Source organism: Patiria miniata, unplaced genomic scaffold (assembly GCF_015706575.1).
Source record: "Patiria miniata isolate m_02_andy unplaced genomic scaffold, ASM1570657v1 HiC_scaffold_24, whole genome shotgun sequence".
NCBI classification, from domain to species: Eukaryota; Metazoa; Echinodermata; class Asteroidea; order Valvatida; family Asterinidae; genus Patiria; species Patiria miniata.
The window spans coordinates 8,476,893-8,706,099 of NW_024037063.1; the positions used below are offsets into that span (position 1 = coordinate 8,476,893).

Here is a 229,207-nt window from a genome sequence, read left to right on the forward strand (position 1 = left end):
GCCATAATGTATCAGGCCAGATGGCGTTTAGTTATAGTTGCGTGCTAACCGCTGGAAATCCAAGAAGGAAGACAACTGTTTTGCAGATCAGAGTTTGTATTTCATTCCATCATGAACAGACAGTTTGAGTTGAGTTTGAAACAATGGGAAGACATATTGAGTAACCATGTACATGTACAACTATGTGACCCTAAGCTTCTGTGTTGTTAGCTGCCGTTATATTTTGAAAATGCCATAAGCCACGTACATGTATACGTATATAGCTGGAATATGTCGTGCATGTTATATTATTACATTGCGCAGCTCGTCTCTCCCTTTATCGTTATATCATTCCATTATGAGTGTACCAGCACGTACGCCTGATGGCCCGAAGGGAAATATCCAGTTGTGATGTTTGTTACCACATTGCGGTGTGCGTTTTATGGAATAGAACATTTTTTTTCACAATATCGCAATTTGTTATCGATATTAAATCGTTATCAATGTTTTGTCAGTCGTTTCATTTTTAGAAATGTTAAAGGCTAAACATTTGTAATAAATCACAATGAAAAACTGACTAGATTCATTATTATCATTTTCAAAGTTGAACGCAGATTGAATGGAACGGGGTTTGAACCTGCGACCGCGGATTACCGTTCCAGTGCTCTACCGACTGAGCTATCCAGCCCTTTGTTGGCGGTTCCCCATTTTGTCAACGTTCTTACCTAAGGGGCGCTAGTCAGAAGCCATAAACCCGTATACCATACAGCCAGAGATCACACCCAAAGTCACGATGCTATATAGCAACATTAGCAATGCTGCGCTGCATACCCGGGAAATAGCAAAACGGGAATCACTCAAAGAGGGACCGGCTTTTTTGTTACAAATCTTCAAATAAACCACGAAGGGAAACTGACTAGGTTCATTATTGTCATTTTCAAAGTTGAACGAAGACATTGACTGGAGCGGGGTTTGAACCTCCGACCTCCTGATTGCTGCTCCGGTGCTCTACAAACTGAGCTATCCAGCCCTATGTTGGCAGTTCCCCAATTTGTCAATGTCCTTGTCCAATGTGTAAATGTAAATGCATTTCCCCTTTGGCGTCCATACGTTTGCATTATCTTTTGTTACATTTTGGGAAGAAGATAAAGACAATCTCTTGCGCCGTTGAAGGTTTTGAATGCGGCCTCTGTCCATGTAGACGCATTGTCAGCACTACGCAAGTTTTTTTTTAAATCATTGATCTAATAAGTGCAGTCATTCAATTGAAATGGCACTGAGCAAAGAAACAAAGTAGACTCATAGACATGTCGAAACGTCTCAAGGTTTATCTGTGTTTGGATTGATCTTCACTTCGGTTCGAGGGTCCGCTTTATATGTAACTATAATGTCAATGGTGTGCTCTTTTAATCACTAATGTCCAAAGATGAAATGTCTTTGGTGTTAATAAACGTTTACTCCACTTGAAAAGACAGGAAGTTAGCATTCAGAATTAACTCAATGAATTGCTTTTGGCAATGGAACAATAAGGCCTATCTAATTTCCATCAATTGGTTTCCTTGAAATCATCAACGGTCTCCGGGTTGTCAATTGAACTTCATATTAACCTTTAAACGTACAATTGGCTAATTATGTTAAACAGCTTGATAAGAATGTGCTTGTTAATAACAGCGGCCCCTCAGCAACAATCATCCTCAAGTTTAAGCCGATAAACGCCACTCTTTTTCAAAAGCTGTGTATACGAATCCTTGAAGATGGCCACATAGCCCTAATTTGATAGGGTACTCAACAGCTAGAGCTAAATGCTTTGGCCTTGCTATGAGCGAAATGAATTTCTGGCTAAAAAAGGTCGGTGCTTAAAAACGTCGAGCATTGATCTAAACGACACTGGAAGTTTAACACATTCAAACAAGCTATAGACCTTGATTCACGAGGAACCATTTTTGATCGCGTTCCTAAATGCATTTTACAAATTGTAAATTGTTGAATGAGATGGTGCCAGACTTTTTATGCGTTCCAAGCCTCAGTTGCAATTATATTTTAAATGTGGCTTTAAACATTAGGGTATGTTTAATCACAAATTTTAAATTATTCGTCAGATCAGACTGGTATTAATTTGTAATTAACTTTATTTCATAGTTTTCACTTCTATTCGCAAGTTCCAAAAATGAAGATTTCACTTCGTTTTCAATTTCATATGGCCGACTCGTGAACAAGGCCTATTATTTCTCTCTCCGTTGCGAATTTCGACAGTTAAAAGTACAAGCGCATACCTTTCCCCTTCCTTCTGTATGGAGTAATAGAAGAAAAGGTAGGTTAGTCCCCTCCCCCGAATACCCTCCCTCTCCTCAATATTGTTTTCGATTTAGGCTATATTCCAGCAGCCAACTAAGCCCTGATGTGCTGCACACGCTGGACCAATCACAAATTGGTTCAGTACAAGGGAAACTATATAACAATGTACGAGTCCGCGGGTTAGGCCAAAAAAAAAAAGTCTCCGGTTTCTGGTATGCGCGCGCGTCGCCGTAGCCATGCGCGTCGGCAAAATGAAAAAGTTTTTTTTTCAATGAAAAATGATGTCTCAAAACCGCCAAACTCACTGGTTTGACTGGAATTCTGCTGCTGCACAATTTTAACGTGTTTTTAGATGGGGTTATGATCGAGAATAAGCTTTATGTGGCCTCTCTGGTCTCCCATAATATTTGCACTAAGTTTAGTCGGGCACCATTTGCAGTCATCAGCCGACATTTGAAGCAAAAAATAACAGGTAAAAAAAAAAAAAAGCCGCGTCGCCGCACCACTTTTGGGCAAGCTCCATACCAGAAACCAGAGACTTATTTTGGGGGGCCTTAAGTATGGAACCGTGAAGTGTTGAATGTCTGGCATTATTCACTTTGTCACAGTACATCCCAACAGTGTGACAAAATCCGCAAATATGGCTGTCATGCACATTTATGTTAAAAAAAATATTTAATAAAAAAGTAGACACCCTCCCTTTCTTTAAAACTATGGATGTGTCGAGTGTGAGCGTTTAACTCACCCAGCGTATTTAAAACTACAAATACTCTTGACATCTGATGAATTTATATAAATATTGTCACTGCATGTGATGATTAAAGTGATGGTTGTACAGATTTAAGGTTTTATTCCACTGATTGCAAAAGAACTTCAGCATTTAGCGCTTTCCAGATCTAGGATATGAAAGCCCAATAAAGCTTTCGTTTAGGGAAAGAATTATTCAAATCGCTGGTGTACTTTTCCAGTTATGGAATTTTGAACACAAACACCATGTTTTTTAACCTTGTCCGAATCACTATAAAAGGTGTAGGTGATATTTCAGCAAAACGAAAACTATTCAAACATCAAAAAACGCATCAGAACACTCTCATAACCATGATACCTGGCAAGGGCGGATCCAGAACACCATTTTTTGGGGGGCCAAAAAAAATTTGGTCCCCCCAAAAAGTGGGTAAAAAAATTACGGCGTGGGGTTCGGGGCCCGCTTAAGGGCCCCGAAAATTTTTTGGATTCTAGATGCTCTGTGGTGCGATCTGAGGCAATTTCTGACCACTTTAACCAATGTTTTTTTGAGGAAACGATGGTGGTGTACTCATTGCCTGCCTTTATTGCGATGTCAATAAAAAAAATTAAAAAAAATGTTTTTTTTTTGGGGGGGGGGCATGGCCCCCTTTGGCCCCCCCTGGATCCGCCCTTGATACCTGGCACTGAGCATAACATTTCTTTTAAAATCTGCTGATTCCAATGTTAAATTAACATGCTTTACAATATCATAATCTTCCCCTCACTTGGCTACCCCGGAGACATGGAATTATTCTGATATCATTTTCAGGATACGACATGGTTTCATTTTTATTGAAATATCACGCACCTTAAAATGTGATCTGTGGACAAAATTTCAAAAAATGGTGTTTGTGATTAAATTCCATAACTGGAAAAGTAATGAGCGATTTTAATCATTCTTTCATTAGAAGAAATTATTATTTGGGCTTTCATACGCTAGATATGGAAAACGCTTCCCGCAGAACTTCTTCAAAAAAATAGGGGGCACCAGGTTTTTCTTGCATTCAAGTGACGTAAACGTCATGTAAGTTATATATTGTCTTGTATTTGTAATCAGATTAGTAGAGTATCAAATGCACTTTAATTTTGTTTTTGGTAACAGCCTTTTAATCTCTGGTTATTGTTATAAATGTAATCGGGAAACACTACGTGGAAATTCGTTGTGGCCATTTTACTTGTGTATTCAGCAATCACTGCAAAATACAGGCAGTTGAATCGCGAACTGAATGCACAACGACCTGCACCATAGACGTCGGTGTGCAATGGAGGTGAAGGATTTGGTTGGTATGTTTGTTCATTGTGCTTGGACGTTTTCCTGGCCTCCCCCATTATTCACTGCACCAGGCCCGGAGACATGGGACTGGGCAAACTGACAAGTGCTCCATTGATGTTTGACGACTTCTTGTAAAGTTGTAACTTGTTTGCCCAAAATAACAGATTGCAACAATGCATCCTCTCCGTGAATGGCGAAGGACGATAGGGGGGTCAGGCAGAAATTAGGTCAGTTATATAGGCCATCCAAACAGATTCAGCCGGAGTTAGATACGTGGATGACATGTCTACTCCGCTAAATATGCGGGACTCTGCCTCCGTGCTTTGAACAACATATCGCAGCTGAAGCACCCAACTATGCATGATGCAGTGTTTTTAATTGCGCTGCGAATTGCCACTGACTTAATTGGACATTGTTTCATAATCTACGCAGCCAGGCGATTCAGCCATCGCAAATTAATTGATGATCGGTGGTCAAGATGTAGACACTTGGGTATATATGTGCCAACACGATGGCCATGCGTGAATTTGACATAGCAAGTGAAGCGCTACTGTTTGGGGTTGAGGTTTAATTACCGCATTCGCTAGATCAAGGACAGCCAGCTATGAAGTGCAAATTATTAATTATTACAAGATTTAAATGAGAAGATACCGTACCATTGTTTTTGCAATTTACTTTTAGCGTATGCATGGGATTTCCATAGATCTCTTCTTAAACATCGTCCGATTACCAGTGTGGAAATAAATATCATTTGAAAGTCACGTTTTCTTAAAAACTTAAAAACAGTTTGCAATTTGAATGGTCAGATCGGGCCACTGGCGAAAAGCATTCTAAGAAATTATCGGCAGGCCTGTCCTTGTGGGAAAAGGCATGGTTCACCGTTCCATTATGTGAAACGATGTCTCAGTTCATTCTGCAAAAGTGTTTATCTCAAAGGAAGATGAGGTCTATGAATGACAGTCGTATAGTGCAATTCAGGTTCTGTACATGTAAGTCTTCCACTCTTTCTTCTTCCACTCTGTTTTAGGTTGCATTTCGTGTGATGCCCTGTGCCAATACACGCACACTTCTGCAAAAAAACGGGGCTAATAAACAGCTAGCCTTGATCCAGGATATGCATAAAAAACTGATGTACATTGGGCTTGGCAGTTAATTGAAATGAATTCCAAATGCTGTCATTCAGAAACATGTGTTCATTTTTTGTCACCCCGACAAATCCTTATCATTGTCATCCACATTTCAAGTAGACTTTAACATGTACGATTTCTCATCTGGGATTTGTTTTGACGTGTTCTCCGAAAATGAATGGTCCCTGTACAGCGAGCGCGACCCCAGCCTTCACCTTGCACGAATTGCCCGAAATCGGTTGAAAAACACCGATGTTGAAGGTTTCATTCTGTACTGCCAAGCACTCGGTCAGGATTAATTGGATTGCCATAGCAGGAATTGTTGTGGTGTGAAGATTTGTATGAACTTGTCACTTCACCGACCTGAGATCGCTAAGTTTGACAATGCAAGGTTGTACCATGTCTATACTCGCTGCTTACCGAATGAAAATGAGCTGACTAAAGTCCAAGGCTATACGATCACAACACGCAAAATTATAGGATTTACTTTCCAATATACGATACTTGAGATTGGTAAAAAGGAACTATAACAATCCGAGTGTTGGGTAAAATTGTTTGGCAGTATTCAGACAGCACATCCCACTTAAGCCAAACCAAAACCTGTTGAGGATCGAGTTGAAGACGACTAATTTTAATGCACTGTTTCAAAAGTTTCATTCTTCAGATCGCTCAATACCTAGGCCCCCTATGGGTTGATCATTGGTTGTGTCCTTTCTTAATGGGTTGATCAACTGGCATAGCTAATGATAGTCTGAGTATAGAGCTTGTGTTTACAGCTCCATTGTCCAACGAAGCCCTCTCTGTCTCCAGGCCAACGTCTGATATATCTAAGCATGCAAATTTATGCGACGTCGCGCGCCAGCCATCAGAGTCGCCATGACGTCATTCATTCTGAAAAAGTGGACTAAGCTGTTGATTGGTCAATTTGGATGTCACGTTGTTGTGATACAACAACGGGCATGTAGATCTAATAAAACCCGACATGGCTTTCAAAATGGGTTACCGAAGACCCGATATTGAAGGCGCCCGCTGAATGGTCAGAATCTCGAGGTCATGACGCAGTCTAGTTGCCTAATTAATCGCGGATCTACTCGCATATCATAGACCCTTGCTGTGCAAGGGGATATTCAATAGACCGAGCTAATTACGCCGGGCACCCAGCAGATTTACGCCACAATTTCTAACACAGAAACATCACAACAATGAGCGTTAAAAGGCAAAGCAGCTTTATCTTATACGCGTCATGTGTACATTTTCTCCCACATCATACTCACAAGAATAGTTTATAACAGGACAAAATTTTGATGGCGCATAGCACATCACAGTGCTCAAACCAACTCCATGCTCATACCATGCACGTGTATACTTTCTCCTCTATTCATATAAAAAATGTCAATCAAAGATTAGAGACTTCAATACATGCATATACCAATCAAGGACGGCTTAGTATATAGAGCTAATTTTAAAGACTTTGATACTGTTTTTTCGACATGTTCAAACCAAAACTGACCCCGAATACAAACAAATCGGCTTTGTCATCCATTGACCAAGGTTTTCTCACAATGTGAACTGAACTTTTCGATGGATGTTACATTCAGCTAATCTTTTCTTCGGTGAGAAACTTCGGGGATTATCATAATTGCAATCCTGGATGAAAGATGGATGAAACACTCAGGGATTCTACACTGATTACAGGGCGGCATAAACACAGACTCACAATTCCCATAAAACTCTCAAAACTTGAAAATGAATTTGTATTCTTCATATCTTTGAATGGCTTTTGTTGTCTGGTTTACTTGACCACAAGAGGGTTTGAATTGAGACCACTTTACAACAATAGCGCGTCTCAATGATCAGTAATGCGAAGGTCGTTCATGCAAAAGATTGATTGTATCCTTCCAGGAGGCAGAAAAACAACTTCATGCTTTTATTGCGAATATAATATTACGTAAGATGTATTATACCAAAGTACATTCCGTGAATCTCGTGCGGGTCTAATATATTTTATCCCAAACCTTCCATGGATGAATTACTAAAAAGGATCTTTTAACCCTCACAGTGACTCGTTTGCTGTTCTGAATTTGCAATGTTACGATGCATTACCTTAATAATAATAATAATAATCGACATTTAAGAACGCTCTTATTAGTAGACTAAATCACACCGTTTACAGTATTATTATTACCCCTGATCATTGGGCCAATTAAACATTCCAAATACCACTCAGCTCCCTGGGGAGTATACAGCTCGATGCTGCCTGTTAGGCGCAAGCAAGCTTAATCAATCACAATAACCATCTCTGCCCATTTACTCCTGGGTGGAGAGAAGCAAGAGTGACAAAGTGCCTTGCTCAAGGGCACACGCACCATGACCCCGGCTGGACTCGAACCCACAACCCGCAGGTTTACCCACAGACCAATGTTCCACAAGGAGTTTCGAAATACGAAAAAATATTACATATGCTCCCAACTAAAACCAGGATTTGTCCTTCGAAATGTTCGACCACATACGAGAAACACCTATTTATAGATACACAATGCAAAAACCTAAAAAACAACTCCCACAAATACCAACAAGGACCAAATGTTTGGATAATTCGAAGTTAATGGATTGTGTTGACAGTATAGATTTCTACTTAATAAGTGTTATATATTTTTCAAAGATGCATAGTCTGCTTCTGCAACTTCGTCAGGGGCGTAAATCCGGGGGTGGGGGTGGGGAGGGGGGGGGGGGTGGTATACATGTATATCCTCCACTTTTTGACCGGGGGTGTGCTATTCGATCACCCCCACTTTTTCGTGGTGAAAAACAAACAATTTTGAGGTATTTTTCGAACTTCACAACAACCAAAATGTAGGCTATTCAAAAGTACTGTAAACGGGAGAAAAAGTACAAAAGCTTTAAATACGCCGTTTTGATGTAAGGTTAAGTGGCGTAAGTACACATAAGATATACATCTGTATCACGAACAGCGTCCCTAGTGTCAAGTGGTGTCAAACACATGCCCCCCCCCCCCTTTTCGCGCTTTTCGAATTTACACGGCCGGGCAATTTGCTTTTATTTTAGTTATCCCCATCACCCCAGTCCCCGGCACAGATTACGCCACTGAACTTTATCGGGGGGGGGGGGGGATTAATGCTATGGCAATATCGTAGATAAAGGTGAACCTGTAGAGAACATTATTGCTGCAAGGACGTTTTCGTGATCTTCCTGAAAGTACTTGATTGCTCTCGCAAAATAGCAAATATTAAAGGATTTGTTCAGAAATCTACGGCGAGGAGGCTTTTTTCTATGAAGTGCAGCAATTGTTTTATATTCCCTCATGACGTCATATTTATTCACGCCAAGTCTTAAAGAGGAGGCGTCACAAACACGGCCACATCCGTTCACTAATCGAGGCACAAGATGTCACATTGCAAAAGTGCCTTCCCTCTAGATAGAACCGTCTGGTCTGTGGTAAATGTATTCGGGAGAAAGGCCCGGGAGGCAGAAGTCACGACCCCAGTTTTGATTCAATTTGGGGAGGATTGCGACTTGGGCAAATTGAACTCAAGGTCCAAAATCATGCACAAAACACACAGATTGAACTTGAACCCCCACGAAAAACTAAGTACTAAATGTTCAAAGACGCCGAAGGGTTGTAGCCTCTACATGTACACGCGTTACACCATTATGACCGATGGTAACACCAGACACCACCGATGAACGTGACCGTACTAATCAATGGATTCAACAGGTACACCGATGCATTTGTCATGCATGGGAACATAGACGCCTACCAACTAACCAAGATTGTTAGCTCTTCACAAATTGGCTGTTTTCGTTTGCAATAATTGCTTACTAAACATTTTATCAAATAGAATCGAAATGGCTGATGTGTACGTGAGTGTTTTTTGTTTAGTTTGTCGGTAGCCTGTATATGAGCCACGCATTTCCTTTACTTTTAGAGCAATATCGTATGTATCGAACAGAATGTTCGTAGCTGGTGCATAGTTTTTTGTATTCTTAATTTATTAGAAATAAGTTTTGATTGTTATGCGTATATTTCATTTTTATAAGATTAAAGTGTAATTAATAATTTTGAGTGAAACTTCAGCCAAATTTCTCACTTTGTAGCGTTTCTTTCGTCGACTTTTCAAATAAATAATCGCAAGTTGTTTTAATGTAAGCTTACCGTGAAGGTTTTGAGAAAATCGAACGAAAAGAAAGAGAGGTCGCCAAAATATGTTAAGGCTGAAAAAAAACCCATTAAATTTTATGGCATACTTGGCCTTAATATCAGTCTCATCCATTTTTTTTTCACGGAAAAGCTGGGGCAAATATCATGACTATCTATATCATCATTGGAAAAGAGGAAGTTGTCTCGATTTTGTATACGTTCCGCTCGCCGAGTTTCCAATGGGCAACGGACACACGAACCGTAGAATCATAAAATATTTCCTGTTGTGTCAGATCCCAAAGAGCTTGTGACTACGGATCAAAATAGGTCATGTTACGCTAATCTCGATACACCTCACTGACCACAAAAGATACACAATATTTTCATTAAAACTAAAATGTAAAACATATCCTTGACTGGCAACACATCCGGGTCGTGGGGAACAAATGCACTTTTGTGCAAAAGTTGTAAGAAATTCAAGCTATGTAGTCTCGTGGGCATACATTGAAGCAACTGTTACATGTTTTGTCCAACTTTTAATGGAAATCGATTGGCTGGATTACACCAACGTCCAAAGAAAATAATAAATTCGATACCAGTACAGGACCGTGATAACATTTGATTTTCTGAGAAGCGAGGAAGTGGCTTCCTCTATCAAATATTTTCCAGCGAATCCCTGTACCATTAGACATACTAGGACAAGTGTCAGTTTGCTATTATGACAGGATACAGGCTCCTTTTCGGATAAAAGCATTAGAATCGCGAGAAACTGCACGCAGGCGAGAAAGGTCGTGGGGATGGAGGTAGGGGCGGGGCACTCACGTATCCAGTGGGAGGACGAACCGAAACGGGACAGTCTTCCAGTTCTTTCGAGATCTTAAACAGGAAGAATGACGTTGAAATGATCAAGGCTTCATTGTCTAATGAATGTTGGCAATTTTTTTAATCTTAATTTCCATAGGCTCAATCAACCAATAATATGACGGTTCTTACCCCCTCCTTCCCTTTTTTTTCTTTTTTTTTTTTAAATTGAATCATCCGTATTCTATATAGAAGCATGTAGCCATAGGGATCGAGGGGCCGGGGAGTCGAAATAACCAACCCATATTCGAAATAAGTCCTCTTTTCAGATGTCCATGATATTTTATTTTGACAATAACTGTCGAGAATAACATTTTCTACTCCGTGGCTTTTAGATTTGTAGAGTTGCGGCATTAATATCACATGTTAGCAAAAGACGGGTCCTTTTGTTGTCATATAAAGACCCACCCTCGCGTCAGGCAGGCTATACGGGCCTGGTATATAACCTTGGATCGGGAGGTCGAGGAGCAACGTCTTACAAAAAGAATTGCAGAATCGTCTTTCTTAAAATCATCCGTGGCGGACTGAAATGGATTGCTTGTGAATTCTGTCACGGCGATGTTTATAACTTCCCTTGACTATATAGATGAATCACTGTAAATCCAGCTGTATCAACGTGACATGACAACTTGAAACCGGTTACCTTGACACGCATTGTTATTAAACAGACATTTTGAAGTTGCAACCTTCTTAGGTGCATATGAAATTTGTCGTCACAGCTTTACAACGTTCACTTTCTGTAAATATAATTACAAATATCCAATCTCCAAATTTCTAATTCGATGACCATTGCAAAACAGACCAAAAAACCTGCAAAAAGTCAGAAATGAGAATAGTAACAAAAGGCCTGTTGCATTTATCTCACGATAACTGACTGACGGACGGACGGACGGACGGACGGACGGACCGACCAACCGACCAACTGACTCACGGTCATCTTGTGAGCCAGGCAGTGTTATTGTCAAGAGTAACGCGAGTGATTGGAATAAATGTGGCCCATTGTGTGGATCAGATGCATGAAAAGACTTCAAGTAAATGGCCAATCTTAATCAATTGAATGTAATTTTGTGCATTCTAAGACTATATATGTAGATTTTGAATCGTTACTAAGCTTGCTTGCCTGGTCTTGTTTATATCAATTGATGTACAAATAATGAATGATTATGAGTGCAATGGTGAGAATTTTTTCATGAGTTTTCAACGAATGAAAATATTCTCTCTATTGCACGAATGCAATAATTCAAATGCAATATGTGACTAAACGCGGCAATTTTTTTTTTAGTTTTAAAATTATTGAATTAAAGGTTGTCTTGCGGAGAGTGACCTCATTAAATGGATGCGGTGTCTGATAAATTTTACTTGATTGAAATTGTGTGATAATGAACTACCAGTATAAATATTTACAAGTCACGATTATAACAATCAACAGTTTCTAAGGAACACAGAACCATGAGTAACTGGAAGTTGACTTTGGTTTAAAACTACTAAGTCATTTTGCCTGTCTGTCCAGGTCTGGCCATGCCTTTCCGGTGATCACAACCTGTAGAATATTCCAGAGAGACAGTCCCGGTGAGTCGTAGTCTGGTTCCGTGCCAGGTAATATCCCATCAAATGAAATATATTTATTATACACACTACAGAAGACACTTTTATTTGTTCGTTTGAAAACTTGTGAAATAACGGTTGGCTTCGGAGGGTGTCTAATAACACGACGATAGAAAGTTTTTTTTTCTGCAAAACACATGTCACGTGTGACCTTGGCCCTCCTAAGATCATTTGCTATCATAAGGGACGATTTTGGACTTATTAGGCCCCCAAAAAGTTCTGTTTCCGATTACATGGCATTTGAAAATAGGGTAGGTTGGTAGAGATTTTTTTGCACACTTTTTTTTCCGCACGATCATATGGAGGCGTCTACGTGTTGTCAAGGGTAAAACGTAGAAATTGATGGTTTTCATTTTTTCCCCTCATATTTTCCATTAAAAAAATTAGGGTAGGGCTGTCAGAATAGGGTAGGTAGGGAAACCGGAAGCAGAAGTATTTTTTGGCCATATTGGTCTTAAAACATCGATGGTGATACATAACTGTTTCTCGGTTTGCAGCTATTCGACATAACTGGGGACAATGTGTCATATAGCACTGTAGCACTGCTGGAGTTTCGAAATCATACCATGTGGGTGATTCTGTGGTGATTCTTTTTCTTTAATATAACAATTTTCAATCTGCAAATCAACGTTCAAATTTACAAGCAAAATGCATCATAATTTCAAGGACCAAGGTAATTTGTACACTCACGTTTTCAATGATTTTTAATTTTATTTAATTTTTTTATTTTTTATTTTTTATTTTAATTTTTTTTGGGGGGGGGGGGGGGAGGGAATTACCAGGAAATTGTGGCGGAGCAAAGTATTCTAGGTTAGCCCTGTCTCGGTTTTGTAAGTTCCCCACCACATGGTTAATTTTCATAATAGAATTTAGCATAAATTTTCCCATTCGAAGTCTTCACGTCCTCATGTATGCAATTCTCTTCTCATCAGTACTTTTCATTTTCAGTGACAACGCAAAATTCAAATTGCTCAATATTTAGTGTTTTTCCAACCATCACCACAATCATGTGACTTAGTCGAAGCAAACTATTATGATTTTTTCCACACAAATTAGGATACAGCGTGTCTTGTTTTCTATGCAATGGCAACTTGACTTGACCTACTGCCACCCAAACAACCTTCGTTTTGTGTTTATTTTTTCTAGATGGTGTTTCATGGCAAGGGGTTATTTTCGTAGATGGGATCACTCGACCACTATAGAGCAATCCTCATGTCACCCCAGGGTCTATCGAATGGGTGGCAAGAATGTCTCTAAACTGAAGTCTAACAGGTGAAGGGCATAGATGCTGTCAAAATTCATGGAGTATGGGGAGGGGCATGGGCGTCGCCAGGATTTTTTCCAGGGGGGGGGGGGGCAAAGCAAATTTTTCCCCAAAATAACTTAACTTTTTCATAATATTTTCAATTTATCATTTTTCCGAGCGTAAGCAGGGAGCATTTGCCCTACCCCCCCCCCATCAAATTAACAGAAATGTGGCTTCGCACCTCTTTTTCCTTTTTTCCTCTTTTTTGGGGGGTTGGTTTTCGGGGGGGGGGGGGGGGGACAAGCGCCCCCTTGACCCCCCCCCCCCCTCGCGACGCCCATGGGGAGGGGATCCATAGACCGAGACGATCAAACATGGGTACGGGAGATGTGCTCGGATACGTGAAAATGTCAAACCTGACAAACCATACCAAATGCAAACAGCTTATATGTAAAAAGGTTAAGGAAAACCTCATGTTAAGAAGAACGACATACAAAGGTTACAAACACAAAGACCATATGGATAGAGATAGAGTTGTGCAAAACTGACGCACTGACTCGCTGACTATAACTGTAACTTTTGAATTATACTGTTTTACCTTTTTCTTCGACAGTGGTATCGGGCCCACTGTCATTTGTGGCTTGCACTAGTCTGGTACCGCTTGTTTCATGTACCTTCATGGTACATGTGAAGGTAATAGTCAATGCATGCAAACGGCTAAAGAGTGTTTTTCATTTTCATCACGTTTAACCACTTGAGCGTATTATACCAACTTTTTGACATTCAATTGAATAAAATTGTGCATGCGTGCTCTGTCTTGTTAAATATAGAGCGTGAGGGATTGAGCAAGACATGTACTGAGCTTGTGTGTTAGTGCACAGAGTGTTTGAACTGTCTTGTTAGCACAAAGCTAACTTCAACTGCAAGTGAAGCCTGATGATATATAAATTGCTTTCTATGGAGGAATCATGTGATTCGGCGATTGAAAGAGTAAATGGGATTTCGAAATGTTTTCTGCCTATATAATTCAGAACACTTACAAGGAAACACAGAGGCTCCAAAATAATCCATGAATGACGAGCCCCCCCCCCCTTGTATGAAATAAAATTGGGAAGTCCCCCGGTTATTTCACAAACCGATAAGAAAAATGAGATTGAATATAGGCCTTATGAGTGATTTTTTCTTTCGTTTTGAGAGGTCACGCATTTTGTGTACAGCATAATTATTGAGATGTAGTTTTCGGGAAATTCCTGTAGGCCTAAGTAGATGCTAGTTGATAATAGGCTTAATGTGTGTAAGAAAGATTTGCCATGTGCTTTGTCTTTTTTGTCCATATAAATTAGACTATATAGGCCTACATTGTACATAAAGCAGACATTCTATATTTATCTATGGGAAATCCATGGATGTTACTTCTTGTGTAGGCACAACCAAATTTCATGATGATGGTTGAGTCCATTGTCACAATTCGTAAAACAACAAATTGTAACCCTGCCTTTGCTTGCTTGCTATCATACAATGATGTTATATAATATCACAGTGAGTCCATAGTAAAGATTTTCCCGTTCAACTTAAGCAAATTTCACCCAAATTAGCTCCAGAGTCATTCACATTTAGTGTGAATTTGAATTCAGTTTAAGATCATCGTTCATTGAACGAAAACGAACCTTTCATTTTTGTTTTCGAGCACGCGATCGGGAAAATGCGGCAATCACATGAAATTTAAGAGTACGGAGAGCATTCAAGGCATGGACCAAGAACCAGATCCAAAAGGCCATGGCAAAACGAAACCAATATGTGACATTGCAATAAGGCAGGCAATGAGTACATTTTCGACATTTTGGGTCAGAAATTGCCTCAGATCGCACCACAGAGCATCTAGAATCCAAAATTTTACTATTTTTTGACCCACTTTTTGACAAAATTGGCAAAAATGTGTTCTGGATCCGCCCTTGCCAAGAACAGATGGTCAACTAAATTCATAAAAGGGCAAACATTTTCGACATTTTGGCATTGGAATTCACTACTTACATCATATGTGGAGAACAATCACAGAAAATTGCAAGAAATATATTTATAATTCCAAGAAGATAAAAGGCCTACATACTTGAAATATGATTAAGATTTGTTTGAGTAAGAATTGTAAGAAGTTCATATTAAGGTCAGAAGGAATATAGAGAAATGATGAAAGAATAGATGCCGAAGAAAATAAATGACACCTTGAAATGGAAAAAAAAAGAAACTAAACATGGAACGTGCAGCTGTCCTAATGAAAGCCTTTGTTTTTATTTTATCCGTTACTTTTAGTTTCTTTTTGTTCATTTATGTGCATGCAGCTATTAATGCACAATATTGCTTTCCCATAAATGGAAAGGAAAGTGAGAATTGAATGCAGAAACCTCAGTAGATCGAGGTGTGCCATGCTGAATGACGATTGGTTGCTATTTAATTATGTGACACAACTTCTAAATTGGATGTGTCGGAAAACAAATTTGAATATCTATAAACGAAACTGAACGCCATGATGAAAATCAATGCGCCAAAGAATTACAGCATGGTCAAAATCGCTTGAATTTGAATGTATTTCTGACGAATTTGAGCAAGAAAAACAAAGTCCTTAGAGATTCTCATTTGGAATACAAAACACACTGTTCAGATTCACAGCATGTATAAATGTATACATGTATTATTGTAAAAGTATATTGCTCAGTGCAAGACAATATTAAAACACAGGATGTGTATCAGGACCGTCCTCTTGTTAAGTTTGATTTTTTTTCTCCTTAACTGAATGGTCATACCTTAAGCATAAAAGTTGCAAAAATACATTGGGCTATGATTGTGTTAATCTTTAATCCAGTGAAAAGGTTGTATATATGTGTTCTATATTTAGCACTACGATATTTTAAGTCAAGGTTGGCCCAAGTCAGTCTTGTCTGGCGCAATACCGGATTATGGTTCCCGACTTCCGCGTTCGGACAGGGTTGATTTTTGGCGGTAAACAACAATACAATCATCGAATTAGCAATACCAGTAAGACTATGAGCATTGGAACATAACCTATACTCCCGGAATTTGTTTTTCGGTTGGTGATGTCATTCATGTGGAAGTGGATGAGTCCAGGGTCCGTGACCAGACCAGTGACTGACGCTGACGATGACAAATAAGGCAGCAGGGAATCCCACTACCACCAAAGCACGTGGTCTACGATATTGTAGGTACAATGAGTGTACATATCAATACAAGTACCGACCGCTCATGCGTGGTCATATACCACTGCCGTGCCTATATAAACCTACCAACTACCTGTGTCACCTCATTCATAACTGGATCAACGTGAATGATCGCTGTTCGCTTGAAATGACTGGATAAAAAAAAAACAGTTATTGCATTGCACGAGTTCAAATCGTGTACAAAAGTTGGCATTAAGTTATATGTGGTGATTCGGTTAGAGCACACTGTTTAAGAGGATAAGACCTTTTACGGTATTCCGTTCACTTGAAGGACCATTACACACAAGTCTTAACAAAGCACCTCAGGCAAAGTTAGCTTTTTAGCCTGAGCTTTGGACAAACATTGTATCGGAACGGTGACTTTATTGACTGATAAAGGGCACCGTTGAATTATTTAGAGGAGACGTGAGGATTTCCGTGCGGTTGATCCATCGAGCAATTACAGGCCGGCGGGGAGATGACTGCGGCAATGGGTTTGGCGCGGACTTGGTGGTTGGCTGTTGTGCTGGTGTTCTTGGCTTGTACATGCGTCACGAATGTGGCCTTTAGCATTGACGGCTGGCCTTCATTGGCAGGTGAGTACTTGAAGGTTGATTTTTCTTTGTACCAAAACTTTTAGGTTCCAAAAAGTCCCTTGCGTTTGAAGATTGGTGAGGAGTTTTTCCTCGGTATTGCTCCCCATTCACTCGTTCTTTGCACACTGCACTGGAGCTTTACTTCGCAAACATTTTTTTGTCAGTTTTCGAGATTGTCACATAGCACGGTTTGGACTTCTGAAAGCTGTCCAAATATTGATTTGGTTAACCAAGTAGATCTCCCATCGTTTCGCAGTTATTACAATCCCCTTGTGACCATCGCAACGGATTAGCCAGTTTTACGTTAATGCATCAACGATGGAATAAGCTAAGCCGGGGTGACAGTTGAGTATAGCTTTCTTGTCTGGTACTATTACAGGTCACAGAACCCCAGAACTTACGAAGTAAACCACTAATAATTGTTCTTTTTTGCTGGACTAAAGTGAGAGCGCTAGTCATGCTTATCATGTTTATTACATTTTATATGAGCTAGTATATCGGGTACAATAATAATCAGGATAGCGTGAAATTATGAGCATGTCAGGAATGTATGGGGGTAATCTTCGCGGCTCACGCGATACCCAGCGTTTCTCAGTTGAGCATAGTGTAATGCGTAGGTTTTCCTCATCTCAAACGATACATTTGGTCGCATCAGTAGTAAGAATGGCAATATCAACATTATCTCACTTTATCATCCATGTGTTTGATGTTTGATAGTAGTAAAGATGATGGACATGATGTTCAAGATAACTTCCAGACAATACAGTCAACGTTGTATTTGTATCGTTCGATCATAGTTAGGGACAACCGTACATGATTCTTCTCGACTTTGACCTCCATAAAACTCGATAGTCAACTGTAATAAAAAGTTGTGAGTATTAGTTGTGTGGGTAATCTTTATCATATAGTAATTGTTTTGACGCGTGCACCTTGGAAATTATGTGATTTGGAGTTTAATCTCCAACCTATCTACGGGATTGATGGTTTATGAAATTGTGACATTCAGCTGGGGAAGCTCCTTGCTCCTTGATTGGACTGTTGGGTTGGGGGATCCCCAATCACGCAGGCCTACGTGCGTGTACAAACACATGGGTCGCCGCGTGACTTAACCAAATTAAATATTTACAAGATTTGCGGCTCTGTTTAAACCTAGCCTATATAAGCTGGTTTTATGAATCAATATTTTCACCGATTGAATAGAGTGGCATGCTATAAGCCAAGGAACAAAATGCCTCATTAGGAGAACATTCTCAGTCAATAATACCGAATGTGCAGCGCGGCTAGCCATGAAGGGCAGGCGCTTGATTCTACGCGGCAGACACCAACAAAGAGCGGCCTTGAGTCTGTTGAGTCAATAATATACCATTGTCGTGTTTATTTGTCATATATTATAGTCCCATATTCTGTCAACCAAAAAAGAGCCATGTACCTCTAACAAGCATAGCCAGAATTCGTACTTCCCACCACCTGCCAAATACACAGTGAAAAACCTAAACGATGCATGGTGGTTCTGCTCACAGCGTTGGGTGCACGTACAGCATCAGATGTCGAAATATAATCGCGCAGTGGTACTGGTATATTATAGGCCTATTTGACGATCATAAAGCTTTTGTTGGTCCGCAGTATATATGTTAAAAGTACGTTGTATGCAAATACAGAGCATGGATAATTTGCACAGAAGTTTGTGGAGGTAACGAATGTCTAATCAACTGTTAGTTTAAGCTTAGTCATGATGCGAAGTTGCTCATCTTTTTGGACCGACATATTTTAACTTATCTGATATCTTGATTGTAGAGGTTGTGTCGTAAATAGCCGTATCTAAATGCGAGAGTTCATTACAAGTCCATCACAAGTCCCCCAGTCTCAAATTAAGTCACAAGATGATGATGAACTGCTGCAAAAGTATTCCTTAATTGTTGATCCCCTGAACATTGTGAAAGAACGTGTGTTTTAGTTGTGGCCAGGCTTCTGATGGACTTGCGATGGACTGACTATCACTGCATTTTGCAACACGATTTTGCACAGACGTGCCTGCACGTAGTTCTAAATTATCAGGGTCAAATTTATCGCCTAAAAAAATACAAGACGATGTTTGAAATTACCCACACACTTGTTTTATTTGTACGAACTTGAATACTACAGCCTATTATCTGTCACACATGCCATTTTTAATGTCTCAAGAGCACCTGACGGAAATGACGAAGTCCCCCTTCCTGTCATGTCATTTCGAAGACATCATCCTTCTTAGTTCTCCCCATAAGACGCTTGTCATTCAGTGATGGCTTGGGCAAAAGATGTCATGTTATAGTCTTCCCTCTAGAACCACATGAATCATGGACAGCATTACCCATGACCTCGGCGACAGACCCACTCAAAAATCACATATAATAAAATATATAAAATATCAACGTCAGTATCAAATACGCTCATGTGCTTTGAGCTGAATCGACAATCGACACAATATTTTATTTTTGGTAATGAAACCAAGGACTCCTCTTGAGTGCACTATAGGAACTGTAGCTCGCAAACCTGGAAAACTGATTTGAAAAGATAAGACAATAAACAAAAATGTTCAGTTTTAGAGGTGGGAGGAAACACCAGAAGATAATAAATTGAGAGGGAAAACCCACGGCATCAGGTATAAGCACCGGAAACAAAATCAACATGTTGACCTGGGCGGCAGTCAAATCTTTGCTGGGAGAGGTCCTCTGCACCAACCTGACTCCCCAATAAATCAAAAAGTTTAGCTTCGTTGAAAAGGGATAAAGTATAACCAGGTCTAAGTTCTTTTTTTTGTTGGAACCACCAGTCGCGGATGAACGGTGGTGGAGCTGGCTCGGGCGTTAGGGGTCTATACCCACCCATGGGCCGCAGAAATAGGAACCCTTCCGCCCCTGATCGGACTGGCATCTGATGAGAGCCGATCGTATATAAGGATGGAATCAGTCCTTGAAGACGAAAGAGTCTGAATAGTTTGAGTCTTTTTAGAAAACACGCTTGTGAATCGCTACAGACCATTGTGCAGACTATACACCTTTTTTTTTTTTTTAGTAAAAGCGAATTGAAAATTGAAACATGACATTACTTGTTGGTAAAAAAACAGGAGAAACTCCACCATAATTTTGTCCAGTTAGGGAACCTAGCACTCGCCATACGGGCCGGGTTTCCTACTCATATTCCGTCAGCTACTGAAAAATCTGTGTGGCCAGAATTGAATTGAAAGGGCCAATTCATGGTGTCTAAATCTCCGTTAACTCTTAATCTGATTTAAGTGAAAAATCAATCCATCAGTTGAAAACATCCGGAATAAACTGAGACAGTTCCTTTATTCCATCGAGTGGGGATGGGGTGGGATCGGGAATTGGAGATTTGTTTTTTCATTTTCCGAAAGCGTGATCTTCATGGGTTTGAGAGAATGCGGTAGGAAGGTGTTTCGTACATGCCAAGTTAACAGTTTTATGGAATTTCACATGAAGCTTTATTAGTCACTTGTTGGGGAAAAAGTATAGGCCTAGGTCATTAACCTTTTAGTCGCAGTAAACCTTTACGACTCGTAGGGCTTTGCCAAAAAAAGACAATGGTTTCTGTATCTGTGTGTTATTTCTGCTTGGAGTCACAGAGGAGATTTGTCGATTATTGCTTACATGTCAGACATTTAATCCACACCGCTTTGAGAGATCCTTTACATGTCGTCTGTCGACGATACTCCCATCCGATTACAGAGACCAGTGTCAGTGACAAGCCAGGCGCGATGAGGAGCGATTTTTTCTGACTTTTTGTCCAGCTCTTCAGCTGTATGAGGCATATCACTTGGTAGAGCTTTGCTGTCCGGTCTTAAGTTACGTAGTTGCTGATGAAATTTCGAGTAAAAAAATTGTCTTGAGCCACTCAACAGTGAGAATTAATTGTGGAACGCTAGACTTCAATGTGGCTTTTTTTTTTAACTAATCAAAGTTGCACGGTAAATTTGTTGGGAGTGGTCATTTGTTCCATAATATATACCGGTATAGAATGTAACTGTTAACCACTATCGAGTTACTCAGGGACGTGTGGACCACCTTCGTATAGCATCTCATATTTCTGTGTGTGTGACCTTGTTTGTAGAATTGCAACAACAATAACTGAACCCTCGTTACGAAAAATTATGAGCCAGGCAAGGGAAAAAATGCTGCTTTGTTGTATGCTCGACATGGTCATGAATGATGTTTGATGGTGCGTGCAAACAAGTGCGATGTGCGGCACTGTACAGTGTGTAAAACATGACGATGGAAACTTGGAAAATGGTATCGGTACCGTTCTACACTAGGCCTGGCGGTGATTGCCCAAACTCCAGTTTCGCAAGGCCTTATTTGCATATATGCAAGCGATTGAAAGTGTTTAGATTTTTAAAACAACAATGGTCAGTAGTTTTCTCAAAACGTCCAGTGTTTTTAGCTTGCCTTGTTTTGCCCTCATGCCATATAGTCATGGTGCAAACCTGGGCTCTGGATTCGATCAAACGGTGACAAAATAAGCTGCTTTTCCTCGCAATATCTGGAATGGACAGAGGGCCATTAACTAATTGCACTAACTATCTTAGTTCCAATAATGGTCATCTGTATTCAGGATTACTGTGTCACGTCACCTATAATATAAGACAAGAACCCATGACTCTTACAGCTCGTAGCACGATTACTGTGGGATTGTTGCACATAATTTCAGTTTCGAAATGTCGTCATTCAAGAGTTATTGTGAAACCACCATTTTAGGCAAAGTTGGATTAGGATAATGGGAGTTCAGAGTTCTAAAGTTGTGTTTATCGCAGGCAGTGACGGCCTGGGCAGCACGTCGGTTCTCAAGGTCATTTTCAGTCATTTTTCACTTTTAAAGAGGGCAGTTTTCAATCTCATCGCGAAAGTGAAAGTTTTTATTTTATATTAGATATTAGAATTTGTTGGATGTGAATTGATTTATTGATTGATTGATTGATTAGAAATCTAACAGTTAGGTTACAGTTGATGAGAGACGACTTGGGCTACCGTAGGCCTTGTATATATCCCGTACCAGTTGTTGTCTGGTATGCACATTTGCTATGAAATTATTAAGAATTAAAAAAAACGCCAACGCATGGGAAATGTTCACAGCAGTTGAGGTAGTTCACATCATGCATATACAGCAAGCTGCCCTTCTGTTTACCACTCAGTGTTACTGGGTTTCACACTGTGTTCAATCATCCCCAATAAAAGCAAGTCTGTTGTAAACTTTGGTAGCATTACAAAAAAACTGTGATACAGCTTTGGGATCAGTGATCCTCACCTCGCAATGAACTTGCCCACGTTTACACTGCGCCGTCATGCGGGGAGATTGTTGCTAAATCTCCCGGGGAACATTGTCATACAGACCATGCACGCTCAACTGTTTTTCCCCCTGTTGCAGCTTGTCTCGACGGGAATATTGTGGAAATTGACATCGGCTTAACCCTTGCACATTACAATCAAAATTCTGGATAGCTCACGCAGCGTCGCGTAGATTCCATCCTTTGAAAGATTTACTCCCGTCTTGTTAGTGTCAAACTATAGACGCAGCTGACACTTTTGAGTAGAATTTCTTTTGGGCGACAGTGAAAGGAAATGATTCGGAAGACAGCAATTTATTTCACATGTAGGCCTACAGATATTTGAGCAATAGCCAAAAGGCACCGTTCTCATATCTGGTTGCATCTGGTAGGAAATACATGTATATTTGAAATACATGTAAATACATGTTAACGACTTTATTTTTTTTTTACCACCTTCTAGAAAGTATCGTAGAATATATTAAGCTGCCTTTCATTTACGGTAATCCTACTGCAGCTGTGTCCTCAGTTAGTTGGAGTTAGCGTTATAAAGTCAACATATTTGTGGTTTAGGGTAACCAACAACCTCAAAGTATCCCCCCTCCCCTCCGAGAGGATATATTTGCTTTGTGGTTTAACGCAATTCTAAAAGCTGCCGCGCTGTCACGCTCAGTTACTCATCAAACTATCAAAGGACCATACAAAATGGTCTGGGCATGTAATACCTGTACAACGTTCACAGTACCCTTTTCTTTACTTTCAGGGGGGGGGGGGGGGTAACACACTGAGTATACAGTGTTTATGTCGGTGAAGGGCAAAACCTATTATTGAATTTACATCATCCGATTCAAATTTCATCTTTTGAATAGTTTCACAATACCTGTCTAGATTTTGAACAAGTAACTTTGATGGAAATGCATAACGATTAATCATCTTTTTTTTTTACAAAATACCCAAAGACTTGTGTAAAATTCCCACAAATACTGGTTCAAATATATTCCCGAGGCGGAAAAACGTTGATTGATATTGGGGACTAGAGGTTATTTTTTATACAATATTTGCAGTGGATTCTGTTGTCAATTGACGGCGGCTTCTGATTTTTTTTTTTTTTTTACAAAGGTAAGGCCCACTCCTTTTCAGTAGCACTGACAGCAGTTGCTACTAGTACTAATACATTTGGAGCTGTGCCCGGGTAGGCCTAAACGTATAGGATGCGGAGAATAAGAACTAAAGATCAGCATAGAAAATAGAGATTGAATAAGGAGATACACCATATATGCCAGTTGCATGGTGACTGACTGAATCAGTCACAAAGGCAACAAAAATATCCATTCTCAGTAAGTAATCCGATTGCTTTTGGTTGCTTAGTTGGGAAGTATATGGACTTTTTAAAAGCAGAAAAGACAGTTTTTTTAGATCGCTGTATTAAACCGCGGAGAATACAAGCTAAAATGTCTTTGAATCCTCATCACTATACAGCTAACCAAGTTGTTAATATTTTCTCAAGCGAAGTACAATCAATCATTGCACGTTTTTCAGACTTCCGTGAGTTTCGCAGCTGCAAAATGATTTGTTTGGGAACATTAAAAACCAGTCTTTCAGAGGTGTAACGGAATAAAAAATTAATGTGCTTCAATTGGCCACGCCTACACAACTAAGTGCCGCATATGTTGCTGCTCTGTGTTTTTCTGGGCGCATTTATAGTCTTAGCTACAAAAGCCTCCAAGCTCTGCGATTGTTGTTGTTGTGTTTTTTTTAGAAATGTCTGCGCAATGCGATGGATGAAGCTAATGTTTTCAGTCGCTCCATAAATTATATCAAAGCGTTTGTGGCGACATACAATTTCTTCAAGTATGCAAGTTCAGAACACCGGCCGACAATAATGGCACGTAGCCGCCATAATCCTCGTATAATCGAAGGCCGTTCATTGGAACTTGCACCGGAAAATCAATAAATAATAGTGAACCAGATTTTCCGGAGAGTTTTAAATACGAAATAACTGATATTGGGGATGGGGTAGTCACGTACCTGAGACGGATAATGTTTTTGGCGGGAACACATCCTCCACAGATTTGCCTAGAATTTTAATTGAGTGTAGGATAACTTCTCATGATGTCATACCAACAAAATAGCATTTGTTTTTCTCAAATCCGGTCCAGCATTTTCACCTACAGCCTACGGCTTTTATATCATAATACGTTTGAAATGAAAGTAATACAAGCAGTGGTTTATAGCTTATGAATACATTTTACATGGAATCCCCAAAGCTTAATGATTCAATTGTTTTCACACATGCAAAAGAGTGGAACATTAAAAAAGGGTTTTTTTTGGACAAGGACTCAGCCAAGTGAAGCATGACTTTGTACACCATCATTCCTAGTATTTGTAAACTACGACCCATGGCCAATATTAGGAGTTGTCCCTGTGAGATTTGAACCGAGGTCATGAGACAAGTTTCATACTTGAAATTCCTGTAAGTGATCCATTATTTCCGTTGTTTCACGTGAGCTTGCTTGTGTCTTGAGATGGAAGCCATATACTAAGAAATGTCCGAATGCAGTCAAGATAAATGATGGTTTCTGTAAGGACATCTGAAACGTCTTATAGCTTTAGGGCGAAAGGTGCACAAATAAACAAAATATAATTCAGGCTGAAAATATGTTTGGTTTCGGGCACTTTGGGTAAAAATACCTCAACCACCAGGGGGGAATCAAGCTGCGTTTTCACACAAACACTACCGTAGAGCTAAATTTGATATGTGCATCTGAATTCTTGATGTATTTGTGCGGGGTGCTAACGAAGGCCAGGTCAGGCGCGCGGGATGTAATTCATAAAGGGAAACAATTCTGTTCAACCGATCACTTTCATGAAGCATTTTCAGGTTTGTGGCTGTGACGCTATAGGGATGCACCCCTGTATTCGAATTCCCATAGACACCATTGCTAAACGCCCATACTTCAAAATTAAAAAACAAAACAACTCAGAATTCTCACAGGTATTAGCTGCAAAGAAAAATGATGATCGACATGTCATCTTTCATTTTCTTCTCATTTTTTCGTGGGTTGAACATTGACGTTTCGAGAAATTTTCACCCAAAGAAGACGACCCCTATTTTCCCATAAGCGGAAAAGTAGCCATCTTGAAAACGATCACTCCACAACATGGCAAAATAACGCTACTTTCGAGTCCAATTGCATTCAAAATACTCAGAATTGGAAGCCCCAAGCCCGGGCTAGAGGTTCATTGCCATATATCTTCATTTCCCCAATTTTATGGCTCTCAGAACTCTCTAATATAGAATATATTTGAGGATATAACTTTGATTCATGAGCTCGGCAGATGGGTTTTGGCCTATACAGGTGTGTGAACCCATAGCAGACTTAGATTATGGCGGTTGTTTCTCATTGTCTTTGTTTCTAATCATTGGCATATACGTGATGCGTGACATTGACAGGCAGGGGTCCAGACCGAACATCAATACCCCTGACACTGTTTGGATAAATTCTGGGTGGTATCTAGAACCACACGTCCCATGTTCAAGGGTCGTGTTGGGACCTTATCCCGATTAAAGTTAAGCCTGATGGTTGTAAAAATGTTGATATTTCAAGTAAACGTTCAGCAGCCGGCAGTATGCGTGATGTGATGCTATGTTGTGACACCCATTACATGTTGGTCCCAAGGACTGGGAAAAACTGCGTCTGTCAATTTAATGCTTATCGATTAGTGCTTATCATTCCATGATTGCCCATTGTGAAAAATTCATTGAATCACCTATTTCACGAGATCAATCAATCTTTCTTATTTTAACTTAGAAGTCTTGTTAAAGCTTCTAAACGTTGCACTACTTCAAATAATGCGGTGTGTCATCACCAACAGAGGGCGGTGTTCATTAATAGCAATTTCGGGCAGACAACAATTCCCTGATGCATTTCAAGGTCCGGTTAAAAAAGAGCGTCGGAAAGCGCCTGCTAGGCCTAAGTGTTTCAAAGCTTGGCAAACAGAATTAAAAACTGTCACATTAAAAGTTCTGTATTCAAATGGTCAGAATATTTGGGAGTTTACATTTGTTTAAGTCCGTCATATTATAGTAGACTCTATTTTAAAAGAAATTGAGATGATTGAGATCCATAGATAGCGTTATCGCAAATCAAATTTTTAACCATATTTTGAAACTGTTATTCCTAAAAGGTACCTCAATTTTCCGTTCTTTTTTGTAAGTAAAATTCAAACGTATGAAATATGGTAACACTCCATAGGGCGACTAAGGCTCGTCGATGGCACCACTGATATGGAGGGCGTGGTCGAAACCTTCATCTATGATGAATGGAGGATGGTGTGTGGTCAAAACTGGACAAAGGAGGCTGCGCACATGGTATGCCGACAGCTTGGACATATCGGCGGGGCGGTGGAAGCGCGAACCCAACCCACACCCGAGGCTTTGCTTTCAGAGCCGGTCCTTGTGGATCTGGTGGCTTGCGTTGGGAGAGAAGGGGAGAATACGGAGTGCGATGACTACGTGTCGTCCGGAGATGACTGGTGTAACCCGTTCGAGGTTGCCTGGGTCAGATGCGCCTCTGAAACCACTGAGCTCTTCCCATTGAAGCAAGGTGATCATGCATCCGAGAAGCTGTATGCTGGCATGATGCATGATTTAGCATCCATGTTAAATTCTTTTATTTTGCTTATTAACAAAAGCTTTGCCGTGGTCTACTTCCACGCACGTGTGTATAATATGACATAGCTGCAGCTGTATCAAAAATAAACACCTTGCTCGTCTCCAAGGGGGACCGCTAACCTTTCGACTTTGAAACACGCTTTGAAACACAGTAGCGGAATAGTGCAGATGTGCATGTAAAACTAGAACTTTATGGCAGGCCGTCAAAACATGGACATTATTCAACATGATATATGGCCAAAGCGGCCCGCCAAAGTGTAATAACTTAGCTCTGGAGCTACATTATCAACTCAGTTATTAATTGACTCCATGGTTAGATCATGGATGAATGCTGCTTACATAGTGCTTTAGCCAAATATGTTTCCTTTTGATGCGCTCACTAATGCTAACCGAAGTGTCCAGTGCCGGTCACACCATACTTGTCCAAAGAGGCCCTGGACGCTCAGAAAGTTTGAAACGATTGTATTAAGAAGTTGTCATAATCAACAATCTTTTCGTTTGGACAGACCAGACACAGTTCATGGCCTTTTTGAGCGATTCTCTGAAGCTCAAGTTGTTCAGAAGGGCTCTTTAATTCTGCATTGCTGATTGGATGGATGCTGAGTAAGATACACAGGAATACGCAACATTCAAGGGCACATAATGCAGCAGGCGGAGGGAAAGTAGCAGCTCAGACATACACAGTCTATCTGCTCTGATCTGAGATAGACACTAGAAGGGAAGTTATTTTGGAAGTTCCCCGCTGTCCTGTGCATCTTAATATATCCCGGCTGCTCAACTGTAACTCACTACACACATTAAACTGATGAAGCTGCATAGTGAAGGATTAATCGGGAAGTTGGGATAATTCCAAGTTCATGGACCGTGTAGCCGTCACTTCTATTACGGGAAATTGCCATTATGTATCATCACCACATTAAATACTTGATGTAGATAAGAGTAAATAACGATATGTAGCCTACACCTTGCTTGCTTTTTACTGCATGTTTAAGACACTCTCCTTAAACGGCATGCCCATATATTGTTGCATGAATAAAATTCTATTATTCTTCAGCTTGCCAATCCTGCTTGAAGTTTTTGTAAAATAATTATTGGACAATGGTAAACACAACTTAAACGCTTTAAATACGAAAATGACTTCAAAACGGCACAACTGTGTCTCATTTTGTCACTGACACTAATTATTCATAATTGCTAATGAGACTTTGCCGTTGCTGCTCCAGGTCGTGGTATGTACAGAATGTCAGTACGAAATCTCTTTTGTTTATAATATAGCAGTAAACACCCAGATACTCTTTGAGGCAGTTGTTATACCAGTTTAATAGATGTTCCATAATCACACAGCGCTATTTTATAGATCACGCCATTTATCCATTGGTATTACTTTCTAACCAGCATTTATTTTATGTAATAATACCATAAAGGCTTGTCAAGGGCATAATGATGGATGAATGATGACGTGTGCTTCCCATACCGGCAGACAACTTGACCGGGTAGGGGCAGTATGAGGGACGGACCGCAAAGGAACTTAGCCTGGGCAGACTCATCGGGTGGGACACCCTTGCTAATAATATGAACTTTTGTCAGGGGTAACTCTGGAACTGACTTGACTAGTGTGACTAATCATCTCCGCTTTATACGTGCCACGTAAGCTTACGCTCGCTGTGCTTTGGCTGTCCGAGTTGATCGATAGTCAGGCAAGCCTCACTCACGTTCATGTGCCAGTCTCTAGTGACGTTTACTTAAGAGTTGCAAACTTCCAACGGCCCAACTTCTTCATGAATTAAGTAACGTCACTCTAAGCTTATTTGCATAACCGAGCTGCTGTGTGTTTTGTCAATTGTTTCATTGACGCAGTGAAAGGCACCAACTTCAAAATGTTGATTCCAGGGTTTTCCCGAGTGCCCGATGCGAGTGGCCCGGCGCAGCCATCTTGCTTGGAACGATCCGAGCTGATGCCTGGCCATAGCATGGACAAGCTCATCCCGTTCTTAGTTTACATCTACTGTGTTCGTTTTACAGCTCTCAACATGGGCTCGGAGCAGGCGAGTGGAGTCAAGCCGATTGCTACCGATGTCAGCGATGGGAGCGTGACCCTCGATTGGTCGGACTGGTACCGGGAGATTGACGGCGAGAGTCTCTTTCTCGTTCGCTTCATTATCAAGTATCGTATCGCCGATAACGATGCTACCATGCAGTACGAGATAGCGGCTGAACCCCGTAACTATGAGACTCGCCATACCGTTACTGGCTTGAAGGAGAGGACCAGGTACGAATTCATCGTAGAGGGAGTCAGGCTTGGACTAGAAGGTGAGGAGGTTGGGCCTACTACACAACCTCTGGTTGTCATCACGCCATGTGGGGGTAAGTTATAAGGCAAACTACTCGAAATGTTTAGCTACACAATTAAATGCTTCGTTAATGAGTGAACTATCTTTCTAATTTCTTATGGTCGCTATTTTGGCTGCCCCATAACCTGCATTAAAACGAACTTATACTTAAGAACGGCCAATTAAGTCAAACAGAAATCAGTGGTTGAGAAATGTTATGAAATTATTCCAGTGGCATTTTGAGAGTCACAGTATAGCCTAGATCTAGAATTGCCTTTGCCCCCTTAAAGTAGGAAAACCATTGTCACCCGGTGAGAAAAGTGCAGTGAAAAGTGACAATAAACAGACGCTGCATAGACATAGGTCTAATCCATTTTTCCGGCAGTGGAAAGGACTGCCCTCAGCATCTCCAAAAATCAGGACGCCGAAGGGTACAGGGCCAGACAAGCTAGTGCTACAATGCATGCTATGCACTCCAAGTTATTGAACAGTTTCCAAATCAACACAAAGGACGAATAAACGTTTTTATTTCACGTGTACTTATTTTCTTCGAGAAAACGACATTTTCAGGGAGAGGAAAAAAAGATTTAGTTTTGCAAAGTGTTTAAAGGAGCCCATATTTCATATCTGTTATCAATTACTCTATAGCATGCACTTTTCGTCGCGTTAAGGGCTCAAGCCAGAGGATGACAATAATCCCCTTTAAACTAGATAAGGAAATGACAGACTTCCTTTGGCAATCCCACAGCTCCGTCTCAGGTCAGCAATGCTGTCGTGTGGCCTCAGAACGGCACAGGGAAGGTGTTGAAGCTGTCCTGGGGACGCCCCGATGACCCAGACTGTTCCCCGAGCTCTTACATTGTCGAATTCAGGCAGCTGAGCCTGGGGCAGTGCGAGCGGGAAGCCCAGGTACTAGACAGCACCTCGTTGGCAGGCAGCACCGAGCTCACGCAGTTCACCATAGGCGGCCTGCAGCCACACTCAACCTACACGGTGTACGTCACGTCACGCAATCGGTACGGGATCAGCCAAGCGTGGCGACACAATGTCACCACTAACGAGGAAGGTAAGGAAAAGTGGAAAGTTCAACCATAATATTTCACTGGGTATGTTTTTGCATTGAACTGCATGTTGCCCAAAGTCATAATTTGCATCCATAAAATGACCTCTGGTGTTAATTTTGACCAATTATTTACCCTTCACACTTTGACCCTAGTTCCTAATTAGATTTACATGGTGGATTAAAAGTGATCCCTCATAAAGAACCTTAAGCCCGGCCTAAGCCCCGGCACTTGAAAAGCGTTACTGATAACAAGTGAGTGTCCAAACAAAAATATAATGAAAGGACAAGCAAACACAATTGATCAACATCTCTAAGATTCAAAACAACCAACTCAGAAAACCACGAGAGGGAGAGTTAGGGATGTTGAATTACAGCTATATGTATATACAGGAAAGGTGAATCATCTCGAGACATGTGGGGCCAGACGGTGGGAATTTTGAGGCGGAGAAATTCTTGTTCTTCGCCAGAATAATTATAGTCTTAAGCCATAGTTGAAGACGGTGTATAACTCGACAAAGTGCTATTAATAAATTATTTAATCCGACCACTATCCGTCGCAGTCTTTAAAATGTTGCTTCCCACATATGCGCAGTCAAGACTTACGGCGCCCAGATATTGGTAGACAACCTAAAGACCTAAACAACAAGATACATGATAACACTTGTATCGCAGAACTTTCCCCCAATTTCCCCTCGTGTCAAAACTATATTTAAACCATACCACCCATTAGGGTTCTCACCTTAAAAAACCCTTGAGAATGCACATGAAACATTTAAAGCGAATATAATAAAAGAGAGTTAATATATCAACCGTTCTCAATTTGAATACACGCGGTACGATTTCGAATAACTTCACGTATAGGCCTATTTGCCAGTTCGAGTTCATTGTCTGATCACAATAATATACTTATGCGCATTCAATCGATCATATCGAACATTAAGGAAATACCAGACGAAAAATGCTCGTAATTTTTCATGCCATGAAATATAACAATGTCATATTAACGCTACATAGATGGTGAGTGTCGCCTGGCGGGGTTGTTCTGAGAAGCCTATAGTCTGGGTTAGGGTGAAGAAACTTTCAAATTGTCTATTCAAAGTGTTCCAACTTGGGTGCTAAGCTTTGTTTGTCATCTAACCGAAATTGACCCGCTAGTTTCTTGGGATATGCCGGGAGAATTTTTGCCCTTGAGCCCAAATCAAAATGGGTTAATGGAAGCGGATAACTTCAAAGATGTTGTTCTAGATTTACTGGGAACCCACGGGAAAATCGTTCAAAGTTTGACGATTTTTTTGGTACCCGAGCCAGTACGTGTTAAGCATTTTTTTTAAAGTGTGACTGACGCCACCTCGGTATCAAATCAAGGTCGAAAAACATTTCCTGTTTCGTTAGAAATCCCTCATTGCAAAGCCAAGTTGATATCCTTTGTTTCCTGGATATATGTCATTAGAGTAAAAGACGAGTAACAGAAACCATACACATTGCTCAGTAAAGCGAGAAACACATTTCATTCCTGCCAGAAAATAAGGGAGCCAAAATTGACGTAAGATAAGGTCCGCCATATCAGGTAATAAATAATTATCTAGATTCGGTTGACTTGAATTTGGATACCAACTGGGTATACACAAAATAGTATCATAAACCTTTACTTGTGACATAGTGGTGTGCCATTTGCAGTCACGTTTAATGATCAATAAACCACACCAAACCCAGTGGAATAGGTCTAACGCCCTGGGTTCACTCACCGTAATTGGATAATGAAGCCTTTGAGACCCTGCACTGTGGGGTTCGGAGCAAAGGCTAATGGTTGACGAGTTCAACTACATCACACTCGATATAAAGACTTTCCCATATCGTCCGGTCAGTCATAAAGTATCACATAAAATTGTTTACGGACGAAGCCTTTCAAGTACCGCGCTATTCACCACAGGTTCAAGGAAATTGTCACATGTCAAGTGAATATAATTCAGTTAATATTGAACGTCTTCAACTAAAAGCTTAGATGCAGTGTTGTAACCAAGACACGAGTCAAGTCAAGTCACAAGTTAAAGTTTCACAAGTCAACTTAGTCAAGTCAAGTCGCAAACCATTTTTTCCGTTTTCAAGTCGAGTCAAGTCACACTGCTAAGAAGCAATTAAAACTAATGAGGTCCCTCCCAAATCTTCAGTTTCCCTACATACGGTATAAAAACATTCGTATCCCTCAAAACTTTTTGTTTCTTCTAAATATCCCATTTGTATAATCAAAGATCAATTGAATGAATAAAAACCCAGTAGATTGAACATGATCGGCTCACACATTCTTATAGCACAAAATATGACAAATTGACAAGGAGGATTTTGCATTTACAAATTCATTCAATAGGCCGATTGAAGCTTTGAACTAAACATTGCGGAACGAACAGGGTATATGTTTAGCAGCTTGAACTTGTTCAAAAGTTGCTAAGTATAGCAATTTGAGTTTATTATCAATCAAGTTTATAATCAGACCAATAAAAGGGATGCTTGAGTCGCTCAATGACGATCACTTCGAACTTGAGACGTATAGGCTTACTTATAGCTCCATGCTCCGACTAGAAACTGATTTGAATGAATTGCTTGTACACCCACAGTGCCTTCTGCAGCGCCAACTGGCCTACAATCCAAGTATGTGGACGGGACCAAGCTGCGTGTCTCGTGGGACCCCGTCCCGTGTGGACATCGAGGTGGCATCATCACCGGCTATACCTACATACTCCTGGACGTGACAACGGATCAAGTCAGCTACAGTGATCATACCAGTGACACCAACGTAGTTCTGCCTGAGTCACGTGCCCTCAGACGCTACAAGTTTCTGGTGGCCGCCAACACCGCGGTGGGCCGTGGGCCGTATGCTGCCTTCTCGGTGGATGCCCAACCAAAAATCCTAGACAGTAAGTTACCACAAATATGACATTATTGCTGGTTGCAAAGGACCAGCCTTTCCAAATTGACTCCTCTCTGTCATTTGTGACTTAATACCCTGGTCTGGAAGCTTTATGAGGCTTGCCTTTTCAGGTAGGGGTGATGAAGAAACTACACACATGTGCATGCATGGGTAATTAGTCTAGTCTTCAAGCAAATGGCGAAAGTGGATTATGATGAAACTGTTTGTGGTCTCACGTTTGAGATTCCAACGAATTTAAACTCATGAAGAGAAAACAAATCAAAACAATCATCTCACACTGCGTCTCTTTTACTAGTCGTATGACGAAAATTATAGAGTCGATTTCGTGATGCTGCTAAGTACACAAATTATTGTGCTTAGCACGGGGGATTCATGCATGCGTGGGACGCCCATTGCCTGTGACTGGACTCTGATGGCTGACTGTAACATGCTTAGAAAGAAAATCAAAAACTGCTGCTGAGTATATATTCTCTGCTAGTCGGCTGTACGATGTTAGATCCTGCCAGAGCCCAATTTCATGGCGCTGTTTTAGCACCCGATTTTCTGCTAACAGAGCCTCTGTCTACCTCATAGAGATCGTAAGCAGTGAGCGCAGCAAAAAGCACTCTTACAACAGAGGAAAAAGTTACTTAAAAATTGGTGACTATAGAAATCTCCATGTGCCCGCAACCGTTAGCACATTCAACAACATTAAACATAAAAAGTGCTTAAAGTTAGTACACTTATTTTCTGCTTAGTTTGTGCAACTTTTCTGCTGAGTGTTAGGCAGCACCAAGACATTTGGGCTGGTCTGATTGATAAACATAAACATGCATGAGACGGCAAAATGTCGCCAAAATAGGATTTTCTCAATAATAGGACTTTCAAAGATTTAAACCTCACTCTCATTCGAGAGAAAATTCCTTTCATCCGAGTGAACTTGGGACAAGACGGTTTAGAGTTTTCACTCTCGAGTTTTCACTGGGGCAATTCGTTTATTACCCCAGTACATCAATCGAAAACTAGAGTGATTTTCACTCTTATTCGTCTTGTCCCTAAAGTTGTACTCTTTATGGGATGCTTTGCAATATCAGAAGTTACGCGATATCGAAAATATAATGGCTCGAAACTGCCGCCACCTCCCACCTCTTGGGGTAATTCTCTTAATTTACTCTCAAAGGGGTGTCATTCAGTTGTGGTAACAGGCACTGAGTTTGACGCTTACGTCCTCTTTCTTGGAAAGATAAAACGTCAAGTTGGGGTCAACTTATGGTCGATATTGACCTTTTAGCAACCGAAGCAAACTTGAAGAAGAAAAAAAGAGGCTGATTCCTTTCCACCAGCCTTCTCCCTTGGGTTTTATGCAACTATAGTATAGGTACATGACTAAAGCTGACTTTGTCAGTAAATCATGATGACAAATATGCACGTTGTAATACCGTATAAGACATGTTCTACACGCTGAGCTAATTCTGCGCGGTGCTGCCCCGCCAAACTCAATTAATTTGATTGTTTAAACTTTGGTCCGGCCTAGCAGGGCGCTTAGAACCATTTGAGTTCGGCACGGCAGTAGCACGGCGTTTATAACAGGCTTTCATCTTAATAATGGGCATCTAAATGAACATTTCAAGCGAACATCGCCGCCTCCTGAAGCAAACAAGGCAATCCTAGTAAAGCCTGAAGCTTTTTATTCATGCATCCGGTGTACACAGTGGGCCAGAGTTTGCCCATCCTTGGGCGTTACAGGGTAATCCTATATGATAGCACTGCCCGGCTTTAAAGTGACAGTGAGCAAGTCAGTCAGTCAGTCAGTGAGGATAGGCACAGAGGACACAGGGCTGGCCCTCTGGGACCAGCAAATATCACTCAATAATGAAGTTGTCCCACTTCAAATATAAATACCCAAAGAAATGACCAACTAGGTCAACTTATTACAGCTTGCTCATTTTTGTTTTATTGTTGGCTGAGGAATTAGGCCTCTGTCTGAATCACTGCTGAACAGGTGTGAGATGAGACGGTGAAATTGATTAATGCATGTGCAGATATTGTGTGTCAAGTAAGCTATCAAATATTACAGCACGCAGGAAATGTACCAAATCTAAACGGGAAGCTGAATCAGCTTTACATGAGTCTCTCATCAATTGCACGCGAAAAGATGGTTGTTTACAAGTATCTACCGTTTTGAGGGACCTTTATGTTGCACAGAATATAAACATTTTCTCATAATCGTTTCATCGATATTGAAATGGGAATTTCCCTAAATTCAATCGACCTTGTATATGAACATTGGAACTTAATTGTAGACATTTTACACGGGTTTATCTTGAAAATGGAAGTTTATAAATACAATTAAAATAGTTTTCGTGGGAAAAAAAGTTCTGTCCAGATGGTTATCTCGTTTGTCCAGAAAAATATCTTTAAAAATGTTTTTCTCAGAGGTTGTTTTAATTCCCAGGTCTTTAAAAGTGTACCAACTCGCTTCAAATTCAGGTTGCAGGATGTCCGTTTTGAGAACACGCTGCACCAAGAAAAAAGTTTGAAAACTTAAAATATCATCCAAATTGCAATCCTTACAATGCCTTTTGCCTTTTGTTGACGTCTGGTGTTTCTTTATATTTTTCAGTCTGCGGGCGCCCCGCTCCATATGACGCAAGCAGAGACATCGTACAGAAGATCTCAACTGGCACAGATGCCCGCAAGGGTTCAGCCCCTTGGCTTGCACAGCTCTGGTACGTCGACAAGGGAACCCTCTTCTGCCATGGCTCTATCCTGGACAATCGCTGGATCCTGACTGCTGCTCACTGCATCCGTGCTCGGAATGCCACCAAAAATGACATCATGATCCGTCTGGGCGATCACGACAAGAGCTTACCGGAGATGGAAGAGCAGGTCTACCGCGTGGAGGACATCAAGGTGCATCGTTCATTCAGTACCAAATTGTTTGATGCCGATGTGGCTCTCGTCAAACTTACACAGGCCATCCAATTCACGGACTATGTGAAACCAATCTGCTTACCCGTCAAACCGCTGTCCAAGTCCATGCTAAGGCCTGGCACCTACGGGACGGTATCAGGCTGGGGGAAGGTGTCTAGTCATGACGAGAACTATCCTCGTCACCTCAAGAGAGTCACTCTCCCTGTTCAAGACCAGGTGGTATGTCGTCGTTCCACGCATTTTGAGGTCACCCCAAACATGTTTTGCGCTGGTTACAGTGCTGCTAATAGGGGAGACTCGTGTGAAGGGGACAGCGGGGCCCCGTTTGCTGTCCAGCACATGAACACTGACAGATGGTACATACTGGGAGTGGTCAGTTGGGGGGAGGGGTGTGACAGGAAGGACAAATATGGCTTCTATGTACGCCTCCATAGATACACAGCTTGGATTCGTAAACAAACAGGAATTAAACTGAGCTAGCGACGGAGTATTTTCGGTATTTTATTGTGATCTATGCAATTTTTTTAAACTCTCTTCAAGATATTCCGAAATATATAACTTCCAAATCTGGCCTAATATTTACTTTTTATTTAATGCTAAATTAATAAAAGCGCAGCAGCTGCGTCGCACTGTAGTTTCAAATAGATTGACAATACGCTTCATAAATAACAGTGTACAATAACCTCGCGCCCGAATCCTCACCTTTTCGCCCCATTGTTTAAAACGATTTTAAAGTATTTAATTTATTTAAGAGAAAGCACTGATATTGTCGATACATGTATATACCCCAAAGGGGACAGTTTTTCGTTTTATGGTGCTTTGATGCCTGAAGATAGAAGAAAAACCTGGTATATATACGAAAGCTCGCGTCTATACTTAAAACCATTTTTAATTGCGAAAGTTTGTCATTCGTGTTTATCATCAGGAAGTATTCGAAGCAGAAACTGCAAGTAGAATGACCCTGATTTAGGGCCTTATTAAGTAATGTTGATGACCGAAACAGCAAGCCAAAAAGCTCAACTATATATATGGAACACGCATAATGAGAGTGATGGAACATTTTTTAGTCAATTTCGTCGCCTTTAGGTCTATAAAGTATTGAATATTCTTGATCACAGTTTAGCTGTGAATTCCAACTGATCTTACCATGTTTACCGAAACAATGATTAACGCGAGGAAGTTATAGTTCTAACACACGTGACCAACAACATACCAACATCACTACGTCTTTTATCATTATGGAAGCATTTGCATCTTTGTGTACATTCAGATTTTTCGAGCATGATTATTGCAATCTGACCTTTTGTACATTGTCTTCAACTGTCTACATATTTTGTATTATGCAGAACATGCCATTATTTACCGCCACTGGATATAACTTGACGCTCAAAGTTAGTCTATGGAATAGCCGATTGCACAACAAGCGCCTATATTGCGATAGGCCTATGCGTGCAGATTCAGCCATCAATTTGCAAAACAAGTCTGCACCTGGACCTCCAGATTCTGACCATTCAGTGGGTGCCTATATACGGGTTTCGATAACCCGTTGTTATATTATAAAAACATGGCAGCCAAAACTTATTGACCAGTCAACAGCTTAGGCCGAATTTCTGCTCGAAACGACGTCACAACTTCTGAAGACTTGCACACTTTATGCCGATTGGCTGGTGCACTTGCACACTTTATGGTGCATGCACACATTATATCAGACGTTGTTGGGAAGCTTGCAATGCGGGCTCCGTTTAACAACGGGTGATACTCAGCCTACTTCAAGCCAGCATTTTGAGTGAAACAAAAATATTGTATTTGGTGTTATCCCGCCTTGTAGTTGACCCACAGGATAAAGCGACAACTGGTCCAAAAAGTGCAACTTAGCTTACCTTTGGATTAACTTAGAAGCTTGAGTGGTTACCAAAAATAGCGGAGGGGTAAAGAGGTTACCTAAAATGTTATCGTTGTATTTGGGTGTTTTCCTAGTTTGCTGTTGTAACAGAGTAGATATTCCATTTACATTCCTCAGTCAAGATTTCAAGGAAAAACAATCGGTTACAAGAAGCTTAACTTTACCCGTTGATAGAGTAATGGAGTTAATGGAGTGGCTTCCCTTTGTTAGTACTGGATGTCGAGGATCTTGTGTTATGTCGAACTTAGTTATTTCTTGCCAGTTGAACTTTTTTTTTTTAATATGGAAGTGTCTTATAAATATCATGTCTTCGTATAGGTGAGGTAAACTGTGTAAAACTAAATTTACTTACTTAAATTGATCGGCTTAGAAAATGCAACTCAACTACCGTCACTTTGTTAGCTGTTATGCAATCTGTATGGTATTGGCTTTTCCCAAACGTATATGTTAAAGAGTATCTCTATTAATGTTATTCACTTATTTTTGGAATTCTGTATAGGCCTACTTGCGTGTTTATTGTTGCCCGTATAAGAGTGTACACGTACACGAAATGTCATGTATCTTCGTTTGAAGAGTTATGAGTTAAGCGTTTGTAAGCGCTGTCCGTAGTTACATTGTTATCCTTGGTATTTATATTTCTGTGGGCATTTCGGTGACAATTCTACATGTGAGAATGATGTCAAGTTAGAAGTGTATTGCGGTGCTTGGTGTGGCAACCATACAAGGCCCCAACTTCCTTATCTCCAGCGAATGATTACTGGATTATATTATGTTATAAAGACAATCAGACACATGCTGATTGTAACTTAAAGCTATACATCAGTATCAGTCCGATATTCATACTACCCTATAAAACAGTTTAATCTGTGTTGAAGTCATATAGATGATTCTCGTTAATCAGAGATTTGTGTTTGACGTTGTCATCTTTTATCTAATGCAGCGATGCATGGTGACATTACATTCAAAGAAAGTGCAATACGTTTTCTGCTGCTAGCAAAACAGAGAGCAGAAAAACTGTCATCTTTACCTTTTTTTTTTAAGAAGTAACTGATAGTCCTCAACACTCAAATTCCATTGTTTAAATTGTATAATAGCGCGTATTCGGTGTATTTATTTGCAGTGCTAGGCTGTTAAAACAAATGGTAATTTAAACTTTTAAATTCGCTGTTTTTCAAACAGACACAAACGTGACAATAGCGCTAAAGGCTTGTAGACCGTCGTTTCGATTTTGTCTTAAAATATTAAATGTAACTTAACGTCAATGTTAAAAGAAAATATTGAAATAGCCGCTTCTATATTTACACTTTATCCAACTATATTTGTGTGTATATAGTGTATATATTATGCAATTTATAATTTATTTTGTGCACGTTAATTATTAGCTCAGTAATATTTTTGGTGTCAAAGACATCACGGTTTTTCCCGGAAGAAATAAAATCTCACCTTCAAACTTTGATACAAAAATAACGTATTTAATGAAATTTGTCGTTATTTTTTTGTGGTCCTTTATATTTGGAATTCAGTGAATTAAAGTTATTCCATATAGATTAAAAACTCACCACGCGGGAAAATTCTGATATTTTCAAGGGTGGAATTAGGAAGAAAGTAGGATGACTGACAACTGGCTTTTGTATGACGACTTCCTTTCCTAAATAACCTCATACAATATTGCCCAACAATTTAGATTAACGATCTATTGACGATGCACTTCAGGTATTTCGGTACCCTCCCACGCAACATCTAAAGGCCGGGTTCACAAAAGAGACGCGAACTCATGACATCACCAGTTTTCGCACTCCAAATTGTCAACAGCTCTCAAACACATTTTTAAGTCAGCGAATTTTGCTGTAAACGTTTTTTGACGTCAAAATCGCCTGGCATTTGCAATTGCGTTAAGTATGATCGGGTCTTTCAAGAGGAAAATAAGAACCTTGATTCATACAAAATGTCTCTGTCCATTCTATAATTTTATTAGGCATAATTAAATTTGGGGAAGAAAGACAGAAATACAAACTTACTTGAACCGAACGACATCTAGCCGCAAAACATATCATTCGTCCTTAACCGGGAGAAATATTCTTAATTAAAACTGATGGATGGAAAATGACATTTGAAAATAAATTTGTTGCTTAAGACGGAAAAGCGCAAATTAGGATCCACTTGGAATCACGCTATGCTGTCCGGTCAGGGTTAGAGGATGCACTTGCTTATCGTCGCAGTTGCCCCAACACAACTACTTAAAGAACTTTACTTGATCATGTACACCCAGCAAGATCCAAATGGATGAAGATGGTGGGTGGGGTCGGGTCATGTCTCAGAAGACAGGGTCAAATGTCAATAGATCCGGCGGGCATCGAAACCCCCCTCTCCCGCGAAGGGCGGGGGATGAATACAAGAAAAACAACTTCAGTAAAAACTTGTGTGTGTGGATACAATACTGGCGTGCCTAAAGGGGAATGCCCCCCCCCCTCCCGCTCGAGGCCTGCGCCCCACCCCACAGGCCTCACCTTTGGGCGAAGAAAAAATGTTCCCTTTACTGTTATTGAAAAAAAATGACCCTTCTATTGTACCGTTGCAAATTAGACCCCAGTTACCGCTACGCCACTATTATTGACGGGATGGGTGGCAAAGGCTGGGATCCAGCTATGAGGGCGTTTCGGTGGGGTCTCGGTTAGGTGGTTGTCTGGGGTAGGGGTTCCCATGTACGTGGAATACAGGGTGGGGAGATGTTGTTCGGAAATTACAGTTTGGCAACCCCCGGCAAAACCCATCCCTAACCGCAGACTACAACTCTTAATTATGCACTTCCCATGCGTGTCGATATCATGAGGGGACTGTGGGGTGTCGCACTACCTACTTATCCGATGATTTTTTTTTTAAATGGGGGGGGGGGGGCAAACCTTAGTCTGTACAAAGCTGAAATTATCATTTAAATGTTTGATGCACATTTCATTTGTTGTCTATATATTTGCGTGTATCATTACAACGGGACTTTTTTTTACAACAAACTGAATGTTTTTTCTATATAAGTTTGACACGTCAAGACAAGGTTCAAGTCAAGTCCCAACAATAAACATGTTTTTATCATCTTGTCAACATTAATCCAAGTCGTAATACGGCTACAGAAAAAAAATGGCATCGTGTGGGATTACCCCCACACCATGGGGGTAATCCCGAATAGTGTACTATACTGTTGGGAATAACCCCAAGAGTGAGGGGGGAACCCCAAACGACGTAAACATAAAAATGGCCTTGTTTCATGCTTGTACAAGACATCATTGCAACACAACATGCAATCTAAAATGAAATAGCTAACTATGAAATATAGCTGACTCGGGAATATGACGGGAATTGGCCGGGAATTGGTCGGGAAGAGTATAGGCTATTATTGGAAGACCATTTTGACAAAGCTATTGGATTACGCTGAATTTAGCCAAGAAAGCTATCATACAGTTTCTTGAACCTCGTTCCTGTTCTTAAAGACAATAACGTGACTACTTCAATGAGTTTTTCGTCGAAGAAGGGTCATTTTCCCATTTTAACTTTAAAAATGCATTCCCCGTGCATGCTATTTCGAGTTTGACCCCGAAATGATAATTTTGTTGTGTTAATTTTTTTTTTTTTAGCAATGTAAATGTCATTCTTTTTTGATCGCATGAAGAACTAATTATTTCCTCACAACATTCTACGTTGTGGCCCGACAATAATTCTGCTCTCTCAGGGCAGGTTTTATCTGTGCGCAAAAAGAAATCCCTCTGTCAGAGAACTACAGACGCCTAAAATTGGGAGAAAAGTCTTTTATTTTCCTTAAAACAAAACATACAAATGTAAAATCGTTAGGAGATTTTTTTTCATTTTTTGAAGAGCATGGGTACAAATCTTTAAGTGTTTTCACCCCTTGTTGCTTCTTCCTACATCTCAATGAGGTGCAATGTATACATACCTTTACAGCCCAAATAAATCTAGAAATCGGCTGTAGGTAGGTCAATCTTCGGGTCGTTTCACATTTTCGTTCTCACGCAAGTACGCATTGTGAAAACAAGTGTGAACGAACGAAAGGAATTACGAAAATGATGGATGTGAAAAGACGTAAGTAAAATTCGTTTTTACCCATCTCTAAGTGATTTTTCATTATTTTTTGTAGAGGTATACCAAGATCAATCCAACGTGAATGTTTCTTGCTGTGATTACAGTTAGAAATTCTGTTAAAAATTAAAGCAAGAGAAAGGGCAACCTAGCGTAAAATAGGAGAACAGCGCGAGGGTTCCGGAAGCTCGCCGCGTGACCTTTTACTTTTAGGCTATGTTGTTGAATTGTGGTATCGATTATCTACACTTCGCAATATTATATTCACATTCTTTATTCACCGTGAAAAGGCACAAATGATTTTCCCATGATGTGTTTCATGGTTCCAAACAATTCATTTCAGCTTAAAATTTTGAAGGCAGATTCAATTCAAGGTCGGCACTTTCGTGGAATCCAACCCTATCCAGCTTTCATATTCCTTTGTGTTTCCTGGTTTGCGTCTTATAACAGAGAGGTTTTAAAGATCAATGCTAGTGAGAAACGGATATTCATGATAAAGTGTGAAGCGAGGAAACTGACTGCTGTTTTTGTCAAGACTACTTACGTTGGTTGACGTCAATGCCCTTAAACAAAATTTATTAACAGAAACCCACAGTGCTAAAGTGGGAACGTCTTTGTCATTTCCTAAGTCGGTGGATAATTACTGTACCCCAAAGCGTCAGAGTCAACACAGTTCCGATTCAGTATCTTTAAGTTTACCACCAAGTAATTCTGAATTTGTAACGAACCAAAAATCCTGGCCCACCAGGATTGTATCCTATGGGTGTACTCGCAACAATGATGTAGGCTATATAGCGGTCCCATTTTGACGCACTACGTTTGTCACCATGACGTAGGCCTATACTACAAGTTTAACCCGCAAAAGACAGCGTCATTCCGTTTTTTATATACGCACAAACGATTATGTACCGGCTACAACTTCGGGCGCTAGTTTGTACAGAAATCCGTATATCGGTGAGGATGACTTCATATCAGGTCTGGACGATATTGGCTACTTCAGTCGAGCACAATGTAATCACTGAAGGGACTGTAGTCATATCAATATAAGTCAATCACAAGTCGAATCACAAGCTCACAAATCGAATCACAAGTCAAATCACAAGTCATATAGGCCTATTAAGTCAAGTCAAACACAACTCAAGTCACCAGTTCAATTAAAAGTCCTGCCACGTTCAACGTGGAGGGTGTGAAGGGTGCAGACCAAAAGTAAGAGAAGTATACTGCAAAAGATGAGTCGATCTGAGTGATATCATAACAGTCGTGAATTTCTTTCACTTCTGTGGGTATAGCATAAAAAAACAAACACGCGCGCGCCAAAATGTTGCCACGCCCCCCCTTTTTTTGGATGCGATGTCGTGGATGGGGGCTTCGCGCAATGTCAATGGTTTGTTTCGGCGATGTTGCAATATAATATCCAGGAAGGCGCTACTTGCCAAGTTGCCAAGCTATTTATCAACGAACAGTCCATGTGGACGTGTGGTTGTCCCGACTCCTAAAATTAACGGGCAACTCGAAGGAATTGTCTGCTTTATGACTTCTGTCAGGACAATTGCTTGCCCTCTGTTAGCATGCGTCACGGGACTGCACAGGAAGTGCAACAATTCGATGTCTCATCATAAGTGTAAGGTGTGGACCAGATTTGCATTAAAAGAATCAGTTGTACAGACGGAGGAAAGTGAAGCATTAATTGATTTGAAAAAAAAAATCAGTTAGGGGCTGGCCTTGTGCCGGTAGATGACGAGATCGAGCATGACAAAGGCATCGGGTATGAGTATGGGTACGAGTACGAGAGCGTAAGTACGAGTACAAGTACGATAACGATTCCTAGTACGAGCATGTGTGTCTTAGGTATGGGTACAAGCGCGAGTATGGGGGATATAATAAGGGTACAAGTTGGACGCCGGTACAAGCACGAATACAACACCAAACACTATAGAACTATAACTTGACAGTCGTAGCCAGAATTGAGTTCCAATGAGTAGGTGTGCAGGTGCACTGTTTTTTGGACAATTATCCATAGAAAAGAAAAACAAGAGACGGCCGGAAACAAACTACGCGCGCAGGGAGTAATGAGGTTAGGAGAATTATACATTCCCTCTCCCAGAGAAACCACTAACTATAATGACCTCATTTTGAGCAATCAATTCGCAGTTCGCAATCCCCACTTTTCAGCACTTACAAAACAGAGTGGTTAGTGGAAACTCAAAGATGACATCTGGGGGTGTGTTATAGGTCGAGGCCACATGGGGCCAGTCAACGATTTCCTTCTTTGTGAAAAGTCGTTGATATTACTTCCTGTAACATCATGGTCATCTTTAAGCAACAAGATCTATCACGACCTTCAAGAAAAATGACTATATTTCATGATACAAAATCATCACTATTGGGTTCCTCTTTGTTTAAACTTTAAAACAAATGGCTTAAACAGATACTTTTTGCCAAACCACGGGTAAATTGGCAAACGAAGGTCAATGTCGCAAAAATAATGAGTAGTTATTAATGTTTCCTAACATAATCATTGCGTTGTTGAAAATACAAAATAACCAAAGACTTAACGATAATGCCACTTTCTTATAAATGAGGATGTTTTTGACAAAATATTACAAACGAATGAAAGGTCTAAATATGAACATAAAGCTTATAGGAACATCAGTACAATACAGTAGGTAACGTGTGTTATGAATGACAAAAGGGTCGGATAAACCTCGAAATCAAATCTCAGGCCCAGTTTTTAGTAGTAGGCTGCACCTTTAATTTTTGTCGACCTATATAGCCTTTTTGGCAAATGATTAATATTTTATATTGTTCGTATCAATCTTTTAATTGGGATTAGTTCCGAACTGTTTTCAAGTTTCAACCAGTCTTTCACCATCTGTGAATAAGTCTGTATAGTGTATGTCTTCAGCACCGTGGTTAGAGGATAATCCCATTGACCTGGAGCTTGTATTTTGCGCCCCTGGAAGACAGGAAGTGGGGGAAGTTGAGGCACGTACCTACAAACAAACAAGGGCAAAATCAAGACGTTGAGATCGAGGGCACATTGTGGACTCTTGAAATTGCCATTTCTGCAGGCACAATCGTAACTGTCGAAAAAAAACCTAAACCATTGTGAACAGCACGTACCGCCCCGCCAGCGATTTTTTTTCTCCCAAACGACATCCACAAATGGGTGTACGCTATGGCGTTTTGGACTTAACTTTTATAAAAACATGAGAAGAAAATATAAAAATTTGAAAAAAAGTGAATTTTGAACGTTATGAAATTCGGACTTTATTTCCCTTTTAAACAAATCCTCCAAAGCCTCGGGTTAGAAAAGGAAAAAAAATCGAGTGCAAAACGGAAAATCGAAGTCGCCACCTCGCGGTGCAAAAAACTACCCTCTTTCGAATGAGCTGTCGCACTGCTCGCCAAAATGTGGGAAACAAATAATTATATACCTGCGTGCGTATCATAAAAGTATCGTAGAGGGCGCTTAACAATTATGCGGATGCGTTTATATGTCTGTGATGTCGTTTGGGAGAAAAAAATTCGCACCCCGTCAACCCTGAGTATGCAGTGCCCTGCAGCCGATTTCGTGAAACTCTGCAAAATGGCAAAAGTCCACCGTTACGCATTATTTTTAGTACGTATAATTCCCGCAGTACTTCATCGTTGCGCAACATCTCAGTTATGACTCATTTCATGAAACTTTCACGGTGCGCAGTTATGACGTAACTTAATATATAGGCCTTCGCAGTCATGGTGATGCAAGGTAAAGACCAATCCGTGCACGCTATCTCTTCTATCACAGGGGCCCCCTTAAATGGCGAAAACATTGTGCTAGCTATTGTTCAGGTAATCCATCACGGGGCAGTTGCTTTGTGCCCGGATTAGTCTATAGTCCTACCGACTGAAATTGGCCCATTTCACTCACTCTCCTATACCGTACCACCTCTCATACATGCAGTCTTGACTGCTTCAGCGTCCCATTCCTGATTGAACCGTCGTCCACCATATTACTAACCAGCACCTTCAAAGCAATCATGGCTTGCAAACTGAAGTAGAAAAAGTACACATGTATACTGACTTGGTGCATAATGTCTAAATCGTTTGGAGCGGATGTGTAAAGCTGCCATAAAAACAAGTCCCTTAACCAACCTGCCCGCCCCTTCCCCGCTTGACTGCGAAAGTCCAACCCCCGCGTGTATTTTGTATATTGCCTATTATAGTCACAAGGGATTTGTCATAAACACAGGAAATTACTACAGCTAGTCACACCACGGATGTGAAGGTAACTCGATTTCACTCATCACGTGGTGGGTATGTTCACGGTAATTAGCGCCTAACCTGCCTTCCTGCCATATCCCAGGAAAATCACAACCAGGCATCAGAAACTGTTTCCCTGGCAACGGGTCAATACAACATAACAGGATTAAATGTTCGTCTGTTGCTCATTTCTTTGCTCTAAGACTTTTTAACAGCTACTTTAAATCTGAAACGATTCGTCACGTTACAGTCATATGGTGGTTTAAAACTTATTTACACAACAGGCAAAATATCAGATAATAATATTTGGACCTCAATACCTAGTACCAGCGGATGAGATCGTTTGGTTGTGACCGTATCGGCAGATTCGGCAGGTGGTGGAAGCGAAAAGGGTGGGGCCAATAAGAAAGCTGTCTGCTGCCATCAAGCGTTTCCAAAGTGTCTATTATGTAACATCAGAACTGTCCTATCACTGCTTATGCTTGTATTCTGTTGATGAATTGGCTGTGTGGTTATACACACGAGTGAGGTTTACTTTATCAGTGCCTCATACTGTTGGATACATCATGCAGGTTATCATCATGCATAGTGGATGTGCTACATCTTCATCAGTGTCATCTTATAATTATAGCCGGCTGAGATTTGAAAAGAAACAAGTTCGAAATGCAGCTACTCCTCCGTCCTTCATCGTTCTCGTGTGACCATTCTTCTCCACTTTCCTTCCTCGAAGGCCGTTTCAAATCGCTGCCTTGAGCTTGTTACAAGTGGCTGCCTTGACTTTTCAAGGATTTGTCCCCGTGGTACTGTCAAATTGCGCGCGAACCAGATGGCTTGCGAATCTGATATTTGGCAGACAAAACCGCAGACGTGTCACGTCGGCAAGAATAATCGTCCAGTCGCTTCAGGTTCACTTGAAGACAGTAACGCGTTGAAGACACGTTCTGGAGAGGAAAGGGTAGTCTATGAAATATCCCCTTACATAGCAAGGGTCTATGATATGCGAGCAGATTCGGCGATTATTATGCAAAACAAGTCTGCGTCTTGACTTTGAGATTCTGACCATTCAGCGGGCGCCTTCTATCGTTGTTGTATTACACAAACATGGCATCCAAATTGACCAATCCCGTGACAGTCTCTTAAGACCACTCCGATTGGTTCGCCTGCGGGGTCGAATACAATTTACAAATATGATATCAGGTGTTCAACTGTGCCGTGCTCAGACTATAGGAAGGGGACGGAGATTAAGGGAATAATGAATTGTGGTGGAGCAGTTTTAAACGTCTGATTTAAAACCGGTCGAGGTTAGTCTGAGCGTCCCCTGTTGTCTAGCGGTGCCCTCTGTGTAACCAGCGTTGCTGTGCAAGGGGATTTACATAGACTAGTAAGGGGCCTAGTCTCTGATGGCCCGAGCAGAAGCGAACATTTATTCTCTTGATTTAGGGGCCAGCTTTTTACCACCCGCTTCTTTTTTAACACTCTTCTCGGCGGTAATAAAACAGCAGTTTAAAACCACCAAAGTGACGGCCTATCAACCAATAGGAATAGGTAAACTGTCACAGGGATGTATTAAATGTTAACAATCGTATCAGTGGGCATGAAGACTTTTGTGTCTTCTTTTTGCCCGATGTCTTTATTTTGAATATCGCAGCAACCAACTGGGGATCGATAAGTCATAAAAGTCTTTGTGCTTTCGGTTCGTAATCAAAATGCCTCAATTTGCTTTAAGGCAAACTTTGGAAACTTCAAGAAGACGACTAGGGACAAAATCCAGGAACGAAGGCCGCTGACGCACTGCAGACATCTGTCACTGTTTAATGGTTTTATTGTTACATCTGTCATCGCGATGTATTGGCTCAAGTTGATCAGGGCCGGACACCAGGGGAGCATTAACGACGTACGACTTGAAGATCACTGAACTGATGACACTACCATGACATGTGCGAGGAGAGGCCTCAGGCCGCATTCGATATATATTTTATCTGAGGTGAAAACAAACAGACACAGTGACAACTAATCAATCGTAATGATGACAACACAGGAATGGCACTCTGACAAATTCCCAACATCTGGGAAGGTTTACCATAACGGTTCAACTCAGTCCACGGTAAACATTGTGATCATGACAATTGTGAACACAGTCACCAATTTTGACAGGTTGACGGGAATTTTGGAGATGTTTGATTACATTAATTCTCTCATTCTGTTATTGGAGGCTACAGGGAACAAAATAAATTGACAGACCTTGAAAGGTCATTAATTTTGTAGCGTCACACTACCACAGAGCCTTTTTTTAAGTGACGTCGCAATAAAGGCATGCAGGCAATAAGTAAACAACCATCTTTTCCTCAAAAAAACATTGGTTAAAGTGGTCAGAAATTGCCTCAGATCGCACCACAGAGTATCTAGAATCGAAAAAAAGCGGGCCCCGAACCCCACACCGTAATTTTTTGGACCCACTTTAAGGGGACCAAATTGTTTTGGCTCCCCAAAAATTGTGTTCTGGATCCGCACTTGTCTCAATCCTGGATGTAAATAGCATCTTTAGGAGATGGCAACTCTTATAAAGGTGCTGGACTTCATGGTAGTAAAGAAGCACTTTATCTTTTCGATGATTCGTACATGGCAGACTACACAAAGGCCCAGGAGTCAAAGCATCGTGGTGTGTCTCAAAAGATACACCTTCATGGTCCGGCGACATGGAAGCCACCCTACCTGATTTTTTTTTTTGCAGAACGACGTGCAATCTTCTCAGAGTCTGCATGGAGCAGCACGGAGACTGTACACAAATTTGAGTGATGCTCATCAGCTGTTCTCGTCGTCGAAGGCAATTCTCACCAGCTCAGTCCTGAATCAAATGATGAAGTTGAGGCCTCTGAGATCCACAGCCTCCTAGCAGGAGGACACGGATACTTGTGTCGTCCTTTTAACCTGAACTACGCGGTTGAGGCCGGATACAAGACTGCTGTTGTTCATACACCAGAAGACCATCTTCATCCAACAGCTGCTATGCTCACGATATCAGGCCTTGACTAAAGTGAGATGGGCAACTATACCATTCTGTGTTTGTACAAATAGGTAGAAGGAAACACGGCTCAGTTTACGACACAAACTACAGTAACTAATAAAACATCGAGAAAGTAAAAGTACCCTTTTCGTTCTAAGAAACTGGTTCACTTGTACGTGTACGAATTCCACACAATGACCTAGAACAACCTCTACTTTCTACAATTCCCTTTGTCCCCCACAATCATGTGTAGGCAAGCAGAGCAGGGTCACTGGTGTAGCCCAATCCCTTGGCCGGTACTAGTGTACTGCACTTCCCAACATTTCAGGATGCTTTCTGTCATAGGAGTGGAGTGGAAGCTGAGGCAGGAGACTTATTAGTTGTTGGAGGAATTGACCTGCTTGGTCTACGATCATGCTCGCCTGTGTCACGTTGACGAGGCGAGGACATTGACGCTGACAAAGATAATTGGGGATGAGGATGAGCAGCAAGTCCAAGGTTAAGCTCCCCCATCTACCTCTCTGTAAAGACTCTCTCATCCCTTATATCAACCGAGTAAACTACAGGGTGTGCCAATGGAAGTGGTCTCACATCCCCATTAACGACCCTCCCAAGCCGGAGGATGGACATGGTGAAGGTGAAGACCGATGGCATCGTCGAGCTACTTTGGTTACTCGGTCCAATACTTTCTCCTTCACTCGTACTACGTGGACCTTCCGGAAGTTAAAGACAACATGGTGAGGTGGTGTCAATGACTACAATGATGTGCCGGATTTTGATGATGACTTATTTCCTTGATTTGACTCAATCAATAAGCTAGCGTCATTAGACATGGGTCAAAAGGTAGACATTTCTTGCCGGAGATATATAGGGGATTGGGCTATTTCTGCATATTTCCCCCATTTTATAGATAATTTTACCCACATGGCATGTATACAATCTTAAAACTGGTGCCTCAAAAACGTTTCCTCGTGTCATAATAGGAAAAGTGGGTTTTAGTCTCTATATGATTTTTAGTTGAAAAGATATGGTAAACCTTGGGTTTTAACCAAATTTTACGCGCAGCATAATCCAAGATGGCCGCCATACGACCCCCGTTATGCAGCTTGTTTCGATGGGAACATCAAATTTCGATTATTAGACACCAAAAGGATTATATCGAAGTATGTTTCATTAAATTTTCCAGGGAATGCATGGGGACATTATCTACCAACCAGGCTACTCAGTATTTTTTTTGCATTTGTGGAGGATGCAGGGTTAAAAACATGTACGCTGACCTCTTGGATGTCATCAGCCCAAGTGACCTAAATACGGTGCTGTCAGTTGAATCTCCCATAGGCGAATCCTCACTGCTGGCTTAGATCATGCCGCGTTTTTCGTTTTACAGTGTGATATGGAAAAGCGGCGCTGGGCGTCTCACTGATCCCTTCTCTAAGGACTAGCTTGGGGCGCACTGCCCTCTACCTGCGGACACATGTTTCTTCACGTTGACTAATGAAACGGCACTCGATCAAATACCAAAAGTCTTGATCTCGCTTGTCACATGTATGAAGCCCAAAAGTGGACAAGCCAATTTCCCCATTTCTTGTTACCAGAATTTCAGATTGCTTTTTTTAAAAGCACCACCCGTCTTTCAAAAACGTCAATTTTCTACTAGCAGAAATTTTAATTTTACTTTGGCGACTCTGTCGGTGCCCCAAAAGTGGACAAAAAGTCAAATTTCCCTACTGGAAAAATAATTGGGTTGAACGTTTTGATATGTTTAGACAAAAGTTGTTTCACTTTTGTCTATTGACGCATCGTAGGTGTAGTGGCTAAACTGATTGTCCATTTAACAAACACATGAAGTAGATTTTGGAATGCATTCCGAGAAATGTTTTCATAACTACCGTGCTCAAGACAACAGAATTTATAGCCACTGTTTTATTCAGGAAAATGCACAAAACAAGGGTTAATCAGAGTACATTTCTCTATATATGCTCACATTGGATGCAACTACATAGCGGGGGGGGGGGGGGGGGGGGGGAAGAATCGTCGCACCCCAGTCGGTATGCGTTCTTTCAGCAAAACGAAAACCATTCACACACACCCCTATGTGATCTGTTTTCGTTTTGATGAAAACACTTGGCTTTTTCTGATCCGTGGACAGAAATTTAAAACGGTGCTTGTGTTAAAAAGTCCGTAAATTTAAAAGTACATGAGTGATTTGAATTATTCTTGTACTAAAAGAAAGGTTACGAATTGAGCTTTTTTTATATTTTACTTACCCTGTAAATGTAAGAAACATGACTTACTCAATCAAGTAAACGTGCCATGTTCTGTAACTCTCTGAAAATGCGATTCATTGACTGTCAGACGTACGATCTATGACACTGTATGAATCATGGAATAATTAGCAAACATGGTAAAATGTATCATCTTAGCAAATTCAAGCGTTCATGAACCTCTTGCATTGCGTGCCCGCTCTAAAAACAGGTGTTGTCATTTTTAAATCATTACAAATAAAGTACAACAATACGTCTACTTATTACGGAGAAACAGAGACCTGCCATCAAACATGAACGCTGCAAGAAGTCTACAATTCAGTCCACTTTGGTCCCGACATACTGTTGACAAAAAAACCTGGCAAGCTAAGCTCACGAGAAAGACATTTGGTTCAAACTAAATAAGCCCTCTCGAAAGGATACTTTTTGGGTAATGAATTTTCACAAAAGTTTTGGTGTGGCAAACTTCAATTTTAACATTTAAGCCTAAACAACGAGTGTGGTGCTTTCATGCTGCTGTTCCCCATTGCTCACATTTTAGTTAATATTTTCCACAGAAATTTCCTTTTAAAATAAAACCACCGACTACTGAATCTTCTGACAACTGCTCATTAAAGAGTTAAATCACATGAAAAGAGAAAATTCTACAGATAAGGGATATCAATTTTATTGAGAAATCTGTCTGGGATCAATCAAATGTTGCATATCTGTCTGGTTACATTTTATAATTATTCAGGGTCAACCTTTGGAGAGACAACCATTTCAACATGGATAAACGTTTATTCTTGTGGGAGCCAGGTATTCCTAATTAGGATAATGTCATAATTACAAAATGTTCAGTTAAAAAAAACATGAGGACACATTAAAAACTAGTTCGCGCCGGAAATATTTTTGCGAAAATTTTGATTTTCGAAAAGGGCAGGATATAGCAGTATCGTTTCAGTTTGCAGTAACACCATGTGGTAATAATTACTGTCGCCAAGTAGATATTTAGTTCTGATAGAAACTGGTCCTGTTTATTATCAACTTGCGCTAAGTAGTTTTAGTTCTGATAAGAACTTGTCCTGATTTAAGTTCCAAAAGAACTTGTCTTTAAGTTCTAAAAGATAAAGCAGCCAACTTTTGATATATAGCCAAACGCCACAAATACTGATTCGCAAGAGTCATTTCAACAGCATTTCTACAATATTTCTCACTGCAACCTCATACTTTTCAGCACTCCCGGGTGTACCCAGGGAGCGTAAATTGTACAACAGGTAGTGCACAGTGGCCAAGTTCAAGTACAACACACAGTCTGCCTCCACAGACTTCTCGGACTTTGTGTGTGTACAAACAAATAGGGGATTAGCGTGTTTAGACGTCATCCGGAGGTGAGCCGAGGCATGCTTGACTTTTTAACTTGTCAGCCGTACCTGTTGCCTGTGTGTAGAAACAGCCAGGTTGTGTTAACATGTCATCCAACGCGAACTGGTTTAAAGTGAAAACCACTTCCGTGCATAATACTTAAAACACCAACTGGTCGGCATTAGCCTTTTTGATATGGGGGCACAATAGAAGAGCACGATTTGGTCTGGGTAAGCTCTTCAATATTGGACAAGATTTACCCAAATCAAACAGCACCTATTGTTTCCCAGAAAACGCATCATCCCCTAAGACTACTATACTGCACAAAATGTATTAAACTTATGTCTCTTATCATGTTCAATTGTTATTTTATATAAAAAACAACACTCCTCGGATTATGTTTTCCAAGATTATATAGTTTGACCCTACCCTTACATTGTTTACAAAGGGATAAATTCTGTACTTTTGTTTGCTTTTCAGAAGTTACCTCCATAATAATAGGCAGTGTGAAATATTGGTTTTGCACACAAAGTTGACCCTACACCCATGCCAACTTCTTATACCAAAATGTTTAATGATGCCTTTTTAAGTCACTGTGTAATACTTACACTGGTTGTTAAAATACCTGCTTTCCATGCATGATTGTCTAACTTTAAGAGATAACTGATTCATTTAATCTAAATATAATTCAAATCTATAGCTATTTCAATTCGAAATTAGTTGAAACTGTAAAGTACTTTGGTTGCTATGCGTATAGTACTTTGGTTGCTATGCGTATAGTACTTTGGGTCGCACAAATGAAGATAGCAAAAATAGTGAATACCATATGACTTGCTCTTGGCCAATCAAGATACAGAATCTGTGGGTGAGGTGTTAATATAACTATAGAGTATGCATATAGTGCCATGGATGAACAGTACTCTAAAATAGGCAGAATCCTTGTAGCCACTTATCAATGATTCCAATATATACATGATTTTCACACAAAAGTAGGCTAATGAAAATGAACTAAAAGCACATCTGTTTAGAAGGAGTTTTCCAGGAGCACTAGGTATGCATGCCTTTGGTGAGTTGTGTATGGTTTTGAAAGAGAACCAGTCAAAGTGAAAATTGTTTCCTGTTTATATCTCCACAAGAAAGTTACATAGAACAAAGCTGTACACACTTACACATTTCTCCCATCTGCAAAAGTCATACCATAAGATGATGTATGATGTAAAGATGTAATCAAGTCGGACAGATCAATCCCAAATCTATCACAATTCATCTAGTCTGGAAAAAACTGACTAGATATTCAAACCAACTGGGACAAAGGCATTCCTTTGCCACATTGTTTCATCCGCTGTTACATGTACTTCAAGTGTAACCCCGATTTGTGATTTGATTTGTGATTTGATTTGTGATTTAATGGTGAAGTTGACATGTGATCAACTTGAGATTTGAAATGACTGAGATGACTACAGCTATGCAACTAGAGCTAATGTGCTTCCCAAAGCACGGATATCAGCCTAATTTGCCGTTTTATCGGTTTGTCTGAATAGTGACTCGCACTGACCACAAGGTGATCATTGCTAAATGTGGCTGAGATCGGCAAAAGAATGTACATAAGTCTGTAGAGAGTGTGGCACTGTGTGTGCAATTGTCTGTCAACACAGCTGACCTTGGGCACAAGGACAATATTGGTTTTGCATGCCACATAACATCCACAGTATCGTGCATGGTTTGAAACATTCCCAGAATTCCTATGTTTTTATATTGCTTTTTACATGCGTTTGAAAAATGCAAAACTTGAAATAACTCGACAACTAAATAAGTCAAGAATATGAAATTTGAGAATTAGAGATAAAAAATACACTGAACAGGGCTGCAAAGATTTAAAATGTAAAACAGCTTTTTAATTTTTTAATAAAATGACCCCTACTGACCAATAGGTGACCGCTGGCCAAATTCTGTGAACACCTTTTGTGAGGCTTGGTCTAAAGATACAACTGACCAAGTTTTACATCAATTGGGTCAAGACTGTGGGAGAAGAAGCATTTTGTAAATATTCATTAAATGACCTCTAGTACCCCTTTAATTACCAGTGGCCGGATTTTACGAACATGGCTAGGTAGGGCATGTGACAAGGTTGAATTTGGCCAAGTTTATTTGAAATCGGCTGAATAGTTTAGGAGTTATGGCCATTTTTATATTGGTCACGTGACCGTTTGCCCGAAGAAAGAAAGAAAGAAAGAAATCGGACGATCACAGTATACCAGCGTGCTTCGCACGGCTGATATAATAAATGGTATACAATACAAGCCCGTAGGCCTGAGACATGACGACATCACAATTTGATCAAGTGCACCTTCTTATGGGAACATGTGCATCTCATCCCCACTTGGTTCGTGATGTCGTGAATATCTCAGGCCTATTCCAAAAAGAATGCGTACATACATGCAACTTTTAATGTCTTTGCTGCAGGGCCAAGATGTGCTAAGTCATTGTTCAATACTGGATTTGGATTTTTTTTCACTTATTGTAGACAGTACTGATCCCTGACAAGTGCCATCAGGAGTAGAGGGTTCTATCAGAATCATTGATGAATCAAATCCAACCTGTGGAATTTTGGCACTCAGCCCCAAGAGACTGAGCATAGCTTATGAACACATTACCTCGGGGATCCTCTGCACAAGGATAAAAGACTCATCTGAGCTTTTGTGCAAAATGTACAGAACGATTTGTCTACATGCGTGATATGCCGCGTCTGCGCATAGAACATGTAGAACAATGTGCGCGCCATGATCGCCGACAGCTGGCGTCCTGACAGAAATGTGACCACTGACTGCAGTTGTGAGCTGAGTCCTGTGCACGCGCACGCACGATGCGCAAGTGCCATATCACACCTCTAACCAGAAATTTTGGGAAGTCGTTTACATGTAGCTTGACTAAAGTGTGCATGAGGTATTTTTAGACATCCTTGGGCCCATGTCTAAGCTCTAAAAAATGGATTTGATTCAGTTTGTTGAAACCATTAACCAGGCTGCAGCAGCTTGATTGCATTTGCAAAAAAATGGGACCAGCTGCATCCACAAACACCAAAATCCGGCCTTGGACAAAGACTAAGATGTTCTCAGAGTGGATTCTCTAATTGTAATTTACTTCCCTTTAGTCACCCAAATAAAAGTGTTGCACCTTGCCTCTGGGTTATCCTTGTGCCCTTCAGGTCTGGGACAAACATAGAATTTCTTGCCAAGATTAGGGCCCGGTTTCTTCACTGTTCTTAAGAGACAGGACTCACTGTGTCCCTTACATGTGGGTGCCTGAGGGGGCCCAGAGAGAAGCTGTTTCCAGGCAACAGAGGAATTAGTCTTTCCCCGCTTAGATCCATCTGTCTGAGAGGAAGTCTCCAACATTTCTTGGGACCCACCATTAGCGTTTCCCCTCTCAGCTTTCAAATCCACAGGAGGCATTGATGTTGCTTTGAGCAGCTCTGGCTGTTTAACAACATCAACATCTGTTCTCCCCTTGTTCTCAGAAACATCTTCGGGTGGTCTCTTCTTTTGGAAGAAATTCATGAGACTGCCTTTCTGTAATTCACTAGGATTTGTTTTCAATTTCTTCTGGGACCTCTGACTGCTCGGGTCACTTCCAGTTCTTTTCAATCCCGGTTTGGAGAGATCCAACATTGTGCGTGTTTTATTATCTTTCTGTCTGGGCTCATCTGGTTCTGGTTTGCGAGCGAGAGCCACTTTGCTCGGCGACAGCTTCTGAAAGAAAGACAGCAATTTCTGCTGCTTTCCTGAGAATTCTGGCATGTTGCTGGAACACAGCTCTGGGAGCTTTTTAGAGGGGACCGGCTGACAAGTAACTCTGGCTTTGACAGGACAGTGGTCTGAGCCCTCAACCTCGGGCAGGATATCACAAGAGGCGATCATTTTCTCAAACAGACCCATGTTGGCAAAGATGTAGTCAATTCTTGTGCCGTAGTTCGTTTGCCGGGCACCAGTCATAGTGGACCAGCAAGTGAAAGCCTTTTGTCTGGTGGGATGGAAACGCCTGAAGGTGTCCACAAAGATACCAGATGATGAGTTGCTTGACTTGGGTTGCTCTTTATGGCAGCTGCTTTCATCGTCATTTTTCAGCTTCAAGGATGCCTCAGATTCACTTGCTGGTTTTTCAGGCGTGTCATCGTGAAGGAAAGAAGTGAGCCACTGTCGACTGGGATGTTTTTCAAAATCCTTTAAAAAAACCACCAAAAACTAAAACTAAATAAACAAAATAAATAAATTCATTGGACTTTAAACTGCCAATCCTTAGATTTCGAACAAAACTTTTATTAAGAAGATTTTCTTATTACTAAGACACTTCAAAGATGTACATGTAATAGGCCTATACTTCAATTTCTTTCCATAACATTGAAAAACAAAAAGGTTTGAAAAAAAAATTCCATTCCAAACAGAAGTGTAAATTAGGAAAAGAATTCAGAGAAGTGACTATTTCCCCCAATTTTCACCACATACAGCAGGAAATTGATACAGGCCATCCCATTTTTTGGTTGAACAAAGATTATTGACAGTGAACAATATCTACATTTACTGTAGAATATAGTGGCATAATTAGAGGGATGAATGACAGGAAATTATATCGGAAAATTAGAAAAGAGAAACATCTTTCTCTTTAATTTCTTCAAATAATTCCATAAAATATGGTGCAATAATTCTTCGAAGGAAATTTACCAAAAATACATTTTCCAAAAACTGACGCACATTAGAGGAAATTGTAATAATGCTAAAAGCAGTACTTAGAAACACAGACCAAAAAAGCCATTGCACTTCTTCCTCTTTCGTATCGAGGAAGTCAGCTGGAATGCAAGAATGTTGCTCTGCAATGAAGCTGGGTTATTTAGTTAGTTAGAAAAGCGGAGAGTGTACCGTGTGGTTTACATGAACAACTTTATACTGGTGTTAGTTGCATAATTAATAGAGAATTCTCAGAAATTTCAGCCAATGGTTAATACATTTGGTAACAATTTAACAACTTTGTTCACAGTTAAAAAATTGCCAAAAACACAACCTGTTTAAATAAAAACTTCCACGGTTCGATTCGGTGAAGACGGGATGTGAATTTACATAAATTGTAAACTGCACATAATTACAAATGTATGTTCACCTCACTTATGTATTTTAAAGCCGGCATACAAATTTCTTTTACAGAATTGCAGTGTTTCTGAGATTTTTTCCCACAGCATTACAAATTATTTACATCTGAATTTTCTGTGATGTTGTGAAACTAATGACGTTGAAGATTTTATGATGTCATAGAAGAAACCACAATGTTTTATACAGGCATGCAACTGGGAATTTAGAAAAAACGAGGAAATTCGACTTTGTACAGTGTTTTTGAATTTGCAATGGCATTCATAAGAAATAAAAAAACAAGGAAATCAGCGGATCCGAGGAAAAGTCGCATGCCTGTTTATAAAAAGGAACAGAGGGGAAAATTTGCAATGTTGCAAAAGAAATTCACTAATGTAGTTTCCCTTTGTGGCCTTATCTGGAATTTCAAGGCTACTTTTAGAATTCTATCTTTAAAAGTACACTGTTATTCAAAACGTGTTGCAATATTGTGTATGTTTTTGTTGCTACTTTAACTTCCCTTCTGATTTGCCGCTGGTGTCAATGGCCATGGAACTTATTTGTTTCTGTCAGCTTTTACATGTAAAAAAAACGGTTTAGTACTGCAGAAAAAGAGAGCGTTCTGGAGGGAGTAACAGTGGGGAGGATGGTGGAGGGCTGCCAACTTTTGAAGATCATGAGGGAATTTTTGCACCACATGTTACTCACCGGGCCCGGGTCACAGTTGTCGATGCGTCTATGCGAGGCATTGATGTCGCCCACCACCACAACGTGCCTGGACAGTTGAAATGTGATATGGAAAGTTGAAATGTGATACAATGAACAATAAATCATTCACCATCAGACAGGAATGACTGTGTAATCTTAAACACGTGTGCGTTATACTGTAAGACTGGGAATTTGAAATCATTTGACAGTTCATTGCCACAGCTGTCAGCGTTGTCCCAGCAACACGAACACTTAGATAACTTATACATCTGTACAGTACATGTGTGTTTGTATCAGTAGTCCGTGTGTATTGTTCGTGTTTGTTGTACCATAAGTACTATAAGTACATGTATATAACTAATAAATAATGCATGTGTCTTATAAATATTCATGTTGCCATGGTCTTATCTTTTGTATCTTAGTTATGGTGTTCTTGGTATTCTTTAAAAACTCCTGCCTGTCATGTGACCCGCAGCCCGCGCATTTAAAAAAAGACATACGCCAAAAAGAAAAACGCCGATCGCTATCAAACTGTATGAATATAGCATTTTGCCGACTGCAAACTTGCACAATATCGCCTAGACCACGTCTTGAAACCGGTGATGAACTCCAAGAGTCAAACTGGACTTTGATCTGCCATCAGACCGCAAGTTTAAGGTTTTTATTTCTTTTAAATAAACATGCTTTTGATTGTGTTATTTAGATGGCAGTAATATATTTGGGGCGTTACTTGATATAAGGCGTTTATGTAAATACCCTTAAGACATCGTGTTTCTTAAAGATAAAATGAGAATATAGTTTCTAGATTAATTCTCTGTTTAGTATCTAGCTTAAATTGAGCGTTTATTGCCTTTTATTAGAGTCCTTTAATGGCTCTATGATAATTTGGCGATCATTTAATAGTTTGATCAATTTTGATATAACTATTTTCAATGTTAGGGTGTACACATGTACTTCTTAAATCCGCAATTGTAAATGTTGCAGATGGCAAACTGGCTTAGCTAGAAGCCGTTATTCCAAAAGACCGTCGCTTGAGGCAGACAGGCCCTGCGACAGGCTGACAGCAGCTACCCAGCGTCACCGCCGTCTAGTTGGTCGACCGTGACGCCCGGTTTCTACATCACCCGGCTGCCTACAACAGAGGCTCCGTCGAGGTGGCTGCGCTCCGTCAATCCAGCGGTCCAAATGAGAGAGAGTACTCCACCCATGGCATGCCAACGCAACTTGAGCCGTAAACTATACGGTGGGCCCTAAATATTGAATAATTATTGCCGGCTTAGAGTAGGTTTAATACAATAGTATTAAAGTTAATTTAATTAGGTGATTTAACTATTTGTTCATGTTTGCTTCATTAGGTTCTTCTTAGCGTAGGTTAAACTTCTATTGAGTTAATTTGGTTAATTTAAATAGATTTGGTTGATTATAACTTCTATACTTCAAGCTGTTGACTTTTCTGCATTTAATTCATTGATCCATTTGCTTTACCTAAGGTTAGTTTTATACTCATCTCTGGTATTGATCTACACTATTTATTGGGTTACTATCGCCTCATCCTATAAATAATATTCGTAAGGATTTGTATACATAATATTTGTAAAGATTATTCGTCGCCTATAAATATACAGTTTGTGCATATTAAATAATTTGTAAATATACAGAACGTCTCAGAGGATCATTCTTGGTGTTTGCACGAAGTTGTGGGTGGGAAAACCAGTCTAGAAAATTCCACTGCAGTAATTTCTTGGGGCAGTTGTGACAACAGCACACCACCTGACAAACTCTTCACAAAACTGGTCCATACATTGTAAGGCTACATGTACTCTTGTTAAAGGGAATGTACAACATTTACAAGTTTTGCTGCAATATTCAGAAATAAATGGATTTGGAAGATTAGTATGTTATAGCAAATATTGTTACACTGGCTTGTTTCACGTTTTGGGTTCGTAGATGCTGGAAAAACCAAGAAAACCAATCATATTCTTGTAGTCTGGTTCCCTGACCCTCTTAAGATGAAACGGAGCAATTTACAGACTTTGGGGAATTGTAACATCAGAGAATCCGTCTAGCAGACTTGTACCTCTTCACAGGTGTGCAATCAATTGCAAAGAAAATACACATGAACTAAATATGAAAAATTAGGAGCACTTTTTGAAAAAAGCCAGTTTTCTCCAACGCTGGTTGGCTGACCAACATTGGAAAAATACAATTTTTCTTGAAAATGTCAGCACACCAGGAGCCACAACTTCAACAGGATGTTGTCATTCCCTAACAATCCAGTAAGGTATTTCGTGATAATTTTAATTATTTCGTTTTTTGATGTTTGCAAATGTTGTATATTCCCTTTAACAGAAACACTGTATTTTAGCTTTAAGTATTAAAATACATAAAATGAAATGACAAAATTCGAGGCCACTTAACCCCTACTAGCCTAGAACCTGTGTTCTGTGACAGTACACTGAGGTCAATTTACCTTCCCATCCTCAGACTTTTACTCCATAGAATAGTGCATCAAAATTCCGAACGGGGTCAACCCAATGTTCCCCAATAACTATGTTCCCTAATGCCGACGTTCCCCGAAATCCTTAGGATTAGGCCTAGGGTTAGGGAACATCGGTATTGGGTAACATAGGCATGCACCCATTCCAAACTAGTCTAGAGACTTAGTGTTGTCCACAACCTTATGTACCGAGAAAGATTCCCCTTTCCTTCTCCTACAGGATCTGTCCCCATATAACACACCCACAAGCAATCCTAAAATGTACATGCATGAATTATTCATAACCATGAGAATCCAACGCTCTCATTGGCTAATAAGCCGTGCAGCCATTTGCAACTCCAGCATGGAATCATTCGTTTCTGACCTCATCAGCCAGACATGAAGGAACTCTCTCCATGTTCTCTGATAAGCCTGATGCTTGGCCCAAACCTACATGTAACTGAAGTTAAAATTTCTCTGGTGCGTCCTCTTTTGAGATATAAATATTATTGTGTATTCACTTGTTAATATGTGTGTAACATACATGTATATCCACTGTTCTGATGGCTCTTATTTATTTGCTAACAACTCCCCTGAAGAAATGTTACAGTAATTGGATGGATTCAGAATATGGTTTCTATTACTTTACATTAGGGTGTTGTCCCAAGGGTGGCGTCCCAATTGTGTCGTGAAGAGAATGTGCCATTGACCTACTGCTCAGTGTTTAAGGAGGTTCCTTGAAACAAAGTTCTTTAGGGAATTAGGGATTGTTGTTTTGAACAATGCCGAGATAAATACGCTTTTGACCAGCAAAGGCCAAGACTTCTGTTTGCAAAAATACACATGTATTATCAATTCCAGCAGTTGACATATTGGGACATTTCTTGGAAATCAGCAGCCCTGTCATAATCAGCCAATAAGCTTCAATTCACAACATAAACTTGAACTTCCAAAGTCACTTTTGAGAACCCGATGCAAAAAAAAAATGACTGGGCACAAGGGATTCTGAGTTTGAACAGCTGTGAAATACTGCATGCCAAAAAAAAAAAAAACCCAATAAAAACCTTATGTGAACATTTCTGTCATTTCTCAATTCACAGAGGATACCACATGGAAATGGCCATAGAAAACTGATTGTGAAGAGAATGCCCATTTTGGGGGTTACGCAGGTCATACCTTGTATAAAGAGACGGTGCCGGAGTAAAAACTACATGAGTAACAATATCCAAAATGCAAATCCAAACATCCTGTTTCGTGTCACGTTTTTCGACCTAAACGAAAATCCCTATATTGGCCCATGGGAAGCTGTGAGGAAAATTACCCAGGGGGGGGGGGGGGGGGGGGGGGGAGGGCACAGCATTATTTTCCAGAAAACTACTGCGATCAAAACATCCTGTTTTGGTTGTAAAACATTGCCTGACAAACACTGTAAGTAGAAAAAAAAAGGAAACCCAAATGTCGGGACCATTATTTAGTGTAGTTCCGCATGTAGCACTTTTAAAATCTAGGATATGGAAGCCCAATTCATAAGCTTTGTTTTAGTACAAGAATCATTCAAATCACTCATGTACTTTTCAAGTTATGGCATTTTAAACACAACCACCATGTTAAAGTTCTGTCCACGGATCACAAAAGGTAAGTGTTGTTTCAGCAAAACGAAAACAAATCACAAAGGGATGTGTGTGAATTGTTTTCGTTTTGCTGAAACAACACTTACCTTTCGTGAACCTTTTTTGTGATCCGTGGACAGAACTTTAAAATGGTGGTTGTGTTTAAAATGCCATAACTTGAAAAGTACATGAGTGATTTGAATGAGTCTTGTACTAAAAGAAAGCTAACGAATTGGGCTTTCATATCCTAGATTTTGAAAGTGCTACATGCATAACTTCACTAAAACAATAGTGCCAACATTTTTTTTTTTTTTTTACTCACCCTGTTTTGGAGAACGAAACACATATGAAAACTACCAACTTTTTTTTTGGGGGGGGGGGGAGGGGCCATATAATTTTATTTTTAATTAAATACTAGCATTGTGATCTCAATATTCTGTTTGGTGGCTATTTTAGGTCTTAATTTAATGCAAATCTAAAAGCAGATGGAGCATAGTCAAGTATATAAGGTTCAGAATCAGAAACCTATTTATCTCAAATTTTACATTTTTTAAAAATATTTTTTCCAGTAGATAAGGGCATCCCTTTTTATTTGTTTGGTTCTCATTTCCGACCGACCCTATTTTGGGCTCCCGGCCCAAGGAAAAACAACTTTTTTGTTACCGCCGACACTGTTTTGAACCCCATTAACCCCCCCCCCCAAATAACAAATTAAAAAATATCATGAATACAAAATTCAGGCAATCAGGCTCTATGTTGTTTGAAAAGCTATTGAAAATGGACACCGGATTTTTCGCGGAGTACGCTGTACATTTGTATAGCAACCAGTGGAATCCCAGAAGATGAGAGGATGATGCCTCTCATCATATTAGGTGTCTGTAGTGCACCTTTACTGGTACCTATGTCATGGCTGCCACTACAGCCAAAACATTACACGTTCCTGAGCTGCTTGCTGCAGATATGGTTTTAATCAGTGATCAACTCATGATAAACATGGGCACCTGATCCCATAATCTGGAACCGGTTCCTGACATCAGCAGTCGGGTACTTGGGTAGGCCTATCCGGTTCCGATGCGCACCCGTAGGTAACTCCAAACCACTTATTCCTTTGGCTTAGGGACCATCTCAGACATCCCCAATACTAACCTGCCAGCCTTAACCAAGGCTTCTGCCCTCAACTGAAGCAGGTTGTAGAACTGTAACTTGTAGTCCATACGTTCTTGATTCTCTCGGTCAGCTCGTGGGCAGTACACATTGATCACCACCAGGTCATGTGATATACCGTCCGCATCCCTATGGGTGAAGAAAATGAAAGGACAACCAATCCAGTGTTACAACTCTTGCATGTGGTGTGTCCCATCCAAGGGGCTCTCAAAAGTGGACAAAAAAATGACCTCTGTTCACGCATGGAGCCCATTGCTCAACGCACCTTAAACGTTTTGAGAAAAACCAGAGCATAGTTTCTGTGTCTGATGTCTGTATGATTTTGCTGATGGCAGTTCTACTTTGCATTGCATTTTATCCCAGATTCAATTGTGGACCAGCTAGAAGTGTACTAGCATCCAACTCTAAATTTACTGCTGAATTCAGGGTTAGGTTGGGTTTCCCCCGTCACATATTTTAAAATTGTTTTCTTGCCATTGTTTTTCTTTTAAATAAAATGCTTGTCACAACAATTTCACAGGATGTGTTGTACCCGTCCAGGTTTCATTTGTACTACAAATGAAATTCTGTAATTCTCATCTCATCACTGTAACTCTCATCCACACAAGCGCACTGCACCTCTTTTTGCAACACTAAACACGCCCACGCCCACCGATATTAATAAACTTCATACCGGTATATTCATGTTCAACTTTACTAATAACTGTCTTCCTTGTTCCTTCTCATGCTTCTTTACAACAATTCAAGACACTCATGGGTATTCCACCAGGTCACGAAACCAACATAATTTATGTTTACCTTACACTCGCAGGTCTCACTACATCACTTTGAGATATTATGACCCAAGTCTCGGGAATACTTAGGGTGAAGTCATTTGCACTCAATCGTCCGTAGGCTAATTTAAACATTTCTATAACAGAACTATAATTTCCCATAATGTGACATAGCAACTCCGATTTACTTCAATTTTTTATTTTTCTGTAATTGTATTACCTTCTTTAAATTACAATTACTTTGTTCTTTCTTTGCACAATACTCTGTACTGTCTGTCCGTTTGTGTCTGTCTCTATGTGCTGTCCTTCTTTTTGTTTGCCTGACATGCTTGTGTTGACCAGTATGTTTTTTTGCCCTTATCATCTTTCCTTGTAGTTTTCCCGTATTTTGTAAGGCATTTCTAATGATTTCTTTACACGCTCCCGACTTCTTGAAAATGCCTCCATGCTTACTTATTCCAAATTAAAAATTTTCCGTAAATATATTACTTTTTCTTATTGCTAATTGTATTTTATTTAATTTAATATTAATATGATTGTAACTGTCATGATTTGAAAATATGGTAATAAATGTCTACTTGAATTGATTTGAATTGAAGTAAAATTTTCCTAAAACTTTACAGCAAGTACATTTAGGTACGTTTCCTGCTGAATACATTTTCTTAGTGGCCTTGCAATGACCAAAGCATCAGGGTGTACCAGATTAATGCCTACTGACAGGTGAAAGGACAGGCACATTGTGCAGGGGGGATTATATGACTCATCTATGTATGTTTCACAATATTACAACACAAAGTTTGTGCATTGATACAATTTGTTTTGAAGAGGGAATGATTGTGCAATTGTCAAGGTGAGTTTCAAAAGATTTGTATTCCCAAGAACAGATTTCTGGACCCCAACAAATGCCATAACTTTGAATGATCATCGTCAGACTCTGTTCTTTCATACATCTTCTTTTGACAGCCCATGCTTTGACTACACAAATGTGGTTTTTTTTGTGTCAAAATGTGATGAATTGATTAATAATATCCTTCACAGTTGTCCTAATTCTTCAGAAGTGAGTGTTAGGTGCCAGGCAGTTCATGGTACTAAAGCCTGGCAAACACATTAAGGAATACAAGGGAGTCATTATTTTGTCATACCCATCCATCACTCCACTGAGGAGGAACATGTTTAATGAAATGACCAGTTTCTATGAACTTTATCCAAGTCTGTTTCAATTGTTCCTTTTCTATTCTGACAATAGAGGGCTCCCTAACAAATAACATGCAATTTTGGGGCACTTTGATTGATGATTTTGCGTTTTAGATTTTTCCTGCAGAAATTAGGTTTTCATTGGACAAACAAAATATCTTTTCTTGGTTTTTTTTGGCAAAGTAGAGAGCCAAAAGGTTACATGTTCTTGGGGTTTCCATGAAGTTGGGAAACTTTTGTAAGATCCTGCCATAGTAGATGAAGTATTAATCATAACCACCTGGGCCCTCTTTTAGGAACCATCCTCAATACTGCAAAATCCTCTGAGAGCTATGTAAAAATTGGATTCAGCCTCAATCCTCCAAAATCATCTGTTACGTCTTGAGTTTGTTCTGAGGAGGGGCAACCCTTGCCTCAATCCTTCAAAATCCTCCAGCAATCACTGTGATACATTGAGGCAGTGGAGATGATATCCAGAAGCAGTGCGAATGATACCCAGGACAATGCTGGCCCCCATTATGCATGGCTGAACATAAACAATGCAGGGCACATCCTATGACCTGAATACAATGCATCCTCCAACATCAACTAACCTTTTTTGCCATTCAGACTCAATCCTCCAAAACTGCCTGATTGATTTTGGAGGATGGAGGGTTAGGCCAGGGTTGCATAAATATGTCAGCATATCATCTGACGCACAGGAAGGTGCCATCACAAGATTTTTTTTGCCAGTTTCTGGGGGGGGGGGACCCTGGATATTGTCTGACAGACAACTCACAAGGAACAGCCTACGTATGTATACAAGTAAATATAGAAATATCAATGTTTCTGTAGGCAAACAAGGGTATATTATTCAAGAAAAAAAAAGTCTCCAGCTGGGAAAATACTAGGACAACTAATTGTACATGTACCCTACAGGAATGTGTCAAGTTCCAAAATGAGCATTCTGAGAGGAATATCAATATTCTTAGTTTTGTTACTGGAGTAATCCTCAATGGCATTAGAATGCCAAAGTAAAACAAAACACCCTTCTACTGTCTGGACAGTCACAGACAGTCAAAGAAATTGATCTTTTTCCACTGTCCTGTTTATACACAGGCAAGTCACCAACAGTCAGATCATATTTCTTGGAAGCACTGTGACTAGTCAAATTCCATCAATAAACAAAGCAGGTATTAACTGGTAGGTACAGCTGGCTTATCAATCACCTACTGTCAAGGCAAATCTACCGGTATATTGAGTTACATAAATAGTCACAGCCAGTCAAGCCCGCTTTATGTAGGCAGGGAGCTCTTAACTGTTAAAAAAGTCACTGTCATTGATTATGACTGCTGGGATGGCTATATATAATTTGCCACCCAGAGAGGGAGCTCAGTTCACTTCAGACTGAGTAGATGGTGCTTCGTCACCTCTCTACAAATGCACACCAATAGGCCGAAAACCCATCCGCCGAGCTCATAAATAAAAGTTAGACCCTGAAAATATTCTATATAAGGGAGTTCTGAGAGCTATAAAATTTGGGGAACTGTATATGGCAATGAACCCCTAGCCCAGACTTGGGGCTTGCAATTCTGAGCATATTCGATGCAATTGGGCTCGAAAGTGGTGCAATTTTGCCATGTTGTGAAAGGATTTTTCAAGATTTGGGAAAAAATCAAGACTTTTCCACTTTGGGAAAAAAAGGGGTGGTCTTCTTTGGGTGAGAATTTCTTGAAAAGTCAATGATCAACCCACCAAAAAATTGAAAATAAAATAAAAGATGACATGTTGATCATCATTTTTCTGTGCAGATACCTGTGAGAGTTCTGAGTACTTTTAAAAGAATTTTAAGTATGGGCTACAAATGTAGATCAATGGTGACACAGCATGTGTGCACTGGTTGCCCGTGTATGGCCAGAAGTATGCAAAACTAATTTCACTCTGCATGTGCACAAACCTATCATGTCTTTGCATGCGGGCCAGGTCCTGTCAGCACATGACTCCCTCTCAATGGTCCCTCCAGACTTCCTCTTAGTAACCATTGAGGGGGTAGTTGTGCACAGAGTCTATAGATGTACAATGTGTTTGTCCAACTTTTGATCACTTGCCTGACTGTGTGCTGTGTCATGACAGCTCGACCTTCGCTGTCCAGCAACTGAAGTTCTTCATCCGTGAAGGATGTCTGGTTGCCATAGCAACCAACATCATCGGCCCCTTTAGCGAGCCTTCCTGTAAGGCCCTCTTCAGCCCTTACAGGGGTGGCACAGTCCCGACAGTAGGTGGCTACACCTGCGTATCAGACAAATGGAAGTAACAAGAATTGATTGAAGATCCTATTATTATGAAATGCACATACTGTGGGAAGAGATTACACATCCATCCAAGGGGGATCCTTAGTACAGTCGACTCTCGTTAAAGGGACACTAGGTCCTGGAACAGCCCAATTGGGCTTCAAAACGCGCTATGAATGAGATGATGTTAATTGGAAATAACATTTAAAAGTAGGATATAAACATCAACACAACCATCCTTTCAAAACTGGGCGTTTTTGTGTTTTTCCTGTATTATGCGTGCAAAAACGAATTTCAGGGTCCACTTTTGCTACCCCATAAATTTGAGCTGTTTGGTTGCTAGTTGTGATTTGATTCGTAAAGTGTTCGCCCTTTGCAGACGTTGAAGAAACCCCATTTTTTGCATTGGTGATTGGTCACCGCTGTTCCTGAGACACACAACGTGTGTATCGTGCACTGATAACGACACGAAAAACGTATTCGTACTCCGTCATGTCCGATGTAAACAAGCGGGTTTTTTTTGTCTTTTCTTGGGAACGGTAAGACATTAGGTTGGTTTCCTTTCAACCAGATGTTTGAAATAAGCTAAGTAAACAATCCAAAACATCAAATTTTCGGGGATTTCAGGACCTAGTGCCCCTTTAATACAAACAAATGTTTATTTTCTCAGAACGTTTTTAAGAGGAGTGTTGGTCGCATTCATTGCGCACATAAATGCACAGTCAGGACCAATGCTTTATGTTCACTATAACTAGAGGTTGTATTAACAGAGTTCGTATTAACAAGAGTTTGATAAAGTCTCGCACCGCCACCTCCTGATGAAAGTTGAGCACTACGGAATACGAGACAGCACCTTGGACTGGATCCAGGATTTCCTCCATAAACGATCCCAAGTTGTCCAAGTTGATGGTCAGAAGAGCACCGAATCCCAGGTAACGTCGGGAGTACCACAGGGTAGTGTCTTAGGCCCCTTATTGTTCCTAATTTTCATCAATGACCTACCTGACTGCGTCTCAACTTCCACAACAAGGCTGTTTGCTGACGACTGTATAGTCTACAGACGTATCTCATCCTCTGAAGACACAACCAGCCTTCAAAAAGATCTTGATGCCCTCCAAGATTGGGAGTCCAAGTGGCTGATGAGGTTTAATGTAAAGAAATGCCAAGTCCTTCGAATCACCAACAAATGTAAACCCATCCTTGCATCATACACCATTCATGGACACACCTTAGAAGTATCCAATTCTGTGAAGTACCTTGGAGTTCATCTCGACTCTCATCTCACCTTCAAGACCCATGTGGACACCATCAGCAAGAAAGCCAACCCCACCAGGGCTTTCTTGTCTCGCAACCTCAGACATTGTAGTCGTAAGGTGAAGGAAGCTGCCTACACAACATTTGTAAGACCTATAGTGGAATATGCCAGCTCTACATGGGACACCAACACTGAGCGGAACACTAAGAAGGTGGAACAGGTTCAGTGTAATGCAGCCCGCTTTGTCACAGGGGATTTTGACAGGACAAGCAGTGTCTCTGCTATGCTACAGGATCTCAACTGGCCATCCCTACAGGATCGACGTACTCACAGTCGCCTGGTTATGATGTACAAAATCAACTACAACTTACTTGACATTGATGGGAACCAATATCTTACCCAACACGCTACATCAACCAGAGGCCACAATTCCCGATTCGTCATCCCACACACCAAGTCTTCAGTATACACCAACTCCTTCTTCCCACGCACTATCCGGGACTGGAACAGCCTTGCGGTAGACCCAGCGGAGTACAAGTCCCTCGACGCCTTCAAGCTGGCACTGAAGGATCACCCACTGAAGTAGACAGCACAACCAGCTTTTTTTCTTTTTACTTGCACATCTGTACGTGTACATATTTCTTTGCACTTGTCTGCACTTCTTGCTTAGACCCATGCGCAACACACAGTGCATTTATCCTCATGCATATGAGGCTGCACTATAAGGAAGGAAGGAAGGAAGGAAGTTGACTGTAGCTCAATTCTGAAAGATGCAATCAACTTCTTCTAGGAAAGTGTTTTTGTTTACACATGCACATCCAAATTGGAGCATTGTATACTGTACAATTTGTACATAAGGCAAAATTTTGTTTTGACTGATTTTGGCTGATACCAGTTATCTATAAAGCTTATGCGTAACCCTTCAGTCCCCTCATTCTTTACCAAGTTACAATCATCATGACCGCTTCATTTTGGCCTAAGTTATAATAATGATACATGTACCTGAATATCCAGATCTTTTTCTTGAAAAGCTGAAAAATGAGCTGTAGCCATCTACATTAGCAATGGAGTCATCCAACAGGTCTCCTGCACACAAAAAAGAAACCAAAACGGTCCATCAGCAAAGTAGTTTTGTCAAAAAAGTTACCTGGAGATCTACACTGCATGTATTTGAATGAGATGAAAATTAAACTCTAGCTGAAAGTAAAATAGCCACATACATAATTTTTTTGTTGAAAAAGGACAGGGTTTTGATATTTGAGGAAAATTATGGGGTTTAAAACGATGACGGCGACTATGAAGCAACAAATGTGCACACACTGACAATAAACATGGCGAGAACTGTGTGAGCGTGTGGATTCACACGGTAGGCCTGAAAATTGTAAAATTACTATTAATATCATTATCAAAATCTGGTAAGACTCTAGTCTGAAAATTTGGGACTTTCAATACTGTGTATGAGAGTCCCAAAACTCAAGGTATCCATATTGTGCAAAAGTTTGTGCTGCATAATAAAACCAGTGTGAATCAAATGTGCAAGCTTCTTACTCACTAGTTTCTTCAATAATCCCTGAAACTTTTGCCTCGCAAAGATGCTGTTGTGAGCATTGCCTCACCAAAAATTCAGCTTTTAATTCTAATTTTACAGAGAGTTATCGAAATCCAAAATGTTGATGTGTACTGCCATGCATTGTGCAAAAAGACTCCTCAGCTATAACATTTTCATCGTGTAGATAAAACAGCGCCCTTTTGTTGATCCGAGTAAATTCAGAATGTTTCATTTTTTAACAGAGGGCACTTAAAAAACAAGTAAGCTGCAAGGCACTAAGTGCATCTACCCACAATACCTTGTGAATCACATGCACGTTTCCAGATCGTGGAGAATGACATGGATGGTTTTTGAACTGCCAAAAACCTGCCTTAAAATTGGATTTAACTAAGGTCTCAAATTTCGCAGGTGACATGCATGCAACTATAGCATTTTGTGAATAATTTCTCAACTAAGAGAATGGTTCTGAAAAGAACCAGAGGCTCTGGTTCTTTTCAGAACCATTCTCTTAGTTGAGAAATTATTCGCACATGGTGTTTAGTATCTCCACCATGCAAAGCCTCAAATCTTACTTATAGCATTTTGATGTATGTGTTGTGTGGGCATTAATTAGCCGAATGGTGAGTTAAAAAACGTCAGTAGTAATTTTGCACGTTTTCATGCACTCACGGTCCCAGTCTGGTAAGACTCTACTGTTCAAAATCTTTAAAAAATAGGGTCAATATAATTAAGACTAGAGTAAGACTAAGAGAAGGGAAAGAATGATGCAACCTAACCATGCTGACGCTGCTTTTTTCTTCATAATCATATATCATCTCAATGCAGGTCAGTAATTGCAAACAAAATGATAAGACCATGGAGCTATAAGACAAAAATCTGGGACTTTGAGAAACATTTCCAAATTCCAGTTTTGTTGGGAAATACTTAAAATTTTCTTGACTCTCCACAGACTTTGTAAAATTGTAGTGTACACAACCGCTGTAGTGTCAGCCGCCGTCAGGTTGCAACATTCTTTCCAAACAAAGATTGCCTGCGGTTGCAAATGTCATTTTAGAGCAACAAAATCTTTTTAAGAATAAAGAAAGACTGGGAAGTGGGGTGTCCTAAACTCCACAACCCGCTTCTAAATTCTAATGACACATTTAACATGTTTAATATGAAATGGACCTAAAGTAAAGAGGGCCGGGGCCCCCGCGGCCGCGACCGCGCCCGGTGCGGTCTGGTGGTGTAGCGAAGAAGGCCCAACTTACTGGTAACTTTAGTTTCCTGTAAGCAGACGATGTCTGCATCAAGCGAGTTCAATAGATCTTTGATGGCAACTTTTGATGCCCTGATTCCATTTATATTCCACGTTAAAATATTCATTTCTGACAATCACAACAGAATAAACATCGATGCAAAAATCATTCGTGTTCGCGCGCTACGGAGGCCGCCATATTTTGTAAAGTCCGCCCTCTAGCGGTAAAATAATAATCTTCTACGGGCTACGGCTATGGCCGAGTATGGATTTGCATCTTGTTCACACTAGTTATTGCAGTCGTAGCCACAAAACAGCCAATTCGGATACGACCTTTTCGCTGTGTGCATGCACTCAGTGGCAATACGTGTAAATTTACTGCACCGTGCAGAATCGCTAATTACTAGGCCTAATATTTTCATAATCTCGTCGTTGGTTGCACCATAATGTCGAGCATCAGATCATTAAAAGTGAGTAGTTTGTGTTGGCTAATTTTGAGACTGGCATTTGTATAGTCCGAGTCCGAGTATTAAACTACCGGTAGGGCAGCCGTAACGCATTTCCCATTTTCTATCGTTACGGTAGACTGCAACTTTTATAAAAACATGACAAGAAAATATAAAATTAGAAGAAAAAAAGTGAATATGAACGTTATGAAATTCTGACTTTATTTCCCTTTTAAAAAAAATCCTCCAAAGCCTCAGGTTAGAAAAGGAAAAAAATTCGAGGGCAAAACTGGGATTCGAACCCGCAACCTCGCGGTGCAAAATCCTACCCTCTATCGACTGAGCTGTCGCACTGCTCACTAATGTGTGTGGAAACAAATAATTATATACCTGCGTGCGTATCAAAAAAGTATCGTAGAGGGCGCTAAACAATGACTGCCGTAACGATAGCCACTTCAAATAAACAACTGGAACAACCTCCCAGCCTACGTCGTAAATGCCATGAATGTCAACCAGTTCAAGAATAGATTTGACAGTTACTTGAAAGAATCTGGATATGGGGTCTTAAAAGGCATTAAGCCTATAATTGATAATCCCATCAAATCTTAAGTGTAAGTGTAGGACTCTACGGATCGCTTTTTAACATTTGGGACATGGTCGGGCGATAGTAGAGTCCTACTAGGTACATACAATGTAGCCTTGCTTTTTTTTAATACCACTTTCACTTGTACTCCCAATCAAAATCTTCAGATTTCACCCCCAAAGCAGTCACAGGGCACTTTGATTGGTCACCTGGATTGGTCGAAATCTGAAGATTTTGATAATGGTCATTGATACCACCATGTATTATGAGGGAAAAATCGGATACCCGAACACCACTTACCTGCCGCCAAACAAATAAATGTTCACCTCACCTTGTGATTTCAACCAAGAGGAATCCAGGAAACAGCGGACATGCGAAAAAAAATTAGTAAAAATGTGTTTTTAGAGCACATTTTGCATGCACATGTAGTGCAGATCTGAGTTGAAGCAGCCGGTCAAAACTGATTGAAGTGTCTGGAACAGCGGTACATTATACGCATGACATCGATAACCATAACGTCGCATGAGCCGGCCAATGATAGTGCAATACGTCATTATGAATATTGTGGCGGGAATATCTGTGACCCGATCCGTAGTCCCTTTACCCAGACAACCTAGCTAAGGATCAGTACCCCAGCAGCCGGGAATGCAGGCCCGTTTGGATGGAAATATACCGCCCTATACGCGTAGCAGCACTCACCCATGCCCCTCAACCTCAAAGATGGACAAGGACAGACAATTAAGTACACAACAGTCAATGACCTCAATTACTGCTTGATTTATTTACACAGAATCAATGTCATATGATGGACCTCTCGTTAAATTATAATGTTAGCCTCTAATAAGTGATTGGTCTCCGAGCCTCTCAATTATCTCTGTAGGGGTAGCCTCGCATTAGCCGCTACGGTAAGGCAGTGCTGGGCAGCACGGCGATGCCTGGCTGGGGATAGCCTCTGAATCCCGGGTAAGAACCGTACGCCTCTAGCGTTCCTGTGCGCCTCCACTCTCCCGCCCTCCACCGTTTCCAGTCGCAATCCTTCCTCGAGGCGGCGGGTAGATGAGCGCGCCCTTCCGGCTCCGTCACGTTACAATCGGCAGATCGCTGTATGTCGCTCCGCCTCCAGTAGCCTCCGCGGACTCCGTGCCTCCTTATGCCAGCCCGACTTCACCGCACCACCCAGCACACGCCCGTCAGCGCGCGCAAGCTAATTTGCCTACCGTCTCTTCCCCGTCGATGATCTCGGCGTACGCTCGGAAGGTTGTGTCTGAGATAAGCCTAATTTGTGACTGTGTGTGTCTGAGCTGAGTCTACCTGAGCTGAGTCTGTCTCGCAACTGCCCCGGGGCCTTATATAGGGCCCACAGCCGCGAGCGCGCCCTCTCTAGACTACGCTGCTATAGTAATTTGCGCCACAAAGCCTCCTTCTTAGCATGAACGTCCTCGTTCATAACAGCTAAAGAAAGACCTGATATTCAAAAGCAAATTACTCAAAACTTTCTTATCAAAACTTTTAATCTAAACAACGAAAAGGTCCATAACTTCAACACGTCGGCGCCTCTTTATACATGCACCTCATAAAAGAAACATAGTTAACTTTATAAAACTCTGAGAAAACTTGATAGAAAACTTTATAAACTTTTAAGAAACTTTAAGAAAACTTATTTAAAGGTTATAGAAAACTCTGTATAAACTTAAGAAATGATGGCTTAGAGAAACGAGCCTAATCAGTGCTGTTACTTCTTGCGGAAATCTTGGTCGAACTGGACATCGTACACCCTCTCCAACCGCTGCTCACGAACTTTCACACCCTCCTTGTACTCGAGGGTGGTCGACACCTCCTTCACTCGGGTAACCCTGCCCCTCAGTACCTCTTCCAGGGATGTCACGTGGATTGGGCGCAGATCCTCTCGGATGTGCGCAGCTGCTCCGTTGTTGGGTGCTGCCTCAGCCGCCTCATGTTGTTGCAACTCTTCCGCCTCCTCTTCACTGCTCTCCACGTGGTCCTGCTGGGCCATAAGGAGCATCCCCCGAGGCTTACCACCAAGTGGCTTACGCACTGGGGCTGGCACATCTTCTTCTAGCAAGGACAAAGAGGCCGGTGACAAAGACAGTCCTCCACTCGCCTCCGGTCCTACAATCGAGAGATCCAGGGGGCCTCCTTGAGTGATTGTACTCTGCTTAGCGACTTCCGCTTGGCTGGCGGTTCCTCCTGTGCCTCTGGCTCACTTTGAGTCGGTCGCTTCTCTCCCCGTGGTTGTTCGTCGACGTCGTCTTCCTGATGGAGTATACGTAGGGCCTCTGCCCACGTCTCAGCATCTCCAAGATCCTTCACCTTCCGTCCCTCTGGTCTCTTCACCACCATCCGTCTGGTCTCCTTTGCCGCTTTTTCTCCCTCTTCCGAACGTCGCCGCTGCGCCCGCTCTCTCTCAGTCTCCAAGGGGAGAAGATCCACCTCATGGATGTGGGCCTCGTGATTCTGACGGTAGTGTCTTCGCAAGTTATCCTTCCTCGTACTCTTGAAGGGACACCGTACGCACCAAGCGAAGATCTGAGACGGGCCATGACCCACCTGTCTATGTCGGGCCAGGCTGGTCCTATGCTGAAACGTCAGTGAGCACTCTTCACATTGGAACTTTTTCTTTTCCTGCTCCTTCATTGTGTTCAGTCGTCGTCACAGGATCATTCTCCGTGTCCTGCATAGTCTCTGTAATTCCGTCTCCGTCAATGCTCCCTATGTCAAGTACTGGGTCAGTTTGTGTGTCCTCCTCTACACCTCTGTCAGGAATCGTTTCCTCGTCACTCCTCTGGTGATGCCTCCCTGCAGGCGATCGCTCCTGATCCACATGAGGCGGAGTTTCAGTGACTTGTCTCAGAGGTTCTGTTTGCCAAGACTCCATAGGAGTGCCTTTGTAAGGCTTCAGTCTATCGAAATGAACCACGAGCATCTTTCCTCTGGGTTTGTCTTGTACCCTGTAGTTTACGTCTGACAGCTTCCTTATGATGAGGTACGGCCCTTCCCATCTTGAAACTAACTTCTGGGAGGCCCCTTTCTTCCTTGCATGGTTATACAACCAGACGAAGTCACCTTCCTCATAACCTGCACCCTCAACTCGTCTGTCGTACGACAACTTTTGGCGTCTAGCACTAGTCTTGGTTTGAGGACTATCTTCCACTTTACCTCCCTACCGTCGTTCGATTCCCATCGCCGACATAACACTGACTGTCTCATCTCTAGTTGGTCCCATTGCGACCAATAAACTTTGACCGCAGTTGCACGGGAGGACATGCTCTTCCAATCTGGCCTCTGACCTGACTCCTCTTTCCCAAGTACTACCCAGGCAATGGAGGGGTCTTTCAGCTGACCCTCCCGCAATTCGTCTGTGGTAACGTTTGGCTCGGCAACAACCACTCTCACATCCGCCGGCATAGGTGCCTCTACAGTATCGTCGTCCACTCGTCCACATTGCTTGCACGGTCGACGTGACAGGCCGTCTGCATTTCCATGTTTCTTCCCAGGGCGATGAACTATTTCATAGTTGTACTGCCCAAGCACCTCCAGCCATCGAGCGATCTGCCCCTCTGGGTTCTTAAAAGTGACTAACCACTTTAATGCCGCATGGTCCGTTCGTACAGTTATCTCTTGTCCGTATAGGTACTGCTTGAAGTGTTTAAGATAGACAATAATTGCAAGGAGCTCTCTGCGCGTCACGCAATAATTCCTCTCGGGCTTGGAGAGTGTACGGCTCGCGTAGGCAATAACGCGCTCCTCTCCATTTTGCACTTGAGACAAAACAGCTCCGATGCCGACTCCGCTAGCATCTGTATCCAATATGAACTTGCCCTCGGGTTCTGGGTATGCCAGTATTGGCGCCTCTTGCAGGTGAGTCTTCAAGGTTTGGAACGCCTCCTGGCATTCGTCACTCCAGTGGAAGACACGTGCTTTCTCAGTTAGCCTATGGAGCGGGCGAGCCACATCAGCAAAACCTCTGATGAATCTTCTATAATACGAGGCCAACCCAAGAAAACTCCTCAGTCCTCGGACGTCAGTCGGAGTTGGCCAAGATCTTATCGCCTCCAGCTTGTCTGGATCGGTAGATACTCCCTCCGGGGACACCACATGTCCCAGATACTTAACCTGCTGTCGGAAGAGGTGGCATTTCCCTGGCTTTAATTTAAGTCCAGCCCCACGTAACCTCTGCAGAACCTCCCTCAAACGGTTGATTTCCTCCATGATGGTTCGTCCATACACAATAACATCGTCTAAATAGACGAGCAAGGTTTCCCACTGGAGGCCACGCATTATCCTCTCCATGAGCCTCTCGAATGTGGCGGGGGCATTGCACAGACCGAAGGGCATAACCCTCCAGCTGTACAATCCCCCGCGCACAACAAAGGCAGACTTCTTCTGAGCCTCTTCATCAAGTTCGACTTGCCAATAGCCGGAGGCAAGATCTAGGGTTTGAAAACCATCTTGCCCCCGCTAGTGCGTCAAGGGTGTCATCGATTCGTGGGACGGGGTAAGCGTCCTTGATCGTCCTTTCATTGAGCCCTCTGTAATCCACACAAAACCTCTGCGTTCCGTCCTTTTTCCGAACGAGAACTACATTGGACGCCCACGGGCTGTCGGATGGCTCTATAATCCCCCGCTTTAACAAGTCATCCACTTGCTTGTCGATCTCCTTTTGCTTACACAGGGGTTGTCGCCTCGGTCTTTCCCTAACAGGTCTGGCACTTCCGGTGTCTATGGTGTGTTTCACCCTGTCAGTCCTCCCTATGTCGTGGTCTCCTCTGGAAAATACATCCGAGAACTCCGACAGCAGCCCAGAAACGGCGTAATGATAGCGCGTATCTAGCCCTTCAACGCTTCGCTTCCAGAGGTCCTGAAGGTGTCCGGGGACATGAACATCTTCCGATTCTTTTTCCATAGCCTCCTGTCGCACCTCATCGACATCTTCTTCATCCACTGGGGTGAGGCAGGCGGCAGTAACCCCACAGCGCAAAACGCACTTCTGCCTCCCTGGGTTCAATACCCGCACCGGTAATGTATCTCCATCTATGTTCACCAGTGACCTCGCAACTATAAGGCCCTTATCCGCTACCACGCCGCCTCCTTCGACTGGCTCTATCACACCAACATGAAACGAATCAAGTGACTTATCCATCCTCCCTGGTATAATGGTTTCATGTCCCGGCGGTATGACAGTAGTTCTGGCTACCGCAATCCTCGCGCATAACGCTGTTCCCCATCGGCTTGTACACTTGATGTGTTCTCCATGCAACACGAGCTCCAAGGCCTTAAAGTCCAACATTCCTCCCGTTGGTATGAGAAAGTCCATTCCCTGAATTCCTTGTGCCTTAACCTTTGCAAAAACTGCACGTACTGGAAAAACGGTTCTTCCTACCTGAACCTCAATTTGTGCCACACCCAAAGTTTCTATCGGTGTCCCATCCGCCTGAAACACTTTTAAGCCATCTGTTTCTAGCCTCGGCCGCCTCTCAGCTGGAATTCTGTAATACACCTCGGCTGAAATAACTGTATCAGTGGTTCCAGTATCCACAAGGAGCGGAATGTCAAGGGAACGAATTTTCCCCTTAACATAAAGTCCTTTCTTGGGAGAAATTGTTGGCACAAGTACCTTCCGTTCAACTTCCGGGATATTACTACTTGAGGTTGGTTTTAGATTGAGGGTTGACCCTGCTGTGGTTTCAGCCCTTCCTCGGGTCCTAGGAGAGGCTGATTGCCGTTTCCCTGAGGCTTAGTTTTATTTCTCTTCTCCGGACAATCTCGTAAAAAGTGTCCATACCCTTGACAATGATAGCACCGGTCCCCTGGGGTTGCACGTCGCCTCTGGTGGAAACGGTATACCCTGGTGTCACGCCTCTTCTTTGTTTGACCCACCTCGTCCAGAGTTTGGTCCGTCTGTTGTTCTGCGCCATGCTGAACGACATCCTCCACGGCGTCCTCCAGCACCCTACATTTTCCAGTGCCGAACTTGGGCCCATTCCTTTGAGCCTCAATCTTCTCGAAGTTTTCAGTTGCTAAGGCTGCCCGTATCGCCTCATCAAGTGTAGAAGGGTTGGCCCGGAATACCCCCTCTCGAATAGACTGACTAGCTATCGCATCAGAGAAGTGTCCTCTTGCAAGGCGGTCCCTTGCGGTTTCCGTAAACTCTGGGTACGAAAATGACGCCAATTCACGTACCGCCTGGCCGAGCTCCTGTATGGTTTCCTTCGGCTTCTGCCTCCTATTCCTTAACTCCAGGAGGAAATTTTCTGCGCGCTCTCCAGGTCCAAAACGCCCATCCAAAAGCTTGAGAAGTTCGCTGTATGAATGCCTCTTCTTCTCTCCGTCCCCATGGTGAAGAAGTATCTTCAGTGCCGGACCCTGGAGGCTCGCCGACAGAAACACCGCCGCCTCCTCGTCATCCCATCTATTGGCTATTTTACATGACTCAAAGTGTTCCTTGTAGTCTATCCACGGTTGTTTATCTCCGAAGCGGTCTGGTACAATCCTTGGGCGACCCGAGCTCTTAGTCAGCTTCTCTTGTAACTGCTTCTCACCGATTATTTTTTGATCTCGTTTAAGAGGCCATGGTGTCTCCTTATTAGAGGCTCCTGCGCCTCCTATTTCACGAGCTGGCTCCTCACTTTTCTCTAGTTCACTTATGACCTCCACTGGCTTCGGTAACTCCACGATTGCCTCCACAGGTGGCGTTGTGTCTCCTCTAATGCCAGTTGATTGTGCCTGTGGCATCCAAGACTTATTCTTCTTCATGATACTCCTTGGAGGCGTCCAGTTACCTCCAGTAGCCTCCTGCCCTATGTCCTGCACCTGGGAAATTGAGGCAAGTCCAGTGTGTACCCCTGAATCCAGCGAAGTCCCCTGACCTATGCTCTTCCAAGCATCCTCTAGTCGAGATATCCTACTCATTAGTTTCTCTATTGTAGCCTCCTGGCGTGAACTCTCCTCCATTGAACGCTGGAGCTCATCCTCCCTTCCTTGGAGGTCCACTCGGAGACCGTCAACCTCCTCCTGAAGTTCCTTAGCAGTCTGGTCTGTCATTATTAGTTTGTGTCTTCGTCTTAGTTAAATTAAGGGTCCTATTTATTAATTAATAATTGTCCTCGCCTCCCCAAGGATGAGAACGTGGGCAAATGGTAGCTAGGCGTATAATCCCACTTCTGACACCATTTGTGGCGGGAATATCTGTGACCCGATCCGTAGTCCCTTTACCTAGACAACCTAGCTAAGGATCAGTACCCCAGCAGCCGGGAATGCAGGCCCGTTTGGATGGAAATATACCGCCCTATACGCGTAGCAGCACTCACCCATGCCCCTCAACCTCAAAGATGGACAAGGACAGACAATTAAGTACACAACAGTCAATGACCTCAATTACTGCTTGATTTATTTACACAGAATCAATGTCATATGATGGACCTCTCGTTAAATTATAATGTTAGCCTCTAATAAGTGATTGGTCTCCGAGCCTCTCAATTATCTCTGTAGGGGTAGCCTCGCATTAGCCGCTACGGTAAGGCAGTGCTGGGCAGCACGGCGATGCCTGGCTGGGGATAGCCTCTGAATCCCGGGTAAGGACCGTACGCCTCTAGCGTTGCTGTGCGCCTCCACTCTCCCGCCCTCGACCGTTTCCAGTCGCAATCCTTCCTCGAGGCGGCGGGTAGATGAGCGCGCCCTTCCGGCTCCGTCACGTTACAATCGGCAGATCGCTGTATGTCGCTCCGCCTCCAGTAGCCTCCGCGGACTCCGTGCCTCCTTATGCCAGCCCGACTTCACCGCACCACCCAGCACACGCCCGTCAGTGCGCGCAAGCTAATTTGCCTACCGTCTCTTCCCCGTCGATGATCTCGGCGTACGCTCGGAAGGTTGTGTCTGAGATAAGCCTAATTTGTGACTGTGTGTGTCTGAGCTGAGTCTACCTGAGCTGAGTCTGTCTCGCAACTGCCCCGGGGCCTTATATAGGGCCCACAGCCGCGAGCGCGCCCTCTCTAGACTACGCTGCTATAGTAATTTGCGCCACAATATTTATTTTCTCATGAATATTTAGTTTATTTCAATGGATACTTCAAATACGTCCAAAGATTGATCATTGCAACAGCGATCGTGCGCAGCCTAGCGGTTAAGAGTCTCGTGTATCAAGCAAGTGTCCGAGGTTCGAATCTCGATGAAGTAAGTGACTGATTGATAAATAGAAATTAAGGAAAGGAGGGGGTGAGAGTAGAGGAGGGAAAGTGGAGGGAATAACCATAAAAGATGTAACTTTTGGCGCTAGAAAATTAATTGAAAAAAGTGGTGATCGGGTATCCGATTTTTTCCCTTTATGATCCAAGGACCCTACTATCACCCGACCATCTCCAAATGTTAAAAAAGGCGATTCGTAGGGTCCTAGTTACCGGTTACTTGAACTACAACTGGTGGGAGTAGAACTCATTTTGAAATTTTGGCTTGGATTGGTCGTACTAGTGCCCTAGCCAGCTGACCGTATGCATTACTGCTGTAATATAATGAATTACTAATTCATTATTTACTACTCATGATTCAGCTCATAAATATTGCCCAAAATGAAGATAAAGACTCGACGAAATACTTTATAAATCGCTTACTGGCTTCTCAAGGTGTCAATGATGAACTACTGGGGCTTCAATGGTACTCCAGACATTACATGTGTTGCAAATCGATGAAATCAACTAGTTTTCACCATCACAGTGCACACCGCTTGAAACGAAATGAATCCGCTGGAGGCTGAGATCGTGATTAACTATGCATGTTGGGACGATACATCAACGACTGTTTGGTGAAATTGAAGAAGAGGCACTGTGGCTACAGGCACTAACGCAGTCGCAATGCGTCTTCTTCAATTTCACCAAACAATCGTTGATGTATCCTGACATGCACAGTTGCTTTTGGCGGACCCATCTCTGTATGTGGCTGATTCATTTCAGTTCTAGCAGTGTGCATTGTGATGAGGAAAACTGTCCGTGTATGGTTGAATGTTTTTGTTGTTGTGTTTGCAGGGTTTGGTTGGTCTAGTGACTGGTGCAGGGTCAGGTCTTGGCAAGGCAACAGCTCAGCGTCTGGTCAAGCAAGGTGCTAGGGTTGTCGTCTATGATCTTCCAAACTCAGCAGGAGATGACGTGGCCAAGGAACTGGGAGACGACTGCAAGTTTGCTGCTGGAGACGTAAGAAATTATTCTGAAAATAAAATTAGTGAAATCCATCCAGATCACAACCTTGTCCTAAAGAATTGAACTCTCAACAAAATCCAAATGAAGTTAAACAAAAATTCATCAGCTTAACCCTAACTCCCTAGGCCTTTTTGCTAGGATGTAGCCTCAATCCTGCAAAATCCTCCAATGGACCTCATGGAAGAATAGCATATAGCCTCAATCCTGCAAATTCCTCTGTTATTTCTTGAATATGGTCCATGGAGGGGTGACCACTGCCTGAATCCTGCAAAATCCTCCAGCTATGACTGTCAATAGGCTGAGGCAGAGACAGTGACACAAGGCAGAGACAGTGACACAAGGTCCGGCCCAAGACCTTGACACAGTGCGTACTCCGAAATCAGCAACGCACTTTTGCCATGGAAACTCAATCCTGCAAATTCCTCCAATTTGCAAAAAGTATTTTGGAGGATTCAGGGCGGTTAGGGTTAATCCTTAATTTTATTTACAAAATAATGCACCAAATTTACTTGGATGGGACTCAAACAGAAGTCCTTCTGTTAACTACTGCAGATGTCTTATCATTCAAATATTGAGCTTGTTAGGTAGTATGTGTGCTAGTATTGAAGCGAACTTTGATTCCCAAATAAAAAATAGCTTTTCATTTGCACGGTTTGCTTGGCTTGGCATCCTTTTATTCTGCATGCAGTCTGTACTGCAGACAAATGGAACTTTAAAGGCACATAGGATCGTTTGCATTTATTCCAAAAGTAGCCTACTCAATTTTTATCAAAACCACTTACTTGGATTAAAGATTGTACTGGTACTAAACACCCTGTGAAATTATTCTGTCTGGCATGCTGTCATTTAGAAGACATCAAGAAATGTAGACCTGTGATTCCCAACGACCAGTCTGTTGATCGATCGTTGAAAATAAAGAGTTATAGATGAAATTCTGTTTGGTGATCAAAAGGTTGTGCATGTTTCTCACTTTTCTTGAAAAGTGTAATATCCACTGAGACAACACTTCATCAGGTTGAACAGGTTTGAACACTCTTCTATTGATTTTGAATGGCATTAATCTTGGAAACGAACAAGAAACATGAAATACAAATGATCCTCATTGTATACCTTTAAACTTGTGTTTGTGACCCTATAAAGTTTTATTTGTCACATTGTTCCTGTTCACTTCATGTCTTGCACCTACACAGGTCACATCAGAGTCTGAAGTATCTGCTGCCATTGCAACGGCAAAAAACTCATTTGGTCGGCTTGACCTAGCAGTCAACTGCGCTGGAGTGGGAATCGCTGTTAAAACCTACAACTTCAACAAAAACAGGGCACATCCCCTGGCTGAGTTCCAGAGAGTTCTAACTGTAAGTTTCAATATGACGGATGTTTTTTTTTAATTTTTGTTTATTTTTGCTGAGTATAATGATTTTCATTGTGCATCCTCTACTGAATAGAGTGCTGTGGCCTCATGGTCTAGTGCATTGAACATGAGTCTTGTGGGTAATTCTGCAGGTTGTGGGTTCGAGTCCAGCCTGGGGATGCAGTGCGTGTTCTTGGGCAAGACACTTTGTCACTCATTGCTTTTCCCCAACCAGGAGTAAATGGGTACCTGCATGGGCAGAGATTTAGCTGTTTGCACCTTGTTAAAGAGCAATTAAAGGGAGCTCAGATGATCTTTGAATGTTTCTAGTAGTCCGATTTGCAGGGGTAATGCCTTGCGAGCTCCAATTTGGTGGATGTGTGTGTTTTAAAATCCATATTGTCTTCGGTCATTATTGACGCACACAATAGGTCTCGTTCAAATGACGTCATTTCCTACAGACCATCCACGTGCATTGGCACTTTGAGCGTCAACTTGCACAATGTGCGTTAGCTGCGTCGTATTTCGAACACATTTCGAGCAACAAGCGCGTGTATTTGGAACATTTCCAACACTGCGCAATGCGTGCTTGATTGCGTAAAATACGCATTTGCAGTTCTTCTATAGAAATGGCCGTCATTGAACGAGCCCTATTGTGAAAAGTTCTCATAAGATTGAACCCATTATAGCACCTGTACTACATTGTGTCATGTATTTGAAGAATCAATAAAACCACAGGAGTGCTTTGGTGTTTTCAGGTGCTACAGTGACTAAAAGGTTAAACTTCTAGCAGAATTTGCCCAAACTATTGCCAATAGTTGATCTGTGAAGATGACGTGCTTACAAATGTCATTTTCTGTGTTTTAAAACACACTGTGGTCAAATCTCAGATTTAGTCCCCTTGTTGATCACTCAGGTGAATGCTGTGGGTAGTTTTAATGTGATCCGCCTGTCAGCTGGTGAAATGGGCAAGAATGACCCCGGCCCTGATGGGGAACGTGGGGTCATCATCAACACGGCCAGCGTGGCTGCATTTGATGGTCAAATCGGACAGGCTGCATACTCGGCATCCAAGGGGGCTATCGTTGGAATGACCTTACCCATTGCGCGGGACCTTGCCTCACAAGGGATCAGGGTCTGCACCATAGCACCAGGTGAGTACAGGTAGTGTAGTTGGCTTGGCCCTCCCAGAGGGAAGTCAGTACTCAGAATATGTAAAACCCTTTACAACCCTGTAGGTCAGTTTCAGGTGATGGGACATTTAAACTGTGTCACACAGAGAGTCACTGCACATAAATTGGCATTGTGGAGAGCAGTGAAGCGTGACCGCATCTGCCTGCTCGCACTGAGCTTTAACTACACAAAAGAACTGTGCAGGGATTTGAAGTGTTACCCATGCGCCACCAGATTGTAGGTCAACTCACCCCTGACTGACTCGCCCCCTGACCGACTCGCCTCTTACAAGCTCGCCCCCTGACCGACTCGCCCCCTGACGGACATCTTACAAAAAATATAAAGACTGTGCGGAGGGGAACACATTGCCCGTTCGCATGAAGCTCAATGGAGGAAAACAATTCAAACGCCATTTTGAAGGATTTCCGGTACAAATGCAGGAAACTATGGATTCTTTATGAAGAATCGGGGTTGGAAACACCTTAGCACAGCTGTACCGATATAGCGCAGCGTGATTTTGGCTCCATTGAGTTTCATGCCACGACCGGGCAATGTGTTCCCCTCCGCACGCTCTATATTTTTTTTAAGATGTCCGCGGAAGGTGCATAATTTTCCAGGGGTTGAGTCGGTCAGGGGGCGAGTCGGTTTGGAGGCGAGTTGGCGAGGGGGCGAGTCTGCTAGGGGGCGAGTCGGCCAAGGGACGATCTTGTAAGGGGCGAGTCGGTAAGAGGTGAGTCGGCCAGGGGGCGAGATGACCTGACACCCTCCACAGAAGATTACCGGTAATCATCTCAAAGGAATTTGAAGTGTGTGTGCTAACTCTTGGGCAAAAGTGGTTTTGCGAAATGTGAAGGGTTGTAGAGTGCAGAAGACTATGAAGGTTAAGGCCCATTCATACTTGACGCTAAAGCAAAGCAAATTTCACGTCGTCAACAATTGTCATCATGACGTTTGCCGTTACACTAACAAATTCACTTTGCACTGAAATTCACATGGGGCACTATGTGTCAAAAAAAAAAACATGTCCTACTTTTGATTCTAAATAACTGTTGTTTACCAATGAAATTAAACCAAAATTGGAGTGAGTTTCATCAGCTTTGTGCAAAAGGGTGAGATTTAACGGCATACGAAAAAAAGACACACTTTCAGAATATGCAACTTTCAACTTGGCGTCCTCCAATGTGGATACAGTGCAGCAGCAAGAACGGAAGGCGCGTGCTGCGGACGAAAGCTTCGGAAGGAATGCAGGATCAACCCTGATGTTATTGCACACCTGCTTGATCATTTGGAACAACACATGATCGTGTTGTCCCCTGTGGCTTGGCCCCTAACGTGGCGCGGCCCTAATGTGGCGCAGCCCCTGTTTTTGAATTTCAGACTAATTTACGACACTGAAATTGTTCAGAAAGGTTTAATAACAGCAACCATTATTAAGGTAAAAAGAACCAGCATGTAACTGAATGAATGAAAAGAAGTTTGCAACACTGCATGAAGAAAGTCGAGGGCAGTGTCAAAGTGCGCCATGTTAGGGGACTCCAAGTAATACTGTCAATCTTCTTCACATTCCCAGGTTTGTTCGACACCCCTCTCTTGGCCTCCTTACCAGAGAAAGTCCGGACCTTCTTAGCCCGGATGATCCCCTTCCCAAGCCGCCTGGGTTATCCTGATGAGTATGCCCACATGGTCCAGTGTATTATAGAGAATCCCATGATGAATGCTGAGGTTATACGATTGGATGGAGCCATCAGAATGCAGCCATAAACGGACTTCCACCTTCAAAATCTTAACTTTCCATATTTCTTTAAAGATGTACTGTCCTTGCTTCTTTTTTTTTAAACTGCTATATTTCCAGCAGTACAAAAGTTACTCACTTTTGAATGAGACTTCAAACGAATAAAATTGACCTATGTTAAGATATGGAACAATTACTTTTATTTTAAATTAATTTTTAAATATTTGCATTGAAATATTAACTAATTTCTTGCAGGGTAGACTGGTTCCTGCCCCCATCACAATAGATTACAATGTACGTGGGGACCAAGAACCAGTCTATTTGCAGGACAGATATGTTTGTGTGCAAAAGTGAACCATAATTCAGATGGTTGCAGATGCCCCCAAAAAATAGGGGGAAAAAAAGGAGTTTCTTTTTTTTGGAAATAAAAATACCAGTTCAAAACTTGTCAAGAGTAAAAAGAGCATGACAGTACACTAACTTAATGTTTGTCTGAAGAGCAGTAAAATTGTATATTATGTATAAAAATTTTGAGATAAAACTGTTGAAATCATATGCTTCCTTTTGAGACAAGTTTTGAATCAGTCAACAAGCATGATGGTCTTTTGACTAACCCTATCAATACAGTGTCAGTGCCCAAAACGGCCTAATCTGTGAAAGTAGCAGGTCTGATCAAAATGGCCATATTCATCCTCTTTGGGACAGCCTTTGGCGGGAGTTTGGCCTTCTGCACTGAAACAAACCAGACATTAAAATTGCACCTGTGCTTATGAAGCAATATAACTCAATTTACCCCCATGAACCTCAGGGAAGATGTCAATCAAATGGAAGATTGATGGCTGTTTTCATATTACAATGTATATTTCTTTGGAAGTGGTTGCTACAATACTGTAGCTATGGCTCCATGCACAGTGCCCCTTCGATGGCCAGAAAAGGAGAGTTGGGGCATGGAGCCCATACTACCCAAAAACTGCTTCCTGTTTAACAAACACATTCAAAGCAAGTGCATTCAAGTACATTTGTAACAGAACTCTTGTCCGTTGATACATTGCTAGGTGTAAGTGTGGTATTGTTTTTAAAAGTGACAAAGGGTGTTTTGGATGGGGTTTGGGAATTGTTGATATGTTAGAAGGACATTGTTTAAATATATCTATTTCAAACACAAATCATAAAGTGTTGCAAACAGTTTTGTGAATGTTGAACAATCAGATACGCACAGTAAGACAGATTAGACCTAAAATAATCATGTTTAAAAAAAGATAAAAACGTTGTTTATATCATATTCAAAACTTTTTTTTTAATGGTTAGGCAAAATGATTTTTTAATTGTTTTGCCAGACGCAGACAGATTTCACTTTAATCTATTAAACTTAGGGTTGCCAGAGTATTTACATGCACAAATTTAAGTTTATTGCAATTTTTATTTCATAAAACTTTACATGATGGCGTAACTCCATTTACATCACTTTTATAGGGCTGGGAACGAGATAGATTTCAGAATTACCTAGATGTCCAAACAGTAAGCGTTGTCAAAGAAATTCATGAAAGTTAAAAGTAGCGCAAGTCTGTGTCTTGTGGCATAACTCACAAAGTCAGTTTTAGTTGGTGGCATGGTGTACAAATAAAAATTGGAGAGAAACGCACAATTTGTCTTTTTAATTGCAGGGATAGTTTGGTGACCGATATGAAATCATACCCAAATATCTGTTGTAAAATCTACGCTTGTAGTTGTCCAATTTGTTTCCCCTCACATATTTGATACATTGCGCAGCTACTCTAACTTGGTAACGTAATGTTTTAAATGCAAGTTTTGTGAAGTCTATAGTAAATACGTTGGACAGCTGTTCAACGCATTATTTTCAGATACAAATCCATATTCTTTCATGACAGCAGCTGCAAGTCCAGTCACTGGATATTGTCTTACATTACTGAGCAAGGTGTTTTTTTGGTTCAAATGATTTCACTGTTTAATTTACTAAGTGTTCAGTTTTAAAATGAGATACTTGTATTCAAATTTTGTGTGAATGTGAAATATTCATACCTTTTTTTGTCTGCTTTTGAAAAATGAGTATTGTTCATTTCTTAAAAGATAAAAGGCATTAAAATATGTAATTTTAGTAAAAGAAAAAGTGTCATGCAGTCCCCCCCCCCCCCGAGTAATTTTGTTCAAGATGATATTGACACAGTATCCACAAATGTATTCCAAGCAATGGAGTATTTCCATTGTGTGCCAATCACACTGGATCACTGGAGTATCCATTCCAACCTACCTCAATGGACTGATCATTATGCCCAATCCCTCTGCATGAGCTACAACATTAGCCTCTTTGAGACATGACAGATAGAGGAGTGCAATTTAGAATGCTAATTTGGGGAAATACATACGAATATACCAACTAGTACATCAGATTGTTCAGTTTGATGATGATAAAAGCATGAAATCTGGCACACAGAGTATGTCACGGGAAAAGATTTTTGGCTGAAGGGCCATCGTAGATTTGCCCTTTTGAATCATGACTAAAAAACTGTGATATAGTTTCAGAACTTTATTTTCATATAAAACATGATACATATTTGATTCAGCTTACATTTAAATCTCTCCATTAGAGTACAACACTGTGCATTAAATGAATCGCTACTTACCAAAAATACAAAATTAAACTAAAAAAGGAACACATTTATGTGTAGTGATAAGACAAAAAAAACCAAAGCAACCCCACAAAAAACACCAACCCTACAAAAACAATTAAAGGCGTTTAAATTCTAAGTTTATATCAAACTTCCCTAAATTCCACCAATATTTCTGCAATGCAATTGTGATACAGCATGAGATTATCAATGCACTCTTTTCATTGGTCAAAAAGACATCAATTACAATATCACTCCGAATGTTCTAACAATACAGATATTTTTGACTCTTGCTAAGATATTCAATCTTATTTCCTTATATTTCTGTTTCGCAGATCTTGAAATAGGTCCAAAATTGCCTATGCAGGCCAAATCACAATTTGTATGCCCTCAAATTCTCAGGTATTAGAGCATTTTGAGGGCCATGAACTTGAGGATTTGTAAAAAAGAAGGGTGGAAGCCGGCAGAGGACTGTGAGCTTGTATATCTGCGCAATTTGGATGAAATTGGGCCCTAAAATGGCTCTATTTTGCAAAGGAGCGTAGGCGTCAATTTTCAAAATGGCGATGGGCTTCAGGACTGCTTTGGGCTGATCATCTTTGGATGGAATTTTCTCCCAAAAGTCATCGGTTAACCCCCCCCCAAAAAGAAAAAACGAACAGAAAGTGAAAGATGATGAAATAAGCTTTAATTTGATGGGTGTCTCAAACACCTTGGTGAGTTGTGAGTATTTTGAATAATTTGCGCACCAGTATCCCCTAAACGTAAGAAAGGGAGATTTAGGGGAGACCACTGTGGTAGAGGTATTCCAACGCATTGTTGACGACAAGGCTGATGAATCCTGACGCTCGCGCGAAGATACCATGGCTTTGTGCACATTCAGAATAAAAGAAGTTGCGTGAACTTCACGTTAAACATACATTCACGAACCAGTGTGTACTTGTTCTACATAACCCCCGAGGACAAACACACAAAGCGAGAACAACAGATCCTTTCATTCCTCGGGAGTTGGGTCTTTTGTTCAAAATGGTCCTCCGTAGTAGGTTTGTGTGGTTAGTCTATGGGAGAGTGTTATATTACAGGGACAAAGGAAAACACAAAGCATTGTCCTTGGGAGTATAGTAAAACAAGAGTGTGTGCTCACGTGATGTGACCCACCCACTGGGCTCTGGAAAGTGGTCAAATAGTGCCCTCTGTTGTTCATGCATGGAGCCCACTACATGTACACATAGAGAGTGAAGACGGTCACTAGTGTGCACAATTTAAAAAAAAAAAAACAATTTCAATTTACGTTCATGTGATAACTATTTATGGATATATACTGTTACACTTACTATTACACTTACTATTAAATGACGCATATAACTTTAATATGTACACGTATAATGAAGGCATGCATAGTTTGCTTAATGCAAACATGTTTAATACAGAGCACTATAATTGGCATAGTGATAAAAATGGTATTCAGATAGCTAGTACAATATTTTTTTTTTTACATATTAACACAAAAAAGGTGCTAGCATCATAGTACATGGATTTTGGAATGCAATTTGAAATGTTTAGGATACAAACATGATTTTGGGTGTTTTTTTTAAGCAGATTCCAATTTCCCATAAATTCCTAAGCAGAAAACTTCAATAACAACTTAATACAAACATGTTTAATTCAGGTGTCACCCTTCTGAAAATTGACATATTCAGCTGTGATTAAGAAATATTAGGAACAAAATAAAAGACGTTTTTGATAAAAACTTTACCAACAAGAGCATAACTTTCCTGTGCTGGGCAAATTTTTTTTCACATAGGCCCTAGTGAACTGTAAAGCCGGCCTCAGGTCAACCCACGATTTGCATGCACCACGACGGAACCGTCGGCATCAAGCACAAAAAATATGCTCAGGTTACAAAACTGAGAAATCGTGTGATGGTCGGAAGACATCACATAAGTTTTCTACTCTTGCGACTTGTGATTTTTTGAGCGCCAACTGATGCCGATCATTTTTACATTGTCGCAGTTACACTCAAGTTGCAAAAAATCGGGGACTGAGTTGTTCCCGACGGTCGTAGCTCAGACACAGCTTGATCCTGAAAAGTTAGTCGCTGATGACTGATCTGTGTCGTTGCAAGGTCGACCAGAGGCCGGTGTAGCGTGAATATCTGACTCCATGAAATGTAGACTCATTGGTAGTACTGCGCACGCGTGAGTACGATACCATGCTATTTTTAGGATCGTTTCGGGAGAGTGACCTGTCACGTGCGAGGGATTAACCAATAATAGGGAAAAAGGGGTCCGATTTTCATAGGAGTCGGATTTTCATGTGACACCGGCTTTAGGAAATAGTCACATTTTCACTATCTGAAGGTTTTATTTTCAACAGTATTCTTCAATGTTCTTTTGTAAAGATTTTTTTGGCAAGCTGCAAGTTGAAACACAGGCCCAGCATCAAAAAACATATTATCCAGTCATACCGAACAGAAATCTGGAGGTTTAGAATGAGTTTGGGCTGACATCGATACTGAAGACAGCAGTGGTGACAGAAAGAAGCTGATTCTCCTGCGTTGTGCTGAAGAGTTGCATCTCCAGACGGAGATCTGTCTCAAAAGGACCTGTCACAGCTCTCTCCAAATACAGAGTGCCTGTTTCATTGGAGGAGAATTAAAGAAGCTGAAGGATACTTGCACAAAACAAAAACAAACCAGTGTTCATTCACTTCTGAATATCAGTCATTCATTTGCATCTGAATTTGAGAATCGCTTTGAACACACCTTTCAATTTCGCTACCAGAGCATTTGATTCCATTTCAGTTCAGTCAAAGAAATGATGAAGCAGCACCTTTCGTTTATGTTCATTCAGATTTGTTTACAAGACTTCTTTTTCGCTTTTAGAAGGCGATTTCAAACATTCACCATTGTATTTCACTTTTAGTGTAATGCCATCGGCACCAGATACAAATAGGGGTTTCTTTTTCGTTAACGGTCAATCAAATTAGCTGTACCTGAAATCAAGTTAGAAAAGGTATGCTTGCATAAATAAATGCACAGGTAACGTACGTAATTGGCTATCTATTTCTCAAAAAGGATTTCACGGATAATCAAAACGATTGAACCTTTGTTGAATTGAAATGGGATTAAAGACGTGCATTCAAATTCAAGCCAACCTGAATGACCGAGTTTCAGAACTGAATGCACATTTCAGGAAATTGGCCGGGAAAACCTATATTAACCCCAAGCACAACTGCAGCAAATATGCAAAACAACTCCCACACATTTTATAAGGCAATACCCAATTTCGAAATTACTCACACACAGTAAGAAAATCGGTCAGGGCTGGCATTTGCACTTTTTCCACCTAATCACCCAATCTTTTTGCAAAGGCAGTGTGAAAATGCGCCGTGGGCCTGTGCTCGCTATGTTGGTGGATTGGTTGGTGGTTGGGTTGGTGGACAGTTTACTTGGCCCATTTTATCCGGGTGTATTATATTCAGTGGCCTAGCAAGGTCATTTTTATGGGGGGGGGGGGTAAAATTGTTTGAAAAGGGCACTGCACATCCGTGGTGAAATGTAGAAACGTTTTTTCCTTTAAGCGTTTCTCGTCATTTTGCAACTAACAAACCTAACCCCAAAATGCCCGTAAACCTGTTTTCCAAAGAGGGGGAAACCTTGTGTGGACGTGGGCAAGTCCACACAATGTATCTGAAAACTGGTTTATGTGGACAGCTTTTGCTCGGAATTAAGGCCCCCCCCAAAAAAAATAGTCAGTCTCTGGTCAGCGCGCGCATCGATTTAAATCATGTGCATCAATCTTTTTTTCCCCAAAATTTTCCACGGTAGCTCCAACAGCGCCCTCTATTGCCGCACCTCCTCAAATGTTTGTACCAATTCAAGGAGCACCAGGGAATGGGAAATTGCACCAATTAAGGCAAATGATCGAGGGCACCAAGGCAAATTACACCAACATACATGAGGACACAAAAAAGCAAACATAGTACCCTACCTTGTCTGTACAATCCAAGCTTGGAAAAAAAGAGAAGAAACTAGAGATCTATATGTTTGCAAAAGAACATGTCCCAGATTATGCATGTAAAAAAATCATATAAAATCGCACGATGACGTCATCATGACGTCACCTAAATTTTTACCTATAACACATCCCGGTCTATCTACATAACGAGTTTCAACCCAATCGGACTTACAGTTCTGTGGATATAGGACTTCAAAATATGTACGTTTGTGATGACGTCACGTGACCCATGATGACGTAATCATGACATCACTCTTCAGGGCACATCTATGCTATAAGGATTATGCTTATGCTGACTTTGAATGATGTACAACAAAGATGAATGGCAAAAGTGGAGACCGGAAAAAACGTGTACAATGTCTATGGGATTTTGAGGCGACAAAAAGAAGAAGGAAGAAAACAAATCAGAACAAAAACAAAGGCTTTTCCGCAACTTTGTGGAAAAGCTAAAAAAAAAAAAACCAAAAAACGCATTGCCGCATCAATTCCGGAACTTTGGTCTGACCAGAGACCGACTATTTTTTTTTGGTCCAAGTCCACACAGTGAATGTAAAATGCTTGTACACCCACAACGGAAGGACAAGAAAACAGTATGCCTCTTCGACTTTTGTCGCGGGGAAAAAAGCAGCTTACCCAGAGTAAGTTGGTGGATTTATTCTTGCAAGCCCTTGGATAGCACCGAGAAGACAGCACTTATGAAGTTATGCTGGTGATGGGCAAAACCTAACCTTGAATATTTAGGTCACACATGGGCTTTGATTCAACATTTGTTGTTATCAGTGAGAGTTTTGTGCCCTGATTTTTTTACAAGTTTATGTGATGATGCGAGTGCCAGGTTTGTACTCACCGGTGGCGAACCAATTTCCCAGCCTGTCGCGGTTTAAGTCCTTGGTCACACTGAACAGTCCCAGTTCATTTCCTTGGGTCAGTACGAATCTGAGCCCATTCGCCTGGGAAACGGTCAAGTCCCCAATCTGTAGGCGGAGCAACTGGAGGGGTTGGCGCAGCTCGCGGGTCAGACTCGGCAAGGCGATCTTGTTGTAGGTGATGAGCTTGACTGGGTCATCGACACAGTTGAAGTCGTTGTTGGGGCAGAGGGTAACTTTGACACAGCGAACTTCGTCGCCACTGTTTAAAAAAAGACAATAATATATATTGACAAATGATTATATTGACTAATCTGGTAGAAAAGCCGTTAACAATAATATATGGCTTTGGCATAACTAACACGAGTTTTGGGCTTGGGATAAACTATAGAATGCTCCAGGTGCATGTTCCTGATTTTGATTTGAACTAGAACTCGACCTTTTTTGACATCATGATGGCCTTAATAGGTCTCGTTCAAATGCAGTCCCTTCGCCAGCCCTGAGAGTCGGGGGGGGGGGGGGATAGAACCAACTAAGGGGGCCCACTACCATAAAAATACAAAAATACACATGTATGGCTTTTGCCGTTGGGGGGGGGGGGGGGGGAGGGGGGCAATTGCTCGCCAAGGAAGCCCAGCCCCACCAGGGTCCCCCCTTGGCGACGGGCCTGTTCAAATGACGTCATTTCTTACAGACCAGCGGCATTGCATCGGCATTTTGAGCTTGAGCTTGCGTCGTAATTCGAACACATTTCGAGCAACAAGCGCGCGTGTTTGGAATATTTTCAACACTGCACAATGCGTGCTTGATTGTGTAAAATATGCAGTTGCAATTCTCCTACAGAGATGACCGTCATTGAGCGAGCCCTATCATGACCGTCACTGAGCGAGTCATGGAGAGTCATATCTGAGCTGGAACTATTACTAATTTTGACACAAAAGACTTTTTTTTCTGTACATACTGCATGAAACCCAACAAGGATAAGACAACACTGTTCAAAATGTCCATTGGTATGATGTTTGTCAAATACAAGTGTACTCTACAATCTTAAGTGATCAACTTCGAACTGTTAGAACCAATAAATCTACAGTAAAGTTACATTACAAAATTTCCCAATTTATAAATTAAGTGCGAACATTATTGAAAACGGCACTAGGATGCTTAAAGCTAATGAACAGGGTGAGTCAAAAAAAGCGAAACCCAAATGTCAGGACTATTGTTTTAGTGAAGTTCTGCATGTAGCACTATCAAAATCTAGGATAAGAAAGCCCAATTCATAAGCTTTCTTTTAGTACAAGAATCATTCAAATCACTCATGTACTTTTCAAGTTACAGAAGTTTAAACACAAACACCGTTTTAAAGTTCTGTCCACGGATCACAAAAAAGGTGTGCGTTCTTTCAGTAAAACGAAAACACACATCCCTATGTGATTATTGTTTTGCTGAAAGAACACTTACCTTCTTGTATTTCGTGGACCGAACTTTAAAATGGTGGTTGTGTTTAAAATTCCGTAACTTGAAAAGTAAATAAGGGATTCGAATGATTCTTGTACTAAAAGAAAGCTTATGAATTGGGCTTTAATTTCATATCCTAGATTTTGAAAGTGCTACATGCAGAACTTCACTAAAACAATGGTTTTGGGTTTTACTCACCCTGTATTAAACAAAATAAAAGGGTGCTAGACTAAAAATACTATAGGCTCCTTGCTGTGTAACAATATTTTTTTATCTGCAACGCTGAAGAGAGTGAACCCTATCCAACAAAGTTCCATGTGCTTGAATGTCTGTGGTATTTCACTCCAGTTTATACTTACTTGGTGCTTCATTTGTCCAATTTAACCAACCCTAAGCCAGTCAAAAAAATCAACAATAAACCATCGAAAGATGCTGATGTTCTATTCAACAAGATTTTTTTTTGAACAAAGACATCAACAAAATGGGGAGGGGGGGGGGGTGTTGCATTAGTTTTAATGAATTTCTATAAAAATGTATTATTTTCACAGAGCTGTTCCCCCGACCTCCACTGGATCCGTGCCTGAGATAGCTCAGTTGGTAGAGCACGTTAGGAATAGGATTTTGGTTAGGGAAAGGATTTCGGGGAACATCGGTATTGGGGAACATTGGTATTGGGGAACATAGGTATGCACCCCACCCGTTCCTACACCCAACTCTATAAACAAGAGCCTATTGACAAAAAAAAAGATTGTATACAGGCATGATGGACACTTTAAGCAAACAAATTCAAGAACTGAATGAAGCGGAGACAACATAATATGCAGGCTGATTGATGAACAAAATCTTACAACGTCCAATAAGACAAAGAAGTCAAGGACAATATAACATTCATGAATATGAATCCTAATACTGAATGTGCCACATTGAATATAGCTTAGAGCATATGGAAAAGACCTCTATTTTGTATTTTCCTTTTGCTACAAAAAAAAACAAACTGAAACTGATGTAGATGTGACTGCACTTTAATGCTGTAGTTGAGTTCATCACAAGTCCAGTCACAAGTCCAGTCACAAGTAAATCACAAGCCCGGTCACAAGTAAGTCACAAGTCCAGTCACAAGTAAATCACAAGTAAGTCACACATCCAGTCACAAGTAAGTCACACGTTCAGTCACAAAAATCCAGTCACAAGTCCAGTCACAAGTTCAGTCACAAGTCCAGTCACAAGTCCATCACAAGTCCAGTCACAAGTCCTGTCACAAGTCCAGCCGCAAGTTCAGTCACAAGTCCAGTCACAAGTTCAGTCACAAGATTGGTCACAAGTCCGGTCACAAGTCCGGTCACAAGTCCAGTCACAAGTAAGTCACAGGTAAGTCACAAGTCCAGTCACAACAAGTAACAGAAAATGGGCAATAACACAGGCATGCCTTTGTCATAGCTCAGTCCGAATAGCTTGTGACCTGACATCGGACTGGATGATTTGTGATGGACTTGTGATTGACTAATGAGGACGATTGAGGGCAGAGGACAGATGCGACACGTTCACATAATGCACACTACACCCCACTACAACAGGGGTCTACCTGATGTTCCCAAATACCGATGTTCCCCAATACTGATGTTCCCCGAAATCCTTAAAGGATTAGGGTTAGGGTTAGAGGGTAGGGATTTCGGGGAACATCGGTATTGGGGAACATAGGTATGCACCCCTACAACATAATATAATAGTAGTTACCTTTCGGGGTCTGATTATGTTAAGCATGACGTAGCTTGCCAGGTTGTCACGACCTCTTCATTCAGCGTTGTGGCTAACAGTTTATACAAAACATGGATGTTCAAAAGTCCAAAACCAAAGAAACAGAATACTAGCAATAAAGGCGATGTTCAACCGAGGGAACCAAACATCCCCCTTCCATACATCAAAGGGTTTTCAGAAAAACTGACCAACATATTCCGCAACCACGGTGTCAATTAACACCTACCCCAAGCCGGTTAATACTATCAGGTCCTTCCTTGTACATCCTAAGGACAAGACTTCTGACTCTAATAAATGCAGTGTCGTACACAAATTCAACTGCCCCGAGTGTATGGATACATATATTGAGGAGCCCAGCAGATCTCTGGGGACAAGATTCAAGGAGTACACAATAACAAAAATAACCTCACAGCCGTGGGTGAACATTTAGTTCAACAGAAACATAACATCACCTTGGACAATGTACAAGTCATAGCACGAGGGGAACGCTTCTGGAACAGAAAGATCAGGGAGGCCATAGAGATCAAGACCAAGAGCCCAACACTCAACAGGGACGCGGGATATGACCTGCCCGCCATCTATGGTCATGTGAGCAGAGGGATTTAGCCACAACGCTGAAGAAGAGGTCATGACGACCTCGCAAGCTACGTCATGCTTAACAAATTCAGACTCTGAAAGGTAACCGTTATTTCTATTATTAGCATTTTAAATTAGGTTTTGCCCTTCACCGACAGGCAAAACCTAATTTGATTTACATCACCCCGATGCAAAAATTCCATCTTATGAATAGTTAATGCGGTACCCGCTGCTATGCACATCAGATTTGAACCAGCCAACTGATCCCGTTAGCTCGGTGGTCAAGTGGTAAGACATCTGCACTAGAAAGCAGGAGGTCGTGGGTTCCAGTCCCACCCGAGTGATTTTTTTTCCAACTAGGGAGGTAACACACTGAGTATACAGTGTTTATATGTTGGTGAAGGGCAAAACGTAATTTGATTTACATCACCCCAACGCAAAAAAAAATTCCATCTTATGAATAATTATTAGTATTATTTATATTAGGCTGACTAGCTTGATCTGCAAGAAATGAATTTCAGGACATGGCCTTTATTTCTCAAATTTCGTTGAATTATCGCCCTGCTCAAAGCCAGTTGTGGTTGTTGACAACACTGGAAGTGCTGTGCGCTGCGTCCGCATGCTATGTTCTGTTGACTAGTTGACTGTGACTTTCTATGCTATATATTGTGCGGTAACCAGTGAAAATGCTTGGATGACTGCAATAACAATATTATTGCAGTCATCTGGGTACTTTATTGACATAATATTGCAGTCATCAGATTTATTTTTACCACTGGAAGCCTGATATAAATAATAATTTAAAATATATACATGGGGTGCACTTGGTATTCAAACTCTGAATTCTTTTCTTGGACTAATCAATCTTGAGAGGTTTTACAAAAGACAGAAATAAAAATACATTTCAATAATCTCATTGTTCTTTGGTCAGTCATCACCAGGCCTACAAAGTTAAGCTGCAGAATAAGACACTCCCAACATTCAAGTTTTGTCCGTTCAACCAGGTCCTGTCATGCAGCTGTTGGAAGACGAGTCCCTTAAATCTCTCAAAATGGATACTCTGATATATTGAAGAAAATCTTGGAGACGTATCGCGCAGCCAAAACGCCCCTCTGGTAGACTTCCATCTCCACGTCTAAGTTGTACTCCTTGGGACCTTCGATGCTCCTCATCACATTAATGGTTGCCACATAAGCGCTCTGCATCAGAGCAAACTCCCCTCCTTGGTGGCCGTCCAGGAACTTAAAGCGGTAGCTGAAGCGACGGTCAGGAACAGTGGCAATCTTGAAGAGGACAGCTGGTGCCAGGAAGTTGGAGGAGAAGGCGATGTAGTTGAAGGACTTGGAGAGAGGAAGATTCTGACAGTCAGAGTCCAGGATTGAGCAGCGTTGGCGGACACACTTGTGAGAGCTGGGGAAGTAGTCAGAAATCAGCTACATATAAGTTTCAGTTGGTCTAGAGGTACAAACACTGATTTAATGAAATGCTTTCTCTGGGAGTGATGTATTTTCATTTGTGTTTCCTGCATTTTGGACGGATGAAGCATTTCAACTCGGAGATACGAAAACCCATTGAGTGCTATGATACACATCTCTTAAAAGAATTATAACATCTTCAAATGGCATTACAAGGACACAAAATGAATGCTGCAAAAAGAACCAAAGATATTATGATAAAGCCAAATATACAGGAATTTTGGATGGAGGAGAATGAAGAAAACGGCTATGTAGTCAATTCATAAATAATACAACAAGCTAATAAGGTAAAATTAAACCCAACTGACAAGTCATCAATATTAAATTGTCATCAACTTAAAATCTCGATGATTCTGTTTTGAGATATGTTGAAAAAAAGAGGTTTTCTTAGGAACAGCTAGGAGAAACAGGGAGTAGAAGTAGAGAAAGCAAAAAGTTACCTAGAGACTTCAACTGAAAACTATACATGAGAAAATCCAATCTGTGTTCTCCTTTATTTTTGGCATACTAAACTCAACCAAAAAAAAGAAAGTCCCCCTTAATACATTTTTGTCTAACTGAAAAACTACTGGGCACATCTTGCTCAAATTACGACTGATCAGTACAGAAATTCCTTAGCAATCCAGCCATACTCTTTGTTTGGCCCAAAACAGTGATAGTGTGTACAAATTATGCAATTTATGACAAAAAGTTGCACTTTTGTATATGTGCAAGGTAAGTGTGAACCACAACCTGCACTATACAAAAGTGCAACTATTTTCGGTATCATTTGTCATAAATTTCACTGTTTTAGGCCAAATAAAGAGTATGGCTGGATCGCTAAGGAATTTCTGTACTGATTAGTCGTTATTTGAGCGAGAGGTGCTCAGTAGTTTTTAAGTCAGACAAAAAGTATTGGAAGGGGGGAATTTCTTTTTGGGTTGGCTAGTGTAGAATAAGGTAAACTTGAAAAACGTACAAAACTCACCTTTGCCATGAAACGTTCATTAACAGCATGCAAACCATATGTAGTACCGTGGTGGGCAGGCAGACAGGCGGGCGTGCAGAAAGGGACAGCTATACATAATCTCTACTGGATGTCACTTAAACACATGATGTCACCAACTTCAATAAACGTGCTTCACAACAGCTAGACACATTACAGCCATCACAAGGACAACATACTGAACAATTTTGGACATTTGCTTGCCGTAACACTGCGTAAACATGCTCAGTATGCATGCGCCTGCCTTGTTGCTAGACCAAAACAGGCATATCTTTAAAAACAGGCACATCTTTAAAACAGGCATATCTTTAAAAACAGGCATATCTTTAAAACAGGCATATCTTTAAAGACACGGAAAAACTTTAAAAACAGGCACATCTTTAAAAACAGGCACATCTTTAAAAATAGGCACATCTTTAAAAAAAAAGGCACATCTTTAAAAACAGGCACATCTTTAAAAACAGGCACATCTCTAAAAACAGGCACATCTTTAAAAACAGGCACATCTTTAAAAACAGGCACATCTTTAAAAACGGGCACATCTTTAAAAACATCTTTAAAAACGGGCACATCTTTAAAAACAGGCACATCTTTAAAAACAGGCACATCTTTAAAAACGGGCACATCTTTAAAAACAGGCATATCTTTAAAAACAGGCATATCTTTGAAAACAGGCACATCTTTAAAAACAGGCACATCTTTAAAAACAGGCACATCTTTAAAAACAGGCACGTCTTTAAAAACAGGCACATCTTTAAAAACAGGCACATCTTTAAAAACAGGCACATCTTTAAAAACAGGCATATCTTTAAAACAGGCAACAAACAAATCTGGGATAGTCGGAATGTAAAAGATGACATCTTCATGTTTCTACAGGGATAACATTATCCTTGCCAGTGCTCGGCCAAATAATGACTTTTAATTTGAAAAAATACCATCATGTTATGTGCTCCTATACAATGCTCCTATTCAACATATGAACGCATTTGGTTTAATCTACTTCCATCTAAATTGATGATGCATGCTACTTAGTGAAGGTAATATCATGGAGTGAAATAATGTTTTGCAAATGTATAAAAGACAAAGCTAAACAAACACATGACATTCATTGACATAAAACTGTACTACGGTCATGTGATGCTAAATTTCACTGGACAGTCTGTTATCACTAGAAATGGTAACACGAGCAAAGCTTGAAAACAATAACAGGAAAGTGCATCTATGGTATGGTCTCACACACTGCCACATATGATATCACAAAACACAATCGATCTATGACATGCAGCACTCTTCCCAAGTTGGAAAAAGTTGATCCTTTCGAGAGGCAATTGACACAATTTTATCGTCATGTCCGTGCAACATGGTCGTATCTCCTAAAATGGTGTATGGCGTACTGTATGTGAAACGCAACTTTTCAATGTCAAAAGGTTGTATCTCGCTTAAAATAACCCGGATGTACACTCAAAGTCAATGGACGTTGCAATACGCGAGAAACGCCATTGTTGCACGGAGCGTATTTGCGAAAGATACGACTTTGTTGAAAAATCGAGTTGCGATCTTGTTGCACTGATGCGATGTATCCTAATTCATTGAAAAAAAACGTTCGTTCAAAAGTCTCTAAATGCATCCAAACTTATTTTGCGGTTATTGTATTCAAATTATCTTTTGCTGGTACATATTCACAGATCTGTGTACACATTTAACTATACATAAGACTGATGAGGTTGTGAGGAGGGGGGGGGGGCACCAGCCCCTAACCCCCCTCACCCCCCCCCCAAAAAAAATGAAAACCAACCCACTCTATCCCATTTCCACAAAATGTGGTGTGCAACTTTGGTGCACCAGACATGGAGGTAAAAACACTGCAACCAGCCATTATCCTTATTATATGGGCACTAATGTTTCAGTCTGTACTTACTTGATCTCCTTGCGGTAGTATTGTGGGCACTGGATATTCTTGCACTTGAATCCTCCTCTGGTATCGAAGCAGGCTGACTGGGAGCTACAGTTGTGGATGTTGCGTCGACACTCATTGATATCTTGGAAAAGAAAATTATTCAGGAAGGCATGAACTTAGAGATTTCATGATTGATTGTTTGATAGTAATTGTTATACAATGTGGTAGCTTATTCAAAGGCGGATCGGGGGGGGGGGGGGGGGGGGCAACGAGGGCCATGCCGCCAGCAACAACCGCCAGCAACAACACCTACGGAATCTTGTAAAATCTCACCCCCCTCCCCCAAAATGTAGGGAAACTAGTTGCGCGTGCATTACACAAGATTCCCAAGACATTGTTTCTGGCGGTTCATGGCTGATAGCAGTTCGTCATTATAACGCTCCCTCGCGGCTGTGGGTTATCGCGGTGGCGGTTTATTGCGTATCTACAACAACAACAACAACGTCTTGACCCAAGACTAGAAGAGAAACCAATGAAGCTACTCACCCCTGCAGTTGAATCTATTGAGCAGCTCATAGCCATTTGGGCAGGTACACATGTATGAGCCAAAGGTGTTTACACATCCACCCATGCAGCTGGCTCCTTGGTACTTGCATTCATCCACATCTGGAATCAATCAAGCAAAACTTTTTGCTAGCCTATTTGTTACTCTAAAATTTTGCCCTTAAATAGGAGCTGAGGCATTATAGAGACATTGAAATGTCTCCCTTATTCCACATGTTCCCCAAAGAAATGTCTGTTGTACTATTTATGATAGTTATCTGTGCAAATTCATAAGTGAATGTTTACTAGAAATAATTGTTCAACATTATTTTCTTTGGCTGCACGTGTTATTATACTTTTCTCATAATGACTGATGCTTCCTCTGAAGTTCTCACGTTGCGAGGAGTGACTAAATTTAACAAGAATAGAAACTGAAGCTTTGCAGGAGTGTGACAGAAAATAAAGTCATGGCAGCATCAAAACGTAGATTTGACATAACGTTTACCTTCACACCGTCTGGTATCGCGGTTGGCTATCTGACCACGCGGACATTGCTGACATCGGTATGAACCAGGCACGTTGACACACTGAGAGTTGCCGAAACACGGATACTGGGCCTGTTCACATTCATTGACATCTGAAGCCAGTACAAATAAAAGACAAAATTACAAAGAATCTCATTCTTATGTATATCACCAGAACACAAGGCTGAAGTATAGACAAATCGGGGCACATAATCACTATATGCACACACGATCCCCTTTCAATGGCGAAAGCATTGTGCAAAGCTACATGTTCTACCCAATCTTGGATTATCTGAACAATAGCTAGCGCAATGCTTTTGCCATTGAAGGGAACCTTCATGATGGAATTGACAATGTGCCTGAATTGGTCTATACACTACAAACTAGTAAAAACAAAAAAAGAAATGGTGTTACATTTCATTTGAACTTGGAAGATTAATGGAATAAGGTCCATGCGCCCACCCATTTAGAATCTTGAATGGCACAAAAACAACATATCAGTTGCCTCCAGTGCCTCGATCCTCCCCTTGAAATATTGGTGAAGTGCCCCCTAGAAGTTAAACCCTTGTTACGCCGCTGAAGGAAGGATATTCCAAAGAGACTCAGTACAAGCAAAATAAAAAACAAAAATGTGATGAACATCTAGCAGCAATAGACTAAGGACTGCTAGGAATATTATCTAGAAGAAATTTACACGATGAAGGACGCAATTCAGGGAGCTTTTTACAAATGAAATATTACTGAGCACACATGTAAGTTAGGTGCCGCAGAACCTCTTACGAGTGTAAACAAACAGTTTTGCTAAACTCAATTTTTCTGTGCTAGGCAAATTTTGACCCCAAAGGAGATTTAAGCACAAAAGATACTGAATATCCTATGGACACACTTTGTGTATACTGGTTTGCATGCCTAAGGTGTGTTGAGCACAACTTATTTTATTCTCAATGCGTGTAAGCTTCAGGCCCCATTGGCAATGCATTCAACCACTTGGCGACGGGATTATTTTTGGCGAAAATTTCCATTTTTAAAAAAGGCAAAATATAGCAGCCAACTTTTGATTTACAGCCAAACGCCACAAATACTGATTCACAAGAGTCATTTCAACAGTATTTGTACGACACTTCTTACCGCAACCTCTTATTTTTCAACACTCCAAGGTGTGCCCACAGAGTGTAAATTGTACCACAACAGGCTGTGCACAGCGGCCTTGTTCAAGTTCAACACACAGTCCACCTGCACAGACTTGTTGGACTTTGTGTGTGTGTACAAAACAAATGGGGGGTTAGCGTGTTTAGACGAAATCCGAAGGTGATTCGAGGCACGCTTGACTTTTTAACCCATCAACAGTGCCTGTGTATAAAAACAGCCAGATCGTGTTAACACGTCATCCAACGCGAATTGGTTTAGAGTTCCTCCCAGTGGTCATCCCCATCTCTCCCATTGTACAAGGTGTTTCAAAAAAAGGAAACCCAACTTCAAAGAATGAGTATGGACAGACCATATGTTTACTGGCTATAAAACTGGTATCATCTGAAAGCGTAATCTCTATGCTTTTCAATGATACTATGTTTAGGTTTTCTGAGTCATGCATCAGTGAGCATCATTGTCTTGAAAACTGGATGCAAAAATGCAGATGGTTCACTTTCATAAAAAAAACACCACTGGGCACGGTGTGCCTATTGTTTAATACGAAAATGTCTGTGAAATGGCTTGAATGTTAATCCTCGGGAAAATGGCACATTGTTTTGAACGTGGCTTGGTCAAAACGAGAAATTCATGACAAACAATAAAATCCAGTTTTGAAACCAACCCGACTTGTTTTTTGTTTCTTTTTATGCACTCGTGTCTTCTTCTTGAATACTTATTCTCATGCACACCATGCCTATTGTGTCTGTCATGAAAGTGAACCAAATGCAATTTTGCATCAAAATCTCATGACAGTGGTGTTCAGTGATGCATGACCCTGGAAATGTAAACAAGGTATCATTGAAAAGCATAGAGATTACGCTTTCAGAGGATATCAGTTTTATAGCCAGTAAACATTTAGTCTGTCCATACTGGTTCTTCAAAGTTGGGTTTCCTTTTTATTGCAACACCCTGTATAGACCGATGAGGGGCTACTTGTGCACGGAGCCCATACGGATTAACCTTGTCCAGCTTCCGATGATAACATCTTACCGACACAACCCTCTTCTTCAACGTATCTGTAGTTGAGTTGGCATCGCTGTTGACAAGCAAATGATCCCACGGTATTATGGCACTGCTCATTGTAGCGACAATTGTTGGTGTTCGTCTCACATTCATTGATATCTATAAGAAGTGAACAATACAGGGAGCAAATTAAAGCTATAGTCCATCATTTGCAGCCATCCGAAAAGTAACTGGCGTAATTATTGTTGAAAAACAAACTTAGTTGAAAGATAGTAAGGGAACTAAACTCCCTGTGAAATTATTCCTTCTGGGAAGCTGTCATTTTGAAGTAATCAACGAAAGAAGGCATTTCCAACGGTGACTCTTAAGAAGCACCGTAGGAAAATTTAAATTAGTAGTTCGTTTTGTTATTCAGCGCAGCGCGCACAAGTATTGGAACGACGCACACGCACGCGCGGTTGTTATAATTCGTCGGATCAGTGCGCTACGTCGCGTATAGCTGCAATTCAAAACAATTCAAAACATGATTCAGTAACTTTTGATTTGAGATTGAGATCTTAGAATGCTGTTTTTCTCGGAATGTACAGCTGAAGCTTAGCTGAAACTTCATCAGGTTAGTTGTTCAGTATCCTTCATTAGATTTTGAACCCTTTTGTTGCTTCAAACGAACAAAATGCACAAATTACAAATGATGGACTATAGCTTTAAGTCTCAACAAAATATATTCTCATGCAGTGGTGTAACTCCACTAATGCCACAACTCGGAGGTTGGTTGCACGACATTTCACTTTGCACAACATTTGAGGCATGACACATTTACAAAAGTCTTTTCAAAATGTTTGATTCAGGGACTAGTTTGTGGATTGAAATGAAATGGCACACACACATTGGTCCCGAAAGATGTGATTATCCTCATCCAAGATGTTAAGGTTATTTGAAATGTTGCTCAGATACGCCAAATTTTGTGAAATTGATAGAGCAGCTGTGCAACAAATCTTTTCAAACATTAAGGCTCCTTACCAAAAACTTGTCTCAATAAGATTCACTAACAACAGGTAGCTATTAAGTGGCCTCTCCCAATTCCATGGTGAATTATGGGGAAAAAACTCGACATACATGCGCCAAACAGGTATTCTTTTTCCAAAAAGTGACAAGGGACCAACAGTTTTTGTATTTCAAAAACTTCCATAGGAAGTTTGCTACAAATTGTGACCGACTTGAAGAACAATCTGAAAAAGACACGAGAGAAAATAAAAAAAAATGGAGGCAATTTACCGTCGCATTCCCTGGTGACCTCATTGAACTCCATTCCATTGCGACAGCCACACTCATATGCACCTTCGCGATTCTGGCACACCTGATTGGCTTGACAGTCATCCGTTCCCAAGGCACACTCGTTAATATCTGACCAATCAAAAACAAGAGGATTAAATAAATCCAAGTCAGGCTGGGTTTTATACTTGATATTCGCAATCAATGAAATGCATTAGAACATAACAATCATCTGATTGGAGACATATCCATTCCTATGAAGAAAAGAAAAAAGGATGAACAAAAAAAACAAACAAACATATGCTAAGCCAGTATAAGCCAGTAGCAAAAAAATATAAATAAATAAATTAAAAAAATGAATAGATCTAATCGGTGTGCTGAACGCATTATCTGCACATGTCCCACTAGCAAGTGATGCACTACACAGTCAGTCAAAAAAAGCTGAACCCAAACCCCCAAAAATGTATTTCATATTTTAAAAAATGGTCAGCACCAAGCATAATAATGACTGGAAAGCCAAGTTCATAAACTACTTTAGATGAAAAAAAATACTGAAATTGCTCCATCCTTTCAAAGTAAATCACCATTTAAACGCAATGACCCTGAAAGAATCGTTGTCATAATTGTCTTCAAAAATCACCAGTGATAAACCCTCAGTTTAAAAATTAAAATGTCCTTTTGAAGGCCCGTTTATGAAATTGCTTTCCAGTCATTATTATTTTTGGTGCTACATAGTTTTTTAAGTATGAAATATATTTTTGGGGGGTTTGGGTTCAACTTTTTTTTACTCACCATGTATGTGCAGACATAGCTTAACATCAATCTGAGATCATCCGGCAATCCCCCCCCCCCCCACGTCCAACCCGACTAACAAATAGTCTTGATATGGCTCTAGTACAAGCAGTGAATCCCAAGTTACATTAATGCATGGGCACATGACAAATTCCTTGCCAAAGCGTGAAATACACCAGCTGTAAAGGCAGAGTTTTCAGCTATAGTTAGTGAAAAATGTTTGCTTCATTTGGTTGGCAGAGCCATGAAATAGAGCTGAATTCATTTAACCTTTGTCCCATTTGGCAACTTTCTCAATTTCTGTCTTACCTCTGCACTCCCTATAGATGACACTGTATTGGAAACCCTGTGGACAGGCAGGATTGCAGCGATAACTGCCGTAGGTATTGACGCAGGCTTGACCACGAGGACACACATCAGCTTGCTCTTCACACTCATTAATATCTGGTTACAGAAACAATGTTAAGGACATTAATAAGTGAGAAACAAAAATGTGAGAAATCAAAAAAATTTCACAAATTGCACATCCCTTTTTAATATAATGTATAGAATTAGCTTAGTATTAATTTTGAATATATAATTGACATTCTTTTATTGGGAAGTGCAGGGGCATGGGCAATAATTTCTTTTCTCATTTTTAAATTGTTTTTCATTCATCAAAGTAGTTGTTTATAATTCCTTTTCGAAAATTAAAATGCAAGAAAATATGCAGACAAAAATACATGGTTATCAACTGAAGTACAGAAGAAACTTAACATTTACTAAAAGCAAGAGTATATTTAAAACCAGTGAAAAAATCCTTATAATTTTGAAACATTTTGTTAAATTACGCAGGGCTAGGGGGAAAGGGGCCAGGAATCGCCTCAGAGGGCTCCGCGCTCGCATTAGTTCTCGAAGCAAATGACCCAACAGTGTGCCCCGTCTGAAAAAAATCCTGGATTCCCGCCTGCTGCGCGATGTGTCGCAGAACGCGGCGATGCAGGTGTATAGTGTGAATTTAGAACTATCAGATACGGACTCATTGGTAGTATTGCACATGCCTAAGAGACGATTGTGAATGTAAAATAAAAGGGTAAAAGGGACCAGATTTAATATAGGAGTCTAAGTTCAGAAACAATTTGGCATTAGGTGGGTAAGAATATTCTGGTAGAGGACCAGTTTCGATTGTGACAGTTCCAGGAACGATTGTGACAAAGTTGCAGTCCAGACCATCACAAGTCTTCACAAGTCATGTCTTCACAAATCATCCAGTCCGAAGTCAAATCACAAGGAGTGCATACCTATGTACCCCAATACCTATGTTCCCCCAAACCCTAACCCTAAGGATTGGAGAACATAGGTATTGGGGAACATCGGGTGGACCCCGTCACATGCTATTCAAATGAACAGTGACAAGTGAATTCCCTTATTATTATTGCTCCCCAGTAACATGTTACCACACTTGCGAAAGGACTTATGTGAACTCGACTTGAACAGTGGGTTATGATGTATCATTACCGCGTGTGCATCCATCTGCGCTGTCTGCCTTGAAGCCCTGCCTACAGGGCCTGCATTTGTAACTTCCCATGGTGTTCTGACAGTAGAATTCCGGGGGACAATCGTCTGTGTCCTGCAAGCACTCATCAATGTCTGAACAATCAAAAGCAGCAGCCATGGTTAAGTGTAAGAGAATAAAGCAGGCAGGCCAGACACAATGCACTAGCATGTGCAACTGCTATTATTTTAGCAAGTTCCATCAAGCACCGGTTAGCGTATGGTATAGTTTTGCATGCTTAGTTTGTTCCAGCCAGTAATTGCCCTGCTGTGTCTCAGCTGGTCATACCGGTACTGCAATCCTCAACATCAAACTAAACACCGCAAAAAAAGTCCACACTCATTGGAGGGGCACAATTTTGAATCTGTTCATCTTATGAAAACATCATTTTAATAGACCTTTGATATCCCGTTTGCTACCAAAGACTGTAAATGGTCCAAAACTGACAACAGTGTATGAAAAATGATACAGTTTGAAAAGTTGCAAATTTAATGAATACGTTATTCAAGTGGACATTTCTGCATGACAGTGTGGCACTGCCTGAAACAAACGGCAGTGAATACCGATCGCACAGTGCTTGTATGCACGGGATCATGTGAAATTGAGTTACTGCGCTTTGTTCGGGCACTGTGCAGTCAATGGGTGCCAATGAATTACAGGCATGTGTGGATGCACTTGCAATTTTTCCTCGCGTATCTTGAAATTTGCAACTTTTCAAACTGCAGCATTTCTCATAAATCATTGTCAATCTTGGACAATTTACAGTCTTTGGTAGCGAACGGGGTATCAAAATGTAGCTAACAAAATTCCCCAGGGGTTTATATCATCGCAAGCACCACGAAGTGACGTATCTTCTATGGACTTTGTGCACACGATACGTCACTTCGCGGTGCGACCGACGATATAATCATCATCATAAAATGATCAGATGCAAAATTATGACCACTCCAATGAGTGTGGACTTTATTTTTTTGCAGTGTTTGTTTTGTTGTTGTATAATACCTAGAATGTGATACTGATACAAGGGATGTGATACAGCTACGGTTTACCCTTTGTTTTTTGGTACAGGATTGTGGGTATCCATACCTCTACATTGTTGAGTGAGTGAGTTGACTGTGTATCCGGTGCCACACGGTGAGATACGAGTGCATCGAAAGCTCCCAGGTGAGTTGTCACAGCGGAAGCCATCTTGACAATTGTGTGTTCCCCTGGCGCATTCGTCGACATCTGAGTGAAAGAAAAATGAATAACAAATTGTCACAACAATGAATGTTTTCCGAGGCTCCGACCCCTAGCTTTAACACAGTGCACTTTTGTAAACTGTAAAACAAAATTCACAAAGACAGAAAGAAAGAGATTTGCTTGGGAAAGAAACCATCCACAGAACGGCAGCAGATTTCACAAAACAGTGCATAACTTACGCCATGTGTAGGACTTATGCAACAAATTTAGTGTGCGGTTGCACAATAAACTTACGATTGATTTCATGAAACTTTGGCACAGCTGTGCAACGTTTTAAATAATCTATACTTCTTGGACAAAAACAAAAACAGCATTTACGACGGCTGTTTGAAAATATTTTTGTCTGAATTTCTTCGAAATTGTGTGGCAACTCTATACTCTGTCACAAGTAAAATAACAATTCTTTTACATCAAAACACAAAGCTGTGAGAGTCTAGTATAAACCTTGACAAGTTGTACAATAACAGGCTCCATGACGATCACAATTTGCTGGTAAAGTAGGTCATTTTCAGTAGCTAGGCAATAATCTGTGGCGCAAATGGACATAATTATGCCACTGCATAACGTTTCATGAAATTGGCTGCTGCTTCATATTTCAAAAGCTGCATGCAGCCATTAGTACATGTACCTACACAGAAAATGCCAGAATTCAAGATTTGGGTTCCATGATGTGCGATTCTCAATAGACCGCTTGCAGACGCGATCGATAATTGACGCGCGAAGGTGCGCGACGCCATGTTATGGGACAAATATGTGAGGCATTCTGGCAAAATGAGACAGAACTCGGCACAGGCCATAGTGGAGTTAAATGCAAAACACTGAATGGGGGTAATTTTTTTTTAATGTTCAGCTTTACTGATATTTATAACCTTTGATATAGCTGCCGCATATATTTTTAAAAAAAGTATAAAAATCGTGGAATAAAAGTTTTTTTAAGGAAAAAAAACAATTAGCATCTTCCATTTGCAACAACTACAAAACTCAAAACTTTACAGGCCGTTTTCTCAGTATTTTGCTTTTTGACATGCAGATAAATGCAGCCATAAACTTGTCAACTGAGTATCCAATTGAAGTGCAACAAACAGTATTGTAAGGAGAATTTCATTCTCTTTTTTAATACCTGCAAATCCTCACTTCGACTCTCAGTCAGTTGTGTCTCATTTTGCCAGAACGCCTCGCGTATATACAAACTTGCTGGGCTAAGGTTCTCAACTGAACATTCCTACCTCGGCACTGGATATTGTTAGATTCATCAAACACAAACTGTTCTCCCTCGGCGCATCTGGTGGTCTCGCAGTAAAACCCTCCTCTGTAGTTCTGGCACCGCTTGTGCAATGGGCATACATTTTCCTCCTGGCACTCATCAATGTCTAACAGGGGAATTAACACACAAGGTATCAGAAGTATTGTAGTTGACTTTCACAAGGCCTACAGTCCCAAATCAGCTCACAAGCTGTTTAAATGAACTGCGACAAAGACATATTGCTTATTACTGTTCATCCTCTGTTACTTACGACTAGATCTGTGACTTGACTATTGATTCACCAGTAACTGGGCTTGTGATGGTCTTGTGATGGACTTGACTAACTTCATTCTGTAGTGGAGTCCATCACTATTCCAGTCACAATTAGCCATGGTCCAGTGGTTACGGTGTTTGACTCATGTACGAAGGTGGGGTGTTCGAACCCTGCCAGGAACATGGTGTTTGTGCCCTTGGGCAAGACACTTAACTACAATTGCCTCTCTCCGCCCAGGAGTATAAATGGGTATCTGTGAGGGTCGAGGACCGATTGAGCGCTGATATCGGCTGCCGCGTGGTCCCATGGCCTGATGAATGGGGTAATAATTGTGAAGCGCTTTGAGATCGTTGATACCATGGAAAGCACTACATGAATACAATTATTATTATTATTAAATCAAAAAGTCAAATCACAAGTCCAGTCACAAGCAACAGGGGACGAACAACGGAGTGTGCAAGTCTCGCCAGTTCATATTTTCACATTTCATATGAATGTCTTGGCACCAAACATGGACTAGTTTATAGTCACTGACTCCCGTGCAAGAATTTACCGATTGGAAATTGTTATCTGCATTCTGCATGATTGATTATAAGGAGCGAGGTCAACATTTTTCATTTTATTATAGTCCTCAATTCGCAATATTTTCAATATGCTGAAAATTGTAATGCTTTCTTTCACTGGCCCCATTTCTTGTCCTTTTCTGGATAAGCCCAGTCAGGAAACAAAATCAAAGCGAAAAAAAAGAAGACTTTACACAGATCTTATACACGGTGCCCAAATGTACCGTATTCCCACAAAATCTTGCAGCTATCTGAGGCCAACTTGCATACTGTGGTGAAACTGGGGCAGAGTTGTGTAGGAGTCTAAGTCATGAATTATTCATGTTATTAATGGGCGCGTAGGCCAATCAGCAGCACGTATTGTGAATGCAATACATGTTGTGACACAGGCTGTTCGCGGGTCATAGCTGCGGTGAAAGGTTGGACTGATGGCGGCTGGTGTCGCGAGACAAGAAGTGCAGAGCAGCTAGCGATCGGCAGGTAGAGCTGTAGTGGGCTTAAGACTTATTATTGGGTCCGGATGAGTGTAGGAACAAAAGGGAGCAGGAGTTGTGAAGCTTGGGTTGGGAGCTAGTGGGAATCTGATTTTGTGGTGGATTGCTGGTCGTCTGTTCAACGCCGTACGGTGGGGTCAACTACTGGAAGGCGATCCCGTAATCATTGAGCTAGCTTGTCTAACAGGTTGACTCGTTGTAGTGCTCTGAGTTTTTGTGAGGGTTACCATTCTCGTGTAAGGGTTATCATCCTCGTGTGAGGGTTACTATTCCCTTGCCTGAGTTCTTGTGAGGGTTACCGTTCTTGTGTGAGGGTTAGCATATATTCCTGTGTGAGGGTTACCTCTCGTGTGAGGGTTACCATCATCTTCGTGTAAGGGGTTACCTTGTGTGAGGGTTACCATATATTCCTGTTTGAGGGTTACCATTCTCGTGAGGGTTAACATCATCTTCCTGTAAGGGGTTACCTTGTGTGAGGGTTACCATATATTCCTGTGTGAGGGTTACCATTCTCATGTGAGGATTACCATCATCTTCATGTGAGGGTTACCATCCTCGTTTGAGGGTTACCATCCCCTTTTGTAATCGACACTGACTTAGAAAACACTCCACGTAATTGTATGAGGGTTATTGCTGTTTCATTAGTGGTAGGTTATTGCTGTGTAATTAGTAGCGGGTTATTTAATATTGGGCATAGCATTCTGCCGCCTTACAAATATAACCATATTGAAAAGAGAAAACAAAAGGGCAAACAGATACTCGAATCCTACATTTACGAAACTACTCACAGGAAAATTAACAATTTCAAATGTCCCGGGCTGCGAATTTGTTGACCATCTCCCACGATGCACTGGGAAAAATGAACTCTACATGGTAAACTCTTGGTGGTGCACTGCATTGTGAATTAATTGCCCGGATTGTACCCCCATAACTCCATAACAATGGAATGCCTTTGTCAAAGTTCAGTTGAATAACTTGTGACTTGAATTGGGACTGGGTCACTCGATCGTGATTACGCCTCCCAATAACAAAAATCATCGCCCAACCACTGGAAACTTGCTAATCCTTTTTCAGGAGTGGCCTATTTTTTTCACAAGTGCCCTTGTTAATGTTGCACAAACAACTTAAATTGTGCTGCCATAAAGAGCACCACCTGTTGTCCATAAGCAGGCATGCAACTGGGAAATCACAAAAAAAGGGGAAATTCAAATTTTTCCCAGACTTTGTACAGTGTTTATCTATTTTCAATGGCACACATGGGAAGTAAAAAAAGAGGAAATCAGCTGATCCGAGGAAAAGTTGCATGCCTGCATAAGGGTCCACCCCAAAGAAAAGTGGGGTCAAGCCCCACCCCCTTCCCCCCCCCCATTTTTTTGTTTTGATTTTACGGACAGTGGAATGTTTAAAGATGATATAAGCACTGTTACACAGCGTTATTGGATCGATTAAGCAGCAATGTTGAGTTTGGTTGTTTTTGGATATAAGAGCGCTGTTACACAGCGTTATTGAATCGATTAGACAGCTACCTGTATGTTGCGTTTGATTGTTTTTGGATGTTTCAACATAATATAAAGGCACCGTTACACAGCCTTATTGGATCGATTAAGCAGCAATGTTGAGTTTGGTGTTTTTGTATATTTCAAGATAATATAAAAGCGCTGTTACACAGCGTTACTGAAGCGATTAGACAGCTACATGTATGTTGCGTTTGATTGTTTTGGGATGTTTCAACATAATATAAAAGCGCTGTTATATGCAGCGTTATTGAATCAATTAAGCAGCAATGTTGAGTTTGGTTGTTTTTGGATGTTTCAACATGATATATAAAAGGTGTTATGGGATCAGTGAAGCAGCATTATTGAGTTTCTTTGTAGCAAGGCTGCCGGCAAGAAGTACAGTGTACCTTCACATAGAGACGTTTCAACATTGTAAGTCAGTCCAGTGGTACAGTCCGGATTGCATGCGTACGAGCCGTCGGTGTTGCTACACACATGGCCCGCTGGGCAGATATCAATAATCTCTTCACACTCGTTGAGGTCTGTCAGAAGTCATCAATCATTTACATGACAACCAAACAGTAAGACTATAAACTTCCTTTAAAATCCACAAACAGAGTTATGCATAATGCACTTTTTCCTGATGTGTTTTACTTTGCTTAACATTGTGTAATAATTTGTAATGTATGCAGGGCCCCAATGGAAACCAGTTTTAAACTGTTTGGGAATATCCTGGGTAAAGAAATGTAATAAACTTAGGTGTTAAAAAGTCTGACCTGACAAAGTATTCTAAGATGACAATGAAATACACAAAAAGAACCCCCCATCCAATTTTTGTTCTTGTCTAAATAAGGCATAATAGGGGTGCATTCCACTCCAACAATTGTTAGAATTACGTGTTCCTTGGAAAGGCCCTTGCGAATGTGCCATCCCAATAGCGGATCCAGCATTATCGGAAAGGGAAGGGGCGTAGGGGGACCGAAAATGGAGGCGAAACCTGAACATACAAGCGGGCCATTTATTTGCTTATGTGGGTGAAAATTTCTGTCTTTGAAGTGATTAAATAACCAGTTGACAGCAGAAGAAACAGAAGAAAAAAACAAGACACACCTTCTTAAGAAAAAAAAAATGTGAAAAAAGGGGAGGGGGGATAAGATTGCAAATGCTTTTGGCAGACAGTTGGTCCCACTTGCAGGAACTTAGCCATTGTTGGTAATCGTTTTTTAAATTTTATGAATTTCTTATTTTAACTGGGTAGCCAATTCAGTGGCATCCACTGGTCTCCCATGGGGCCCAGTAAAGAGAAGACAATGTGAAGACATTAACGTTTTTAGGGGTGGGAGGAAAACCCCAGAAGAACATTCTGAGAAAAACCCATGGAATCAGGTAGGGACTGAAAACCCAATCCACATATTGGCCCGGGCAGGAATCAAACCCGGGTCACAGCAGTGGAAGGCGAGAAAAGTACCGCTATGCCAACCTGACTCCTTGTTAGCATACTTCCTTTATTTAACGTAGAATGCACCCCATGCACTGCTTGCACAACATAGATGTTGAACATAATCAAAGCAATATATAACCAGGACTGCATAATTAATAGGAACACAGCGTTTTGTGTTATTAACAGGAATCCTGACAAATGAACTCACCAATGCATGTTGTACCGTCAGAGTCCAAATCATAGCCGGTGTCGCAATAGCATTCATATGACGAGGCGTCAACAGACCGGCAAGCGTAGTCACAGGATGCATACAGGCAGCCCAGGGAGGGTGGAGGATTGTTCTCTGCAAGAATTAGTGAACTACATTGTACATTTCTCACAAATAAGAAGAATCACTTATCAATGGTGGATGGGTTCAGGCCCCATTATAAGCTTTCATTTTAGTCATTCGTGGAAACATTTCTTGGCAGCATTTCTATCAATCTTATTTCAGAAAAACATGTACCATACACTTCCTCATGTAATGTGATGCCCATTTTACAATCAATCGAAAGTAGACCTTGGACCTCTGGTTACTCTACGTTTTGTACTTTGTGTCAAAACAAAAAAATATTTCCTACTTTCAATCTTAAATAACGCTTTTGTTTAATTAAATTAAAATTTCAGATCATGTAAACAAGACATGACAAATTTTATGAAGCGAGTTTCATCATCTTGGTGAGAGAGGGTGAGATTTAAACACCATACGAAAAAAACACTCACTTTTTAAAATCCGCCACTTTCGACTTGGCGATCTCCAATGTCAATACAGCGCTGGAGACGGTTGCGGAAGGCACGTGCTGCTGCCAAAAGCTTCTGAAGAAGTGCTGGATCACCTCTGTTGTCATTGCACACCTCCTCGATCGTGTGTTGCGCCAAACGATCGAGGAGGTGTGCAATGACATCAGGGGAGATCCTGCATTAATTCAGAAGCTATCGGCCACAGCACAGCACCCTCTTCAGTGCTGTATTGACATTCTGAAAGTGAGTGCATTCTGTGTAAAGACAGAATACAGGGCGAGTAAAAAACAAAACGAAACCCAAATGGCCACTCACCAAGACAACTATATCCATTTTCTTGAAGCTCATATCCATCATTACAACCACAGACATAGGAGCTTCCATTGGGCTGACAGCGTTGCTCACAGGGGGACTCATCGCATGCGTTGGCCGGCTCTTCTCTGTCTGGAAGGTTAAAAAGAAAACTGACAAGCAAGTAGAAGCAAATCACAAACAGTGTGGCATCTTGTGTTTGCCTCATTGTTGGCCTCACATTTCAACTGCATTGATCCCAGTTTGCCATCCTCCAGATAGGTAGTTAATGTTGCTAGCATCATGACTTGGGGCATGATCCCACATGACCTATTTAGTGAACACTAGGCAGGCATGCAACTTGGAAGTAACGGAAAAATGAGGAAACTCTTATCTTTGCAAGACTTTGTACAGTGGTTTTCAATTTGTAATGGCAAAGTGAGAAGTGAAAAACAAGGAAATCAGCTGCATGCCTGACTAGGGGTCTTTCGATCAGACTGAGGGCTATCTCTGAAGATAGCTCCAAAGCTAGCAAGCTCTGCCAAAATAGTTGTCGTTTGGACACAACTTAACTCCGCCTTTGGAGCTATCTCTGGAGTAAGCCAGGGCCAATACTAGCCATAAAAATTTGTGGGGCTAGCTCCACTTTTAGCTATGTGGCTTATGACCTAGCTCCATCCTTTGCCGTTTGGACGCAACTGACCTGTCATTCAATTTTGTCTGATTCACCAAGTCACCCATGAACATATATTACATAACCTATGACCTTTTAGCTCCACTGCAAGAGGGTGAGATTTAAAACCATACGAAAAAGTTCTCACTTTCAGAATGTCAATACAGCACTGGAGACGGTGGTGAAAGGCGCGTGCTACAGCGAAAGCTTTTGAAGGAATGCAGGATCACCCCTGATGTCATTGCACACCTCCTCGATCGTGTGTTGCGCCAAACAATCGAGGAGGCGTGCAATGACATCAGGGGTGATCTTGCATTCCTTCAGAAGCTTTCGGCCGCAGCTCGCGCCATCCGCCACCGTCTCTAGAGCTGCAGTACCAAAACAATTAGCTCTACCAAAAGCTCTACCGAAAGATTTTGAAGGAATGCAGGATCACCCCTGATGACATTGCACACCTCCTCGATCGTGTGTTGCGCCAAACAATCGAGGAGGTGTGCAATGACATCAGAGATGATCCTGCATTCCTTCAGAAGCTTTCAGCTGCAGCTCGCGCCATCCGCCACCGTCTCCGGCGCTGCAGTACCAAAACAGGATCACCCCTGATGACATTGCACACCTCCTCGATCGTGTGTTGCCCCAAACAATCAAGGAGGTGTGCAACGACATCAGGGGTGATCCTGCATTCCTTCAGAAGCTTTCGGCTGCAGCTCGCGCCATCCGCCACCGTCTCCGGCGCTGCAGTACCTACAGAACTCAGAAGTACAAACAGGATCATTTCGGCAGTTTGCCGAATGATTCGTTCGAATTATGGAAGTATTATTACCTCTAATGCATGTCATGTTGTCAGCAGCAGCCAGAACATAGCCCACAGGACACTCACAGACAAAGGAAGTGATCAGATTGACACATTTGGAACTGCACAGTCTGTGGTTGTTTTCCCTGGCAAGGGTGCATTCATCCACTGGATACACAGAAAAATACTAAATTGCATTACCTAACATTTATGTTGCACAACACCTATTCCAGGTATGCAACTGGAAAGTAACAAAAATAGAGAAGAAATATCAAGTTTTACAAGACTTTATGCAATGTTTTTCAATTTTTAATGGCATTTATCCCTAACTCCCTAGGGGATGTGCAAAATCATATTGAAATTGGAGGATTCAGGACTGTTAGGGATAGCTATAGAGAATACATGTATACAACATTTGCTTTTGCTGTCGTTTTCAAAAATGGACGGATTTGGGGGTTCGTATTTTAAATCAAATATTGTACTGACTTGCTTCAAGTTTTGTGTTCAGTGAAAAATGCTGGAAAAACCAAGAAAAATATTTGTGTTTCTGTAGCCTGGTTCCCTGACCCCACTTAAGATGAAACAAAGCAATTTATAGACGTTGGGAACTTGTAAGGTCAGGGAACCAGTTGGCTTGTAGCGTTTACAGGTGTGTAATCAATTGCAAAGAAAATGCGGACTAACTAATTATGATAAATTGGGAGCAGTATTTGATAAAAAAAAGTTTTTTCCAACGCTGGTCAGTCGACCAATGTTGGAAATCGATACAAAAATACCACTTTTCTTGAAATGCAGCAGCAGCCAGAATTGATTAATTTTGGGGGGGAGGGGGGGGTACATAGTCAAAGAAAAGCTACATATTAAAAAGATGTAACATGATTGTCCATACCGAGACCCCACTTTATCAAACTCTAATGGCAGAACATTTTAAGCTCTTGCTAGCCAGAGCAACCCCTAAACCCCACACCAAACCATGGCGGACTCCAACATTTTAGCAATAGATTCGATATAGAATTACTCCAACACCCCCCCCCCACCTCAAAAACAAATTATGTCAATAGGAATATCACAATGTCCTGAATAAACAGATGAACTATAAATGCAAGACCAATAACTGTTGTTAACATTATTAGTTATCACCTAGGTAATAGTTCTACATGTATAAGGGCACTGAATGTATTCTTTGGGGCCGGAAATGGCTTTTTACAGATAGTCAATTCCTAAAAGACGATGGAGTCAAATTTCTGATTCTAAGTTGAAACCAATTCTAATTCCATTTCCACCTGGAGTGGCCTTTAGCCAACCCACTTTTTTTTTTTTTACTAGTGGTACGCAGTGTGATGTCTACAGGCAAAACATAAGTGTATCCACATGTTTTTTTGTTAACGGTACTGGGTACTTACTGTCATTGTTACTGCTTGCCCTTCCACAGCAATCCCGGAAGGCAAAATCACACTCTGTGCCAAGATCAGTGCCATCACAGGGTGCCGACTCATGGAACGCCTTAATGCCAAGCTCACAGCATTCACAACATGTCTGATACCAGGGAAACCACAAGTCACAAATTATCAGAAAGCCTGGTTCAGCAATTTCATTTAGTGCACATCATATGCACAGGGCCAGATTAAGTGTTTCGTAGGCCCTTGGCACCAGTGTTCCATAGGCCCTATTCTGCCCATGGCACCATCACCATGCAATTTCATGTTGATGCTAATAAGCTATACCATGGGCGTCCATCGCTTCTCAAAAGTGAGGGGGGGACATACCTTGATCAGAAAAAAATAATGAGAGTGCGTAGCGCGAAGCCCTTATTGCGTGGGGTTCTGGATTTTAGATGCTCTGTGGTGCGATCTGAGGCAATTTCTGAACACTTAAATCCTTAAGGGCCCCGAACAATTTCGGATTCTAGATGCTCTGTGGTGCAAAAGACAATTTAACCAACATTTTGAGGTCGGAGTAATTGAATCAGCTATTTGGAACTACAGAATCAATATAGACTACATTTTTATTCGGAGATGAAAAAAAAGTATGGGGGGGGGAATGATATGATACCGCCCCCCCCCCCCTTTAAACCAAAAAAAGTGGGGGAGCTATACTGAACAAGCCAGGCCAAACTGGTAGCTCAAAAAGCCTGTAGGCACACTGTGGTATTTTTGTAGGACCTCAAATTTTTTGTTGGCCCACCCCCTCAATCTTTTGTAGGCCCTAGGCACAGTGCCTACTGTACCTATTGGATAATTCGGGCCTGCATAATTATGCACACATGAACACAACTTAAAGGGAATATACATCATTTGCTTTTGCTGTAATTTTCAGAAATGGATGGAATTGGGGGGTTGGAAATACATGTATATAGCAAATATAATTACACTGACTTTTTTGAGGTTTTGGGTTCGAAAATGCTATAGTCTGGTTCCCTGACTCCATTTAAGAAGAAACAGAGCAGTTTACATATATTGGGGAATTGTAAGGTCAGGGAACCAGTCTAGCTGGCTTGTACCCGTTCATAGGTGTGTAATCGATTGCAAACAAGTGCGATGGTCAACTGGGGCCAGTATTTGAAAAAAAAGCCAATTTTTCCAACGCTGATCGGCCGATCAGCGTTGGAAATTGATACAAAAATACCACTTTTCTTGAAAATGACAGTATACCAGGTGCCATGATTTTACAGGATGCTTTACACTGTCATTCACTAACAGTCCAGCAAGGTATTTCAAAATGATTTGGTAGTTTTATTTTTTGATGTTTGCAAATGTTGTATTTTCCCTTTAAGTTAATTATAAGGATATTTCATCAATGACATTTTGCAACTTTTAGATGTCCTTTTGGCGAACAGTTGGTAGACTTTTTTGAACTAAGCTGTATGCAAAGTGTGTCAGTCTGTCACTATTAGTGTCAGATAAAACTTGCAAGCAGCGATCAATGTTATGGGCAGCTGGAGTGTTCTGCAGTAAGTATTGCATAACTGTTGAGGGCTCTAACCTGCTAAAAGGATGAGAATGAACTGCTGTCGACAAAAAAGTTGTTTCTGACAACAAAGCGCTTCAAATTTACAAACAAAATAACATTACAGATCTGACGTGCTTTTTTTTTTCTTCTTTCAAATATTCGAATTGGCAAAAAGCTATTAGAATATTCTTTCAATGAACGAATATTTGACTCTACAGTATATTTGGGATAGCCCTAGTACCTACATTTCGAGCTTTGCACAAAAGTTTCTGGTTTTGACAGAACACATCACAGGAATACCTTTTCAATTGAGCCACATGAATCTCCCTGGACACGGTCGCAGCTTCCAATGTTGGCACGCGTGAACAGTCCATCGAAGCACATGTTCCTCTGCAGTTGCTTGATGCAGCAGGATCGCATCATGACGTGGCAGTCTTGGATGTCTTCGTCTTCCATTGGTCCCATGTCCGGGACCGGTTCCGAGTCAATGGCTTCACAGGATGAGTGCTCGTTGGCGTACTCTGCCCCAACATCGCAGCAGATGGAGATAGAATGCTGCAGCTGAACAGCTGGTACACAATAAAGAAATAAAAACAGCTGCTTTCATTTTGTTTCATTACACATTAGAAATCTGTCCTACCTGTTACACCTTGCATGCCCTCATGCCACTCGGTGTTTTTTAAAGATTCATTAGACTAAGGAGTAAATTCAATGAAAAACAATGCCATACTAGTTGCTATCAATGATTTAAACAGGCAGAAGAATGTAACTTAGGGAGAGGAGGTAAGCAGCCAATAATTATTGGGTTATTCTAAGTTCGACTTGGGTAATTATCAGCATCCAGACTCCAACCAGTCTTAAACACAGTGTTTAATACCCGCCAAGCACATATTTATTCCAATTCATAAACACCTTTCAGTAAAAAAAAAATCAAAGGTTTTCGGTCCAAAAGTCAAAACAAGTGAAAAATTATAAATTTCCAATGATTTTAAATTTAATGAACAATATTACTTTATGTTTTTCGAAATACCCTTCTAGACTTCACTGAGAGAAGTCGTACACAACTCCTTACATGTATATGGAGATTGGTGCACGCGTCGTGCGTACTGCATGAGTGGCGCAGAATGCAGCTGTGCCGGTGTAGTGTGAATTTAGGACTACGAGTACTGACTCAGTGGTAGAATTGTGCATGCCTAAGTGTGATTGTGAAGGTTCAACTAATAAAAAGCTAAGTAAAGGCACTGGATTTCATAGGAGGCCAAATTTCATGTGACACTGGAAAATGTTTAAGACCGGAGAGCCAGTCTTTATCAACTGTTTAAAATTAAAACCGGCCGCATGATGGACTCTCGACAAAGAGTAATGAGTAAACTGTTAGGTATTTATTAATATATTTTTATAAGTTATTCATAAATACCTGAGACAGTTTACACATTCCTCATGTTCCTACTGGTCAAGAGTCCGGAACGAAGGTGATTTCGCGGATAAAACACCGGCTGGTTTTAAACACAATTCCTGCGTTCTTCTCCCATGTGCAGTATGCGCTGCACATGCCACAGTTCCCATCTTAGCACATCGTACATGAGGCACATACCCATAATCATAGACATGGCCAGGGGTGTTTCACAAAACATGAAGTAAATTGTTGAACACAATTGTTGGATATTTGTGAATTTTTGACTTGTTCTGACTTTTTGACCGAAAGGTATTTATGGGCCATTAAAGACCATTATCATGTTGCAGCCATTTGATTTTTTCCCATTCAAATCAATGTAAGTGAGGCTGGATAGCAAGGCTGGAAGGAAAAATAGTCTGGTTCCTTTTTGCACAAAAACTTATCAGTCAGTACAGTTGTTGGATACAGGGAACATGACTGAAATGGTGGCACTGGCAGCATGATAAAGGTCCATTGGCGACCAGGCCCCCTACTAGCTGGTTTTAAACCTATGTACTTGCACATATTTATTCCCTTATTATGTCACTCAGTAAAAATGAAGCATTTATCTCCGAAGGTGTAAAAGCATGTTCCCCCCCCCCCCCAAGCCAAAACATCATATATCAAAAATTTCACATTAGGCCAAAAAAAAAAGTCTTTGGTTTCTGGTATGCGCGCGCGTCGCCGCAGCTATGCGCGTCGGCAAAATGAAAAAGTTTTTTTTTCAATACAAGATGATGTCTCAAAACCGCCAAACTCACTGGTTTGACTGGAATTCTGCTGCTGCACAATTTTAACGTGTTTTTAGATGGGGTTATGATCGAGAATAAGCTTTATGTGGCCTCTCTGGACTCCCATATATTTGCACAAAGTTTAGTCGGGCACCATTTGCAGTCATCAGCCGACATTTGAAGCAAAAAAAAAAAAAAAAAAGGTAAAAAAAAAAAAAAAGCCGCGTCGCCGCACCACTTTTGGGGCAAGCTCCATACCAGAAACCGGAGACTTTTTTTTTGGCCTTACACAAATGTTTTTATTAAAGGGAATGTACATCATTTGCAGTTGTTGTAATTATCAGAAATGGGTATGTGCACAAAGTACACTACCAGCTAAAGTAAAGATATATTGTGAAAGCTGGCAAGACAAATTTGGTTGGACTTGGACACCAATTGAAAACTAAAATTGAGAATTTTAGAGAACAATATCATTTGAAGAAAACTGACAAAGTCTGGATTTTTTCAGTATACAATCTGGACCTGGAAAACGTGGCTTTAAGATTGGCACAATAAAAAGTTAGCTATTTCATCAAGGAATCTCAGGAATTCCCAGTTTGTAGTAACAGGTGTGACACAGGTGTAGGTAAATAAACATCCTGGCTGGAGCCCCAGAGGGTCAAATCAAACACATGTGGATGTCATTAACAAATAGATGTAGCAGTCCAGGAGCTAGCTCGGGTTATGCAATGAGCGCTACAAGGCCATGAGCAGATGGTATATGGAGCACCACTACTGCATCCGTGCATTTGGGGAAACTTGGGTGAAATCCCTCTTTCTAGTTTTGGCATCATCACTGCATGTAGGTTGGATGGGGGGAGGACCAACTATTGCAAAAGATTTGCAGTATTTGCTGGATATTAACACTTGAAACTAATGTGCCTATCAAATGTTTCCCCCACCCCTCCCACCCCGCGCTGCCCCAGGTCCGATGTCGGATGTTGTTGTCTACAAGCCAATTTTATAATTACAGCAATAAGTTATACATGTGACGATGTATGATTATCATTGTTTGTCCCCCAAAAGCCCCAACATTTTTTTCTTCAAAATGAGTGTTCATCACAAAAGGGAAAGGGGCATTAAAGGGAAAATACAACATTTGCAAACATCAAAAAAAAAATTTAACTACCAAATCATTTTGAAATACCTTGCTGGACTGTTCGTGAATGACAGTGTAAAGCATCCTGTAAAATCATGGCACCTGGTATACTGTCATTTTCAAGAAAAGTGGTATTTTTGTATCAATTTCCAACGCGTTGGAAAAAACTGGCTTTTTTCAAATACTGGCCCCAATTGACCATCGCACTTGTTTGCAATCAATTACACACCTATGAACGGGTACAAGCCAGCTTGACTGGTTCCCTGGCTTACAATTCCCCAATGTAAGTAAACTGCTCTGTTTCTTCTTATATGGAGTCAGGGAACCAGACTACAGGAAAATGATTGTTTTTCTTGGTTTTTATAGCATTTTCGAACCCAAAACCTCAAAAAAGTCAGTGTAACTATATTTGCTATATATTTCCAACCCCCCAATTCCATCCATTTCTGAAAATTACAGCAAAAGCAAATGATGTATATTCCCTTTAATTGCATAAGCATTTTTTTTTTTAAAGATCATGACAATGGCAATATCAATATGCCCTCTCAACACACACGAGGAGACAAAAGAAATGGTTTGTAAAATGTTTGCTATCAACTACAGGTATTTCAATTTCATAAATCACCATTAAAACAATTTTTAAAAACAATTTTAAATGCCATTGGGCAAAAAACCGAAGGCTCAGTATCAGTTCATGACAAGGTTCAGTATCAGTTCAAGCCTACTGATACAATGTATGTGTGAAGCACTTCATTCAATTTCAATTACCTTGTCGCATTCTGTGAATTCCGTAGACGGAAAAAAAAACCTGGGCATTTTTGCTAGAGACTTTCTTAATGCCGGGAAACCAATGACACATTCCATATGTATGTTTTCAGCAGACATCATAGCCTTTGTTACTTTTAGTGGCTGGGCTGTACTTTCTACAGTCCTGCAAAAAAATCGCGTGATCATTTGAAGGATCTTGGGGATTACGGATTAATAAAAGTACAAGGAATTTGATTTGCAAGGAATTAAGGAAAGTAAAGAATAAAACTAAGGAAAAAAAGTTGCAACCTGATACCACTTTTTTCTTCATATATCATCTTAATGAAGGTCATTCATTGCAAAAATGATAATAAGACATGAATCTGGGACTGAGAAACATTTAAAATTTTGTTGGGAAATACTTAGACAATTTTCTTGACTCTCCGTAGACTTTGCACACAACCGCTGAAGTGGCGTCAGGTTGCAACATTTTTTTTCCGAATCAAAAAAATGAATGTGATGACAAATCTATTAAAACTGAAACTGAGAAGTAAAGAGATCTCTTAAAACTACTTTCAAAATAAATAAATTTAGCACAAAACAGAAAAAGTTTAATACAAACAGGGTGTCCTGAAAATAATGGTGCACGTACACCCCGCCATTTTCTCCATTACAACCGGAATTTACTGCAAATGTGTACACAATCTTCAAGGTTACAGATTTAGATTGAGAATACTGTTTGTTTAATTAAGATTGCTTTTGTAAATCCAGAGATATGTTTGAATAACTGCGAAGCCAAAAAAACATGCTATACCACTTTTAGGAAGCGAGTGCTTCAAAGATCAGACAATGCCAGTATGGCTTTTTTTATAACATTATCCCTATGGGTGTAAGACAAATATTCCATTCACACGACAATAATTGTTCTTATGTTGAAACAATTTGATAGTACAGACAGGTTCACTTCTTTAAAACTTCAATGAAAGAGTTCAATTAAATATAAATATATATTGCACACTCTGCTTAAAAATGTTAAAATCACTAACACTACAGTAAAGTGATTTGGTTTTAGACTACATGTAGGACTATACTGATTTTAACTGCTTCACAGAAAGTGGCACAAAATGGGTTTCTTGGCTTTGCCGTTATTCAAACATATCTTTGGATTTACAAAATTAATCTCAATGAAACAAACGGTATTCTCAAGCTAAATCTTATTACCTTGAAGATGGTGATGTACTCACTGGAAGAAGAAGAAAAACATCCGCAGAAAATTTTGGTTGTAAATTAGCAAAAATGGAGGGGTTTACATGCAGCATTTTTTTTTCAGGACGCCCTGTATGTATAAATTTGTCACCAGAATGAGAAAGGTAGGCATGTGGCACTCCATGGCGTAGTTAAATTACCAAAAAAACCAAAAAAGGGCACCCCAAATTCGATTCAATACAGCATGGGTAGTTTCCATGGATACAAGCACCACACATGCATGTACATGACATACATGTACAGTCCTTGCAAGGGCGAATCCAGGGGGGGGGGGGGAGCAACCATGCCCCCCCAAAAAACAAACCCAATTTTTTTTTTAAAGTGACGTTGTAATAAAGGCAGGCGCGCACTCTGCACAACACCATCTTTTCCTCAAAAGAATTTGGTCAAAGTGGTCAGAAATTGCCTCAGATCTTAGTTTACCACAGAGCATCTAGAATCCAAGAACTTCTAGAATCCAAACATTTGGATATTGTGTTCTGGATCCCCCCTTATTTTTGGACACTATCTGACCATTCCTTGCTCTTAGTAACCTTGAACATGTTGAAAGTTCCAGCTTACTAGGCAGGCTTATTAAATGGGGGGAGATTCGCCAGTAGATCTTCCATGTCATGAGCTTATAAGTCATAGTATTTAACTGGAAATTTCAAGCGACCATGCTCTTTGATCCGACTATCAATATCAATTATCATGATTATCACGACTGTCACCCTGCATGCCCTGTCAGAAACTTGTGAGCCGTATTTGAAAACACATGTACACAAAACCATGGAGTGACAAAACCATGAAACCATGAATTCACAGTCGATCAATAACAGCAATTATATGATTAATACATACAGACATGACAGAACCAACATATCTTCAACAACCACCTTAATAATAATATGCAACAATTGCACTTTAAATGACAAAACAATGACAGACAGACAGAAAAAAACAAACATACAAATAAATTGCTAAACTTACCATTGGCTGTTATGAGAAATGCCAGCAGAACTGAAGCTACTTGATGCCACATTTTTTTTATTCCCCGCACAGTGTATATCCACACAGTACACAAACTTCTTCCAGGCAGCTTGAGCAGTGTTCAGAACCTTGAAAAACTGAAATACACAGCAAATCTAATGCCGCTTGTCTGTAACAAAATGATTGAAGCTAGATTAACAGATCAGATTTACTCTCCAAAAAGATGTCACAAGACCTGTGTTTTTGTGAAAAGTTAGTTCACAAACTTGAACAAGTAGTAAAACAATTGAACATGTGGGAAAACAAATCCAAACTCATGTTATGAACTTGTCAAAATCTTAGGGAATGCTACAGTGACTTGCCCATGCGCATTGGCTAAAATCTGAGAGCACCCTACTGACTGCGCACCGTCTACAAAATAACTGAAGCCAACACCACTGCATGCACTGCACTCAGCATGGCCCATATGACACCAGTAAATCAATACATGTACACTGGGGTGTCAGAGCATAGAGCAAGCAGTCTCTGCATGTACCAAGTTGTAATTGTGGGTTTCTGGTTCCTGGTTTTATGGCCCCTTTGGGGTTGTCAGCTTGGACCAATAAACATTCCAAGGGCAGAGGCTTAAAAGTTTGTAGGATTGTGGTTATTAGACTGTGGCCAGGAAATGCATGCCCAATTAAACAATAGCCTGATTACAATGGGAACTTGTCAGACAAGCACATTCTTGAAATTGTTACAGTGTTTATTAGTGACAGTTCCTCACATCAAAGGTGTCATCAGGAACTTACTCCATGATACAATGTAATACAATGTAATACAATGTAAATTGTAATACAATGTAATACAATGTAATGCAATGTAATACAATGTAATACAATGTAATGCAATGTAATACAATGTAATGTGTATGTGCTAATGGGTTAAAATCAATTGCACAGGCTCATTCTAAAAATTGAATTCTAGTAAAGCTGGTCTCAGACCATTTTCGTCTACGAGGTCTACAAAGCCATCTGAGTCAAATTGGGGGGCAAGGGCAGGACTTAAAGTTAAACTAGTCTAATTCACAAGTGACACCATTCCTTCCTCCATGGTGACACTAAGTCGGTGATCAACTGATATAAGTGCAAAGAGGACTGTTCAACATTCAAAAGAATAGATATGCTTGCTGGTTGGAAGAAACAGTGTGTTGATCTCAACTTACACAATTGGGACAAAATCTATTGATTCTGGAACTTTCACCATGGGGCCTGCCCACCAGCTCAAGAAAGTTCTGCGATTCCAATAAGCAATGCACAACTGTCAATTACGTCAAGGCCGTTGTGATTTACTGCAAACTAGTGACCTCACTTCCTGCTGAAATACACCCAAGACGCAGGCGCCCCGACTTGGAGAAAGTGAAACAAGGTGAAACCAAAGGTCTTGACTTTGTGAACTGACACCAACTTTACATGCATACTCAATTACAAGTTGGTGGTACCATGGAGGAATGGTGGTACATGGCACAGTTGCTATGCAACACACAAGCCAATTTCTGTAGTATGTGGATGGTGGATGTGTCAGTGTGTAGTGAAGCCGTGACTTGTAACAATAAATCTCTTTTCTTTGTGGTTCTGACTTCTGAGAAGTGTAAACTCAACATTTCAGGAAATGTATGCAGTTGTGCAAGATCTTAAAACTCATAAAAGAAACTTATCATCACATGCAGTCACTGCACCCTTCCACTTTATATTGCTAATCTCATTGTGCAAACCCATTACTTATCCCATTGCTGGCATGTTGCCAACAAGTTCATTTGGTGTAAACCATCACGCAATTTTAAATTTTTTTTGAAACAAATCATTTTCAATATCTACAAAATACACATGACAAATTTGGCAAATTTTCAACACAGGTAAAGGTCTCTCTCAAAGATGGCCATCTCTGTAGGAGAACTGCAACTGCGTATTTTACACAATCAAGCACGCATTGCACAGTGTCGGGAATGTTCCAAACACGCGTGCTTGTTGCTCGAAATGTGTTCGAAATATGACACAGCCGATGCGCGTTATGCAAGTTGATGCTCAAAATGCCGATGCACGTGGCTGGTCTGTAGGAAATGACATCATTTGAGAGAGACCTATTGGGCTTAGGGTCTATTATGTCAAAGTGTTCCTAATTGTGAGTACAATGTAGATGGGTCACACAATAAATCGTGCAGTACATCAGAAGCTCAATGGCACATACATGTAATATGGTCAACATTTTTATTTGTGGAGTTCAACAAAGTTTTTAAACTAACAATGAACAAAAGGCATCTTCACACATAACATATACTACAGTGAAAGTTAAGAATCCTTCTTTGAAATGGTAAATTAATGTTAACCGAACTGAGAAAAGTTTGTATGGACAACATACATGTACTACCAAGAAACAGGGAGTATAACGAAATATGCTACCACAAAATTCGGACAAAGTTGACATATTTTGTTTTTTTAGGCTTTGGCATTTTCAAATTCCAAACCTTAAAAACAAAACTTGTCACACCTTTGTCTGGGTTTTGTAGGAGTAGGCAGTATTTAGAGTGCACTTCCAAAGAATAAAATTCTCTTGAAAAACAACTCTAAGTCTGAATTTAAACAGAAACAATCATGTGGAATAATTCTAAATGTAAGTATTGTCAAACCTAAAACTGACCTGCAGAAATTCTACAAAATGGCAAAATGTGGACTCAATGTCATTAAACATTTGTTTTTAAGCGGACTTTACAGCAACAACAAAGCCTATTTTACAGGTGTTAAAAACCGATATAATTGAAATCTGGAATATTTTTTTATTAATACTGTCGAATACAACCATCAAGTTTAATTTGCTTTAAAATGTACTTTGTAAAGTGATCAATGCTTGCCTATTTATGCTGCAAAATTAAAGGAAACGCAATTCAGGGAAACTTATTTCCTAGTGATTTGGCAAATGATGACACTACATTATAAATATGAATAAGGTCTTATTAAAAACATGACATAACAAACATTCACTTCCATTATTGAAGCGACTGTTTTATCACCAATGGAGATGGTCAATAACCCCTTTAAAAAAATTGGTAAATTTGACACACATAATCTACAAATATAAGACCTTTTTTGACCCCCGAAATAGAAATTCAAATGATACATTCATTTTTGGGCTCTTAAATGGAGCAACAAGTACAGCAGTTACAAATCTGCTTTTTCGAATAGTTCAGCAAGCTATGGTTCAAACACATAAATTTCATAATTTTTTTAACACCGTAATTTTGTTGCAAATTTCAAAAAGTTGTCATCATTGATCAAGGAGAAAACAAGCAACCAACTACATTAGGTTTAAAGCTTGAAATTTGCTCAGATACATTTACACAAATTATTGAGACCATGTTCTTTTCTGTGGGTGGACATTGCCTACTATTCAAATCGCCAAGTAGAATTATGTAGCTGTCTTAAAATTACTTTAATTGTATTTTATTATTTTTTTAAAGTAAAAACAGAGAGACACATTTCTATCTCAGCTTTGTTTTTGTGCATGCAGAACTTATCGAAGAAAACAGGGAACAAGAAGAAGCCGCAGCAATTGCACACCCAAAAAAGGCCACAGACAATTCCTGGGACACAACATAAACCAATTAAGACATTTCTTTGGAGCACAATGTTGTTGTGTCACTCAGTGGCACTTTGTTTTCATTGGGCCATGTACCATGCTGGGGCACCCCATGTTCAGCCAACCTCAGACTTTTCAAGATAAATCTGCAACACAGTTTCTGTGGTTCAACATGGTCCTCGCCCCAGGCACGGCTTTGTCTGAGGTTATTACAGTTGAAAAATGTTAAAGGAAACATTGCAGCAATGACACAAGTCCACAAACTGTGGCATGTGCTTTCCATGTTGGGCCTAATATGTGAAATGTTTGCCAAAAGCCGTTGGAATAAGTACCACCAATTAAAAGTCCAACATTGAGTTTTGATGTAGGGGGGGGGGGGGGACTGGCATTTAATCCCAACTCTTAATTCACCTGCTCAAAGAAGATTACAGTAATTTCTCTGATTTACTTAAAAGTTTCATTTTCTTTCCTCAAATCATCCAGATCATTAGAACTTTGATAAAGGGTCCTTATTGATGTCCAGTATAAAATATGATCACAGGTCCCTATGAAATGCCAGATGCTACAAAGTAAATGGTAGAATGAAGTTTTAATTTAATGGTTAATTGCATTTTCCAATCCAAAGAAAGGTTTCCTTTCATTCCGTTTGACTTTCCGACATATACAGGGTCATTCTCTGACGCAACCATCAGCTTCAAGAAGGCAAGAGCAAACACTTGCGTCTGACCCATAAGAGCAGCCTATTAAAATTCCATTCAACTTCTTACAAAACATTTAACACAATTAACATTCAAATTGTCAAAGATTTGACTTTTGAAAAGACTGAGGATTCTAAAAATTTTCAGCACAATTCAGGATTACCCCCTTATACCATCATTTACAAGTGAATGAACTTTTGAAAGATTCTGCCAGCTCAAAGGACCCTCCCTGTCTGTCAATCAAACACTGCACATGGACCAATTACATCACTGCTTTTGGTCAGGTGACCGCAGTAGCTTGGTCACAAGCACTGTGAGAAATGCACACATATTAGAGGTGGGCAGGGCTTCAGGCGATGTGCTCATGAATATGCAACAATGTGCTCATGAATATGAAAGATTTGAGTTGTAAGATATTTTGTAAATAAAACACCACCAAGTTTACATCAACGAGGAAGAATAACAATGCATGCACTGTCGTTTTAAGTTAAATCTGAACTACTGCAGCTATGCACCCTTTTGTAAACATGTTTTACATCTTGGCATGTTTATGAAGAATTTAAAGTTAAAAAGAAAATAACCAAACTTCTTACAGGACAACAAAATCACATCCCAACACGGTGATGTTTTTACCCAATATATTCCACCTTGCAAAAGATGAACTACACAAATGCTGAACTACGAGATAAAACAGAAGTTTTTACATGCAAACATGAATGTAATACAAAATATTAAATATGTACAAAGATTGGGCACAAGTACAGTACAGTTTTAGTAGGTCTGTCTGCGATAACTTCACAGTAAAAAGCGCCATCTTATTCATGGGACAAATGTCTTGCTCAAGAGGAGTTGTTGCTGGCTGCAATGGCACTGTATCCCGTCGACTGTGTTTACATGCACATACATGTAGTAGCAAGTGTTATTTTGCCTCGTGAGTAAGATGGTGTATATTACTATGATAAATTTGTTCAAGTAATATGTGATGTCTTCTGTCAAAACAAGATGCTTCAATCAAGGGAGAGGACACCATCCCGCCGCGTCCATGTCTGAAGACGAGATCTTGAAGACAAACCGTTACCCCGCACTGCAACTATATGTATGTCAGTCACACGGTACGAGTCAGGCTGACCGATCACCTAGTTGATTTTGCAACTTCCGCGTTCAAGGAGTTTCTTTATGTTATTGACCAGTTTTGGGTGATTGTTGGGGGGGGGGGGGCCAGTGGATATGCAGGGTATGAATATTTAGAAGTTTTATTTAACCTTCCACAGAGATATATGTTCAAGCATCATGAACGGTTCTTTTTTAGATGGCCAATCATTAACTTTCAACGTGGCGTTATGCACTTTTACTATGCATTTGCTGCATGGCTTCACACAACACATTCGGTCCCTGACTACTTGGGATCCTACTTCGTGAGCAGGGCTACATCACTAGTAATAATGAGCTAGCCCACTCATCTCAAACCCATCAAGGCGTAGGATTGCACCATAAACACGCCCACGTGAAAATGCACAGTGTATAACGTACATCACTCGCTGGGTACTTCAATTTTTGTATTCCCACCACTAAACAAGGAATTGATCAACAACGACATGGTCCAGGCTAACTTCAAATGGCAAAACTTTGTAAACTAAAGGTAAGTCCGTTTCCTAACCTTCAACACTCATTTTTAAGGGGAAGATCTGCATCTGAACAATACTTTTAAAACCCTATTTTGACAGGCTGCCTCGAACTCTGCTATGACAGAACACTTCACATATGTTACTTGCTAATTAAATGTTACACAAGTGGCAGTGCAGAAGAAAGATCTTGCTTTCAGCAATGATGTCATCCATCCCCCCCTCCCAATCCATGACGAGATCCATTCTCTTTCGATGCCTAACTCTGTGCCTGAGTCTGTGATTGAAGCTTGACACTTCCCCAGTTTTAGCGCACGGCTTTAGGACTGGCTTCCTGCGTTTCCCGGGCATACTCCGTCAGGTCAAGGGTCAGGACCTTACTGATAGTGCATTCACCTTGCTGTCATGGAAACAGAGAAACACACGATGTCTCAGCATGGTATATGAGATAATAAACAGTTGACTAAACTATCAGCATATCAGCATGTGAATTCCCTTACCACATGCTAAGACACGCAGACATGAACTATGATGCACTTTAATGTGAGTCAATGTACTTTGGACCTTTTCAACAAAACAAAGGAACATACTTTTTCTCAATGTTATACTCACCTAAAAGAGCTCAGTTTGAATAACTTTCCAATATTATTTTTACAATTGAATTTATTTTCTTTAGAAAAAGTCTATCCTCAAAGGTCGAAGGGCACATGAAATGGCTTTTTTTTTAAAATATAATAAAAGATTGGATGTTGGTATCACTGATCTCTACGCAAAAATAACTAAGACATCTACATTTTGATTTACTGTTGACAATGCTTGTGCTATTTCCTGCCAACTGAGGGCGCTGTTGCTGTTTAAACAAACTTGAGGAAATTCCCAGCTCTACACAGCTCTCTGAAGTGCTTTTTCAATTTTTTTTGGTTTATGGAATAGAAGAGAAGTCTCATAATAATAACCGGAAATAAAAAATATTGTGTGTTTACGGCTAACTCCCAACAAATTACCCAGGTACACATAGGTAGCAACATTTTTTATTTTGTAACTTTTTAAATGTCTGTCGTTCATTAATAAGGGAATAAATGTGTGCTCCGGAGGTTTTTATCACTCTGTTTAATACCACTTAGAGTCTGGGTGCTGATAATTACCCGAGCCGGAGGCGAGGGTAATTATCAGCACCCAGACTCTAAGTGGTATTAAACAGAGTGATAAATACCGACGGAGTACATATTTATTCCCATTCATAAATATCTTTTCGGTAAAAAAAAATCATATAATTCGTTCAAAACATCCCGATTTTGTTCAACAAATTCACTTTATGCTTTTTGAAACATCCCTCCTGCAAAATAATGGAGTGTTCAGCTGGCGAGTAAGATGAAAACAACCCTTTTATGGAGATTGACGCGCGCGTATCATGTTCTACGCGATGTCGCGCAGAACGCACCTGGCGCGTTGCGTTTTGAATTTTGAACTATAAAATTCTAACTCCCTGGTAGTGTTGCGCATGCCTACGTGAGGATTGTGAACGTTCAACCAATGAAACGATAAGAGGCACTGGATTTTTAGGAGTCCACATTTTATTGTGACACTGGAAAAGTGTTTAAGACCAGCTAGCCATGTCTTTATCATCCGTTTAATACCGGCCACGTGACGGGCTGTCGACCAATAGGAATGGCTAAACTGTGTGAGGTATTTATGAATACTTATTTTATTATCTATAGGGTACCCTTGAACAGTACTCTGTTTATTGTTTTATTAACCAATAACACTCAAAACCTGGCATAGGGAAGACTTTATATTTTCAAAATATAATTTATTTAAAACTTTTGGCCAAATGTGGCAATACAAATTTTGATGTCAGCAATTTAGCTTAAAAATCCAGGTGGGTTGAGTTACCGTCAACATACAATTTTTTTTTTGCCTCAGTGGAAACCAGCTGATCTGAGGGAAATTTGCATGCCTAATTAAGGGCCACAACCAATCACACTCATCAAAAATAATCAATTAACAAAATGTTGATTTAATGTATCAAATGATGGCTAAATAACCATGATCGAGTCAAATAGAAAACACATGGAAGCCATACACATGGATGATTCTGTGCCCACTTTCCTGGAATGTTTGAAATGTTGTCCGGTGACCAACACAGATTTGGATGAAACTTCAGGCCTACCCTCAAAATACAGCCAGACACCTACCTGAACTTTGTCTGTTGGCTCGTTGGCATCCAATTTGCATGATTCTGCTGTCAAAATTTCTTAATATTTGTTTTTGTATACAGGACTTCAATCGACTGATTAGGCAGTTGGAATGGAACAGCCCATAGTGACACATAATAATAAATGTTTGTGAGTGCAATGGTAAGAATAATTTTATGAGGTGAGAAATGGATTGTTCCATTCCATGAGGCGATGGAACATTCCATCTGTCATCGAATTAAATTATTCTTTCCATTGCATGAATGTGGAACATTAATTATATTTTTTATACAACACCTGAATAAATCCTCGTCATCTGGTTGGTCAGAACCACCAAAAGTGTGACTGTGCAATGGAACTTTCATTTACCGTGGAACGGAACTTCTATTTGTGCCGTGTGGCCGTGCCATGCATTGGGACGAATAATTCAACGACGCGTAATCAACGACCAATCAATCAGAAGATGGGATTTAGTTAGGCGTTGTATAATAAAAAATATACAAACAATTCGGGCGATTCACAATGCAGAGCGCCACCAATAGTTTGCCACGGAGAGTTAATTTTTCCCAGTGCATTGTGGGAGATGGTCGACAAATTCGCAGCGCGGGACATTTGAAATTGTTCGTTTTTTTTCGGTCAGTAGTTTCGTAAGCGTACGATTTGAGTATATGTTTGCCCTCTTCTTTTCTTTGTATCAATATGGTGATTTTTGGTAAGGCGGCAGAACGCTATGCCCCAATCTGTAACAAATTAGCTCAGGTGTCTACTGACACTCATTCAAATGGGCCATATTTTGTCGACCGTAAACTTGAAAAGTTGACTCTCCATGGCAAACTCTTGGTGGCGCACTGCACTGTGAATCGCCCGAATTGGAGGAAGTCATTGTATAAGCAATGTTAATAAGTATTTCACTCTTTAAAAGCCAAGCAATGAATAAATCAGTCAAGTAAGTGGTAAAAAAAAAGAGTGAAGGCATAGGCCGATGAATTGACTTACCTCAGGGTATATTCCAATGAGTGCATCAGCATGATTATAGAACTCTTCCTTGAGTGAGATGACAATGCATTGGAAATGGTCTTCGGACTGTTCTCGTATGTACTCAGCCACTTTGCCGATGTTGGTGTTGTCCAGAGCAGCATCTATCTCATCCAGGACGAAGAACGGAGCCGGCTGGAAACTAGAAATGGCAAACAGAAGATGGTGTTAGTGCAATAGATTGAATTTTGAAAGTGTACTCTAAATGCAACGCGTAAGTAGAACATACCAAGTCATGGCAAAAAGCATCTGCAGCGGAGGGACGCGCACGCGTTGCGCTGTTTGCGTAGAGCAAAATGAAGCGCTTATTTGCTGATCGTGCGTGTCGGCTTCGATGACGCACCGGTATGGAATATAAACGCAGATATGCAAATAGCCGTACAAAAGCCGCACAAAATTTCTAGTTCTCCATAGGTTTGTGTACAAACATGGATGTGCCCATCAGGCATTACTTTGTTCATCGAATAGCGCTCTAGTAATTTAATATAGCTCTATGGTTGCTACACTGATAGCTAAATACCTGTTGAGAGCAAAGAGGAGTGCCAGGGCAGCGACTGTCTTCTCCCCTCCTGAGAGGTTATCCATAGGCCTGAATCGTTTGCCTGGAGCTACACAGTTATAGTTGATGCCATCCAGGTAGGGCTCTTCAGGGTTCTCTGGCCCTAGGAAAGCCTGTGCACTCTGGTTTCTGGACAGAGCCTAAGTCAGATAAACAAACCAAACCAATCACTTATGAGTTATTACAGGTGTAAAAAATATGGATGGCAATCCAAGGGCAAGTTCAAGAGAGGACTATTGCCAACCATTGTTTGAGTAGACTTCACTCAAAACGCGGGATGGTTGGACAATGCTATTCGACTATTTGGAACCGGACCACAGGGCATGGTTGCGTCACTGGTTACCAATAGCTAGGAGCTATTTTGTAAATCTCTCACCTTGTAGATTTCGTCAATCCTCGTCGACACATGCTCAAAGCAGGAGTTGAAGCGGTCGAAGCGTTCCTTACGAACCACTTCAAAGTTCTGCTTGGCCTTCTTTGCGCGTTTACGAGCCGCCTCAAAGCTATCGGTGGTCTCCTGGAAACGTTCCTTGACTCCATCAAGCCTGCAGGGGAAAAAAATTCAAACACAGCTCAATTACTCGATTCCAGGCCACATTTTTCAATTTTTAATGTAAATGTGAAGTTTCTGGCAAAATCTGACAGAACTGGGCACAGGCCATAGTGGAGAAAAATGCAAAACAATGAATGGGGGTGATTTTTTTCAAGTTTCACATCCATTGATATTTGTAAACCTTGGATATGTCTACAACACATATTTTAAAGAAATAGTATGAAAATCGTGGAATAAAAGCTTTTTTTTAAAGAAAAACAATTGACATCTTTCATTTTCACGACTGCAAAACTCAAACTTTAAAGGCCATTCTCTCAGTATTTTACTTTTTGACACGTCGATAAATACAAATGTGTATCCTCTACCTGTGCCATATGTGCCAGGTTATTAAAGGAGTGTTGTGGTCCAATAGTGACAGCATCAACACGGTACCTGTGTTCTTGTGCAAGACACTTGACTACAATTGAGTTTAAATTGGTATCTGGGAGAGTACAGACCAGACTTTAACAATAATTGGGGGGGGGGAGGCTAATCACAGCTGAGAAGGTGAACTGCGAAGGACACGGCTACAGGCGCATTTGGCAGTCGCCATACGACCCATGTATGACCACGGATCACAGCCAGAGATAGAAAGTGTTTGATTTTTGCGGAGGGAGGAAAACAGAGTGCCTGGCAAAAAACTCTCATGCCACAGGAGAGAACCAACGCACAACTCTACTCACATATGGTCTGAGCCGGGAATCGAACCCGGACCACAGTGGTAAGAGGCGAGCGCTTTACACGCAAGCCGCCCATGCCAGCACAGATTATGCTTTGGGACTTTGGTATAAAATACCATATTAGCACCAAATTAATTGTCATTCATAAATACCTAAGACAGTTTACGCATTCCTATTGGTCGAGAGGCGGTCACATGGCCAATCTTAAATGGATTATAAAGACATGGCTGGCTGGTCTTAAACACTTTACCAGTGTCACATGAAATTTGGACTCCCATGAAATCCGGTGCCTTTTAACGTTTCATTGGTTGAAAGTTCACATTCCTCACGTATGCATGCGCAATACTACCAGTGAATCAGTATTTCATGGTCCAAAATTCACACTACACCAGCCCAGCTGCATTTTGCGCGACATCGTGCACGCCAATGTCTTTATAAGGTAACGAGTTGTGGAGGGGCATTCCATATTATAGTCAGAGGGGTATTTCGTGAAACAATGAAGAAAAATTGTTGAACAAAATGGTTGGCAACGTCTAGTTTTTTACTTGTTTTGATTTTTGACCGAAAAGGTATTTATGAATGGGAATAAATATGTGTTCGGTCGGTATTAAACACTCTGTTTATGACCGGTGGGAGTCTGGATGGGTGATAATTACCACCCATCCAGACTCCCACCGGTCTTAAACAGAGTGTTTAATACCGACCGAACACACCTTTATTCCCTTGTTATAGAGAGGGAGACGGTTAGTTTATGGTTTGTGTTGTCTATGATCTTACTTTTCCATGGCCTTCATATTAGGAGCGGCAATCCTTTGTAGAGTCACCTGCATACTGGCCATATTGGCCGATAACTTATCCCCTTGTTCCTTGATCTCATCTAGCGTGTCACACTAAAAATGAGAAACAAGATGGGAAAGGCATGTCACGAAAAGGTCAATTCAAATCAATTAAATATTGTCTTAACTCTTGCTCTTTTGGTGCAATTTAGTGCACATCAATTCACTCCATCTGACGTGTATTAGAGGATTAGAGGAAGTTTTGAATCAGCAACCATGTAAATTCTGGAAACAAAACAGTTAGAAGTGATCTTTTGAAGGCAATCTTCTCAAATTCTGGAATGAATAACAATCATGTTGAATTGACACAAAAATAACCCAATATCTAAATTTTGTTGTTTCTCGTACATGTAAAACATGCAAAAAAAATATGCAAACTGACCGCTGCTATGTACATCAGATTTGAACCAGCCAACCGATCCAGTTAGCTCGGTGGTCGAGTGGTAAGACATCTGCACTAGAAAGCAGGAGGTCGTTGGTTCGAGTCCCACCCGAGTGATTTTTTCCAACTTTCACTCGGGAGGTAACACATTGAGTATACAGTGTTTATACGTCGGTGAAGGGCAAAACCTAATTTGAATGACCAATCTTATTCACATATTTCCATCTCACCTCTTTCAGGTCATGGCTAAGCCGCTTGTAGTTGATGATAATATTGGCTTCCTTCTTGTAGATGATGCGTGCTCCCTGGCTGCTCATGCTGTCCATGCCGGTAATGCTGGTGCTTTCCTCACCAGCTGTACTCTCCTGCTGACTTGATGCCTATGTAATAATAACACGTAGTTGGTGCTTGTATCAGTTAATAATGACCACAATGGAGGTAATATTAATTTACTTCAAGGCTTTCTACATTTTTAGTATTTGCTAATTTACCAATTAGTTTCAATCTGACACAAGTCCTGGGCCCAATTTCTTGGCTCTGCTTACCATTAGCGAAAAATCCCCGCTTACTATAGCAGAAAAATCCCTGCTTACTATAGCAGAAAATTCCATGTTGACGACAAGCATATTTCACGGGTTAGCGTGGAATTTTGGCTTATGCACATGTGTACATCCAGTAGCTTAGGATTGTGTGCTTACAGGGTTAGCACAGAATTTTTCTGCTAGTACGGTTAGCACAGAATAGTATACAAATAATGAGTGGCTCAGCGTGGAATGGGAGGAATATTATCCCAAGGTAAAATCTGGACTTTTCCATTTCAAGAGGCGAAGCCGAGTGAACTGGAAAAGTTTAGATTTTACCGAGCTATAATATTCCTCCCATTTCACAATTTAAAGCCACCCAGTATTTGTTTTATATAACTGACATATAGATCCTTGTCATTTGATATATTTGAACTTGTAATTCAATACAAAACTGGAGGAAATTGTATTTCTCTCTTCCAAACCACCCCTTCACAAAAATGTTTGAACCCAACGCTGTAGCGCTGGCTCTTTGGGACAATACACGCTACTCGCAAGGCTAAACGCGCACACCAGCATGCAATTGCACACAAATACCACATCATGGAACAAGAATGATCCTAACTGTTCAATAGTATTTCCCATTCCCCATGGGCGGATAGTACTTTTTGAGCCGCGGCTTGAATGGGAGCAATAACGAATGTCACGTGTTGTGAGTTCCACCAATCAAATGACAAAGGATCTGTATGTCGGTTATATAATAGCAAACAGTGAATAGTCACCTTATGTGATATGCATTTCTTATGGCGCCGAATATGGTGAAAGTTCTGTACAAAATTTCCACGGCTTTATTCACTGCTGGAAACGCGTATAGGGAAGGCAACCATTGCGACAGCACTTGGATGTAAACAAACGGGGTTTTCCAGCATTTTCTCAGTTTACTCTAACAGTCCCAAATCCTTCTATTTTAATATGATTTTTCACACACCCTAGGGAGTTAGATGTAAGACGTATGGATTTTCTGCGACCCAGACTCTTGATATATGGCTAGTAAACAGTGTGACACACACCAACTTTGGATATGTATGAACAAAAGTCTCCTTATATTTTTTTCACTAGGCGACAAGGACTCTGCAGTTTTACTTTTTATTTTAAGTGCACACTGACATGCTTTAACCCTCCTGCTGTCTGAACAGTCACAGACGTTAAAAAAAAAAATCTTCTTCCCTGCCATGCCTTTTACACAGGCAAGTCACCAAACGTCAGATCATATTTTCAGCAAGCACTTTGACTAGTCAAATTCAGTCAATGGACAAAAGCAGGCAAGTGGCAGGCACAGCTGGCTTATCAATCACCTACAAAGCATAGCTGGATCAAGCTACATAAACAGTCACAGTCAGTCAATCTTGCTTTTATGTAGGATGGGAGCACTTCACTGTTCAAAACACTCAATTGACTGATTTTGACTGAGAGGACAACTTTGCAAAGAATGATGTTTGCATAGGAGGGTTAAAAAGATTTTTTGCAAGTGATGATTGTTTGAAATGATTAATCATCAGGGTGGACCTGATTTAATTTCACCGAAGATGAGAATATAAGCAACTCGTTTTGTTACCTCGCCTTCTTCAGTGATGTCATCCATGGTTCCCCGTTTCATTGGTAACTTGATGTCTTCCATCTTGCATGTCTTGAGCAGGCTGTGCCGATCGGCCCGTTTCTGCTCCAGTTTGGTCTCGGTGGCTGTTATTTGTTTCTGGACCGCTGCCAACGGGAACCACATTCAGAAGGAATCACAATGCATTCAAGACCATCAATAAGCCTCTGTACTGATGACGTCACACTTTGTTTACATGTGCACTTTCCTATGGAGCCAGTGGGGGTCCACGGTCCACTGAGCACCATAGGAAAGCACACACGTAAAGAAAGTGTGACGTCATCAGTACAGAGGCGTATTAACTCATTAGCACTGGTTTTAAAAAAGAGGTTTGGGGTACAAAATGAACATTTATTAATAATTAGAAAAAAAAATTGAATTTTTTAAAGAGCACAGGGAACACAACTTGTAAATGTAACCCCCTAGGCCATCTGGCTAGGATGCAACCTCAATCCTGCAAAATCCGACAATTGACACCAAAAAACATTGGATTCAACCTCAATCCTCCAAAATCATCACTTATTTCTTGAATTTAGTATGTGGAGGGTGACCAATACCTCGATCCTCCAAAATCCTCTGCCAGTTACTGCTATGGTTTGAGGCAGTGCGAATGGCGTTTAGAAGCAGTGCGGATGAAATACAAGAAAAACACCGGGCTGATTTATGCATGGCTGAACATAACCAATGCAGGATATGGCCTGCTGGCTCGACTCCACAAAAAAAGCGATACATCTTTGCCATTCATCCTCAATCTTCTAAAATCATCCAAAACCGGCAGGAGGATTTTGGAGGATTGAGGAGGGTTAGGGTTAAGATTTGGTCTTACTGCACAACAACAACAACTGAAAACACAGTACCTGCAATTTCTTTATTAGCAGTGGACAGCAGTTTGCGTATCTCTTCCACTTCGGCATTCTTGTCATCAATCTCAGATTTCTTAGTTGTCTTGGAGAACTTCAGCTTCTGCATCGCCTCGGACTCTTCATCTATGACCTGATATTATTGCACGCACCAAAACAAAGGCATATGATATATTCATGTAACTATTACACCTCATGCATATTTATGAACCAAAAGGGCTTTTTTCATTGGACGGTGTTCTGCATAGCCTCGGACTCTTCATCCATGACGTGATATTATTGCACGCACCAAAACAAAGGCATGTGATATATTCATAACTATTACCCCTCATGCATATTTATGAACCAAACGGGCTTCTTTCATTGGTCAGTGTTCCATTGCATCTGGAAAACAAAAGTCTGTAGTACCTGGAAGTAGTATCCTCAGTTTGACTCCCAACCATGCAACAGTAGCAATCATCACAAATCAATCTGTTTGCGGTACCCATACAAAACCTTTTTGACGGACAAAACTTTTGTGATGGACAAATTACAGACTTACTTGATAATGAAGTGGAATATGTACACTGTGTAATAAAAACGATTGTTGTACCTCTGTCTTGAATACTGTATTTTCAATGGCCGTTCCGATCACGTGTTAAGTTTATAAAAAGTCATGGCACACACCCTGTGGGATATTGCGTATGTGATATTCCACAGGGAGTGTGCTATGACTTTGTGCGTACAATACGAACGGTGTGAAACGCTTGTATCGTTGGTACCCATGCTATTTTCACCATGTTTTCACACATGACTGGGAGCAGTGAACTAGCAGACAATCAGCTGTTTCGAGCACGCAACATGCATGTGAGTTGACATTCGATTGTCATGATTGTTGTGTTTACTGCTGTTTGTTTTTGTGTTTTTTTAGATCACAATCCAACAAATCCAAGACGTTTTGATCACCCTCCGAGCGCAAAGCTATGCATGCTATGCGCCCCTCGGGCGTTAAAAACGTCATATCCCACATCGCAGCAGTCAACAATTGTTGAATATTACACATGCAGCTCCCCATGTTATTGTATGCCACATTGCAAGTGTGATGTAAAATCTGGAGTGCAAAGTGCACACCAAAAATCTCATACAGCTGGCTGTATGGTGCGAAAAACCAACTTAATCATGCGTACTTCGCCCCCTATGCAAACCAGTGCCCAATGCAGCGTCTCTCTGTCACTAGATCTCTAGAAGCACCATTTTACTGTTCACGTGTGAAGTCTATACACACCAGACAAAACCGTTCATCCCTACCTTCATGTGTTTGGCCTCCTCTTTCTTGAGTTTTTCAAGTTCCTTCTCATCATGGGCGACTTCTTTGGTCCATTTCTTGACGTTTGCTGAGGAAGTGAATATCCAAAAACAAGGCAAGTAGTGAAAAGTTTGACAATGTCCAACTAATTCATTAGGATTTTTTTCTGACAGATGACCTGTCTTGTGCCTTTCAACGAATCCATTTTTTTCTTCTCCTGGCGAATTAAACATCTTATTTTATTTCGGACTATAAGCTTTTATTTTGGGTTGCTTCTGTGCGCTGACAGACCCTGCATGTATGTAGACTTGTTTGCTAGTCACTACATAATTGATTCTGCATGCGACAGAACTTTGATTTTACCCCACCAAAAAACAAATCAGAACGATCAAAATGAAGGTAAATTTGCTGAATATCATTATTTTTTTGCCATGACAATTGTTTAACCCTAATGTACCTGAATCAATCAAAATCCACACCCCTGTTTTAGAGGTTTTCAGTGGATTCAGGATACCTCCATCTTGAAAAAGTTGGGGTATTTTGATGGATGCAGGACAAGTAAGCCTAGCGGTACTGCAGGATTTTGATGGATTCAGGATACCTCCATATTGAGCAGTTGGGGACTTTGATAGATTCAGGATCTAACGCCTTGGCTATATGTTTGGTGTGTACATGTATTACAATGGTAGATTATCATGGACTCACTGGTGGATTCTGATGGACTTAGGACACCAACATTTTTTGCATGAAATAATTGGTGGATTTTGGTGGATTCAGGATACTTTCTAGTAAAAGTGCTCAAAGGGTTAGGGTTAAAGGACAAAGTACTTGTCTGTTGGGTAATTTGTTCAAGAGTTTTACCTGTTCAAAGGAACAAATTGATTCAGGACAAAAATCAGGACAACTATTATATGTTGAGGCCTGAACAAGGAGAACTATTAACCCTAACCCCCTAGGCCTTTTTGCTAGGAACCATTCTCAATCCTCCAAAATTTTACAACAGCGCCTAAATTCTTCAAAAGTTTCAGACAGTCCTGCCTCAAAATGCATTCATCCTCAATCCTCCAAAATCCTCCTCATCCAAAAATGTTGCACTTGTGTTCAAATGAAGGGTACCCAGCCCCTCAATCCTTCAAAATCGTCAGACAGTCCTGCCTCAAAATATCATTCAGCCTCAATCCTCCAAAATCCTTTTCTGAAAAAAATACCATTCAGACCCAATCCTCCAAAATCCTTTTCTGAAAAATACCATTCAGCCTCAATCCTCCAAAATTCTCCAAAAACCACAAGAAGGATTTTGGAGGAATGAGGAGGGTTAGGGTTAACATATCTCTGCAATGTTACCTTCCGTGTCCCTGGATTTCTCATACTCCAGCTGGTTGACCAGCCGTGATTTCTGGTTCTCAAACTCCAGGCGTTTCTTGGCGCGTTCCTGCTGGGCTCGGAGCTCCTTCTCCTCGTACTGACGGATGTTCTCCACGCCGATGGAGCGACAGAAGTCCAAGAACACCTCGTCCTCTACGCTGTTCATCTGGGTGCGTTTGGCCATGATCAGCTCGGCTCGCTGGGTGATCTGCTCCTCAATGGCCTCCATTCTTGGCTATGGGTGAAAATGTTAAGTGAAACTTGTACACGCCATTAACCCTAACTTCCTAGGCCTTTTTGCTGGGATGTAGCCTCAATCCTGCAAAATCTTCCCATTGGCCTCACGCAAAAATAGCAGATAGCCTCAATCCTGCAAATTCCTCCATTATTTCTTGAATATGGTCCGTTGAGGGGTGACCACTGCCTGAATCCTGCAAAATCCTGTGGCAGTGACTGTCAATATGTTGAGGCCTGGCCAGTGACATCCTGGAGCAGTACGGAGGATTTCAAGCATAATCCAGGCCTATATTTATGCATGGCTGAGAAAAAACAACACAAGGTCCGGCCCAAGACCTTGACAGAGTGCATCCTACAAAATCAGTAACACACTTTTGCCATGTAACCTCAATCCTCCGAATTCCTCCACTTTGGCAAAGAGGATTTTGAAGGATTCAGGGCGGTTAGGGTTAATACAACTATAAAGGCTGCTTCTAGCAGAGGTCAGGGTGTGATATTTTATCAGTGATTTGACAAGTCTATGAAAACCTTAAGTCCTTTTACAAGTCAGGTCACGCGTCACAGTGGATGAACTGTAACGAATGAGAGTTTCACCGTTCATTTGGATAGTTTCTGCTTTGGACTGGATGACTTGTAATGGACTTGTGATGGACTTGAGACCACCACTCTAGATTTTACAGGTTACACTGGAACCAGATGCCCATTATTCATCACAATGACTGCGCAAAAAGTTTACTCATGTTGATCAAAGTGGTAAAAACCATTGCCCTCTATCTCTGCCTTGAAGCATAAGGGCCAATTCACATACTGTCACGTGACAATGCCGTGTGTTTTTATAAGTAAAAAAAACAATGAATGATTTTGTTGCGCCAGTGCAACAATGTCATAACTTGATTCTGCAACAACGTCGTATCTCGCGCGAATACACTCCATGCAACAAGGTCGTATCTTGCGTATCGCGACGTCCATCGACTTTGTGTGTACATCTGGGTTATTTTAAGCGAGGTATGACCTTTTGACTCGCGGTTCATGTACATGATGTCACACGCCATTTTAGGAGATACGACCTTGTTGCACGGATATGACGACTTATAAGACGTACGACTTAGTCATGCAAATGTAAACGTACTCATTGATTTGTGCGTATTTATAAAAACGCGCAACAAAGTCACATATGTGCAAATCGGCCTTAAGGTCTATTACCACAGGTTTCCCTGAAAACGGCCACGCTGTATGCTGCCACAAGAAAGATAGTGTAAATATCTTCTTGGACACTCTAGCAACTGGACTATTTCAAGTATTATTTGTATATAATTGTTAATTTTTTACTTTTCGACCTCGACTGTTGGATTAAAAGTTGTGCTTCCCTTTCAGAGATTGTGTGGGAACCTACAACGTCTTCAGTTATATTGAAACCACAAAAAAACAAACCAAAAAACCCCAGAAGCCTGTAAGTTTCTGTGAGGTATTAGGTGTCTGAGAACAGCAATAGCAAGGATTCTGCATAATTCCTATTCTCAGAGTGACATCATGAATTATAAGTGTTATATATCCCTTTAACCAGTTCACACCCGGAATATTTTGACAAAAATGGAACGAGGCACAGGATTACTTTTCACTCCACCTCAAGCCAGGCGGGTTGAAGCCATCACCCTCGGGCAGCACACTCATATTTCCGGCCTCGCTCGCTGCGAGCGGGTCGCTAACAGATATTTCCAGCCTTGCTACCTGCGTGTTTATCCCTCATCTGTTCCGAATACCGCAAAACTTTTGCGTCTATACACGTCACCCGACGCAAACTGGTTACGTCAGGTGTTTCAGAGTCACATTTAACAAAATGATTCGTAAAGTCTAAAATTATGTTTGACGTTTGAAAGAGAAGTGAATACACATGCCAAAAGATAACAGATTGATTGTTACAGTCGTTTGAAACAACTCACGTCAGTGAAAAATTATTACACTTTGATTTGCTTGTCTAAAACCAAAGTCTTCTTGGGTTGAACCAAGTTCCTCCCGATACTTTTTTGGTGCAGCAAAGACTCTGGATCCTCAGTTTTTGTGAAATGCAATATCTGAAAGCATTGAACAACATGAATCACAATAAAAGCAAGGCGTCTCACCTCATATCCTTCCAGCTCCTGTTGAAGCTTCTGAATAGCTTTGTTGTTGGTTGACACAATCTTCTTTTGCTGTGATTTCAGAGATAACGAGACAAGTTACAAGTTAATACCTTGTTTCCTCAATCCGGCCTCCAAAATAAAACCTAAAACCACTGACAAAATCAAATCTGATTTTACTCTTTTTACATGTAGAGCTACATTGAGTTTTAGAGCAACTCCCACAACGTTGTTGAGGCCACCACGATTCCATCCCAAATATTGTCACTACATGGTATTATTAAAATATAGTCCAAGCTTTGCACAACACAACTAGAAAAGACCAATGTAGCACAGAGGTGCATACCAGTGATGAAAGAATTGGAATTCAGCATTAGAAATGGGTATTTATTACTTCTTTACTACTTCTTTAAGAGTCAAAACGGTTATTTCAAATAATAATGTTGTACAAGGAAACAATTTTTGTCCGTTGTGATATAGTCAGTGGGTTTTGTACACTCTTTGAGGACAAACCGCATGTCACCTCGGGTGCCATGGACTACAACACAGCAGACAGCATTTGTACAGTGTACAGACCGTGTTGTCCCTGTCGTTGATGGAGTATTTGAGTCTGGTTTCCAGGCCGTTCATCTGGGAGCGGATGTTGTTCAGCTCAGACTCTTTGCGTTTCATCTTCTGTTGTTCCTTCAGCTCCTCCGTCAGTTCGGACTTGCGAGTCTTGAGATTGTTGAGAGACTTCTCATCCCAGCGACGTGCCTTGGCCTTCAAATCACTGCTCCAGGGAAACAAGAACACTAGGAAATAATAAACACTTCACATATGATCATTACTCAACCGCTCCTTAGCGGATACGACGTTTACACATTTCCAAAAAATCCCAAGAGCGTCAACGGAACCCACATTTTCAGAATTAGACCTTCTATACATGCTATCTGCTTTCAACATTGATTTTACAAAGAATCAATGATGCCTGCTGAACAATTAATTAATGCATTGCAAGAAGCCTATCACATAATCACATCCCTGAATTTCACTTTGGGCGAAGAGGCAGTTTTTGTAAGGTGTTGGAAGAACGTTAAAACAGTGCGTGAAAGTTTTGCTGAACAGAAATTTAATAAAACTGCTGCAACTGCTTACTGACTGGATTGACCTGAGATTTACAAATAAAAATTAAAATTAGGGGGCCTAAAGTTTTGGATCCTGGCAGGACCTTGCTCAATGCAAAATAACAGCAGTACAGAAACAAGAAAGTACGGGTCACATAAGCATGCCAGGTGGAAACAAAAACATAAAAGAGGGATTGGGCAAGGGGGCTGGAAGGTGGCTAGAAGGGACCAAAGGTGTGTGGCAGTGGGTAAAGACCAAAGGGGACGAAGACAGGATCAAGAAGTGGTGGGGCGGGGGAAGAGAAGAACGGTGCAGAGGGAGAAGCAAAGAAGAGCGGTAGTGGATTAGGTGTTAGAAAGTATTTCTGTGTAATTGTCATTTTGCCTTTGATATTAATAATAATAATTTCGATTTGCGGTAACACCATGTGGTAATAACTACTGCTTAGAAGATATTTAGTTCTGAAAAGAACTTGTCCTGCTTATTATCAACTTTCGCTAAGTAGTTTTTGTTCTGATAAGAACAGTCCTGCTTTAAGTTCTAAAAGAACTTGTCTTTGGTCTCTAGATCTTAAAACAGGACTGTTCTTATCAGAACAAAACTACTTAGCAAAAGTTGATAATAAGCAGGACAAGTTCTTTTCAGAACTAAATATCTTCTAAGCAGTAGTTATTACCACATTACCGCAAACCGAAACGATACCGATACTCCACCATGCAAAGCCTCAAATCTTACATAATAATAATAATACCGGAGTCTTATATGGCACACATATCCACCAACAATTAGGTACTCAAGGTGCTGGGAATAATATTTATCATTAAAGAAAGGTAAATAAAGTTTATGAGAAATATGAGACCCATTATGTAGCACCTTATAATGGTTTACAAGGTGCTGCGGCGCATATTGCAGCCACTGCCAGAAACACTGGGGCAAACCCCTTCTCTTAGCGATAAGTATTACTGGGTTCTTTAACATGCATTACACAACACACAGGACCTACGGCTTTGCTTCCCATCCGAAGGATGAAGCAATCATGGTAAAGTGCCTTGCTCAAGAGCACAAACACCATGTTCCAACGGTCAGGATTCGAACTCATGTGCCACGGCACACGAGTCGAACACTGTAACCATTGGAACACAGCACCCCTTTGAGAAATTTCCTGCCACAATGTGAAACATTAGGCCCTCGAATTTTAAAGAATTGAACCTGTACTCCCATCTTTATACTCCTCTCATTCAATAAACTACCAGCATATCACCATCCGTCTGTCTCCCATTGACTCAATTCCTACTGACCTGGCTCCTCCAGAGATGACCCCTGATTTCTGGAACATGGTGCCATCCAGTGCTACGGCCTTGTGACGCTCAGCCCCACCAAATGCAATCTTCCTGGCATCTTCCACAGTCTCACAGACTAGAGCGTTACCGCAGGCATACTGCAGAGCCTTCTTGATGTTGGGAGGATCGTAGCGTAGGACATCAATTACGAGCTTGACACCTCGGGGATCGCGAATTTCTCTGTTAAATACCAAGCATGCAACTGGGAATTTTATAAAACAACCAGGACATTCCAATTTTTTTGCTATTTTTCTAGCAATACAAAAGTTATTCACTTTTAATGCGACATCAACCGAAAAAAATTGGCCCATGTTTAGTTATTCAAATTATCACATTACAATTTTAAATTATTGACAGCCAGAAAATAATTCCGTTCTCGCGGGGTAGGCTGATTTCTGCCCAACAATTAGTATCGACAATGTACGGACCGGGAGCGAGTCTGATCGCAATGCCTGGGTGGGGGGGGGGGGGGGAGGGAAATGGGGCTTTTTGGTTGGAATACCAAACACAAGTTGAAAATTAAAAAAAAACAATTGAGTTTGTTTGAAGAGGACAGGGAATGCAACATTATGAAAGGCCTGTGTGTTCATAACCTACAGGGTTTTCCCTCAACCATTATTATTTTATGAGCACTTTAAACTCTGTGCTGACTGCTGTACGCACTGCTATATTTAGATTGGTTCGGTTTGCATTAGAAAGCTGATGGTTAGAATAGTCTGAATCCCGCATAACAAATCTGATGGAAGTTTTTTCTTGCAGGCCTTTGGACATACATGTAATAATATTTAGCAACTCAAGGGCAAACCCAAACATTACAAAATGAAATTGCCCATTCCCCAATATTTCATTGTGCGAGTCACAATAACGATCTTGTTTATTTGCACAAAGTTCTGATATATCTTGGGCCAATTTCATTTGAAGCACAGAAATTTGCTAAGCATGAAAAATATTTGCTTAGGAAAACAGGTTACCAGCCAAACTGTCACGCTATGTACATTGCTTGTAACTGGTACTTGCCTGATTTATGCTTAGCACATAAAATTTGTTAAGCATGAAAAATATTTGCTTAAAAAAACAGGTTACCAGCCAAACTGTCACACTATGTACATTGCTTGTAACTGGTACGTGGCTGATTTATGCTTAGCACATAAACCCACTAAGCGCTATTTTCTGCTTAGGAAATTTGGCCCCAGGCCTTTCCTACCTCAATCTGTCATTGGTGGGCCTGACCTCGATGAAATCCAACGGTAAGAAAGTCTCGGGATCCGAGCGTTGCTCCTTCATGTACTGGATGCAGTCACGGGCAGTCTTCTGGGAGTCAACGATGATAGCATCCATGTTCTTACCAAGGACCTTGGTGATTGCAATCTGGTACTTCTTGTTGGTCGGCTCACAGAGGTCAATCAAGCGGCCATACTGGAGTGGATTGAAGGGCATAATATATCAGCAATTTTGATGTGTTAGTTTTCACCAATCCTACTAACATCAAAATCTGCCGATTTTCAACAACTAGATTTCGAGGCACTGCTTGACAATAAGAAGATAACTTGTGCTAGCAGAAGAGTCCCGCTAACTATAGCAAAGAAATTGTGCTGATGCTGAGCATATTTAAAGCTACAGTCCATCATTTGCAGATATCCAAAAAGTAACTGATGTAATTATTGTTGAAAAACCATTCTTAGGTGAAAGATAGTAAGGGGACTAAACTCCCTGTGAATTTATTCTTTCTGGCAAACTGTAATTTTGAAGAAATCAACAAAAGAAGGCCTTTCCAAAGACGCACCATTGGAAATTTCCGTTAGTAGTTTGTTTTTTTAATTTGGCGAAGCGCGTGCCAGCGTTGGCACGTCATACACACGGTTGCTATTATTCGTCAGATCGGTGCGCGACACCGTGTAGCTGCAATCGGCTCAGTAAAAACGTGTCTCGGACACTGAATTCAGCCCAATTCAAAACATGATTCAGCAACTTTTTAATTAAAATCGAGATCCTAGAATGCTGTTTTTCTCGGAATACACAGCTGAAGCTGAGCTGAAACTTCATCAGGTTAGTCGTTCAGCACCCTTCTTTTGATTTTGAGCACGTTTGTTGCTTCAAACGAACAAAATGCACAAATTACAAAAGATGGCCTGTACCTTTAATGGTCTAAACCTGCTAATGTTTACGCACCCTAGTGCTGCAGCTGAACTGAGAACCATACCAAAATTTACTGAACTTAGCGTCTCCGAACCAAACTCAATTGTTCAGTTTGGTATATTCAGAAACACAATCATCGTTATGTCATTTCAATTTTCATCTATAACACATCCCTATCTTTGTACATAACAAGTTTTAACCCAACCGGACTTTTAGTTCTCTAAATATAACTCTGAAATACAAGTATGCATCTCCAAAATGGAGTTACGTGACTCATGATGACGTCATCATAAAATACATCTCCGGACTAAGGCCTTTCCTTGTGGTGAGGTTGATTAAGATCTAAGCTTTAGAAGTAGTGAAAGTGACTGGCAGAAAAATCTGTACAAAATCTATGGGATTTGGGATAGACCAAAAAGAAGTGAAGAGGAAGAAGAAACACAACAAAATCAGAACAAAAACAAAGGCTGTTCCGAAGATTGTGGAAAAGCCAAAAAAGATCTGGTGTAAAAATGGTAACAGTGGCAACGCTGCTTACCACTCCAGAGAAGAGTCTCTTCAAGTTATCAATCAGCTCTGCCTTCTTGTGACTCCGGGCGTTCTCGTGTTTGTCCACTTTAGCCTCGCCTAGCTGGTCCACAATGTTGGTCAGCTCTGTGTTGATGTTGCGGATGCGGTCGTTGGCGCCCTCCACGTCACCTTCCAGTGATTCGCGCAAACGCTGCTGTTCTTTGATGGCCTGTTCACTGGTCCTGATTGGATACAGAATAGTGACGATGGAAATATGTGACCTCCATGCAACAGAAATCGTTCTAAATGTCAAATTTTCTCCAAAAGTATTGAGCCTGAAGACTTTGGGCTTGTTGCGTGTCGTAGCCTTACTCTCCGCTTTCTAACCATGTATAACTTGCCAGTGATTTCTCATTTCCAGATACATTTTTATAAAGTTAAGCCAGTATCGTGCAGGCCAGGGCCGAGGCAACCGGCTTACATATGTTATTTTCTACACGTAACAGAAATCGGCCAAGAAGTTTGTTCTGATTATCAAACTTTCTCCAGAACTATTGGGACTGAAGACTTTGGGCTTGTTCGCTGATCCTGAATGGATACAGAATGGTGATGACGATAATAAGTGACCATATAACCATGGTTCGACCTTAGTGGTAGCCCGCTAGCCAAATGCGAGTCAAAACAGCGGCAGGCCAGTCAAAACCATTCTCTAGTACACCCGCCTGGCGAGTCAAAATGATTGAGATAAGGTATGAAACTTTTCCGCGTTTGTTTTTTTTCAAGAAAAATATTCCTCTTATACAGACAGTATCCGCTTTTTCCACGAAGTTGCATCACAGGATATATTGCACCGAAATCGCTAGCGTATAAATTAATGTTGAAAAGAAAAACCAAAAAAAGCAAAGAATCACAAACAACTTTATTGCAGACTAGTGAAAAGGCCCGCAGGCCAGTTTTAAGCCTGGTTCACTAGTCCCACTGGCTAAATAAGAAAAAATTGTATTTTCTGCTTTATGTATAACAGAAAACCGACCACTGAAATGTACAACTGTACTGTATATACAGTAATAATTTGTCAAAAACGTGGCGCAGACTTGGTATCAACTCATCACAAGTAATTCAGTGTACAGCCAAGTGGCAAGCAACACAAATGAATTGTGACACAGCCATTCCATCCTTTATATTATTCATCCCCATGTTACTTGTGACTGGACTCATAATTTGTCTTGGAATTTACTTGTGATTATTTTGATTTCATTGAGGAATTGGCAAGCCTTTATGCCTAAATGTTGCCACATTTCCAAAATTGAACTCTTTGAGTATGGAATTCATTGCTTTAAACAGACAGAAATAAAAACGTAACGCTATAACATTCAGGGTTATGCCTCAGCTTACTATCAATAGGGGGCGCCATTTTGAGTCATTATATCGGCTAGCCGTGTACAAAGAATTAATGTGATTGTTGACAATTGTTAAAAAAAAAAATTCAATTTGAATTTTTTTTCTCGAACAAATTTCTCAAGCATACTAAAGTAATTTTGCAGGGCCAGCTTTGAGTGCTAAAGCTTGAAGGTTACTAACAGTCAAAAGTTAGGCAAGTTAGATCTACAAATCCAACCATTTGTTTTACCTGATGTATTCATTCAGTTTCTCCAACCTCTTCTGGTTTTCCTCCCTGTATGGAAGACACAGAAAAGCAAGCTTAAATATCACTAATCACATTTACATTTGTATTTATAACACCTGACTTAAAGCGCATCACATAGTATTCACATTATTACATCTTACTATGCATGGACAAAAATACACACAGCAACCAATGTACATGATCTGTTACGCGGTACCCTCTGGAGACATGGGTATAATAGGGAACAAAATATTGAATAAAGAGCAATTTCTAAAGGCGAATACAACTCCACAAGGTTATCACGAAATAGATATATGGATTTTACTCAAAAAATAGGAATTTCCAAGGTGTGTTGATCGGTCGCAAGTTGAAGTATTTTATGTAAGGGATATTAAGTCCGAATTTCAGCCCAGGAAATTAATTCTGGTTAAAATAGGAACATTTTGAAACGACACTTTCAAACTCAAAAAGTTTAGTACACGAGAACAAAGAAATGACTCCACAAGGATACAAATTCCAGTATGTATGCATACGGGCGTGTGTGCATTGGACATATTGTTCTCAAGGGCTACAGCATTTTATACAAACATTTCATGGGGTTAGTTTGGGAAAGTGAAAGTAAATGTGCGACTCGTTTTAAAATTGAAAAGGAAGTACATTTGAATTGGATTTTGGTTAAATTAATTAATGAAAAAAACTTAAGCAGTATCTGTGGGTGAGGCATTATAAAACATATTCATAAATACCTCAGACAGTTTAGCTATTCCTATTGGTCGAGAGCCCGTCACGTGGCCGGTCTTAAACGGAAGATAAAGACATGGCTAGCTGGTCTTAAACACTTTTCCAGTGTCACAATAAAATGTGGACTCCTAAAAATCCAGTGCCTCTTACCGTTTCATTGGTTGAACGTTCACAATCCTCACGTAGGCATGCGCAACACTACAAGCGAGTCAGAATTTTATAGTTCTAAATTCAAAATGCAACGCCCCCGGTGCGTTCTGCGTGACATCGCGCAGAACATGTTACGCGCGCGTCAATCTCCATAAAAGGGTTGTTTACATCTTACTCGCCAGCTGAACACTCCATTATTTTGCTAGAGGGATGTTTCAAAAAGCATGAAGTGAACTTGTTGAACAAAATCGGGATTTTTTGAACGAATTATTTGATATTTTTTTACGGATAAGGTATTTATGAATGGGAATAAATATGTGCTCGGTCGGTATTTATCACACTGTTTAATACCGCTTAGAGTCTGGGTGCTGATAATTACCCTCGCCTCCGGCTCGGGTAATTATCAGCACCCAGACTCTAAGCGGTATTAAACGAGTGATAAAAACCTCCGGAGCACACATTTATTCCCTTATTATAAATTGCCTTAACTTTATACGATACAATAAAACTAGCCTTCCACAGTGATATACTCATAGCAGTCAGTACTTGTAAAAATTTAACATGTTTGGGAACTTAAAGGTACAGGATCATTTGCATTTGTCATAATTTCATGAAATGGACAGATATAAGGGCTATTAACCCTTACCCTACTTGACCCTCCAATGCATGCCAATTGTGCCTCAAGAAAATCTCCTATGTTTTTTGCATGGCCCTCCAATATCTGCCATGTCATTTCAAGGGTAACTGGACAGGCACTCCAATACATGCCACAGAGAACAATGAGAGTCCTCTGATAACAAAGTGAGTGCCCCCAGCTGGTCAGTATCAGGCACCCTCCAGGGCCTCCAACTCCTGCCAATTGGAGCCTTCACTGTTAAGACTTGTTATCTGCCAAATAACTGCAGCTGGAGGGCATTGGCATAACCAACTGACATGCAGTAAACTACCCTCAGAGAGTAAGGGTTAATTTATAACAGACGTCGTTCCACTGAGCTGTTTAATGTTTTTGTGTCCATTGGTGCTGGAAAACTCAAACAAAAAACACAGTTCATTTCAACCGTCAAAATGCAGAGGGAAAGTAATAGGTCTTGTTCAAATGACGTCATTTCCTACAGACCATCCATGTGCATCGGCTTTTTTAACTTCAACTTGCATAACGCGCATCAGCCGCGTCATATTTCGAACACATTCCGAGCAACAAGCGCACGTGTATGGAACATTTTCAACACTGCGCAATGCGTGCTAGATTACGTAAAATATGCAGTTGCACTTCTCCTACAGAAATGGCCGTCATTGAACGAGCCCTATACATACACATAGTGTACCCGAGAGTACGCATGACGTTAACAGCTGGCTCGCGGCCATTTCACGAATGTAGTATTTCAGAAAACTGTTCGTTCTCAGCGATGATTAGGTTCTAACCACCGTTAGTACTGACACAAAACTCCTCTTAACTTGAGAATGACAGCGTACCAGGCTCCACGATTTCGCAGGACGTTTCATACTATGGTCTTCTTTCAATCAAGTGGACTTTTTTATATTATATAACTGGCATACATATATCCTTGTCATTTGATTGGTGGAACTCACATCACGTGACATTCGTTATTGCTCCCATTCACGCCGCGGCTCAAAATGTACTATCCGCCCATGGGGAATGGGAAATACTATTGAACAGTTAGGATCATTCTTGTTCCATGGCACGGTATTTGTGTGCAAATGCATGCTGGTGTGCGCGTTCAGCTATAGCGTTGGGTTCAAACGTTTTCGTGAAGGGGTGGTTTGGAAGAGAGAAATACATTTTCCTCAAGTTTTGTATTGAAATAAAAGTTCAAATATGTCAAATGACAAGCATCTATATGTCAGTTATATAAAACAAATATTGAGTGGCTTTCAATTGTGAAATGGGAGGAATATTATTGCTCGGTAAAATCTGGACTTTTCCAGTTTCACTCTGAGCCACTCAATATTTGTACAGTTTTGTTTTTGAGTGTCAGTAAATGATCCTATATGCCTTAAAAAAAAGACTGCCAACCTCTCATGTTCTTTCTGTCTGATCTTGGCCTGTAGTTCACTCTTGCGATGTTTCTCATTCTCTAAGCGGTCCTGGTCAGACTTCTGGTCTCGATTCAGCTTGTCTAATTCCTGGTGGAGCTGAGAAGCTCGGATGCCTGCCTCTTTCTTCAAGCGGTGATACTCATTCACCTGGATAAGAACCAAAAAGTATTAGTCAGAGGTTAACATCAAAGTATTCAAACATCAAACATCAATTGCCTTGCTCCATCCAGAAGTACATGGGTACATGGGTCTGAACCCAGATAAGGGGAACATGGTGTTTGTGTTTTTGGGCAAGATACTTTACTACAATGGTCTCTCTTCACCCAGGAGTATAAATGGGTACCTGTGACGGTAGAGACCAGATTGCACTGATCTCGAGCTGCTACAGAAATAATGGTCTCATAGCCTGACAAAAAGGGACAATTGTGAAGCACTTTGAGACCTTTGGTATAGCACCATGTTATTGTTGTACTACTTATTTGGACACCAAAATAGTCTTGTTGGGACATTTGGTGAGAGACAGCTGGCTGCCTTGTATCTCGGACCTACCTGTTCCTCTTCTAGCTCCAGATCACGTCCCTGGCTCTGACTCTCCTCTTCAATTCTCTCCTCATACTCCAATCGCTTGGCTTCCACTGCCTCCAATTCCGACTCCAGCTCCCTGATCTCTCCCATGTGACTCTCATTGGCCTTCTTGGCACTCTTCAAGGATTTCCTGCAATTTACATACAAGTATATCAATACATCACTTTGATAGTTTTTTAACAGTACATCTCTAATTTTGACCAATGTCGGAGCAAAACCTGAGATAAAACCAAAGTTTCACTTTGCGTTAACTATTACGCAGAACTTTGGTAAAAACACCTAGCAGATGTCTATTGGGTACCATGCAGCATATTTTAAGTCTTTGGATCTTCATAATAAACTGGTGCCCTGTGTTCCATCTTCTATTCCGTAATTTATTAGACAAATATCAGTGACTCGAATTGACTTTAGCATAAAATTTGACTCGACCTTATGACTCGACTCGAGTCACCTCCTTAAAATGACTCGACTTTAGTCACAAACTTTGTTGACTTGTTACAACTCTGAGAATCAAACAAGTAAAGTGTTCTTCGAACCAACTATTAGATACTTTTGGATTAGGCGAGGATTAATCAATTCCAAAATAAAATAAAGAAAATACTGAGCACAAACGAGTTGCTTACTTGGCGGTTTCCAGTTTCTTGATCATATGAGAGGTTTTCTCTTTAGCTTTGATGAAGAGCGGTTTCTTCTTGTTCAACTCCACTTCCTAGGGGGATGGTAAAATTAACATGCTTCTTATACACACTGCATCACATCCTATGTTTCAACTCTCTTGAATAAAGATACAGTCACTTATGTTATAGTCTTCTTAAAAAAATAATAATTCAGTCAGAAGCATTTGAGGAGCCACTTTAACTTTGTTAAGAACCTGAACATGTTTCAGCTCCTCCTTCTGATCTCAAAATGTAATTGTTGTAACATCTAGTATTGTTTTGTGATTACAATCATTAATATTCCCATCTATGAAAAAGTTTGAATAAGTGCTCTTCCCTAGCCATAGTCAGTGAAAAACAAGAGCTGTTTGGATACCCTAAGTTGAAAACATGAAATTCTGTGCGAATGCACATTTGTGTGAAACTAATGTTCAAACACCAACAAGACATCGGACTACAAGCTCATAAAGGTTCAGCATGAAAAAAAAGGGAAAGCAATTACAAGTTGATGACATTGGTATCAATATTGAGGAGGAGAAGGCTCAATATTATTTTAGTATACACGCATGATCATACGTAAAAAGGAAAGAAACCAACTCGAAGCTTTAAAGTGTTATAATGGGAGTTTAAAAAAAAATGATTTAAAAAAGAACCCACATAATTATGATAAAATCTTTGCTTGGCCATTAAAAAGGATGTTTTCCAGATGTTAAGACAGCTTAATACATTCAAACAAAATAGAAAGTTCCCCCTTCCAATACTTTTTTTCTCTATCTCAAAAAATACTGATCACCTCTCACTTAAATAACGACTAATCAGTACAGAAATTCCTAAGCAAACCAGCCATACTCTTTATTTGGCCCAAAACAGTGATAATGTGTACGAATTTATGCAATTTATGACAAATGATACCAAAAACAGTTGCACTTTTGTATACGTGCAAGTTGTGGTTCACACTCACCTTGCACGTATGCAAAAGTGCAACTTTTTTTCGGTACCATCTGTCATGAATTGCATATTTTTGTACACATTATCACTGTTTTGGGCCAAACAAAGAATATGGCTGGATTGCTAAGGAATTTCTGTACTGATCAGTCATAATTTGAGCAAGATGTGCCCAGTAGTTTTTTGAGTTAGACAAAAAAGTATTGAGGGGGGGGGGACTTTCTTTTTTGGTTGAGTGTATGATCTCATTACCTTTTTAGAGATATGGTGGACACAATAGGAGGGCCCTAACTTTCCCAATATTACCAAAAGCAAATAGCACCCTCTTCTTGTGTACGCCGAATCTCCAATAAGCTAACTCATGCGATCTAAGTTTATCAAACAAACCTTTTCACGTGTGTCTTTCTCTATTGCAGCTAGTTCTCGTGTCAGTTGTCCCAACTCTTTCTTCTTATCTCGGATCCTGTCCTCCACTTTGTCTCTCCTATCGCTGGCTCGGTGGAGTTCGTCGTTTCGTCCCTTCAGCTCCTCGCTGAATCGCTTGATGTCATTCTGGTTGTGGTAGAGCTTGAACAGCTGGTACTCCAGTTGCATGTCAAGCTGGGTGGAATTTGGAAATAGATGTCAAACATATTTGGAAAAAACTGACATGGCGCCATTGAGAGACGACTAGGCCAAAGCTACGTGCTTTACAGCATATCTGTCTTTAACTCTAACTCCCTAGGCATTTTTGCTAGGATGCAACCTCAATCCTGCAAAATCCTCCAACTGCCTCCATGTACAAATTGCATACAGTCTCAATCCTGCAACATCCTACAGCAATTGCCATCAATTTGTTGAGACAGAGCCAGTGACATCCTGGAGAAGTGCAGAGGATTTCAAGCATAATGTAGGCCTAAATTTATGCACAGCTGAGCATAAACAACACATGGTCCTGCCTAAGACCTTGACACACTGCATCCTCCAAAAGTCGGCAATACATTTTTGGCATGCACATGTAGCCTCAATCCTGCAAAATCCTCCATTTTGCAAAGAGGAATTTGCAGGATTTTGGAAGGCTAGGATTAAACATGGTTTGGTAGAGATGCGCCAAAAATTGAAACATGACGATCACAATGCGCGTGAAGCTAATGAACAACTTGCAGCAACGTACTTGTACATCACTCCATGATTTCTAAATCTGCCAACAGAAAATTTCATTTATCATTGATTTTAAAAGGGAAAAAATCCACAACCCTGAACTCACTTTTTTCTTTACACATGGGATCACATTGTATGATGATGAAAATTAGCAGTGCTTAACCTACATTCTCTACATGTAGTTCACCTTCTTCAACATCAATGGCCATTGCATAAAACCCTCAAAGTTTATTCTAGAGTAAGCTCAGAAAATTGTCCGTCCCTGACAAAGCCACAAATATCCGTCTCTTTAGTTTTAATCAGTGACGTAGTTGAGTGTGGAGTGCTGTGGCTTCGTGGTTGAGGGCACTGGATTCATGGTCTGCAGATAAAGCTGCAGGTTGTGGGCTCGAGTCCAGCCTGGGGTCGTGGTGCATGTGCCCTTGGGCAAGACACTTTGTCACGCATTGCTTCTCTCCACCCAGGAGTAAATGGGTACCTCCGAAGGTACGGGCCATATGCGCTGATATCGAGCTGCTGCAGAAGTGGTCTCTTGGCCTGATGAACAGGGGTAATAATTGTAAAGCGCTCTGACACCTTTGGGGAAAGGCGCTAAAGTCCATCACAAGTAGGCTCACAAGTCCAGTCACAAGCAGGGCCTAAATCACAAGTCCTTTCACAAGTCAAGTCACAAATACCAGGAATGTTTTTTTTTAACTGTTGATTTGAATAGCTTGTGACATGACTTGGAGACTGGATGACTGTGATGGACTTGTGATGACTTGTGATGGACCTAGTAAAGCAATGATTTCAATGATTTGCTCTCTCATTTTACAAGTGACGGAACCCTTGCAACTCACCAAGTCTTCCTTGAGTTTCTGATAGCGATCCATCTCTTCTTTCTCCAGCCTGGCCTCCTTGCGCTCGGCAGCAATGCCTTTCTTCTTGTGATAGTTGAACTGCGTGTCTTCCTCTGCCTTCAGCATCTCCGCCTTTCTCTTGTCATAATCGCTCTTCAGCTCCCCCGATCGGCTGATCTCCTCAAAGAGCGCCGTGCGTTCCTTGGGGTTCTTCATGGCGATAGACTCCACTGCACCCTGCAATGGTAGTTAGTTTCATTAAGAACGTTTTGATTCTTCCAAAGTGCACCACTGTGATACATTCTTTTAGGGCTGTTGATATTCGCTTCACAGGAAGAAGTACTGGAATTCACGTTTGAAGAAAAAAAAATTGTGTAATTGTGTAATTTCTTGGTAGTGGTCCGTTTAATATTTGGTAAATGTATGAAATGTACTGAACCGAAAATAAAATTGTATCCAATTTTGCAAATGTGCAAAATTCATGGATGTGGAGTGGAACATCTGTAACCTCATGCAACTATTCTTTCCATAGCACATACGTGAAACATTCATTATTTGTTTTATACAACTCCTAAATAAATCCTGATTATCTGATTGGTTATAGTGTGACCATGCAATGGAACTTCTATTTCCCATGGAATGGAACTTCTATTTCCCGTGGAATGGAACCTGGGTTGGGACCCATACTTCAATGACATGTGATCAGCAACCCACCAATCAGATGATAGGGAATTTATTCAGGCGTTGTATAATCATCCATGTCCATGCCAATAATTTACCAAAATGGTGAATATTAGCCAATTCGATATGCTGATCCAATAGCCCTATTTGCTAAGCAACTTGGCGCCCTCTAGAATTCCTATACACAGTTAAAACTTTCTTTTCCAAGGATTCCTGCATTGATCGAGCAGCAATAAGGCAACCATTATAATCATCATGTCACTAACCTGGAAAACCAGAAAGTTTCTGGCTTTGATGAGGATGCCAATTTTCTCCAGCTTTTCTGTGTAGTCGGCCGCAGAAACCACTTTGTTGTTGATACGGTGTTCCGAAGAGGCTCCCATAATGCTGTAGAAAAACAGTACAAAGGATTGTCAAGTAGAGTCCAATGTTACTTACATGTATATACCATTTCTTCTGTAGATGTTCACACATGGATCACTACCTATCAAATCAATAATGGGGAGACTAAGAACTGACCAGACACCGAAACCGACCCGACTGAACGCGACAAACGCGGTAAAACCAAGCAATTAAGAGCACCGGACTCATGCTCTGGTGTTTCAGAGGCAACAGTGAGGTGGATTCGAGCCCGCCGGCGGACACTTGTGCTCTTAAGCAAGGCACTTAGCCATTATTGCTTCGTCCTTCGGATGGGACGTTAAGCCGTAGGTCCCGTGTGTTGCATAAATGAACCCAGTAAACACTTATCGCTAAGAGAAGGGGTTTGCCCCGGTGTTTCTGGCCTCCTGTATAAACTCCAACATGGAGAATTTAGGAGAAGAACCAACCAAAACCGACATGACGTGAAGTCTGATTCAGGATGGGTTTGCACAACATTATTGCAGACGCCAATGGTAATAAAAATGTTGGTTTTTTTGGTCATTAAAATAAAACATACAATTTGTTCATTAGGGGAAAAAACAATTTGTTGAAGAGTGGACATTACATTTTTTAAGCAAAGTGTAATGGGCTCTGTGCACAAGTACACCGACCATGGTATGAAAGGGAGAGACCACGGTTGGGAGAGACATTCAAACGCACTGCCGATGACAACCGACACTCACACAAAGACGCTATGGCTTTGTACACATTCACAATAGAGTTAGTCGTGCGTACTTCGCGCCATACGCACTCAAACAATTATGCACATGCGGTGTCTCCGCACACTAAAACTCTCGAAAGGGGAAAAAAGCACCCTCTCTCATTGGCGCATGAAGCCCTTAATTTTACCCTAACTCCCTTGGCCTTTTTGCTAGGATGTAGCCTCAATCCTGCAAAATCCTCCAATTGGCCTCATGGAAAAATAGCATATAGCCTCAATCCTGCAAATTCCTCCATTATTTCTTGAATATGGTCCATGGAGGGGTGACCACTGCCTGAATCCTGCAAAATCCTCCGGCTATGACTGTCAATAGGCTGAGGCAGAGGCAGTGACATCCTGGAGCAGTGCAGAGGATTTCAAGTATAATCAAGGACTAAATTTATGCATGGCTGAGCATAAACAACACAAGGTCTGGCCCAAGACCTTGACACAGTGCGTACTCCGAAATCCGCAACGCACTTTTGCCATGTAACCTCAATCCTGCAAAATCCTCCAATTTGCAAAAAGGATTTTGGAGGATTCAGGGCGGTTAGGGTTAAAGAGAACAAAGATGTTGCTTTTACATTCTGGTGAAGTTGGTCTCTGTTCCGTCCTCCTCAGCATAGACAGCAGTTACAGTTGCTCGGTTGGAGGCTGGCTTGCCAATGGGGGCGCCGTGGATGAGATCAGACAGACGCTTCACTCGCAGATTAGAAGTTCTCTCCCCAAGGACAAAGCTGATTGCATCCATAAGGTTGGATTTGCCTGAAGTAATTAAACGGGAAAACAATGTTTATCGCACATTCAGGGGTCAAAACACTAGTGTTCTCCAACCTGTAAAAATAACCTGGTGCCCCGCCATGCTTTCTGAGACACCCGCCAAGCTTCAAAAGTTGTTGCCATGCTTAAAAGTTGCCCACCATGTTTTACAAAAAAATAATAAAAAAGACAAACAAGTAGGACTTCCCTTACCCTCCAGGGTATATTTTGGCCAGAAATTCTGCCAAAAGCAATAACATGTAACACTTGTCAAAATGACAAGCCTGCCCATGGTAGCAATCCATCAGGTAAAACTCTCAAGGCCAAACTGCCTCAGAGTCCCTGGTCTCTGATGTCTTAAAAAAGATGATGCTGAGCCAGTATTGTACTTAACTCTTACTGTTTTAGAACGGCCTAAAAGCTGTTATCCATACACAAATGTTCATCTGCAATTAGCGCCCCCTAGCATAAAGAACTGTATGACTGCAAATAGCGCCCCTAACATATAACGCCCCCCCCCTTACGCCTTTTGACGGTGCACCGACCTTTAATTTTCAAAGTTGGAGAACACTGAAACACCATTCATAAATATCTGGGAAAGTTTATCCATTCTTATTGGTCAAGAGCCTGCCATCTGGGGAGGGGGGGGGGGTAACCATGCATTGGGGCACCTCGTCTGAGTATCATCCGTAGTTTAACAGACCCTGCAGTCTCTGCAACAATGTGTGATATATATATGTGAGCATGCAAATTTTATGCGACCACGCACACCATCCAATTGGGGTTGGCGTTAGAAATTGTGACGTCTTTTCAAGCAGCAATTCTGACTAAGCTGTTGATTGTTCAATTGGCTGCCATGTTTGTGTAATACAACAGGTTACAGCTGACGCGATATAGAAGGCGCTTGCTGAATGGTCAGAATCTGTAAGTCAAGACACAGTCTTGTTTTGCATAATCAACTGCCAAATCTGTCCACATGATCGACATCAAAAAAATAGCCAAATTTTTTTTAAAATTCCCTACCTACCTTCCCTATTTTCAAATGCCACGAAAATCAGAAACAGAACAATTGGGGTTTTTTTTGGCCTAAAAGATAATGGGATACGTTTATTCCAGAATTTAGACGAAAAAGGGCTTCAAATGTTCTAGAGCCAGAATTAAGGCCAAAGCTGAAGAATTTTTTGGAGAAAGATGCAAGTAATTTGTCTATCCTACTGCATAGCAGGCAGCAGACCCAAAAAATGATAGTGCTAGAAGGCACACGGATGCCTTCTACGTGTAGTACTAATTCTACAAGTCATTGCAAACTTGTTGAAAAGCCATGAATCTGGGACTGAGAAACATTTCCAATATTGTTAAGAAAAACTTTCAAATTGCACTCAATTCCCCATAGTAATTTGTACACAACCAAAGAAGTGGCATCTAGATACAGTCGTTTTCCTAGTTCCAGATTTGTCCTAGTAGTTCCGGATAGCTTCAAATAAAAACCTACATCTTTTCAATTGGTTTTCAATATTTTTTTTTGACGAAGTGCATTTTGAAAAGGAAAACGTAAGCTTCTTGATACACAAAAGATCTTTTCAATAAAATCTATAGAGAAGGAATTTTGACCAATTTTCTGACTCGCATTTTGTTTACCATCATTATTTTCCCAGAATATTAATCTGCCAGAGCCACAACAGTTTACTTCTAATTTTATCAGAATCCGCTCTACAGTAAATTTTTCTAACGCAGAATAGTCGTATTCTGTGTACCACATTGGTGCGAAACCCAATCTGCCCACGCGTACAGAGTACGGTGAACACGCGGTACATATACAATACGTGCATACCATTTATACTATAGCATGCGGTTAGGCCGAACAAACAAAATGGTGTGTTTACGGTAACGGTCTGAAAAAATCCGGGTAGGTAGGTAGGGAAATAATTTTATTTTGTAATTTTTTTTTTTATTTCAGTTCTGCAGGCTCATGCATGTTCTTTCGCAAAATATTTGTATAAAAACATTATTCAAGCATTCAAGATACTCAATTGATACATTTCATTCCAAATTAATTCGTACCGTCCCAGGGTTCTCCCCAGGATTTTTTCAAACCTGTGGGGGAAGTTTTGCTGTGATTCAACAACCTGCGAAGCCATGGTGTGGGGTTCGGGGCCCGCTTTTTAAGGGCCCTGAAAATTTTTGAGAGAAGATCTTGTAGGCCCTATTTTTGTAATTAAAGAAAAAAATCAAAACTACATTTACTAGTATAAGTTTCAAATTAAGAAATTAAGGTGAAGAAAAAATCCTTTTGCTTCCGTTTACATGCCTTTCAAAATAGCGTCAATAGGCCGGAAAAATTATATCGCCAATTTTTTTGGGATGCTGATTAATGGAGCATCATTGAGCAAGGAATCATGTTTATTTTGTGCCTGGATTATTTTCATTTGCCCCACGAAAATTATCAAGACTGGCCATCAAAAGTGATTAAAACGTGCCTCACCTAATGTGAGGTGGGTGATTCCACTATATGCTTAACATACATCACGGCCGCTGGTGCCGCCGACATTCAGTCTGGCCGGCCGTACATCGCGCCGTGCTCACGGCCCAGTATCAGTGTGCATTACTGCACTGTGTACAGCCCATCCCATGTGGCCGAAAATCTTGCACTACTGCAGAAACACGCTACGATGTTACGCCACAAGTTCGAGCTTTGCAATCTCGTCATTTTAATGGAAAACACATACACAGAAAATAAAGATCACATTCTGTGAATTAATTCGCAGAAATTCTCTTTCTCCATCGATGTTTGTTTGGTATTTTTACGATCCAACTTCGGCCGATGGCACAACATCATCGTGGTACGACGTTTGTGTATAGGCAGTAGTCACTGGTGACTGGTTCCAGTCCTTCATTATAGTATTGATTCCGTTAGCACGCGAAGGGAACCAGTGCACCATGCTGTATGCGCTGCATGCCTGTCAGCAGGCGGTCGACAGAACCCGTCATCGTGTGCATTTTGATCACACATGCATCAGAAAAACAGGATTTTTGTCAAGATTTTGCATGTCAAGATGAAATAATGGCGTATGTAACGATTATATTGTGCATTTTAATGGCGTGAATAATGATTATATTGTGCGTATCTGGGGCTGAAAAATGTGATCGGCATTTTTGTCGGGCCGATTTGCAGAACGCACGTTTGTACGTGGGGAGAACCCTGCCGTCCGGCAGGCGCACCAGTTCACCACGATGCGTTTGTGCAAAAATAATCGTACTTCATGTAGGCCTAGTTTGAGAATTCAAGTTTTGAGATCGTCGCGATTATCGCACGTTTGACACAGGTATGTTTGTGCCAAATCATGGTCAGTTTCAAGTGTGGAAAATGGTCTATGTTCGTAGCAAATAATTAAAAGTACTTGCAATTTTTTTTAATTTGTTCATTAAAAATGATCAATATCAATCTTCAAAATGGCAATAAAAAGTTTGAGGTCGGCAATTTGGCTGAAAAAATTCCAGGTCAGTCGGGCTACCGTAAACACACCATTTTTTTTGTTTGGCCTTACCAGCACTTGCAGTAGCACTGCATGATGCCAACGACTGACTGTGGCCGTTTTCCCAAACACTTTCTTAATATCTATGTTATTGTTAGTACATGATAGACTAAGTGACATCATGTCTGTCAAGATGCTTTTTTTTCATTATTCTGAAGCACTAACCAGAATCAGGTAAAATCATACATGACAGTGTCATGTATGATTTTACCTGATTCTGGTTAGTGCTTCAGAATAATGAAAAAAAAGCATCATTGTTTTTCAAAATCAGCAGGATGGTATTCTATGACTTTCATTCCATCGGCCCAATGTCACTTGAATTCGTGGATTAGTTGAGACTTGAGCCGAAAGGCGAAAGCTGACTGAATCAGTGAATGAATGATTCATCATGTTCATTGATTGTGATCCGGAACTAGAAAAAACGACTGTACGACATTCTTTCCATGCACTTTTGGTCAAATGACTAATGTCTAGTCAACTGAACGGAGAAGAGGCTTGAAAAAAAGTTTGCATCAAAATATAACAAAGAATCCATATCACAACCGGTTAATGGCACGTTCCGTGAGTTTTACCTGCTCCATTGGGTCCAATGATGGCGGTGAACGGCTTGAAAGGTCCGATTGTTTGTTTGCCGCTGTATGACTTAAAATTCTCTAAAAGAAGTAGCTTCAGGTACCCCATGATTTGTTTTAGGGTACTCCCGTAGACACAGCTATCTTCAGTCGATAAAATTGAATTGTTTCGCAGAATGAGCTAATTTCTTGGACAATTTCGGCACATTTTAGATCCAACTCCATTCGCGGGAAACAGCGGACAACGCATGCGCATGCGCGGTAGCATTTTTTTCACCTCATACTCGGTGAGTTCGAGTAGCTCACCCGCATCGATCTGGTAAAGGCAGACGGGTTAGCCACGACAGCCGCGCTAATCGAACGCTAAACCGCCGGTCATCACGATATCCCACGTCACGTAGCCACTGACAATACGCCGTGTCTGAGCTGACTGGGTCTTCGTTTGAGATTAACTGCTTTTCAGTCAATCGCAAAACTCAAAACAGTTGGGTTGGAATTACAGCCTCGGCGCAATTAACTCAATAAATAATTTTAACTCGGACTTCAATTAAAGTTGATTTTTGGTCTACATGAGATTTCCGCTGCCCTGCCGCCATATTTGCAGGGGGGGGGGGGTTGTTGTTGTCAAACCCCCACCCCTCCCAACCTATTGATTTTCCAAGGCCAAGTGCCCGGAGAAAAAAACCTGTCTACATTTCAGATTGTTTTGCTGATGAAAAACTCCCTGCAAAAATTCCTGGATCCGCCCCTAATTTGTCCGTTTTTTGTTTAATGAACATTGTATCTGTGTGACTAACCATAGAGCAAGGACAATCCAAAGGCAGGGTCCGTCCGCGTGATGGGGTGTACGTGTACGCTATATAAGGTTTTGAACTTTACTTCCCTAGAAACATGAGAAAAATATATATCTAAATGGGAAAAAGAAATGTATTCAAACCTTATGAAATTCGGACTTTATTTCCCTTTGAAAAAAATCCTCCAAAGCTTAAAAGCCGCAAATTAGAAAAGAAAAACAAAGGTACAATGTGGTTTCGAACTCACACCCTCCGATCCGATCTCAAAACCATGCTACCAGGCAGCAGGCCCATCATAGTGTCATGGCCTAGCGATTCACCGCGCCGGACGCGTAATTTTTATTCCTAGGAGGGTTAGGGGCAATGTCATGAATAATTCATGTTTATCCATGAGAACGGACAATGATATCAACAGCATTGTTGTTAGTTACTCAACTAGTTACAATACATTAAAGCATTTTAAAGAACGGTTGTCGTCGAGCTACCACACAGTAGCCTAGTGGATAGCGAGATGAGCTATGGATACAAAGATCCCTGGTTCGAATCCACGTCGTCGCTGCTCATTTTCATCAGCAATTTTTGTTCTTCAAATTTATCACTGAGATAATTTTAAATTAAGGGGAAAATAGAACGAGAACCTAAGTCTTGCAATGATTCAAAGAAAAAACTGAATTATTCATGACATTGCCCCTAACCCTCCTAGGAAAAAAAATTACGCGCACCGGACTCATGCTCTGGTGTTTCAGAGGCAGCAGAATGTGGGTTCGAGCCATACACTTGTGCCGTTAGGATAGTGCCCTTAAGGTACTTAACCATTATGCACCTATCAACAGTGGCGTCGCCAAGGGGGGGGGGGGGGGCCAGGGGGGGCACGTGCCCCCCCCCCCTGGAAAACCTAGTGCCCCCCATCAAATGCTGGTGCCCCCCTATCCTCTGCAAAATTCTGCGCGTTGTTAAAATCATTACCTCAAAAATAGCAATTTCTGGAGAGATCTCTTCAGATCGAATTTAGCATCAAATGTGGCACCATTTTGCATCTAGCCCATCCTCCGTATGCGAAAATTTTCCAAAGGGGAGGGGGGCACCCCCTCCCCTTAGACCTCTCCCCCAGGACGGCGATTCGTATCCACCTAAGTGCCCCCCCCCCCCCCCATCAAATGCTGGTGCCCCCCTGTGCCCCCCCCAGACTGAAAAGTCTGGTGACGCCACTGCCTATCAAATGTCCCCCCCCCCCCCACCCCTCGCTGCTGGTCACGTTTGGTCACGTATACGGGAAAAAAATCGCGAACGGCACGGGGCTAACCTGAGTCGATCCGGGTGAGATACTCGAACGCACCTACACAAAATCAAAGATCCTTTAGCGCCGCGCCGTAGGCGATATGAGGGCGCTAAATACAGCCATTTTTTCCCAGTACATTTTTGGAACTTTGGTACATTGAGCTCACGCGAGATACTCGCTGCATGTGGAGAGACGATACCACACTCAATCCTACGAGGGAAATCCTTACATCCGTACTTACCCATTGAAATGTGCACAAAACACCTCATTGTTGCTATGAGACAAGTCTTTTGAAAAGGCCATCTCAAGTTGACGCGCGCTGGCATTCGAACTGAAGTTTTTAACCGAAGCCGGGACTCCACTTTTATAATGATCACTTCAAAATAAATCTCCAAGCAAAAAGTTATAAATCAAAGTTGTATTGTATTACGTTTAGTGAGTTGAACCCGTTCAGCTTTTACACGGTTTAATTAGTGATCATGTAAATAACGCAGCACTTGTTTAGTTATACATTGCACTACATTAATTATCGTCCAGGTTCAAGGCTTGAAATGAAGTGGACACTGAAACATATTTTGTGCAAAATACCCGTGTATGAAAAAAAAAACTATCACACCATATTGTTTGATTGATTACTCTTGCAAGTTCACTTTCTTGTTTACATGTCCCGTGCTGCAAGCTCGAAGTTGACAACAGAGCGGGACGCTGTTGCTGTGATGTCACTTTGGGCACACATTCTACACTTTAGGGATTTTATAGTATATAAATTATTATCCCAAAGTGTGGCTCAATGAAAACACTTGTACCGACTGTTTGCTAAATAACTGCTTTTATGTATTGAATAAAAAATGAAACACCAAAAACAGAACAATATGAAAGAACTTAATGCTGGCGGCGGCGATGGAAACATTTGGTATTGAAGCAGCCGACCCCGACGCCTCTAGGATGACATCATCGTTTGACAATTAATATGCAAATTAGTATTCAAATAAAAATCAAAGAGGCACGAAAATCACTTACACAAGCAGGACATAAAATGAAAAATAAAGTTAAATTTTTCTCCAGGATGCATTTCAAGGACTGCATTTTTTTGCATTAAAAATGAGTCGCTTACATGCCCAAATGGTTCTGCTCAGTCTACAATAGATACTACACAAACCCACATCAAAGTTGCGTATCACCAGCAACATGCAGAAATGTTGAGGGCTGACAACACGCTATTATTCGACAAATAACGAAGCCTTTCAATGGTCAAGATCCAGTTCAAACTATTACAGTTTTCTTGAATAAGTTTTTATCAAAAACTTGTCATTGCGCGCGAGCGCCATTGGTTCATGTCGCAAGAGGGCGCTGTTCGACGTTAGCGGTTGCAAAAGTGCCATGCCGCGCGCGCGGCGGACGACGTACGTACGATCGACCACCCCATCCACTTTTGACAAGCACATGAGTTAAGTAGGGCGTAATCCAGGCCTTCACTATTCCATGGAGGTAGAATTAGACTATTCCAACATGCAACTGTGAAATAGTAAGTTTTTTTAAGTGTTCGTTTGATAGCAAAATACAACAATACATTAATTGATTGCTTTGGGCAACTCTGTAGAGCGCCAATAATCATATGGAACGAATTTACAAAATGTCCAAAAAGTGCACGTGCTGTTGCTGACACTGTGAGTGACACTGACAGGGACATGATTTGTGCACGTGTGAATAGACATGATACTTGATAGAGCCGGCCTGATAAACTGGAGGTCAACTGCCCCATAATAAATGTCAACTTCACGACTCATCACTGGACTTCCTCCGTTGGAAATAATGTACTATGTAGTATCCATCAGACGCCACTTCAGCGGTTATTTCTGTGGAGAGTCTAGCTCAAGAAATCTGGACAATTTGCTGGGGAAAAATGTTGCAACCTGACGCAACTTTTTTCTTCATATCATCTCAATGATTGAAGGTCATTCATTGCAAACAAGACATGAATCTGGGACTGAGAAACATTTCCAATTTTGTTAGGATATAGGCCTACTTAGAAAATTTTCTTGACACTCCATAGACTTTGTACACAATCATGGAAGTGGTGTCGGGCTGCAACATTTTTTCCTTCCTAACAAAATTGAAAATGTTTCTCAGTCATGTCAGTCCCGGATTCAATTCATGTCTTTTCAACATTTTTGCAATGATTGACCTAATTCATTTTCATTGATGATATCTAATGAAAAAAGGGCATCAGGATGCAACATTCTTTTCCCTCAATTTTAAAGCCACACAGCCATGGCAGCGAAGCATATGCTATGATTTTCCTAAGTTTCCTGAAAAGTTGTCTGAATTTGAAATCAAGACTTTTTAATTTTATTTGATCATGTTGATAGGCCTGTTTGAGATTGAACTTGAAGCTACATATTATTATAACCCCCTAAATCAATTAGTAGGGCCTTCTGTAAAAACTGGAGAAATTAAAAGGTCAGCTGCTAGAAAAGTATCCTGCTGCTGTCACCCTTTTTACCAATGAAAAGCCCTATAAACCACGCAAAAGAACTACTTGGTTTTCAAGCTAGCGATGATAATCAGTATTCCAAAACGTGAAATAAGTCTATCTCATCAGCAGTCTACCGGTATTTAATTCGAAAATTTATAAGTGGTTGGCCCTAGTGTAATTTAGGACCCTGTTCAATGTCAAGAAAACATTACATCTTGCATGTCTCCAACTGCTAAAATAGGGATGAATTTTGCATTTTCTTTAAAAGAATGCTCAAACATGTCAAAATGACTGGTTGAGGCTGGAATTAAAAAAAAATTGGATTGATAAACACCGTTTAAAAAGTATTTTAAAAATTTGGAAAAAATATACATTTAAAGCCTTTTTAGAGGGGTCTCAAACTGGACAGATATGCCATCCCTACATTATGATAGGGGACAGGAGACAGTCATGTCTGCAGGAACTGAATTTTATATTCTTTGGCTTCAAATGATTCAAAATATTTTAATTAAAGCAGTTTTCCATATTTTTTTCATTTGATGTCTCATTCAAATGTAAATAACTTGGGTATTGCTTGAAAAAATAGCATTTGATGGAAAAAACACGACGTTCAAGTGTGCGCACTTAAATACCCCCGTGCTACAGTTCCACGGTTGCTTCATAAAGCACATAGTAGACTACATGTACCACACGGGTAATTCAGTTTAGGGACACTATGTTTAACATGTAACATTTTTTGGAAATCAATGTTGTTGGCAGTCAGTTTTAAAGTATTTCAGGTCTCTTAGTGAGTCTTAGTGTCCTTTTGATACATAATTGAGATACGTTAAATCCATTATCCAATTAAAGGTATCCGGCGGAGTAGATCATTTCCAAAAAGTACATGTAACTGACCAAATCATTGTTAAAAAGCTTACTTGGTAATCCTAACCCCTAATAGTTCCCAGGACTACCCTGCTATATCTGACACAGTCGATTGGCGATGGTTACTCATCATGAGTTTCCTGCTCAATCCAACACAGCCCCACACAACCCAACTTGCCAAGTTGTTGGGTAACTGGAAATATAACATGACTGGCCTGCTCAATACAACAGAATCCAACTGTGTCTTATTTTTCAGTTTCCTGCTGGATCCAACAGAGTCCAACTTGGCATTAATTACCAGTCCCAACAGAATTCCACTCTGACTGTTTTCAGTTGCCTGCTATACAAGGGGTTTTTATGCTCAATCCAACAGGACCCTACAGATATGTACAATAGTTGGATCCTGTTGGATTGAGCAGGGTTAGGGATTATAATAATTATTATTATCTTCAAATAAACTTGAATCCTCGATCCTGATTGGTCGATCCATGGCAACAAGCCGTGCTACATATAACCATGTAGCACGGCCTCAGTCCCTACCGCACTCTGCGTATTGCGCTTTTCTAAGATGCAAGCGCCATTCCGTACAACACGCACGTGCAATAGGATAACCACTGAAAAGTTTGTGTACAGCAGGCCCTGGTGTACAGCATGCGTGCTCAATCTTTACTGTGCATCAACTTTGCTTGAAGATAAATTCGTTATCACGCTCGCGCTCATGGAACAAGGAAAATGTAGTGCGTCTGTGTCCCACATACCACTCGGCCTTCGGCCTCGTGGTAAGTGGGACACAGACGCACTACATTATTCCGTGTTTCACTCGTGCTCGCGGGATAACTTATATGATAGTAATGGCACTAAACCCCCTGCAAAATTATTCCTTCATTCATTTTGAGGAAAACAATAAAAGAAAGCCATTTCCAAAGATGAGTCAGGTGACGCATTTTTGGAAATTGCCGTGATTAGTTTGTTTGTAATTGGGCAAAGCCGTGAATGAGTGCGCGAAAGCGTTGACACAACGCACACCCACGCGCGGTTGCTATTATTCATCGGTTCAGTGCATGACATTGCATAGAGCTGCATCAGCTGAATGAGAATGTGTTCTGCAGGCTGATTTGAGGTACAATTCACAATACGACTCTACCTTTTGAATTGAAATCGAGATCTTAGAATATTGTTTTCTCAGAATATACAGCATTCACAGAGCTAAAACTTCATCAGGTTAGTTGTCAAGCACCTGTCTTTAGGTTTTGAGCACTTTTGTTGCTTCAAACGAAACAAATGCACAAATGACAAATGATCTACTCTACCTTTAGTTGCAAACCTTCCAGGTTACCAAAACTCGATTCGAGCATAGTGCGACAGGTTAAATTTCCCTTCATTCTTTTCAAAGAGATCTGCAAAAGTTACGAATCCCCTTATATTGTAGTCAATCCAGAAGTATTTTTTTTTTACCCTCAGGTTATTCATTTGTCTTGGAGAAATCCCAATGCAACACATGGCATCCAATCGAGATGACAAAGGAGAGCTCTCCTTCTCTGAGTGGTGTGATAGGAAGTTCACCAACATGTACAGCCATGATGAGTTTGCTTCTCCATGCCACAAATCCATCGGACAGACTCCCATCAAAGCACGACTTCAGATGACCCCAGCTAAACAAGATGGAAGAAATGCAGATACCGGTACTCTTGGGCATAAGGGGCACAGGAGAGTAACGCAGCCCCCATTTTTTAGCTGCTCTGATGGCAAGAAGACCAGACCTCGAGACGAGGCTCACTTGCGAGCAACGCAATCAACCAACCCTGAAAGATGGCCTAGAATCTCTCCCAAAGTGTCGCAAAAGGATGTGAAGCCTCCGTCTGCCCGATGCTGTGACAAGATGAAAAGTCTCTCGGTCAGTGACGAGGCAGGCGGGAGCGCACTTGTACATGATGATACACAGCCTGAGACAAACAAGATCTCACCAAGGAATCCAGTTAAGAAGATTGAAAAGATCAAATGCACAGTCTCTGAAGACGTTCTTGATGAGATGGGGGCAAACGAGAAAAAAGCCCGCAGAGTGTCTGTTGACAGTGGGAGCTCTGGCCAGGAGAGTCACGCCTCCAAGCGAACCTTCAGTGAACTGTCCCCAGGTAGGAAACACACCAGAAGCAGAAAGGGAAAGAAGAGGTTGAGAGGATCAGGAATCTGTCCAAAGAAAACAGAGGAGGTGCAACAACAGGCTGTTTGTAGTCCTGATGTCACATCACATGATTGGGACAATTCCAAAATGAGCAGTGGCAGTGACGTGACTAGAGTGATGACAGTTGAGGACATCAGTAACAAGAAGGCTAGTATCCAGACACAAGAAACTCTCTGCACTGCCACTAAGGAGAGATCTAGGACTAAGCCAGGAAAGAACAAAACGGTTGAAAGTGTTTCAATGCAGCCTACTGGCAAAGATAGCTCAGGAAAAGTAAAGTTTCAGATCAAGAGCAAAACAGTGTTCAGTAAAAGCATGTATGTTGATTCGTCAAGAAAATGTGGAGATGTAAGCACATCGACTGGACAGAAACTACATGTAGTGGTAGCAGGGTCAAAAATATCAAGAAAAGATTCTACAGTCGCAAAAGTGGAAGAAACACAATGGAAGGGAGACAGCATATTGACAAGTACATGTATGCATTCATCAAGTTCAAGAAGCCGAGTTGAAGCTGTTACAGGAAAGAAACAAAATGCCAATGAGGAAGGACAAAGATCTGAGTATGCCAAAGAGAAGCCTACCGAGGATAACACAGTTGCAAAAGTGAAGTACCGTAAGGACAGTAAAAAGTCAAGAAGTGGCAAGTGTCCAGAAGAGGTGCGAGTTCCATCAGGTGAATATGATGTTGAGTCTTCAGTGGACAGTGAGGGTACCAAATATGAGACTCAGTTTGCCAAAGCATGGGAGGCAGCTTTTGATGATGGTCCTCAGATATCTAGTAGAGGTGAAAAGGTCGCCAAAGAAGATTGCACTTCAAAATCAGGACCAGCCCAACCTTCTTGTGAAAAGTTATCAAAGAGTAGCAGTAGTACAGGAAAATCAGTGGATAAAGCAAAGGTACACATCGCTGAGCAGAGAAGCAAGAGTGAGGAGTGTGTAAGCAACACCAAGGAAATCCATGTAAAATGCAAAATGGAAAAACACAAGCTTAGTCCACCTACTGCAACAAGCCGTCATGGTGGCCTAGTGGCAGAAAAGAGCTCAGTGAATTCCATCCCAAGAGCAAAAGGTGCCGGCACCAAAGAAGTCCAGGATGGCAAGAAGGTTACAAAAGACAAAAGAGCTGATTGCCGATCTCCATCACCAAAAGACAAGTCATCTGTCGGGGCCAGTTTCTTCACCAAATGTGTGCTTGATTCTGTTCTAAAACCACTGTCCTTGCCTAGATCAGCAGCAAAGGTACGGCCCAAATCAGCAGAGTCAGCCAAGACCACCAGGCGCACTGACCGAACAGGGCATGTGCAGAGGAAGCCGTCACGGCCGACAAGTAAGGTACGACTGGAGCACATCTACCAGGCCTTTGATAATGCAGTAAGCATTGGTTCTGAGGAAGAAGTGGAGGCAGAACCTTTAATTGGCAAGAAATTGGAAACCAAACCTGGAAGTCAACTGAGTAAAGAATCTCAGCCAGAAACCTTTGGCATTCCGGACCACAGGCAGTCTCAAAAGTTCCACCATATATCTCAACATCAGACAGAAAACCAGATAAAGCCGCAACCAGAATCTCTGAATCGGTATTCTAATAAAGAAGCTGAGGATGAAACCATGGAATGCTGCACTAACTCTCAACCATTAACCGGGTTCAAAGTCGATTCCAGGTCTGCAAATCTGGAGGAATCTGTACAAGCTGCAAGCTGTACATCACAGTTTATTCCAAGGAGTGTATCAAGGAATCGAGAAAAAGTATCTCTTGCTGAGGGCAAAAGTAAAGTGTCATCTACACCAGCTATTGATGAGAAGAGTTCTGAAGAGGTTGCTGGAGTTTGTGTCGATGAGAAGACCATGGCCAAGACTGATTACATTGTCGATTGGCTGGATAAGCAGGATCAACCTCGGACAGAATCCAGCAAGGTCACCGGAAGGCAGGACCTGGAACCTGGCGAGGTACCGGATGACTCCTCCTCATCTGATGAAGCCTGGGAACAGCTTGTGGACAGCATCATGAAGGGAAACAATGAAGAAATCTTCAGTAGCCCTTACTGCAAGCGGGTGTCACAGCAGAAACGGCACGCCTCTGGCATCAGGTCTGTTGCCCCATTTAGATCTAGCTCTTTTCCTGTAGAGCTAGAATTCAAGCCGAGAATTTCTACAAGTCAGAAGAACGTGGCAACTGTGTCGCCCTACTACGTCCATCCTCCTGCTCCTCAGCCCATGAAATCCTCAGCGTGCACCTGGTCTGGACCAATGCCAGACTTCCTGGATGAAAACAACTCTTTGAACCCTTCCGCACGACCATTTCATCCATTCAATTCAACCCAGAAACCTTCAGATGTCACCCATTCCATGAACACCATGGGTAGCTTCTCTGCGTTGCAAGGGAAGCGAGAAAATACCAAGACAACACCAGCCAGGGTTCTTGAAAGAGCCCCTGGGGATTATCCAGGCAACAGAGACTCTAGTCCAACAATCATGCACGGCGATGCTCTCCCGGCCTCTAGTAATGCCCAAAAAATCCAACCTGTATTTAACGTCCCACCACGATTTCTCCGTCTTGCTCAGCTCCAATCTTGCAAAGGTCAGCCAGTAAACGTGCACGTAAGCTCTCGTCTGCCTTCCAGTCCAGAGTGTGTCTACTCTAAAGGAATCTGTCGAGAGAACTTGGTGTCCACATCAAGGACTCCATCATTGATACCGCAGTCATCAACCTCAAGCCTGTCAGTGATGACTTCCAAAGCATCGTCAAGATCCTGGACATTGGGCTCGCTTGGCTGGTCTTCCTCACTTACCCGGACCCCCGGCACCATCACTCCAACTAGGTTCACTCCCTGGACCAATGAGGTCTCCACTCCAAGTCCCTGGAAGACGTGCCACGCTCCCAAAGATACGTCAGTGGAGCTCTGTCCCATAGTCGATTATCCTGTCTGCTCGGTCCCCTACATAGACACCCACTGCCACATTGACTTCCTGTTCCAGCGCTCGGAGTTCCATGGCACTTTTGAGAAGTTCTCAAGGATTCATAACTTCCCTCCAAACTACGCGGGCTGTCTTGCGGTGTTCTGCACACCAGAGGGGTTTGAGCAGGGAGCACTGTGGAAGGATCTTGTGATGGAGAAGAACATCTGGATGGCTTTTGGATGCCATCCTCATCATGCAAAGAGCTACGATGGCATAGTGGAGGAGAATATCATCAGACGCATGAGACATCCGAAGGTCAGTTTGAAGATTTACTCTAAATAGAACTCCCTTGTAATACTAATAGGTGTCCCTTTTCAAAATGACAATGGGCTTCAGGGCTGCTTTTAGGAAGGATCATCTTTAGAGGGCATTATCTCCCAAAAATCATTGCTTAACCCCCCAAAAAAGAACAGAAAATGAAAGATGATAGAATAAGCTTTTAATTGACCTTGGAGAGTTGTGAGTATTTTAAATAATTTTTGGAAGTACGCATAATTATAAATTGGGTCAATAGGAGTCAATTTGCAGGTCTGCATCCTAGCAAATAATGTTATTGCCATGATACAGCGCCCTCATTGGCTAAACTATATGTTTTTATCCAATTGACATTCTTATCCAGTTGCACATTTCAGAAGTGAGCCCTCTTGTGGTCTCTTGCATTTTCGCATATTTTTTTTCTCAATTTTATATTCAAGAGTTGAAGGATAGTCAGTGGTAGAACTGGTGGTGGGAAGTTGGAGGGGGCTAGACCCCAAGGGCTTGGAGAATTTGTCTTTATTGAAAAAAAAAGTACATGTAATTTTGAAGGAAAACTAAAGGAAATTTTACGCGACAACATATTTTTTTCATGAACTCTGTCTTTAATCTACTTTATGAGACCATTCAACTGTTTTCCTCTTAAAAGAAGGGTGAAGAGATATGTGATGCAGTAATCTTGTAATTTTTTTTTCAACCTCGTCCCCAGTGCTTTCTTTATTTCCAACCTCGTTTCCAATAGTAAGCCCTGGATAGGAAACTTTCTTCCTGTATCCTGATTCGATACCGCAATTTATATAATATTAATAATACCAGATTTTCATAAACTCTGTCTTACAGAGGTAGATCAGAAATGAAGCATATGTAGGCATAATCATTTCTGGCAAAAATGACATACTCTGTAGCACAGGTAATTTTTAACAGCCGCATACATTAATAATGCTCTTAATTAACAAAATTTGTTCCGACAAAAGGGTAAATTGGTAATAGTAAATGTCTGAAGTCCAACTGTAAGTTCACTCTGGGTCTGATTGATCCGATAAACCAGATATTCAGGATAATTAAAGAAATTGAACTTTATTTTGTTTGATTAAGGGTTGATCATACAATGTGCGTGTATCTGATTAAAATTTTAAGTGGGCTTTTTTTAAACTTACATGTAGATGACAATGTATTCCTCCTTTGTGCAGTAACATTTTTCTGCTTTAGAATATTCAGGATAATTAAAGAAATTGAACTTTATTTTGTTTGATTAAGGGTTAATCATACAATGCGTGTGTATCTGGTTAAAATTTTAAGTGGGCTTTGTTGAAACTTAGCTTTGTTGAAACTTAGATGACAATGTCTTCCTACTTCGTGCAAATTGTTCCTCTTTAGAATATTAACTCAGCATAATGTAGCATCAAAATGCAATATACTATTTAATATCATGTCCCAGTGTTTCAGTTGGTCTCTTACAAATCTGCTGATTTGTAATGTTTGTTTTGCAAATTTGCAACCTCCATTTTTACCCAAAGCTTTACAGAAACAAAAACATGCCTTGAATCAAGGACCATAATATTCAAACCAAGGAAATGTTAGGCAGGGTGGTCCAACAAAAGTTTACACTTTTTCAGAGGCAGATTTCTCAAATTTGAAGCTCTAGACATGTTGAAATTGTTCCTAAACGATATTCCTAAAAGATATTCCTAAACTACAAGATCTTGGTCGTATATATGGTGAAAACGGCGTTGAAAATAAAGCTCAAGTTAAGAAATAGCGGTCCTTTACAAAAGAATAGTCCAAAACTAGTTTGTCCACCCTATGGCAGTCATTTAGACATAATTATTGCAGTTGTTAATGCGTGCAATGCTATTGTGTTGACTGTAACTTATAGACTTGTGTGCAGACAAACTGGTTTTTGACCATCTTTCTTTAAACCATTGCCATTTCTTAACTTAGGCTGCATTTTCAGCACCGTTTTCACCATATACCACAAAGATACAGTATAGTTTAGGAATAACTTAAAACAATTTTAACATGTCTTCCCGATTCCGATTATTCTGCATCTGAAAAAGTGTAAATGTTTTTTTGGGGTCACCCTTTACAGTGTAAGTATTTCTGCAGTGTCATAGTCAAAATGACCTCAAGTCTGGCAAAAGCAAATCACAAATTGTTAAAAAAGTCCAGTCACAAGTACGGTAAAGGGGGATGAGCAGATAACAGAGAAATACATTTGGCATTGTTTGATGCGAATAATATGTGCCATGACTGAGACTGAAGGACTTGCGATGCCATTGTGAGAACTTGTCTGGACTGCAACACTGCAATGCAGATTTTGTTAAGCATTCATTAATTTAGTTTATTTTAATGAATGGGAGGTTTGCGGTAACACCATGTGAATGAAATCTCTTAGTGAGTTGTGTGGTTCTGAGAAGAACCAGTTGGCAATCCTTCTGATTTGAGGTGTGATCACACCCCCACACCATCGCACACCTACATGTAAAAAGCTTCCTGAGAAGTGGGAATAATTGCACGCCTGAATTTCCCTGGACCACAGATCACACACCTAAAAAGCCACACACCTAGAAAACACACACACCTAGAAAAATCCAGGTGTGCCTTTTTCCACACACCTGTGATTTTCAAATCAGAAGGACTGCGTTGGTTCAACTCGACGTTTCGAACAGTATGCTCTGCTTGTTGTCAGTCTCCTGATCTATCATTCACATGGTGTTACCGCAAACCTCCCATTCATGGATCATGTCCACCATGCAATCCCTCAAGTCTTATTCAGTTTATTTAAGTTTGTTTTCTTGACTTCTTTTTTCGACCAGGCCATAGCATTAGGAGAGATAGGCTTAGACTATTCCAACCGTTGCACGTCCGACAGACCCTTGCAGATCGAGGTGTTTCGGAGGCAGTTGAGGATTGCCCTGCAGATGGGCAAGCCACTAGTGATCCATAGCCGGGACGCGGAACACGACACACTCAGCATCATGAAAGAAATTGTGCCGAGAAACTACAAGATCCATCGACACTGCTTCACTGGCTCCCCGCAAGAGGCTAGGTATTCTGTTGTCTGTATACATGTACTTGCCAGTGTTGTAGTCAATACCTCCTCTGAGACCTCACGAAATAAGTACTTACATAATAATAAATGATTCGAGTTCATTAAAATGTGCATGAAGAAAGACTCACAATTTTTGGCTTGTTTTCATGTAAAAGTTTGATTTTAAAATAATCCCTTTATTGACAAAATTGGATCTAAAACTGGCCTTGAAAAGATGCTTAACCCTAACTCTCCACTGTTTTTTACTAAGTACTGGACCAAGCCTGCCAAAATCCATCAATCACACAGCTTCCACTGCATGCTTTGCTTTAAGCCTCCAGTATCAAGTCCATCATATTCCATCAATATTTAGTCAAACCAGGCCTGCAGGACCAAGTCCCGGCCCCAAAATCTATCAAAATGGGGGGAGGGGGGGGGGGTGGATTTTGATGGAGTTGGGGAGGCCCTGACTCCGAAGGAAAAAAAACAGGTTGAAAGTTGACTGCAAAATTATATCGTTTTTCTTTCATCAAAGTTTCATGGCACAAAATGTATTGAAAGACTGATAGTTTGTTGTTGAATATTGTACCCGGTAGCAATTGAAAAAAAATAAAATAATGAAGTCTCGTCTCGACAGCTCTTGAAACAAATGTCTCGACTGCAAAACTGATACATGTATATTTGTCAGAATTATATTATAAACTGACTTGTGTAGGCCAAAAAAAGGGCTTCTGTTTCTGGTATGGAGCTTGCCCTAAAAGTGGTGCGGCAACGCAACGCTTTGGGTTTTTTTACCCTTTTTTTTCCTTTAAATGTTGGCTGATGACTGCATATGGTTATTATTGTTATTATTAAACAAAACAAACCAGGTAGGGTGGGAAAAGTGCAAGCACTATAAGTTGCTTTACTGGGCGACCCCTACACACCTGAAGCATCGACGAAGAACACAGAATCAAGAGAAAACAATAAAAAAAACTAAAAAAAAAAAAACTGAGAAAACAAGAACATGTGTGATCGACAAAAAACTGGACAATAATGAGCCCGACAAAATTTAGTGCAAAATATATGGAAGCCAAGAGAGGCCACATAAAGCTTACATCGTAACCCCGTCTAAAAACATGTTAAAATTGTGCAGCAGCAGGATTCCAGTCAAACCAGTGAGTTTGGCGGTTTTGAGACATCATCTTACATTTAATTTAAAAAAAAACTTTTAATTTTGCCGACGCGCATGGCTACGGTGAAGCGTGTGCATACGAGAAACCAGAGACTTTTGGGGGCGTTAAGTTTCAGCTCAGTGGATACAATTTGATTTCTAGACAAAGAGAAAAGCAATCACAATTTTGGGGCGGTCTCTGGATTCAATTATTGTTTTCCTCCCAGTGAAACCATTTCAGAAGGAATAATTTCACAGGATATTTGGTACCAGTCCCATCTTCACTTTGAGCAAAGATTTTCTCATTAAATCGTTAGGTTCATTCCAGCGTAATTGCAAATGTCCCTACATGCGGTGTTTCTTACTAGATTACGTATGCGGTTAATGTCATGTCCATGCAATCAGTTTGTTTTGTCTCCGATCCGTCAATTTGGTCTTCCTGTATCTGTTTGTCTGTTGTGTGTGTGCGTATGTGTGCTTGTCAGTCTGTCTGATTTAAATATCTCATCATTTCACAGCATTTCTTTATTTAGTTATTATTTAAAGGCATCTATAGATACAAGCTTCTGCTTACAGAATATGACTTCATGTATGTGCCACAATTGTATATTTCCTTATTATAATATTGTTATTTCTTGTATATTCAATTGTGCTGTGCAGAATGGAAATAAATGTGAACTGAAAAAAAAATGTTATTACTCGCTGAATTAGTCCATAACAGTTGTTAAATTTTGTTTTGTAACTATCGACTAAAGGTGAAATTTGTCCCTCTGCAATTATTTTATATTTTGGTGTGGCAGGAACTTCTTCCAAGCCTTTCCGAATTCCTTTATTGGCTTGACGGCACTGGTCACCTTCCCCTCAGCGTTCCCAGTTCATCGCACGGCTACGGAAATCCCGCTCGGCAAAATCCTACTGGAGACGGATGCTCCGTACTTTCTCCCAAAGCAGGTACAGAAAGTACTTCAATTTACTCAAATAGAATCAATTAGAATCAGTCTTTAGCATGCGAGGATACATTGTCTAGAGGATAGAGTGGGGAAATCCTTATTAGCGACTTCTTAATATCTGGCAGGACAGATTTGTAAAAATAAGTGGCCTTTCAAAGAGCTAAAAATAAAATGAAAATCTTACTTTCTTCATTTTGGACATTTAAAATGCATTGTCTGTGCTGCTAAATTTGTGCATTAATTTTTACAAAAGCTCCTTTCTTTTCTATTTTTTTGCATCTGCAATCCTCTTAAAAAGGCTTTTATTGTTGGTTGCTTATGTGCGTGAAGGGAGTAGACTGGTTTGTGGTTATCGCATTAGCAATTCTGATTGAGGCCGGAACTAGTCTACCCTGTGTAAAGTAAAGTAAATATTACTAAACAGGGGACGATTTTTGTTGGTGGTGGTGGTGGTGTCTCATTCCAAAGTGAACAACTTTTGCATGACTAGACAACTTAGTAATTTAAGATAAGTATTTGCCTCTGAAGAAGGCCTTGCTAAGACTGAATTATCAGGACACTTTAATTCTTTGATTTTGAAGATAAATGTTGTTTGTTCAGGGTAAAATTAGAAGAAAGGGAAAACACAAGTGCCCAGGGAAATACAAGTGCCCTTCACACTCTTGAGTTTGTTAACATAGTTCATGCACTCGGGAGCAGGATGATAATGAATTTAAGAAGGCCTTGCTAAGGCTGAATTATCAGGACACTTTAATTCTTTGATTGTGAAGATAAATGTTGTTTGTTCAGGGTGAAATTAGAAGATAGCGCTGAACAGTGCACATGGTCCAGGGAAATACAATTGCCCTTCACTTGATTTCACTCGAGTTTTTTAACATAGTTTATGCACTCGGGAGCAGGATGATAATGAAGAATAAATTCAGTTTGTACAAGTCCCGGTATAGACCTACACAATTGAGAGCGATGTAGGATGTGTATTAATTCCCTCAGGACTGGATCACTCAAAATGAATCAGATTTGGTCCTAGGATCTATTTCCCCCCCCCCCCCCCCCAAAAGACTCCAATCCCGTCTTGGAAATTTTGACCCAGGAATTTCTGAGCATACATGTACATGTACTTCACTCCGTATGCACACAAGCTATGCTCGGAACTTGATCAGGTGCGAGTGCCCAGGTTCCAACAGACTGCGTATGATGTTGATAGCACCTGCCTCTACCGCCATACAGCGGCTTGGCTGCAACTGGGTCAAGACTACTACAGATTTGGAAAGTAGGGGCTGGGGATATCATTGGACACATGAGGTGCTGGAGTTGGGTAAATTTGCTAACAAATACAACTACACGCAAGTTGTGTTGAAGCATTCCCACTTTAGCAACACCTTTTTGAGTCAGATTTTCCTTCATGTGTTTCGTTCTTTATTTCATTCCACAGTGTCCTCGCGTCATGCGCTGGGCCAACCCCAGCATGGCTGTGTTTGTAGCGGTCCGCATCGCTCAGCTGAGAGGCATTCCCTTAGATGAGGTTCTCTACGCCGTCCGTAGGAACACCACAGAGATGTATGGTATCTAGGAAAAAAAACCACATCAGGTGCAGGAAGCGTTGTGCTAGTGAAGATAGATTAGGCTTGGGCAACTCCTTAATTTTTGGAATCGATTCCAATTCCATTCAGGAGTCAAGATTCCATCCGGAATTAATACCAAATTTACCCATCAACAAAAGCCGTGCGAAAAAACCTCTGTACATGACTAATGAGCTACATGTATATTGTTGAATCACTAACGCAAATTAGTCATTTAGAGGGGTAATCCTCTTAAAATATGCAAATCTTTCGTTTCAAATTGCCTGGAATCTCTTTGGTGGACTGGAACTGTTACTACTGGCAATCGATTCATCAAAAAAGTGGAGTCTCAATTTTCATTTTATTCTAGAGTTGCCAAAGTGTAAGGAGTCATCTTATTACAGGGGTGTGAAATCTCAGCTTTAAAGCTGATTTCAGCATTTTTTGTTTTGGATTTTTGCTTTTTTTCCCCTCACTTGCTGTGTACAAAATATTAGGAGATTTCCAAAGTTCAGCTTTTTTACACCTTTTTTGGCTGTTTTCAGCTATTTTTATCAGTGGTCACTCACACCCCTGTTACTATTCCGGAAAGATTGCTGTGGTAAAGTTACTGGCACTGTTGAAAATGATAACTTTGTTCAGGGAAGTTTCCTAGGAAGTTGTTCAGAATTCTTCAACAATTCCCAATACAATTTTGCCATGCTGATAAATGTTACACAACTTATTCCAAATACTTTTTGAGTTGCCTCAAATGTAGCCAGAATGACACCAGTACGCATAGTGATGGCACACGACTAACTGATGAAGCCAATTCCAAATTCATTTGGAAAATATGTTTGTTGCCTTTTCTTACTTTATTACCTAATGGTTAAAAAGGGGCCTCCGATTGCCCAAGTACTTAATTTTCACAGTTGAAATGACAGCAAATCAGTAACTCTGTAATTACTACGATGATATCACCATTAAAGCCAGAGTCCATCATTTGCAGCTATCCAAAAAATAACTGTATTTATTGTTGAAAAACATACTTGGTTGAAAGATAGTAAGGGGACTATGCTCCCTGTGAAATTATTCTTTCTGACAAGCTGTCATTTTGAAGAAATCAATGAAAGAAGGCCTTTCCAACGGTGCGTCTTAAGAAGCACCGTTGAAAATTAGTAGTTCGTTTTTTTCAATAGGGAAAGTGCGCGCAAGCGTTGGCACAACGCACACACACGCGGGGTTGCTATAATTCGTCGGATCGGTGCGCGACATCGCATAGCTGCAACGGCTCAGTGAGAACGTGTCTCGGGCGCTGAATTCAGGCCCAATTCAAAACATGATTCAGCAACTTTTGATTTGAAATCAAGATCCTAGAATGTTGTTTTTCTCGAAATATACAGCTGAAGCTGAGCTGAAACTTCATCAGGTTAGCTGTTCAGCCCCCTTCTTTAGAATTTGAGCACTATTGTTGCTTCAAACGAACAAAATGCACAAATTACAAATGATGGACTATCCCTTAAAATGATATTCATTTATAATTTGTTCATCATACAGACTTTCATGTACTATTCTCAGAATCCAGGCTGCCCCAATTACACTTTTGTAAAGGTTACTGCTTCCAAAGATGACTTTGTAGACATTTGTACAGAGATTTTGAGAACAACATTGTTGTGTATTGTGCTTTAGATAATATTTGTTCACTGTGCACATTGTTTGAAGACAAAAGTTAAAGTGAAAATGTTGAAAGGCTGTTGGCATATTGAAAGCTTTCTAATTCTGTGTTTATTTGAATTGAGTGGGAAAATAATGCAATGTATAATGGGTTGAAAATGCAACATATAATGGGTTGACAAAACTTCAATATTCATGAAGGAAAGTTGTATTCACCGCGGGCAAAAAATAATCACAATGTTGAGTTTGCTGTATTCCAGTGTTTTTCAACGAAATCTTGTTTGCCATGATTGGAAATGAAGGCTGTACATGATGTATGCTTGTTGTTTGATCATTTGCAATGCATGCATACACTCATTATAAGCAGCCATTACCAATGGCAGGCATCAGGCCACAGTGGCTGGTATTTTTTAACTTGCAGGACATCGGACAATAATTGGGAAGAGTTTTGACAGCCCAAGATTGTTTTTATATCTAGCAAATTGACGAATGTCCTTAAAACCCTCCTATGCAAACATAAAATCTGTGCCAAGTAGTCCTTTCAGTCAAAATCAAACAAGTGACTGTTTTCAACAGTTAAGAATACCCAGCCTACTTAAAGTAGGATTGCATGACTGGCTGGGACTGTTTAAGTAACTTGATACAGCTATGCTTTGACCCCCAGTGAGTGAAGCCTGCTTTGTCTGTTGACCCAGCACGAATGACTAGTCACAGTGCTTGCTTTGACATGATCTGACTGTTGGTGACTAGCCTTTGTTAAAACTATAGCCTGATATAGCAAGGGAAGTGGAAGTGAATTTCGACTAGTGTTTAAAAGGAATATACATCATTTGCTTTTGCTGTAATTTTTAGCAATGGATGGAATTGGGGGGTTGGAAATATATAGCAAATATAGTTACACTGACTTTTTTGAGGTTTTGGGTTCGAAAATGCTATAAAAACCAAGAAAAACAATAATTTTCCTGTAGTCTGGTTCCCTGACTCCATATACGAAGAAACAGAGCAGTTTACATACATTGGGGAATTGTACCTGGCTGTACCCGTTCATAGGTGTGTAATCGATTGCAAACAATTGTGATGGTCAATTGGGGCCAGTATTTGAAAAAAAAACCCAGTTTTTTCCAACGCTGGTGGTCCGTTGGAAATTGATACAAAAATACCACTTTTCTTGAAAATGACAGTATGCTTTACACTGTCATTCACTAACAGTCCAGCAAGGTATTTCAAAATGATTTGGTAGTTTTATTTTTTGATGTTTGCAAATGTTGTATTTTCCCTTTAAATAGCAGGAGGGTTAATCTTCATTAAAAACCTTCCATGATGTAGGACACAATTCAGAGAAACGTGCCTTCTTTAATTCTGTCAGTGATTTTTTTTGCAATGGTCTATGTATATCATCAAGGAATGATGTGCCTTATGTTGTACACGAAAAATACTTGATGTCTTTGCCAGTGGCCAGGTATTACCACTTTGTATAAAAGTAAAACAAAAGATTTTGCACAGGGTATTTAAACCCAAAAAATGTAGAAATAAGAAAACTTCAAAATGTATGTTCCACTTTTTCTAGTGTTAATCCCACAGTTCAAAAGCATTCAAAAACTGATTTTTAATGTTTAGTTTTATGAAATCTGTCCAACATTTTCTGAATTTTCTCCGTCCGCTTACGATTGTCTTCTAGTTGAGTTACATGTACTGTACTGTTTATACAAATAATCAATAGCTAATGTAAAGATTCATAATATGCACTAGGGTGAAGTTCTTGTCCTTGTTCAGTTTATTACCTAAGTACTTTTGGGCACTTGCTTTTTATCATGATATTGACGAATACATGTATTGACAGTAGTTCTGCCCATTAATTTTTTTTTAGTTGTTGAAAGCTAAGTGGCTTTGTAAACATTTCTTTTCTTTGCCTTTTTTTTCTCATCAGAGAGCCGTTGTTGATGAATTTATTAAACAATAATGTTCTTTCGAAAATGATACTACATGTACTCTATGCAAATATACTGATACAAGCAAGACCATTTGCCACATTCATAACAGTAGGAGACAGAGATCTCAAAGAATAACTCAAAGTATTTATTTTCCCAAAATATTAGTTTTACTTTTGTTTTACTTTTTGCCATGTTCATAACAGAAGACAGATCTCAAAACAGTACCAAAGTGTTTATTTTCCAAAAGGTTACTTTTACTTTTTTTATATTAAGTTTATTTAATATAATCACATTCCGTTCACTTGCCATTTCCATTTTGATTAAAAAAAAAACATTTTCATTTTGAAAAACAACAAGCGATAATTGTAGCTGCCCATTTTGTTCTTGTACAGTATTGGAAGCCGAGTGCCTTTGTGAAAATATCTTTGCAATTTTTGGTGCGGTTGATGAATTTAACTTTATGCAAATATAATTGCATCTTATTTGCCAAGGTCAATGACAGTAGGACACACATGTCTCAAAGCAACTGGAAGTTATTTTCCAAAAAGGTTACTTTTAATACTTTTTAGTACCTTTAACTGTCAGTTCACCTGCCAATTTCATTCTGAACATTTCAGTGTCCGACAAAAACGGTGTTTGAACACACGTTTGTCCACATTTACCATAAAAAGGAGCCTGCACTGTCTTGTACACTTTATCATTGTAATGCTGGTGAAATTGACACCATATGGTATTAACTGGAGAAAACAAAAATGAAACTAGTTACCCTATTTTCAACACCAGCCAACCGAATCTAATTAAACTTTCACTGGTTGAACAGAACAGAATTAGTCTTGTTGAGTAACTGCTATAATGTGGATGTAGTGTAGCTATATTGTACTTTGGTTTCCCTAATGCTGATAATGATCTGTGGTAAATGTAATATCATGGCTCTATGATGAGATTGAGCCATGCGGCAGTACAATTGAAGTGATCATCAACAACAAAAATGAATCAAATCTAGTCTTGGGAACTTTGACCAAAAGAAAAGCTCAGCAGAGGTCATGCAAGTTGTATTAATTATATATTCAAGCTAATGTGCCAGTGTGAGGGGTGTTTTGGGATTTCCTGGGTCTGAGTGCTGAAGTTCCAAAAGATTAATCTAATTCAATTTGTTTTTAATAGCGCCCTCTAACTTAGTCTGAGTATCACCAGTAATATCCACGGATTGTCTATATGCTTTCGCCATGGTCTATTATATAGACTACCTCTACCTCTGCAGCCCCTTGAACTGGTGAAAATCATTCAATGAAGCTGATAATTAAGGAGTTCATCTTTACCTTAACTTTTACATGTGCGTTTTCTTGTACATGTATATAGGATTACAATGCTCCCCTAAGCTCCCATAATAAAGCACACAGTTACGGGTGACAAAATGTATACGTTACATCCGACTAGAGGGCCATTAATTTATTCAAAGAGGAGCATTCTTGTGTTTGCTTGATAAACCTTGCAAGGTGGTACTGTTAATTCGTTAGAACTGATTTTGTCTGATTTCGAAGTTTGTGTTTTGTGGTTATTAGAATTACCACTGCACAACACCAGTTGAGTTAAAACGACGGAACATGCAGTTTTTTTTGCACAATGTGAACTCGGGCCATTTATGTTATATTTGAATGGAGACTTTTATATGGAAAGCATGATGTTTTTATATTGCCATGGTAGATGCAGCAGCTGCAAACGTGGATGCAAATTGGTATTCTGGTAATTTTCGTCCAACCACAGTCCACGTATTGCATCTTGATTTGCAAAATTCAGGGCCTGCGCTTGATGAAGCAGGCTAATTCTCGCGGGATTGCAAACTCATTAATTTTCAAAGTACAAGTAGTTGCTGCTGAACTTGCTGTTTTTCGAATAAAGCTATAAACCGCTTGCAAATTTGTTCTCAAGATTGAACATTTATAGTCCTGGAAAGGTTTTCTTTTAGAGTAAAATTGTTGATCTTTTAAACATCTCTATGTTTCCCTCAGCTAGGTCGGTCAATTCATTCTCTGATGCAATTTCCTGGCATTCTTTGCTAAGCCCTCTATTTTGAAGTGTTGGCCTACCTTTCCAGTTTGGCACAACATACACTTTTTATTTAAAATATTCACAATTAGAATACGTTTCTCTTCTGTTTGAATTTAACTTAAATTAAAAGGCTTAAAATGCATTGCCCCCTCCCCCCCCCCCCCCCCCCCCCCCCCCGTTCTGGAAATGCAGTGAATCATTACTTCCCTTTTTCAGAATTTCCCGTAGTTTTATAAAACTAGTATTCTCGGAAGTGGCGCTTAACAATTTCTCCAGTGTATGCTCGGCTTTTGGACTATGGCCCTCCATAGGGTGAAGAGGATTTGTTGTATTCTGAACATCTGAACAGCCAAGCAAACATCATCTAAATTCCCGACCTTTGGATGAAACCGCAAATCGCATTACAGGCGACCGCAAAATAACAAAAGCACGCCATTGTTTGCATACAGGCAAGGCGGCGTGTGTTAATTCCCCCCACCCCCCAAAGGAACATACCATTTATTCGCTAAGGGTTTTCTGGTTATCTGAAATTTAATGGAAGAGAAAAGAAGCAACGATCTCATTTTTTTGTCTTTAAATCTTGGGGACCCCCTTGGACTTAATTTTTCATGAGTCATCAGCCGCAATACAGAACATAATGACTCATCTTTTAATGCGTGCTGGAGACCAAATTCTTGGCCACGTTGTCATGCATGCGCACTCAGGTGCACGGCCGGGTCGTCAGCGGCAATTTCCCCGTACAAAAAAGTGCTCCGCTCCGCTGCGTCCGATCGACCGGATACAATACATACGCATGAATAGGACAATCATTTTATCATTTTTATGTATGTTAATGCGATAAACTGTGGACGAGATTTTAGTCTGAATCTGCATCTACCTTTACCTGTTCCTTGCACTATGCTTGTACTAAACAAGGATTTGTATCTTAGACTTCGGAAATAGGCCTACATCAAAGATCCATTGTTTTGCTCTCGGTGTGCAAACCAGACGTGACCGGCATGTTGTTTTGTTTATTCAATTCGCATGGTTTCCACATGTTTCAGAGTCATTATCAAGCCATTGTATTCATGTGAAGTCATAGTGAGTTCGTGTTTACAGAGGAAACTCTTGATCGATTGGGAAATCACCTGACAGTGTCCTGACAGTACCCTCAGCCTTGATTTTGAATACGATACAGTTATGAGGGCTGCAGACATTGACGGAACAGCTCGTGAAACAACGACGTCATCCATGAACTCTGCTGGTCGACGCCATAGCCAACCAGCAACCATTACCCATACAGGAAACACCAACAACAGCAATACTGCCCACGAAACGAGCGCCAATTCCACCGGGCTTTTAGCGTCTCTCTGGACGAAAATGTCCGAATATGTGGAGCTGAGGACGTTGGAGTCACATCCCAGTGTCTCGTCAACTGACTCTGGAAGGTTCTCTGCCGGGTCGGACTTGTTCGATTCGGGGGAGTCTATCAACGGCTTGCTGGCCGACAAGCAGGCCGTGCAATCGGCTGAACGACCAGTGCAACATCGAAACGGACACCAGCACAAGGAACATGGGCACACTCACAGGAACAGCATATGGAATTATTTCTTTGGCGGTGGTGGTGGTGGTGGCGGTGGGACTAGCTCGGATACCAAACAGTCCAGCAGTGTAACAAAATCTAAACCTCCATCAAGGAAGAACTCTTCAACTTCATCGCTTGAGGCATCCGGGCATCGTCCAAGGAGTGCATCATACTCCTCCCCATCTCTGTCCGCCTCGGCTAATCACACCAAAGTCAAAGAAAGCATTCCCACCGCTGCAGAGACTGAATTTGCTGCCAATGGTACAAACACGTGGCTGGAGTGGAATCCCTTGGGTGATGAGGATGACTCCGACAGCTCTGATTCGTCGTCGCTAGTTGCCGAGGATGAGCTGTTGCACCAGGGAACAGGGGAGGGGCATAACTTTGTTCCAGTGTTTTCAAACTTCACTTGGTGCGATCAGTGTGGTGGGGTCATATGGGGCTTTCGACAATGCCTACGGTGTTCATGTAAGTATGAAAAAAGAAAGGGAACTTGCATTTCCCCTTCTCCCCCTATTTCTAGAAAACACCCACGTGCCTTCAAGTTCTACCCGTATTTCATATTAACAGTTTAACACACTCATCTTCCTTCTTCTGCGGTACTTGTTCTGGAAAAATTCCCATATCTGGCCATCACTATTTTTCCCTTCACTGACCTATCAGCCATCAGAAAGTGATATGTCCTAAAAAGTCAATATTATTACTAGCAGGGAAAATATTGAAGTTTTTACTAAGACTAAAGAGTAAGAAAACACTTAGAAATTTTCAGACCAGTCTCATTGGGTTTGTGCACAGGTGACAAGTGATGGCCAGACATGGGAATCTTTCCGTTGTTCTGCCCAGCACATTCCCCTATCCTGCACACATCTCCATGAGGTCCTTGACCTAATTCATTGGTCTCTTGCCAGAAAGTCATCCATCTTTACCATTACATTTCCTGTAATCATGGTATTATTACATGTACATCATTTTAATATTCATGATGATGTATACAGTACATGTATTGTACAGTGCACTTGCACTGGGAAACAAAATGAAAATATGCTCACAAGCATTTATAATTATAGGCCTATGATCAATGCAAAAATATGTACGTGTACGGTACATTGTACGTGTGTGTAGAACCATTGAGGAAGGAATAGATGGGAGAACCATGGAGGAAGGAATGGTAGAACTACATACTGTATGTACATATAGTGTACGGACGGTAGATTAAATTCCTTGCTCTGTGGCAGTATGGTGATACCGGTACAACGTACATCATTTTTGTATCATGGAAGGTTAAATTCATGCATACACACTTGGATTCAGCCTACATGTACTTCAGAATCTACTGGAGATCCATGACGTTCGACAAACAAATTAAATGTTTCAAGATGAATAAAAACTGTCTGCACATGGACATTATCATGCAGTGATGTCATTACAAAAAAATACAAGTATAGGCCTACAGTGTTCATTCGTAATTGGCATGAGTTTGATTGCAGTTTGTACACAATTTACATGTGGGCAGTATTCTATTCAATCTTTGTGAAAATCAATGATCCATTCAGTGTACATGTGCAGACGAACATGTGTGTGATACCTCCACGTCATCTGTGGTTACGTGGAGCAGGTTTTTATATGAATGCCTGTTCTTTTGTATCAAATTGACTGATTGGTGGCACACATACATGCGGTGCATGATGTGATACGATTGCAAGTTATTGCACATTGTGTGAATGTCATGACAAATTTGAGGATGGCATGCCACGGAAACTTGCAAGGCCATGCTGCAAATGGACTTGGTGCACAAGTACTGGTTCCTCAACAGTGAGAAAGGGATAGGTGAAGGAGACCACTGGTATATAATTTGTACCAATTGAAACATACCCGCACAGTCGTGTGTACTTGGTGTAAATGGGCACTGGACTGGTTTGCCAAAAGTGGTCATCTACATGTACATGTTCTTGCAAAGAGTCCACATTACACTCCACAATGCTGTAGACACTTGACAACAAGTGTGAAACTCAGGCCAAGAAAACAAGTGTGGATAATATTTTCTTTAAAAGAAAAGGGGGGGGGGTGGGTGGGTTGATATAATTTTTTTTGAACTACATTTTTTTTTAACAGAAAAAAATAGGCTGGGACGATGGTCAATTGCAAGTTTTATTTTGTGTACATGCAGTCATTCAACTGTTTAGTCTGCATTTGCTGCACTGTTTAGGCTTCGTTTTACGACGGAGCAATTACCCCAACCAATTGAAACGTACCCCCCTCCCGCCCCCCCCCCCCCCCAAAAAAAAAAGGAAAAAGAAATAATAATTTGAAAAGGCATGCAGGATTATATGTACCAAAACTAGGATAGGGGCAGCACCTTAAGTTTTTTTAAAAAAAATTAATTTTTTTTCCGAAAGATTTTTTAGGATGGAACATGGGAACAACCGAAACCACATTTGTCATGCTGATGAGATACAGACCACAGAGTTTGAATATCACCCATTGTCCAACCATGGAGGAGCCTTCCTCCATGGTCCAACGGAGCCATCTCTGTCTCCCGTCCAACGTCTAAGCTTGCAAATTTATGCTACCCCCGCAAGCCAGCCAATCTTTGTCGACATGACATCATTTCATTCCGAAATCTGGACTAACCTTTTGATTGGTCAATTTGGATGCCATAACAACGGGCATAGATCTAATAAAACCTGACATTGGCTTTTAACTTAAGACAGGTTACCGAAGACCTGATGTAGAAGGCGCATGCTGAATGGTCAGAATCTCGAGGTCAAGGTCTTACGCAGTCTAGACCTCGCAAATTTTTAATCGCCAAATCTGCTCTTATATCATAGATTCTTGCTGTGCAAGGGGATATTCCACAGACTATAGTGTTTAACAAGCTTTCATCGCATTTAAACCCCTGCAGAGAAATTGAGTGGCATGTTTATGGTCAATCTAAACTTTCCTTTTAAACATGTGTCTACCATGTACAAATTGTACATGTAGTGTACTCATTGTCTGTCACCACTGTAAGTACTACATACATGTACGTGATGTATGTGATGTGCCAACCTTTCCTGTAATTGTTGTAACATGTACATGTACACATGCAGGAACCCCACTGAGGTTTATTTAATAAATATTAGAGGGGCACTAGGTCCTGAAATCCCCGAAAATTTCATGTTTTGGATTGTTTACTTATCCTATTTCAAACATGTGGTTGAAAGGAAACCAACCTAATGTCTTACCGTTCCCGAGAAAAGAAAAAAAAACAACCAGTTGTTTACATCGGACATGACGGAGTATGAATATGTCGTTCTCATACAGTGTACGATATACACGTTGTGTGTCTCGGGAACAGCGGTGACCAATCACCAATGCAAAAGAATTGTGGTTTCTTCAACGCCAAATCACAAATAGCATCCAAACGGCTCAAATTTATGGGGTCGCAAAAGTGGATCCCGAAATTCGTTCTCGTAGGCATAATACAGGAATAACACAAAAACGCCCAGTTTAGTTTTGAAAGGATACTTGTGTGGATGTTTATACATGTATATCCTACTTTCAAATGTTATTTCCGATTAACATCATCTCGTTCAAAGTGCGTTTTGTAGCCCAATTGGGCTGTTCCAGGACCTAGTGTCCCTTTAAGTCAAATCAAATCATAAAGTTTAATCGTGCACTCCACAAACTTGCTTTTTTGGCTCTACACTGTAAACCACCTTGTCATCTTATAATAAACATGTACTTGTGGTTATAAATACTGGTACACCTCCAATGTAAAATGGTCTGTGAAGTGTGTACATGTACTGTACGTATTTATCTTCAAGTATAAATCCTCGTTCTTGATTGGTTGATCCATGTCAACAAGCTGTGGTACATACATGACGTCACCTCATTTTTTTTTATCTGTAACACATCCCGGTCTACCCACATACCAAGTTTCAACCCAATTGGACGTACTGTTCTGTAGATATAGGACTTCAAAATATGCACGTTTGTGAAGATGTCACGTGACCCCTGATGATGTAATCATGACGTCACTCTTCGGGACACAACTTTGCTATAACGACAATGCATGCTTAATTTGAATGATGTACATGTATGACAAAGTTCAATGCCAAAAGTGGCGTGTACTAAAATCGTGTACAAAGTCTATGGGATTTGTGGCACGAAAAGAAGAACCCCCCCCCCCTAGTTCAGAACAAAAACAAAGGCTTTTTCGCAAATATGCGAAAAAGCCAATGAAGAATCAATGTTCCGGTATCATACGTTTAAACCCTAGTAGTATTACCGGTACACACCAGCACATGAACATAAATTAAAATTTTACTTAGCAATTTAATACCAGATTTAACTTGTTGAGAACTTTTTGTGTCATGTACGTGTGTACATGTATGTAGCTTAAAACAGCATGCACAGTTGGCTTGTTGGTGGGCGGGCTGTCATCGCTTAAAGGGGAAGTTTGTTATTGTTTATGTTAGGCAAATAAGGACCGAGTTATGAGGACTTTCTGCTGTCCCCACAGCGTCTTCGGTCCCCATAATACAACCATGGGAGTGGACTGTAGGGACAACACATACGGTACCAGTACATGTGTAGTCCCAACAGTTACGGAAGTAGATTGCGTGTATTAAGCTGAGTGTACTATCCATGTTCTGAAAGAATTTTGTATATTTTCATTCTCACTGCTTTGCTCGAGATCGGCTGCATTGCCCCCTTCCAAAACTCACTACATGCGTTAAACAGTTGACATCATAATATGTAAATCTGGGTTTATTGTCTGATCACTTTTGTCTGTGTTTATGTATACCGATATATGTAGGCCTATAATTTGTAGTTTACATACTGCACAGCTGTCTATACCGGTACTTTTGGATTTTCTACATGTATACAGTACATGTACATGGTTTGTACGGGTACATGTGTCGCGTCAGGCAACCTGCTGCCAGCAGGCCGATCCAGGAACAAATATTTGGGGGAGGGGTGGATTGAAAGGAACTGACTGAATGGCCGGTTGTTAAGGGGGGGGGGGGGGGGTGTGCTACCCCTACCGGTACATGTACAGTAGATGTGTAATTTGACGACGAGGGACAATTTGTTTCCCCCATTTTCCTTTTCTGTACAACATGTACTGGTAGGCCTACTGTACATTTCATGAATTGATGTAGTGGAAGGGAATGAAAAGACTACAATCTAAATTAGTGTCTTCACTCCTTTTCCGGCTAAGTATCAACGCAAAAGTATTTTTAGGGGGCGTGTGATCTGCTTGGCCGCATCACATCTTCCAGTATAATACCGGCTGCCATTTGAAGTGGTTGTGATATAATTACAGGGACATGTAATGGGCTGTTGCAAGTCTAGTTCAGCTTTGGCTGGGTGATACCGGTGATACATTGCAGTTTCCTGTCCACTTCCAGCTTGTTTGTCAGATAGCAGATCTATCCAAGCTTTGGCTGTTATTCACAGTGAATGGGGCATAATTGCGAGTTCCCAAGAGCTTCAAGTCCATCATTGATGATTAAACTTCACTGTTTTGGAATCAGAGGACAATCAACAAGTTAAGCCACTGTTCATTGTTACTAGGAGTCAGTGACTTCCACTTTGTCAGTTACATGTAGGCCATGTACATGTATGTATTCAACACCGGTACTTCAAGTAACTGCTTTACATTTTTGATTATGGCATGCATCATGGACATTGCAGTCATCAGATCTGAGTGAAACTAGACTTGTATGATCTTTATCGTGGTGGTTCACCTTCTTGTATAGAGACCGAAAACACCTGCGTCAACATGAACAACTCTCACTATTATCACGTATAGGCCTACTCAGTTGGAGATTCAAGTATCAAGTTTGATGGTTATTCAGTGTGTATGTAATTATCAAACAATACATGCACAGTTTGTACTCATGTGTGAAAAAAATGTTTTGGTCTTCAAAGCCTTTGAACAATCTCCTTTGTGTCATCTGGTGCTAAGTTGCACTAACAAGTACAGTGATTGGCTTGATTGAAGCAAGGATCTGGGTCTGAGACCCGATCGGACCCTTCATGATGGGGCATGACTCCACATGGTCACGATGGTATGGCAGGCTACTAGGCAGCATGCACACCATGAAACGTTGGATGTGGGATTATTACAGACAGGGACTGATACCCAGCGATTGGTGGAGGACCCCAAAAGTACCCAGCAAGAAACCAGACAGTATACTGTGGGGTAAGGGTTGTGGTCCCAGACTTCAACTGTACTTATATTTTTTTCTAACGGGGAAACTGGAGGGGCTTTATTTTCACTTCAAAGTCTTGTTAAACTTACCAGGGAATTCATTTGGTGAAATTCCACCAATGGTTTAGTTTTATATGTGAAGTGTACACATTTTGTTTTACACTGTCTTGTTTTACAATTTATTTGATCACTTTCCTAAATTTTGTACAATGTATCTGGTATGGTATGCTATGGTCAAATAAAAAAAACATCAGTTTGCTGCGTAGCACTGATCAATTGGGTAGAAAAAAAGTATAGATAAAACAGTGCTTACCAACGAAAAGAATCATGGAGCTGTTAAAGCTATAGTCCATCATTTGCAGCTGTCCAAAAAGTAACTGGCGTAATTATTGTTGAAAAACATACTTGGTTGAAAGATAGTAAGGGGACTAAACTCCCTGTGAAATTATTCTTTCTTGCCAGCTATCATTTTGAAGTAATCAATGAAAGAAGGCCTTTCCAACGGTGCTTCTTAAGACGCTCCGTAGGAAATTTAAATTAGCAGTTCGTTTTGTTATTCGGCAAAGCGTGCGTAAGCATTGGCACGACGCACACGCACGCGCGGTTGCTATAATTCGTCGGATCAGTGCGCGACATCGCATAGCTGCAATCGGCTCAGTGAGAATGTGTCTCGGATGCTGAATTCAGGCCCAATTCAAAACATGATTCAGCAACTTTTGATTTGAAATTGAGATCCCTGAAAAATTGTGTACATGTACATATGCACATGTACACACGTTAAAAAAATTACAATATTGTGACAATAAGCATGCACAATAAAGTAGAAGTGATTATAAACCACGCAGTTATCGGTACATGTACAATGTACAATTATAAGAATTTATTTTTCTCCCTTTTAACCCTAACAGAACTCAACCCATCAAACCCCAACAGCATGTTTTGTTGGAATCTGTCAGGATGGGTACAGTACCCCTAAACTGACAGTCTTTTACATTGGGTTGGCACACCTCCAGAATCGAAGTCAGAAATATATATATGCAGTTTCCCATATGGTGTTGGAATTTGCCAGGATGGGTATGCTTCCTAGTAAATCATGCTAGGGAGTTAGGGTTAAGGAAGGAAAGTTTTCACTCAGTTAAAGATTTCCAGTAGTTTACTCTTAGAAATGATCCCCAGCCTCTCCCCCCCCCCTCCCCACATACGGTATATTGTAAACCTCCATTGAGAATTTCATATTTTAGCAAATTCATGCATGAATCCTGCATAAAAAGGCAATGCTTGAAGCAGCACACCCCCTCCCCCCCCAGATGTGTACTTAGGCCAAACAAAAGGCTCCGGTTTCTGGTATGCGCGCGCGTCGCCGTAGCCATGGGCGTCGGCAAAATTAAAAAGTTTTTTTTTTCAATGTACGGTACCGGTAAGATGATGTCTCAAAACCGCCAAACTCACTGGTTCGACTGGAATCCTGCTGCTGCACAATTTTAACGTGTTTTTAGATTGGGTTACGAGCAAGTATAAGCTTTATGTGGCCTTTCGGGGATGTCTCAATAGTCCGAAGTCCCATTGGTCCGAAGTCCCATTGGTCCGAAGTCCCATTGGTCCGACGGCCCATTGCTCTATACGTTCCATTGGTATTTACATACATGTACGTCCCATTGGTCCGATGTCCCATTGGTCCGAAGTACCATTGGTCCGAAGTCCCATTGGTCCGACGGCCCATTGCTCTATATGTTCCATTGGTATTTACGTCCCATTGGTCCAACATTCCATTGGTCCGAAGTACCATTGGTCTGAAGTCCCATTGGTCCGACGGCCCATTGCTCTATACATTCCATTGGTATTTACGTCCCATTGGTCCGAAGTACCGTACCATTGGTCCGACGTCCCATTGGTCCGAAGTCTCATCGGTCCAAAGTCCCATTGGCCCGAAGTCCCATTGGTCCAACGTCCCATTGGTCCGAAGTCCCATTGGCCCGAAGTCCCATTGGTCCAAGGTCCCATAGGTCCGAAGTCCCATAGGATTAGGGTTAGGGTTAGGGTCAGTCAACCTGAACAAGTGGAACTAAACAGTATTAGGCCTACCGGTATGTTTCGGACCAATGCGACTTCGGACCAATGGGACTTCGGACCAATGGGACTTCGGACCAATGGGACTTCAGACCAATGGGACTTCAGACCAATGGGACGTCGGATCAGTGGGACTTCGGACCAATGGGACTTCGGACCAATGGACCTTGGACCAATGGGACTTCGGACTATCGAGATGTAACCCTTTCTAGGCTCCCATATATTTTGCACAGAATAGTCGGGTACCATTTGCAAACGGTGTTGTACTGGTATTTTTGTGATTGTGCGTGTGGAAGCCAGACATGTGTGTGGAAGCGAAGGACGTGTATCTGGAACCTGTAAATTCTTTTTAATTAGCGCAATTTGTAAGGGAGCAAACAAATGACCAGCCTTGCAGCACAGGCGCTGGGCACGATGTCAATGTTGCTTTATGGTTCTCTGATTTTTGTCTTGACTATCAAAATTTCCCGGGTTCGTGAAGGTCGTGTATCTGGAATGTGTAAATGCTTTTTAATTAGCGCAATATGTAAGGGAGCAGACTAACGACCAGCCTTGCAGCACAGGCGCTAGGCCCAATGTCAGTGTTGCTGTTTTCTCTGATTTTTGTCTTGACTATCAAAATTTCCCGAAGAATGTTCGTGTCGGTCAAGGTCATAAGTGGGTGCAGAATTCTCAAGCCTTGTTGCCTTACTGCATGTACTGAGGTCACCTCAATCTCCACCCTGAAGGATACTTTTGAGAGTTTTAAGGGGATCGAAGCATCATCATCTGCAACATCAGCTGACATTTGAAGAAAAAAAAGTAGGGGGGGGGGGGGAAGCCGCGTCGCCGCACCACTTTATGGGCAAGCTCCATACCAGAAACCAAAGACTTTTTTTTGGCCACACCGGTAATCAGTTTTGAGTGTTTTGCAAGTATGCAGCACATCTTGATTGCTTTGGATGAATCCTCGTGATTAGACAAGATCCCCAAAGTGCTGTGCACCTGATCCATTGATGCAATTACAGAGAAAATCAAGTGCTGCATTTGCTAACAAACGAATTCATTAAATGTGTACGCTTTGTATGTATGTCTTCGTCTTATTTGTAAACCATGAAGTAAACATGTTTTGCAGACAAAAACAAGGACATGTGATTAATTTAGATGATACGAGTACCAATTCAAAAAGTTACTTGGCATGAATCATATTGTGTGTAAACCTGAAGCCTTGTTTTGGGAAGTGTGGCCTAGTGGTTAGGGTTTGCGACTCATGATCAGAGGGTCAGAGGTTCCAATCCAGCTGCTGGTCATATCTTGTGTCCTTGGGCAAGCCACTTCACCCCCACTTGCCTCTCTCCACCCAGGAGTATAAATGGTTACCGGCATTAGCTGGAAAACAACCTGCGATTGACTAGCATCCCATTCAGGGGGAGTCGAAATATTCTCCTAATCATTTCATGCTACTACATGTAAATCCGGAGATAAACGCCGGCCTGATCGTCCACATTGGCTCGTGACAGACTTTACTTAAATTACTATTTTGAATGTTAAAAAAAAGGATGAATATATTCAGTTTTAAAACTTGTAATTTGTCTTTGACCACAAAGATTCTTGTAAAGCAGTGATTTTCTGATGAGTTGTAACATTGCATGGATGGAAAGTTCTTTCCCAGGCTTTTTTTTATACAAAAACTACACAAATCTACATGTACCTAAAACATTACAAGTTCAACATGTTCAATGGACATGAACACAAGCTGAAAATGTACTTTTGGTACAATATACTAGGTATTTTTATACAACACCTGAATAAAATCCCGTCATCTGATTGGTGGATCGTTGATCACATGTCATTGAATTATTCGTACCAACGCACGGAGCGCGCATGGCGCGCAGCGCACAGTGCAATGGAAGTTCTATTGCACAGTGAATAGAACTTCTATTGCACGGTGTCACTGCTGCTAGTGGTGGCGCTGTTTAAATCGAGATGCATTGAATATGATTGTTCTCAACCTGTTGAACAGTTTGCATTAATATAAATATGATGAACTTGTCGAACTTTTAAACAGTTTTTAACCAAGTTAAGTTAACCAAAAGTTAACCAAGCAGATGACAAGGATTTATTCAGGTGTTATATAAAACAAATAATGAATGTGTCACGTTCGTGCAATGGAAAGAATAATTTCATTCGGTGACAGATGAAATGTTCCATTGACAGATGAAATGTTCCATTCCACTCGGCTTCGCCTTGTGGAATCGTGAAATTATTCTTACCATTGCACTCACAAACATTCATTATTTGTACAACAATTCATTCCACAACATTCACATGATCACCTGTACTACCGGTATTTAGTGGTATTGTCAATTTCATTTCTATTTTTATCTTAAACCACTTTGTCATTTCTTGGTATATGTGACTCATACATTACGTATGCTGGCTTCCATGGATCAGCTATTGGTCAAAGTGCATCACCACGTAAATCAGGCAAATTACATTTTTTGAAATAGTCTAGTGGCACATTGTGAAATACCATAGTTGTGTCAACAGGAAATTCAGTAAACTGCTTGAAAGCAGTGGTGTTGAGCATTCACCTGTTTTTGGCACAATCTAAAAAAACATCCCGACGGAGCAGACGTAAAAATGATCACAGAAAATGTTGCACAATGTTGTGCATCGAGAAAAGCTCCATGAACTTATTACAGGCATGCAACTTTTCCTCGGATCAGCTGATTTCCTCGTTTTTCACTTCACACTCATGCCATTAAATATTGAAAAACACTGTACAAAGTCTTGTAAAGGTTGGAGTTTCCTCGTTTTTTGTTTCTTGCAAGTTGCATGCCTGTTATTACATGTACTGGTACATTTTTACCATACCCATGTACCTCTGTTTTTAGTTGGTTTACCTTTAAACCACATTTACTCGAGACAGTTTACCCATTCCTATTGGTTGAGAGCCCATCACGTGGGTGGTTTTAAACAGCTGATAAAACACCGGCTGGTTTTTAAACACGTTCTCCTGTACTGCTGTGCTCTGCACCCCGATCGCGCAGTATGCGCTGCGTGTGTGCCAATCTCCATAAAAAGATTTTCAGCACTACACGCGCACGTACCGTACCATTGATATGGCCCAAGGGGTGTTTCACAAAGCATGAAGTACCGGTAAAACTGTTGAACAAAATCGTTGAAATTTGTGAATTTTTGACTTGTTTTGATTTTTGACCGAAAGGTACGGAAAATACATAGGGCCTAATATGTGCTTGGCCAGTATTAAACAAGTACATGTACCTGTACATTTAAAAACCGGCTGAGAGCCTGGTCGCGGATAATGGGTTTGGCCGAGGCCATTATCGCATCCATGCCCCTAGCTGGTTTTAAATGTACATGCTTAAAACCACACATACTGGTGGTAGTTATTCCCTTATAAATTCAAAAATTAGTTTCACTGTTACGTACAACATGTGCAAGTTCAGAGCAAAAACTTTTGCAATTTAATTGCATTGAGTTTACATTGTAAATGACAAATTGTGCAGAGATTTTTGTGGTGTTTTCCTGAGTAGGCCCTACACAGTGATGGCAATTCATTTTGTTCAATCCAAAGTTTCATTCTTACGAAACGTATTCATAAAAAAAAAACCAAAAAACAAAAAAAAATTCTACCATTTGAATACATACCATATACATATTTGAATACATTTGTATTTATTTACCAGTTACAAATTGTTCCTGGGTACATGTTTTTTTTTAGAATTTAGAATCTTCAGAGAAAAAAAATTTGCGTAGAAAGGTCCTGCAGAACTTGTGGTTATAATCATTTCCAATCATCACCAAAATAGGAATTCCATGGTGGGATTGCATGTGAAATGTCTACTTTTTGTTTTTCCTGTCTGTCTGTTTTCATATCATGTTTCTTTCCTCCTCATATTCTCACGTTGTATAGGAGCCAGCATAGTGAGTGATACATCCACAGGGGCATGGTTATATTGGAATCCTGTATGGAGAGGTATACATGTAGCATTAGCATGCCAGAGAATGAAAACATTTAATTGATTTGATCAATGCATGTACATGTAGCTGTATGCTGATTTTAAAAAAAATGCACATTTTTTTATATGATGTACATTGTACACCTGTTTGGAGCAGGTTCACATGTTCCTTCATACCGGTACTTACATGTACCTCACAGTCGCAATTCTGTTACTCGTAGCTAGAGCTACATTAAATTACTAACAACCTGCATACATGTACATGTAGACATGTACGTACATAACTCGCACACTGTGCACAATGTAGCTGGGTCATTCTGTGTCAAATCACCCCCAAAAAATTAAAAATTCTTTTGAAAGGTTACATCATAAGAAATCCAAATTTACCATTATTTTTCGTATCCGAGTTATTTGAAATGTAATGACCTTTTGACCTTTACCTTGACCTTGAATTTTACCTTGTGGATCGCCCGACCTTGAGACGAACTTCGATGAAAATTATACCCCACCAAGTTCTCTACAATATATCCACAAATTGGGGTATATTTTTTTTGGTTTGGTTTCTAGCTCTTTTCAAAGTTGGCATACGGTATGTGTTGCAAAATGTGATATCCCTATGCAGTGTACTAGTAGATTTAAAGTAGGGATTTTTTTTGTCCCTGCAGTGTACTAGGGGATTTAAATCAGGGATTTTTTTGTGTCCCTGAAAAGTGTACATGTATAGGGATATCACATTTTGCAACACGTATGCCAACTTTGACATGGTAAGCTAGAAACCAAAAAAAAAATAGACCTGTGACGTGGCCACGTTCACAGGCCTACAGTACCTTCAGCGGGGCCTGCATGCTTTTTGACGTACACAATACACACAGATTAGCTAGCTAAGGTACAGCTCGATATCATGTATTACAATGCTCAACGTTTGGCCACGCACATGGGTTTTATTTAAACCTTTGCTTCGTCTTCGGCTTCGACTTTGCCTCTGAATTTTGAACCACTGAGATGCAAACCAAACGGAAGTATTCCAACTTTTGGTTTCGTATCAACCGACTGATACTTCTTGAAGCATTAACAGGCACCAACATCTACCTGGAGTCCACGGAATTGGGGTTTAACTTTCCTTAAGCCGAAGCCGAAACGAAGCCAGAGTTTTGAAAGGCCCACAGACAGTCACCACGCTAACACGCCGAGCCAGTCGAGTTCCTTGTTACAAATAACGTTATGGCTTATTTGTTGAGCCTGGCACCAGATTGTGATGTACAGCAAAATACCGTTTGAGATACATGTACTTTAAACCATTTTGACTTTCACCATGTTCATATATTTGGCCAAAAAATAAGGTCATGTTGAACTGAACGATTTACTTCAAACAATATGGAGTAAACATTAGACCTTTGATGATTGTTTTCAAGGAATAAAAATGAAATGTTAAAAAGATCGTTTTTTGCAAGAATTATAGGGGCGTCATTGAAGGTGCTACTTTACGCGATAAATGCATTGACCAAGTGTCATGCATAGGATTCACTGCACGATAGAACGAAGCAAATACTCAATACTAGACTAATACACACATTTGGTATACCGGTAGAACAAGAGCTTGAATTATACCTGTAGAAACCAGAAAGCGTACAAATAACGGCCTTAAATTTCTATTACTATTTTGCACATTGCTTTTTTATGAACGGAAGATTCACACAGACCACCATTTGTCTCTTCTCAGGGCCCCCTCTGACACCCCCCCCCCCCCCCCCGAGCACATCCATGGAAAGCTCAAAATGATATTTGTGCACATCTAAATACTTGCAACCAATATATGAATATCCAGAACTGAAATACATGTACGCAATACGCAATTGTTTGTTTTCACTCTGCGCAAACAATGCACAGGTGCGCATAAGCGCTTAGTTGAATTTTTTTAATACGTAATATGAAACCATGCAGGCTTGCGTACTGAAGCGCAGTCCCGGCATGGATGCCATATTCTAGAGCGTGGGGCAAAATGTGCAGTACAAGCAACAAGATTAGATGGCTTATCAAGCGCAATATTCATTTTCAATTTTGGCTCCACTGGTTCCCCTTGCAATATGGTTCATCTCACAATGCCTCCGTCACTTAAATAAAAAAGTTCTAATTTAAATGGTTATTTTCAATTTCAAAGATATGATAGCATGGGTGGCACAGTGCCTAAAATGCTCACCTCGCACTGCTATGGCCCGGGTTCGATTCCCAGCTGAGTCCTAGAGTGGTTTGTTGATTCTACCCTGTGCTACAAGGGTTTTTCTCCGGGTTCTCCGGTTTTCCACCCTCCTCAAAAATCAACACTTGATCTGGCTGTGCATCCTTCGCAGTTCAGTTTCTGCTGCGAGTAAGGATGATTTGCTGGGCCCCCCCCCAAATATCTTTCATTTAAAGTGAGCATTATTTGGTCCACATTTGCTGGTGTACAGCGTATGCATGCTTTCATTTGAATCTTGCTTTATCTTTTGTTTTGTTTTCTGTGGGTCATGTTTTAGATTGTAAGTACACATGTCACTACAAGTGCCTGAACGAAGTGAAACTTGACTGTGATGAGTCACCAGTCTTCAAAGAGGCTCCATCGGAGTCACCACAGCACACAATTGTTGCAATACAGGTAACATTTGTTCCGTAGTCTGCTTGTTGATGTATTCAAATCAGCTGATTTCCTCATTTTTCACTTCGCACTTACTGTATGCCATTGAAAATTTAAAAATACTGTGAAAAGTCTTACAAAGCTTGGCATTTCCTCTTTTTGCATGTTTGTTTTGTTACAACCAGTAATACATGCCTGGGTTATTAAAGACAGAAATGTCAAATCTCTTCGCTTGCTGAGCCTGAGTCCTAGTTGCAAGGCACTTGGTTTAAGCCTGAGTCCTAGTTACATGTACAAGGCACTTGGTTCAAGTCTGAGTCCTACACTGTAGTTGCAAGGCACTTGGTTTAAGCCTGAGTCCTAGTTGCAAGGCACTTGGTTCAAGTCTGAGTCCTAGTTGCAAGGTACTTGGTTCAAGTCTGAGTCCTAGTTGCTAGGCACTTGGTTCAAGTCTGAGTCCTAGTTGCAAGGCACTTAGTTCAAGTCTGAGTCCTAGTTGCAAGGCACTTGGTTCAAGTCTGAGTCCTAGTTGCAAGGCACTTGGTTCAAGTCAGAATCCTAGTTGCAAGGCACTTGGTTCAAGTCAGAATCCTACGGTAGTTGCAAGGCACTGGGTTCAAGACTGAGTCCTAGTTGCAACACACTGGGTTCAAGTGTGAGTCCTAGTTGCAAGGCACTTGGTTCAAGTCAGAATCCTAGTTGCAAGGCACTTGGTTCAAGTCTGAGTCCTAGTTGCAAGGCACTTGGTTCAAGTCTGAGTCCTAGTTGCAAGGCACTGGGTTCAAGTCAGAATCCTAGTTGCAAGGCACTTGGTTCAAGTCTGAGTCCTAGTTGCAAGGCACTTGGTTCAAGTCTGAGTCCTAGTTGCTAGGCACTTGGTTCAAGTCTGAGTCCTAGTTGCAAGGCACTGGGTTCAAGTCAGAATCCTAGTTGCAAGGCACTTGGTTTAAGTCTGAGTCCTAGTTGCAAGGCACTTGGTTCAAGTCTGAATCATAGTTGCAAGGCACTTAGTTCAAGTCTGCGTCAAGGACCCAATTCACTTGTTAACAAGTCCAAGTCCAGAGTCATTTGGTTTTGAGTCAAACTCTGAGTCCTGAGTCCATTGGGTCGAGTCCCCAGTATGAGTTTCAAGCCACTTGTTCCGAGTCACTTCTTGAGTTTGGAAGTTGTGCATCCTTCCAAGTATCACTTACCTACACCTTCAATACCTTTATGCACATTATTGCTAAAGTGCCATGAAGAAATACCGGTACCCTCAGCTAGATGTGCTGGCAAAGCATGAGTTCGATAGAAACATTGTGTGCGGTGGTCTTTGTTATAGGCAAATGAGATTGGACTTTTTAATTTTGTTGGCATAGGATGGTGTGGAGGACACAAGTTCTTTGACTGGGCTGTCTAGAGAGGAGCTGATGTGGAGAATTGAAGAGTTCAACAGGAAGGTGGAGTCGTATCCCATCAAACTGGTAAGGCCATACAGTCACTCATTCACTGGGTGCTCCTCTACCCATGGCCTTTTCTCTCTGGTCAACACAAACAGCTGTCATTCTGATTGCATAAAAACAATACATGTAACTTTCAATCAAAATATTGCAGAAATGAAGAATGGATTTTGTTTGTTTTTAGTCCAAGACGAATTTGGATTTTGTTCCACTAAGGCCCCCCCCCCCAAAAAAAAGTCTTCAGTTTCTGGTATGGAGCTTATCCCAATAGTGACGCGACGGCGCAGCTTCTTTTTTTTTCCCCTTACTTTTTTTTCTTCAAATGACAGCTGATGTTGCAGATGACAATTCGATCCCCTTAAAACTCTTAAAAATATCCTTCAGGGTGGAGCTTGAGGTGACCTCAGTAAGGCCATATGGCTTGAGAATTCTGCACCCACTTACGATCTCTACCGACACGAACATTCTTCAGGAAATTTGGATATGCAAGACAAAAATCAGAGAAAACGGTGAGCATGGACAATGTGCATGTGCTGCCGGGCTGATCATTAGTCTGCCTCTTAACATATTGCGCTGATTAAAAAGTGTTTACAGGTTCCAGATAAACGACCATTGCTCCCTCAGTCTGGCTTCAAGAAGCACAATAACAAAATTACGTCTGCCAATGGTGCCCGACTAAAGTTAGTACAAAATAATATTGGAGCCCACCGAGGCCACATACATGCAAAGCTGATAAATACTCGATCATAGCCCCATCGAAAAACATGTTAAAATTGTGCAGCAGCAGGATTCCAGTCAAACCAGTGAGTTGGCGGTTTTGAGACATCATCTTACATTGAAAATAAAACTTATTTACTTTGTCGACACGCATGGCTACAGCAATGCGCGCATACCAAAAACCAGAGACTTTTTTTTTGGCCTTTGGCAAGGGTGTTTAAGCTGCTGCGTCGGTAGAGGGCACTATGAACAAGATAAATCAAGAGACTAAGGCAAGATCCATCAAGGACCATAGTTAACCATAGTTCGAATAACTCAGATCGAACACACGCTAGTCAACGATGGTTGGACTAGTCTAGTTGACTATTCAGGACCAGCCTACCGCGGTTGGTCATTTAATGATTTGTAGCTGGTTATCAATAGCAATTAATTTTTAAGGCTTAGTGTACAGGGAACCAACTATGAACAAAAATGGCAGGAAAAGAAAGTGCAAGTGCTAAATTTTCATTTTTATTGCATAGTTTCTCTATACATAGTTTACGATTCCGTCACTTTTGTCACCACTGTACTAGTACAAAAATAATGGTGATCACGTACTTAAGGTGTCCTAAACTACATGATCACTATTATTTGTCTAAATGAACAGAAACATCAAGTGTTGAAAAATTGTGCGACCGCCATTTGCTCACAGTCATTGACACTAGTTAACCAATGGTCCGTGATCAAACTTGCCCAAAATCAAATCTAGTCTTGGGTATTTTGGTACAGAGACCTTTATGTGCATGTACCTGTACCTGAGAATTTCTGAGCATACTTCACGCAGTTATATTTGTAATGCATGCATGTGAGGCATGCTCAAAATGTCTTGAACTTTTGACTCATCTTGTTGATAGCGCCCTCTACTGCTTTGGGGGTTGAGTGCCCTTGAGTGCCAACAATCAACATGTTGCAGAAGCGGAACAAAATCCAAATCAGTCTTGATTCAAATCAGTCAATGATTTTGATGGATTTACCGGTATAACTGTTTAGGATTTAGCCACTTTTTCAAGTTTAGCCACTATTACTTTGCATATGGCTAGCTCTAGACGTCCTTATTTTCATTTCAAGTACGCAAACTGTACAGTACATTGGTTTTCCGCATACAGTAGTGCTACTTTTTAGAAGATTTACATGTAGGATGCCTGAAAGGGAAAATGCCAAAGGGGTTACAGCTAATATTTCGGCTGTTACACATACCCGGTATTTCTGTTTAACATGCAGGAAATCAGAAATTCCATGTTTAACCATGAAACTGTGAGTGAGAATTAGTGTCCCACTGCATCACATGTGTGTCATGTAGTGGATATTTACTGAAATTGACCTCACAAAATCTTTCCGGTTTTTGCTACAGAGTTTAACTGAAAAGAACTGCCCAAAGCTGTATATATATAATGTACATTATGCTTGAAACTGAAAGTGAAAGTGTTCACTGATATTATTTATTACATTTGTTTGTATCGTTTGTCTATGCTTATGCTCGAGGGTTTCCAGACAACTCTTCCGACGAAACAGAAAATGGAAAATCAGAGCATCATTTAACATTCACCACATTGTCATAAATTCCTCACTAATTTTCTAGTTTCATTTTCTGATTGTGTCTGTGCACAGGAGAGTGACAGCTTAATATTTGTGGGTAGCCTGCGGATCTACATGAACCTCTCACGACCAATCAGCATTCCCAGTGGCTCTCCGCTACCCAAAGTGTGCAGTACGTTGCGTCCATACGACCACAGTGTGGACCACAGCAAGAGACGCACTTCCTTCTTTCTCCCGAAAAATACCTATGAGGTGAGGATGGAAGCCACTTGACAAGAGTCTTTTGTTGCAGCCAATCCCGATCCCTGACCAGCGCGGTCTATCAAGAGAGTTGTAATGACTAGAGTCAATGACTTGACTTGAGTCCGACTCAAATCACAATTTTTGGCGACTCGATTCGACTCGAGTTTCAACAGGTAACTGACTCAACTCGACTCATCACTATGAGCGCATCACTCCACTCGACTTGAGTCACTGCAAGGAAATCACTCCACTCGACTGGAGTCCCTCATCAGAAGACTCGACTCGAGTCAAAGGCTAATAACACTCGTGTCCCAAATGTGTGCGAAAATCATCTGGCGGTGACTCACAGTACAAAGTTATTTATGTTTGCTTTTCTTTGTGTTGCCGTCAAGTTGTGGACTCGCACCTCATGGTTTTATAATGTAGCGCACAAACTAATAATCCCGTACCCTGACTTCAAACACAATTTCCCAATTCTTGGTTTCATCATCGGCTTGGGGTGATTTCTTTAGCCCTCGATGGAACTCTGGCTAAATTTGTGTCCTGCTTTCAAAAAATAATTGGATACTTTTTTATATAATCAGAAACAGTTTTGTACGTTGAACGTTGGTTTTTACGTCGTCGGAAAAAAAATAATAAATCCAGACCTGGAGCCAAACCAGAGATAGAGAAGTTTCACTTCTTGTTAAACTGGTAAGCAGATCTTTGGTAGAAACGTCCAGCAGAAGTCTTCGTATCTTCATTATAATCTGGTGCCTTGTGTTCCTTCTTCCATTCTATAATGTATTAGTTGGTGTTCAAATATCAGTGACTCAAATCGACTCAAGCGTAAACTTGACTTGACTCGATCACACACTGTGTAGGGCCAATGATTTTCCGTTTCAGAAAAGTGCAAATTCCGTTTTCAAAAATCCTGAATTCCGTTTCAGGCTGAAAAATTCCGTTTCACATTTATTCAATACATAAAAAGGCATTTAAACATATACCATGTACACAATAATAAAAAAGTCGTTTGGTTGGAGCGCGGGAAAACTGCCCCAAAAAGATTTATATTTTATCAACGGACGATCAATGTACAGACATAGTATTTAACTTCACCACGGTCAAGTCGTATACTGCACTGCCACTGCCACACACGCAAGAAACATGCAATAGCCGTACAGGCCAATCCCATGACGTCACACACATCAGCTGGCAGAAGCGAAATTCATGTCCACCATTTTGTTTTCGGGCTAACGTTAGTAACAAAATAGGATAGTTTACGCATGGAGGAATAAGAACACACGGTAGATTTTGGACCTAAGCACAACATGCATTTCAATAGAGCCAAAGTTAGATGTTATACGAATGGTTGATTGATTGCACAGAGAAAAATAAACCTGCTGATGGAGCAAAAGAGACCCGCGAGAGCGTGCCGTGAGTGTGATGTTTTTCACCGTTGCGCTGACCGACAGCTACGGCATGCATCAGGACTGTCACTCCCATGACTACGCGTACTACGGTAATGATCTCGTAACATTTATTGCTCTGATCTTGAACGTTTTTGTCCCCCCAAAATCATGATATAAACACCGCTCATTTGTTGTATGGCTCATCTGTTCAATCAATCATCAATAATTTGTTTTGTACTCAGTAAATTTAACGAAATTATGTTTTTTTATCAATAAAATTGCAGAAATTATTTTCTTCTGATTCAAATTCCGTTTTCCGTTTCGAGGAGCAGATTCCAAGAATTCCGTCCGTTTTCTGCGATCGCGGAAAATCATTGGCCCTAACTGTGACTTGACTTGACCTTCTTGACCTACATGTAAGACTCGACTCAACTTGATCAATTCCTTCAAATTACTCGACTCAACTCGAGTCACTAAATTCAGTGTCTCGTTACAAGTCTGTCTATCAGTGGAGTACCAAAGTGTGACGTCATTTAGAACCAGAAAGTGTAGTGCAAACGAATGGAGTACGCGCGCGTGTTGGTTCATGGGCTGAATCACGCGCTAATGTCTTTTGCACACACATTGTGTGCGTAACGTATTCACTTCAGTACTCCTTAGAAACATGAATCCAAGTCCAGTCTAGTGAACTTCGACACTCAGATCCAATAAATTCTGAGCATTCCTCACGCACAGTAGCTTTAATATACATGTAGCTCGAATGAGGTATGCTCGGAATTCCTCGGATCCAGTGCCAAAGTTCCTAAGACTGGACTTAATTTGTCTTGTTGTTAGCGCCCTCTTTCATAATTTCTACCACGTCATGTTGCATTTCATTATACCTGACTACAACATTGCTGCTTACAAGTTTAATTTTAATCTTTACTTCGGAAACAGTTTTTGCTGTCATTTGTTATCAAACATTTCAATGTGGCCCATTTTGTTCGGAGTCAAAAGGAAATGAAAGGAAGGGGGTGATCCACACAGGAAAACGTGTCCGCGTTTGTTAGCTAGACCCTGTGAATGTGCCAACCCCACATAGAATAATGTCATAAAAAACAGTTTTGCCAAAATGGCAGTACCCAGTAATCAAATCCTACAAGTGTAACTGTTTGCATGGCAGCTTTTAAAATCCTCAAATATTAATTGTGACTTGAAGTGAAATTCTTTCCAGCAGCATATAAACTTACCTGGGATGTTGAAAAACGAAAATGTCAGCCCCGACGTGTTCATTGTGTATGTCGCCGATTTTGGAAAGAAATATGTGTACCTAATGTTTGAGGAAGACCGTTTGCCTTCATTGCTAATGGTCGCCGAGGTTTGTGGTAAAATATCGGGCCAACTTGCGCAAATGTTTCCCAACATGACATCATGATGCCCAAGTTGGCAAATGTTAACATTGTTCGCGTACAGTGTAGGTGGGAGACACCCCAGATAATTACTGGCACTGTTACATCAATTGCTGGATGCTATCATGCTATCCTACGCTAGCTTGAAACCACTTTTATTTTATAACAATTGCAGTGCAGCACAATCAAAGGTCCACGCATTGAAATGCCAACTTATATCGTTAATCAATAGATTTGTCTCTTACACAAGTGGATATTCCCCTGTTACTTAAGGGCAAATCCTGTTCATTAAAAAAAAATAAGTACCGTAAATTTGTACCGTGCATATAATACCTCCTCATCTTTCTGTGATTGATGTACTCGAGGGGTTTTTATGAAGGTTTAGGAAGGTTTAAAGACCTCTGTGGGTTATTAAAGGGAAGATACAACATTTGCAAGCATCAAAAAAGGAAATGATCAAATTATCACAAAATATTTTACTGGATTATTAGGGAATGACAGTCCAAAGCATCCTGTAAAATTGTGGCTCCTGGTGTGCTGACATTATGAAGAAAACTTGTATTTTTCCAACGCTGGTCAGCCGACCAGCGTTGGAGAAAACTGGCTTTTTAAAAAAAAACTGCTTCTAATTTTTCTAGTTATTCCGCATTCTCTTTGCAATTGATCATATACCTGTAAAGGAGTACAAGCCTGCTAGACTGATTTTCTGACCTTACAATTCCCCAAAGTCTATAAAGTGTTCCCTTACATCTTAAGTGGGGTCAGGGAACCAGACTACAAGAGCATGGTTGGTTTTTTTGGATTTTCCAGTATCTCCGAATCCAAAACGTGAAGCAAGTCAGTTTAACAATATTTGCTATAACATACTAATCCTCCAGATCCATTTATTTCTGAAAATTGCAGCAAAAGCAAATGTTGTACATTCCCTTTAAGAGGTCGGTGCACTGTTGTCTTTTCATCAAGTACAGTCAGAGTGCAGGCAGGTTTAAACTTCATGGAATATTTGAAAGCATTGCATATTCTTTAGGGAAAAGGCAAATACGTGTGTGGAATGACGTCACATCCGTTGACTTTAAAAGCTGCTTTACTTTTCAGCAAGACCTGCTAAGAGCATTAATTACTGACAGTGCATGGAAAAGTGCAAATCCTTTCTTGTCAAGAAGTTTTGCTTTATCCTGTGTTTTTTTTGTGGTTGGTTGGGATGTGGCAAAAAAGAAGAAAATTACACAGTATTCAGTGGGAATATTCAAGAGGATAATAATGAAGAACACTGTATACATTGTACATGTAGATCCACTTCTAGCCACTTTCAGCAACCTGCCCTGTGTCAAAAAAGTCATTGCAAAAAAGGTTGCCCTGAAGACAGAAAAGGTACAGAAAAACAGCTATACACACGTACATGTAACAAGATTACTCAGTGCAAAAGTTGTAAAGTAACACATTCAAAAAATTTGTGGATACGTGTACAGTACACAAGTGAGGTATTTGATACAAAGGAAGTTGGCATTGGTTATGACATCCAAGCTCTCAGGAAATGGTTACTTCACTCCTGATTTCCTTGTTAATTTTCCTGCTGATAATATTCAACAACAGGCCTTGCCCTACTGATAATGTACACAGCAACCTGTCAGTCAGTAGTATTCAGTGCGTCTTTTAGTGCTCTTCAACAAATTCAATTTTTTTTCTCACTTTCACTCGGGGGGTAACACACTGAGTATACAGTGTTTATACATCGGTGATGGGCAAAACCTGATATTGAATTTACATCACTCCAACTTAAATTCCATCTCATAATTAGATTTTTGTTGTCTTCCAATGTATTGTCTGCATTTTTTTCTATATTGAGCATCTTGAACCCTATGAATAAAGGCTGTTATTTTGGGTTGCTTTTGCACACATACCGGTACATGTACATAATGTACAAATCCATCCTACAAATAGACTGGTTCCCAGTCCCTACCTAACCAAATCTGATAGGATGGGAGAATCTGTTTGTCCTGTGTTAACCTCATACAAACTAAATAAAGAAGAAAAAGATACTTGCTGCCACATGTAAACTATTGGCAAGCTTCAAATAATTTTCCAGTTATAATTCTAAACATGGGCTGATTTTGTTGTCCAGTGTCTCATCCAAAAGTAAATAACTTTGTATTGTTGATGTACCCTAACGTGGCGCGGCCCCTAACATGGCGCACTTTGTTCTTTTGCATGTAGCGCCTAGCTAGAGCAAAAGTTTGTACTGAAATTTTACAGAAAGTGAAATTTCATCAAGTTCTAAACACTCCCGTTCATAAATCACGAGTTTATCTACCCGTTACAAAATTGGAGGAAAATATTATTTCGGCGTGATTTTCTGATTTTATTTCAAAGTGGACAGTGAACCCTTTGAAAATGTCCTTCCCAAAAATAGAAAATAATTTTCTGACAAACTTTTTGTTGGGTATGTGAGTAGAGATAAAAATTGTTTATCAGAATTCATCAACTTTACAGAAATTCTTAAATGTTAATTTGGAATTTTCAGACATTTATTTTCCATTGGGGAACACTCGGCCGATTTGTGCCCAATTTCCGGATGCCACAGTTGTTGAATTTCGGATTAAATTTCATGACACCGAAATTGTTCACAGAGGTTAAATAGCAAGCATTAATAAGGTAAAAGTACCAGTATTTCACTGAATGAATTTGAAGTTTGTCAACAAAGAAGTTAAGCAACACTGATGTGGAAAGTCGGCGTAAATGTCGAAGTGCGCCACGTTAGGGAACACCACTTTATTGCTAAAAAGATATCAATAAAATAAAAAGAATCTATTTTGGGTGATCTTAAAAATGGCAAAAACAGTACATGTATCTTTATGTCAAGTAAAATGACCCCATGCTTTTTATTGTGTGACACCCATAGGTACAAGTATATTAAATTAGTAGACATGGTAGAGTGCCTCATTCTTATGGGCGGAGATACTTTGAAACTGTCCTGCGCGCAGACATTCTGAATTCATGGCCTGCTTTCAGAACATAACAAAATTACCGGTACGGTACATGTAGATTAGAATACAAACGCAGATATGCAAATAGCCTTTAAAAATTGTGAGCTTTCCATAGGTTTGTGTACAAACATAGATGCGCCAGCAGGCATCACGTTGTACATGTACATGTACATCCAGTCAGCACTCTGGTAATTGAGTATAGCTCTGCGGTGGCACCATACAGATTCAAAGAGTGAAAGCTTGCATGAGCTCCATGCATCTAGGAGTCAAATGCACTATTTGTTTTGCTATTGAAGCTGCCAAGCCCACCACCTGTTCCCCTCCATACTTGAACTTGTTATTATCATCTGTGTCATCTGTCTTGCATACAGGATATTCAGATAGCCAGTGAGTCCACGGCCATTCAGGTCATCCAAGGTGTTCTGAGTCACATTCAAGTCATCGATAATTGCCGCAAATTCGCTCTCTTTGAGCGCTCAGAAGAAAACGGTGAAGGTAGGTTTGGATCCTACTTGTAATTTTTCCCTCAATGCAAATTTTTTTTATTGCACCTTATACATATTTATAAACCGTAAAGGCTTCTTTTTCATTGCTGGATGTTATACCACATCAGGGGAGTACATGTAAATGTGGCTTTCCCGCACAGCACACCGGGAAAGTATTACCCCCAAAATACAAATGTTTAAGGTCTTAGACTCCAAGGTACGTACTACCAGTAGAAGTGGACGCAAGTGACACAAGGATCATACATATTCCATTGGATTTTCAAGGAAAATATACCTTCACCCTCCTGCTATTTAAGCAGTCACCAACAGACAGAAATCACTTCCATTTCCCCTGCTACACTTTTAACAAAGGCTAGTCACCAACAGTCAGATCATATGTCAAGCAAGCGCTGTGTCTAGTCAAACTTCATCAACAGACCAAGCAGGCAAGTTACGATCACAGCTGTTTAACACTCACCTGGAGTCCAGGCATAGCTGTTTGGAGTTAGTTAATCAGTCCAAGACAGTCAATCTTGCTTTATGTGGGCTGGGAATTCTTACGGGTTGAAAACAGTCACTTGATTAATTTTGACTGCAAGGACAACTTGGCACAGAATGTACGTTTGCATAGGAGGGTTAATGAATCATAATAAAACAAATACACATCATGGTTTATTTCGGAGAAGTGTGCAGTTTATACTGGTCTCAGTGTGTTGGCTGACGACCGCCCTCCACTTCACCTAAGAAGGCAGTCTAGTAATCAGCCAACAACTTGGGGCCAGAGGTTTTGCCATACTTGCCCCTCGAACCATGTTGTAATTATTACGCCTCATGCATATTTATGAGCAACATGTACTTCTTTCATTGGTTGATGGGCCAACTTGTCTGGAAAGTAAAAGTAGATAACCACAGATGGTCACATGCTCCGCCTGTGTATGTACAATTGCCCAAGTGGTCGGTAGTGTCTGAGAAGTTGATTGCACCCCACGATGAGCTCCTAGATTCCCAGCAAGTGTGGTTGCTGGTTGTACCATCTTGACAACTTCATGTCAGACAAATGATTAATGGCATTCTGTGTAAGGATTGCCCACGGAATGTTTCCACAGTTGGTAACAAAATTAAATGTGTATGAAGTGCAATACTACAAATACAACATGATTTCTTTCAGGGAAGAAGACAAAATCACTGGTCCCTCAGTGTTAGTTGATTTGAGTTCGTCCCTGAACTTGTTGTCAGGATCTAGTCGAATCAACCAACATCTCTGGACCATAATTTCCCTCGTCATGTACATTCCCTAAAACCATGTTGTAGCTTTTTGCTTTGAATGTATCGTCCTCGCTTGCGATTACTCTTTTCTGAGGGTAGTACACGTACCGGTAGGTTCAAAGTTGTTGTTCTGATTTTTGTTTCTGTTGACATTTTTGTAGTGTTGATGAGAAAACTGGCGGATGAGGACAAGCCGCTGTTGCTTAGACTGTTGTGGGGAGGGGACAATGCAACAAAGCGATATGAGTTACGAGAGAATGAAACTGGACAGATTGAGGTAGGGACTCATAGTATTTGTACATTTTAAGAAGTTTCTTGGTGCAATTAATCCTTCACGGTAATTTCAAATTGTATTTTTGAGGATATGCCAGTTTTTCATTGCTGCAAAAATGTGTTGGACATGGTACTATCGAACTGAAGTTGCTTCATTCGGAATGTTCAGAAATGCGTATTTAAGCGTGACATCATTTGCCCAACCACAATTACCAAACTATCAACTTGTTGTTTTGATTAGAGGAAAACAATATTTAAGGCTGATAAAAGTGACCAAAAGATGAAGGGCTTTTGAGGTTGTGTACGCATAGTCATTGAGGGACAGCAACCCACACGATGCAGTTTGTTGAGAACTAGCCAAAATAAACGGAATAAATGCTTTTTCCACATTTGTAAATCAACTTTCATTTTGTATCTTGCTCTTTGTGAACATTCATGTAAAATGAAATAAATTACATTGATCATGGTTTCAACCGGAAAGCAGTGGATGGCAGCGAGTTGTGGCCATAGAGCTATATTAAATTACTAGAGCGCTAACTCGTCATTCTGCGAGCGGACATGCTTTGAAGCCGTCCTGGGCGCAGACATTTTGAATTCTTGTGCGTGTTTGTAGAACATAAAGAAATTAGACAGATTGAATTTTGAAAGTGTACTCTAATGCAACGCGCAAGTATAGAACATACGCAAACAACTTAAGCGCGTCATTGACAGTTCAAAACATACATGTAGATATAGAATAAAAAGAGTTTTTATTCTATATCTATGGTTCAAAAAACGTGACGGCAAAAAGCATCTGCAGCGAATACGCGCACGCGTTGCGCTGTTTGCGTAGAGCAAAATGACACGCTCACTTGCTGATCGTGCGTTTCGGTTTTGGGCGTATTGGCTTCGATGACGCACCAGTATGAAATACAAATGCAGATATGCAAATAGCCGTACAAAAGCCGTACAAAATTTCTAGGTCTCCATAGGTTTGTGCACAAAAATGGATGCGCCCAGCAGGCATTACTTTGTACACGAAGTTAGCGCTCCCCAATAATATTGTGGCGTGTGACTGGGACCTGAAAAGGGCCCAAAGAAAAGGAATAAATATGTGCTTCGACGGTATTAAACAAGCATGTTTAAAGGGTAAATACAACATTTGCAAACATCAAAAAATAAAACTACCAAATTATTTGAAATAACTTGCTGGACTGTTGGTGAATGACAGTCTAAAGCGTCCTGTAAAATCATGGCACCTGGTATACTGTCATTTTCAAGAAAAGTGGTATTTTCATATCAATTTCCAACACTGGTCAGCCGACCAGCGTTGGAAAAAACTTGCTTTCTTTCAAATACTGGCCCCAATTGACCATATTTAGTTAGTTCGCATTTGTTTGCAATCGATTACACACCTATGAATGGGTACAAGCCAGCTAGACTGGTTCCCTGACCTTACAATTCCCCAACGTCTATAAATTGCTCCATTTCATCTTATATGGAGTCAAGGAACCAGACTACAGAAAAGTGATGGTTTTTCTTGGTTTTTATAGCATCTACGAACCCAAAACATCAAAGAGTTTACATTACCAACCCCCCAAATCCATCCATTTCTGAAAATTACAGCAAGAGCAAATGATGTATATTTTCTTTAAAACTGGCTAGGGGCCTGGACAGGGATAATGGGCGAGGGCCATTATTGGCGACCACGCCCCTAGCCGGTTTTAAATGTACTTGTTTAATACCGGCTAAGCACATACCGACATATACTGGTATATATATATTCCCGTTGGTAAATATCTTTCGGTAAAGAAAGTCAAAACAGGTCACAAACTCAATATTTTACAAAAATGTTGTTCAACAACTTTATCTCATGTTTTGTGAAACACCCCTCTGGCCATGTTTATGGTATGTGCCTCGCGTGCGTAATGCTAAAAATCTCCTTTTATGGAGATTGGCACGTGCGCTGTTGCCCAGAACGTAGTGGTGCAAGAATTACGGTGTTTAAAACCAGCTGGTGTTTTATCAGTGGTTTAAAACCACTGCGAGACGGGCTCTCGACCAATGGTCATTGGTAAACTGTTTCTGGTATTTAGGAATGACTGGATTAATGTGAATGCTAATGACGAACTGGTGTTTGTTCAAAGCATATCCCTTTTTTTGGTTTGCTGCTAAACCTGAACCAATCCATTGTTAGGGCAGGAATTTCTGAGCCTCGCTGAACCAAATCCGAACCTGACCTAGAGCATTGACTTTTAGCACAAAATGAAAGTGACAGTAAATGTTACTTGGTGACATACACGTAGGCTATCCAAGTTTGTCTGTGTGGTGGATACATGTACCTAACTTGGTTTACTTCTTTCATTCCAGTGGGAGGCATTTACGGTGCCCGAGCTGCAGAATTTCCTCCGTATCTTGGACAAGGAAGAGCAAGACCACATCGAGCAAGTGCAGAATAAGTATCTGGTCTATGAGAAACGCCTCAAGGATGCGATGGCTTACATTGATTAGGAACTGTCAACACAAAAACCCAAACCGAAACGAGAAAACCTTGTGCCCAAGTGTATTGATGATTGCTTTAGCTTTGTAGTTCTACAGAGCAGAGTTATGGACTATTTTGGTCCAACACTGGATTTGAAGTTTTGTTCTCCTAATGCAGCACATCCCTGACAAGGTGAGCAATACAGGCAATTTCAAAGCAGTGCTGAGCAGAATTAAATTCCCAAGCTTTTGGACCTTGGCCCTTCCTCAGGGGTTGTTCTTGCATATTTTGAACACAGAGAACTCCACATTTAGACAGCTGGGTGAGAGCGTCCCCAGATTGAATGCAAGACGCTGCTTGCGATCTTTGCATTTTGCGTCAGAAATTTAGAGGATGCCGTACCTCACATGGGGACATGAGCTTGTTGACAGCGCCCTCTAAAACAGCAGCAGCTTAAACGCTTTGCGAGGGACTGACTGTAATATTAAGCGTAACGAAATTCAAATCCAGTTCTTGACCTAGACTAAGTCATCGGTTTTATTTCTCTGCTTGAGGTTCAGTGGCTACAGTCAGCATGCTTTGGTCACAGGGTAAGCGTGGAAGAAGTTGCACAGAGATTCTTTGGCAACATGTTTTTAAGTTACTGGAAAATGCATTTACGGTATAAAACACAAAGAACTGAATTGTTTTGCTACATTGGGGTCCACAGTAAAGTGAAAGGTGATCGCAGTGACCAAGGACCATGCAGGGCAAACTGCCTTCACTTTTCTCCTCTTATGAATTGATTTTTTGGTGTAAAATGTCAGTGGTTCTGTATCTGCAAAACAAGATAATCAGCAGTTCATCCATTCTTCAATTGATAATTCTTTAAGGGCATAATATTTGCATGTAGTTTCATTTTACGTGAATACAACATCAAACTAAATTGTGTAAGTTAAGTAACTTTGAGTAGTTGTATTCGTAAGTAATTAATTAAAATCAAGACTTTAAATAATTAAGAAAACTTGGTAGCATATGCAAGGGCACAGCACACAGAATACAGGTTGGTTCAAAATAAAGGAAGTCCACTTTTGACAGCAATTATTGCCTACCGATACGAAGTTAACTGATTTCAATTGTTTCTTGACATAGTAGTAAAGTATAGCACTTTAAACATGCATGGTAAAAAAAGCTTTGCAAAAGTCAAGAGAATAGTGATATTATGCTAGTTTGAATACAAGTCACCAAAATCAGTCTTGTCCATGTGTTATTCTATGTGAATTGGACTTTTTCGTAGTTCATAACAAAATATTTTGACCTGGCAATTTTTATTGAGGCTGTCCGATTATTCACGTCAGTGTTTAGATCATCTACCCAAGGAGCTGTAGGCTTAAGTTCATTGTTGCATAACATTACATACCAAGCAAATGTCACCATTGTAACCCTTTCGTATGTTAAAAACAGGTATTTTTAAATGGTAATGTTCAAGCTTGCATTGGTACACTTTGTGTTGAACCCAGTCAAGCGGATGGAATGTTTACCTCCGTGGACAAACAGGTTTTTGCACATGAAATGTTCAAACTACATGTACCATAACTCAGAGACAAAATATGCAATCGCAACCACTTTTTCATTACTTATGCTTAAAGGCCAGTACTTTAATAGCTACTAATCAAAAGTTTAATATAATTTTTAAAAATAGGTTGAACTAGCTGTCAAAATGCATTTGCTTTATTTTGAACCACCCTGTAAGTGCAAACATGTACCTTGTTCCATCCAACATGTACAGAACATGCAAGTTGTTCAGACAAGAGCATGATACATGTATTGCACATAAAATTAACTTGGAAAAGAAGTACATTTTCAGTTCAGTTTGTAGTATTTGTTATTTTAAATTAAGTTCTATGGTAATTGAAATGTAGATATTAAGTCGTAAGTAAAGAGCGTTTGTAAATACAATGAGGTTTTGTGTTTGTATTCGCTTTAATATTTCTGTCTTTGAAACGGGCAGAATTAAATTTGCCTCTGTACTGTGTCCACCTACTATGGGGCTTAATATACGTGCAGCACAACTGGTACAGTGGGTATGTGAGTGATTTCGAACAAGATATTGAGAGTTTTGAACTATTGACTTATTATGAATATCTGTAGGCCTTGTTATCTTGCCTACCAAGGATCCAAAGTGAGTGGGCCCAGGTTGGATTGAACACAGATGGACAAAGCATATTAAACAACACCTGAATAAATCCACGTCATCTGATTGGTGGATCATTGATCGCATGTAAGTGAATAATTCGTTCCAACGCACTGCGCAGCCGCACCACAAAAATAGCAGTTCTATTGCCCGGTGAATAGAACTTTAATTGCACGGTTTCATTACTGCTGGTGGTGGCGCTGTATTACGAATCTGATTTACAGAATGTCGAATTGGCGGACGATACGCGTAAATCTGCGTTTGTTCTCCAAAGAAATATCGGAACTCTATGTAAATGCTCACACTGCTAACACAAAGAAGCAAATCAGATTTGCTGCCAAACGATAAGACAAATTTGAATATGGTAGTTCTGGACTTGTCGAGAACAGTTTTTGAACTACATAAATTGGAAATGAAAGTTCTGAACTTAGTTGTGGAAAAGTTTTAGACCGAGATAAATTGAATATGCTGGCTAGTTCTGAACTTGTTGAACAGTTTTGAATAAATCGGATATTGGATGGGGCCACCATTTTGTCTGAAAAAGAAAAAACATTGATGTTAGAACCAGTTGACAAGTCAACCATTCAGATGACGAAGATTTATTTAGGTGTTATATAAAACAAATAATGTTTCACATTCGTGCAATGGAAAGAATAATTTCATTCGGTGACAGTTGAAATGTTCCATTCAACTTGGCTTTGCCTCGTGGAATGGAATATTTATCTGTCACCTCATGAAATTATTTTTACCATTGCATTCACAAACCCCTCATTATTTGTATACTGTTCAAAATTAAAAACTGGTTTGCATCACTGCCATTCGTCGGTGATTTAAAAACCATTATTCCTTGTTATAAAACTTATTCTTTAAAACCCTGGACGTTACGCATAATTATGCATAATGCAGTGAGTGAGAGCGCCCTCTTTGATAGTGTCAGATCTTGTTTTGAAAAAAAAACCATTTCGCGGCCAGGACTGGGGGGTCTCATGATTAAGGAGCATAGTTCAGCTAACTTAAGTACTACCCCCCGGTAGTGCATTGCTGCAAACACAACACAAAGCAACAATGAACTTGCTCAAGCACTCTTGTTTTACTATACTCCCGAGGACAATGCTTTGTGTTTTCCTTTGTCCCTGTAATAAAACACATTCCCATAGACAAACCACACAAACTTACAACAGAGGACCATTTCCAACAAATGACCCAATTCCCGAGGACTGAAAGGATCTGTTGTTCTCCCTTTGTGTGTCTGTCCTCAGGGGTTATGTAGAACTGGAGTGTTGCCTAGTGGTTAGGGTTTGTGACTCATGATCAGAGGGTCAGGGTTTCGAATCCAGCTGCAGGTCACATGTTGTGTCCTTGGGCAAGCTACATTGTACTTCATCCCCACTTGCCTCTCTCCACCCAGGAGTATAAATGGGTACCGACATTAGCTGGGGAGTAACCTGCGATGGACCAGCCTCCCATCCAGGGGGCATAGAAATATTCTCAGTCGTTTCATGCCACTGAAACCGGATATTAACGCTGGCCTGATGGGCCACATTGGCTCGTGACAGACTTTACTTACTTACGTATGTAGAACAAGTACACAAAGGCATGTTTTCTAATGTTTCACTTCATGCCAGAACACTCATTTTCATCACATTGTCAGCTTTTTTTAAGTAACTTGATTTAAGTATTGTAAGATGTGTAATAAAGTTATGTAAGTTGGTTTGTAAATATATAAGCAGTGGTAAGTGTAAGATAAGTGTTTTGTACATGTATGGAAGGGAAAGGCCCTAATGAGACAAAAAGTTCTATTTAACGAGGCTTTGTCAGTTTTAACGTGGAGTTTATTGTCAGACTGACTTGTAAATTATGTACAAATCAACTTGTTTGTTATTTTGTAAAGTGTTTGTTTTTCTCACTGGAGATCTCCAATTGGACTTGTAAGCTAGCAAAATGCATTTACAGTCGACTCTCGTTAATACAAACAGTGTTAATACAATTTCTGGTTATAACAAACAAAAAGCCTTGGTCCCGACTGAGTTTATGTGCACAAGGAATGCGACCATCGGTCCTCGTAATACGAAATTGTGATATAACGGGCATTTTTTTCAAGGTACAGCTGAGTTTGTATTAATGGGAGTCGAATGTACATTTCCAGATGTGTTTTCGAATGTTATTTTTTAGTATTGTTGTGATCAGGAATAATTGAGTCCTTTTTAAAGTCCCCTCATAAACATGTACTGAAATAAGGTTGCATTGCAGGAATCACGCTAATGTAATAAGGAAGAGTTAAAAGTATTAGGTGGGAATTTTCAGTGTTTCAACTCACGACTGACACAGAGATACCCAAAAAATATTCAAATGATGCTCCAGCACAAAACTAATCAGAACTCGCATGGCCATATTTTAGGTTACAGCCTATGATACATTGTACAGGCAAAACTTATCAAAATTAAAGGGAATGTACAACATTTGCTTTTGCTGCAATTTTCAGAAATAAATGGATTTGGAGGATTAGTATGTTATAGCAAATATTGTTTAACTGACTTGTTTCACGTTTTGGGGTTGTAGATGCTGGAAAAACCAAGAAAACATATCATGTTCTTGTAGTATGGTTCCCTGACCCCACTTTAGATGAAACAGAGCAATTTATAGACTTTGGGGAAGTTCAGAGAATCAGTCTGGCAGGTGTGTAATCAATTCCAAAGAAAATGCGGAGTAACTAAATATAAAAAAGTAGGAGCAGTTTTTGAAAAAAGCCAGTTATCTCCAATGCAGTATTTCTTGAAAATGTCAGCACACCAGGAGCCACGATTTTACAGGATGCTTTAGACTGTCATTCCCTAATAATCCAGTAAGGTATTTCGTGATAATTTGATCATTTCATTTTTTGATGTTTGCAAATGTTGTATCTTCCTTTTAAGATTGAGGCGTTAGAAGCTAGAATAATGAATATTACTTTCAATATTTGTAAATTTCTTATAAAGAGCTCATTTGGGAAACTTTTGAAATGTCTTGATTTTTAAAACTTTCTGACGCCCACAAATTGGGAACTTAAAATACCTATAACTGTCAGATGGTCAGATTTTGTCCGATTCCCTTATTCTACACATCATTGGAAAGCTTATTCACTGTTATTTCCGATGAGCTGCAATTCCCAGTGTTAAAAAAATGGTCCAAGTGACTGGTTTTGTGCTGGAGGGGTACATATTTGCAGGAGGACCCAAAGACTGCCTCCTTTTGCAAAGTCTGGGACATTTTCTGCATATTTGTCTCCCACTCAGATTCCCACCTGTAATTAATAGCAAAATGCATGTCACGCCCATTCAGTCTAGTTTTTGTAATTTAATACCTCCGTCAGTACATGTATAATATTATAACTGGGCTCCGAAGTGGGCTGCGAAGTCGGAACAGGACTCGAACACACCATTGTTTGATTTCTAAAGAACAGAAAAAAAAAATGCTTTGCATGATTGCAATATTTGTTCACTTGTTTCTTTTGAATGCAAGACTCCAGAAAGATTTAGAATGTATTTGGTCATTGTCAATCATTCCAGACTATGTTACACTGTTGTTTCCTGTTTTTGTTGTAGTGTGACCATTATGTCTAAATGCAACGTTTGCATTGTTCTTTTGACTATGTGCCACAACCACGTACTTCCTTAGCCAGCATTGACAATGTGGATTATGAATTGCAGGGTGATCGTAAGGTCATGGCCAAATTGTGCTAAATGCAATTCAAAAATTTGTCAGATTCATCAAAAATCTGCCAAATTCCCCAGAATTACTCGAAATACACTTAAATCACATGTAGATGATGCAGTGTTGCCTTAATTAAGGTTCAAATTACATTATAGATAATCTATAGTAACATAAAATTGCGTAAATTTCAGGCAAAACGCTGTTACGTCACAACAAAGTCTGGTTCCCAGTGAACCGCAGCACCTAGACCAGCCAACCTGTCCTATTATGCAAGGGTTTCTTTGAAAAGATTGAAGCTTTTTTAAACAAATCTACAATTTTTTCTTCAAATTTGCTACGTTTTTCTGTCAAATATCTATTTTTTTTGCAGAAATGTGCCCAAAAAAATCCATTCTGTCAATTTTTCTGTCAAACCCGTTGTTTTCACAATTTTTTTGGGTCAAAGTTAGCCGAAAATCGGCTAAAACGGTCACTCTGTTGAATTGTCAATGATAGGCTGGTTCCCAGCCCCTCTATAGCTAATGTCAATGAAGAATAATTCTCCTGGCATGCAGTGATTTTTAACACGCAATAAAAGCGCATGTGAACCAGCGAGGAAGAGATAGCCTGGTTCTTTCCCCTCCCTCCCTTCAGAGTGTGGTTTAGTGGAGGGACTGGAAACCAGCCTACAGTGCTCTCACTGTTCGGAAAAAGTTGTTTCCCAAAAACTTTGGATTATGTCTTCATTTTCGTCTTCATGTTTGTGTACCATAGTAGGACAACTCCAGCCCAATATGAGACATGTACT

General features: G+C 40.8%; 8 protein-coding genes across 13 annotated transcripts; 4 read left to right on the forward strand and 4 right to left on the reverse strand.

Moving 5' to 3' along the window:
* The first annotated feature begins 16,579 nt into the window (after window positions 1–16,579).
* LOC119732498 (mannan-binding lectin serine protease 1-like) lies at window positions 16,580–39,568 on the forward strand. 2 transcript variants are annotated; one of them, XM_038206022.1, is made up of 6 exons: window positions 16,580–17,136; window positions 26,707–27,057; window positions 29,148–29,489; window positions 30,204–30,521; window positions 33,131–33,430; window positions 36,047–39,568. In XM_038206022.1, exons 1-6 carry the CDS (start codon window positions 17,019–17,021, stop codon window positions 36,835–36,837), a joined length of 2,220 nt encoding a protein of 739 aa, XP_038061950.1. In that variant the 5' UTR covers window positions 16,580–17,018; the 3' UTR covers window positions 36,838–39,568. The 2 variants fall into 2 exon arrangements, with proteins under 2 accessions (XP_038061950.1, XP_038061951.1); XM_038206023.1 differs by lacking the exon at window positions 26,707–27,057.
* A 12,942-nt stretch (window positions 39,569–52,510) lies between these two features.
* LOC119731996 (DNA-(apurinic or apyrimidinic site) endonuclease 2-like) lies at window positions 52,511–72,806 on the reverse strand. 2 transcript variants are annotated; one of them, XM_038205341.1, is made up of 6 exons: window positions 72,570–72,806; window positions 70,773–70,856; window positions 68,333–68,513; window positions 64,261–64,407; window positions 59,029–59,095; window positions 52,511–57,423 (listed from the first exon to the last, which is right to left on the reverse strand). In XM_038205341.1, the coding sequence occupies exons 1-6, from the start codon at window positions 72,682–72,684 to the stop codon at window positions 56,341–56,343; spliced, it is 1,677 nt and encodes a 558-aa protein (XP_038061269.1). In that variant the 5' UTR covers window positions 72,685–72,806; the 3' UTR covers window positions 52,511–56,340. The 2 variants fall into 2 exon arrangements, with proteins under 2 accessions (XP_038061269.1, XP_038061270.1); XM_038205342.1 differs by lacking the exon at window positions 72,570–72,806 and adding an exon at window positions 72,487–72,541.
* A 28-nt stretch (window positions 72,807–72,834) lies between these two features.
* On the forward strand, window positions 72,835–87,856 carry LOC119731997 (3-hydroxyacyl-CoA dehydrogenase type-2-like). The gene is made up of 5 exons (XM_038205343.1): window positions 72,835–73,026; window positions 82,621–82,785; window positions 83,982–84,146; window positions 85,059–85,296; window positions 86,886–87,856. The coding sequence occupies exons 1-5, from the start codon at window positions 73,003–73,005 to the stop codon at window positions 87,074–87,076; spliced, it is 783 nt and encodes a 260-aa protein (XP_038061271.1). The 5' UTR covers window positions 72,835–73,002; the 3' UTR covers window positions 87,077–87,856.
* Window positions 87,857–90,933: 3,077 nt separating this feature from the next.
* On the reverse strand, window positions 90,934–128,609 carry LOC119731995 (fibulin-1-like). Of its 4 annotated transcripts, none has more exons than XM_038205337.1 (19): window positions 128,406–128,609; window positions 128,044–128,180; window positions 122,058–122,326; window positions 120,212–120,344; window positions 118,839–118,976; window positions 117,367–117,495; window positions 116,480–116,614; window positions 115,238–115,372; window positions 111,987–112,130; window positions 110,605–110,745; window positions 109,482–109,613; window positions 108,294–108,428; window positions 107,196–107,324; window positions 105,948–106,079; window positions 103,751–103,882; window positions 103,249–103,368; window positions 102,724–102,844; window positions 94,541–94,821; window positions 90,934–92,309 (listed from the first exon to the last, which is right to left on the reverse strand). In XM_038205337.1, the coding sequence occupies exons 2-19, from the start codon at window positions 128,093–128,095 to the stop codon at window positions 92,161–92,163; spliced, it is 2,607 nt and encodes an 868-aa protein (XP_038061265.1). In that variant the 5' UTR covers window positions 128,096–128,180; window positions 128,406–128,609; the 3' UTR covers window positions 90,934–92,160. The 4 variants fall into 4 exon arrangements, with proteins under 4 accessions (XP_038061265.1, XP_038061267.1, XP_038061264.1 ...); XM_038205339.1 differs by having other exon boundaries at window positions 128,452–128,608; XM_038205336.1 differs by having other exon boundaries at window positions 128,044–128,212; window positions 128,452–128,608.
* Window positions 98,772–102,717, reverse strand: LOC119731998 (fibulin-7-like). Its single transcript, XM_038205344.1, has 2 exons — window positions 100,788–102,717; window positions 98,772–99,755 (listed from the first exon to the last, which is right to left on the reverse strand). Exons 1-2 carry the CDS (start codon window positions 100,823–100,825, stop codon window positions 99,392–99,394), a joined length of 402 nt encoding a protein of 133 aa, XP_038061272.1. The 5' UTR covers window positions 100,826–102,717; the 3' UTR covers window positions 98,772–99,391.
* A 1,645-nt stretch (window positions 128,610–130,254) lies between the features above and the next one.
* Window positions 130,255–169,069, reverse strand: LOC119732716 (structural maintenance of chromosomes protein 1A-like). The gene is made up of 24 exons (XM_038206362.1): window positions 168,796–169,069; window positions 164,516–164,696; window positions 163,075–163,195; window positions 162,128–162,364; window positions 160,536–160,748; window positions 159,171–159,256; window positions 158,512–158,677; window positions 157,940–158,109; window positions 155,017–155,061; window positions 153,415–153,628; window positions 151,945–152,156; window positions 150,699–150,920; window positions 148,870–149,065; window positions 148,297–148,365; window positions 145,919–146,174; window positions 144,577–144,662; window positions 143,287–143,422; window positions 142,391–142,536; window positions 140,485–140,634; window positions 139,814–139,926; window positions 138,141–138,309; window positions 137,726–137,904; window positions 137,167–137,347; window positions 130,255–134,375 (listed from the first exon to the last, which is right to left on the reverse strand). The coding sequence occupies exons 1-24, from the start codon at window positions 168,902–168,904 to the stop codon at window positions 134,283–134,285; spliced, it is 3,750 nt and encodes a 1,249-aa protein (XP_038062290.1). The 5' UTR covers window positions 168,905–169,069; the 3' UTR covers window positions 130,255–134,282.
* A 3,167-nt stretch (window positions 169,070–172,236) lies between these two features.
* On the forward strand, window positions 172,237–187,377 carry LOC119732154. Its single transcript, XM_038205562.1, has 5 exons — window positions 172,237–172,393; window positions 175,670–179,600; window positions 182,417–182,649; window positions 184,585–184,735; window positions 186,167–187,377. Exons 2-5 carry the CDS (start codon window positions 175,698–175,700, stop codon window positions 186,302–186,304), a joined length of 4,425 nt encoding a protein of 1,474 aa, XP_038061490.1. The 5' UTR covers window positions 172,237–172,393; window positions 175,670–175,697; the 3' UTR covers window positions 186,305–187,377.
* A 5,233-nt stretch (window positions 187,378–192,610) lies between these two features.
* On the forward strand, window positions 192,611–222,934 carry LOC119731754 (ras association domain-containing protein 1-like). Its single transcript, XM_038204994.1, has 7 exons — window positions 192,611–193,958; window positions 208,238–208,356; window positions 209,694–209,798; window positions 212,139–212,318; window positions 218,444–218,567; window positions 219,985–220,100; window positions 222,446–222,934. The coding sequence occupies exons 1-7, from the start codon at window positions 193,106–193,108 to the stop codon at window positions 222,584–222,586; spliced, it is 1,638 nt and encodes a 545-aa protein (XP_038060922.1). The 5' UTR covers window positions 192,611–193,105; the 3' UTR covers window positions 222,587–222,934.
* Window positions 222,935–229,207: the final 6,273 nt, after the last annotated feature.

What these genes read in the sequence shown, in the direction of transcription:
- LOC119732716 (XM_038206362.1), bottom strand. Translation starts at nt 168,904, where the DNA reads ATGGGGTACCTGAAGCTACTTCTTTTAGAGAATTTTAAGTCATACAGC. An exon ending in GAAATCCAGGGACACGGAAG is followed by an intron (nt 144,663 to 145,918) that starts GTAACATTGCAG and finishes TCACTTCCTCAG; the next exon opens with CAAACGTCAAGAAATGGACC. An exon ending in ACATCACTGAAGAAGGCGAG is followed by an intron (nt 140,635 to 142,390) that starts GTAACAAAACGA and finishes ATTATTACATAG; the next exon opens with GCATCAAGTCAGCAGGAGAG.
- LOC119731997 (XM_038205343.1), top strand. Translation starts at nt 73,003, where the DNA reads ATGTCGAGCATCAGATCATTAAAA. An exon ending in GCAAGTTTGCTGCTGGAGAC is followed by an intron (nt 82,786 to 83,981) that starts GTAAGAAATTAT and finishes GCACCTACACAG; the next exon opens with GTCACATCAGAGTCTGAAGT. An exon ending in GGTCTGCACCATAGCACCAG is followed by an intron (nt 85,297 to 86,885) that starts GTGAGTACAGGT and finishes TCACATTCCCAG; the next exon opens with GTTTGTTCGACACCCCTCTC.
- LOC119731995 (XM_038205337.1), bottom strand. Translation starts at nt 128,095, where the DNA reads ATGTGGCATCAAGTAGCTTCAGTTCTGCTGGCATTTCTCATAACAGCC. An exon ending in CATGTGGCTCAATTGAAAAG is followed by an intron (nt 120,345 to 122,057) that starts GTATTCCTGTGA and finishes CCCTGGTATCAG; the next exon opens with ACATGTTGTGAATGCTGTGA. An exon ending in TGACGGTACAACATGCATTG is followed by an intron (nt 115,373 to 116,479) that starts GTGAGTTCATTT and finishes GACTTCTGACAG; the next exon opens with ACCTCAACGAGTGTGAAGAG.
- LOC119732498 (XM_038206022.1), top strand. Translation starts at nt 17,019, where the DNA reads ATGACTGCGGCAATGGGTTTGGCGCGGACTTGGTGGTTGGCTGTTGTG. An exon ending in CGGCTGGCCTTCATTGGCAG is followed by an intron (nt 17,137 to 26,706) that starts GTGAGTACTTGA and finishes AACACTCCATAG; the next exon opens with GGCGACTAAGGCTCGTCGAT. An exon ending in GCTCTTCCCATTGAAGCAAG is followed by an intron (nt 27,058 to 29,147) that starts GTGATCATGCAT and finishes TTCGTTTTACAG; the next exon opens with CTCTCAACATGGGCTCGGAG.
- LOC119731754 (XM_038204994.1), top strand. Translation starts at nt 193,106, where the DNA reads ATGAGGGCTGCAGACATTGACGGAACAGCTCGTGAAACAACGACGTCA. An exon ending in ACAATGCCTACGGTGTTCAT is followed by an intron (nt 193,959 to 208,237) that starts GTAAGTATGAAA and finishes GTCATGTTTTAG; the next exon opens with ATTGTAAGTACACATGTCAC. An exon ending in AGTCGTATCCCATCAAACTG is followed by an intron (nt 209,799 to 212,138) that starts GTAAGGCCATAC and finishes GTCTGTGCACAG; the next exon opens with GAGAGTGACAGCTTAATATT.
- LOC119731998 (XM_038205344.1), bottom strand. Translation starts at nt 100,825, where the DNA reads ATGGTTTGCATGCTGTTAATGAACGTTTCATGGCAAAG. An exon ending in ATGAACGTTTCATGGCAAAG is followed by an intron (nt 99,756 to 100,787) that starts GTGAGTTTTGTA and finishes CTACTTCCCCAG; the next exon opens with CTCTCACAAGTGTGTCCGCC.
- LOC119732154 (XM_038205562.1), top strand. Translation starts at nt 175,698, where the DNA reads ATGCAACACATGGCATCCAATCGAGATGACAAAGGAGAGCTCTCCTTC. An exon ending in GACGCATGAGACATCCGAAG is followed by an intron (nt 179,601 to 182,416) that starts GTCAGTTTGAAG and finishes TTTTTCGACCAG; the next exon opens with GCCATAGCATTAGGAGAGAT. An exon ending in GGCTCCCCGCAAGAGGCTAG is followed by an intron (nt 182,650 to 184,584) that starts GTATTCTGTTGT and finishes TTGGTGTGGCAG; the next exon opens with GAACTTCTTCCAAGCCTTTC.
- LOC119731996 (XM_038205341.1), bottom strand. Translation starts at nt 72,684, where the DNA reads ATGAATATTTTAACGTGGAATATAAATGGAATCAGGGCATCAAAAGTT. An exon ending in AAAAAGATCTGGATATTCAG is followed by an intron (nt 68,514 to 70,772) that starts GTACATGTATCA and finishes TCTGATACGCAG; the next exon opens with GTGTAGCCACCTACTGTCGG. An exon ending in ACAACTGTGACCCGGGCCCG is followed by an intron (nt 57,424 to 59,028) that starts GTGAGTAACATG and finishes GTTTTTTTAAAG; the next exon opens with GATTTTGAAAAACATCCCAG.